Below are 235,347 nucleotides of genomic sequence, written 5' to 3'. Positions count from 1 at the left end.
ATTGCCCCAAAGCTGCGACTCCCGGTCCCTGCCTTGGCTCTTTATTTACAAAAAGAGGGGTCAGTCGTTGCTGACCCCGACGCCCCTCGGACTGCCCGCTGCGTCTGAGCAGGCGGGGCATACAGCAGGGAGGCAGAAGGGGAAGCTTGGGACCACGGAGCAAGGACGCCAGAGCACTAAGCGGCCTTTGTCAGTACGTGGGGTACCCCACGCGGGAAGGGGGCGCAGTGTTCCACGTGCCGGCCCGGCGCCCCGCCCCTTTAGGCCCCGCCCACCCGAGGCCCCGCCCCTCACAGGGTCCACCCTCTTTGAAGCCCCGCCCCTCGCAGCTCCGCCCCGCCCCTCCCTGCTCGCCCTTCCCTCGAAGCCCCGCCCCTCGGGCCCGCCCCGCCCCTCAACGCTCAGCCTTCCCTCGAAGCCCCGCCCCTCGCGGCCCGCCCCGCCCCGCAGCCCCGGGCTCGCTTCTCCCGCAGGCGCGGGCTGTGGGGCCCCGCGCCTTTTGTGTCGGGCTCGGACCGCCGCGCGCGCTCTCACCTCAGCGGCCGCGGGCTGAGGGACGCACGCGCGCGCACTTCCCTCAGCGGGCGGAGGGACGCACCCTCAGCCTCGCCTCGAGGGCTGAGCTCGCCCGCGCGCGCCCTCCCGCCTCTCCCTCGGCGGACCCCTAGCTGCCCGCGCCCGCCCGGGGGCCGCCGCCCCGAGTCTCGGGCAGACGCGCTCGCCCCCTCCCCTCCCTCCGGCGGCGCGCGCACACGCCGGCCCGGGCACGCGCCCGCCAAGATGGCAGGGGCCGGGGCCCAGCTGTCAGGCGCCGCCGCCGCCGCCCTTCCCCGCAGCTAGCGGCCCGGACGCCCGCCCCGAGAAGATGAGCCCCCGCAGCCGCCCGCAGCCCAGCGAGACGCGGAGCCGCCGCGCCCGGGGCCGGCTCCCCCGCTAACGCCCCGCGCCGCGCCCCCGGCCCCGCGCGCCCGCCCCGGCAGCGACAATGAGGTGAGTCGGCGGGCGCCGCGCGGAGAGGGGACCGGGCGCCGCAGAGCCCGAGGGCCGGGCGGGCGGCGGCCGGAGCGCGGGGACGGCTCCGGGAGACTCGGGGGGCGCCGCGGACGGTGGGGGGGGTCGGGGGGGCGGCGCCCGGAGGAGGGGGGTGCCGGCCCTTGCCCTTGGCGGGAGGCACTTGTCGGGGCTGCGGGGCCGGGGTGGGGGGAGGCCGACCCCGCGGGCAGGTGTGGCCGCGCCCCGGCCGCGCGGTGGCACACGTTGGCCGCAGCCCCGTTCGGTGCCTTCCAGCCTCGAGGAGGCCGGCCCGAAGCCCCTCCGCCTCCCTCTCCGGGCTGTCCCCCTGGGCGCAGCCTCCCCTCTGCCGGCGCGCAGAGCCTCCTTTCAGCGTCCTTGTAAAGCGGGAGTTTCCTTCCGTCTGCAGCTCTTACTCCCTCTGCTCCCCTTTCTCCCCCCTTTTCTTTTCTTCTTGCACGCCAGTCAAGTGCAAGACCCCAAATGTGCTGCTCGTTGATTTATCACCCAGCCGGGGGGTCTGGCGGTTATCAGGTCAAGAAATACACACCGCCAGCACCCAGGAGCCCGGAATTCCCTCTCTAGAGGTAGCCTAATCCTGACTTCTGGGGGATAATCATTTCCTTGCCTTTTTTGTCTGAAATTTTACCTTCTAAACACATATCTCATAGGTGTCTGTCGTTTCATTTTGCCTGTTTTGTGAACTTTATGTAAATGAAATGATACAATATATATTCTTTTGTGTCTGGAGGTTTTTGAGATTCATCCATTCTGTTGTAACTGTTGTTCATTTTGATTGATCTGTAGTATTCCATTGTACGAATGTCCACAATTTATCCGTTCCACTGTTGGTAGACGTTTGAATTGTTTCTAGCTTTTAGCTATTAATAATGCTATTATGAATGTTCTTATATGTCTCCTGGGGCATTCATTTCTGTTGGGAAGATACCTAGCAGTGGAATTTGTAGGTCAAAACATGTGCATATCTTCAACCTTAGTAGATAATGCCAAGTTTTCAAAGTGTTTGTATCAGTTTACACTCCTACCAGGAAGTATATGAGAGTTCTTGTGCTCCACATCCTTGTCAACACTTGGTATTGTCAGTCTCAAATTTTAGCCATGCTGGTGAGTGTGAAGTGGTGTGCCATCGTGGTTTTAAATTGCAGTTTCTTGTTGACTGATGAGGTTGAACATCTTTTCATGTTTATTTGATACCCTCTTTTATGAAGTGCCTGTTCAGCTGTCTTGCCCAGTTTTCCTTTGGGCTTTACATGTCTTTTTCTTCCTAATTTGTAGTTCTAGTCCAAAGTCAAGAAGATAGTTTCCTATAACATCTTCTAGAAATCTTACTGTTTTGCCTTTCAAATTAAGATCTATAGTCCACTTGGGATTGATTTTTGTGGAACTTGTGAAAAAGGGGTCAAATTTGATTTTTACCAGCACCATTTATTCAGCACTGTTTATCAAAAAGGTCATCTTTTCCCCATAGTTCTGCAGTGCCACCTTTGTCATCTTCCAGTCTTCTATTTGGGGTCATTATTTTTCCGCCTGAAGAATACCCTTTAGTATTCCTTTAGTGCAGATCAGCTGGTGACAAATTCTTACAGTGTTTTTTTGCAGATGTCATTTATCCTGCATTTTTTTTTAAAAAACAGCTTTATTGAGATATAATTCACAGGCCATAAAATTTACCCATGTAAAGTATACAGTTCAGTGGTTTTTAGTATTTTCACGAGTTATGCAGCCGTTACCACAGTCTAATTTTAGAACATGTTTCTCCATTTTTGAAGGGTCTTTTCAGTAGTTACAGAATTCTTGGTTTGCCATTGTTTTCTTTTAGCACTTTAAAGATATCTTATTATCTCTGACTTGGATTGTTTCTGTTGAGAAGTCACTTATCAGTCTGTTGTTCCTTTGAAGGTACAGTCATGTGCCACATAATGATTTTTCGGTCAGCGATGGACTGCATATATGACAGTGGTCCTGTAAGATTAGTACCATATAGCCTAAGTGTGTAGTAGCCCATACCATCTAGGTTTGTGTAAGTACGCTCTGTGATATTTGTACAGGGATGAAATCACCTAATGATGCATTTCTTAGAATGTATCCCAGTCATTAAGCAACACATGACTGGTCTTTTTCTCTGGCTGCTCTTAAAATGTTCTCTTTGTCTTTGCTTTTCAGCCATTTTCTATGCTGTTTCTAGTATGGATTTTTTTTTTCCCCCACTTATACAGGCGTAACTCAGAGATATTGAGGGTCTGGTTCCAGACCACCACAAAAAAGTGAATATCGCAATACAGGGGGTCATACAAATTTTTTGATTTCCCAGTGCATATAAAAGTTATGTTTACACTCTGCTGTAGTCTATTAAGTATACAGTAGCATTATGTCTAAAAAAACAATGTACATACCTTAATTAAAAAGTACTTTGTTGCTAAAAACTGCTAACCATTATCTGAGCCTTCAGTGAGTCATAATCTTTTTGCTGCTAGGGAGTCTTGTAAAAAACACATCTGGGGAGCGCAATAAGGTGAAGCACAATAAAGTGAGGTACACCTGTAATTGGGATGCTGAGGGCTTCTTGAATCTGTGGCTTCATGTCTTTCAGTAGTTTTGGAAGTCATCAGCCATTAGTGATTCAAATATTATTTCGGCCCCATTCTCTCTCACCTTTCTTTCTGGAACTACAATTTTACGTTAGACCATTTCACAGTCTTCTGTGTCTCTTAACTTTTCTGTGTTTTCTGTTTGTCTCTCTGTCCTTTATTCTGGATATCTCTTCACGTATCTCTTTCTCTTCTACTATAAATAGTTTGCTATTAAACCTATCAATTGAGTTTTTAATTTCAGTTATTATATATTTTTTTGATTTCTTTAGTTTCCATTTGGTTCTCTTTTTTATAGTTTCCAGTTTTCTGCCCAAATTATTAATCTTGTCTTTTATCTCCTTGAATATAGTATGTATAATTATCTTAAATTGGTCTGATTATGGCAATATTCCTTGGTTTTCATTCATATTGTCTTGTATCCTTATGTGCCCTGTTGTTTTTTTTTTATTGTGTGCTGGACATCATATTTGCAAAATTGTTTGTAGAAATAATTTGAGGCCTAAGATGATGTTTTTCTCTTCCAGAGATAATTCACATTTGTTTTGTCAGGCAAACGGGGCGCTTACAGTCTGGAGTCACTTCAGTGCAGTCTCAGGGACTGAAATATTAAGGTGAGCTGCAGTCCTTGTGAGAGCCAGCCTGTTCTGTTCACCCTTACTCCTAGTGTTCAGCTCTTCAGCAGCACCTTCACGCCCCAACCCAACACCAGGCTTTTAGCATTCCCTTTGAGTTGGCAAACACCAGGAAAAAGTAGCCCCAAACACTGAGCTTACTTTCCGAGCCCCTGATGTGCCTTCCTTCCCCAAGCCTCCAAGCAAGTGTTTATTACGTTTTTTCCCTGCTTTTCTAGTTCTCTTCAGCCGGAGGATTGTTCTGATTTACTTAGTCCGTGGTTACTGGAAGCAAAAGTCCCCGATGTGTGCATGTTAGGGGCAGTCTGAGTCAATATTCAATTCTGGAGGGGATTTGAGCTGCCAGGTTACAGAAGTGGTGGAGAATAATAACACCTGTTTTTTTTGTTTTATGTCATAACTATATTAGATTGTCTCAGTTATGAAATGCTCTTAGAATCAAGATAATTTTAAGAATAAGTCTTTATTTCTTCTTAATATATAATTGAAAAAATGGCAATTTAGTTCAGATCATTACTATAAAGCAGGTGTTTTCCTCTCTTCTTTCCATAGTTGTTTCTTTCTCTTGCCTTAATATCTTAAATTATTTATTTGTTAAAAATTATTCTTTATCTGGTCCTCTTGAATAGAACATTCAATTTTTTGATCAACAAGAGCATAATAGCATTCTCAGATCCCATTCTGTTGGATCAGATAAAAAGGCATGAATGTACAACTGAAAGTTCTTAAATGATTTTTCCAAAATAAGTCATTCAGTTATTCTTTTTTCTTTAAGTCATTTGTTTTTTACACAGATGTTTAAAAATGCTGCTGACAGTTTAACGTGGTTCTCTGTCACAGACTGTTTTTGGTTAAACATCTATGTGTGTATATTTACTTGTACCTCAAGTACTTGGCTTTTACAAATGGACCTTAATGAGTCAAGGGGATCTGTTTATTACCTCTGTTGTCAGCTCATTTGATTTGGATGTTTATAAACAATTTGGTTCATCCATGAAAAACATTTTCCTTTTTGTTCAATCCTGAACTTTTTAAATGAAAATAAAGCATTTTTATTGCTAGATAATCTCATGGGAGTACATAGATGTGACCTATTGATAAAGGTCTGAAATATGGTCTCCAAACCATCCCTTTTAAGGAGGGTCTCAGACATAAGGCTGGCGATGCATTCTAACGAAGAAACTGAACCCCTGAGGCACAGGTCTGCATATTTTAGCAAAAAAGGCCTGTTGAATCAAATTACTTGGATAACTAAGGCTGTGTCTGAGATTTTCTTTATTTTCTAGACTACTGCCTTGTTATTTCCCTTTTCCTAACAGACCTTATATATTTTCATATCTTCATTCAGAAATTATTTTTTGAGGGCATACTGTTGCCTGATACTGGATTAGGTAGGTAAGGAAATGGAAGGATCCAGACTTTCCCCTCCCCCAAATAGCCCTCATCCCTAAAAGATTTACAGAAATTTACTAGATCCCTTGCTGCATCCTTTTTTCTACTTAAAACAAAAAACATCCACATACATAATATATAGTCATTTATCTGTTCGGAAAGTCTCTTATGTGAACATTTTCCCTATCTGCCTTTTATCTTTTCAAGATTTGATATATAGGGCCAGCCCCGTGGCTTAGCGGTTAAGTGTGCGTGCTCCGCTACTGGCAGCCGGGGTTTGGATCCCGGGCGCGCACCGACGCACCGCTTCTCCGGCCATGCTGAGGCCGCGTCCCACGTACAGCAACTAGAAGGATGTGCAACTACAACATACAACTATCTACTGGGGCTTTGGGGGAAAAATAAATAAATAAAAAATTAAAAAAAAAAAAAGATTTGATATATAGAAGTTTAGGATTTTTATGTCATTAAGTCATTTTCTTTGTGACTTTTACATCATTTCTTATATTTAAAATAACATTCTTCCAGAAGTTTGGTAAGTATTAAGTTGTTTTTCTGTTTTATATATAAAATTTTTAAAAGATTCTTCCTTCAAATTGTCTGGGATACGAGGTGAAGATCAAAATTACATTTTTCTTCAAAATTGCTCATCAGATGCTTGACTGACTATATCAGTAGATATATGGCAGAGATATTAGGAATATTTTCTAAGGTGGATGGCAGTACAAATATCTGGATCCCAAAATCCTCTCCAAGGGTGCGTGATTGCAGCTGGTAACATCTGAATGTGCATCACCTCCGATCCTCAGCTTACCTGCCTCCACCAGGGCCAGCCTTTTTTTTTTTGTGAGGAAGATCAGCCCTGACCTAACATCCATGCCAATCCTCCTCTTTTTGCTGAGGAACACTGGCCCTGGGCTAACATCCGTGCCTATCTTCCTCCACTTTATGTGGGATGCTGCCACAGCATGGCCTGACAAGCGGTGCGTCGGTGCACGCCCGGGATCCGAACCCCGGGCCACCAGCAGCAGAGCACACGCACTTAACCACTATGCCACGGGGCCGGCCCCCTTGTATATGTAAGACGTGGCCAGTCTAGAATCTCGCAAATCTGGTTATGTGCCAGGGAACCATCTCATCTGGGCCAAGGGCACTTTATCAATCTTGGAGTTATACAGAATGCAATGCGATTACAGGGTACAGTGTAAGATACACAGGCACAAACACAGTCCTTGTTTATCATTGTTAGCCTGCACTAGCTAACACAGTTGGGTCCAAGTATATAGCTGAACTTAGGGCTACAGAATGGGGACAAGGGAGCGTTTCTCCAGATGTCTTTAGAAGTCACGTTAGGGAGACCAGCTATAAGGTTGTGTGGCTTCTATGTGTGTATCTTCCTAGGCTCTCTTCTGCTGTTCTGTCTGCCTGTTTTTAGGCCAGTGCCATTACCATATTTATATTTATCTTGTGGATGATGATTTTTAATATGAGCAACATCATCCTTTTGTTAAAGTAATGTTGTTTTGAATTTTGCTGGTTTGGTAGTTTTGTTTGTCTCTAGTTATATAAACATAAGAAATTTAAACTTAGTTTTGTAATTGTACATAAATAAGCTGCATGGAAATAAATCGGCATTGTTTCACATAAAGATCTTTTCCCTTTAAAGGGAATCTTTACACTACAAAAGCTTGAGCTTGTGGTAGAGTGTAAGCTTGATGACTCTTGAGTTGTTAAATGAGTCTATCGTAAGTGCTATGTGATGTGATAACTTAGAGAAGAGCACCTCCAGCTGACAGGGTGCCGTAGGAAGGGCAGTGGTCCCCTCAGCTAACAGCTGTAAGCAGTTTTCTCTTTCCTAGCCCAAAAGGCGAAGATTCCCATAGAAATAATTTCTAGTAGCAATTTTCCCTTACTTTTTAGAAAAATAATTTTTTTTCTGATTTAAATGTTTGTATTGAATGTGGAGAGTTTGAAAACATAGAAAAGTATAAATACAGTAAAAATCAGTATTGATCCTGCTGTTTAGGGATAACAACATTAAACGTGGGGTGTCATTTCTTTATCTTTTTCATGTGTAAGTGTAACATTTTCACAAAATTGATATAATACTGTATATTTGTAATGGACATTTTACATCTAACATGTACACATTTCTCCTTTGTTAAATATTCTTTGAAAACATTAAATCGCTGAATAATAGTCTATCAGATGGTATACCATAATTTATTTACCAGTACCCCAATTTGGGGACAGTCAGCTTGTTTTTGGTATTTCATCATTGTAAATAACATGATGTCTGTGCACATAAATCTTAGCGTGCATTTCTGATTATTTCCTTAAGATAAATTAGCAAAATGGTATTATTACTGGTACCAAAGAGTATAAACATTTTAAAGGCTATCAATATATTATCAGAATGTTAATTTTAAACAAAGAAGAGAGAAAAAAAGAGATAAAGTCAATGAAAGGAAGTTTAATCTTGGTCCTAATTTGGAGGTTTCTCCCAAAAAAGCAAAGGTCTAGGAAAGGAATCAGAAGTAAATGGTGTGGTTCCATCTGCTCACCAGTGGGGGGAGCCCTGTTCCCGAGTCCTACAGTGTGTGAAGATGGACTCTGTCTTTGTCTTTAAGGCTGTGTGAAAGACATCTTCTACTGCTCAGTTTGGAGTTAATGTGGGTATGTGAGTGAACTTTTTTTTTAAATTGTGAGTTGGGCCCCATTTTGCCCCCTGTATTCTAAGCAGCCTGGGTTTTAGAGTCAGAGGGACCTGGATTCTACCCCAGAGCCCCTCCTTACCAGCTGACTGATTTTGAGCAAATTACTTAACCTTTATGAGCCTCCATTTTCCTCAAATATAAATGAGGCTAATCCCACTTCCTTCACATGGTTTTGTGAGGCTCAAATGAGAATACATAAAAAGTTCTTAGCCTATGGTGTTCAATAAAGGTTAGTTTACCGCCTCCACCCCCCACCCCAATTTGTTAGGTCTGTGAGGAAGATAAACCCTGGAAAATCTGGGAAAATTCTGATTTCAAATATTCTGCCGTTTTGTCAGATCCCTGTATAATTTATCTCCATGTGTGATAATTTTTTGGTTTAGAAATGACGGTTGATATTGATGCTTCAACTTCTGAAAGAGAGTGAGGGACTTCTCTGTAAAAGACACAAAAGAGAACTTTTGAAATAAAGACCAGATAGGAGGCATGTTATTTTGGAGTAGAGGTGATAATTATACCATAAAATTTAAATTAAGAAATAGTTACTGTGGTTGAGTACGTTTTGCTGTGCAATTCCTGGAAGCCGTGGCAGAAAGGGCAGCGGGAGCCGGTGGTGCCTCTCGTTCTGTAGTAAAACAGAGACACACCTTCGTAGAGCGCTGAAGACGTGTTTTCTGAGTATCTTAGAGACAGTGGACAGCTTGCCTTACAAGAGCTTGGTTTTGGAAGCCTCTTACATACCTTCGCCAGTCCTTTTCCCCGGGTGATGTATTTGCCCTGGGCCCCTTCCTTAAAAGCTTCCAGCACCTTTAAACGTTCTCTGGGTCCTGCCCTCCACCCTGGGCTCTCTTTGTGGACCTGTGTCTGTTGCTCTGATCTTCTCTTCTCCCTTCTCTCTCAAAGGATCCTTAAGTAAGAAAAGATCTGATGGAGTAATTCACCAGTTGACCAAAGTCTAACTACTTTTCCTCTTCACCTTGCTAACTGCTTAGCCTTCAGATCTTAGGTTAAATGTCACTTCCTCAGGGAGGCATTCCTTGACCCCTACCCTGTTACTTGCCTCTAAGGCATCCCCTACTTCCTCTTCTGTAACTCTGTAACTTGTAATTATTCAGATTTTCCGTCCTGTACCTCACAGAGGATTATGCCTGTTTTGGTCTCTATGGGATCCCTAGAGCCTAGCACTGTGCCTGGCACTTGGTAAATGCTTAATAAATATTGCTGCTGCCACCTATACCTAAAATGGGTAGTAAATCATGACATTCATTCCGGCTTGGCATGGGTCCTTCCAAGTACAGCATTCAGGCCACACCCCCAGCGGTTGAAGCCGGCATATAAGACGAAAGCGGTTTCGTTATGTGCTCACTGAATTCATGCATTGCTGGGGCGACAGCGCTTCAGTCTGCTGCCGTGGGATTTGTTATATTCATGATTTATGACCGTTGGTGTCGCCCTTGATCACCTGGCTGAAGTAGTGTTGGTCAGCTGTCATTGTTGTCAAGTTACTCTTTCATTCCCCTTTCATACTGTCCTCTTTTCAAGAAAGTCGCTGTGCACAGCCCACATGTGTGGAGTGGGGAGTTATGCTCCTTCTCCTGATGAATGCTTCTTAAATTTTAAGAATTGTTTATTTTTATGTGTATTAGAAAAAATTAGTGCATCACATCTATGGTATTTTAGCTGGTTTCCCCAGAGAGCTGTACCCGAGACAAAGGCTCAGGTGAGAGGAGTTTTGGAGGGCAGAGTGACCTCTGGAGCAGGAATGAGGGAAGGGGAAGGGGGAAGAGCCAGTCCAGGCTCTCACTGTGGATTAGGCTCCTGCTGTAAGCCAACTGACTGGTGACTCAGCTGCACAGGACTGATGTTTGGGGGTGGGGAAGGGAGAAGCATATATCCGTTAGCTGCTGTCTTCATTTGACAAAGGATTGCCTCACAGGAGTCGCCCCTGCACCTAGAGAGGTTCACATGCGGGTACTGAGGGGTCGCCCATGGCACCCCCTTGGGGCTGCGGCAGAGCACCCTGGAGCCGGGCGGGGAAGCGGGTCAGAGCCTGGGAAAAACTGGTTCCCTCAGGGGTGGCTCGAATAAGAAGCAGATAAGGCTGGAGGAGCTGAAATGATGCAGAAGTGCTCAATGCCTGTGATTTTGTGGATGTTGTTACTAGATAGAAAGTAAACAGATTTCATTTTTTTCAGTCTTTTCACTCACTGCTTCTTGATTTTCAGTCACAGCTGGAAAGTCTTCTATGCTCCCAGCTTGAATTGACTTACGGTTTTTCTAGTACTTGTATAGCTTCTGTTTTTTTTTTAATTCTTTCAAACATTTGATTCTCTGATGCCTTTGGAGTGAAATATATGGTTTGAGGGCTGGATCCAATTTTAGCCTTTTCCATATGATTTTTCAGTTATCTGAATGCCGTTTATTAAAAATTCCATTTTCTCCCAGTGTTTTGAGATGCCCTCTTTTGTCATATTTAATTAATTTGACCTATTTCTGGATTTTATATTATGTTCCATTGGTCTGTATTTATTCAAGTGCCAATACCTTACTTTTAATTAAAGAGGTTTTATAATATGTTTTAATATTTAGTAGGGCTAGTACTCTCTTATTGCTCTAGTGAGTTGATTTTAAAGAAAAAGACTAAGTAATAGCCCTCATGTTGAACAGACATGACAAAAATCATGAATGACCAAAGTTTGGGAAATAGCGCTTTAACCCAAAGGAACAAATCCAGAATGGCATGATTTAGGCATCTCTGCGCCCCTTGGGGAGAACTCTCATTTATGACATTATGCATGTGGCTTTTGAATGTGAATCCAAGGAGGCTGGAGTGAGACTAGAGGTCACTCACAGGTAGTATGACTTCAGGATAGGATTGTTAGCACAGTTGAGGCACCCCCTACCCCCAGTCACCCTCCCCTCAAATTAGTAATGAAACCACAGGTTACCACCCCTTACCCCAGTCACCCTTCCCCCAAATTAGTAGTGAAACCGCAGGAGGTTTTTGACTGGTAAAAAATACTCATTTGTAAAATCATAGAAAGTTAGATTCAGAAACTTAAAAATTCTCTAAGTCCAGTGGTTGTTAACCCTCCCTGGGTATCAGAAACACTTGAAAAGGCCCTCTTCCCAGTGCCAGGGCCCTACTTCAGAAATCCCCATAATCTGGAGGAAGGTGTTTTGTTGTGTTGTTTTAAGTCTTTAGGTTAAGCATGCAGCCAGAGTTGAGAACTGCCGACCTGGTCCTGAGGTCCAGAGCAGGGCTGGTTTACTGGCAGTGTGGTCCCACCACCCAGCAGTGTCCCTGGAATGTAGTAAGTGCTGAATAAATGTTGGGTGAAGAATGCATGAGTCCCTCATCCTCAGATGAGAAGACACACACACAGACTCCAGAGCTCACTTGCCTAGGGCTCACAGGTGGTGGGGTAATGGGAACATGGAGCTCAGGTTTCTTGTCTCCCAGTTCTGGTCTTGTGTTCCACTATCCTCATCCATATCATCCTCTTCAGTTATAGGCGAAAGTCGGCAAGAGCATTTGCTCTCTTGACTCGTGTTGTCCCTTTTTATGACCTAGCCCCTATCTCCTCCTACTCAATACGGAACAAACTTGGGACTGAGCCTTAGACTTTGTAGTAAGGTGACTGGACTATGCTGAAATTTCAGCCTGTGTTTAGTGTCAGCCCCGCTCTAGGTGAGGAGTGGAGAGGGACAGGGGAGAAGGAGGCAAGGGCGCAGGGAACTGCCATTCCTGTGTGTTTGCTGGGTGCAGGCTCCGAGCTGAGGAGTTTACAGCTACCTCGTTTTTTGAAGGGAGCTCCACACCCCCAATTCCAGCAGTAAAGCATGTTAGAGTTTAGATTAGAGTGCATGACGACATTACTTTTCATTAGTGCTTTATTGTAATTAGGCTTTTATGGTTTTCTGTTAGTCAACAGTAATTCCAAATGTTTTCTCACACCCTAAATTGCTTCATCCAGCCTTAATTTGGGTAGTCCCCTGGGAAAGACTAACATTTCAAAACTGCAGAAGGTGTGGAGACCAAGTAGAAAAACACTTGAATGAAATTGTGAGTAATTTGTTAGAAAGTTCCCCTCTGGTTCAGTTTAAACAAAGGTTGTGTTAAGTTGTGTTGGATTTGGGGGTTCTGCTTCTGGCAGTGGTTTATCAGGTTGTTTGGACCAGTCTGCTAAGAACAAGAGAAGATGAGGGCCGGCCCCGTGGCTTAGCGGTTAAGTGCGCGTGCTCTGCTACTGGCGGCCCGGGTTTGGATCCCGGGCACGCACCGACGCACCGCTTCTCCAGCCATGCTGAGGCCGCGTCCCACATACAGCAACTAGAAGGATGTGCAACTACGATGTACAATACTGGGGCTTTGGGGGGGGCGGGGAGGAGGATTGGCAATAGATGTTAGCTCAGAGCCGGTCTTCCTCAGCAAAAAGAGGAGGATTAGCTCAGGGCTGATCTTCCTCACAAAAAAAAAAAAAAAAAAAAAAGAACAAGAGAAGATGAAAGTTAAAAAAAAATCAGTTTGAAGGCGTGGGAGAGCTACATGGCAGAAAGGATTTGCAGAGCCAAGATTTGGGAGAGGATGGACAAGTAAGCCTGACATTTGGCACCATTTCTTCCCTTGAAGCAATTGTCATTGCTGAAATTGTCAACTGAGAAGATGATTAGAGCTTTCGACAGATTCATGGGACTAGGGAGATAAAAATTGGTGTTCAGAGCCTGCCGAGGAGGAGGAGGCCTAATAAATACCTCAGGTTTTTCTTAAAGGCTCTGCTTAGGAACAAAGGTGAACCAGAAATAGACTGGCGCTCTCAGGAACTAAAGTAGTGCTTTGAATCATCTCAATACCTGATTATATTAAGGTAACCTGGGGTCGTTTGTACCCCTAACCCACCTGCCTGTCAGAAGCAAAAGTAAATCCCCTCTAGAGGAGCCTCAGATTATCTATACAGTTGTCATATACAATGAGTGCCACTCAATCAGAAATGATCACAAATACGAGAAGATAAGACTTAACCGACAACATAGACAATAGGAACAGACATAATGAAATCATCAGACTTGGATTTTGAAAGAGCTATGATTAGTGTGTTCAAGGAAATAAATGGTGTTGCACCTTTCCTTGTTCATCATGGCCATCTTAGCTCAGGGTAACTCCAGCTCCAGACAAAAGGATTTATTGTTTGTCTGTGGTGGACAAGTGTGAACAAGTGTGTCTGCCTGTATTTGCATGGTTGTAAACAACTTTGCTTAATCCCATACTGGGTAGCTTTGAGGTTGGGACAGGAGAGAAATTGGAATGATGATCAGAGGCGTTTAGAATTTAGAGCTAGAAGAGCCCCTGGAGGTCAAGACTTTAACCTTATGCTTTTTATGTTTGAGAGAAGTGTGCGTTGTGATTGGTTTAGGCAATCTGAACACTTGTAGATCTTATTTATACAATAAAGGTGGTGTTAAATATTTAATCTAAACATAATTTCTATAGATGTGAATACTTTAAAAATACTTTAAAATTTTAAACTTACTATAGTAAATGTGAATCTTTTTTAAAGTATAGCCTTCTCCGTATTATAAATACATAACTTCTCCTTATTTATCTGATTTCATGTATCATATCTGCTTAAATTTTTACTTGAAAGGTATATATTGAGACCTACCATATGTAAGACAGTGGGGTTAGGGATAGAGCTACAGACACAAGTGAGAGTTGGGCCTTAAGGAGTATAGAGCCAAGAAGGGGAGCATGGGGCATCTGGGATGAAAGTGCCAGAAAAGAGGTATGAACAACGCAATTGTTATGTATTTATTTTTGTTATTATTATTATTATTAGTTTGCATTTGCACTGGGCCTAGGGGAACTGGCAGAATTTTGACTGGGCTAAGGGATGTTATCTTCTGTTCTGGTTCTTCCCTTTTGCACTTCTTTGAACTGGTTTATTTTTTCTTCCAATTGGCTTTTCAGTTGCTTAAAGACAATGGTCTTCAGAAAGTCTTGCCTTATCTTAGTTAAATGTCCTTGGTTCTTGCAGTTACTTCTGATTTATCTCTAATTAGTGGCCTTTTTGAGGCCTTCCTTTCACTGAGCTCTGACCTGCTGAAGTCCCATTAGCAATTTAAAAATTTGAATTCTTGGCCAGCCCTGTGGCTTGGTGGTTAAGTGCGCGCGCTGCGATGCTGGTGGCCCAGGTTCGGATCCCGGGTGCGCATCGAGGCACCACTTCTCCATTCATCCTGAGGCCGAGTCCCACATACAACAACTAGAAGGATGTGCAGCTACGACACACAACTATCCACTGGGGCTTTGGTGGGAAAAATAAAATAAATAAATTTAAAAAAAAAATCTTTAAAAATTTGAATTCTTTAACTTTGGCTTGCACACAGAAAGATGTGCCTGACACACAAGCGAAATCCTTTATGCCCAGTAGGAACGTAGCACACCTCTGAGCCTGCGTGCCTGTGGACAGATCAGAATCAGATGCATCCACTGGTTCTGCTCCCTCTGCCAGCGGAGATTTCTAACTGAGCAGCTTTAGGGTACTGTTTACAAACGCTTCATTTCCTGGGAAGAAGGAGAATGCTCTCCTTGAGTTGTGTCACTATGCAAAACAGAACTGTAAGCAACAGACTGAATCAGATAAAAGGAAGAGTCCCAAATAGAAGAGCAGCACTAGAAAGAGAGCCAGCTGGTCCCTTCGCAAGAGCAGAGAGTGATATGCTTCAGAGTGTCCAAGTCTGTGGGTGATGAGGCAGTATGATTTTGAATCACACAGATAGATAATTGTTCACCAAATATTTATTGACTTTCCTGTGCTATTGCTGGGCTATGAGTAGAAGACATGGTTCTCTATACATGTGGTTCAGTCCCAAGGAGATAGAGCACAGGTACCTCAAGTTTAGCACGTCTGAAACTGGGCTTGCTATATTTATGAGCAATTGATTTTTGACAAGGATGCCAAGACAATTCAGTGGAGGAAGAATAGCCTTTTCAACAAATGCTGGGACAACTGAATATCCACAAACGAAAGAATGAAGTTGAACCCCTACCTCATGCCGTATACAAGAGTTAACTCAAAATCGATTATGAACTTAAAAGTAAGAACTAAAACTTTAAAACTCTTATAGGAGAAAATATAAGAGTAAATCTTAATGGCCTTGGGTTAGGCAATGGTTTCTTAGAAATGACACCAAAACACAAATGATACAAGAAAAAAAAAAATAGGTAAATTGTTAAAAACTTAGGGGCCGGCTCAGTGGCATAGCGGTTAAGTTCGTGCGTTCCACTTCAGTGGCCCAGGGTTCGCTAGTTTGGCTCCTGGGCGCAGACCTACTCACCGCTCATCAACCCATGCTGACGCAGCGTCCCACATAGAAGAGCTACAACTCTACAGCTATGATAACAACTATGTACTGGGGCCTTGGGGAGAAAAAAGAAAAAAAAGAGGAAGATTGGCAACAGATGTTAGTGCAGGGCCAGTCTTCCTCAAAAAAAGAAAAAAATTAAAAGCTTATATGCTGCAAACCATGCTATTAGGAAAGTGACAAGACAACTCATAGAATGTGAGAAATTATTTGCAAATCATATGTCTGATAAGGGACATATCTAGAATATATAAAGAGTTACAACTCAATGATAAGACAAATGACCCAGTTTGAAAATGGGCAAATGATTTAAATGGACACTTCTCTAAAGAAAATAGACAAATGGCTGATAAGCACATGAAAAGGTGCTCAGCATCGTTAGACATGAGGAAATGCAAACCAAAAGCATAATGAGATACCACTTCACACGCAATAGGATGGCTAGAATAAACAAGACAGATAGTAACTAATGTTGGTGAGGATGTGGATACCTTGACACATTGGGTAAGTGGCTATGTGAATAAATCTCGTATTGGAACCGTCTTACATTGCTGGGGAGAATGTAAAAGGGTGCTTTGGAAAACAGTTTGGCAGTTCTTCAAAATGTTAAACATTGAGTTACCATATGTCTCAGCATTTCCACTCCGAGGCATATACCCGAGAGAAACTAAAAGATACATCCACACAAAATTTATACATGAATGCTCATAGGAGCATTATTCATAATAGCCAAACAATGGAAACAACCCAAATGTCTATGCACTGATGAATGGATTAACAAAATGTGGCATATCCATGCAGTGGAATATTCAGCAATAAAAAGGAATGAAATACCAATATTGATACAACATGGATGAACCTTGAAAACATGATGCTAAGTGTACGAAACCAGTCACAAAAGACCACATGTTATATGATTCCATTTATATGGAGTGTTCAGAAAAGGCAAATCCTTAGAGACAGAAAGTAGATTAGTAGTTGCTGGGGGTTGCGGTGGGAATGAGGAGTGGCTGCTGACGGGTGTGAGGCTTCTTTTGGGGATGATGAAAACATTCTCAAATTAGATTGCAGTGCTGGGCATACCATTTTGTGTATATACTAAAAAAATCATTGAATTGTGTCGTTTAAATGGGTGAATTTTATGGAATAAAAATCTGTTTCTCAATAAATCTGTTTTTAAAAAACAACTGAATTCATTGCTTTCCTTCCCAGACTTGTCCTCTTCCAGAATCCTCATTCTCAGTGAGATACACTCTGTGATCCAAAATAGAAACCTGGAGGCTTGATGGAGTCATTCAGTTCCTTCTCGCCACATCCACGTGGACAGGTCGTTATCATTTCTTCCTGCTTAAAATCTCTTTGTCCCCTTCTCTCCAGAGCCATGATACTGATTTATCAAGTCAGGTCTTCATCTTCATTAAAATGCAATAAGTACATTCCACTTTCGTTCTCTACCTCTTAAAATGTCTCCTCTGTACTTTGTTAAATTGTTAATAATCAAATCTGAGTTAATGTTCTCCTCCTAAGTTTCTTCAGGATATTTCTCTGTCTTTCTGGATAAAGTCATGACTCCATAGCATAGTATATAAAGTCTTTCTTGAACTGGCTTCTCTCTGCCCCTCTAGATTGATTTTCTGTGTTCTCCTTATTATAAAGAACCTACCCTCACATGTTCTTTTCGTATGATATTCTTCCTGATTGTAATGCCACATTTCAAGTTATCAACAGCCACATGTGGCAGATGACTACCATGTTAGCACAGATTATAGAACACTTCCCTCATTGCATCATAAGCACTCAGTAAATATTTGTTGAATGAATGAATGTAATCATAGCTGTTACTTATGACAGGCATTGACCCAGCTTCTGCTTTAATATTTTCACTGGTAAGATGTTCTCTGGGTTATGAGGCAGCATATTGGATTACTAACCCAGCCCTAGTATCTCTTCCTTCTTCTTCTTTTTTTTTTTTTTTTGTGGGGAAGATCAGCCCTGAGCTAACATCGATGCTAATCCTCCTCTTTTTGTTGAGCAAGACCGGCTCTGAGCTAACATCTATTGCCAATCCTCCTTTTTTTTCCCCCAAAGCCCCAGTAGGTAGTTGTATGTCATAGTTGCACATCCTTCTAGTTGCTGTATGTGGGACGCGGCCTCAGCATGGCCGGAGAAGTGGTGTGTCGGTGCGCGCCCGGGATCCGAACCTGGGCCGCCAGTAGCGGAGCGCACACACTTAACTGCTAAGCCACGGGGCCGGCCCCTCTTCCTTCTTCTTCTTATACTTAACTGGTATTTGCTTCTCTGAAATTTCTGCTGAGTGATCCAAGTTTCACATCATCCATAACAGCACCCATGTTATTAGTATATGGCGGTTATTTCCTCGAAGTCTGCTTTGCCCTAGGTTAAACACTTTGCTCTCTTGAGCCTTGTATAACATAGTCAACAGGCTCCAGTTTGTCAGTGGTTCTTACCAATTGTTGACTCCAGATATGGTGTGACCAGTGCAGCATTCAGGGCTTTATCAACTCTCTTTCTGATACGTACATTTCAAGGCGTCCAGCCCTAATTGTTTTAAGTTTCTGCATCTGGCACGAAGTTCCAGTGCCAGTAACAGGCGGAAAGAATTATTCATTGAATGTATTTTGAACCAGCTTAAGACTCTTAGGGGCTGGCCCAGTGGCGCAAGCAGTTAAGTGCCTGCGCTCTGCTGCGGCGGCCCGGGGTTCACCGGTTTGGATCCCGGGCGTGCACCGATGCACCGCTTGTCCAGTCATGCTGTGGCGGCGTCCCATATAAAGTGGAGGAAGATGGGCATGGATGTTAGCCCAGGGCCAGTCTTCCTCAGCAAAAAAAAGAGGAGGGTTGGCAGATGTTAGCGCAGGGCTGATCTTCCTCACCAAAAAAAGACTCTTAAAGATTTTTTGGAGAGGAGTATTTTCTGTTACTGAATTTGTGATCAAATAAATTCTAATCATTCTTGTCTGAAATTGGTTCTTGCTTCACTGCTATTAAGGCAGTTCTTTTATTTGAATCGTAAAAATATTTGATCATTGTAGAAAATTTGAAGACTAGAGATAAGCCAGAATAAGGGGGAAAGTACTCGTTATCACGTCGTCCACAGAGCCACTGTTAGCTTTCTACTGTGTACCCTTCTTTTCCTATGGCCAAACATTAAAAAAAAAATGTATATATTGCAGATTTGTACTATGTGTACAGCTTTGTAACCTTTTTAATATACTGATACATCATGTTTAATGACATATTGTGTCATTAAATATTCTAGAGCTTAACTTTTTTCAACATTTTATTGTGAAAATTTTCAGACTTAGAAAAATTGAATCATCCAGTAAACACACACATACCTACCACCTTTTCACTGTATTTGCTTTGTCACTTCTCTAGCCATATATCCATCCCTCTCTCCTTCCATCAGTTTATCTTATTTTTTTATGTGTGCGTGAGGACGATCAGCCCTGAGCTAATGTCCACGCCAGTCCTCCTCTTTTTGCTGAGGAAGATTGGCCCTGAGCTTATATCCATGCCCATCTTCCTCTACTTTATATGGGATGCCACCACAGCGTGGCTTGACAAACAGTGCATCGGTGCGCGCCCAGGATCCGAACCTATGAACACCGGGCCGCCGAAGCGGAGCATGCACACTTAACTGCTGTGCCACTGGGCCGGCCCTTATCTTATTTTTTTAAGAGTTTAATTTTTTAACAATTCTGTAGTATATCATTGACTGGAGGTATCTAGAATGTTTAACCAGTTCTTGTTGTTGGATATTTAGGTTATTTTCCATTTATATTATGGTTGTTTTTTCATTCTTGAGTTTTGAGATTTTGTTACATATTCTGTATATAAGTCATTTATCAGATATATGATTTGCAGTATTTTCTCCAAGTCTGTAGTTTGCCCTTTCATTTTCTTGGTAGTGTCTTGAATTCAGCACATATATTTTTAATTTTGATGAAGTTCAGTTTACCAGTATTTTCTTTTATGGATCATTCTTTGCCTAACTCAAGATCAGGGAGATTTTCTCTTATGTTTTCTTCTAGAAGGTTTATAGTTTTAACTCTTATGCTTAGACTGTGATCCATTTTGAGTTCATTTTTTTTTTTATTGTGGTAACGTTGGTTTATAACATTGTATAAATTTCAGGTGTACATCATTATACTTCTGTTTCTGCATAGATTACGTCATCTTCACCGCCCAAATACTAATTGAGGTCATTCTTATGTATGGTGTGAGGTAAGTGTCTAAGTTCATGTTTTGCATGTAGATTGCCAATTATTTCAGCCTGGTTTGTTGAAAAGACTATCCTTTCCCCACTGAGTTGTCTTAGCACCTTTGTTGAAAATCATTTGACTGTCCACTCTTTCATTTTTAACTTGCTACAGCATAGAATAAATCTCTCATTTCTCGTTTATTCTGCTTTGCCTCTGTTCCTGATGGCTTCACTCATACCAAGCATTTTGGAAACAGTCCAGTTCCCATGGTGGATCTCATCTTGATTGTTGATGATAGGTGGCAGAGGTATGAGAGAGTTGTAAAGAATTGGGAAAATACAGATAGGAGAGTTCCTTGCTTCTTGCCCCTTCTCCTTTCCACCGAGGTTGGTTATTTGCCTAGGAAACTAAGTGATAACTATATAACTGTGTCTAATCAGTGAAACTTTCACAAGAACAGCAATTGAATAAATGCTTTAACTGTGAAAAAACATCTTCTGGCATGTACTAGGATATTAGCAAAGCTCAGAAAACTTCCGTAAGACTAAAAATTAGTTTTTCCCAGTGCTCTCTCTTTTAAAGTCAGCTTTCTCTGGGAAATAGTTTAACCCCTTTCTATAGTTTGTGAAAATGTGATAAAATGTGAACTCTGAGTTCAAAAGTGCAGCTTGGTAAGATCTAAACTCTATTTCTTAATTAATGTTCTTAATAATAGCAGCTGTAGGGGAGGAAGACAATTCCTCTACCCTCTAGGTCCTTCTGGCTGGCCTAAGAATTAAATTGACATGAGACAGAATAACAGGAGAAAATCAAAGGAAGTTTTATAAGGTGTATACATGGGAGAAAGCTGGAAAAACTGAGTAACTCGCCAGAATGGCCAAGGTCGCCACCTTGAATACCATTTTCAGCTAAAGACAAAGGAGGATGTTGGGGGTAGTGGTGTGAAACTTCAAAGGGGAGGAAGGCAATTTACATGGGGATGGAAATGGAAATGTTTGTTAAACAAGTATTTGCTGGACTGGCTATAAACAATGTTATCTTATGGTATTAGCTCCTTCCTGGAACAGGCCTTCTCTCTTAAATTCTTTTAGGCAGTTAGGGGGAAGGTCAAAGTTTCTTTCAGAGTCTTTTGTTCTTGAAAATAATCAAGCCAGGGCCAGCCCAGTGGCTTAGCGGTTAAGTGCGGGTTCGGATCCAGATGCGCACCGTCGCACCGCTTCTCCGGCCATGCTGAGGCCGGATCCCACATACACCAGCTAGAAGGATGTGCATCTATGACATACAACTATCTACTGGGGCTTTGGGGAAAAAAAAAAAAAAAAATTAAAAAAAAAAATCAAACCAAAGAGACACATTTTGAGGTGGCCAATTCTGATCCCCCACACAACAACAATAGCTTGTATTCATGAGTATTTTTCACGTCAGGCACTTTTCTAACCACTTAACACACATTGTCTCATTGAATCTTTGCACAGTAACCCCAGAAGTGGTTACTGTTACTGCTCTCTTTTTATGGATGAGAAGCCTGAGGCACAGAGAGACAAGTGACTTGCCCATTTGGCTAGAAAGCACCGTGCCCAGCAGGTCCCAGGCTGGGGTGTCATGGTACCATATTGCTCAAAACTTCACAGCACTGGGGTTCCGGATAAACCCTGTTTAACCTGCAGTCCAAGCCTTCAGTTGGTACTCGATGTTCCCCGTCTTCGTTAGCGCATTCATTTTTTTCATCACTTGTAAACATAGTTGTCTGCCTAAGTGAACTCCTTGGGCATTTCTTGTATGGCTAACATAGATATCTGACTTCTCATAGAGAATTTCAAGCTTTGAGGAAGTTAAGAAGCCAGAAGGAAAGGATAATGTGGATGTTTAGTCTTCACAATTGAGTTTCTGTTGTCAGTTGTTATTCTTGCCTAAAGGGCAGGGTGATGGCCGTTCTGTGCTTATGGATCAGCATGTAGGCTCATCCTTTATGTAGTAAAGGTCAAGAGATTGGGATGTTTTACTGCCACAGTTGGGCATATGGTATTTGCTCAATGTCTGTTGACCAGGATGCAGGATTTTGATTCTGGAAGAGGAAGGGATTAGGATAGGGAGGCTAGTGGGAGTGGGGATCAGAGTAATGGAGATAGATTTGAAGTCAGTCATTTGAGGAAGGGGGTGAAAAGAATGCTGGGCTTGGATTCAGGGGCATAAGGGTCTAAGCCTGGCTCTGCCTCAGCTCACTGGTGATCTTGGGGAATCACTTCCCTCCTCTGCACCTCATCATTATCATCTATTTGTGACAGGAGGGGATTGAACTCAATGATGTCTAAGAACCCTTCCGCTTTAGTAGCCTGTGGTTCTGTGGATCTTTGACTCAGGAGGACAGACCTATTCAGGGTGCTGGACATCCAAAATTAGGGCAGAACTGAGTCACGTGAGGCCATAAACATAAATATTTCCTTTTCTTGGTTGTTCAAATTAGGGAGAAGTGATCCTGATGTAAGTAAACTCCAAACTCTACTCCAGGTATCAGCTTCTGGCCCTGCCCTTGATTAAGTAGGGTTGAAGGCACTCCCTCCTCACCTTTCCCAAAGAGAAGCACTATATACAGTTCCCTTTCGGTTATCAAGCATGGTTGGCAATGCAAGGCTTGACTTTGCTTGAGTTCACTTAACTTCTTGGATCCATAGTTTCCCCTCTGTAAAGTAGGGAGAGTAATCTCTGCCTGGCCTACCATGGCAGGTGATTCTTTGGCTGTGGAAGACAATGTATGAGAAATGCTTTTAAAGGATTCTATAAATGTTAGATATTATCAAGGTGCTCCTCAGTGGGACCGTGGATGTCCAGTTATGAAAGGGTGTCAGCTGGTGGCACCTCAGATAGTTAGCACTTCCTCTTAAACAGTGAGAAGAAGCAAGTGTTTCTGTCTTTAGCATTAGGAGAACAAAACCGAGATCACAGGCACCCAGCTCTTGTGCCAGCTAACTCCTCCTATGCTGTGCAGTCAGGACAATGGGCTGAACCAGACCAGGGTGTCTTGGGAGGCAGTGATTCAGTCAGATCAAGGCAGACTTTATTTTCAGGTAGACAGGGATTAGGCTATTCTGGGAAAGCTCATGAAGGTTGGTAAATTGTTACTAATTAATAAAATCTGCATGTTTATCGGATTTTAGAGGCTACCTAAGTTTAGTTTATTGGAGCCAAGAGGCTATAAAATAAACTGACCAAAGAAACTCCCATAATAATCGTAGTAAGTTGTCTTATTCATACTACACGAAAAGCTTTTACATAATTATCTCATCATCCCAAGAGGTAGGTAAATATAATTTTTACTTTATAGGTGAGAAAACTGAGGCTCAGAGAAACAACTTGTCCAATGTCACAGTCTGTCACAGGCAAACCTGGGACTAGGGGGAAAGAACTCATTTTTATTGAACTTTTGCTAAATGCAAACTGCTTTCACATTTGCTGTCTCATTTAATCCATATGATAGTCTTATGAATTGGTACAGTCCCGTATGGATGAGGAAACTGAAGGTCAGAAGGGTTAAAAATAAATTGTTCAAGGTTAAAAGCAAGGAAGTGACAGAGCTGATTTTTTTTTTTTTAAAGCTTCAGTGCATGGTTGTGTATCCTAGTTGTTAGTTTAGTTCTCTATGTGAGCTGCTGCCACAGTATGACAACTGACAGACGGGTGGTGTGGTTCCATGACTGGGAAATGACCCTGGGCTGTACCAGTGAGAGCGCTGAATCTTAACCACTAGACCACCAGGGCTGGCCCCAGAGCTAATATTTAAAGATTTTATTTATTTTATTTTTTCCCCCCAAAGCCCCAGTGGATAGTTGTATGTCGTAGCTGCACATCCTTCTAGTTGCTGTATGCGGGACTCGGCCTCAGGATGAACGGAGAAGTGGCGCCTCGATGTGCACCCGGGATCCGAACCCGGGCCACCAGCATCGCAGCGCGCGCACTTAACCACCAAGCCACAGGGCCGGCCCCAGAGCTAATATTTAAATCCAACTGTGTTTGGCTCCAAAACTCAATACTGCTGCGCTGTATTGCCTCTCAGTTCATTTATTCCTTCATTCATTCAACAAATATTTATTATATGCCTGGCAATGTTCCAGGCCAAGGATCTCACTCTTCTCAGCTTACCCTTTCTGTTTCCCATGGATCTCTAATTTGAGATATTGCCTATCACATTAATGCTGTTGGAATAGAGAGTGTGTTCATGTTGCCCAATTATCTCTATGATGGGAGGGTATATATAAAAGTGTTATTGTTTTTATAAAAATCATACCCATTCATTGTAAAAATTCAGCAATACAGAAAAGTCCAAAAAAATAAAGTACAAATGACCAGGGGATGTCAGTCCTCTGGAGATAAGCAGTTGATGGCACTTTGGCTAACATGCTTCCAAACATCTCTTTATGCACATATATACACCCACACAAAAGCATAATAATAATGGGACAGCTGTGTTTACTGTGCTATTCCACAGTGGCTCTGTGTTGAGCAGCTCGACGTGCATCATATCATTTGATTCTCACCAAAACCCTGTGAGATAATAATGTTACCCCATTTTACTCAGAAGGAAACTGGTGTTTAGAACAGTGAAGTAATTTGCCCAAAGTCAAGTAATGGTAAAAGCTCTCTGAATCTAAAGATCGAGTAACTACTATGCTATGTTGTATAAAATGTATATGATAGTGCATAAATGAGAATACACTATGTGTGCTTTTCTGTAACTTGCTTTTTTGCTTGATTTGTGGAGGTGTTTATTATACAACAATAATTCACAATTTGTAATAATCTTCTATTATGTTTTTACTCAACAATGGTAATGTCTGTGCAGTTAATATAGGTCTGTGTTTATAATGCTCTTTGTAAATACTGTACTTTATCTGACTGATCCCTTGTTGATAGATATTTAGTTATTCCCAGGTTTTTGCTATTTTGTCGTATAGGAATCAACATCTTTGTGCTCTTTTGGTTTTAACTTGTTGCTCTGTAGTGGGTGAGGGTTCACACTCAAGTCAGGCAGCCTACGTCTGAGTATGATTAGCTCGGCCACTTTTGGACTGTAATCCTGGGCAAATTATTTCATCTCTCTGTTCTTCAGTTTCCACACCTATGAAAAGGGAAGAATAATAGAACCTAACTCCTTGCCACTGCCCCAGGATTAAGTTAATTGACCCCTGTAAAGTAGGTAGAGCGGTAGCTGGGACCCAATTACTGCTCCGTAAGTGTTAACCCCTCTCTATGGGGTGGTGGGTGGTGGTGGAGATGGAGATAGGAGTTCTTCACTTGAAGTGCCACGGATTGCATCTGGGGAGATGTCAATGGATCCCTCCAGCTTAACGTGAAGAGGGGAGCACCTTGAGAGGGTGACTCTCTTGCCCTGTGAGGCCATCAGCTTGAAAGTTTGTATTTTCCAGGATCAGCAAATGCGCTTAGGGCAAAAAGGGGCTTCTGTGCTCATTTGCCTTTTTAGACTCCTTTTTTTCTCTTTGGTTTTAGCCTAGAAATTCCTTACCATCTTGACAGCAATTGGATGCCTTTAGATGTGTTGTTTGTTTTTTACCTGGCTTTTTTGGTTATTGTCACTAGAAGGGTTGATCTATAAAACCTTGTTCACCGTTAGTGGAAGTGGGAAGTCGCTCTGACCTTTTCTTTAAATTTCAGTGCTGATCTGTAATCTTTAATCACATCATGGCACTTCTGGAAGATGATAATATTTGTGCGGCACACTCGGGAGTTGGATGTAGCTGCTTGCAGTGGGAGTGACTGGCTTCGGGGGCTGGGACTCTGGACTCACTGACTATGGGGGATCCAGATGCCGGCTCACCTGGCCTGGTGGAGGCACACCAGTTGGGGAGCACAGCTTGAGTGGATACAGTTATGAAGAGAACTAAAACTCCAGCTAAAGGGGCTAGATGCTTTTTAGAGAGAGAGCACAACACTGACAAGGTTTCCTATCTCTTTTGCCCTCCCCGTAGTAGGTGTAGAACTGTGTTTCTCCACCTCAGCACCATTGACATTTTGGGCCAGATAATCCTTTGTTGTGGGGGCTGCTCTGTACACAGTAAGATATGTAGCAATATCCCTGGTCTCTACCACAAGATGCCAGTAGCGCTCGCCCACCCCCAGTTATGACAGCTAAAAATATCTACAGACAGTGCCAAGTGTCCCCTGGGGGTAGAATCACCCCCAGTTGAGAATCACTGGTGTTAGAGCAGTCAGTGGTTCTCAGACTTGGACATGCATCAGAATCCCCTGGAGAGCTTGTGAAAACACAAATTGCTGGGTTCCATCCTTCCAAAGTCTCTGATTCAGTTAGTCTGGGGAGGGGCTGAGAATTTACAGTATGCCAAGCTCCCAGGTGATGCTGATTTGTTTGGTGGAGGACCCTACTTTTCAGAACCACTGGTGTACAAGAAAAGCACTTAAATTAGAAATCGGGAGGCTTCAGTTCCAATTCCATCTGAGTGTAGTGTGACCCTAGGCAAGGTGTACTATGTTTTTCTCTTTCTTTGGTCAAAATGAGGAGATTGGACTGACATTTTTCTTAGGTCACTTACCACATTAATGAAATCTATGAAAACCTTCAAAATGCATGTTCTTCTGATGGAATACAGTGGTTCTCCAGGTCTGGTTCGTTCAATGCTTGTGTCCTTTTTGCCCTCTTTTCTCTTTCTTTCTTTTATTTAGCATTTCCTGTGGGGTCCAAGGAAGATACTGTCATAGGAGAGTGAATGGTTTGAGAATGAGGCTTAGAAGGTAATCAAGTGCTCGTTTTTTTCACGTTAGCAAGAATACATCTTTAGAAAAGCACTGCAGTTCCAAATTTAGTCAGCTACCCGGGCAGTCCTAGCTCGGCAGGAGCCATCCATGGGAAGGTCTCAATCAGCGTGTCCCCGTCCCTATTAATTTAAACACCAGAGTTCTAGGCTGGGTGTCGGAGCTTTCTGCAGGAAGGGATATATACACCATTGCAAGACTCGTGCAGATGGAACTCTTGGAAACTAAGAAGCAGTGCTATTTTGCATGAGGAAAAACACCACCTTGTACATTTTAGTAGGAAATCAGAAATAGAGAAAGCCTGATTAACAGAAATAAAATGTGAGAAAGAAAAACTAGCTTTTTGAGGGAACAGAATACATTTGTCTAAAGCAGGACTTCTCAAATTACAAGTCTCTTAGGCGTATATTCATGCAGTTTCTTTATCATTATCTCTGCCTTCCCTCTAACTCCTTCTCCAGTCAGAACATGTGTTAGATGATTTTCCTTTTTAGCGTTTGTCGATTAGGAATGGGTGGCGTGGTCAGGATTGGTGCCTGGACTCCAGACCTTCAGTATTCAAAACATAGGAGCGCTACTCTCTTTGAGAGCGGTCTGGGTGCCTTCAGACCTGTGTGGTTTGATTTTAGATGCATATATTTATTTGCCTCCCTGGCTTCAAAATAAAATGTCTTCACCCCTGCCTTGCCAGTAGGTGCTGGAAATTCCCACAGTGTTCATTCATTTGGTCTCTCCTATGGTCTGAATGTTTGTGTCCCGCCAAAATTCACATGTTGGAATCCTAACTCCCTATGTGAAGGTGTTAGGAGGTGGGGCCTTTGGGAAGTGGTTAGGTTATGCGGGTGGAACCCTCATGAATGGGAGCAGTGCTCTTATAAAAGAGACCCCATGGAGCTCCCTGGTCCTGTCCACCATGTGAAGTTGTGATGAGAAGTCTGCCACCTGGAAGAAAGCCCTCTCCTGACCGTGCTGGGACCCTGATCTCGGACTTCCAGCCTCCAGAACTGGTAGAAATAAATGTTTGTTTATAAGCCACCCAGTCTGTGGCATTTTGTTATACCACAGCCTGAATGGACTAAGACAGTCTCCATCTCTGAAGGCTACCACTGGGCCAGTCCCCAGAAATTCCTATCCTCATTTAGCTTTTTGAAAGACACTTAACATGCCACAAAGCCTTTGGAATCCATTCATTCTTTCAGTTCTTTAGAACAGTTAACTAATTAATTTTTTGTTTTATTCATTCCAATTCCCTAGCCTCTTTGGAAAATACAGATATGAACAATACATTCTCTGGTTTATTAGATTTCTTCTTTGACTTGATATTATTGTGCCAGTTAGTGTGGGTTGGGTTTATATGTGTCTCTGTAGTGAGTTTGGTTTGTCACTTCCAAGTACTGTTATAGTGAAAAGAAAAGGATGATAGGAGTGGGTTTGTGAAGTTAGGGAATTAGAGTTAATTATGGTAACTGCCTCAGAATAGCCAGAGCCTGGGGGAGGGGCTCTGTGAATCAGCACCTGTGAATCAGATGTTCTCTTGTTCATCTTTAAGAGACCCACAGGGCCGGCCCAGTGGCTTAGTTGTTAAGTGCGTGTGCTCCGCTACTGGCCGGCCCGGGTTCGGATCCCGGGCACGCACCAACGCACCGCTTCTCCAGCCATGCTGAGGCCGCGTCCCACATACAGCAACTGGAAGGATGTACAACTATGACATACAACTATCTACTGGAGCTTTGGGGAAGAAAAAAAAGGAGGAGGATTGGCAATAGATGTTAGCTCAGAGCTGGTCTTCCTCAGCAAAAAGAGGAGGATTAGCACGGATGTTAGCTCAGGGCTGATCTCCCTCACACAAAAAAAATAAAAATAAATAAAATTTATTAAAAAAATATAATAGTAAGAGACCCACAAGGGTGATAGTTGGAGAAAATTCAGAGCAGCACTGAAGGCTGGAAATTCTGGAAAATAGGGCCCCCCAAATTTCAGGATGATTTGACCTAAGAAGACTAAGCAATAGTTTAGAATAGACTTCAATCATTTGAAGACTTTTCACAAATTAAGAGGATATAAATGAGACAGAAGCATAAATGGACCAGGTAGAGAAGAACTTCTTATCAGCCAGTTCACTGGAATGGGTAATAAGCTAGGCTTAGATACTTTAAAGGTATTTTAGGAAAATTATCTAAAACTTGGAGAAAAGGCAAAATGATTATTGAGTGTCCTTTCAATATCACTCAAGAGGATTGTCTAGCAAGCCCATCTAAGGGACCTCTGACCTTGGAGAAGACTTACTTCTGTAAAGTTAGATGTTAACCTGTAGAAAATTGATAAGTTACAAATGATTTTTGTCCAGTAGAGATCTAAATGATTTCTAAGTAGAAAAGATAACTTCAACGGTTATGTTTTAATTGCCCTCTAGGACATTAACCAGTTATGTATCTAATTTTTTGCAAGAGTATTACAGCATTCTTTTTTTCCACTGACTCTGTATATGTATGTTTCTTGTATTACTTTTGAATCAGCTTTGCCATCCTGCTCATTAATGAGTTAAATCAGTCCTTGAGACATGCATACTGTATATTTGTATGAGAGTTATGTTTTTAGCTTTCTGAAATTATACTTTGACAGCACTGAGGACATATTGAGGAGATAAGCATCTTAGGTGGCTTACCCAGGAGTGAGGTTTGACTGATTTAACTTCCAGGTCTTTTCAGCTGTGAATTCCCACAGTTATGGGTGTTTATCTAAATTCTCTTGGTCACTTGGATGGTAAGTTGGATTTATGGATCATCTAATTATATGGCCTGGATGAATACTTAAAATTCCTGCCTTATCAAGATCTCAGATGGCACAGAGTGGAAAAGGATAATTTCTTTTGTCATTAATAATAGTGCTATTGGGGGCCGCCCAATGGTGTAGTGGTTAAGTTCACTCAATCCACTTTGGCAGCCTGGGGTTCGCAGGTTCAGATCCCGGGTGTGGACCTACATACTACTCATCGAACCATGCTGTGGTGGTGTCCCATATACAAAAGAGAGGAAGATTGGCACCGATGTTAGCTCAAGGACAGTCTTCCTCAGGCAAAAAGAGGAAGATTGGCAACAGATATTAGCTCAGGGCCAATCTTCCTCACACACACACACACAAAAATAGTACTATTATTTATTTATACAGCACTTATAGTTGACAAAACACTGGCACACCTACTATTGTATTTGATCCCTGATTTCTTTGTGAGGGAGCAGGACAGGAATTATCCACATTTTATAGGTGAATAAGCTGAGACTGACAGGTAAAGTGACTTGCCGAAGGACACTGAGCTGGTAAGGAGTGGAGTTAGGACCACAGCCCCGCTGTGCACACTCCAAGCTCACAGGCAACTGTGTGATGGAACCAGGATTCAAGAGGATCTTGATAAGAGCAGTGAGTTGAAATGGGAAAAAACCCGAATGCTAACAGAGTAACTGTAAAATCCTGTGCCACAGCTTCGGACAACTGGCCTGTTGATTTACCGTCGCTGACTCGCATTTTACTTTTTGAGGATGTGTGGTCTGTTCCTGAGAGTTGGCAAGGCCTGACCTGTGTCTGAATCTTCTTCACCTCCCTCTCCTCAGGGCTAGAGTGGTGCTGGACACATAGCAGGTGCCAGTGTTTCTGGATTGCGTATGTGAATTTGTTTTACGTGCTTTTGTCTTCTTGATTCTCCTCTATTCCTGGTAGGACTTTCTTGGCAAATTTCTGTCTATCTGGGTGACATTGGAACAGCTGCACTTGTTCATTCAGAAGGATAATCTGCCCTTTTATTTGATGCTTGCACCAGAAAGAGGACTGCTGACTTAGTCCAATTTCATCTTTTTATGAAATCTTCTCTCTAAATCTACAAACCCCTGATTCATTAACTCAGCAGATATTTATTGAATAAATCTGGGTGCCAGGCCCTGGGATAGAATGGTAAGGACGAGGCAAGAGCCTTCCTCTCATGGAGCTTACACTTCCTTTGGCTCATGGTCCTGGTGGTTTTTAGTATTTCGGTTGAAACATTCTCAGTCTTTGCTTCATTAGTAATCTCATGAAACAACTGAGTCGTGAGAAAGACTCTTTCTAAAACATGCCTGAAACCCATCAACTTCTCTTCTGTCTGCTGCTGCCATTGGAGTCCAAACCCAGCATCTCTCTTACCTGGCCTGTTGCCACAGCTTCTCCCCACTTCCATTTTTCTTCTAAAAACGAAAATCAGGTCATATTACTCCCTTGCCTCAAACTCTCCAGTGGCTTCCCTGGCTGGTAAAGCCCTGCTTTCCTCTCGGCCTTCATCTCCCTCCGCTCTCCTTCTTAATTCCCCGTTCCAGGCAGGCTGTATGAGAGACAAGTGCCGAGGTGTCTCCTCCCACTTTAGGCCTTTGTACCAACTCTTTCCCCTGCCTGCAGTGATCTTCCCCTGATATTTGCACAACTGCCCCTGCTTGTCATTCAAATCCAGCTTAAATATCACTATCTGAGAGGGGCCTTTCCTATCACCTCTTCTAAGTTTAATAGCCCCCAGTCACTCTGGTACATTGCCCTATTTTATAATCTTTTTCTTAGTCATTCATTATCTGACTCCCTTCATTAGAACGTAACTACCATGACACTGGGGCCTTTAGGTTATTCACTGCTGTCTCTGCAGCACCTAGAATAGGGTCTAGCACATCGTAGCCTTCAGGTATTTGTCGAGTGAATGCAAGGGTAATTTTCAATAACCTGGTACAGATATTTAGAGAGTGCTTATTTGGTGAGAGAGGTTGATGTAGACAGCAATGCATAAGTAATACCAATAAACTCCTACTTTTGAATAGTGGTAGACTGAAAAATGTAATTGGCTTTGCTTTATGGTAGAATTGGGGGGGGTAGCTTTTAGTTTAAATAGAGTTCTCAAAATGGAGGTAAGGGGTGGCTTTATTTAAAACTTTTGTTTTAAAGTTAAATTTAGTCACTGTAGAAGTTCAGTTGAATTATGTAATTTGGGGGAAAGAATTAGTTCAGAGTGTAGGACTCACACATTTCCTGTTGATTCAAGAAGTGGTTTTTTTGTTTGTTTTTAAATTTTTGAAAAGGTTAATTCAACTGGAATAAAAGCACATTCAGTGATTTCAAAAAGTTTCTGACCAAAGACCTACTATATGCCTAGGAATGTGCTGTGCCTTGTGAAGGCTTAGAAAGGACCAAATACAAGGGTCACTGCTATGGGCTCCCCACAATTTCAAAGTAGAATTTGAGGATGGTGGTCCAAAATTATGATGGATTTCTCTTGAAGCTGTATTTGCATAGCAAGTGTGTTGTTTTTACTTGGATGGGGGTTCTGAGGGGCTCAGCTCCTCAGGTCTCCTCTTGCTAGCCCCCATTTAGTCCCTGTCCCTAGCAACTCTCATGTGGTCAGGGGCCTAAGACATGTAATGGACAAAGGTTACTCCTCAGTACAAGATGATGTGTGAGATTGTTTAAAAATAGCTATTGATTATCATAAGAATTCCAGAGTTTTAGAGATTACTGTAGGTTAGTTTGGGTCAGGAGGGGAACTCGATGGAATTTTAAAACATGTGCAGTAATATTAACTACCATTGATTGTGGTTAATGTGTGCCAGGCATTTCATCTCTGCAGTATCCCTACAGACGTGCTTTTGTCCCATTTTAAGATTAGGAGACTGAGGCTTAGACAGGTAAGAATTTGCCCAAATCTTCTCAGGTGGGTAGTAGTAGAATTGGATTCAGAACCACACTTTCCATAACCATTGTGGAGAGAAGGCAGAAAGCTCTGTGGACACGCATGAGTAAATGTGCGGGGCCAGCGGGGAGAACACCCTGGATCCAGGTTGGCGATTGTGGGAGGTGTGTGGAAGAGCTTTATGCCATGCTGGGTTGCTGAGACTTCATTCTGCAGACAGTGAAAAAGAATTGTGTGTTTTTAAGCTGGAAGGTGCTAGCGTAGGTGACTGTGTGCGGGAAGGGAGTAAGACTGGCAGGGAGATCAAGTAGAGGTGAAGAGAGTCTTAGTTAGGGTGCTAGAGGGGAGACTAGGAAGAAGTGGGCCACTGAGGACACTCTAAAGTGCTTCTTGTTACCACTCAGCCCTCTGCTCAGTGGAAAAATCCACTGGGCCATGAGAAAAGAATTGTATATTTGGTCATGACTGTAACTGATTTCCATTTATGTCTCCTGCTATTTGGTCTCTATGCAGCACAGCAGTGAATGTGCACGTCCATAAATGTCAGAAGAGCATTCCTGTTTCCTTGATTGGAACGTTAGACTTGATTTTGCAGCACATTCATCATGGCTGTGTGCCTGCAACCAAAAAAAAGTGGGAGAGGAAACCTTGGTTGTGAGGCCTCAAACCCACGGGACATCAGGGCCTTAAACCCTCAGATTGTCAGTCTCCAAAGGGAGTGTGATGAGGATTCAGTACCAACAAATCATAAGTTTGCTGTCTTGGGAAATTGACCATTTCACGTGGAAAGACATGTTGCTTGCAAAACTAAGGTGCACGTTAAGCTAAGGACACGGGTTTCAAGTATCCTTCTCATTTAGCTTTCCACATTGTCAGGGGCCTGCGGACACCACATGTTAATGATCGTGTTGTTATTCATTGTCTCCATGTGTGTTTCTCTGGAGAAGCTTCGGCAGCTTGCACGTCCAGTGACTGCAGTAGGACAGTGTTCTGCTACAACAGCAGGCCCAGTCAGGAGGCTTTTATTCTTAAGAGGAGACTAGAAAGACAAAGTGAGTCCAGATTAACTAGGCTGAATGTGACGACGTGTAGCTTGGAGAGCCCCCCAAAATGTCAGCGCTGTTGGGCTGTCAGGTCATCTAGGCTGAGTGTTTTCACCTGGGCCTGTCCCTGGTGGAGGGAGGGAAAGCCTAGCAGCAAGGACTCGGGGGCTCTTCCACTCCCTCTTCAACCAGAACTGTCTCCTTTTAGCAGTTTTATGTTCATGTTGGTTTTATGTTACGTGTAAGTGATATATAAAAAAATAAAAGGCTAAAAAATTAATATTTGGCTATTCCTTAATGTTACAAAGGGAGCATAAGTCCAAGAGTAGGAACATGCTTTGTCTGAGCCTTGAGTCGTTGGTAGATGACCTGGGATGACTTTCTTTTTTTAAAACATTGTGTGGGGCCGGCCCTGTGGCTTGGTGGTTAAGTGCGCGCGCTGCGATGCTGGTGGCCCGGGTTCGGATCCCCGGTGCGCATCGAGGCACCACTTCTCCGTTCATCCTGAGGCCGAGTCCCGCATACAGCAACTGGAGGGATGTGCAGCTATGACATACAACTATCTACTGGGGCTTTGGGGGGAAAAAATAAAATAAATAAAATCTTTAAAAAAAAAAAATAATAAATAAATAAATAAAACATTGTGTGGTCACAGAAGGGCCGTTCAGGAGAGAAATGGAGCAGTCAGGAGTCACAGACCCTCACTTATGTCCCTATTCCTGCCACTTTGGTGCTATCAGTTATCCAGTGGTCCAATGGGAGTGCCTAGCCTTTGAAGCAGATGCTTTTCCCAATCTGGTCCCAAGGCAGCGTCAACTCAGGTTTCCACCCTTTACTTCCTGGGGCAGCTGAGGCACTCTCAGCCCTTAGCAGTCTCTTGCCTGGCCATGAAATCTGGGGATTAGCTAGGGCCAGCTGGATGAAAGAACCCCAGAGGGTCACCATGTCCCAGCCCCATCTCGGGGCCTCAGGCTGCCTGACAGTCTATGGAATAAGTCCTCTTCTGGAGGCAGCCTGAGGCAGTTGGATCATTGGTATCAGGACACCAAGAGGGCACAGGGGTTAAAATGTTGGCGTTAAACCTACCTAGGTCCAAGGCATTGCTCTGCCACTTAATAGCAATATCCCCTTGAGCAAGTTACTTAACCACTTTGGCCTCTGTTTTTTTGTTAGTAAGTTGGGGAATCTCCTAAAATTATGTCTAAAATATACTTGGTGCTAGGATTTGGAGATTTTCACCATGTCTGTCAACTCTGCTCTCAACCAGAACCTTGTGAATTGCCCTAAAAGATATAACCCGCTCTCCAAGAGGAGATTCTTGAGTCACTGGTGGAAAATAGGCACAAAGTCCAGAGGTTCTCCATCCCACTGGGCCTCTGCCACACTGGACCTGCCTGGTGGCCAGGGTAAAGCACATAAGGCCAGTTCCCACCATGCCAAATGGCTAGGAGTTAAGCCCCCTGCTGCTCTCTCCATACCTTGCAAAGAGTGCCAGGAATGTAGGTTTTGACCTTTAGACCATCCAGCAAATTCATCAAGTAATTATTGAGTGTCTGCTGTTTACTAGTCCTGTCCTTGGGGCTAGGAAGGACTGGTAATGGGGTGCTCTGGGATCTCCTTTCCCTCGAGAAGCTTACATCTACTTGATTACCAGCTGCCCCTACCCCATACATCTATGACTATATAACCAGGTAGTTTAATAAATAAAAATATCACATAATTATATTTGGTGTGGGCAAATTCTTCTTCCTAAGACTTGGGTAACCTCTACCGCTTTTTTTCTTTTTAGCTTAGGATTTAGGACAGTGATTTTATACATATATACGTACATATTATATATGTGTGTTTGCACACACACACACATCCCTTGTCCTGAGAATCACAGGACAGAAATACCTTGCCCTCCCCTTCCCCCCGAAAAAAAATTAAATGAGCTACCAATGAACAGACAGAACACTTCAATGAGGAGGGTGGCCGCACCATAAAGAAGAGCCATCCAGCTATCAGTGCTGTCAGTAAGAGACTACCTTGTGAAGTAATAAAATGTTTCTATGACTTTATATACTTGATCCACAAGTCCTACCTTGTTGGATCCCTACAACTGTCCTGTTTGAGAAAGCCAGGGGCAGAGTGAACATTATTCCAGTTTTGCATGCGGGGAATCAGGGGTCAGAGAACTTAAGTAGTTTGCCAGTGATCACAGAGTTAGTAAGTGGCAGACTGGAGACCTAAACTCGGGTTGTTTAGTGACTGTGACTCTCCTGTGTTTTCTCTTGTATCATGATTCTGCTGAGAAGCTGCCGTCACTGGAGGGTCTCAGGCAGAGACTTGTCAGGAATATTGTGGAAGGCATTCTGGATCAGCTTAGTTGATGATTGCTCTATGGTTTGAGGGACCACAGGACTCCCCAAAATATCTTCCTCACTAATCCGTCTGCCTCTATTGGCCGTTATCACTTGGTTTCGAGTCAAGCTCTGGACTCTCACTTCTCTTCGAGATAGAGATAACGTTTGAAGAGGGGTGCATCATCCCAGAGCACCTTTGTGTAAGTACAAGTACTAGATCGCTTTTCTCCCTGATAGAAAGTGGAGGCAAAAGGAGATTTATTCAGCAAGCCTTTATTGAATAACTCCTCTTTGTCGAGCTCTGTACCAGACACTAAGAGTACAGAAATTAATCTCACACAGACCCTGCCCTTGAGAGCCTCATAGATGTGTGGGGCAGGCAGAATGCTGTAATGCGGTGCAGTTGGCAGCAGAGAGATCAGCCAACTATCCTGGGGAATAGTTCAGGCTCCTGGGACGGAGCAGCTGAGGGGACAGTGTGGGCCGCATGGAAGGGTGCAGGTCATGTAGGGAGCAAGGAATAATCTGGGCCACCTGGCCCATGGACCAAAGAAAGGAGGTCCTAGCATATTTTGGGAACTGGGAATGTCTGGCTGAATTTTTGGGTTTGTGAATGGAAGAAAGAGTTCGAGAAATAAGACTTTATGTGCTGGGCTGAGATGTTTTTACTTAATCCTGTGGGCACTGAGGAACTAGTACAGGGTTAAAATAAGGGGGTATCAAAATCAGATCTAGAAAAATTGCTCTGGCATATTTTTAGAGAAGGGATGGAACAAGAAAGACCGGTTACTAATACAAGAGATTCAGTGAGAAATGCTGAAGGCTTGAGCCAAGGTAGTGGGCGTGGGAGTGGGGAAAGGGTCAGACTCAAAGAAACCTTTTTGAGGTAGAATCAGAATTAGTGACTGATTATATTTGTGATGTGAGGGAGAGGAAAAAAGTCAAGTGACTCACAGGTTTTTATTTGAGATCTCTTTCTCTTATTTTATAAAGATTTGCAATTCCAACACAGAAGATTCTCCTTAATGGCAACTTTCAGAATACAGCCTCAGCTCATTTGCCAGATCTTGCCAGCTTGGGCTTTACAAACTGGTAAACATTTCTCTTTTATTGGCTGACATCTTGTTTCCTTTTTCTTAACTTCTGTTCTGAAATTATTACATCAATTTTTGTACTTTAAGGAATTGATAAGAGCCTGGTACACATTAGACACTCAATAAATGAATTATCAGATGAATGAGATCACTCATCACGGTTGACCTACAAGGTCGTGTTGTTCATGGTCAAGTGGTGGGCATAAAATGTGACTTCTGTGATTCTAAAGCAGCTTATGCATTTGTGCTAAGATAATGTTTGGTAGTGGAAGGGTAAAATACAAAGTTCTGAAGAATTTTCAGTACAATGTAGCTCGGTATCACTCTACACTGTTCACCGACCACATCGGTCATACTTGATTGTTATAGCAGCAACAGCCACAGGAGGATAAGGTAACTGGGCAGATGGCAGTGGAACAGGTTGCATTCTGATTCCTGTAAGCTTGTGTCCCCCACCCCCAACCTGCAAAATTCTGTGGGGGTGGGGGGAGGATGTGTTATGTGTTTTTACCCAGGATCCCAGACATGCCCAGGGTTCGACTTTTCTCTTTGGACTAATCCAGCTCCCAGCCTGGAGCCTAAGCATACACTGCATTAATCAGACTTGCTGGAATGATCACATGGTTTTCTAGCTGCCTCCCCTGTTAGCTGCTGCTTTTCAGCAGCTGGCAGAGCTGGAGGCTGCAGGCCCCTGTCTGCAGAAAGCCTTTTACTTCAGAATATTGGGGGAGTGTGGAAACCCCACCTCTTTTTTCTGCACTTTGCACCATCTAACTGACTAAATGGTTGTCCTGCAAACCAAAAAGGCTACCAGACAATCTAAGGAAATTGTCTCTGACTAGGTCATGTTTGCATTTGAAGAATTCAGGTATGTTCTGGGTTTCCTGCATCAGTCTGCTGCTGGGTTTTTGTTCTCGCTAGGTTTTTGCTGTGTAATGACAGCTTAGGCTCTGGCTGGTGCTCACAAAAAAAGGATTCTTCTCTGCGTTTAGTGGGGTTTATCTAGGCCAAAGGGGTGGGAGGTGCAGAGGTGGTGCAGGTCAAGGGTGTTTACTGCATGCACGAGTGCAGCATGGATAATTGGTTTGATCGTGTGTAAATTTGCCGAGGACCCCACCTTGTGCCTCATTTGCACTGCTGTTGCTGGTGTAGAGTTATGAATACAGAATAGCAACTGTTTATTCAGAATGAGTCTCTTGCTATCTTCTGTTTTTCTTCCTTTGTCAAACTCATGGAGTCTGCTGCTCTTTTGAAAAATGCTAATTCTAGCAGTGAAGGTGAAGAATTCTGCAAGTCTGTCTGCTTAGTTGAGATTTGGTTTTGGCTCTGATTTTCCTCATTGTTAATAGTGATCTCATGGCTGGGCAGTTTTCTGGGAAGTGCCCTGATATGTTTTGTTAACGGGGTCCTTCTTTGCTTTTGTAAGCTTTTCAGCTGCTATAATTATTAATGCTCCCAATTAGACTCTTTTATGAATCTTATTCCTTTTCTTTCCTCCATCTCTTCTCCAGGAATCTATCTATGGGTATGAATGTGGGAGGGGATGTTCCAGCAGAGATAGTTTCTAAGAAATGAAAATGAAGGAGGTAGAAAGAGAGGGTTATCTGATCATTCTTGAGCGTATTTCCACCTCTTTGGAATGTATGGAAGAGAATACATATGTGTATGTCTGTTTCTAACCTCTGACGGGTTCTCATGTCTCAAATGGAATTTCTGTGTGTTTTAGAACTGAGCATAAATACTACATTGATAGGCAAAGAAGTGATTGTGTGGGAACCTCTACAGGCTGTTTTTGTTCCCTCCAAATGTTGCTGCAATAGACATTAAAATGATACTAGAATAACCACCTTTCATTATTTGTAAGCAGAAACTAGAGACTTTTTAATCAAAATCAAGAGAGTAGATGAGAGGATCATCAGATTTCCACAAAGAAAAGCAGAGCTGCAAAGGTTATCGCCTGCCTGTTCTGTAAACTTGGGGCCTTGGATCCAGGAAGTTATCCTTTGTTTAAGAGCGCATCTCTGCATTATTTCTAATGGACTGGGCTTGTGAAGAGGACGTTCTTTCCATGTGGCAACATGCTCTGATGCTATGGGGCCTGTGCCCTTACACAGTGACCAGAATTTGTTTTATGATAGTTCCATTAGATAACTAACAAGAATTTATTTAACACTTGACATGTTACAGTAGATAGGTCCCTCAGGGAATGAATCAGGAGTCCTGGGTTCTAGTGCTAGTTTCAAAACTAGCTTTTCTGATCCTTCTGAGAGTTATACAAGAGGTTTGTAAATTGTAGAAAGTAGTACAACTGTGAGGTTCGTATTTTATTGTTAGCATTTATTCTAGATGGAGTAAGCCTTAGCTGCCGCGATGAACAGAGCTTGGAGCCTTTCACACCCTTCCTGGTTAGGGAAAAGGGATGTGTATCCACAGACCCATTCCCATTGTGGGAGACTGCTAGCCCAGAGACAGGAGCTGGGTCTGATGAGGTGGGAGGGGGTCAAGTTAAAGGCCACTGCAATGCTGCACTGAGAAAGTGGAGCCATCTGTGGAAAGTAGACCAGAAAGGGGAGGTCTCCTACCCCTACTTCAAGCTTCTGCCTAAGCTGGCCCTGAAGAGCTTTGCTGGATATCATGGCCTTTCATGGCTGCTGCACAGTAGAGACAAATGGCTTCTTTAGGCTGGTGATCACGGTGGGGACAACACAGGCACTATCAAGGGGCTTAGCTTTTTAGTGTAGGTCAAGGTGGTTCTCAAGCTGTAGCAGGTGGCAGAATCACCTAGAGGATTCATGAAAATGAAAACTCGGATTGCTGGGCCCCACTCCTAGACGTCCTGATCCAGAGAATCTGCATTTCTAACAAGTTCCCAGGGATTCTTATGCTGCAGGTCTGTGGACCAGACTTTGAGAACCATTGGCTTAGGAAAAGTAGACAGACTGTCATAGAGGTGGATAGTCTAAAGCAAAGGCCAGGTGCAGGTGCAGGTGGGAAAGAAGTCAGGAGCCAGAAGCAGCAGGTCAGGTTCAGACAGATGGACTGGAACAGGGCCTGCCCATAGGGAGGTTAAACTATGGCCAAGTCAGTCGCAACAGCCCTCCTCCTGTGGGGCCTTAGAGCAGTGGAAAGCAATACTGGGACGAGATCGGGAAACTTGGTTTATAACCCCAGTTCTGCCATGTATTACCTTTGTGGTCTCTTGATCTTTCTAGTCTCAATTTTCTTAACTGAAAAGTGAGGATGGTAATTCTTGCCAAGAAAATCTTTAATGTTGCTAGAATTAAATGAGATAACATAAACTTACTTTACAAATTATAGCACTCTTTCTACGTAATATAAAGGGAGGAGAGGACCCTGGGGCGACTCCATCAGCTTATCCATGCGTGTTTGTGGGCCTCCCGTGTGGATACACTCCTACACACACACACACACACACACCCACCCACCCACCCAAGAGCACAAGGGCCACATACACACACACCCGAGAGCACAAGGGCCACGTACACACACACACACACACACACACGTAGACACACAGACACACACACGCACCTGAGAGCACAAGGGCCGCATTCATTTTAAAAAGGCAGTCTCATTTTGACACAAACACATGTACGTGCTGTTATTCCCTGTTGGACTATGAGTTCCTTGAGGGCTTTCATGAATCCTGTGTTTTTAACTTTGTTTTCTTCATGCCAAAAACAGCTTGACACACAGTAAGGCCTTAATAAGCAGTTGACGCAATTCTTTTTCATGAGGATTTAACAGGGAAGGAAAAGCAAGCAAGCTATCTGGCTAGCTCGGTGCAGGTCTGATTTGGTGCCATGGTGCCCACTGAGTGTGCTAGTTCAGAAGAGCATGTCGAAAAGCTGACAGCTGACCTCCTGAGAAAAATGTGAAGTGTCCTCAGCACACCCCAGTTGCTGGAGTGCCAGAGAACTCCGATCACGTTTCATGAGGAACCTCTGTAGAAGATCTCACTCAAGAACATGCTGATGGTTGTGATAATTGCCTGGGGCCTGGGGCCCATGCCTGGAGAGTTGCAGAATCCTGAGAGTTTGAGAGGTTGGACCAGCATTTTCCAGCTGGTTTGGGGAATTCTGCCTAACGTTGACTACAAGACTGTGTTGTTCTAATACCAGGCAGGCTGTTCTAGCTGGCTGTGGTGGTAGACACACTGAACTTGTGTTTTGCCTTTTTAAAAAAAAATTCTTAGAGGAGATGTGTACTGGACTAGTAGTTTAAGTAAACTGTTCCTATTCCTACACCCCCCTGAGTACTGCTGAGACAGCTTTGTGGAATACTGTGTAGTTTTCCTTTCACCTCTAGACCCAGAACAGTGACTGTTCCCTTACCATCCCCAGAATAAAGTTTTAAATGTGACTTTTGGCTTCATAATCCCTCAAGTGAGAATGGAACCCGAGTCAGAAACCACTGTTTCTCAGAATTTCTGGTATTTATTCTGATTTATTTCTAGAAGGAATGTGGTATACAAACTCCAAGTTTTAAAATCCGCAGTTGGAATGTGTCGGTCACATGAAAATGGGAGGTTACTACTTTTAGTCTGTTTTGTTTTATTTTATTTTATTTTTAAATAAAACATTATCATGGAAGGATTTTGTTCAAACTCCAGCTAGCTCTTTCTTTATTACTTCAAATTTATATCTAGTCTTGGGAAATATTATAACTTTTCTTGCCCTTTCACTGGAATATTGAAACGAGTTAAAATGAGTGGTATTAGGGAAGACCTGAAGTTCACAAGCCAGGGGAGCCCACCTGAATGTCACGAGCCCATGACAGCTTAGTCCCTCTCCTTCCCCAGGGCCCTGTAATCCCTTGAAGAAACAGATGTTTGGGTGCCCTGACTTGGACACTGTGGTGAGGAAGTCAGTCTCGGGTCTACAGGAGGTGGAGACGGGGCTGGGCAGGGCAGGGGAAGATACTGAACTCGCCCGCTGAGTACGTACCATGTACCAGACACCACAAGTTGCTTTGCCTGTGGTAACTAACCCATGTAACATCTTATAAATGAAAACAGAGGCTCAGGGACACAGGTACCACAAAACATATACCTCCAACCCAGACCTTTCCCCGAACTCTGGTCCCATATATCTGACTGCTTGCTTGACATCGCTATCCGGAAATCCAACAGGCATCTCAAACTCAGCATGTCTAACACCGTCCTCTTGTTCTTTCCTAAACTGTTCCTTCTGCAGTCTTCCACAACTGGGTAAGTGGTTACTCCTTCCTTCTGGTTGTTCAGTCATCCTGACTCCTTTCTTTCTCTTACAGTCCATATCCAATCCATCAAGAGAAGTTCTGGCAGCTCTGTCTCAAAATATACCCAGGGTCCAACCACTTCTCACTGTCTCCAGTGCTACCAGCCTGGTCTAAGCTGCCACCGTCTCATACCCAAATTACCACAGTAGCCTTGTAACTGGCCTCGAAGCTGCCTGCGTACCTTGTTCCTCTCTTCTCAATTCTTCAGCTGTTTTTCTTTTTAAAATATAAAATCACATCCCGTCACTCCTGTGTTCAGACCCTCCAATGGCTTCCCTTCTCACTGGGAGTGAGAGCCCAGGCTCTGGCAGTGGCTCCCAGGGCCTGCTCGGCCTGGCCCTGTCACCGCCCAGGTTCCGTCTCTGACAGTGTCCCTCTCCTTCGTGCACTCCAGCCACACTGGCCTCGTGCTGTTCTTGAGCACACCGGGAACTCTCCCTCCTCTGGGCTCTGCCCCCAGATGGCCACGTGGCTTGCTCCCTCATCTTCTGCAGGTCTTTGCTCAGCCGTTGCCCTGACCTCCCTTTTTAATATACCCCTCCCCACAGTAGGCACTCCCCTGTCCCCTTACTCTGCTTTTTGTTTCACCAGATCACGTATCTTTTTTCACCAGAACACACTGTAGATTTTAATTTCGTATTTGTTTGTTGTCTCCCTCCAGCAGAATGTAAGTGCCACAAGGGTAGGGTTTTTTTTAATGGTTTAGGTCACTGCGGTATCCCTAGTGCCTTGCACATAGTAGGTATCTAATAAATATTTGTTAAATGAATGAAGAAAATGAGAACAGAGGCTCAGAGAGGTTAAGTAATTTGCCTGAAGTCACCCAGCACTTAAGGGGGTCCAATCAATTTCAGTTCAGTCCATGTTTCCCAGATACTCTGTGCCTGGAGTGCCATCCTGTGAATTGACCTTATGTCTTCTAGCCAGCACAACCCTTCTGAATCTGTCCTGTGGGCCCAGAGCCTGTTGTAGTGCCTGGCACTTGGCACACCTCCATGTCTGTGGGAAACGTGGAGAATAGAAGAGGAGTAGAGGATCCCCCCAGCTAGGATAGAACAGACTGACCCCTCCTCCTGAGGCCCACAGCTCTGACGTCCCAACTCTGTTTATACTTACTACAGTGTGATTGTATAACAAGTGGTTTCTGTCACATCTTTCTACCCTACTAAGTGTGAGCTCTGAGGTCAGGTCAGGGAGCATATCTTAGGCATCGTATATCGCTACCAACCATCAACATAGTGTCAGCTCTGAGAGAGATTATTAAATGTTTACAGTACTGATACTGTAGGTATTAAAATAGTTTGAATTAAAGAAGTCACAGTCCCTAACTGTGAGGAGCTTATGATTGCTCTGTCCTTGATCCCCCAGGGCCTATTAGAACACACCACCATGTGGGTCTTTAATAGGCGATGGTAGGAGCACCTGGTTGGTGGAAGTGGACAGAGTTTGGAGAGTTAGGGAGAGAAAAATAGAGCAGGAGAGGGGGAAGGACAGACAAATTTCATTGACTTGACAGTTCCGCCCAGTGCTTGTCTGACTAGCCACAAGCAAAATGTTATTCTGGGAAACAAATAATTTAGCTGTCAGGATGGCAAAGCAGATATATTTAAAAATACCAGTCTATCCTCTATTATTAAATAAGTGTTACAATTATTGTTGGATTTTACTCAGAGAGAGGCAGTGTGGTGGATCTGGAGTCCAAAGACGTGGCTTCAGTTTGTACAATGTCAACTTAAAAGCTGTGACCTCGGGAGAGTCACTTTATTTCTGTAGGCCTCGCTTACTTCACTTACAGAAAAGGGGCTACTTTGAGGATAACATATAGGAAAGAAGTGTATAAATTAAAAAATTTTTCTGTAATGTTTGCACTTTAGAATCAGTGAAAGCTTTAATCAGTTAATATTTAAGTGGTTCAAGTGCTACTTTTTATTTTATTTATTTATATTTTTGTGAGGAAGACTGGCCCTGAGCTAATATCTCCCACCAATCCTCCTCTTTTTTGCTGAGGAAGATTGGCCCTGAGCTAACATCTGTTTCCTTCTTCCTCCATTTTGTACATGGGACGTCACCACAGCATGGCTTGATGAGCAGTGCATCAGTCCGTGCCCAGGATTCGAACCTGCAAACCCCGGGTTGCCGAAATGAGTGCACGAACTTAACCACTACGCCACCAGGCCAGCCCCTCAAGTGCTACTTTTTAAAACAGTCCTGGTTTTCATTCCCTGTTCCTCTTTGCTTAGCATAATAATAGTCTTTTATGTTAAAAACAACAAAACTAAGAGGAAAGAATTTAACTGGACTTATTACCTAGAAGAATGAGTCCCGGAACAGGATACCAACTGGATCTGTATGACCCTTGCTAGCTACTTAGGATAGTTGCAAAAGTATCTTCAGCTGAGGTTCTGAAAATTCGGTGTGTGTCTTCTTGGAAGTGGGAGGGCCTTTTTGCTATTAGGATAACAATTACCTTAATAAACACTTCCTGAACATCTCCTAAATATAAGCCACAGTAGAAAATGCAGATATGTGTGATCCTTAGTTCTGCCTCAGGAATTTATTGTCCTCAAAAGGTACTGAGCAGACACCAGAAGCGTGGTGTGGGGTAGCCAAAGACAAAGGAACACAGGGAGAAGTGGGATCAGTTCTGTAGGGATACAGATAAGGTGCTGTGGGCCAGGAGGAGGACATGGTTTTGCTGTATTGAGACTTTCTGGTGGAGGCGTCTCTTGGAGTGAGTCTTGGGGAGTGTAGGATTTGGGTGGATGAAAACGCATAAAGGGCAGGGTTGTCGGGACGAGTGCAGGAGCTGAGGCGTGGGAGCAGAGGTACGGTGTGCTCTCAGCTATGCTTCCTCTGACCAAACCTGAGGAGAAGGCTTCTCGTTCTTCTCGGGGTAACCCTCTGTTTTGTCTTTTCCTCCTGACTGGTGGCGTCTCTCTGCCCTGAAGTTCACTGCTTTGCAGAGGTAAACGCTTCACCTTTAGGGGATCTGTAGGATTCACGGGAAACACTGCTAGAGGTTTTGCAGGGCTGGCACCTTTCTTTGATTTTCCACTCATCTTGTTACCTCAAGCAAGTTACTTAAGTTCTTGGTGCTTTAGTTTCCCTGTTATTACCTACCTCCCAGAGTTATTGTGTTGATTAAATGAGATTACTTATATAAAGCATCTAGCAAGGTGCCTGGCACTTAGTAGATACTCAATAAATTACTTCCTTTAATTTCCCTTAAGCAGCAGAGCATTTAATTAGACCCTAATCCTGGATTAAAATTTGCATAGGAGCCCAAAAAGAGGCCTGACACACTCGAAGGATGGAGCGCCTCTGAACTCCCCATCTCCCTGAGTGTTCAGACTCAGAATGCTAGAAATCAGTCCTTGGAAGGTAAGCATGTTTACGACAGAAACGTTCATGGCATAATGAACCAACCATGACATGACTAATCAGCCGAGAGCTTAGATCTTGGCTTGGTCGACATGCAGATTCACTGGTCTGGGAGATTAATTTAGCTCCTTGCAGTTGACAAACTGGGACTACAGTGTTTTCTTTCTAATTATGAAAGCACAACCAGAGCCCACCACCAAGTGTTAACATTTTCCCCAGTGCCTGCATTCTTAGACCACAGCCCACTATTCATTATCCTGCATTCCTCTGTGTCATACCTCTTTATTTCCAGAGCCTGGCATAAGAAATAAATGTCTGTTGAACTAATGTGGACTGCATTGGACAGGTACCGTGTGTAAAGTCTCTTCCGTGAGGGGAACAGAGTGAATTACAAGTGAGAACTCAGTGGTGAGCACCCTTCCAACAAGAAGGAGCTATTATAGATATGATCTGGGGTGGTTCTGTTGGACCTCAAGAGAGCTACTGAAGAGCTTGGGGATCCCATGTAATGGTTCTCAGCTGGGAGAGCCCGTCACACTCTAAACACAGGTGCCCAAGCTGCTCCCCAGACCTCCTAAGTCCAGATATTCTGCAGTGGAACCCAGGCATGTGCATTTTTTAAGGCTCCACTGATGATTCTGATGCATACCCCTAGTTAGAGTTTGTGGGAAGACCCTGAGCTTGGGAACCTGGAAACCCTGGTTCTAATGATGCTGTGTTACTTTAGATAAGTCAGTTAACTTCACTGGTTAGTTTGTCTACCTGGAACATAGAAATAATACTTGATTTACAGAGAGGTGATTCAGAGAGAATAAAATAATGGCCACATGGGGGCCTTGGAAAGGCAGGAGCACTGCATACTGAAAGGTGCTGTTACATGTGCTTTTGAATTCAGCTGGCACCTCCTAAGGCAGGTTGAATCCAGGTATGTTAAATGTGTGGCTTGTAGAGACTACAACATTTGGTCTAGAACGGAACTCCTGCTGGCTCGTGGTCCTTCTTGGATTTGGTAACTGCGTAGCTGGTCATTTGGCTGTCAGGAATTCATTTTGTACTCGGTTACAAGCAAGAGGAGTTATTTTCACTCGTCAGCCAGTTCAGAGCCTGCCAAATGCCAGCATCAGTCTCACTCTGGGTTCTTTGAGATTAGCCTGCCCTCCATCTTCATCAGCACAAGTGCTGGAAGGGAGAAAAGACGCCCTATGTTTACTTGTGGAGGCCCTGGAGAAAACATGAAAACTTGGAGCTCTTCCATCTTTGAAGATCACCTCTTGGCCACTGTGCACAGGCTGCATGCCAGGAACACCAGGAAGAGAACCAGGGGCAGGAAGGTGGGTGTCCCCTCCAGGGCTCCTGCCTGGGTGTTCAGAAGTTGTGCTCTGTTCTTCATTTTTCACTTTATTCAGTAGATCAGAAGCTTTGTATTAACTCAAGATAGAGCCTTCTTGAGGGAGAGGGGGTGATGGGTAAAACTGGTTGGATGTACTTTTATGAGCAGGACATCAAACTATGATTTAAAGTATTTGAAACTCAGTGGTGAAATTCCTTTTTCTGGAGAGAGGATGCTTTCATAGTCAAATGAACCTTGGAGCACTTCCAAAGCATAGAGTGAAGACGGTGTACTTTTATTATTCTCCAGCTCATTGAAGAGTGAGGGAAGTAGAGATTCCTAAGGTGGAGGAAGGGTAGACATTTCGCTACAGTTGACAAAATTGTTTGTTTTCCTGTCTTGGTTGGGACGTTCATGATAATCAGATCCCTGGTGTGAATGAAGTGGGAATTAGCTGGTCCCTGCCCTGACTGGAACTGAAATACAGCTTGCTTCAGAGGAAGTGGGAAATGACAGGAACAGATCCTAGTACTTTGGGGATGGTCCTTTACCAGTTTGTAAGATAGCTCTGTCCATTGCCGGTCCAGCTCCTCATTGTCTTCTGCAAATGAGGCTTTCCGTGGCCAGACTGCACGTTCTCTCTTGAAGCTTAGCTTCCAGGAATCTTCCCTCTGCTCCAAAAAATTGATTTAGTCACAGATCTACACATACCACTTTGCTTCCTCATCTCTAAATGTTTGTTTTCTCCCCATGAAATCCTTCAAAACCCAGCACTGTGCATACTTACTTCAGGAAACCTTTTCTGACCTCTCTAGCCCTCTTAAATTTCCCTTTTTTTTTTTTTTGTGAGGAAGATCGGCCCTGAGCTAACATCTGCCAATTCTCCTCTTTTTTTGCTGAGGAACACTGGCCCTGGGCTAACATCCATGCCCGTCTTCCTCTGCTTTATATGGGACACCGCCACAGCATGGCTTGACAAGTGGTGTGTCGGTGCGCGCCCGGGATCCGAACCGGCGAACCCCAGGCCGCCGCAGCAGAGCGTGCACACTTAACCGCTTGTGCCACCGGGCCGGCCCCTAAATTTCCCTTTTTTTCTGAACTCCCATACAACACCTGAGGTGTATAACACATAATCTAATACTTAATTTTTCTCAATCTTATTTTCTTGACTAGATCGAGGGTTACTTGAAAGCAGAAACAATGTCTGATACAGCTTCATCCCATCTGTCACACTTGAACAGAGCTGGATGCATCATGGCTTCTCAGCGCTTTTTATTTATTTGTTTTTATTACCTTTTTTTTCACCTCCTGCCATATGCCCGGTCATTGTTATAGGCCCTAGAAGGGGAAATGACAGGAAAGAGGACAGTTGCTGCCTTTTGGATGGCTGTTCATTTCTAAGGATGAAGGCATGATTGGGATTTTGAGAGAGAGAGAGTGAATCCAGCGAGCAGGACCAGCTTTTGAATGGGCAGAATTGGTCCAGGCAGTCGATCAGCAGGAATGCCTAAGAGGGCTAGGTGGTAGATTTTCAAAGCTGTAGGGATTTACAAAAGGGTTTGAGCTGGTAAAAATGCATGTGAAGTTTGGAAAGTCGTTACGTATTTAAGTGAAAAATTGCTGATTCTTCTAGATTCAGATACAAACAAGATAACACATGTACAAGTGTACCCACTATGTTCCAGGCACTTCTGTTATCACCTCTAATTTTCACAACAATCCTATGAGCTAGGCATTATTATTACCATTTTACCTGAGAGACACCTTAGAAGATTTACAGAGGTTAGATCACATCCTCAAAGTCACACACTTGCCTAATTGGTAAAGCTGGAAATGGGATCTAAGTCTTCTAACTAAAAAGTTAGTGCTTGTTTTTGTCATTCCGTAGCTGCCTCCAACGCTAATTTTGTAAAACAAGGAAAATCTGTCAGGTGTTCTAGTGATATTTGTTTTATATAATTTTTTGTTGAATAAATGAATATATCACATTTGTTGAGCTTTGACTACAAACATTGTGACCTGCTAAGCACTTTATATGCATAAACACATGTACTGCTGTCCTCATAAGAATCCTATGAGATAGCTGCCGTTATTGTCATATCTGTTTCACAGATTAAAAAAACCAATTTGTCACTGGCGTAATAACCTTTTTAGCATCATGCAGAGCTGGCATTTGAACCCAAGACCATCTGACCCTGGGACCTATGCTTTTGACTGCTGTCTTAGTTATACAGGGGCTTCATGGGGAACAAAAGTTCTGTGGTCAGTTTGAGAAAAATTGCACACCCCACTCCCCTGGAAGAGGATGGTGCATGGCAACCTGAAGGCTCTGAGAAGTCTTGTGGGACTGAGGGGTGGGAATTTTGCCCCTGAGTTTCCCATGTTCATTTGATGAAAGAACTGGATTGCCTGACACTTAATTTTTAGTTTACACTGTGGAAGATACTGCTCTAGTGGAAGGAGAATCTGAGGCTGGGAATTAGAAATGGGGGGAAAAAGAGAATCTTCGGGGCAAAACACATAACTGGAAGAAGATATAAGAGCTTAAGATTCAAAGTCCCGTTTGGGTGTGAGTTCAAACTCCTGCTCTTATTGACTGTCTAACGTGAGCCAAATCATCTGTTCTTTTTGGGTCTCACTCATCTGTAAAATGGGGTCATTGTGAGGAAAAGTGTGATTATATACACAAAAATGCTTTATAAACAGTAAAAGTCAAAGTTGTTGTTTTTAATTGTGGTTTACCAAGTTCATTTCCCAGTACCAAGCACAGCCTCTACCAGGTGTTTGAAGGACAATTAACAGTTGTTGGATGGATGAATGAATTTTCTCTTCAGTGTCTCTTCGGTGTCTCTGGGTTCTGTAACTGGTCTGTTACAACTGAAAAGATTTTTTTCTTTCAGTTTTATTGAGATATAATTGACATAGAGTGAAATTTTTTTAAATGACACTTTGTTCCTTGACTTTTCCTTCTAAATTGTGTTTTCGCTGGTTTTTATGTTTCTGGAGTTTCATGAAGTCACCCAGTTGGAAAATCAGGAACCAAGTTTCTCTCATTCACTTTGTTGTACCCCAATTTGGACTGCTAAGGCAGTTTATTTTGTGTTTTTCTGACGTGTCCCTGGCAGCAAGAAATTTTTGGACAGTTGCAAATTGGTAAATTTCATTCAACAGTGTGCATGTGTTATGTTTTTTTGTTTTTGTTTTTTTACACTGCTCATTCCTCAGATGTGCCAGTCTGTGTGTGTGTGTGTGTGTGTGTGTTTTAAGGCATTTCTAACATTTCACCCTCTTGATGTAATCACTCTTGATATTTCCATGATAAAGTCTAGCTCTTTTTAGGGACTGTCAGGAGAGAAACTTGCTGCGATTTTGCACACCAGGGCGGTTCTTACTGGTGGAGAGTGCTGAGGTGTGTGAGGGCCTTCTTTACCCGCTGTAAATAAGTCGTTTGTCTTGTAGCACCTGGCCAAAGAGACAGATGTGAGTTTGAGATTATTCTAATAGGTAAGACATTGCATAAAGATGAAGAAATTTAAAAAAAGAGAGAGTCAATCAAATAATTTTTTAGCACACCTATTTGTTTGCTGGAATAACATTGTTATTCCTAGAGAATACTGCGTTTTGCCCAGCAGCCAATTTGGAGATGAGGGGTTAGGTAGAGGGGAACTAGCAGTCCATTCTACAGTAATCTGACCTGGTCATGTGGTTCATGTGGGCCTAACCCTTCCCTCACACACACACTTTGGGGGTGGCACATGACACAGGCCTGGCCAGGCCAAGACTCAATCCCCTGGCTATGGTGATTGGTTTAGGGGCAGGTCTGTCATCTAAGTGTACTCCATGGGGCTTGGGCTAGAGCTATTAGGAAAGATGCTGCTTTTTCCTGAGATCAAGAGCTGTCAGGATCCTGAAAGCCTCGAGTCATTAGTAGCCTTCTTTCCCACCATTAAGGGAAAGATTATCTGATATTGAAGCCAACAGAAGGGAAGTAGAGTTCAGTGATGGCCAAAGAAACCAAATTCTCATGGCGTCACTGAGCATGTGCTCCAGGAATTCAGCCCTGCTTAAGCCAAGCTTATCTATGAGGCTTTTTTTTTATTACACTATATGAACTGATAAATTCCATTTTTTCCCATTAATATCTGTCAGTTACAACCTAAAGAATCCCAAATAATACAAAACTGTGCAAGGTAAATAAAAAGCAGACCAAAACTTGTATCATTTTTACCTCCAGAAGAAGTGACCATCCCAGTTATCTTCAAAGTTGTTAGACCACTTTTGCAGTGTTGTATTCCATCTAGGGGTTTAACAGAGGACTGTGGCCTAGGATACCGTTAGGGTCTGAATTGTGTCCTCCCAAATTCATATATTGAAGCCCCAATCCCTATTGTGACTGTATTTGGAGATAGGTCCTTTAAGGAGCTAATTAAGGTTAAATGAGGTGATAAGAGTGGGGCCCTAATTAAGTAGGACTGGTGTCCTTATAAGAAGAAGAGACACTGGGAGCACTCATGCACAGAGAAAAGGCTGTCTGTAAGCCAAGGTGAGAGGCCTCAAGAGAAACCAAACCTGCCGACACCTTGATATTTGACTTCCAGCCTCCAGAACTGTAAGAAAATAAATTTCTGCTGCTAAGCCACCCAGTCTGTGGTATTTTGTTATGGCAGCCCTAGCAGACTAAGACAGGCACATTTAAAAGAAAGAGAGGAGAATGGTGAGGGGGCTCAAGACCATGTCTGAGGGACAGTCCATGAAGAGCTTGGGGTGTGCTCTTTGAAGAAGAAAAGGCAGTGTTAGAATGGAAAAAGCTCTTTAGGTATCCCGGTTCAGGGCTTTAGGAGTTACTTTCTTTGGACACAGTATTTACTTTTCGCTTTCCTGAAGCAGACATGTCAGAGTCTCTTGAGCCATTTCCAGAAAGGGAAGTAATATTTACTGAACACCCTGTGTCCCAGGCAATGTATAGTGATCTTTTATTCATTCAGAGCTAGACCTTAGGGATGTAGCTGGGATAGCTTCTGTTTATTAGGCTATTAAGTGCCAAGATCTCTTTTTACAATATATTATTTAATTAACACCACACTCAGCAAGTTAGAAATCAACTCCCTCTTACAGGTGAGGAAACAAACCTAGAAAAGGTCAGAACTTGGTCATGGCCATCAGGGTAGTTAGCAGCAGAACCGGGCCTAGAACTCACGTCTACTGATGCCTGTTCCGTTGAATTTCTTCCCTTGCCCCGTAATGAGGAGAAAGTGTAGACCAGGGAAGGCTGGCACGGAAATCAGTCCTGGGAGGATGCCCGCAGACAGCGAGCTGAAGGCAGCACGAGGGTCCTGGATCCTGGATACCCGCCAGGAGAGCCAGAGGCACTGGCAACCAGCTCCGTCAGTCTAATAAAGCACCACATTGGCCATCCCCTGTAGAATCAGGAGGGAAAAAGGAAATTAAAATCTAAAGAAGTCGTGGCGAGTGGAGAGAATTTCTCAGCATGGGCAAAGCAAATATGGCAGGTTTTAGACAAACTGATCTTATCATGCCATTCGCTGGACAGACTTCCCAGCTCTGTTGGGCTGTAAATACCCTGACCTGCCACGTCAGAGAGCAGGAGCAGTGGACCGAGACTGGAGGCCTGCTGGGCCAGCACCACCTCCTCTTGTTCAAGGCCCACACGGTCTGGATGGCCAGGGCTCTTAGTTCCAGTCGGTTACTGTCTTAACTGGTGAGCAGGGCTGGGCCCAATTTGCATTTCACTTGTCCCTTTGCACCCTTAAACTTTTTTCTTTTTAGTAAGCTAGCTTTATTAATTGAAAAATTCATAACTGCTGACAATAAAAAGCTCAAACAGAATAATGCTGGAACTTCACCGGGATCCGTAAACACTCAGCTGAGGCCAGAGCTTGGGTGGGAAACTGTCTGGGACAGTCTTGGGCACAACTTAGGACCCTGTGTGCCCTGGGATTTCATTGTGTGTGTGTGTGTGTGTACACGTGTGCGTGTGTAATGGTGTAAAGAGAGAATATGGCTTTGTTTACTCACAAAGATTAGAAATTAGGTGGCAAGTTTTGGGTTATTGGTTACTTTTGGGTTCTCTTGAATATATCCTGCCTTTCCCAAAAGCAGAAGAATTCCTCCAGAGCAGGGACCGGGTCTCCTCTAGTTATTCCCCTCGGGGCCTGGAACTGGCCCCTGCAGATAACAGTTCAGAAAAGAAAGTGGAGTCATTAACCGGGACACCAATGAAGCATGAGACTCAAGGGAAACAGGGCGGTAAAGGAGGACAGTGGTGCTTTTCAAAGTTACATTGTGGGGGCAGAGACCTCACAGATGATAAACACTTTTTAAACAAGATTCCTCATCTAACTACCCCATAATTCAATTTTTCTAGCTTTTCAACTGTTGGTTAGGATGAAATTCAGTCCTTTTCTAATTAAAACAGTCCTTGTCAGGCTTCTTAAAGTGGGACTTTAAATAAAATGAATAACTTGGGTGCACAGTATGGATAAAAGAACTACATTTATTGAAGAGTTGAATAAACCACATGCAAGAAAGTTCTAAATAAACAACTGTGAGTTCCATCCCCCACACTAAGGGGTGGTGAGTGGTTTCCTGGCCTGGAATCAGTCAGCATGTTTTTTTGTTGTTGGTGGTGGTGAGAAAGATTGGCCCCGAGCTAACATCTGTGTCAGCCTTTCTCTATTTTGTATGTGGGTCACTGCCACAGCATGGCTTGACGAATGGTGTAGGTCCACGCCTGGGATCCGAACCCGCAAACACAGGCCCCCAAAGCAGAGTGTGCCGAACTTAACCAGTACGCCACCGGGCCAGCCCTGAGTCAGCATCTTAACCTACTCTGCTCTCTCTGGCTTGTGTGTCCCAGGCGCTGGCCTCACTGTTCTTACTGGTTTCTGCCCTTCTGGTGTGCCTGCTTCTGGCACGAGTAGATGACTCGACAAATGGCTCAGTACAGGGTGATTGTGTTACTACCACTTTGCTACCTTCTATGAATTCTTACAAACTGCTTTTGTTTCTCTGCTTTCTCCCTCCTCCTTGTTTTTGTGCACTTTTTTAAGTTGTATTTTTTTCTCTTCTGAACTCCTCCTTACTCCTTGTTTGTAACACGCTGTGTGTTTACTCCTCTGGCCCTGCCTTCTCTCCCTCTGGGCGAGAGCAGCCTCCTCTCTGGTCTGGCTCAGGCCACACCTTCTCCTCTGTATTTGGGTTACTTCTGTTTCTCACTGTTTTTCCCATGATTTGACTTTAAGCATTGAGGCAGAGGGAGGGTAAAGTGTGGCTGCTAAGCCTGGTCCTCAGAAAACTCGGCTGGACCAAACAAAACAAAACAGAACAAAAGAAAACCTGACTGTTACACAGTGAACACAGTTTACTCCCAAGAAATTAACCTTTTAATGGGTCTTCCTCTCCTTTTGCTTTACATTTCCCCGTTCTGCACTAGAGGGTTTATACATTGGGCAGTCAGACACCTTCCCTGGGATATTAGAGACCAAGAGGAAAGGTTTCTCCTCTGTGCTTCTCCGTTTAACTCTTCATTCCCTTTACTACCTGTGTTGTGAATTTGTTTAGTCCATAAATAGTTCTGCGAGTTTTCGTAAAAGTCACTTAACCGTTCTGTGCCTGAGTCTTCCTCTTTCAAATTAGTGTGATACTGTAGGCATGGAAGAGCGAATGAGATAATGGCTGTGATGCTACGGCAGACATCGCACTCTAAATTCATGGTGCTGTTGCTGCAGTAATAACTTGTGGGTGTCTAATAGACAGCAATATGTGTTTAGGAATAGGTGCATTGTAATTGAACATGATTACTGTTGACAATAAAGGTCCTCTTCCATTGTTCCCTTTAACTCCGAGACTAGGAAAGCAATCAGGAGTAATTAAAAAGAGGAAGTTATGTTTGGTAGAGTGCAGATGATGCTTTTGAAAGAATATGGAGGGCCGGCCCGGTGGCTTAGTGGTTTAGTGTGCGCGCTCCGCTGCTGGCTGCCGGGGTTTGGATCCCGGGCGCGCACCGACGCACTGCTTCTCTGGCCATGCTGAGGCGGCGTCCCACATACAGCAACTAGAAGGATGTGCAGCTATGACATACAACTATCTACTGGGGCTTTGGGGGGAAAATAAATAAATAAATAAAATCTTTAAAAAAAAAAAAAAAAGAAAGAATATGGATGGGCTGGCCCCGTGGCTTAGCAGTTAAGTACACGCGCTCTGCTACTGGTGGCCTGGGTTCGGATCCCGGGCGCGCACCAACGCACTGCTTCTCCGGCCATGCTGAGGCTGCGTCCCACATACAGCAACTAGAAGAACGTGCAGGTACGACATACAACTATTTACTGGGGCTTTGGTGGAAAAATAAATAAAATTAAAAAAAAAAAAGAAAGAAAGAATATGGAACTTTTTTCAGAACTCCTAGTTGTAAGATTATGCTCTGCCAAGCTGTGAGATGTAAGGCAAGTCCTTCATGCTAGGCTTTTAATGCCCTCCTTTTAATATGGTGATTGATAACCTCTCTGTCTGCTTCACAGAAGTGTGGATAATTAAATGATATAATGTATCTGAAAGAACTTTGTAAACTGTAAAGTGTGATGCAAACATAAAAAAAACAGAATGTTGGCAGAGGGAGGGATGGGGCAGAGTGTGCCGTGGTATAGAGACCTGGGTTCAAGGTGGCCTGTCTCTTACTGGTTGAGCCACTCTCCAAGCTTCAGCTCTCTCTTGTTTGAAATGGAAATAATGTTAATAAATATGAAGAGCCCAGTACACAGAGGTGCTCAGTAAATGTCTTTAAAAAGAGATTATTATTAGTCATATATCCTGATGTGACATTTTCAACTGGCTATGGCCAAAAGGATTTCACCATGGACTTAGACCCCATAAATAAATTTGTCTGTCTTAGTGTACTTTCCCAGGTATTTTTGGTGAAGTATTTTTTATTTGCATGCCATTAATAATACCTGAGTCAGAAAATCCTCTCTGAAAGCTTTGCTTTTAATTTGCAAAGGATAGAACATTTCTAAGGTAGGAATTAATAATTAATCATTGATGGAGAACACAGAATAGCGAATAGTGGTGCCCCATTCTCTAGAGCAGCTCTGTCCAATAGAAACATAACACAAGCCACAAATATGAGCCACATGTGGAATTTTAAATATTTCATAGTCCTATTAAGAAAAGTAAAAAAGAATGGATAAAATTAATTTTAATAATGTATTTATTTAAACTATTGTGTCCAGAATATTACAATTTCAACATGTGATCAATATAAAAATTATTAATGAGCTATATTAAATGGATTTTTTCTACTAAGTTTGAAGTCTGGTATGTCTTTTACACTAACATCACTTCTTTATTCAGACTGGCCACGTTTCAAGTACTCCTACTCACACGTGGCTTGAGGCTATCATATTGGACAGTGCAGCTCCAGTGAACTGAGATATGGAAAGTAACTCAGACAGGGATCTCGATTACATTGTTGCATTTAGCAAATGAACTTCAAAGTGCTGGCCAAATAGAATTTCCAGATTTATGCAGTATTCCTTGCTCTGTATTAGATGTGCATTGATACTGAAAGTTTCCAAATACTCTGTGAACTGTTGCTGCTTTCTCTGTTACTGACAAGAGCCCAGTGGAGATGCTGCCTCCTTTAACCCCCTCATCTGTGGGCTCAGTGATCTCTGAGCAGGGTGAACGTACTGTGACAGTGCTTCAGTAGCAATCCCTGGGCTCAGGGCAATTCATGTGCTTTTTGTGGTGGGAAGGTCTCTTTTTGGAGACCAGGAGTACCTTTGAGAAATTAATGGAATTTATTAACATAATCTCCTGAAAAAGTACGACATGCTTAAACCACAGTGTTGTGTACAATTTCAGGGGTTGGATCCCTGAAGCCAGTCTGTGCACTTCAGGTTTAGAACAGGATGTGTGGTATGTGCCCGTTTGTGAGGGAAGGAAGGGGTTGGGGATTCACAAACATGCTTGAATGGGTATAGGGTAGTTGGGAAAGAATATATACGAAACTATAGGGCGGGTAATTGCCTCTGGAGGGAGCTAGGATAAGAGGCAGATATTTTACTCTCTTTTTAAATATTTTGATTTTTCATGGCATGCAACATTTCCTATACATAGAGATTTTGTTTCAACACACAACAACAAAAACAACCCCTTGCTCCAGAATCCCATGTTAAAAACTGTCCAAAAAGCTTCAACCAAAGGCTGTAGGAAAATAAACATGGATTGAACACTTTCAGTCTGCCAGGCGCTGGGAAGATAGAGGAAGAAAACATGATGCCTGCCCTCCGAGAGCCCACAGTGTAAAGACAGACGCAGAAGTAGGCCATTGTAGTTATGGTGTGATCCGAGCAGTGCCACAGACACACCTGGGGTGGGGCTGGGTGTCTCATGCACGCGCCCCAGCTAGGTGAGTCCTGAGAAGCTGCTGGGAGAGACAAAGCCTTAAGTGAATCTTCTCCCACCAGCGGGAGGTAACCAAAGCCAACTGGCCTTCCCTCCGGCCTGAGCGGACAGTGAGAAACGGCATGGAGTATGCTGTGATAAGCTCCCCAGCGTTATAGCTTTCCCACAGGAATGGGTCTTCAGAGAGTTTTGTATGGGTACATGACATTGTCAGATTTATGTTTTATCTCGATTACTCTTGGAACTAACTATGTGGAAGATGGGTTTGAGCGAGCTATAACTAGAGGCAGGGCAGCCAGTTAGGAAGCTATTGAATTAATCCAGGTGAGAACTAAGGTTTGATCTGGGTTATCAGTTCTTGGTAAATAATCAGATGTAGACAGTGAAGAGTAGGAAAGAAATTTCCAGATTGCCTGCCAAATAAATTGTGGTAGCGTTAATTGAAATAGAAACTGCTGGAGAAAGAGCTAGGAATAGAGACGATGAAAGAGTAATTCCAGCCAGCATGTTGAATCCTGTCATAGGGTAGGGAGCCTCCTACACAAGAGGTTGATGGAATTGAAGCAGCCTTTGAACTCTAAGTGGGAGAGTTCAGGGAGGGGCAGCAAAAAGAGGGAGACCACTGAGGAGACATCTCAGTTTGTTCAGCCCAAAGGCAGGAGCCAGCAAGAGGGGGCTTTGAGATCCTCTGAGTGTCTCCCTTCACTGTTTGTAGGGACACTGAGGCCCAGAGAGGGCACTCACTTGTCCAAGGCGCCTGGAGGACTAACAGAAGAGCCAGGACCATCAGCCCGAGTCTCATGCCTCCTGGGCCAGGGCTCTTTCCTCTGTGTGGCAAAACGAGTGTCTCCTAAGCTTAATTTTATGGAAAATGCTCGTGCGTGGGATTAGCCTGGCAGTCTTCATGTTTGCAGGGTAAGAAGCACCCAGCAAAAGTTTTAATTGACAGTCGCTATCCCAAATGCCAGGCTATGAGAGGTTTTTTAATATAAAAACAACCTCTCACATTTGCACTTGCTTTATAATATACCCAGGTCCACTATCTCCACATCAGTCCTATGGCAAAATAAGGACCCGTCACTGATCTTACAGGAGATGAAGTAGGCCAGGGTAGAGAGGTGAAGAGATTTGCCTGGAGTCCTGCTGCTACTAAAGAACAAAGCGAGGACTTGTCTAGGTCTTTTGGTTCCAAGGTCAGGCCATTTCATATAATGGATTGTGCTTCCCCTCAGTCAACCTTCTTCCATCCGGTAATCCTCCATTGATTCAACAAAAGCCATGTCTGATCTGTGTCAGGGCCTGGGGCTGCAGAGAAGGTAAAACACAATCCCTGCCCACCCTGCTCAGTGTGATGGTGGAGCAACCCCTCAAACAGATCATTGAAATACATCACTTTTGGCTGTATCCTGTAGAAGCATTGTCCCTGGGCTGCCAGGGTAGCCAGAGGAGGGAAGGAGGGAGTAACCCCTGGCATGGCCAGGCAGGGTTTCCCAGAGGACGTCACTGCTGTGATCTATGCCAATGGATGTAGCAGGGTATTCCCCTCGCAGGGCTCACAGGTGTCTCTTCTGAATCAGTTTGGGCAGGACCTTGATTAAGGACACATTTCCTGGCAGTGAACTCAAGGTGGAGAAAGAGACTGAGGTTGAGTGGGAAATAGAGGTTGGGTATTACTAGCAAGAGCTAAATGCTTTGTGAAGAGCTGGAGTTCATGAACTCCTTGAGGGTCTGGCAAGTGGAGAAGCTGAATCTGGTCACTGTCTAATAGGTGACTTCAAGGCCAGTGATTTTGAGAAGTTTCTACTGAAGTGTTGAATGAGTGGACATTGAGAGGAGGCAAAGCTCAGTGAATTTACATGCCTTTTGTTAGTTATGGAAAGATTCTAGTGGCATGTGTTAAAAACAAATACACTAGTTCATAGATTTCAGTTCAGGAGGATAGGATTTAAAAAAAATTTTTTTTAAATCATGAACTTTGTTATTAGCTAGATCCAGATTGATGAAATTGAAGTAGAATTCAGTAGAAGTTGAAGAGAGTCCCCCAGACCAGAAAATGACTGTCAGGTGGTGCCAGTTGCTTAGAGGATGCACACTCAGGGTAGTATAGAATGTAATTCCACCCCTCTACTACAAAGATCGTATTGCAATGTAAGTTAGAGAGAATGATGTCATAGGGAGAACTTTGATTGGGCTTTATGATGGGGAAAAATGTAATTCTTGCAAATGTTAATACTTCATAGTAATTACTTTCAGTGCAATTTTCTGTAGAACTTCTCCTGACACACTAAGTTGCAATTCCTTAGTTGAGAACTACTGCTAAAAATCCCTGTGCAAGAGTAAATTGGCATCAGTATAAATAGCTCTTAGTATTATTAATAAAGCAAAGTGCTAAGCTCCACACCTCTCTGACAAGCTTCTCCAACAAATGAAATATTCTACTTTCCAAATCTTGCCCATTCATTGTTTTATTTAATCTTCATAAGAAGATAAAAATGAAGAAACTGAGATTCAGACCAGTTGAGACTTAGAATGCACCCATGCATCGCTTAATGATGGGGACACTGAGAAATGTGTCGTTGGGCGATTTCGTCATGTGATGTTGTGTGAACATCATAGAGTGTACTTACACAAACCTAGACAGTACAGCCCACTACACACCTAGGCTATATGGTTCTAATCTTATGGGACCACCATTGTATATGTGGTCCGTCATTGACTGAAATGTCCTTATATGGCGGACGACTATGGTTTGAGCGAGTTAGTGCTGACAGTGCTCAGGGGGCCTGCTAATCCAGTTCCTCATGTTAAAGCTCTGAGACGCCGAGCTTTAAGGGCGAGTTTGCCTGAGATGCTAGAGCAGGTGTAGTTTGTCTCCTGACTCCCAGCTCAGTGCTCATTCCACAGTGCCCTGCCACATCCACCTGCAAGGGCTTCCAGCTGCCCCATGGCCATTTGGCACACGTCAGTGCGTAATTCATAGGAGAAGTGCTAGCATGAAAGGGAATTAGAGCAGTCATCAGCAAAATTACTTGAAACAGCAGTCAGGAAATTTGGACAAAGTTTTTTATAAGGATTCAGGTTTTTTTTTAATTAATTCATTAACAAAGTAATTATATTTCCTGTCATCCCAGACTAAGGAACTAAGCTACACCAGCTGCCTTCCTAGTAACAGTTTTAGTTGGCCACGCTTGAAAGCATTATCATTGGCTTCAGGAAAAGAGGATTTTAAAATAGAATGGACTCTGTTTTTAGAGCAGGGAGTGCTCTCAAAAGTAGTCTTGTGGATCTCTCACTGTCAGGACAGGCAGTGATGCCCAGAGAAGCCAAGTGACTCACCTGAAGTTAGGCACCTGATCTGGAAACAGAGAGCAGCCCCGGTCTGCAGCGCCTCTGCCTCTACACCTCAGTACATCAGGAGGTTTTGAGGGCTTGCTCTTCTGCAGGCGCTGTGCCCAGCCATCTCCTAGCTCGCACGTTGTCTCCTTTAGCTCACAGGAAAGCCCTTTCAGAGAGACTGTTGTCCCCCTCCTTGGGCTGCAGGGGAGCCAAGGAACAGGAGCATGGTGTAGGGCTGGTGTGAGGCTCCTACTGCCTGAAAGGGTATTTCCCATTGAGTCCTGCCTCTGCAAAGCTCTGAGACCTGGGGTAAAGCATTTCACTCTTCTAGGCTTCAGAAAATAAGAATATTTATCTTTGCCTCACCCACCTCACTGGTGTGGCTGTTGTGATGAAAGGAGCTTCTTTAAATGCAGATCCCTACAGAAATGTTAACGAGTAAAGAGCCAGAAGCTAAGCGTCCTGATGGCCACCTACTTCTTTCTCTGCTTTTTCTTCCTGCTTTCTCTCTCCTTTCTCTCTCTCACAGCTCTCAGTCTGTTGGTGGTGCTCATACAGTAGGACTCGGGTGTTTCCTGTCGCATCAGTCAAGCTCCTGCCCCAGCCTATCGTCCTCCATGCTCCTTCCTTGTGCCGCCAGGTGAGGACCCGTGTAGGGTATCACCTGAGAAACTTGTGTGTGGCACTAGGTCACAGGAGGCCTGCTCCTGACTTGCTGTGGCCTTTTGGACTTGTTGCTTCTCCTCTGCAGGCCTCAGTCTTCTTTACAGTCAGCTTCTCCACTCGGCACAACTGACATTTTGAGCCGGGCAACCCTTTGTTGGGGGGCTGGTCTGTGTACTGTAGGATGTTGAGCAGCATTCCTGGTCTTACCCACTAGGTGCCAGTAGCACCCCCGTCCTCCTCACTGGTTGGGAGCCACCGCTTTATAATAATAAAATTCATGCCCACTTTGTGGATTGTTTCGAGTATTAAATAAAATAAGAAGAGTGAGATATTTTCTGGAATCTTGTATACTCCTTCTCCTGCCTTTATCCTCTCTTCGTGCTGCCTTTTCACAGTCTATTCTACCTTGTGTTCTCACGTCTCCCTGTGTTCTCCCATCATGGTACTTGCTGCACTATGTTCTATCTGGTTGTCTCTTGAGTACAGGAACTATATTTTATTTAACTTTATATACCCATAGTGTTTAGCATGGTATGTGTCATTTAATAGGTGCCCAACGCATGTTTGTTAAGTGGATAAACCTCTCACCTAGGTCCAATGCTTTTCAGTTTGCAAAGCACTTTCCCTTCCATTGTCTCCTTTGATCCTCACCAGCCCTCTGTCAGCTAGAAAGGACGTGGCTTATTTCTTCCCTTTTATTAGGTACACACACCTCAGAAAGGAAGGTGAGGACTATAAAACTCAGGCCCTGGCTCTCCTGCATCACATGCTCACTGGAATAGCCTGGGGAAGGGACCAGCAATAAACTGAAGTGGTGTTATTTTTCTGCTCCGTCCTGTGCTGGGTGTATTAGTAAGACTAAATCAGTCAGTGATGTTTGTTCTCCCTGTGTGTCTGTGTTTGTGGTTAATCAGCGGAATGAATTATGGAATGAATCAGTGAATTCCTGGAATGCTCTGAGGCCAGCGTGAACACTGATGAGCTTAAGTAGTCTTGACAACTTTTTCCTCCAGCCATATCCTGAATCTCATGAAAGCCAGGTTTATTTCCAGTCTAATTAGAGTAGTAGGTCACCCAAAGCAGCTCAGAGCAGAAATAAAATCTTCAGAAGAGACCTGTCTGATTTGATATGATTTTTTTCTCCCCAACTTGTCATTGAAATTTCATATTATAGGGTTCTTTTTTCTTTCTTTTTTTTTTTTTTTTTCCTGAGCTAACATCCATGCTAATCCTCCTCGTTTTTGCTGAGGAAGACTGGCTCTGAGCTAACATCTATTGCCAATCCTCCTCCTTTTTTTCCCCCAAAGCCGCAGTAGATAGTTGCATATCATAGTTGCACATCCTTCTAGTTGCTGTATGTGGGACGCGGCCTCAGCATGGCCGGAGAAGCGGTGCGTCGGTGCATGCCTGGGATCCGAACCCGGGCCACCAGTAGCGGAGCGCGCGCACTTAACCACTAAGCCACAGGGCCGGCCCGGGTTCCTTTTTCTTTAAAGGCCTCTGAGACAGTGAGCCTGCAAGACTGAAAACTCAGAGTCAGAAAAACCCAGGAGACAGTATGTATAAGGAGACACTGAGTTATTTATTCTTCAGCAAACACAGTGTTGATTAAGAGTTTGACAAACAGTAAAAAGGAGTCCTAGACTACGCATCAGGAGGCTTGGTTTCCAAATTCGGTTTTGCAGCCACTATTTTGAGACCTTGGCTAGATCTCTTTGTTTCACATGACCTCAGTCTCTTCATGAGACCATTAAACCCAAAGACAGAAACAAGTCGTTCGTTCAAAATTGTCAGAGTTGTTGGGCCATCTTTGGCAATCATGCAAAGTCACAGTCAAAGCAAGTCATTTGATCCAATCTCCTACCTAAAGCAGATGTGCATTACACTTACAATTGGCTGGATGGCCTAGGTCAAACCAAAATAGTTTTCCCTGGGGCTTCCCCCTCTGAAAGCAAGTAGCAAATCTTGTCCATCTCTGGACTTCCAGGACCTAGCACAGTGCCTGGTTGTAGCGACCGGTCCTGATCATCTCCTTTGGGATCATGTAAAAGAAGGATTCTTTCTTTCCAATGAACTCCCTTTCATAGGTCCAGAGCTAGTGTTCGCATTCTCCTTTCATCTCTCCCGACTAGACAGCTCCATTTTTCTCAGCCAGTCCCCATATGTTATGGTTTCTATTTGCTTCATCATCTTAGTCACCCTCTCAGAATGCTTCCAGGATGCCAGTACCTCTCATATTGAGATATCAATAACTGATCTCAATCTTCCATTTGTGGTCCAGCCTGGAGAGAGAATGGGTTATGTACTACACAGCCTGTATCACAAAATAAATGAATCAAGTACCCAATCACTGTTCCTGATTCAAGTTCTGAGTTCTGATGATGAGACAAATACGATAGCAACCAGCTTGTCTCGTGATTTTTCAAGATGACTTATGGAGATGTTGGACACTTGGGTGGAAAGACCAGAAATAGGTCCAGACAAATATGTCAGTTGATGTTTGACAGAGGTGCAAAAGCAATTCAATGAAGAAAGCATTGTCTTCTCAACAAATGGAGTTGGAACAATTAGACATCAATATGCAAAAAAAAAGAACTTTGACCTAATCCCCGCACCTTATACAAAAGTTAACTCAAAATGGATTCTAAATCTAAATGTAAAATATAAAACTTCTGGAAGAAAACTTGAGATAATCTTTATGACCTGGGGTTAGGCAAAGGATTCACAGATGTGACAGCAAAAGCATCATCCATAAAAGAAAACAAAAGATAAATTGGACTTCATGAAGTTAAAATAATTTTGACTTCATCAAAACTAAAAACTGTTACTCTGTGAAAGACGGGAGAATGAAAAGATAAGACACAGACTTGGAGAAAATATTTGCAAATCACCAATGACTTGTCTTCAGAATGTATAAAGACCTTTCAAAATTTAGTAAGAAAACAGCCCAATTTTTTTAAATGGTCAAAAGACTTGAATAGACACTTCACCAAAAAGGATGGCAAACAAGCACATGAAAAGATACACAGCATCATTAGTCATTAGGGAAATGCAAATTAAAATTACGAGATATTACCACATACTTACTAGAAGGGCTAAATAAAGAAAATATTGGCAATGCCAGTGCTGGTGGAGATGCAGAGCAACAGCAATGCTGCTACATTACTGGGAGGAACAAAAATGGTACAGCCACTCTGAAAAACAATTTGGCAGTTTCTAATAAAATTAAACATATAACCCAGCAATCTCAATCCTAGATATTTACCCTATAGAAATGGAAACTTACATTCACATAAAAACCTGTGCATGTATTCATGACTGTTTATAGCAGCTCTATTTATAATGGCCCAAAACTGTAAACAACTCAAATGTTCTTCAATTTAATGGATAAATAGTTTGTGGTACATCCATACAATGGAATACTACTCTGCAAAAAAAGAAAAAAAGAACAAATTATTTAACATGGATGAATCTCAAAGGCATTATTATGCTGAGTGAAGAAAGCGTCTTAAAAGGTTACATACAATATAATTCCATTAGTATGACATTCTACAAAAAAAAACTGTTGAGATGGAGAACAGATCAGTGTTTGTGGGGAGTAAGTGGTGGGGGGAGGGTGTGGCCATCAAGGGATAGCTAGTAAGAGTTTTGGGGGTGATGGAACTGTATCTTCTGATTGTGGCAATGGTTACATGGATCCATGCAGGTGTTCAATTCATAGAAATGAAATAAAATCCAAACCAAAAGTTCTGAGAAACAAACAAAATGCTCCAGTAGTTTTAATGATGAATAATTGTCCCTCATTATTATATTCATTTGGATTTATTTGATTTGTAGTTAACTAGATCTAACTAATGTGTCCTATTTCCTTTAAATGCTCATTAAAACCATTGGAAATCATTGAAAGGAGGCAGTTTGGAAACATTAGAATACTCAGTGTATAGCTTGAGAAATGAATAGTTCTCAGGTTAAGTTCATAGGCTTGCCTTGAAGCCTAAGCATAATTCAAGTTCACAGCAATTGCCCTGAGGCCAGAGAGCACATACACTGCAGCTGCTGTGTCCAGGGGAAGCCCTTTTAGTCAGACGTGCCCTTGCTTCATTCTGTTTTTTCTCCACTTTCTAGAAAGCTGAAATAACTTGAGAATTGTTGCCCTGGATGAGGTCCTTTCTACTGAGTATAGTTTCTGATGTGAGCCAGAATGGTGGGATGATTTTCTTCAGTAATCTCAAAGTCCCACTGTTAATTCATAACCCATTTGAAAGCATTACATTTTCAGTCTGCATCTGGGGCATTTTTTAATCATACCTTTTTTGAGATATAATTTACATACCATAAAATTCACCCACTTAAAGTGTACAGTTCAGTGGTTTTTAGTATATTCAGTTTTGTCACCATCACCACAATGAATTTTAGAACCTTGTTGTCACCCCAAAAGGAAACTTTGTACCCATTAGCAGTCACTCCCCAGTTTCCCCCAGTCCCTCCCCACTAGGCAACCAACAGTGTACTTCTCTCGATGTATTTACCTATTCTGGGCGTATCATTTACATGGAATCACATAATATGTGGTTTTTTGTGTCTGGCTTTTTTCACTTGGCCTAATGTTTTCAGGGTTCCTCCACGTTCTAGCATGCATGTATTACTTTTTGCGATATTAAGTTGCATGACTTCCTGTCTACAAAGCAGGACTTACTTTAGTCCGTCCTCCTTAAGGGGACACAGACATAATGGAAGCAATACTGGAATGTGATCAATGAAAATTGTAAACCCCACCATAAGAACATTTTCCCCAGTGTTAACAATGGCTGTCTTTGGGGAGAAAGGCCCAGGGGAGAGCGGAGGGACCTTAATTTACCATCATCTTTCTGTAGTTTGAGTTTTCTACCTTTAAACAAATATAACTTTAAAGCAAGGGATATCTGAATGGGGAGCTAATGCCACCCCACTCTTTTTACTTTGTATCTCTCTATTTTAAAAAATATCTAATAAGTCATATATTTTAAAATTTTCGCTAGGATTGTTTATTTCTCCCCATAATTTTTCAGTTTACTTTACATGGTTGAGGCTATAGTACATGCATACATGCTCATGATTATTTTTCTAGTAATTAATATTCCTCTGGATCCTTATTCGTGTTTTTTTCCTTCAATTCTATTTGTCTGATATTAAAATTGCTAACTTAGTGTTCTTTTTATTTATCTTTGCCTTATAACTTTTCCATTTTTTTATTTTCAATCTTGAAGTATCCTTTTGTTTTAACTGTCTTTTGTAGACTGCATAACTCTGGTTCTTGTTTTTTATCGAATGCAACAATCCCTGTCTCTTGACCAGTGATTTTAACCCATTTGTAGTAGGTTGTTACTATTACATTAGCACAGCCATCTTCACACTGGGCCACATTTATTCCTGAGGGTACATCAAGACTTCCTGGGACCACATTGGCGAGGGTAGTTTGAAAAGAATCAGTTTCCTGAGTTCCCACTTCCGTATGTATTCCATCTTAATATTGATCCGTCTGAAAATGTGCCTGTGGTGTGCTGCTTCCCCTGCCTCACGTCACCTTTCACGATTCCTCCTTTTTCACTGAGTAGAAGAAAGGCATGTTGCCTGCTCTTTCCAAATCTTACGAAGATTCGTTGCCGGAGGCTATAATAATAACCGTCAGCAGACAAAACAGGAATAATCTGAGGATGCATTGGCCCTGAAGGAGAGTCTCCTAAGAGCAAAGCAAAGACAGCATCTATCGAGAATGTGGAAGAGGGCGGCTGTTATTTCATCCAGGCTCCCAACTCGTGGGAAAGTGCCATGCCTTATCTATCTAGTTGTCTGGTTAAAATTAAGAATTCAGAGGTGATCTGCTCTCAGTGTGATGTGTATAAGCATGTTTGAGTTGAAAAATTAGTCAAACTTCTTCTGATGGAAAATAAATCTGATTTGGCTGAATGGTTTGATAGAGCAAACAGGCTCTGCCAAGTAAGTTTTATGGCTGATCTTGTTCATAAATTGAAAGAGCTTAAGCTCACATATTAAATTACATTTATAAATTTAGCATATTTAATCTTACATATTAAATTGCATCTATAAATTTAACATTTTTAATGCATACATACCATATATAATGTTTTTAAATATTAAATCCTTTGCAGCCATCTAAACTCACGAGGCAAAATTATACATATCACCTTAAAAATATGCAACAGAGTGCCGGCCCGGTGTGTAGTGGTTAAATTCACGCGCTCCCGCTTCGGCGGCATGGTTTTCGCAGGTTTGGATCCTGGACACGGACCTACACTGCTTATCAAACCATGCTGTGGCAGGCGTCCCACATATAAAATAGAGGAAGATGGGCACAGATGTTAGCTCACGGCCAATCTTCCTCAGCAAATAGAGGAGGATTGGCAACAGATTTTAGCTCAGGGCTAATCTTCCTCACCAAAAAAAAAAAAAAAATGCAACAGGATACACAATTTTTCTAAATATTTCTAGAGGGTACATAAGCAGAAAACTTGGGAAACCAAGGAATAGCGCTTATTTCTACTGTTATTTTCTATTTTTAATTCTGTTTCTCCTTGTTTTTCCCCTCCCGCCCTGCCTTCTGGTGTGTATATTAAATTTTCTTCCATTGAATTCAAAACTGTACGTTCTGTTTTCATTCTCCTGATTGCCACTCCTAACTTATCGTGACCCACGCTTACGCTTATCTTTCGTTATCATTGTTTTAAGGCTTGTCAGGTGTCCATGGCTTCTCTGGGTCTTAACATTCTCTTACCTCCCTCTGCTCCTCATAGAGTGATACACACACACACAAAAGTTGGTGTATCTGGAATTTTTGTTCAAAGTTATAGATACACTTTCTTTAAAAATGGTCATTGATTATCATTGCTTATTCAAACATAATTAAACCTCAGGCAATAAAAAACTTTATTAGATTTTTGCTCCCCCCAAATTTTCTAAACTGTTTGTTGAAACCATTTTAATCATTTTACAGTGCGCACTTCAGTGGTATTTAGTGCATTCACAATGTTGTGCAACTATCACCACTATCTAATTTCAAAACATTTTCATCACCCCGAAAGGAAACTCCATACTCATTAAGCAGCCTCTTCCCATACCTTCTCCTTCATTAATTATATTTTTTATGTTTTTTTAACGTTTCGACATCTTTGGGGGCCTTGCTGGCTGGGGAGAGACTGCCCCTCCCAGGGCTAGCTAATTCCTGTAGACAGTACACTTGTTCATGAGCCCACCTTTCATATACAAACTAACCAGTCCTGAGTCCATACCCTAACCACCTCCTTTGTCTAACTCGCACACGCCAAGCCGCCAAGCCAATATCTCCCCTGCTGTAAATCAACCGAGGGCCAGGTACCGCACAACTAGGGACAGCCCCTGTGCTCCACAGCCTGCTGGAATTATTCAGACTAGCCAGTTCTCATCTGTTTATGCTGCCCTGCCTTTCCCACGGAAACCCCCACGACAGCTGTGGCCCATGCCTTCCCCTTACTCCCTCCTGCCTCCTGGCCAACACTGGTGCTTCCCCAAGACCATCCCCTCGTTTCAAGGGGAACTGTGAGTAACGTACACTTTTCTTCTAATGGCATTGTTGTCACTCAGTCGCCTTTATGAATTAAGAGGCACAAATTGCCACCACCACCACCACCCCGTGACAACACTAATCTGTGCTCTGTCCTATGAATTTGCCTCTTCTGGATATCTCAGATAAATAAATCGTACAACATGTGGCCTTTCCTGTCTGGCTTTTTTCACTTAGTGTAACGTTTTCAAGGTTCATCCGTGTTGTAGCATATATCAGTACTTCCTTCCTTTTTATGGCTAAATGGTATTCAACTGTATGTGCCCACATTCCATATCTTGTTACAGTAGTGCCCCCTTATCCACAGGGGATATGTTCCAAGACCCCCCATGGATGCTTGAAACTGCAGATAGTACCAAACCCTATATATATGATGTTTTTTCCTATACGTACATATCTATAAGATTTCATTTATAAATTAGGCACAGTAAGAGACTAACAATAGTAACTAATAATAAAATAGGACAATTATAACAATATACTATAATAAAGTTATGTGAATGTAATCTCTCTCAAAATATCTTATTGTACTGTACTCACCTTTCTTCTTGTGATGACGTGAGATGATAAAATGCCCTTGTGATGAGATGAAATGAGGTGAATGACTTAGGCGTTGTGATCTAGCATTAGGCTACTGTTGACCTTCTGATGGTAGGTCAGAAGGAGGATCATCTGCCTTCAGACCGCAGTTGAACGCAGGTAACGGAAACCATGGAAAGTGAAACCTCAGATAAGGGGAGACTACTGTATTTCTTCCTACGTACATTTTCTTTTGTGCTGGAATATATCCAGTGAAAGTTCTTCTAAATAAGGTCTATACGTGGTGAACTCTCTGAGATCTTGTGTACCTGAAAATATATTTATTTCCCCCTCACATTGAAATAATAGTTTAGGTATGAAATGTAAGGTTCAAAGTTTTTCCTCCAGCATTCTGAAGCTGGCAGCTAGGATGTAGAAGTCTAGTCTGGTTTTTGCTCTTTTATAGATGATCTGGTTTTACTTGGAAAGCTTTTTAGAATTTTCTCTGTCTGATGTTCTGAAATATTATTATAAACCTTGTGTGTGTGCACATGCACACTTAACGTTTTTTACTTATCAATTCCGTCACTCTGTTAGCCTTTTTGGTCTGAGCTTTTACAAAGATGTAAAAATCTTTCTTGAATTGTGCAAAATTCTCTGTCATTATTTTTCCAGGTGTTCCATCTCTTTGTCTTTCGTTCCTTCTGAGATGCCTTTTTCACTGAAATTGATACTTCTACTTCTGTCGCTATCTGTTTTTCCCTTCCTAATATGTCTAGGTCAGTTTTTTTAACCTGATTTTATATTTTTCATCTCTGTCTTTTCTTCTGCTTAGCCTATCCATTGAGTTCTTTATTTCAACAATTATATTTTTACACTAAAAAAAAATTGCTTGGTTCTTCTTCCTCATTGCTTATTCCCATCTAATGTTTTAAGTATCTTTTTCTGTCTCTCCAATGGCATTTATTATGCTTAGTTAATTTTCGAATTCTGTCTCCCATGGTATTGCTTGTCTAAAGGAAGAACTTACTTTTGTGTGTTTCCTTTACTCTCACACTACTCTACTACACTACTTCACTTCTGACACCAGATGTGTAGGTTTTCCACGTATAAAGCAATTCTGTGACACCAGCTGGGCGTACTTCAGTTTAAATCAATTCTGGCACCAGCTACCTGGAGATAGCATCAGATCCCACAGATTAAAGGCTCAGACCCACAAGACTGACCACCCCCCCACCCCACTTCAGATGCCAGTCACAAGTACAGGTTGTTACATGTGCTTCTGACAACTGGCTATAAATTGGAGGTTCCCATGACCCCTTCCTTGGGTTTGATTAATTTGCTAGAGCAACTTACAGAACTCAGGAAACCAGTGTACTTGCTAGCTTACTGGTTTATTACAAAGGATATTAAAGGATACAGATGAACAGCCAGATGAAAAGATACAAAAAGTGAGGTCTGGAAGGATCCCAAGCACAGGAGCTTCTATCCTCGTGTTTAGGGTGAACCACCCTCCCAGCACATGGATGCATTCTGGCTCACCAACCTGGAAGTTCTCCAGACCTCGTCATTTTGGGATTTTATAGAAGCGTCATTACACAGGCATGATTGAATAAATCATTGGTCATTGGTGATTGAACTCAGTCTCAGCCCTTCTGCTCTCCCTGAGAGGTCAGAGGTCGAGGCTGGGACTGAAAGTTCCAACCCTCTAATCACATGGTTGGTTCCCCTGGCTACCAGCCTCTATTCTTAGGGACTTTCCAAAAGTCACCTCATTAAACGTAAACTCAGGGGTGGTTGAAAGGGGCTTGTTATGAATAACAAAAGACACCCATTTCACTTTTATCATTCTGAAGCTATTTAAGGAAGTGAAGACAAAAGACCAAACATTGTAACAAAGGATGCTTCCATTGGTCTTATTCTTTGGAAATTCCAAGGGTTTTGGGAGCTGTGACCCAGAAACAGGGATAAAGACCAAATATATATTTCTATTATATATCACAGCTTGCCTTGTTTGTTGTCTTTCTTTTAAAGTGCTTGCAATTCTCAGAGATGTTATAATTTCCCCTTTGAGTTCAGCATTATTTCCTTGGAACATTCAGTTGCTTTGGCTAGTAGTGTCTACTTATGCTGCAGATGAGTTTGGCAGTTTGGCAAGGAGCTTGGTTGGGATGGAAGTTCCTCAGGACAGAGCACCCTGGTATTGCAGACTAGGCTCAACCATTCCCTTTCCAACTGCTGAGATTTGAAAAACAAGGCCATATTTATGCCCTCTCGTTACCACTAGTAATTCATACGCTTCTTAAGTCCCAGTCTTTTCAGCAGAATAGCTTAACAAACATTCTGAACACCCACTGTGTACCAAGAATTGTGCTGGGCACAATTGGTTAAAAAGATGAATAAAACATGATAGCCCCTACCTAAAGGACAATGATCTGTGACAACTAAATGGATAGTACTTTAAAATACAGAAGGAGCACAGCAGGAGGAATAATTTTCTCTATCTTGGGGGTTCAATAAACAGTCATTAAAGAGGTAATATGTAAATTGGATCTTGAAGGGCAAACCCAAGTTTGACTGCAGTTGATCATGCAGCGTTGCTAATAGGTTTTCATAATGTGTCAGTGATGATAACTAATTCTGTGTAGCCATTTCTCCATCCCCTTTTTCTCCACTCCTAGGACATAAGATCTTCTACTCAGAACACCCTGCCTTCTTTTTAATGCAAATTCTTATGAAAAGCCGCTATTATACAAGCTTAATTTTTTCCAATATTTCTTAGTCAAAGACCCTTTTATGCTCAAGTGTTCCACCGAGAGAGGGTAGGAGAGAGATTAGACTGTTTACAGAAAAGGAAGCTAAGATCCGCAGAAGTAAGACGACTTTCTCAAGCCACACAGCAAGTCTTTTAACTAGATTTCCTAAGTAGAGTGTCTTTTAGTATAGCTGCCTGATTTATTGTCAACCGTTGTGCTTTCCATTGGGATCTAGACACATGGAAAACACCTCTTTCAATCCAAGTCAATACAGTTGCCATCTGTTGAGCATTTACTATGTTCAAGATCCAAAGCCAGATGCCTTAGCATTTAATATCCTGTGTGAGATTTGGTGCCCTTCCCTTTCATTCATTCATTCATATATTCATTTATGCAATCAACATTTACCATGTACCTCCTATATCCTAAGCAGTGTACTGGGTGCTGAGCTCAGTTCATAGTAACACATTGTAAGGTGCTGCCTTAAACAGGACATTTTTTAACTATCTCACTAAATTGCTCTTCAAGTGTCAAAGCTCCTATCCTATTTTTCCAACATTTTCTGTTGCCCTGACACAATTGATTTAGGAATTGTTGCTGTATCTGCAGTCCATAGTTATTAATACAGCCAGTCACTTCATTGAACAGATGAGGAAGCTGGGGTCGAGAGTGGGGAAGTGAATGCCCAAGGACATGTACCGTGTCAATAATAAAGCATGTGCTAGAATCCACATCTCATAACACCCTGGCCAGAAATCTTTCCACATTTCTTGCTCCTCATAATTCTGCTCAACTGCCTTATTAAGGCTAGATGGTAGAGTTAAAAGAATGCCCCCAAAAGGTTCACTCTTAACTGTTACCTACTTATTGAAACTAAGAAAAACAGTAGTAATGTGTGTGAGGACAGAGGAAGTGAGGGATGCAAGTGAAAGGCACATTCTCACAGTGAATTCTCACAGTCAGGCTAACGGTTTCAGGAAATGCTCAGAAAATGAAAAAGAATAACCTTTGGCACTTTAATAATCATAGTTGACTTCTGCTTCTGGCCATGACAGAGTAATGGTAATGGACTTGCTCTCTTGACAAAAACAACTATGAAACTGAACAAAATATATGAAGCACTTGCATATATGAGGGATACTGAAACTCACGCAAAATATTAAATTCTTACTGTTTTCAGGCATTGACCGGCAGCACAGGCAGACTCTGATCCTTGAGTGAAGAAACACACATAAGCCTCACAAGGGTTCTGGCTTTCTGCCTGGAGTCTCTTTCTGGTCTTGGTGCTGAATGGTGGAGCGCAAGCTAAAAGCTCTTGTTAATGAGCTCAGGAGGCAAGTACTGGAATTACAGGCTACTGAAATAGCTGGATGGTTGCAGGGCAAGGAAATAGAGAAGTGGAAGCCTCATGGTAGGGGCAAGCATAAGAGAGTTTTGTGTAGGGATTCACTTTGGGTTGTTGGCTAAGGGCGGGCTGTGTGTGTGTGGAATGAAATTCTCCATGAGGCCTAGCACAGATTGCCTGCTGTAGGGCTAAGAATTGAATGGTGATGCCAAAGGTCATGCAGTGCTGGGAGATGTTGGAGATCACAGTCAACTTGTATGAAGAGACCTGACGGAATACCTCGGGTATTCAGTTGAGACCCCAGAACAACCACACCTTAGGAGTAAGGATTGTACCCTTAGCCACTCTCTTGGGCTAAGTTCAAAATGAAAATAGAACTTAAGGAAGAATTAATCCAAGCTTGACAGCACCAAAAGGATCTGCCAATAATTTACCTGTCTGCCAGGACAAAGTCAGTACCTTTAAAGGAAGACAGCATAACCCATACTTTCTGTAGTGTATCGTACCAATGTCTTACAGGCGTAAATTAGTGGACATGTAAAGAGTCACAAGATGTGACCTACACTTAAGGGAAAAAAGCAATCAGTAGACCCTGAGATGACCCTGAAATTTGAATTAGCCCCCAGGTCCTTCAAAGTTGCTATTATAAATATATTCAGAGACTGAAAGGAAAAGATGGATACAATGAGCAAACAGATGGTGAATCTCAATAGAGAAATGGAAATTATAAAAAAATTTACCAAATGGAAATTCTAGAAACAAAAATGAAATTTAAGAATTCGTTTGGATCCTGGTTTGGATCCTGGGCGTGGACCTACGCACTGCTTATCAAGCCATGCTGTGGCAGGCATCCCACATATAAATTAGAGGAAGATGGGCATGGGTGTTAGCCCAGGGCCAATCTTCCTCAGCAAAAAGAGGAGGATTGACAATGGATGTTAGCTCAGGGCTAATCTTCCTCACCAAAAAAAAAAAAAAAAAGAAAAGAAATGCTAATGGAAGTTCCTCAGGCTGAAGAAAAATGATACAGGAAACTCGGATGTTTAGGAAGGGATGAAGCGTACTGGAAAGGATAAATATGTGGGTAAATACAAAAGACCTCTTTTTTTTTTTTTTTTAAAGCTATGTGTTTGTTTTTTTTTTATAATTTTATTTATTTATTTTTTTCCCCCAAAGCCCCAGTAGATAGTTGTATGTCATAGCTGCACATCCTTCTACTTGATGTATGTGGGATGCGGCCTCAGCATGGCCAGAGAAGTGGTGCATCGGTGCGCGCCCGGGATCCGAACCCGGGCCGCCAGCAGCAGAGCGCGCGCACTTAACCGCTAAGCCACGGGGCCGGCCCAAAAAAACCTCTTTTTAATAATTAAAAAATATATGTGTGTGTATATATATATGACCATTTAAAACAAAAATATATAACGTATTGTGAATATGTAATACATATGACTACTATACCATAAAGGATGGGAGTGGATTTATGCAGTTGCAAAGTTCCTACATTTTACATGATGTGGTACAATATTAATTCTAAGTATACTGTACAAAGTTAAAAATGTATATTGTAATCCCTAGACAGACCTCTAAAAAATAATATAAAAAGATATAGCTAAAAAGTCAATGGAGAAATTAAAATGGAATTCTAAAAAGTATTTAGTTAACCCAAAAGAATACTAAAACAGAGGAACAGGGAAACCAAAAACAGATGAGACAAACGGAAAACAAATAGCAAAATAGTAGATCTACATCCAACCATATCAGTAAATTAAATGTAAGTCCAGTTAAAAGATAGAGATTGTCAGACAGGATGAAAATGCAAGACTCGATCGTATACTGTCTGCAAGAGACACTCTTCAAATGCAAAGGCACAGGCAGGGTGAAAGTAAAAGGATGTGTAGTAGGCAGAGTGCTACTGCCACCCCACACTAATCCCCAGAACCTATGAGTATGTCACCTCACATGGCAACACGGACTTTGCAGATGTGATTCAAGTTATGCACCTTGAGATGGGGCAATTATCCTGGGTTATCCAGTGGGCCCAGTCTAATCACGCGAGTTTTTAAAAGTGGAGAATCTAAAAAAGAAAAGAAAATGGTAACTATATGAGGCAATGGATATGTTAATTAGCTTGATTGTGGTGATTTTTTTTCACGTGGTGTCTGTATATCAAAACATCGTCATACACCTTAAATATACACAATTTTGTCAATTATACCTCAGTAAATTTGTGTTATAAGCCATAAGTTTTTGGTAATTTGTTACAGCACCAATAGAAAACCAATACAGGGTGGAAAGTTATACCAGGCAAACAGCATAAGAAACCCCAAGTGGCTACATTAACATCAGATAAAGTAAACTTAAAGACAAAGAGTGTTACCAGAGATAAAGAGGGACATTTCATGCTGATCAAAGCGTCAATTCATCAAGAAGATATAATAGTCGTAAAAATTGATGTACCTAACAAGAGCTTCAAAATACATAAAATAAAAATTGACAAAATTAAAAAGAGAAATAGACAAATCCACAACCACAGTTGGAGATTTTAAACCTGAACGGTGCATTATCTCTCAACAATTGATAAGCAATTAGACAAAAACAAATCAACAACAACAAACCAGTAAGGGCATATAAGATCTGAACAACACTTGACCTAATTGACATTTTTAGAACATTGCACCCAATTTCAGGATGCATACATGTTCTTTTCTTATGCACATAGTACATTCACCAAGATAAACTACATGCTGGGCCATAAAACAAGTCTTCATAAATTTTAAAGGATTGAAATCATACCAGGAAAAATAAAACAAGAAATTATACTAAGTATGTTCTTTGACTACAGTAGAATTAACTTAGAAATAAATAACAGTAACAGATGTAGGAAAACACCAAATATTTAGAAAGTAAACAAAATACTTCTAAATAATCCATGGATAAAAGAAGAAATCACAAGGAAAAATAGAAAATATTTTGAACTAAAAGAAAATGAAAACCACAATATGTCAAAATTTGTGGTTTGCACCTAAAGCAGTGCTTAAAGGGAAATGTATATCTTTGAAAGCCTTTTAGAATATGTTTTCAACATTCAGAGTGCTTTCAACTCTCTGTTACAGCTTATCTTTCTTTTGTGCTGTACTCTGTACAGCTGTTTTCACTATATCAGTAAGAACATTTGAATGTATCTATTTGCTAACATATCAGTCTCTTGTTTTGGAGTTGTAAAAGGCCCGTCAGGGCAAGAACTGCTGCTCTCTTCAGTGTTTTGTCTCTAGTTTCTGGGAAAATGCGTGACATCCTGTGGATTCTCAGTAAATTTTGCATGAAAGACTGGGAATGGTTCTTCTTTTTTTTTGGTGAGGAAGATCAGCCCTGAGCTAACATCCATGCCAATCCTCCTCTTTTTGCTGAGGAAGACTGGCCCTGAGCTAACATCTATTGCCACTCCTCCTCCTTTTTTTCCCCAAAGCCTCAGTAGATAGTTGTATGTCATAGTTGCACATCCTTCTAGTTCCTGTATGTGGGACGCCGCCTCAGCATGGCCTGACAAGCAGTGTGTCGGTGTGCGCCCGGGAACCGAACCCGGGCCGCCAGTAGCAGAGCGCTTGCACTTAACCGCTAAGCCACGGGGCGTCCCCTGGGAATGGTTCTTATCTTTGTGAGAACCCTGTGGAGACATGCAAAATAAGGATTATTAGCCCCATCTTACAGTTGAGGAAGCTGAAGCCCAGGCTCACCTGGTGAGCTAGTGACAAAGCCAGGTTTCCAGTGTTCCTCAAACAGTTTCCTTTCAGGCCCTAGGTTGCTGACTGAAATAGCACCATTAGAGAGAAGTGTCTGCCCAACAGGAGTGCAAAATTTAACCAGAGTAAACTATTACGCCTTTTTCAGCTACTAAAACTTCATAATGTAGTCTTTTATTCTCTGCAGGATGAGCAGGGATGCTTTCAAGTTCTTGGAGCCTTTTCCTAAAGGCCTTTAGGAAACCACCTGCGCTGACCCTCCACTCTCTATAACACGTGGGAAAGCCTAGGCCTAGACCTTTCAAAAGACTTGTAGAGAGTTGGTGGTGGAGCCAGCACCACAGCCTGGTCCCCACCCCCAGCCCAGGCTGCCTCTGCCCTTGCAGGAAGCGCTCAAGGCTTGAGGTTGCCAGCCTTGAGGGTTTCAGGCCGTGCAGTGGCTCTCAGCCACCCACGCTGGTGGGTCTCTGCACTGTGAGCCTCTTGTTTCTCTATTTTCTACCTAGGTTTCAGTTTTTAACTGGGGTTTGTTTCCCCTTTGTCTCTGGTTTAGCTTCCTTTTCCTGTTTGGTTTTAAGTAGAGTCTAAAAATCAAGTTGCTGCCATCCGAGGGTCTGTGGTCCTGATCAGCGTAGCCTGGTGGGAGTACAGGACTCACCTCCTCAGGGTTCCCTGTGCTAAAGCCTTTCAGCCATGGCCACGGGGTGAGTACGGGGACCAAAAAGGGGACAGAGGGATGTCAAGAGGAAACCTAGAACGTAACAATGTAGAACGGAAGGGACCACAGAAGTCATTCCAGATACCCTTGTTATACTGGTGAGAGATCAAAGATCAGAGGACAAGGGACTTACCCAAGGTCACACAGCAAGTTAGTGGCAGAGCCCACTTACTCTCCATCTGCTGGTCTGTCCATTACATAGTCCTGTGTCTCTCAGTGCTTGTGATCTTTAATGGCTTCTGTGTTGAAAGCACTTAGTCAGAAGTCAGACACCTGTCTCAGATTGTAGAGGGGTCTGAACTATCTAAAGGGTTGTGGTTTGGCTCAGAGGTGCTGTGGATGGGTCCTGGTTCTTCTCTCCAGAGTGGCCTGAAAACATTCAGGTTGTTTTCTCTGAATACTGGGCAAAGAGAGAAGAATGGAGGTTCCTTTTATGTTAGAAACTTCATGGACTATAATAGCAGAGTCCTGCCCTTCTGCGTGAAAGACTTGTGACTGACTTTAGGCCATTGGTCACTTAGACTGTTGCTGTTTAGCCCATGTGTAAGCAGCAGCCAGTCTACATCCTACACCTCTGTGAGTGCTCTTTCCAAAGGCGAGGTTACATTTTGGACATGACTCTTTCCGGCCCTACACTCCATGAAAGATTGTAGGTGATAGGACAGAGTTTTATCCTCTGGGATTTTTGGCATTTACTTTATTAACTCGTTACAGCTTTATGTCTTAGCATAAAATGATAATCCTCTACCTTAAAAAGCACTTCACAGCTTCCAAAGTGCTGTTTCACCAGTTTTCTTATTTGGTTCTGTTAACCCTGTTGGGGGTTATCTGTCTTGTTTTGTGGATGAGGAAGCCCAGCCTCTGAAAAGTTGTGGTACTTACTGAATGTCACATGGCTGGTTGAGGAAGGACTAGAACTAGAACCAACCAGAACAGCTTCGTCCGTTGTTTTTTCCAGGACGCTACACAGGCTCTCTGGAAGCATTTTGCAGTGAGTTATTAAGATTGACATTTCAGTAAGTAGAACTGGTCTGATGCTGCTTCTGGTCAGCAGAAGGGGGGCTTTGGTGAGGGAGCATAGCTCTCCCTCGTAGTGCAGTCTTGGCCATGCTGTTGGAATCACCTCCTCTGGGCCCCCAAGTCTCACAGGGCGAGGGAAACACACTGTTTTTTTATGGTTGGCTTTATTCCTGCTCCTTTGCAGCCAGTTTTCTATCATTTTAATAATTTCCTTTAGCTTTAATGGATTTTGTGGGTGGAGCTGTAGAGAACAGAATACTTTCCATTTCAAAGGCGTGTTAACTTCCAAAGTCATTTTCAGTTGTGAGTTACACTGTGAAAGCCAGGCATTTTATCCTGTCAACCGCTGACTGCAGAAAGTAGGATCAGAAGCAAATGGGGAGGAAGCAAAGCAATGTTTTAAAGGTCTTTTTAAAGTGTGGAAATCTTAGAAGTTTCTGTCTTGAAAAGGCCTTTAGAGACCACCTGCAGTAGATCATGCAGGTTAGTGGTGCTTCAGGCATCCTACTCTCCACTTCAACCAAATTAACTCTCTTTTATCTTTGTTAAGTATTCCTCAGTATTTCTTTGAGGAATAAAGAGTTGTATTGTTGGTGATGATGATTTCGAAGTCTGAAAACTACCTAGCTTGTCCAGCTCTGAGGTACACAGATCAGGAAGTTGAGGCCCGGAGGCAGGGCAGGACTTGTCTTTGCTGAATTAGTGGCCCAGCCAAACCCAAAGCCCAGGTTTTCTATACTTCCCTTGCCCTGTGCAAGGCTGCTGCCTCTGACAGCACTCCAGCACTCCAGGAGCAGCAGCAGGGGAGATGCAAGTACCGCTGCTGTCAACACTCAACTGTTTGTTTTCTTCATGCAGACATAATGGGGATATACTATCTAGATTCCTAAGTCATGTGGTGCCTGTGGTGAGGATACAAAGGGCCTTCGTATCATGAAAACCCACCTTATCAGCCCCAGCTCTGGCCATCCATCAGTCAAGAAACATTTTCTGAGCCCTTAGCTGTGGACTGGGAGCTGGAGTTCCCTTGGGCACAGCAGTGCACAGCATGCTCTCACTGCATCATTTCATTTAATTCTCACCACAGTCCTGAAAGTGGCAAGTATTGCTTCTATTGTTCCCTTTTCATAGAGGAAGAAACCAAGGCAGAGAAGGAGCGAGTACTTGACAGGAGAAACACCTTGAGCGCGCGTCTCCTGATTGCCACGGCCTTGTCCTTTTGTCCCCGCATGCCGAGTTAGAGCCCCTGCCTGGAGACTTGGAGACTCTCAGAAATGGAGAGACCACGAGGCATGAGTGCCTCACGATGTGGACAGTAGTGAGTGTAGAGAGGAAGAGCAACAAGCGTTGAGAAGTTGGGGCCGTCGGGAAGGACTTCCAGGAGAAAGTGGGCTCTCAGGTAAACTGAAGGGTAGGCGTGATTGTGAAAATGGACCAAGCAAGCACCTGTCAGCGTCACCCAGAGTGTGCTCTCTAGGTGCCAGGGATGCACAGGTGAACATAACGGGCGGTCTCGTCCTGAAATTGTACTGGAAGCAGGTGGGGAGGGGGAATACAGTCGAGAAATCATACACAAGAGATGCGAAAAAGACCAAGTAGAGCAACGCGGTCGAGAGTGGCTGGGCTCCTCCCTTAGCTAATGCCCATAGTGGGGACATTTACTTTGAGACCTCAGTGGTGACATGAGGCAGCCGTGCAAAACTCTGAAGGTGAAAACATGAGGTGGGGGGCGCGCGGGGAGGGACTGCAAGTGTAAAGACCCTGAGATGGGAAGAATTCGGTGGGCTCAAGGATCAGAAAAAGAACAAGGATCCCAGCTGAAGCTGCGTGAATAAGGGGAGGGTGAAGGGAGATAAGGGCAGAGAAGTAGACAGGCCTTACCACAGGGAGCCTGTGGGCCTTGTAAGGAGTGTAATTTTATTCATTGTGTCATGGGAAGCCTTTGGAGGAGTTTAAGCAAAGAGAAATATATCTGATAGAGGTTTAAGAAAAATTACTCTGGCTACTGGGTGGATACTGGTCTGTAGCGAGACAAGAATGGAGGCAGGAAGACCTCTGGGAGGCTGATGCAGTCATCCAGGTAAGGGGCGGTGGTGGTTTGGACTAATAATGGAGCAATCGGTATAGGTGGGAGAAGTAGCCGGTTTCGGGATGTACTTTGGAGGAATAGCCTCCAGGACTTCCTGATGGATCAGATGTGGGTGTGAAGGAAAGAAATGAATCAAACCTGAGTCAGGTGAACAGTGGCTTCTTTGACCATAATGGGAAAGGCTTGATGCGAGCATCTGGAGTGCTAGCTGGGGGTCGGTAGGGTTTTCTGACCCTGTGCAGAACAGGTTCCCAGTGACTAGAACAAGGCTGAACTAAGCAGGAAGGAGCCGATATCCGAGTGCAGCAGGAAAAGCCATGTGAGTGAGTGGTATGTCTGACCCTTTCTGGTGGAGCCAGCTGGTTTGAATCCCTTCCCTTGTTTCCCTCTTGTCCTTGTTGTGCTCGGTGCTTGTTTTCTTTTGTTTCTAACGCACTTACCATCTTCTAACATGTCATATAACTTTTTTATTTATTATTTTTGTTATTTGTTATCTATCTCCACCTCTCCAGAATGTAAGTTCCAAGAGGGGAGAGGGACTTTTGTCTCTTTACTCATTGATGTGTCCTCAGTGCCTGAAACATTGCCTGGCACTACACGTAGATTAAATTGCGGGATTTACTTAACTGCTTCTGACACATGCTGCGGGAGATGCCTGCGCTACCAAAGCTGCTGCTCAGTCAGCCTCCTGCTGTGGCGTGTTAGAGAAGAAGCCAGAAGAGCAGACATTTCACTTGCTCGCAGGCGGTGAAGGCTCCAAGACTCCCTGTACAGTCGTTAGTTGGCTGCCTGGGCACAATAATTACCGCTTATTCCACTGTCCTGCAGATCTTGAATATGTGAAGATGTAAGAAGTCTCCCACAGCCTGGGTCCGTCCCATAGTCCCTCCATCCCCAACCTTTGCCTCTGCAGCGGGGTTTGGAAGACAGTCTCTAAGAGCAGCTGGTATTTCCTTTGACATCTTGTCCTCACAGGCGAGTCAGAGAGTTCCAGAAGCTTACAACTGAACAAGCCCTCGGAGAGCATGCTGTCCAGTTACTCTTCCCCAGGGCCGTGTCATTTGGCCAAGTCATTTGGCGAGCTTCTTGAATCTTCTCTGTCTTCTTCTATTCCAAAAAATCCAGTGTGCCTCCCATTGGGAAACATAATGATTCTAGGTTATTCTCATGAGAGCGTGTTGTGTTCCTCAGGTGTCCTGGGGCAGAAAATGCTTGAGAAAAATAACAACAGCTGCCAATTTTTTGAGTGTTATATACCGAGCATTATGCTAATTATATTATATATGTGGTATTTCATCCTCATCCTCTGAGGTGTTACAGATAGAAAACAAGGCAGCAAAGTTAGGTTTACTCGTTCTAGGTCACACTGGTATCACTTGGCAGAGTTGAGATTTGAAGCCAGGTCTCTTGTGTTTTCAAAAGCTGAAGGAACTTGCCCAAAATTGCAGAATCAAGGTTAGAATCAAGGCCTCCTAATCTCTGTTATCCTTTGCAGTCTCTGATTCACACTGTTGATACCGGGAAAGACAGAGACCTCTGTCCTCCTATAGCGCCTCATGCTTATCTCTGTCAATCATCTGTTCTTCACCATCTCCTCTCTAGCCTAGAGCTCTTCAAGGTCAGGACACGGTATCACTCATTTCTGTCTGTCCCTGTGCCTAGTAAATGATGTGCACTTACTCAGATGTGTATTGAGCAGAGTCGAATTGCTAAGTATGCAGATGATTTAATCAGGGATGTTAGCTGGGGCTTAGCCAGGTCTCATTCCCAGGCTATTGATTTACTCTCAGAGATGAGCATACAGCCCCAGTCCTCCGCCCAGCAGATCTCTACTGCTGTCCTAAGGCTGTGTTGGAACCCGTTCCACTGCCACAAATGATCAAAGTCACAGACTCTGGGGACACACTATATATCAGAATGTAAATGTTTTTGAGGTTAGAGGAGCCCGAATGTCCCTGTGGCCTATCAGATGGCTCCCTAAGGAAATGGCTATGTTGGCGGCCTTGAAAGAAAGTGTGGGAAATGGTGTGAGACAGGTTCAGTCTAAGAATATCAGACTCTCTCAACAGTTGGTTGGAGTGTTTTTTCCAGATTCCAGTAGACTTCACAGAGAAGTGGAAACCAGCTGTCCAAGCATCTGGGGCAGTGGCACTAGAGTGGAGAAAAGGCAAACGTCTTGATTGCACGTGACGTGGCTGTCTGATCCTCCCAGCCAATGTGGATGGAAGAGAGGATGTCTGGGGTTAACACTGAATTTAGGCTTCATTTCTTTATTTATTTTTTTTTATTTATTTTATTTTTTCCCCCCAAAGCCCCAGTGGATAGTTGTGTGTCGTAGCTGCACATCCTTCTAGTTGCTGTATGTGGGACTCGGCCTCAGGATGAACGGAGAAGTGGTGCCTCGATGTGCACCCGGGATCCGAACCCGGGCCGCCAGCATCGCAGTGCGCGCACTTAACCACCAAGCCACAGGGCCGGCCCTAGGCTTCATTTCTTTAATTCTAACCCTCACAAAATGGGGCTCAAACAGTCACCACTTGAGTTTCTGCATGTTAATATATGCAGATCTAATTTACTGTTTTCATTGCTGTAATGCAGCAGTTCTCAAAATGTGGTCAGGAGACCTACCCTTTTAAGGGTCGTGAGTCAAAACTATATTTATAATAATACTGAGACATTATTTGCCCCTTTCACTCTTATCTCACAAGTGTACAGTGGAATTTTCCAGAGGCTACCTGATGTGTGTTGATATTGTCACTGTGACAAGAAATGAAATGTGCTCTTGTGTATTCTTGTGTTTTAAAAAATTCTCAGTTTTCATTTCAAATATGGTAAATTGGGGTAGACTTAACCTACATAAACAGAAGCTTTTTGACATCCTCAATAATTTTTATAGATATAAAGGGGTTCTGAGACAAAGAAAGTTTTGAGAACCACTTCTGTAAAATATTCAGTTATATGACTGCACTTCAAAAAGCGTGCATAGGGCTGGCCCAGTGGTGTAGTAGTAAAGTTTGTGTGCTCCACTTCAGTGGCCCAGGGTTCGCAGGTTCGGATCCCGGGCATGGACCTGCACGCTGTTCAGCAAGCCATGCTGTGGCGGCGTCCCACATACAAAATAGAGGAAGATTGGCAACAGATGTTAGCTCAGGGCCAATCTTCCTCACAAAAAAAAAAAAGAAAAGAAAGAAAGGTGTGCATAGAACTGGTAAGCACCCAGTTCAAGATGGTGGCTCCCACTGGTAGAGAGGAGGGCACTGGGATCTGGGAGAGGATGTGGGGGCTTCTCTTGAACTAAACAGCTTTATGAGGTGATCTCACATTTCCTAGACCAAGTGGTGGGATCACAGGAACCTACTTCTCGCAGGCATGAAATGTTTCAGAATAAACATTTTAAGTTTAGAAGACAACATTAAACCTGTTTCAAGCCTGTTCCTATTAAGAAAAAAAAATCACACTATAGATGATTTGCTAATTACCAAGGGGGAAATGCCTCTCAGAGTAGCCAATTAACTTGATGTGCTGCCTGATGAGATGTGATAGAATAAGTACCAACGGTCACCTAGGCAGTGTTCTTGCTGTTTACTCTGAATTTAATCACCAAGAAACAATCCAGAATGGGGACAGCCTGCAAGACAATTGACTTGAACCCTTCACACAAAAAAATCAATATCAGTGAGAAACAAAAAATGGCCTAATGTTCTAACTTAAAAGAGAATAAGCAGACAGCCCAACCAGATGTAGTGCCTGGGTGGATCCTGGATCCATAAAAGCCAAAAAATTTGGGGGAAAATTGGGTAACTTTTAATATGGGCTCTGTATTAGATTTATTAGTAAATTATTAATAAATTATTAATTTTCTTAGATGTAATAATGGTATTTAAGTTATATACTAAAATGTCCTTATTGTAAAGAAATGTATGCTAAAAACCTTAGGATTGAAGTATCGTGATATCTGCAGTTTACTTTCAAGTGGTTTGGAAAAAAATGATATGGAAAAGGAAAAATCACATGTGGTAAAAATGCTTTACTAAGTAAAGCAGAAAAGCCCTCTTGTACAGCAGAAAGTAAGATTTGTACTCTGGTCCCAGCCCTTCCCCCCTATTAGCCGTGGGACATTGGGAAACTTACTTCCTTCTGCAGGCCTGTTTCCTCCATCTAAAAAAATTGCTTCTGAATGTTTCTCAGCTCTAACAAGGCTGTGATTCCCAGTCTCTCTGTTTCTCAATCACTGAATTGGGACATGGTGACGACTTCTGTGGTGTGGGTTTCCTCATTCCTCTTGAATGCATGTTGAGAGGTGCCGGGAGGCCCAGGGTGATATTTGAGGAGGCTATGCTCTCCTCTCTGTGCTGACTCTATTCGCTTTGCCTGAAATGGTCCACTCCCTCCCTGGCAGGATGAAGCGTGCCCTCCTCTTGCACCGGTGGCACTTTGTACACACCTGGGTGCGCCACTCATAGCCTTGTGGACTGTCTGTACATGTGTGCCTTCCATTTTAGGACAGAGACCACGTCTTTTATTCAACAGAGAGTTGAGTTTCTTTTAAGTACTAGGCGTGGGAATATATTTGGTGCATAGTCAATACTCAGTAAATGAGGTGTTTTCTTGGTTTGTTTTTTAAATGAATGCAGGAAGAGAGAGAGAGAAGGCAGGGGTGGCCAGATCTCAGGTAAGTCATGGGTCCCGTCGTCTCTCGCCCCGCCCACCCCACCACCCAACAGAATCCTTGAAGGTTGAGAACTACGATCCCTGGCAAAACTAGGCAAACTCAAAAGCAAGCATTTATTCAGAAATATTTATTGAGCAATCACTAGGTCCCAGTTACTGGGCTACAGAGATGAACAATATTTTTAAAACAAACAAACCCCAAAAAAACCTGCCTCATGGGAGAGAGAGAAAATAAACAGACCTTCAATATAGTGGCAAGTACAGGAAGTGGTATGAAGAAAAGTTAAGCTGAGTCTTTCCAGTGGCGCTAGGGGATCACTCTGGCTGGAGGTGACACACAAGGAGAGTACAGGGGCAAAGCAGGACCTGAGACCTGGAGGAGTAGATGCCCCACAGGGAGGCCTCCCCTCCAGTGGACAAGCCTCAGCCCTGAGGCGCTCCACAAAGACAGGGCCCGACAGCTCCCATCCTACCTGGACCCCCGAGGTGATTCTCCAGGCCATACTGAGGAACCCACGACCTTGATTTTCTACTTAGAGGTTAAAAGTTAAAAGACTAAGAGGTAATAACGACTCTGCATGTGGACACAGAAGGCACTTCATACTGATTACACCTTAAGTCTCGCCTCGTGCAGATGTGCTATTATTTGAACCAAGATTTTACTTATTCAAGATGGTAGCTTGGGTGCTAGTCATGTTTAGTAAACTGTGCTCCGGTTTATTCGAGCTCCAACAAACTTAACAGCTAGTCAAGAAAGATCGTTACCCTCATTTTACACAGCATGCACTGCCTTCCCTGAGGTCCCGTGGCTAGCAAATGACGGAGCCAGGCCTGGGCGTTGCTCAGACTCTGATCCCGTGCTCCCTTAACTTCCCAACACTGCCTCTGTGAGTGACAGTGTAAATTAGATGTTGCTGCACTGTGTTTCTGGTACATCTCCGGTCCCTGACTGGCACCAGCCAATCAGACTTTCTCTGACTTTCTCTCTCTCTGGCCCTGTCCACCTTGAGAAAGACAGTGACCAGAAATGGGACAGTCCAGAGAAGAACCAAGCTAGTGCTGTCACAAGAGCCAATGGAAGGGTGTCAAAAAGGGGACTAAGAGGATGAGAACAAGGGCAAGCCTATCATCTCTAGTGACCAGAAGGCCACTGGTGACCGCAGAGAGAGCAACTGGAGCGGAGTGGTGAGAGGGCCTGAACTCTGTGACCTAGGACCTGGAGAGAAGGCGTGACGGGCTGAGGGAGAGAGGAGTGGAGTGTGTTTGTGAGTGGAAGGTGGAGTTCAAAATGTGAGCAGAGGACACTGAGGGAGTGAGGCCCAGGAAGCCGCAGGAGAGGCCTCCAGAGAAAGGAGGAAGAAGACAGGATCCCAGCCAAGTGGTGTTTCTCACTCCCTGTGTGACTCCGAACAAGTCACTTAATGTAAAGGGATAAATGTAATTACTACCTTGTAATGGTTGTTTTGAGCATCCCATGAAATCACAGTCTTTGACCTTCAGGGGTCTACTGAACTAGCAGGAGATGTGCTTCAGAGAGAGATTGGAATTTGGCAAAGGAGAGGACCCTGTGTCCTTGTCTCCATTGTTCCTCTCCTTGGTACTCGGGACGTAAACTCGAGCTCGCTCTGTCCTGGAGCACCCAGATAGGTTTTTGTAGCCCTTGCTTCTCAGTGTCAGCTGCTCTACTCCCAGCTGAGAGGCAGCCTTCCAGATGATTCTCAGCCCACTTTTTAAGTTCACTTTCATTGCTTGTATGTTGAAAGTAAACACGTCAAGACTTTACAAACTGCCTCAGAGTCTGGCTCTGTTTCTTCTTGGTTTGGGGAACATTTATTTATAGCCACTTCTCTCGGGCCTCCCACTGTTCCCTCACTTAGTTATTAATTCCCTTGCCAGCTACTGAGCCCACGCCTGCTAAGATGGGGGTTCCATGCTACACCAAGGAAGGTCGGGGAGTGATCTGATGACTCAGACCTGAGCCTGCCCTCAAGAGGCTCACAGTCTCAGGAGGAAGATAAGCTCTAAATAGCTATCACAAAAGCTTGAAAGTGGTCAGAGGCACACAGGGCCTTGAAGTGCAGCTGAGGGGCAGAGGCACATGTTTTAGGCACACAGAATGCACTGGATACTGGGCACCTTCATATATCTTGTCTCAGTTAATCACCATAGAAAAATACTTCAGTTAGCTCTGTTTTACAGATGAGAATTACTTCTCCAGAACCCCAGCACCATTGTGTACCCATTGTGTAGCTGTCTTTGTCTATTTTTCCTGCAAGTGGTAATCTCCTTAAGGGCAGAGCATGTCACTTTTGTTCCCAGAGCCTAGCAGAGCGCCCTCCTCTTAGTAGCTATTAAGTGAATGGGAATGAGTGGAGAGATGTTTTCTGAAGGCAGTGACTTGACCTGAGCTTGAGAAGAGGTAAAATGCAAACTTGTGGTTGTCTGAAGGAGAATGTATCTTAGGCAGAGGAAACATCTTTCTTCTTTAATTTCTTGAGAAATACCAGAAAGTCATTTTAATTGACCCAAATGTCAGGAGGGTGCTTTTGCTGTCCGACCTGGCTTTACCACCAGGCTGCTGGTTGGACTGTGCAGACAGACCGCCCTTCCTCACTAATTTGCACCAGGCAGGGTGTGGGCAGCATCAGTTCCTAGAGAGCAAGGAGGGAGGTTTCCTGGGACCAGCAAAGAATCTGCCCTATTGTCTTGGACCTCCAAAGATAAACAGGTGGGAAGGGAACTGTGGACCAAGCCTTTGATCAGCTGAAGGGAAGGAAGCCTGTCTTGAGGAAATGGTCCTTGCCCTGGTGGTGCTCATGCCCAACAGAGGGGCCTAAAGTAGATAATTGTTGCAGTACCCTGTGGTGGGACCAGTTATGGTGCTAAGGCATGGGATATGCTAACAAGGCTCAGAGGACCGTGTTGCTCAGGCTGGGGCTTCAAGGAGGGCTTTCTAAAGGAGGGACATATATCTGAAGTCTTCAGGATGAGTAGGAATTACTGGTAAGCTGGGCTGGAAAAAGCATCTCAGGCAGAGGGAACAGCGTGAGCTAGAGCAGAGAGGCCTCAGGGAGCAGGGTCTATTAGGGTCCCTGAGTGTTTCCACCAAGCTGAGCCCAGAGTTAGTGGGTCAGCTGTGAACAGGTAGGTGAGGACCAGGATGTGAAGGGCCCAGATGCCTGTAAGGAGCTGGCTTTGTGTCCTGTGATAGTAATGACTCACGTTCTTCAGCGCTGTCGGGTGCCAGGTATGGCTCCAGGTGTGACATATTAAATCTTACAGTTCTCACCACAACTCCATGAAGAAGATAAGGAAAGATAAGATTCAGATGAGGACACTGAGGAACAGAGAAGCTCAGTATTTGTCTGAGATCATATAGCTAGTTAGTGGCAGAACTCCCAGTGAGAGAAAGGCACAATCAGATTTGCATTTTATAAAGATCTTTCTGATGACTACGGTGAAAAATGAGTTGGGGGGCATGAAACTTGAACCCAGAGGCAGGCAGAATAGGCAGGAGCCTATTGTGGTGGTCTAGGTGACAAATGACAAGGGCTAGGACATGGCAACAAGGAGGGAAAGAAAGGAACAGATCTGAAAAATGTTTAAGAAGTACAAGAGATGACAGCCGTAGATGGTGAGGCAAAAAGAGGTGTCTGGAATGACTTTCCGATTTCAGACGTGGGAGACTGGGTAGGTGTGCTGCTGTTCCCTGCAGTGGGGAATGGTGCAAGGACTGCTTTCTGTTGCGAGCGTGTTGAGTTTGGAGGTCTCTGAGGTGCGTCCAGGTGGGAGTGTGGCTCCATAGCTTAGAACAAAGGTTAGGATCAGAGATTTAGCACTGTGAGGTTTGTCAGTATGTTGGTGATCACGTAAACCCCAGCCATGTGTGAAAGAGCCCATGAAGAGATTTGAAAGTTAGTATTTCTCGAATTTACTTCATGGACCCTTTGCATCAGAATCAGCAAGAATGTGTGTTAAAATACAGAGACCCAGGCCCCACTTGAGACTTACTGAATCAGAATCTCTTAAAGAGGGGTCTGAGAATTTGTGTTTTAATAAACACCTCACCTGATTCGTACGATGTACACAATTTTGAGAACCATGGGCATAGAGTGAAAGAAAAGAAATTCTAAGTAGTTCACAGTGGGGAACATCAAGATTTAAGGTGGTTTTAAAGTCTGTTTTGGAGCAAGACCCATTGAGAACATGGTGAAAGCCTACTTGAGAAGAAGCTTGCACACTCACTTTTGTACATCGTGTCAGGGGATTCTTAGGCTCTTTAAGCCTTTCTGTGGACCCCGGCGTAAGAACCCATGATGTAAGTGGTGAGCAGAGCAAAACCTATCAAGGAGGCTGAAAAGGAATCACCAGAGAGAGAAACGGAGAGCCAGGGGAAGATAAAGACTGGAGTCAATTAGGAGAGATTTTCAAAATGAGCGTGTAGTCAGCAGTATTGAGTTCAATAAGAGAGATCAAGTGATCTGAGTGCTGAGAAGCACCCGCTGGAGTTGGGGAGGGGCAAGTCAGTAACCTTGTCTGGAGTGTTCGAGTGTGTATTAGGGACAGAGCCAGGCTCCGGTGGGGCTTGGAGAGGGAGCGAGTGGTGAGGAAAGGGAGGAACAAGCAGACAGGCAGCTGGAGGGAAGAGAAAAGAGCTGGGGGTGGCAGCTCGTATCAACTGACATCAGCGAAACTCCCGTTCAGTGGGTGTTGATTAGGTGCTTACCCCTGGGATGGTTACCGTGGGGAGAGAGAAAGGGGCTCCCAGTTGGGTGGCCACTCACTCCGGCCTGCCTGGGACTATTCTGGTTTTAGTGCTGAATGTCCTACCTCCCAGGAAACCCCTTAGTCCCAGGCAACCTGGGTTCTTGGTCCTGCTGGGAGATGGGATCAGACAGTGGGATGAGTTATTCTGTCTGAAGGCAGTGACCAAGTCAGGGCATTGGGCTGAACAGGACCACTGTGCCAGTGCTGGGGGGCGAGAGGGAGGCGTTGATCCTCATCTTTCCAGTAAGAGATTAAAGCAACAGAGAAATGTGGCTCCTAGACCGACCCTCCAGAGGAGACGAGAAGGGCAGCCCACATTTCGCAGGCCTGGCCTGGCCTGGAGCCGAGGTGCCTTCAGAGGCAGCAACCTCACTCTGCACGGTAGGCCACCCTCAGAGCTTTCCTGGCTCCGGGATCCCAGGCCGTCGTGAGACAGAGAACGCTGACGGTAATCTGTAACATGCTTTTATTTGGCAGCTACTCTCTCCGAGAATAAATGAAGTAGAATTGTAAATGGAATGTTCCCATGGGCACACAATTATAAATGCACTGTTTCCAGTTAGAGAGTCATTTATTCCACAAACAATTATTAGTGTCTACAGCATACAAAGGACTGGGTTTACAAAGGGGAAAACAACAGAGTCCCCGCCTTCAAGGAGCACACAGTCTAGTAGGGCAGACACATACTAGACGTTGAGAAGCAGGACAAACTGATGAGTGCTGTGCCAAGAGGCAGAAATGAGCAGAGTGCTGCAGGAGCCGGTCTCTTGGCTTACAGGTCTAGGTGCTATACTTTTTTCAAGCGCAACCCTGAACTCAGTTTTCCAGCAAGCCTCTTGTGGTTAGCCCTGTTCCTCTCTGTTCCCTTTCTGGCTTTACATCCTTCTGGCCTTTATGAATTTATACTCTGTCCTTCAAGTTGTTATAGTAAAGGCCTGACAGATATGTGTAGGGTGGGAAGGGATTCCAAGTTGACTGTGCACAGGAAAGAGCATGGCTGTGTTAGCCCTCGAGAAGTTCAGAAACCTTATTCCCGGCCATGTAGGGAATCGTGGAGCCAGAGTCCAACAGCTGGTGGGGCATGGAGCCTGTGCTTGTCCAGAGGATTCTACACAGCGAGAGACTGTGACTGACCTCAGGCTGCCTTCACTGTGGGGTGTGCCACAGGTTTTTTTTTTCCCTGTGTATTAGGTCTCTCTCCAAACACATCAGTGGTATCTTATGTCAGGTCCAGGGAGATCCATAATTAGGTTTCACAGTTGTATGCAGAAAGTTTGGGGTGTGTTTTGCTTTTTTCTTTTTAAGTGAGAGATTTCAACAGATATTCAATAGTGGTCTCTGATGTAAGGTCTAAAAGACTTAACTGCTGAACCAGTGAGAAGACATAGACTCTGCCTTGCTTGGGACTGGGCTCATGGGCAGAGCTCAGTGAGTACTCACTGCTGTCTCAGGGACCCCTGAGGTCGGACTAGCTTTGTACAGATGAGGAAACTGAGGCCCAGAGTCACACAATCTTTCTCCTCTAAGCTCCTGACAAAAGGGCAGTCCAAAATTTTGTTTAGTTTATGTCTCACATGCCACAGGGAGGGAAATTACAGGCTTGAATTTTCTACAGTGCCCACAAATACCTGTACAAAACCCCCAAATGACAGTGGAATTGGACTGCTTTTTCTAAAAGAACCTTCTCCTGGGAGAGAAACTGGTTGTACCTACTGCTCAGAGCAGCCTGTAAGGTCCCAGGGGAAAAAAGTCCATCAACCTGCTAGTTCAGCACCATGTAGAACACACCAAACAGTGTATTTTGACAGATTTCCCCCCACTAATCAACTGGTTGTTTTGATCATATAAAGGCAGCCTGTCAGAGATGAAGCCCTCGTGAGACTCCACCTCAGCTTTCCGCTCCAGCTCCGTGTGGTTTGGTGTTCCTCAGAGCCAGAGCACGGTGGGGAGCTCTGAGGCCATGTCTCCACGGGCACAAATTGTGTGGGGCCTGTTGCAAGGGAGTAGGAAGTCTTTTTTCACTTAGTAAAGGAAATTCCGTATGTGTGTGTTCAAAAAAATAGTTCATTCATTCATTCAGTAAAGAATATTTAAAAAAAAATATTTGTCTATCAAATTAACGTTCCTCAAATGATAACTGATTTAGACAAATGGAGTTTGTGATGTCTATGGGTATGTGTGTAGTACAGAGTTTGCATATTCATCCAAGTGAAGATGTTGAGGAGACAGTTGAATATATGGAGCTCGGGGGCAACGTCTAGACTGGATGGCTATCAAGATTTTATTAAAACAAAACAAAAATCCCAAAGGGACAATAAGCAAGAATCTTAAGTAGAATAAATGAATCTTAAGTAGAATAAATGAATATTTTCTTGCATTTAGGTTTTGTTAGTGATAATAAAATAAGCAGAGACAGACAAGTGCTATTCAAATAGGAAAAAAAAAAACAGGGTTTTTTGGTTAACCACAAGTTCAGTTTGAACCTGAAGTGTTAAAAACAACAACCAAAAAAGGAACCTGTGGCTGTAATTACAATAAGAAGCATAGTTACTGGTGTTTAAGCACCTACAGGGGTGGGTACTTTATTTCTATCGTCTCTGTCCGAACAGCCCTAAGGTGGTGGCATCCCGGGTACACTTCAGCCCCTTCATGCTTGCACTTCCTGGCCTAGCACGCTGTTCTTGCCTCACAGCCTCTGTGGGCTGTTGCCTCCCCTGCCTGGAATCCCACATCCCCTTCCTGAATTCGCCGGGGGCTGAAAGCTCTTCATCTTTAAGCCTACACAGCATTTTCTTCAGAAAGTCTCCCCTGGTTCCCCCAACCCCTCCAGGCAAAGTAAGGTGTGTAGCCATTTGTCTCATTTCCTGAGTAACTGTGAGCTCACTGAGGGCAGGGACTGTCACATTCATCTCCTCGCTAAATGTCGTCTGTGCTTGTCAGACTGAGATGAAAGTATCATACCCAGTCGTAGGACCTGGACACTAAGAGAAAATGTGACAAATCGGGACTCACTAGAGGAGAGTGCCTGGGATGGCGAGGAGGCTTATAGCTTTGTCGTGTAAATAATGGATGGAAGGACCAAGATGTTCCTTCCGTTGTCCACTGGACTGTCATGGGCTGTACAAAACGCCTTTAAAACTCCGGAGGGCAGGAGTGGAATGTCACTCAGAACAAGGAGGGATTGCCTAAAAAATAAAACCATTTCACAACAAAATGGGCTGCTTTGGAGATCAGTAGGTTCCCGTCACTGGCAGTTTTCGTTCAGAGGCTTAGTGTGCACTTAGGGCTGCTTTAGAAGGCATGCCGTGTTGGACATGAGAGGGGATTAGGTCCTCTCGAGGGTTCTTTTCAGCCCTGAGATTCTACAGTGAGCATTTCTTAGGCACCTGCTCTGTGACAGGTTCTGGAGGCACAGTGGAGAATGAGACAAGCATGCCCTTGCCCTCAGGGAACCTGCACTATCTCAGAGTATGCCACTTTGGGTCTTCCAAGAAGCAGACTCCGAGACTTTGTGGAGGGTTAGAGTGCAAGAGGTTTATCAGGAACATCAGTGAAGGATAGAGGGAGCAGGAGCTGGCAGGGAGAGCCTCGGGCCGTGATGCAGGTCTGCTGTCTGCGAAAGGAGAGAGGGCAGGAAGGACTGAGTAGGAAGTGTCTCAGACTGCAGCGCACAGGCTGGTGAGGGGGCCCCAAGCAGAGGTTTCCCCCATGGAAGAGCCCCCATCCGGAAGGAATGGGCTGCTAGCCCTGCCATATTCAGTCCTTGGTGGAGAGCAGCCCCGGAGAAGCACGGCCTGTTTGCACACGCAATGGGCATCCAGAGATGTGGCAGCTGGGGCCGTTGGTCAGCTCTGCTCTCGTAACAGGCTCTCTTGAAGGAGATCTGAAGGGCACACTTCCATGGCTGCCACACAGGATTCTGGAAAGCATTGTCCTCTCACACAGTACCTTCCTGGATTTGCTCCCGCAGAATCATCCTTCTGTGGTCATATGCCAGCAGGTGGTAAAACTGGGATTTCAGCTCAGATCCCTCTGACCTAATAAAGTCCATGTTTCTTAACTAATACCATGCTGTATCTCAGGCTCTCCTCTGGCTCCTGAGACAGTCTCTGGAGCACACACCTACTTGTCCACTGTCACAGTTAGCAACTGAGTAGCAATAGCAGTAAGTGACGCGACTTAGCCCATAGCTTGATTTGTAGTTGGTGTATATTGGGATGGAACTATGATTTGAATCAAGGTCTATGTGACTTTCTGAGGACAGGGCGCCAAAGACTTAGCTAGAAGAACAACTCCTCCTAAGCATATTCTCTTAGAGGATATGTGGTTTCAAGCTCCAAAACTCCGAGAAGGCAAAGCATAGTACTGTTTTGGTTTTTTTTTTTCTTTTTTCTCCCTGCCAGTATAATATGACTATCTTCTGAGAAGACTCACTCCTATTTTGATCATCACTGATTTCCCCTTTAATATTTGTTGAATGAATGATGAATTATGGAAAAAAAGATGCCACACAGTTGTACAACAAAACCCTTATGATTCACTCCTGAGCCATCTGTCCACAGACAGAGCCCTCGACACAGGCTTGGACGGCTGATGTCAAGCGTACCCTAGCCTCCTAAACCCCAGAGCAGAGCTGAGGGGTCGGCCGCAAGATCGAGGCCCAGCAGCATAGGCATTCAGAGTGGGTTTCAGACCCAGCACTGGCACGCTCAGTCGTTGGCTGGACAGTCGTAAAATGTTCATAGGGATTTGTGCAAAGTAGGTGAGGGACTATGTGTGGAAAGGCTTGTATATGCAATGTACACAAAATTCTCGTGAAGAGTGTAATAATCTGTACACTGGATATCCACCATCCCTGAGTCATCGGGGAGCTGGGTCCCGAGGAAGCTCAGCCCTTTAGACACGTAGAAGCTGACTACATAGGCTGACTACATAGGCTGGGTTGAGGTTTCTAAGTCAATGAGGGCTAATCTCCTAAAAACCACTGTTTTGTCACCCAGAGACTACTGTGGCTGGGGATAGGGATCTTTTTCAAATATTTTGTTTCCCTGCCTTTTAAATATGGTAAAATGAACATAATGTGACTTTTTCTTGACTGCTGGTCTCATCATTATGATTATCCATTATTGTATACACGTCTGCTACTATATTAATTGGCCCCACATTGTTGGGCTTCAACTTTTTGTTTCTAATTCGCCAGTTGTGTTTAAATGCCTCCCTTTCTGATAATGGCTACCCCTTACTGCTGTTGGTGTGCCTGCCTTCAACAACCACATCTTACCGTTTTAGTTTGGGAATGCTAATATGCTAGACACTGAGAAAGTAAACGTTCAAGGTTATTAGGCTTGTATGTACGTGGAGAGGCCAGTGGGCTCTGAGAGACATCCTCTAAATACAGTGGCAGGAGTTGTAGTGCACTGATTTTAGTGGTGACTCTTTTCTCTCTACAGGGACTTCTTTTGCTTCCCTCCTGGTTTTCTGTCATAGTCTGAACAGATGAACTTGCTAGGTAGATGTCTTCAGCAAAGTGAGGTGCAGCCATCTATTTATTTTGATGTCCATCACACTGTTCTCTAGAAGATCACCCAATAATCATTTTATTGTCAACATAGCTTGTATGATGCTACCCTATCATAATATCATAAATTGGGCATTTTCTTGGATGTTGTGAAGGATATTATCTATGTCATGTACTCTAGAGTCAGACAGAACTGGTTGGAAATCCCAAATTTAACCCCTGAGTACCTCTGTGAATTTGTATAATTCTTTCCAAGTCTCTGAGCTGCTCTTTCCTCCTCTCCAAAATGGGGGTAATAAATAGCTACTTCCTAAGATGTGGAGCTTAGGTGCTTTAATGCATTGTCTTCTTCAACGCAGTGCCTAGAATACTGTAGACAGTTGGCAAATTGTAATTGTGGTTCCTTTCTCATTCAAGTGCCTTTTCCCCCGAAAGCAAAATTGTGAGTCTTTTTCATGCTATCGAAAATTTTTGGCACAGAACCTCTTCTTCACTCCCCAAGGTCTTTGGAGAATGAAAACTCGTCACATCACAGAGCAGCCCTTCCATAGACAGTTGGGAGCTCTGGCACTTAGAAAGTTTCTTTGTGTCAAGTAGCAATTAGTCTCTGTTTCAGAAAAGAGCAAAGCCAGCTTCCATCCCTTGTAGCTGAGGCTGACGCTTGTTTTCTCTTGCTCTGCAGTGAACAGAGTATCTGCCAAGCCCGGGCTTCCGTGATGGTCTACGATGACACCAGTAAGAAATGGGTACCAATCAAACCTGGCCAGCAGGGATTCAGCCGAATCACCATCTACCACAACACTGCCAGCAACACCTTCAGAGTGGTTGGAGTCAAGCTTCAGGATCAGCAGGTGAGTGCTGGAGTAACAGGTTATACCTATGAACCTCTGCCACACACACGCAAGTATGGTGAAAAGAGATCAGAAAAAAATAAGGTCAAGATTTGGAGTCAGAGGACCTGGGTTCAAATTCTGACTCCATATTCTCATGCTCCGAGGTATGAGACCTTGAGCAAACTATCTTTTCTGAACTTCATTTTTCACGTCTGTCTTCTAGATTCACGTCAGTAATCCACACCCTGCCTACCTCACTGTATTATTGTTGTATTAGAATCAAATAATAGATGTGAAACAGCTTTGAAAAATATATTGTACAAATGTGTTAGTATTATTCTGTACCTACATATCCATAAGTAATATGGCTGTGAAGATTTTTGGTTCATCAACCCCCTAAGTCTTACTTTGGAAGGAATATCAAGATGATTTGAAGAACCTGGGATCATTTCTCTCCCTAATAGTACATCCTGGGCAAATCAGGTAAGATACTTGTTGAGTGTACGTGGTAAGTACCTGTGCAAATACAAGGTAAATCCACGAATAGTCGTGCACACATAACCAAGACCAAGTAGTCTGGTGTGACATGGACTAAAATAGAGACGTAGAGAAAGGGGTTGTGTACTTAACCACAGTGACTTTGGTTAGTACTTCAGTCTTCTCCCTCCAGCTCTCTTCTTTTAGAGATTGACAAGGACATTTTTAGCAGTGAAGTTAACAGATCTGTAGTTTCAGCATTTATGAAAAACTCTACCTAAATAGCATCTTCTGGCATCCTTTGTTGGTCAAGCCTTGGCTAAGTTGACCAGCAGGTTAGCTGCTGTCTCTGCAGGAATCAGCATGCTAGCATTTAAAAAGAGAGAATGGAAACTTAGGACTCTATTTTTAGTGTGTTGCCTATTGAATGGGTTTCTGCTTTGGCCAAAATAGCTCTGTTAAGTTTCAGATTCTTGTGGCTAAAAACGACATCCCCACTTCTGGACCCCTGATAAGAAGTAGTCTGTCTAACCTGGAACTCTTGGTACCTTCAAGGGCATCTCTTTCCCTTGTTGATGAGCCTTACTGGTAGGAAAGATTTCCTAGAAACCTTCTAGACGCTGCTTCCCTGTTCTTCCAGTTCATTGATTCTAGTCCTGCCTTTTAGAGGCACACTGTGGTATACATTGCAGGATGTATAGCACCCTTAGCCCCAATTATGGTGACAACCCAAAACATCTCACACATTTCCATAACACCATGGGTAGGGGCTGGTGTGGCAGGACCACCCTGGTACTCACCTTTGACATAAGGTTCATTACCTAGTTCAGTTCCTGAATCATAGTGGCTGTTCCCTAAGTGATTGCTTTTATTATGACAAGTTTTCCATTCCCTTCATGCCTGTTGGTTGCCCTCAGGGGCACACTAGGAAGATAGCATGGTGTGCTGGAGAGGGCACGGGACAGGAAAACTGGATTCCCTGAAACCAACAAACACCTTGTTCTTAGGGGCCTCAACACCTCACTGCTCCTTCAGAGGAAACCACAAGTTGGGGCTCATTTGGGAGGAAACCTTTTCCCCATGCCGGGAGGGACTAGCAGCAGTCCTCAATGATCTCCTGGATAAATTCAAAGAGGCTGTGTTGACTCTAACCTAAAGATCTCCTAGAGTCTGACAGAGAAGTTATCAACACAGCCTTCCACTTGGAATTGCATGTTCAAGAAACAGGCTCCTAGAATGCGATTGAGACTCTCTCCCCAAATGACGGGGAATGTTAGCTAGGAACGTGGAGAGATTCTTAGTAAACCCAGGCGTTAGAGAAAGTGACAGGAAACCTGGTCCATAATAACTTTGATGGACCTCAGGAGAAAAGATTGATTTTCACAGGTCTGTTTTCCAGTCAGTATGGATTACGAGGTCAAATATTTTGAGAGACAGAGATTCCTGATTTTAGAACCAAATAGGGATATGTTACATGTTTAATGCTCTTTATGGCTATGGAGCACTTTTCATGTTTATTATTTCAGTCTCCAATAATCCCATGAGGATAACGGTACAAGAATTATCATCCCTTTTTGCTAAATAGGTGGATATAGAACCAAGTGATCATTTCTGGAGAAAAGGACTGGTAAGTTATAGTATCATTAGCCAAGATCTAACCTGATCTCACACTGAAGATGAAAAAAACAAAAGATTTTTAGTTGAGAAGGAGTTATGGCCACCAGAAATATTAGTGAGTTCTCAGGCTGAATTAATAGAAGTAGAGGTCCAGAAGGAGGGAGACAATAGTCCTGCTCTGTTCTGCACTGGTCGTACTTCACCAAGAATATTGGGACCAAATGCGAGGGCCACAAACTGGAATCTGTAAGGAGGAGGGCATACAAACTGGTGAGAGGTCTGAAAGCAGTGTAATAAGTAGAATAATTGAAGGAATAATGAGATATTTACTTGGGGAAGAGAAAAACGGAAGGGGGCATGGCCACACTTTTCAAATCTCTGAAGGGCTGCCATGTAGAGGCAAAATCTCACTTTTTCTCTGTATTCCAGAGAACAGAACTAGGAATACTGCATGAATACTATAATGAAGAAGATTTGAAATCAATAAAAGGAAAAACTTTCTTACAGGCATACTGTCGAAAGATAGAATGTATTGCTTTGTGAGCCCATGAGCTAGCTGGCCATTTGCTAAGAATTCTGGGAGGGACATTCCATCATTGGGTAGAGATTTGGATGAGATGAGACCTCAAAGGCCTTTGCCAACCCCGTAGATTCTGTGGTTTTTAGATCCAGATGAATAAGTGGATCAGGAAGACAGTTCTCCACCATCAGTGTTCTTTTTCTGTAAAGGACTCTTGACTATTTTCACTCAGAAGCCTCAGAAACATGTTGAACAGTATTTGGAGTTGCAAGGCCTTCCTTTAAAAGAACAGCAACAGCACTCCCACTTATTCCTACACTCCCCAAAATAAAACATATGCAGACATTGTCATTGTGGGCTCCTGTACAAAAAGTGTGACCTTTTAAAATAAGATTATCCTTCAGCAATTGTCCAGATTAGTCCTACCAAAGCTTGGAGAATTATTTTTAAAATAAAGCTGATAAAGACACAGATTGAAAGTAACAGAGTGGAAAAAGATAAATCTTACTAACACTAACCAAAAGAAACTAGTGTAGCTATATTAATATTATACAAAATAGACTTTAGGGAAGAAGTATTACTAAAGATAAAAAAGGACCTCTTTAATGATAAAAGGATCAATTGAAAAGGAATACATAACATTCCTAAATTTGTATGCATCTAATAATATATCTTCAAAATATATAAAGCAAAAATGAACAGATCTAAAGGGAGAAGTAGACAAATCCAGAAGCGTAGTTGGAGATTCTAATCATACCTCCAAGAAACTGACTGAACAAGCAGACAGAAATAAGTAAAGACATAGAAAATTTGGATAGCATTATTAACCAACTTGACCTAATTTACATATATAGAAACTATAGCCAAAAACCATAAAGTATACAGTGTTCTCAAGTGTACATTGAACGTTTACCAAAATAGACCATATGCTAGGCCATAAAGCCAGTCTCAACAAATTAAAAAGGATTAAAACCATACAGAGTATTTTGTTTGACTACAGAGGAATTAAGCCAGAAATCAGTAACAGAAGGATAACTAGAAAATCTCCAAATGTTTGGAAATTAAGCAGTACACTACTAAATAAGCCATGGGACCAAAAAAAAAAAAAATCACAATGTAAATTAGAAAATATTTTGAATGGAACAATTATGAAAATGCAATGTAGCAAAATTTGTGGGATGCAGCTAAAGCAGTACTTATAGGGAAATTTATAGCTATAAATGCATATTTTAGGAAAAGAATGACTGAAAATCAGTGATCTAAGTTTCTATTTCAAGAAGTTAGAAAAAACAAAAGCGAATTAAACCCAACAAAAGTAATAAGGGAAAAATAAAGACAAAAACTAAAATCTAATGACATAGAAAGGAGATATACAATAGAGAAAAGCAAAACGTTTTTGGTTCTCTGAAAAAAGAGTCTCGATAGACCCATACATAGTATGGTCACTTGATTTATGACAAAGGCACTGTTGCATTCACTGAGGAAAAGATGGCCTTTCAACAAATGATGCCAGAATAATCAGATATCAATATGAAAAAAAATCTTTACCCCTAGTTCACACCATACCCCAAAATTAATTTACGATAGATCATCACCCTAAATATGAAAAGTAAATCAGTAAAATTTCTAAAAGAAAATACAGGAAAATATCTTCATTATATTGGGGGAAAAATATCTTCATGACATTGAATAGGGCACTAAAAGCATTAACTATAAAAGAAAAAATTGAGTTGGTCGTCTTTAAAGTTAAGAAGTTTTCTTTATTAAAAAGACGCCATTAAGAGAGTGAAAAGGCGGGCCGGCCCTGTGGCTCAGCGGTTAAGTGCGTGCGCTCCGATGCAGGCTGCCCGGGTTCGGATCCCGGGCGCGCACAGACGCACTGCTTCTCCCGCCATGCTGAGGCCGCGTCCCACATACAGCAACTAGAAGAATGTGCAACTATGACATACAACTATCGCCTGGGGCTTTAGGGGAAAAATAAATAAATAAAAAATTTAAAAAAAAAGAGAGTGAAAAGGCAAGCTGCAGACTGGGAGAAGATATTCACTGCATACGTGTATGTGTATATATATAGGTGTATATATGACAAAGGACTCATATGAAGAATATATACAGAACTCCTACAAATCAATAAGAAAAAGACAACCTCTTTTAAAAATAGGCAAAAAGACTGTAAAAGGAATTTCACAAAAGAGCAGTGGAACAGAAGAAATGGCCAGTAAGCATGTGAAAGATGCTCTGCATCATTGTTCATCAGGGAATGATGAACAAATGAAACCACAATGAGGCAGTTCTACACACACACGAGAAAGGCTACAATTAAAAAGACTGATAATACTAAATGTTGGTGACGATGCAGAGCAACTGGAGCTCCTATGTATTGCTGGTGGAGCAGTAAATTGATACAGCCTCTTTGAAAAACAGTTTGACAGAACCTACTGAAATTCAGTACACACCTACCCTGTAACCCACTGCTGGGTATATAGCCAAGAGAAGTGAGAGCCTGTGTCCGCTAAAATACATGTATGAAAATATTCCTAGCAGTTTTATTCATAACAGCCAACTGAAACTACGCAAATGTCTGTCAACAGGAGAATGGATAAGTTATTTGTGGTATATCAAAAAATGGAATGTTATGTAGCAATCAAAAATAATTAAACACTTACAAATGCAATAGCATGGATAAATCTCATAGCCATGATGTTGAATGAAAGAAACCAGAAACAAGACAGTACATACCATATGAATCCATTTCCATGTAGTTCAAGAACAGGCAAAAGTAACTGATAAGTGTCAGAAAGTGGTGACGGTAACTGGTGATAAGAGTCAGAAACATGGTTCTCTCTGGGGAGGAGCATTGGGAGAGGGGCATTAAATGAAGCTGATCCACACCCCAAAGGGAACTTGCAGTCATGTACACGTTCTAAGCAGAGTAAACAAAGGGATGGAACCATTAGGTAGGTGCAGAGATTTTAACTATCAGCCGAGAGGTCTGTCTGACAGTTAATGAATGCTGGCTACCTCTCAACAGATGGTCAAATGACATATCGGCTATGTGTTACCTGCACAGACATCCAAAACACACTGCGTGACTCTCCTTTTTTCGAGGGCACTTAGCAGTACCTTTTCAAATAGTGAGTGTAAATTTTTAGATGGTCGTGTCCGTTGGTCCAGCAGTTCTGCTTATAGAAATGTATCCTGTAGAAATACGTGTTCACATGGATATATGCACAAGGATATTCAGTGCAACATTATTTACCTACCTTCATTTTACCTATGAAGAAGCTAATGTCAGTAACTTGTCCAAAATTATTCAACTGCAGAGTAATAAAGCGAGATTTTTAACCTAGAACTGTTTGACTCAAAGCCCACTGCTTGTTCCTTGTACCTAGCACCATAGTTGTCTTCAGAGCAGTCTAGACTATTGTGGGCTGTGTCTAGCTAGCAGGCGGCAGGACTTGGTGAGCAACCCCTATACTCTAGGTATAGACAGAACAGAAATGGCAGTCCCATTTCTGCAGTCAGATGAGAGACCAGCAGTGTGCAGCAAAGAACCCAGAGAACTTCTAGAACAGGAATGTGTCCTCTAGAATGGCTCCCTTGCACTCTCCCAATCTAATATCTGAAAATCTCCACAAGTAGACAATTGATTTATGAGGCTCCAGAGGTTAGAGCTAGGACCAGATTGGGAATTATCAGAAGAAAGATTTTAACTCATTATACTGGCGATCAGAAGCAGCACAAAGTCCTAGGCTACAGACTTGGCTTCTAACTTCATTTCTACCATTAACTTACTGTGTAACTTGAACAGGTCACTCATTCTCCCTGGGCCTCAGTTTTCCCAACTGTAAAAAGAAGATTTGAGTTAGATATTCTCTGTGGTCTCTTTGAGTTCCTTTCACTGATTATTTTGGCCACACTGTTTCCATATTCTGGCTAGGCATCAGCCTCCCCCAATTCCCGCGTACCTTAAGTCTCCCTCCAAGAACATAGCCAACCAGAGATTTCAAATCATAGGATTCTAAATCTCATTTCCCCTGAACATCCCCTTCAGTACCTGGAGACAGTGGTCATGATACACTAAAGAGTCTTCTTTTATCTTGCTTCGGTATCCTCAACCATTCTTGACAGAACGTGGTTCCCAGACCTTCTTCCGTTTAAAACATTTCCCTCTGGCTTGCTCCAGTTTGTTAATGTCCACTAAAAGCAAAGTACCAAAAACAAAAACACCTGAACACAGAACTTCTGGTATGGACTTACCACGGCAGAAAAGAACAGGGTCTTATCCCTCACTCCGGTCACTACACCACTGTTAATGTGTCCTCTAATCTTAAGAGCTGTTGAACCACAGGTCACTATGTGTCTTATCGTGCATATATGCCACAAAACTTCCAGCCCTTTTTCTGACAATTTAGAGCTACACCTAGAGAGAGAACCACCCCAGGAACCTGGGTATAGATGTTGGTCAAAATTTCTGTGTGTCAGTATATAACAACTAAGTTATGAAACAATTGTGTTTCTTTAGCTGATTTAGCACACACATTCTCTTTCTTGCTTGTTCTCTCTCTCTTCACTATAGAACAACCCAAACCCACCTTCTGCCTGGCTAAGACCTGGATAAAAGCTGTTCTGGATATTGCCCATATTTGCTGTCCTCTGGCCTTGTTTTATCCAACAGCACAGCAGTACGGAGCAGTAAAGGAGAGTAATACATCAGAGCTCTCATCTTAGTGCCCCACCCAACTAGCAGAGTGTCTTGGCCATGTCCCTTTGTATCTCTGAATCTCTTCCTGAGCTAACCTTCCTGACCAGGGACAGTGGACAGAGTTATCTCCAACTTCAGATCACAAAACCCTGGAGCCTCAAAGCCAGAGGAGATCTGAGAAATCGTCTTGTACCTCTCCTAAAGCAAAGTTCCTTCCATCACATCACTAACAGCAGGCCATTTAGCTTCATCCAGACTCTGCTTGCATACTTTCATATCTAGGGACCTTAATATTTCTCAGTTAACACTTGTTGACAACCTGCTGTGTGCCAGCAGCTATGTTAGGTGCTTTCACATGCATAATTTAGTCCTTACAACACACTGTGAGGGTGCCATACCATAGCCATATCACATTCTTCCCCATTTTACAGTTAAGAAAACTGATGACTAATAAGTTCCCTGATGTTAGATCATGTGACTCCAAGCAGAGGGGATAGGGACACAGAATAATGGCTCTAGGCCTCCCACTGCTGTCACTGTGCCCCACATACTAAGTGTAGTCTTGAAGAACTTTGAAATAATTCTCCGTTAAGTGTCTGAAAGAGCAAAGTTTGGAGGTCAGGTGGACCTGGTATGGAATCCCCTGACTGCTTGTAAGCACCTGAGTGTCTACATTCTGTCTTAGTCGTCTCTGTATCTTTCCCTGCTGGGTCTGGCATTGCTCCTGACAGTCAGTTGATGTTTACTGATTGATTAATAATGAAGATATTAATAACACTGTATATCTGTGACGCCTTAACTTTTCCAAGTTATCCTTTTAGCTAATAACCCATTTGTTACTGCATTCTAGGTACTAGACACTACGCAGAGGGCTATGGGAGGCATAGTTATGAATCAGGAAAGACTCTTGCCCTTAAGGATCTTAGTGTCTAGAAATCTACATTAGATATGTGTCACAATGTGACCTCTGCAGTAACCCTGTGAGGTCGGTAGAGCCAGGATTATTATCCCCATTTTATAATTGGAGAAACTGAGCCCCAGAGAAGTGCAGTGACCGCCTTGGGTGACACAACTGGGAGGCAGGACCAGGACCACGACCCAGGGAACCTGACTCCCAGCTCAAGTCTCTCATCTGGAGGTTGAGACTACACAACATTATTTGTTAGGTGAAATAACTGGTTTTTCAAACCCTCACTGTTCTATGGATCATGTTGAAAAGACCCCTGGTCATGCTTTCCCCTTCTTCTGACCCCATCCTCATCTCCGTGTCCTCTTATAGCTGCAGGGGACACAGTATCCTTGCCCCATAGCAGCTCCCTCCAGCTCACTTACCTTTTATTTATTTACATGTGTTTCTCTCTTTCCCCTGCAGGTTGTGATCAATTATTCAATCGTGAAAGGGCTGAAGTACAATCAGGCAACACCAACCTTCCACCAGTGGCGAGACGCCCGCCAGGTCTACGGCTTAAACTTTGCAAGTAAGGAAGAGGCAACCACGTTCTCCAATGCCATGCTGTTTGCCCTGAACATCATGAATTCCCAAGAAGGAGGTAAGCGGGGCTTTGTCTTGGCCTGGTGCCGAGATCCTCTGCTGTTCTACCTCTGCCCTCCCACAACTCTGGCTCTCAGGGTGTTCTAGCCCACGACTGCATGGAGCTGATGTTACAGGGGTTCTCAGAGAAACCTGCTGCCTGCCTCTAGCTTTAAAGAGACATTAACAGTTGGAAGGAGGAGAGAATCACGTTTTACATCTTTTTGCCATTTGTGAGATACAGATTTCTACTGATGTGTCCCTAGAGCTATATATCCAGATATGTTTTACATTTTTCATCCTACTTCGTATTCTAGAACACATATTTAGCAGAGATGAGAGGGAACAAGGGACAGTTTATTCAATTATTAAATTATTCATTCATATGTTTAATAAACTTTTACTAAATAATTACTGAGTGTAAGAAACTGGCTAGGCAGAATAGATAAGAAATGAATAGATGGAGTCCTTCCCCTCAAGACACTTAGTATTTCGGAGTGGATTCATAAGCTGCTAATTATAATGTGTTGTGATCATCACTCTAATAAGGCACCAGCAGGGTACTTAGGGAATGCAGAAAGGGAAGTAAGTTCCTGCCCATCTGGGCTGCCAAGGGAGGCTTCTCGGGGCTGGTGACATTTGAGCTGGAGTTTTGAAGGGTGAAGAGTTCACAAGGCAGAGGTGGGAGTGGGCATTCCAGGCAGAGGGAACAGCAAATGCAAACACTGTGGACATGAAGGCTCGGCATGTGCCGGGAAAGAGTCTACTGCAGTGTGCCTGGGGCCTAGAGTGCAGATAGGAGAGAGCTTGGAAATGGAATTGGAAGGGTGGTGGGGATTGCACAGTGGAAGGCTCCTACCTGGAAGAATTTGGGTGGGCTTGCTATTTGGTGTAGACAGTGCAGGGGTGGGGTATTGGTGCTAGCAAAAGTTTCTAAGCAGGGCAGTTAAGCAAAGAAGCAAAAGTACACGTGGCTTTTATTGGAAATGTGCAGTGTCAGCTTCAGACGGAGGACAGAGGCTTTCCAGGGCACGGGTGTCTTGATGGCCATGGGTATGGTCTTGCTCTTTGCTAGAGGTCTGACCTTGGTAGAGCACGGTAAATAAGAACTGAGCTTGGAGTCACACTGCTCGGTTTGAGTCCTGGTTCTGTCACTTTCTAGCTGAGGAACTCTTGGACAAGTTACTTCATTTTTCTGTGCTGCAATTTCCTTATCTATAAAATGGGGGTGATGTGGGATTATTTTTATGTTTACATGAGCGAGAATGTAAAATGTTTAGCAGGCTGCCTGCAAATAGTAGTCACCCAGTATTAGTATTTGTGAGTATTATTACTCTCATTGCTGCTGCTGCTGCCAGAACTGGAGTGGGAAGTGGGGAGACATGGTTCTTACAACCTGGAGGGAGCTTTTAAATGTCTGCTGTGCCTGATATGTTGGAGCTTTGGGACCCAATTTAAACCCTCGAAGAATTTTTTTAAGTAAATACAGAACACGTTTTGAGGATGCTTCCCATAGGTCGTACACAGAACGAGTGGGGACTTGTAGGGTGCTTTCCCGCCGTGGAAAGGCTCCAAGGTTTGCAGTTTTTCTGCGGAGAACTGGGCTGTGTGGTGAGGAAGCTGCCCCACCACAGCGGTATTGAGTGACAAGCACAGGGCCTGAAACATGGTAGGCACCCAGTGTTTATTCAGCTGTCTTTTTTCCACCCAAGAGCCTTGAGCTTCACAGAACAGTGAGTCGAGTGTAAAGTTTCCCATCTGAACTACCTCACCTGCCCTAGGATGTGCGAGTTAATCTTTATTTTATCTGTACATATGGATACATTGAGGGGCAAAAAAAAAAAGGTTTTAGTTTAATCAGATGACTAACTTTTTCAGAGCAACTGCTTAAATTAAATAAAAACTTCTAATTACTTTATTAAATTCACCATAAAATCACAAGGAAATCAGTTAATCCACTTTCATTTTCAAATAAGAAAACTGTGACCCATTATGAGGAAATAACTTACTGGTGTCAGGTAGTAATTCAGATCCAGAACCCAGACCTCCTATGTCTCCTTTGGGTTGAATGGATATCTTTGTCGGGGTGAGAGTGGGGGGTCCCCAGCTGGTTTGGGGTGTGTGCTCACAATATGAGAGTGGCTGATTTCTAGCTTGCATCAGGAGTAGCAGTTGCCCATCCCAGTTTGTTGGCCGTAGCCCAACTTCCTGCTTCTATAGGCATGACCTTTCATGGAGGGGAGGTCCTGGGCCCACTGCGAGTTAAGCTTTTTCTTCACCTGAGGTGTAACCTACCCACACTGCCATGCACAGGACTGAAATGTGCAGCTCGATGAGCTTTTACACGTGCGTATGCCAGGTCCCCCCGCCAGGTCCTGATGGAGACCATATCCCTCTCGCTCCCTCCCCCGGGACAACTAGGATGTCAACTTCTACAATGACAGAGCAGTTTTGCCATGTTTGAATTTCATGTAAATAGACTCATGCAGTGTGGACTTTTGTGCCTGGTTTCTTTCCCTCAACATTGTGTGTGAGGGATTCATCCCTGGAATTGGGTGTCTCCGTAGTCAGTTCTTTGTCACTGCAGTGTGCTACTCCATGATGTGCTGTGCACATTGATCCATAGTTTAGCCTTTAGAGCTCATGTAGTACACAGACAGCCTCTCTACCACCCATCTCTGTCCACCAGCGACGGCCTCTTGCTGCCAGATAATTGTGATGCTTTTGATTAAATCCTGTCAGTATCGGCAAATTCCATCCTACCCTCCCTCGGTGGGAGGCAATTTGCTGTAGTGAAAAAAGCACTAGTTTAGGGCAGCTATATCTTTTTTTTTTTTTTTTTTAAGATTTTATTTATTTATTTATTTTTTCCCCCCAAAGCCCTAGTAGATAGTTGCATGTCACAGCTGCACATCCCTCCAGCTGCTGCATGTGGGATGCGGCCCCAGCATGGCCGGAGAAGAGGTGCGTCGGTGCGCGCCCGGGATCCGAACCCGGGCCGCCGGCAGCGGAGCGCACGCACTTAACCGCTAAGCCACGGGGCCGGCCCAAGGTATATCTTATATTAAGTCTTTGCTCTGCCACCTGTGGCCTTGGGATAATAAACCCTACTTCCTGGGGTTGTTATGAAGATTAAATTTGAAATGTTTATAAAGCACTTAGCGTATCATGCCTGGTATGTGATAAGAACGCAAATAATACTGGTTCTTTCCCTTTTGGTCTTGTTAAGTGTGGTTATCTTCTGTAAGCTTCAGTGTCCTTATTTGTAAAACAGGGTCATAAGTCCCACTTACAGAGTTGTGGAGAGGATCCAAGGGCCCAGTGTGGCACCTGGCACCTCATCAATGGTCACTCGCTACTCCTTCCTCTCCTCACTGGCATGTCCTGTTCTGTGGTGGGCATCTGGGGCGTTCAGATGTGGGCGAAGGAGAAGCAGCACTAACTCCGTGCAGCCCCCGTTGGTGGAAATGGAGGGCTGCAGCCTCGTGTGGTCATAGCTGGCTATGTACATTTCTGGCCCCTGCTGTTTACAGAGCTTGGCTCACAGACCATGTGGCCCAGCTTTTCTGGGTCTTTGGGTGCTGTGTGACAAGGTGTGATGGCCAAGGATGGTGCATGTGCTTAGGTGGGAACTCAGAGTGGGGATTCTTTGGCCTAGTTGGTTGACAAAGATAATAACTATAGTGATAGTAATAATATCTAGACTTTCTTTTCAAAGCTGAAGCTTTTATTTCTTACCACGCTCCTTCTCCTATATGCCCCTTCCCTGACCTTCTTATGGAAAGGCCCCCCTAACCAAACAGCCAAGGAAGGTGAGGGCCCAGCAGCCACACAAGAAGACCTTATCTGGCTAAGGAAGTGCTTCCTTATACTCTAAAGTGCTTATAATTTGGCTTTTATTTCCAGTAGATGGTCAGGCCAGCTACTGTTATACATGTTTATTCAGACAGGGGGTTGAAATTTAAAAAGATGACATGTCTGCCAGCATCGTCCAACAGAACTGAGACTCAAATTTAGGGCTTCTAGTATGAAATCCATTGTTTTTTTCTACAACTCTGCACTGCCTCAGTAGGTCAGAGAGGAAGGCCAACAAGCCAGTGTTCCATGAGCCCAGCCTGCACCCACAGCTCCAGGCGGGCTTCTTACTTTGGGGATCACAGGGGCTTAGGCAGGGGCAGTGAGTGTGGCTCCTGGCAAGGTACAGCCACTTGCAGAAGGATGACCAAGGACACAGGCCTCAGTGTCAGTGGGTCTGCATCGTCACAATTGCTGAATCACTGATGTCAACTCCAGAAAGCACTTACTGAGACTTCCTCTCTGCTGTCTTTAGTGGGAGCCCACCATCGTGTGGCCAGTTATCCAGCAGGGGGAGGAATGTGTACAGGTCGCACTTTGACTCCCCGCCCAGCTCGGCTTCCCTCCTCCTACAGTTTATTCTCTTAGCAGATATCAGTTCACAATTTAGTAGCCTTATAAACGCAGTTGCTTCTTTATGCTTTTATGTATATCTACTTCTGACTCACTATGTAACCTTAAACAGGTCACTTCTCTGTGGGCCTCAGTTTCCCCATCTTTGAAAGGAGGAATATGGACTTGATCAAGATCTCTACAGGTCTTGCTAGCTCAAATGGCTTATGGTTTTGTGTATGTTGTCTGGGCAGGAGTGAATTCTAGTTCACTGCTTGCAGACATTGTCACTGTGGCTGTTGCTAGGAGCAGGTAAAACCCTGTGAAGAAGCTGGAACAGCGGAATGTTCTTCTTTACCTCCTGAAGGACCCTAGCACATCTGGGAGCCAGGATCCCTCATCATCCATAGTTGCTGTGTCAGTCAGTCCTTGTTTATTATTAAAAAATAGAAAATATGGACAAGCATACAGAAATTACCTCTATTCCTACAACCCAGAGATAATTGCTATTAACACATTGATCCTTCCATACTTTTTTGTGTTCATATATGAATGGCTATTCCCCAGAAATAGTCTATACATACTGTCTTGTAACCTGCTTTTCTCACTTCACACTGTGGTATGAATGCCTTTCCATGTCAAGGAAGTCAGGTCTTCACACCATTTAAGTGAATACCGTATGAAGGTGTACCATAATTTAACTAGTCTTCTGCTTTTAAACATACAGGTTGTCCCCATTTCACACTATTATGTTCATGTAATAGAGGGCTTTCTTGTATGTTTATTTGTACATATGCTTTGTATCTGATGTGTCCATCTTTGCACACCTGTCCAGTTATTTCTTGGGCATATTTCTGAGTCAAACAATATATACATTTTTAAAGCTTTGGTGTGTCTTGCCAAAATGCCTTCCAGAATGAATATACTAGTTTACACTCTGTCCAGCACATATGACAGTCACCCACTGCCCCAGCCTTCACCAGTCTAGGCATTAGTACTCTTAATAATCTTAGTAAACACAAGAGAAGGGAACACATATCATTTTAATTTGCATTTGTGTTTCCTAGTAAGGATGAACATTTTTCCTACATTAATTGGTGATTTCATTTTTCCCGTTATTTTCAGCACTAGCTTTAATTAAGTGCAGTTCAGCATGGAGGAATGCAGATCTCTTGCACCTTTAGTCACATCTGCATGATTTCCCACTCCCAACGTATATGCGTCCTCTAACAACAAGGGGATCTTGTATTTCCTTTGGCAAGTGAATGGAGGCAGTCTGGTATCATGTGTGTTTCAGGCTTGTGATGGGTAATAAATACACTTCCTTCACCAAGCTACTGTAAAGCAATGTCCGTACTGTCTGTATTTTAGGAGTTGTTGTTATTCATGCCTGTCTGCATAGACGTAGAAGAAAATATTCGTTTTCATTTCTGTTCATTCCCTGGGCCTCTACTTCCACTGGAGGAACGTCTTGTCTTCACTTTTGGTATCTAGAATCACATTGATGGGTCACAGAGAGATTCCTTGGCTGCTCCTTCACCTGGCTTCTTAAAGGAGAGAAGGGATGTCTTGGAGTTAAAAGACCTCGATTCTGCCAGAAGCACCAGCTGGAAGGTTGGGCGGTTTCCTCATCAGTGCAGCCCCCACTTACCTTCCTTCTTCTCCTACAGGGTACTTCTGACCATGGTATTTCTCTGCTGCCTACTGCTCCTGACACCCACCGTCCTACGGTACCCTACTTTTAAAAATGGACGGAAACCAGAGAGACAAGATTCCATGGCTCTGGGGTTGAGGAGGCTGGAAAGGTTGTCATTTTAAATTATCCCAGGGATTTTTTTTTAAAGGAAGAAAGGATACCAAAAGTGACAAGAAGGGTACACAGGGCGCCTTCTGATGAGTCTTTTCCAAAGAATATGCAAGCGGTAGAATAAGGGCACACAGCCAAGGACAAATCTAGAAAGGGCAGAACCCCATAGGGGTTGGATGCCAAGCTTTTTCAAATGTTGTTCCCTCCTTTGGAATGTTTTCTTACCATCTCTACTTATCAGAATCCTCCCCAGCCCTCTACCCTGCCACTTCTCATCTCAGTAATTCTCATGCCAACTTCTCGGCCCCCTCCTCTGGCCTCCCATGACACATGGCTCCTGCCTCCCTCTCTTCATTTCTTCTCCATTTTGCTGTCTTGGGTACTTACCTTTTCTCTCTCACTGGACGTCGCCTTCTCTGGGAAGACGTCCGTGCCCCCTCGTTGCCCTGCCTCATGTCTGGACGAGGCACCCCTTCTCTGTACTCCTGGTGCTTCCCTGTCCACATTCCCCACTTATGATGTTAAAGCCTGGCTGCTGTGAAGAGGGGGGGGTCACATCTGACCTGTTCACCAGTGGACCCCCCAGCACCCATCGCAGTGCTTGCCACATCCACAGCACTCGTAAAGAACTGTTAAGTGTTGAATGAATGAACTCCTGCGAGCAGGAGTTACATGTTATCCACCTCTGTATTCACAGCCTGGAATCCAGCACCCTGCGTGCTGCAGGTTTGTGTGTGTGTATTATGTAGGTGTTACATCTGTATGTGCATATCGTGAGCCAGTTGCTTAATCCCTCTGTGCTCAGTGTCCTGAACCTTAAGGTGGGAATGGTAGTCATCGTACCAGGCCTCCCAGGGTGTTGTGAGCATTAACTGTGCTCATCCCTATAAAGTGCCCGGGACGGTTCCTGACACACTGTGTGCTCGATAAATATACGCTGTTTTTTAAAACCCTGACCTTGTCAGGTGGCACTGGGCTGGGGATGAGTGCGGAGTCAGCCTCTGCGTTCAGCGGTCCCAGAGGACTTTACTTTTCAGTTCTATTTGTTAGGCGAGGGTGGTTCAGACCTCCTTCCTCTCCGTCAAACTCTCTGCCATTGCTTCTCACTGTTGATCAGATCCCTGGTTTTGGCGCTCCTTTTCTCATATTTGATTAATTGGTTGTTAATGTGGATAATACTCTCTCAAACCATGAGTTATTTCCTCCTAATTGGTGACGTTGGCCACTCAGTTTATTTGTGAAAATTCCACAGCAATGTAAGGACCTCGGCGCAGTAGTGTCCCCGGCACCCCAGCAAGTGCAGGTGTCCAGGCCGGTGAGAATCTGCCCTTGACTTTCCTTCTCACCTATTTTTTCCTTTTTCTTGGACATCTTTTTATAATCCTTGCAAAGCTACGATTATGATGGGGATGAAGTAGCTATGCATTAAAAATAATAAAAACAATAACAGTAATAACAATGATCTTTATATCGAGCTAACTGGAGTCTGGGTGCCCGTTTGGGAAAGCATTTCCCTGAATAATTCACTGCAGTAACATGAAAAAGAATCATGACTGTTCCACTGGAAAATCAAGTGTGTAGAGAAATTTTCCCTCACTGAGCTATATATTTATATTTACTTATACTTAGAAATAAATTTAAAGATGGGAAGGATCTTAGAGATATTTAGTCCAGTTTTTTTCCCCTAAACTTTTTTTTGACCTTTGGAGCTACTTCTCTGGCTGATGGGGAAGGATGGAGGGGAGCTAGCCTCACAGAGGGCTTTGTCAAGCTGCAGGCTCCAGAGAGCACAGACCTTACCGGTCATGCTAACACCCAGCCCGCACACTTGCTGTACACCCCGCTGCCTCTTGCTTTGGGCAGCTGCAGCCAGCACCCTTGGCCCCTGTGCATTCACTCCACCGTGATACTTAGCCGATTTTATTCCGAATACTCTGTCGTGCCTGCTCTCCCAATAGGCCGCTAGTTCTACTGGTAGTAGGACCAGTGTGGTCTCAGTCACCTCTGCCGCTCCAAAACTAGTGCAGGGAAGGCACACGGTGGGAACTCAGGAAATGTGTGAGGGCTACATTGGCCTTTTTGACCTGAATCTCAGCAACCCCGGAAGGAACAGAGTCCCCAAGTTCTGTCCTTCTGGACTGGGACGCAGGAGGCCTGGCTCTGATCCTGGCCCCACCGCTCACTGACTGTGTGACTTCGATCAGGTCCAGTGACCTTTGTGGGCCTCAGTTCCCTCATCTGAAACAGGGAGTGTAGTTGTCCCCCGAGGACCCAGGCTAGAGGCTGGTCGTAGCCCTTTCTTTGGGCTGCCAGGTGAGCTGCCATCTGCTCTGATGAGGAAGAGGCTGTGGTGGTGAGGAAGTCAGCAGACTCAGAAGCTGGGCCTGGCTGTGCTGCTTACCTACATGCGACCTGGGCACATCACTTCCTTTTCTGGGCCTTGGTTTCTTCATCTGTAAAATGGGGTGGCATGTCTGCCTCACAGCATGAGAGTGCAAGGAGATGATGGATATGGAAGGATTCTGAGGCGTTCAGCACAGCGCAGCAGATATGAAGGGCTGCGCTGGTGACCAACAGTAGTGGCTTGGCTAAGTCCCATTTGACTAAGGGAAATGCCTCCCCTGCCACAGTGTCTGAAACTCTTGCGGAAATTTGACCCTCCAGGAGTTGACTTGAGTCAGTGGGAAGAGCCTGGCCTAGAAGTCAGGAGCCTGGTTCTTGGCCCAGTCAACCAATGCTTTGCAGGTGACTTCAGGCGTGTGTTATCTCTGTGTAGGTGTTGGTGTTGTACTAGACAAGCACCTGACACAATACCCACCTCGCACCTGTGGGTGTTCTTGACAAGGACAGCGTGGAAATGGAAAGGAGGTGTTTGGCAACTCGGTGCACAGTGCTGGACGTTTTGCAGTGTGCCGGGCAGTCCTGCACGATGAAGTGCTGTTTTGCCTGTCCCACCCAACACATGAAGGTGAAAAACTTAATTATCTGAGCCAGAACTTGTCTGTTTTAAGAAAAGCACTTTTTTTTAACCAGTTAATATGTGCTGAATTTTCTAGTAATGCAGGTACCACATACTTCAAAGTAAAATTGTGCTTTAGTTTGTTTGTAACTTTACCAAGAATTGTTTTCTGTTTTGGAAGCACTGTCATTGTGAGATTTTTCCATCATCCCTGCATCTCCGCTTCGTCAGATCTGTTTGTGCAGTCGCGTTCACCGTGAGTCCCTGGGCAGGTGCGCGCCTCTGCCCGATTCCGCCTCCCAGCGTGGCCGTAGCTGAGCTTTCACGCACTGGACCGCGTCTCTCTTCTCTCTCCTTTATAGGACACTTCGGGCATTATTGTGTTTTCTGATTTATGTAGGTAGCTTATATCTATGAATTTCACTTCAAGGTAATGCAGAGAAAATTACAAAATGTTTGTAATAAAAAGGGGCCATTGAATCTAGAAGGACAGACTAGAAGTTCTTTAAAAATCAGACTGATTCCTTCTTGCGTCACATCTGTTGTCACATTTGATCGTCACTTAACAATGCCAGATAGATAGCACCATGTCTGTGCCCATCTTACAGCTGAGAAAATTGAGCCCCAGAGGGTGGAAGTGAGGCCTTGGCCCAAACCACTTACAGGCAGTCAATAAGAGAAGCTGGGATTAGAACACGTCCTCTCCTCATCCAGAGACAAGGAGGTGTCATAGAAGCAACAAGGTACTGTGAAAAGCATGTGCACTTTGGAGCCAGGGTACTTGGTGTAAAGGAAAACAACTCCTGTGTGTCTCCTCTGCTCTCAGTACTTCTCTACACCACCACTTCACTCTGACACCACATGTGTGGATTTTCCACACATCGAACAATTCTGCAGCACCAGGTGGGTGTCCTACAGTTTTATTCAATTCTGACACTGCCTGGAGATAGCATCAGCTCCCACAGGTTAAGGGCTCAGTCCCCAAGACTGTCTGCCCCACCACCTCCCACTTCAGATACTAGTCACAAGTCCAGGTTGTCACCTCTGCTTCTGACCGACAGGCTGTACATTGGAGGTTCCCATGACCCCCTCAGGTTCAGTAAACTTGCTAGAGTGGTTCACAGAACTCAGGAAGACATGTTACTTAGATTACTGGTTTATTATAAAAGGTATCACTCAGGAAGTGCCTGGAGGACCAGATGCATCATAGGGCAAGGTATGGGGGAAATGTATAGAGCTTCCATGCTCTCTGGACGTGTCACTCTCCACACTTAGGTTCAAATTTCTGCTCTACTGCTTATGAGCAGTGTGACCCTGAGCGAGTCACTTCATCTTTAGAATAGATACGGTAGTACCAGTGATTGTTGGAGGGTTATCTGACACAGTGCCCGTGTGAGACACTGCACACCTGCAGGTGTCCCGTAAGTAAAGCTTCTTTCCTCCTGGCTCCACTTTCTGTCCTCAGGTCCAGTACTCTTCATTCAGCTACTTGAAGTTCTCTCCAGACTCACCACAGTCGTTGTATAGTCGTCTCCCATTGTCCAGGAGAGCAGGGCCCTAGTGGCACCTGAAGCGAGGCCCCAGACTGATAGGATCCAGCCACCTGGTGGGAGTGAGTTTTTTTTGTGTGTGTATGAGGAGATCAGCCCTGTGCTAACATCTGCCAATCCTCCTCTTTTTTTGCTGAGGAAGACTGGCCCTGAGCTAACATCCATGCCCATCTTCCTCTACTTTATATGGGACACCACCACAGCATGGCTGAACAAGTGGTGTGTCGGTGCACGCCCGGGATCCGAACAGGCGAACCCCGGGCCACCGCAGCGGAGCGCGCACACTTAACCATTTGCGCCACTGGGCCAGCCCCGGGAGTGAGTTTTTGAGAAAATCTTCCTCCTCGAAGCCTCTGGGGTGTGGAAGACAGATAGTTGAGGCCCAGGTGGGCCTGATGAGTGGGACCCAGAGAAGGAGCCTTGGGCATCATGAAACAGAATGTACGTTTACAGATGACAGAACTGAGACCTAGTGAGGGGAGGAACTAGCACAGGGTCACACAGCAAGTCAGGGGCAGAGCTGGGGCCGCACCCAAGGTTTCCCCCACTATCCCAGACGACTCAGGTTTGATATATCCATTCCTTCCTAAAAAAGAATTTTCCCTGGGGCCTAGGACCGGGGTGGGACTTGAGGAAGAGAGCTGAGGAGCGTGAAAGTCAGTGTTCAGGGGGGCTTGAGTTAGCCTGATTTTGTCCATTTTTTTCCCTTCTGGGTCTCTCTAATGAAATCCAGTCAGACCTTCCCAGTGGGTAGAACAGTCTGCCCTTGCTAGCAAACTTCTTCACTGTTCTTTCCTCAAGGAGCCATGATATCCTTCAGCTCACTCTCCCACAGGCTCACCTTTCTTACTGTCAACTCAGGACAGAGTGGGGAGACTCCAAACCAGAGGGTTCACTTTCAACTCCCGCTAAGACCCCAAGAAACTCTTTCCAAATCAGAAGACCTGGCAACCCCCAACTCCTGCCAAAGTCATAGATAGATATTCCCAGTAGGTCCCTGGGAGCAACGAGGGGAGCTGGCCAAACCTCATATTGTGATTGAGCCTGAATGTGTCGGAAAGAGTGGAAGAGAAGGCCCAGAGAACCTCTTCCCAGCATGTATTAGATCTTCCACATAGACCGCCAGGGTCTGGGGCCCATGACTACTTCTAGAAGGCAGCCATTGTACTTAGAGCTGGAGGAAGAAGCCCCTCTACCTCAGAACCTTAGGACTTCTGGAGCCCTGGAGCCCCACAGAAGGGGATACTAGAGTACATGTGTCCCAGCGCCTGGACTTCTATAGCAGGACTGGCCACCTGGAACAGCTGTTATCCTGCTAGACAGTAGGGTGAAGTTGCATTCAGGAGGGTAGGAGTCAGGAGCAGCCCGGCTGTTGCAGATGGGCTGTCTAACCTTGGGCAGGACTCCTCCTCAGAGCCTCAGTTTCTTCATCTGTAAAGTGAGGTGGTAATGCCTATTTCAGATGAGGTAATGGGGTACAGCAAAGCACACTGCTGATGGCAGGAGTTCTGAAGACTGGCTGGCTAGAACAACCTCGACCTGGAAGTTCAGAGTTAATGCTTCATATATCCAAGCTCAGTGCCAGCATGTAGATTTCCTTTAAAAGCCTTAGCCACAAGATTAGACGTGAGAATGCCTCATAATATTGAAGCCTGGTGTTGGAGGGTTGGGCAAGGAGTGGCACAGAAGCATGTGTAGTCAAAGGGAACTTTGTTTGCAGTTTTTGGGTTGAATGCAGCAAATTTCAAATGTTATTTTGAGGAGTTCCAAGGGTCCACCAAAGTGTCTGATGCAACCAGAATAGTTCCACTTTATCTATTTTTGTCCTTCGGGACTCTGACAAAAAGAGAAAGAAGAAAAACCGAATAGCTTAATAGGAATCCATGTGAGGTGAATTAAAACACTTGATTGAAGTGCTTAGTTTCATTGGCCTCTTGGGAACATAACAGTGTATGTTTTTCTTACTCGGTTTGCTTGTAATGACATCATTGGTATATTTCAAGATGTGACTCTCCGGGTGCTGGATGATAAATGTTTTCCCGGTTTTCCCAGTGTCCCGTGTCCTTAATCAATGCCCAGTGCAGCGTCAACACAAGTATGGGAAGGAGCCCAGGCACAAGGCTTCTAGACAGCCCGACCTTCTCGTGAAGAGAGGCCCAGGGCCATTTCCTCACATTGTTCCGCCTCAGAGCTTCTTAGAGTGGGGCCGGATTTTGCTTCTTATAAACCTTTCTGTTGAAAATTCCCTACCTTTTTCCCCTAAAGAAATACTGAGCTGTCTTCATCTGCCTCCTGCTGAGGCTGTTGGCACTTTCTGCCCCAGAGCAACCAGAAAGTAGGCCCAGCATGGCCCCACCTGGAACGGTAGGACACTGCTCTGCACGTCCTCCCTGCGTCCTCCCCTCCTGACTGCCCTCTGGTGGCCACTTCCTGAGCAGCTGGCAGGCCAGTGCAGCTGGCAGGGCCCTCAGCTCAGGCAGGGCCCTCGTCATCATCCATGCCGGCAGTTACACAGAGCACACCACCACACATTTCCCAGAAGGCGCCCTGCCATCATCCCCTCTCACATTCCCCCACACTTTCAAGCCTCTCTTCTCTCACAATGTAGCTTCTCAGATGAAGCTTTTTCCAGCCACCGTGACAGGATCGCTCCTTCCCCTCACCCCCATGTGCTGTCTTTTTGCCTCCGCTATAACGATTAACACCACTTGGCATGTCATATTGTTCCAGCATGTGAATCCAGTCAGGTTGGGAAGTCAGAAAGTGTCCTGTTTGTCTCTGGACCCTCAAAAGCCAGCACAGTGTCTAACTTATGAGCACTTGCTACATCCATACCAGGTTGGGTGAGCAAACTAAGACCTAGGGGCTTGCTGGGTCTTGGGACCCTCCGCCCAGGCCCCCAACCCTGTATTGGAATCGCACTGGACAGTTAGTACTGATGAAGGGTGTGCAGTGGGCCTGACCCCAGATACCCCTTTGACTCATCGTCACCTCCCTGGCACCACCTCAATCCCATATACTCATTGTTTCTTCGCTGAAGGATTGTGGCAGGACCTACCTGGTCAGCCTTTCTTCCCCTTCTTTAATCTGTCCTCCCTGCTGGCACTTCTAACGTGACCTTTCTGCAGAACCCAGGTCAGTTTCACAAGCCCCTTCGTGGCCTGGCTCCTGCCTCGCTTATGTTCTCCTCATACTTTGTGCTTGAGCTGTGCCAGGCCATGCCGTGCTCTCCCCTCTCGGTGCTGCTGCACTTGCAGTCCTTCTGTCTGCTGCTGACCTGCCCTCCTTCACGTTACTGTGCTGGGGAGCCTTCCCAGCACCCCAGCAGACCGCAAGGCTCCCTCCCTAGCTCTGGACACGCTGTCGTCCCACGTGGTTGGAACTCGTGGTTTGCTTGTGTAGACTGTGAGCCCCTCGAGGACAGGCACCTTGCTTTTCAAGTCTCTAGCGCCCTGAAGAAGGGCTGACCCATCCTAGGTGTTTGGTGAGTGGGTGAGCACGCCGGTTCGTTCCCTTGTCCATTTGTGTGTTTCCTGTAGCCTGGCCCTTCCTGTCATCGCACCATCCTCTGCAGACCAAGATGACCTTCCTGAACCAGCACCGCTCGCAAGCCTGTGAACCTGGGCACAAGGTGAGGGGTGCTATCTGTGATTGAGGGACATGGCAAATAGAATTGTCTCACACAGAAATCGCACCCGTCACCTTGGCCCGCCTAGCACCACCGCTAAACAAAGGAACACGCCTTCCCCAGCCAGCAGCCTTGTTTCCACAGACCTACAGCTGTCTATGGCCCTGAGGTGGGTGCCCATCAGACGTGGAGTCAGACAAATCTGGGTTCAAACACTGCTTGTGCCAATGGTGTGCCATTGGGCAAGTCACATCACCTTTCTGAAACTTGATTTCTCCATCTATACAATAGGTTAACCATACCTACCTCACAGGGTTGTTGTGAGGATAATGTGAGATGATGTTTGTGAAAGTTCTTTGTAGCCTGTAAATGACTGTAACAGTTTGAAGTTACTCTTTTTTTTTTAACGTTTGAAAAGTTAACTAACAGTATCAACTCCCGTGGTGATACTGACAGCCCATGCTTTGGGAGACAGGAGGCCAGGCTGCTTGGGCTGGGCTGGTGAGGGGAGTGGGGCTGGAACCAGGCCTGCAGGACTGAAGGTGGATAGGGAGGACCCGACGATAGGAGGATAGTGGCACCAGCAGATCTGGGTGGTCTGGGACTTCAAATCAAGGGTCTGAGAAGCAACTCTGCCTGACCTTTGCAGTCTCCCTCTGCACATTGGCAGCACTTTGTGTCCCTCTTGGGGGTCCCTACTTTCTGAACATCCCACCAGCAGCCTGCTGCCACCATTGTCTTCCTTTAAGAGCTGCTGGTTTGTTTGCAGTTCATATCCCAGAGAAAAAAGACCTCCTTCCACCAGCCCCAGGATTATCTCCCTAACACTGATGGGAACATTTCTTTGGAGCTTTTAGTTTCCCACAGGTATGGCCTGGACACCACATGCCCAGTCAGGGCTTGAAATATCGAATGATCCATTACAGAACGCTGCCTCCCCAGTGCCTGCCTAGTACGCCTTGGGTTGGGGCGTGGTAAGCAGCCCCGTGGTCAGCACATATGACTGACAGAAATGACACAGACTCTGGGGGCAGATGACAGAATGTCATGCCCTAGCTTCAGGCCCTGTCACATGTAGCAGCTGTGAAACCTTGAGCAAGCCATTTCACCACTCTGAACCTTAGTTTCCTCGTCTTTAAAATGGATGTAATAACCGCCTACAAAGTTGTTGTGAGGCTCAAATGATAAAATAGATGGGAATGTGATTTGTATGCTTTGAAGTACCGTAAGAATACCAGTTGTCATTGTTGTTCCTGGTGCATCCAATCCCAAGACACTGTCCTACTGTCACTGTCAACAACAGCCAAAGCCATTACTGGTGGGAGAAGAAGCTGTGACCCCCCCCAGGGACTAACCTACATGCTCCTTAAGGAAGGGAACATGTCTTCTGTTGTACATGCCCCTCCTCATCTCATTGGGTCTTCACAGCATCGTCCTGAGGCTGTCAGGGAGACTTTAGGAATTGTTCCTAATGAAGAAAGAGGCTCACAGCGGTAAGTGACTTACCCAAAGCCACGCTAGTGAGTGACAGAGCCCTGGTCTCCTAATTTCAAGTCCAGGTCTCTGCCCATTGGGCAAGATTGCCTCTCAGAAGAGACCCTGGTCAGCTGGCGGCCTCCATGCTTTCTGAATCATAACCCAGCTTGATCATGGCCCGTCTTTATAGCCAAATACCTGAAGTAAGTCTAAAATTCATTAGCATCCATTTTCTTTTTTCTCACCTAGCATATATAATATCTTTCCTCAAGAGTGATAACTTCACAAGTCAGCCTTCTGCCAAGTGTAGCTCGTACAGGGTAAGAGCCAGCTCAAATATCTTTAGATTTTATTTATTCCACCCCCCCCCAAAGCCCCAGTAGATAGTTGTATGTCATAGCTGCACATCCTTCTAGTTGCTACCTGTGGGACGCGGCCTCAGCGTGGCTGGAGAAGTGGTGTGTCGGTGCGCGCCCGGGATCCGAACCCGGGCCGCCAATAGCAGAGCGTGCACTTAACCGCCAAGCCACGGGGCTGGCCCCTCAAATATCTTAATAAGTAACCATCCCAGGGGCTCAGAAACTCAAGTGCTGAAATTGAGGTACAACTTGCAGTTTCCAGAGTGGACAGGGTGTGAGCATTTGAGGCCCTGCCCCCCAACCACTTGTGCTGCCTGCCTTCATTCATCCATTTATTTGTTCAACAAATGACTGGGTTTTCACAATAGACACGTACTCGAATTGCCTGCTTCTACACTTAGGCTGCAGTAGTCTCTTCTCCACACATGGGCAGTTTGATCTTTTCAAGTCTAGGTCAGGTCGGGTCAGCCCTTGCTCAAGACTTGCAGGGGACTTCCAGTCTTATTCAGAACCAAATCCAAGTCTTTTACCAAGCCTGCATGGACTGCGTGGCCCTGGCTGCGTTCCTGATTCACTTCCCGCTCTACCTCACCCACTTCCGGTCACACTGGCGTCCTCGTTTCCCCGAACGTGCTAGTCACGCTCCTGATTCAGGACCTTCACCCCTAACATCCCTTCTCCCTATAATGTTCTTACCTCCACATAACCATGGCTCCTTCCTGCGTGCTTCTGCGCACACGTGACCTCATCGGAGAGCTGGGACCCACGCACCTGCTACTTCAGTTCTCTTCCCTGTTGTGTTCTTCTCACGTGTTGTATCTTTGTTGCCTGTCTCTCCTCTCTAGGACTTAAGTTCAGGGGAGCAGTTTGTTGTCCCCACTTTAAGGCTATATCCCCAGTGCTCGCACAGTGGTATGTGTGTGATGAATGAATGAACAGATATTTACTGAGCATCTATCCTGGGCTGTGCACCAGCACACAAAGATGAATAAGACATGGTTCTTGTGTTCTTAGAGCTCAGTCAGGTGGGGAAGAGAGACTTGACAGTACAGTGTGGCAAGTGCTATGACAGAGGGAAGTACTGGGCCCACGAGAGCCTAAAGAGGAGGCCTAGAAGGCAGGAGGGACAGGGCTATCAGGAGAGCCTCTGGGGGTGGACATGCCTGATCTGAGTCTTAAAGGATGGATAGAAGTTTGCCGGTTAGAGAAGGGAGAGGGGCAGTCCAAAGAGAGGCAGCTGCACGTGCAGAGACCCAGAGATGTGTTTGAGCGTGGCGCCACGCACAGGACCGCTACCTGTCCTGGGTGGTTTGGGAGAATAGGTGCAGTGAGGAATAGGCAGGGCCTGGTCTTGAAGGGCAGCCTTTGAGTATAATATTCTCAGCTTAGACCTGCCCCTGGAGCTGTGAGGAAGGAGGCCCAGGCCTTCTTCTCCCTGCCAAACAGCTCTTTAGAGGTGAAAAATCACAGCCTGGATATCCCTGCCCTGGAGCCATGGCTCTTATCGGGGCTTAGAGAGAAGCTCCCAGCAGATTCCCAGCTGGCCTGCAACTTTCTGAGGCCTGAGTGCTTCGGGCTCTGCCTCCCTCCCCCGACTCCAGTGCAACTCTGTGACTTCTTTCTAAATGGAGTTAGTGACACTTTGCTCTGGCCGACTGGCCTCCGTAACCACTGTGCATGGACGGCACCCCTGCCTGTCTCCCGGCTTCGGAGGAACACGGCCATGTTGAGGGTGGCAGAAAGGTGTAGCTGAAAGCGTCCTGGCTTGACCCAGCTTTACCACCAATTAGATGGGTGGTTCATGCCTCTGAAACTCCGTTTTCTGATCTCTTATGCGGAGTGATAATAACAGCTTGTCAGATTGTTTTGAGAATTAGACACGGTGATGTGGAAGCATAAATGTGGGGTGTTTCTCTTATGCAAGGTGCTCCCAGTCCAGCAGGGGCAGCAGACAAGCACCTACACGGCTCTAATAAAAGGCAGCCTGGGTGCTGGGCAGGGCAGGGCTCGGAGAAGGAGCGTTCTCTGTGAGGATGTCAGGAGGTGCTTCCTGGAAGTCGCTGAGCACTCCTCAGAGGATGGCGGGGCTGGTGGGGCAGAGATGGGAACATGCTGCATCGCAGACAGAGGAACCACCAGAGGAAGGCGGGAAAGAAACATTTCAGGAAGAACCATTGCAAGTAACCTACTGAAGGACAGCAGAGGGCAAGCGAGAGAGCAGCTGGAGGCTCGCCTCGGAGTGTGAGTCGACGGGCCTTGGATGCCAGCCAGAGCCTGCCTTTCCTGGGCCTGGGGTGGGGTGTAGCCCAAAGGGACCCCCAGTCTCCAAAGTCCTTGGAAGTCTTGTGCCGTATTGTAAAAACTCATGCAGATTTTATATTCTACTCCATGATAGATCTGTGCTTGTTTCTCTATTTTAAATTATTTACTGTTGAGTAAAACTGATGCTCCAGAAGGGTGGTCAGTGTTTTCCCTGTTTCTCCACACACCCCTAGAGCACACCACACTGTTGGGGTGCCCACCCCCAAATTGAAAGGGTCTGCTCAAGGCCCAGGGGCCCATTTCAGTTTAGGAGTGAAGGGCAGAGTGGATTGGCCTCAGTAGCAGAATGCCGGAGCTCAAGAAGACTGCCAGCCACCGGGTTTGACCTCAGGGACCCGGTACAGCTGGAGATTAGCCAAGCCAAGCATAATTAGCAGAATGTTCTTATGTGGTCTAGTCTAGAAATAATTTCCCTCCATTGCTTTCCTCCACTGGAGTAAAAAATTAGAAATAAATATTGCTGAAGAAACAAGTACATTTAATTAACTAGTTCTTAGGCTCACAGTGTCAAAAAGGGCCGTGTGGGCCATATCAGCTGAGACTCTAGTTTTATCGATGGAGAAACTAGCTCATAAAGTCAATACCGCAGAATCAGGGCTCAAACCCAGCTATTTGCTTGATTGTGTTTTCGTAGCACCCGTCCTCCTTATTCCCTTTTGCAAACCCTGATATCAAAATTTCATTACTCACCTCCTGGGGCATCGAGCAGCTGAGGTAGAGCTGGCAGCTCAGCCAGGGTCTGAGCCCTGCTGGTGAGTGTGGGCCCTGCCCACCTGGGAGGGTGTGAAATTCTGTGGATTCCATCCAGTGCCTTTTCTTCAGTTAGAAGTGATAGAGAGACCAAAGCCCAAACAGAGTTAACACATGGATCTTCTGAACCCCTACCCTAGGTTTGATTACAACTGCAGCTTCAGTTTCTCCAGCTGCTTTTTTCCACTACATACCACTCTTTTAAGCAGAAGTGGTCCATTGCTGGCAGGAAGGCCTGGAGTTGGATTTCTGACCAGTGGATACCGAGGAGAGAGAAGGCTCCTGAAGGCCTCTCCTTCGGGCAGTGTACACACGTAACCCACTGTAGAGGTGACCTCTGAAGAGACAGAGGAAGCTCTTTGTGACGGAGCATGTGATTGGAAGCTGCAGGACCTGCTGCTGGTTCTGACTCTGTCACTCACTAATTTGCCAGAGGCAAGTTTTTAATCTCTCTGGGCATCCCTGGCCTGATGGGGTAATGATAACACTGCTCGTGGTCCCTCCATGGGTTGTTTTACGAGAATTTGGTAGATACAAATATGAAATGTTAATCACTCAAAATTGCCTGAGGAGGAGGCAAACCGGCGGTGTTGAGTTGTGCTGCATCAGACTCTGGGCTGACATTAACATGTCACTGATCCACCCCCAAGACAAGCTGTGCTCTTGTTATGTTTCAAACAGGAAAACAGAGTGAAAGAGGTTCAGTAACCTGCCCAAGGTGAAAGAGTCAGCAATACAGCCAGGACTCAAACTTACCTGACTGGCTTCAAGTCCATGTGCTCAGAACAGCGCCTGGCATGTAGTGAGCACTCAGTAAGTGCTGGGTGCTGCTGTCGGCATCGTGATGCTTCCTCTCTAGTTCAGCCTGAAGGTGGGAAAATTCAGTCCCAAAGAGGGAAAGTGACTGGCTGCCCAAGGTTCCAGAGCCCGCTAGGATCCATTTGTTAATCATCCAGTGAAGGATTTGGGCAGGCAGGACCACGTGAGTCCCGCGTCGGGGGAAATAGAGGGGAAGACGAGATGCCTTCTAGGCAGCAAGTCTGAGGGACTCTCAAATTCCTCTAAGTCCAACATTGTATCTTACAAATACCTTTACATATTTTATATATTTGCCTTTTAGTTAGGGGAAGTAAAGAAGGAACATTTGGTACCCACAAGGGAAGACTAAGGGAGACAGTGCCTGACCCAAGTAGGTCACTCCTAAGGAAAGAGGGGGCCGGAGGAGGAACTGGGGGCTAGGCCAGCGAGTCAGAGTGTAGGAGGCCTCAGATCCCAAAGTAAGGATTTCCCATGGGAACCAGTGGGAGCCCCTAGCTTCCTGGCTGGGGAACAGCCCGGAAGAGCTATGCTTCTGATGTTAGATGTGGAAACATGGGCTCGAGGGGCCCAGCCGAGGCAGAGAGACCAGTTGGGTGCTACAGGAAAGCCCCCCAAGTGAAGGAGCATGAGACTGGGATCAAGGCAGGGCAGAGAAGGTGGACCTGAGAGACAGTTTGCAGGAGAGACAGCATTTGCTGTAGAACAGTAGAGAGCAGAGTGGGAGAAACCAAAGTTGGACTGGGGAAATAGGCATTGCTTTTGTGAGAAGATGCTAACTTGGGTTTCCAACGTAGTGAGCTGAAAGTGATGCCGAATTTGGGCATGTCCCACAGACATTCTCTGCACACTTTGTGCCAGGCTCTGTGCAGGATGAGACATGGTATTCGCTCTCAAGGAGCTCACAGTTCAGTGGAATAAACAGAAACTTAAAAATTGGCAGTGAGCTCATTCCTCAGGATGCTGAGGTGCGGGATACTACAGTGGAGCAGATGGGGAGAAGAGGAGGAAGCAGCCCACGCTGCCACCTGAGGAGCCAGGGAAGGCTCCACAGGGATAGAGACCCACTTAAGCTGGGCTTTATGGGTCATGGGGTTTGCCAGTTAGGGAAGTGCAGACAAGCCTTCTCAGCCAAAGGAACAGCCACTGTGCCTACAGGTATGATGGCAGTAAGGGGTCCCAGGGCAGTGGAAGAGAGGCATGCTTGCTGGCAAGTTGAAGGATTGATTTCCTGCAGGCCTTGGGGCTAGTTGGGCTGAGAAAGAGAACAGGAGCAGCAAAGATTGGATAAGAGAGTAAGCAAAAGTGATGGGGAGGAAAGGAAGACCAAGGAACAGCCAAGGAGGAACACCTGGAGAGAGCCTGGGAAAAGCAGTGGTTGAGTTGAACAGTGACTGGGGGTTCTTTCTTTGGCTGGTCACCTCTTCCCTTCTGGCTCTGTGCCCACCCTGTCCCATCCCATCACCCACCAGGGACAAGAGGAGAGCCACAGTAGGAGGTTTCTTCTGGCAGACACTTTGTGTCATCAAGGCCTGTGAGCTGGCCCCACGAGGGGTCTGGACCCTCCTCCAGGGCCCCAGGGCTTGTTGGAATCTGATAGACAGGAGGGTTCTGATAGGTTACCTGGGAAGCATCATTAAAGATTGAAGCGGTGAAGCCCATTTGACGGCTGGCTGGCGTATCGGTTTCCCACTGCGTATGCCAGGCGGATGAGGAAGGAGAGGTAAGTGGCCAGGATGCGAGAAGCGCACCTCCCGGACTGCGCCAGGGGCCGGCCTGTAATGGTCAGCAGGGTGTGGACCTGCCACTGCTTCTGCTTCTGCCACTGCGACTGCACCGTGCTTTGCAGAGTGAACTGTAGGTGACGGGAGCTCCTCCCTCTCCTTCCTGCTCCTCATGGGCCTCTCCTTTCACTCCCAGCTGCTCTGGGGTGGGGGGCGGGGAGGTGTGAGCTCTGGATCCTGGCACGGAGTACCTGTCCTTGACCGATCAGAGGGTTAAGATGCTGTTTTGCGCTGAGGCCTTGCAGAAGTGGTGGGCAGAAGCAGCAGCATGCGGACTGGGCATCGGGAGATGTGGGCTCCTGTCCCAACAGCACCATTCACTTGAGGACATGTAGCCTTGGGCAAGTCACTCACCGCTTCTGAGCCTCAGTTTCTCATCTATAAAATAGGTCTCATAGGCCTTGCCCTGGATAAGTGAGCAGGTTAATCACAACAATGGTGCAAAGGTACTTTGTCACTCACACTATAAAGGTGTGACAGATTTTTATTGCAGATTCTTTTCAAGAATCTGTTTGAGATTCTTTTCAAGATTTATTCTGTGTCCTAAAATGAGCTTATTGGGAAAGGGAGGAAAAATATTTTACTAGGAAAATAACTGGCCTGAGGACCACAGCCTCAGTAGGACCAAACAGGCTGGTTGGCAGTGTCCTGGACTGGAAGCCGGGAACCTGGGTTCTAGGCCTGCTTACCCCTGGTGTAGGCCGTGTCCCTCCCTTTCCCCGGGCCTCAGGACCCCCTTGCACAAGGAGAGGGACGGGGAGGTGGTGCGGCTTGCTAGCACCCAGGGCGGCCCAGCAGGCCTCCTGCTGTCGGTGTCAAAATGAAAAGGCCGTTCCTCTCCAGCGTACCATGTTGGTGCCTAGTTGCCAGGGCTGGTAGGTGCGTCCTACTGTGTGGCTTCGGGCAGTTAGCCCCTCTCTGAATTGCACTCTCTGCGGCTGCACATGCTGACCTTCCAGGTCTACAGGTCACTTAGACAGTGGCCTCTTAGACACAGCTCTAACCGTTTGTCACCATGGGGTTGAGCCCACGGATGAGGGTCTATTACATGGTTGTCGTGGGAAGGAATCAGCTGGCTCTGGTGATGTGAGTAAAACAGAGAAACTGCCTCACATATCGGCCCACTGTGAGCCTAAATTCATTAGTAAGGACTGGGCAGAAAAGGCATAGAAAATTCACCCAGGATAACTTTAAGTAGGGAGGCGGCAATCAGGATTTGTCTGCTGCTGAGCCGAGTGCAGGAGATGGGTTAAGCACCACTACCTTGGCTTCCTCAGCACGGAGGTGGTGAGGCAGCTGCCTGTCTAATCAGAGCTGAGCAGCAGTGTGCTGACTGGACAGAGCTCTGGGCTGGGAGACATTTGTCCTACGCGCTGGTCCCAGCTCTGCCACCAATTCTTATGTGCCGTTGGTGAGGTGACTCTGAAGACTGCGGCCAGGCCAGAGCTCAGGCCCGGATCACAGACTCCGTTCCCACCTGGACACTTGCTTGCTTGGCAGTAGGAACCTTGAAATGAGAACGGAAGGCCATGCTAAGGAATTGGTCCAGGGACGGCTGCACCCCATCCCAAAGTATCACTCTAAGTCAGTCCAAAATGGAGGGACCCTTCTGGAGAAAGGAGAAGGAGCTGGGCAGAGAGGTGGCAGAAGGGGGAGGGGGACTCAGAAGGGCTTGGGACAATGCCCAGCACAGACCAGGTAACTGTCGCTTGCTGGCCAGAAATTCCATCAAGCATCACTGAGCAGCTGCTGGATCCTTTGTGACACTCCTGAGATCTCAGGTTCCGTCTTTTCAGGAGGCCCAGCGGATACCTTTCCGATAGAGACTAACTGGAAACCTAGTCTGTCCCTTCTGTCCCAGAGCCTCATAAATGTTAATGGGTAGGCAAGAAGATGGCCCTTCTCAGGAAGAGGTGTCAGCAATGCCTCGCTTTATCTGCCCACCTGAGGCTGGATAGCTTCAAGTGCAGTACCTGGGACAGGAGCTGTAGTGGCCTCTGCCTGCCCTGCACCTGCCAGACTCGAGGAGAGAGTCACAGAGGAGTGCTTGTCTCTTCCATGGGAACCCTTAGCCGTTTGTTTATTATAAGGTAACACATCCTCTTGTGCGTAATTTGGAAGTTCAAAAAGAGGAAAATAATCCAACAATCCAGAGATAGCTACTGTTAACATTTTGGTATATTTCCTTCTTTGCAGAGATTCAGAACTAGATGATCCTTGGTTCCATCCTTCTAACTTTATAGGAAACTGAGGCCCGGGGAGGTGGAGGGACTTAGTGGCAGAACTCCAACAAGAACTTGGGTCTCCTGGCTCCAGGTTCACTCTGAAGGGGATTTATATAAATTTATATAAATGTTGTGATTAATCTGCTCACTTATCCAGGACTGTTCCCCTTGGAACAGTCCAGAAGAGGCCAGCCAGGAAAGAGGAGGGACTGGAAAACAGGAATGAGGGACAGTGGGAGGTCTAGGGCTGTTCCCTTGGTGAGGACTGGACAGGGAGCATGAGCACTATTCTCCACTGTCCTAAGGCTGGCAGGCCATCACTTGAAAGACTGCCTCTCTGGTCCTGACAGAGGGACCATTAGGAGCAGTGCTAGCAAGAAGGATTTCAGCCCATCAGGAGGAAGACTGTGGCAGGAGATCTGCCCTACACTGGGGCAGCCCCGTCATGCATATAAGCCCATCACAGGGAGGCCGGGCCAGGTGGCCCCTCAGGCTCTGTACAGCTCTGTGAGCCTGGGATCCAGATCTTTCTCCTGGGATGGGAGCATCTGTTTGCACACATTTCACCCAAGTACTACATGGACGGGGCATCAAGTCGGGGACAGGCAGGATGGCAGCAGGCAGGCAACGTCTCTTTCCAGAGGCCAGTGGGTGCTGAGAGGCTGCTGTGTGGGCTGGGCTCCTGCTAAGAAAGGAGCATGCCAGGACGCTGTGTACAGCAGTCCTCTGCCTTCGTGCCAAGGTGCCCTCTCTCCCGCCCCGGTGCTTTCTTGTACTTAGCTCTGCCCGGTCCTCTTTAGGGCCCTCTGCCCCTCTCTTCCCATCTCTTCTTCCCCACCCTTCCTTCCTCTGGATGTGAGAAGTTCGACAGTATGTGCCTAACGTGCACTGAAGTCACAGCGAATCAGCAAGAGGCATTTGCTTTCGAGTCCTCTATTCCTAAGTTTAAACCTGGTGTCGCTCTTTACCTGCTGAGTGGCCGTGAAGATGTCACTTAAGTTCTCCAACTTTCTAGCTTTCTTCTGGATAAAATACAGATCATACCAAGGCTCCTAGGATGAGTGTGAGGGTTAAGTGAGCATCATTTATGAAGTCTTTGGCACAGGACCTAGCACATAGCATGGTGACTGCTCAGTAAACTTGAGTTCTCTCTTCCCTCATCCCTTCCCATTGTATTTTCCAAGTGCCACCACCATTGGGGACCTGCAGTGTCTCACCTGCTCTAATGTCTCAAGGCTTACGAGGCATGGTCCCCAGCAGAGCCACTGACTATTTCCAGCCGTGAGGTGAGAGCTTTAGGAATGTGTCACCTGCTCCAGTCTCAACAGTTGATTGGAGATCTTCAGACAGTTTGCCTGGGGCCCAGTCATTCATTTACTCAACAAATGTTTATCAAGTGTTGACTGTATGCCAAGAACAAAGTTAAGTGCTGGGATATGGAGAACTCACCAGACACGTCCCCGAAGATTGAAAGTCCTGACCTCTCTGTTTGCCTGGCATGTACAGGTGTACTTAGTGTGTCCTAGTGGGCGAGGGGCTCGGCACTAGCAGAGTCCCTGTGAGGAGGTGCCCCCTGCACAACTGAGTGTGACCTGGGCCCTGCCTGTACCCTGCCCACCTCTCTGCCCCGCAGCAGGGCTGGGGGAGGGGGCGTCAGCCACATCTGGTGCATTCTCCTGGAAGCCTGATCATGTGCAACCAGGTGTTTCCTCTCATCTGTTCTCCCCTGCCCCTCCCTGTTAAGCAAAGTCAACTTTCCTGAAGATCATCGTATCTTGTGTTAGAAGTCTTTGTCAAAGACAGAGCCTAAAAAGCCTTTAGAAAGGGTGCAGTACTGGTACCGAATATGCTCTCCTCCCATCTGGGAACACCCTGTGAAGGGTGTGGCGACCATTAACACCCACTCATAGGTGAGAACCGAGGGGAAGTGGCCTGCCCCAAGTCCTCAGGGAGTCCCAGGTACAGATGCCCTCGGCTGTTCTGACCTGCATGTGCCACCACTCAGAGATGACGTCAGACCTCCTGGCCCCACTTTCTCCCTCAGTCTGGCCAACATCAGTGCCTCAGGTCAGTCATACTGACTCTCACCTTAGGTCCCTCAGCATCTGTGGTGCGGGGCCAGCTCCCATCCCCTCTGGCCAGCGTTCCCCCCCGCATCGCCCCCTCCCAGGTGGGCTCATGGCTGGAGTGTGGCCAGCCTCACCCTGTCTTCCAGTTTGGTTTTCTTCTTTGTGTTCCCCACTTCATGTCCTCCAAGGATAAAAAGACCTCCTGAGTCACCACTGTGTTTTGTAGGAGTAGGTGTTTCATGGAACTTAGACCTGAAGCTGGAAAGTGGGCCTCGGAGGCAGTGAGAAGTCAACTCCTTCCCCAAGAAGCGTCATGGTCCAGTGGAACTTAGAGCAGACAATCCTGGATGCAGGTGTCAGCTTGGGTCTCGCCCTCTGTCCCTTTGCTCCTCTCTTGTTCAGACAGGAGGTCCGTCAGGGCACAGGTCACTCTGCCCTGGCCTGCCACCAGGGTGTGGTGTACCCATGTACCCATGCATGGGCTGTACCCACAAAACACCAGTAATTCACAAGCACCCTGCTTCTCCCGACATTTGTTTGATGTTCCAGCTTGCATTTCCTTTCCTCTTCTCATGTGTCTATAATGCGAATAGGTTCTTTATTTTGCCTTTGGCAAAACTTATTTGAAGCGAGTGAGAGAAGGGTAAGGGTTGTCTGAGTTGGACCCCACCCCCAGTGGGTGGGCCAGACCCCTGCTACTTGCAAGATCAGCTCCCAAACCAACAAGCTTGTGACACCAAGGCCAGCATCACAAGCCTCATGGCCTTGGGCAAGTCCCCTCACCTCTTGGAGTCACCACTGCTCATTCTGTGTACCTCCCGGGGCCGTGGTGGGACCCTCTGGGCAGCGGGGGCCAGCGGCAGGAGGCCAGCAGAGAAGAAAGCGCTCTGTGAACGGGGGGTGAGGGCCCTTTCTAGCAGCACCAACAGACCTGACTGGGGGCAAAGGGCCATTCAAGTGTGCAAATCCACAGGTGGGTTAATGATTAGCAAGAAGTGTTTGACTCAGTGAAGAGGTCCACCAAGAATTTGCTCTAAAAAGTCACAAGAACTGTACTTTTCAGGGCTTCATAGTTTATCAAGGGCTTTTTTCCTGCAATTCATTTATTCCTCACAGCAGCTTTGTGAGGTGCCACTATTAGTATTAGTATTCATGTTCATATTTCCATTTTATAGATGAGGAAACAGGTGGATTTGCATAGGTGGCACCGCTAACAGGCCTGGGCAGAACTCAGGCCTGTCTTCGCCCTCCCAACCCTGGTCCTCACTCCCACTGCCTGCCCAGGATTGTACCTTGTGGAGACGAGGCAGTTAAATATGATCTTCAGACAAGTGTCCCCATACATTTACTGTACAAAGGGGGGCGCTGCGTGACTGCAGAGTCAGCACACAGCTGCATGCAGAGCCAAGGGTTGTCCTCTACCAGGGAGCAAGTCTGAAGCGGAATGCCCTGCGACAAAGGCCAGGTCAGCAGCCCCGTCTCTCAGGTCTGCCCCAAGGCCTCTGGTCAGCAGTGGGTTCCTGGTGCTGGCAGGGAAGTTAGCCTGGAACTGTCCCTTGGTGAGCCTCCTCTCCAACAAGCATGCATTGGGGGTCCCTGTGTTTCTGTGGCTCACCTTGGTTGTATTTTCATCTGAGCCAGTTCAGTTCTGTTCCTTCACCTGTGCTTCCCCCAGGCTTGGTGATCACGAGTTGCCTGTACCCTTCCCATCTCAGTTCAATAAAATATACCAAGGGTCTGACGTGAGCCAGGCCTTGAGCATGGAAGGAGGAGTAAGAGATGTGGTCTCTGCCCTCAGGACGCTCAAGATCCCATAGGGAAGAGAAGACATGCCCTCAAATCACTATAATATTAGTTAGAAAGTTGTGTTATGAGAGAGGCCCTTGGGTATTAAGCAGGCAGGAGCATGAAGACAGGGGAAAGCTTCCCGGAAGAGGCAACGGTGGAGCTGGGCCTTGAAGACTTGGCAGGTGGAGAAGGGATCCTGGGTGGATTGGGTAGCCCACACAGAGGCAGAGAGGTGGGAAGCACCGCCCGTGATCAGGCTTAGGGAGCAGATGCAGAAGGTCCACTGTGAAGGGGGGTGCAGGAGAAGCAGCTGCAGGGTGGGCTGGAATCTTACTCGATGGAGCTTGGACCTAATCTCATGTGTTTAGGTTAGAGTGTGTGTTTCCCAGAGATCGTGTAGGCCGCGATGTCAGCATGGAAGACGGACAGGGAGAAAGGAGAGAGAATGGAGGCAGAGGGTCCCGCTCGCAGATTGAGGCATCGGTCCAGGAGAGAGACGCTGAGGCAGCCACGTAGGAGAGCCGGATGGGTTCTGTAGGGATCTCAGACACAGCAGCCATAAGACTCGGTGACTAACGAGACGTGGGAGATGAAGAAGGAGGAGCTGGGGTTCCCACCTGCTTGCTCACCTGGATCCTGAAGGCAGAGGTGCAGCTGGCCTGAGGTATTACTCCACCTTGGCTTCTGATTGCACCATGCAGGGAATCATTGAGAATAACTCGACACCGGGACAAATGGGAGTGATGACCAGCCACCTACATGCTCCCACCCTGAGAGTTCAATGCTGAAGAAGCACCTAAATGGATGTTGCCTGGTGTTCCCCAGGATCCTAGACAGTTCTGGAGGAAAGATCCTCCTCCCTGCCCCGCTTCCCTGCCTTTGCCATTGGGGCAGCTGTGGCCAGTGGGTGGAATAGGCCAGGAGTATGGAGACAGTGGGAATCTCACATCTGCTGTAGATACCCCGTGTGACACTGGACAGACCCCTTCCCCAGGCCTTAGCTCCCACCTCTAAAACAAAGGGACTATACTTCCTAATGTTTAGGACCCTCATAGCTCAAGGCAGACTAACATGTTCTTAGTTTACTAAAAATACAAGGCCTTATGCAACCAAATGTTGTCTCGTCCTGCTCTGTAGAATCTAACATTCCAGCTGTCTGGTTTTGAAATATGTCTGAAGTGCAGGGGCCAGAGCCCCCTGGGAGCAGCGAGGGCTCATGTCAGACTTCCCCCACCCTCTGGAGAAAGAGCCTGGCTCAGGGTGTGGGGAGGAAATCCAGCCCAGCAGCAGAATGAGGAGCCCAAGCGCAGGACCACAACAGACCACCGTGGAGGTAGCTGGCAGCCATCTGGGGTCCTGACAAAGGAGTGGGAAACAGTCCCAGTGACTGAGGCCAGGCCAGGCCAGCAGGTGCAGAGAGATCTCTGATGCCCTAGCATCACAAGACCTCCGTCCTAGGGCAGGGTCTGGCCAGGGTAAGGGTGGGCTCCAGTTCTCAGACCAGTTGCTAGACAGGGTCTGCAGAATAGGGGCTCAGCCCTTGAAAGAAGGACAGAATCCAGATTCAAGTGTGGGCCAGGTCTTAGAACGAAACAGAAGTCTAGTTGTCTGATCTGGTACCCAGGGCCCCGGGCCAAGCCCAAGGATGGGGCCAAGCCAGAGGCAAAGCAGCTCAGGCCTGGGTCCCAGAACAGTGGGCTTAGACGTCTTGAATCCCTCTTGCCTCGGCCAGGATGAGTGGGCATGGGCACAGAGCCTTTGGGGGACACCTGACCACTGTGTGGACACCAGGCAGAGCCTGAGAGCACCACCTGAGGGCTGCAGCCCCTTGTGCTCGTGGCTGTTCTGATGGCATACCAGCCTGCCCCTTCATTCTTCATTCTTCAAGCCAGTCTCAATCCAACACCAGTGTGATTGCATTTAAGGAAGAAAGTGGCATTTTGCAGGTAGTTTGAGTCTGGCTCTGCCGCTTGCTGTCTTTGAGACCCTGAGCAGGTCACTTACCCTTTCTGGGCCATTTCTTTACTGTTACAAGTCCTTGGGGGAGCTGTCTTATAGGATTTGAGAATTAAAATAAATTTAAATTAAGAAAAGTGCCTTGACACTACTGTAAAGTAGTGTTCTTGTATTCTTGCTCTGGTTTCCTGAGAACAAGGAGGGAAGGAGCCCTAAGACCTGTGCCTTGCGAAACAGGGGAAGTGAGATCCCCCACTGGGGAATTTTTTTAATTGGGAATGTTTATTTTCTTTATTAAACTTTTAAATTTTCTAATGTCTATACTGAACATATGTTACGTGTTATTTATAGTCAGAAAAACCAATTTTTTTAAAAGAGCAAAATTATTGTATGTTAAATAAATAAAGCAAAAAAATGTATTTAGAGACGGGGAAAGAAAACTAATATTTATTTCATGCCTCCCATGTGCCAGGCCACCACACCAGATACTTACGTATGTCTCCTCTGTACGAAGTACCCAGGCATCTTCTCTCCTGCCCATCCTCTGAGAGCAGTGGGAGGCGCTGAGCAAGGATGGGGTCAGGCAGGTCCACCCAGGGGAGGAGTTCCTCCTCGAGTGCGAGGAGGCCTTCTCCGCCTCCCACCAAGCAGCGGGCCCACTGCCCACCATCTGGAGCCTCCCCTTTCCCCAGCTGAAGCATCCACACTGGGGCCAGGAGGGCAGCAAAGCATGGCTCACTGAAAACTTGGCTGAGGCTGAGACTGGGGCCCAGGACAGCAGGTCTGTAAACCGCCGAATGTGGAAGCCAACTTGGGGCATGAGGAGGGCTGTCAAGCACAGGAAAAGATTTGACCCAGGTTGTGTTACACCTGGTGTGGAAATGGGGCCTTCATGGGTGGGTAGATTTGGGACCTCAGTATAATAAAGAGCTTGGTCCCCTGGAGGTGATAGCTTCCATTGCTGGGCTTATGCTCAGAGGGCCTGCCTAGGAAGCACAGAGGGTTTCTGTGCTGGGCGGGAGGTTGCCCTAGAATCAGATGATCTGTTTCAGCTTTGAGATTCTGTTACTCTATCCCGCCGTGCCCCTGATCCAGGGGACAAGCTGCTAATCCCTCACTGCTTGAAGCCTCTGTGGGAGAGGGCTTCTGCACACTGTGGATTTTGTTGTAGGCTGAACATTGCTGTCCCCTCATTCCAGAGAGGAGACAAAGCCCCTTCCCCATCTAGTCAGCAAGGCATCAGATCAGCCTGCCCAGAGTCCATCCCCTGTCACTGTGCCTCTGCAGCAAAGTGACACCTGAGCTGGCAAAGAGAAGGAACAGTCAGCTCTTTCTCAGGGTAGGGCAAAAGCCTAGATTTTCTTGTAAATGTGGCACAGCACCAGCCCCCATCTGAACACGGGCTTCACACAGCAGACCCCGCCTGCTCTGGGGCCCTTCCTTCAGGGTCCAGGGTGAGGGTGGGGCCTGGAAGGCTCCACGGTTGCTCTGTCCGTGACAGCCTCTGCCACCTCTGCCTCCACCGGCTCCTTCGCACCCCACAGCTGCAGCTCCTAGATGCAGGCAGGAGGGCATCACATCACTGGGAGGAACGTGGGCTGTGGCTCAGACAGACCAGGTGCTAGACCCTGGCTCTGACACTTACCTGCTGTAAGGATCATTCCTGTGCTCAAAAGGTAGAATAGGGGGCCGGCCCAGTGGCGTAACAGTTGGGTTCCCGTGCTCCACTTCGGCGGCCCAGGGTTCGCAGTTTCGGATCCTGGGTGCGGACCTACACACTGCTTGTCAAGCCATGCTGTCGCAGCATCCCATATAAAGTAGAGGAAGATAGGCGTGGATGTTAGCCCAGGGCCAATCTTAGTCAGCAAAAAAGAGGAGGATTGGCAACAGATGTTAGCTCAGGGCTAATCTTCCTCAAAAAAAAAAAAAAATTGGGGCCAGCCCGGTGGCGCAAGTGGTTTGGTGCGTGCGCTCCACTTCAGCGGCCCAGGGTTCGTGGGTTCGGATCCCGGGTGTGCACTGATGCACCACTTGTCAAGCCATGCTGTGTCGGCGTCCCATATAAAGTAGAGGAAGATGGGCACGGATGTTAGCTCAGAGCCAATCTTCCTCAGCAAAAAAAAGAGGAGGATTGGCATTGGATATTAGCTCAGGGCTGATCTTCCTCACCAAAAAAAAAAAAAAAAATTAAAAGTTGGAATAAAATGGATCTACTGGGTTTGGTAATGCTAAATCCACAGGTGATTTTAGTTAGAACAGCTTGTGGGACATGGAGAGACCAGGGCAGATGTTAGAAGGTTGAGGGGACAGTGGCAGGTGAGGAAGTAGAAACAGCGTGGGCAATTTGAGAGGGACGGAGAAAGAGGTCAATAGCTAAAAGGGATGATTTTGAACCATGTGAAAAATGTGATCTCATTTATTGGTTCCAAGGGAGGAACCATGAGATAGAGGGAGAGGGACAGCTAAGAGAACGAGATGGGGGCGGGGGTCACACAGGGGAGAACCAAGGTGGAAAGGTCAGGGGCACCTCCTGTGGGACCAGGAGGGGCAGAGACAGGTAGAGCTCCAGGAGTGTGTCAGGGCCTTTCTTCTCTACTAACCAGCATGTTTTTGTGCTTCTCTGCCCGCAGGCCCCTCCGCCCAGCGTCAGGTGCAGAATGGCCCCTCTCCTGATGAGATGGACATCCAGAGAAGGTAACCCCGCACCCAGCAAGGGCCAGCCTGGGGGCCCAGGGCACCCTTCAGTGAGCGGAGGACACACCTGCAGCTAGGGCCAGGCGTCCCAGAGCCACAGGCAGGGGAGCAGGCCTGACCAGAAGGAAGAGGAAGCCAGTTCACAGCTTCGCCAGAGCAATGATGGCGTGTGTGGTTCACAGAGAGAGAGCACCACTGACTTCCACTGGGCAGCCTTCATGATAAGCCTGGCAGTGTCCTGAGTGCTGTCCACTCTTATTTAACTCAGTCCTCCCGAGTGTGTCAGGAGGTAGTTGTCATGACATGGCGCGGTTCAGTAACGAGGCGAAAGCCGTACTGCTAGAGGTGGGTGGACACGACCCGCCCAGGTCTGTCTGGCTGAGGCCCTGGCCTTGGCACCGTCCTATGCTGCTCTCCTCTGACTCTGTCCGAAGGAGTGGTGCTGTGAGCTCTGGTGCTGCCACTCTCTCGCCGGAAGCCTTGGGCGGGTGCCACGGCCTCTTCAGAGGGCCTCAACCCCCTGCCCGCTCACCTCCCAGTGAGGTTAAAGCGGGCAGAGGCCATGAGAGCGCTTTGTGAGCTGCAGCTGCACTTCGACGGCTTGGCCAGGGCCTTGTTGATGTCCTGGTTGGGCCAGCCTGTGGAGGAGACAGCTCCACAGGGAGTGAGCCATGGGGCAACAGCCCACCACCCTCTGAGGAGCTTCTACAGGGTTAGGACTGGGAGGAAGGGCCCGTGCTGTGGTCCTGAAGTTATGGAAGAGGTCGTGGTGGCTGAGGAAGGAGCAGCCCCACCAGGTCACGTTGCCGCGAACAGTGGGGCAGGGCTTGAACCCGGTCTGCCGTCCTGCAGGGCTCTGCCTCTGAGAGGCTGTGAATTCCAGCTCTGTGGGAGCCGTGCTGAGGAGGTGGCCTGGTCCAGGCTGTCCTCACCCAGGGTACCGGGAGAGGGAGTGACTCCATGGGCCTGTGGCTAGACTCAAGTAGAGCCCGGGCTGGGGGCCGAGGAGGCGCTTATCCCCACCCCTCACCTAGCTAAGAGGCTCTCTCAGGACGGTCTCTTCTCCCCACCCCACCCCCCGACTCTGAGGAGTGAAAGCCAAGGGTGAATGATCTCTGAGGCGCCTTCCGGCTCTGACATGTTTTTGTGACCTTGGGCAAGTTACTGCGCTGGGCCTTAATTTCCCTGTTTGGAGATGATAGTGTTAATCCTTGCTCTGCTTATCTCAAGCAAATGAGGTACACATGTGGGTGTGCTTCCTAGAGAGTCCTTTTTTATTAATTCCCATGCATTTACTGATTCAGTGGGCCTGTCTTCTAGCCTCTCAGGAATATAGCACCTTGCAGTTTACAAAAGGGTTTTACACGTTTTGTCTCTTTTTAATCCTCACACTAACCCTCAGGGGTTGTTATTACTGGCACTGTTTCTCACGTGAGCCAGCTGAGGCTCAGAGAGTGAAATGGATTTGCCCAAAGTAGCCAGGAGTTAGAGGCAGGACGAGGACTGGAAGCCTGGTCTGGCCCCAGCTCAGCTCTCTGCCGGGTCCCAGGGCTGCCTCCACCCAGAAAAGGGCCTGAGTGAGCTCCTCCAGACTCAAGGAATGAATGTACAGGGGTACCAGGGTCCTAAACAGATCGTTCAGTTGCTCTCTCAGAATTGGTTCAGCACCACACTGCGTTATCTTAACCCACGACCCACATCCAAGGTGCCCAAGGCCGCTGACAGCTGAAGGTGGCTCAGTTTTGCCTGCAGTCCACTGTCATGGGCCAGAGCACTCCCTGAAGGTCAGTCTGTGAACTTGACCTGAATCATACCTGCTGTTTAAATATTTCCAAAAGTCCTCATTTTGCAGAGGGTTTCTAAGCATATGGCTCCTGCTGGGGAGGTTGGAATTTTGGGTGATGTTTTGGCAGTTTGTGTGTGTGAGGAAGATCAGCCCTGAGCTAACATCCATGCCAATCCTTCTCTTTTTGCTGAAGAAGATTGGCCGTGGGCTAACATCCATGCCCCTCTTCCTCTTTTTTTTTTTTCCCACATGGGACGCTGCCACAGCATGGCTTGACAGGCGGTGTATTGGTGTATGCCCGGGATCTGAACCCACACCGCCAGCATTGGAGTGCGCCAGCACTTAACCACTATGCCACGGGGCCAGCCCCTGTTTTGGCAGTTTGGATGGAGAAGCTAATGCAGATGCTGGGAGCTTTTCAAACACCTTTAAGGCCAAAAGGGTCTTTTCCTGTTTTTTAGGTATCAGGTGTAATCCTTCATGAGAACCCATGAAACAGGTGTTGTTGTGCTTATTTTACAGGGAAGAGTCTGAGGCCCAGGAAAGGGAATTGACTTACCTGTGATCACAAAGCCATGAATCCCAGAGCAGGACCCAGAAGGCTCTGTACCTCTAGATAGTCTGCAGTAAACTCGGGGTCCCTTTTGACCTTTGTCTAAGATGAGAGCAGCTGGACAAGATTCCTGTATTTGTTCCCTCACAAAGCACTTAGCCACTGCTGTGTGCCAGACACGGTGCCGGCACCAGAGAAACACCAGCTCGCTGTAGGCACATGGCCTGCAACCCACTGCTGGCCTCCAGGGCCGCAGACACCCGGGCCCCGTGCTCCCTTAGCAGGCACTTAGAGTTGGCTCCACACCAGCTGAAGCCTTGCTGCCACCCCTCCTGCTCCGGCAACTCAGTCCCTGTCTGTGGATACGTTTATGGGTCAGTGTGCTCACTCGACCAGCCTTTACTGGCACCCTGAGGCCACTCTGCCATAAGGAGCTAGGACGTTAGTTCCCACTGGGGTACACAGAGCGTTGCATTGCAGCGTACCAAATGGCCCTCTAAATGGAGGCCAGGCCTGCGGCTGGATCTGTGGTGAAAAGAATGAGGACGTGCAGCCATAGTGTCCACTTCTGACAACGAACAATGCCTGAAAATTGTTCCAGGGAACTTAGCCAGGTGCAATAAGAATGGGTGGTCCTGGGGTCGGATAGGCCCCCAAAGCCAGATGAGCCCATCCAGCCTAGGGAAAAGCTTGGTCACTCGGCCAGATGGTCACCCAAGCCTTCGTGAGGGGCTTCCTGTTCACGCGTGCCTGAGACTCAGATGGCTGCCACGCTCACCTGTTGGGGACCTTGAACCAGTCACATGCCCTGCCTCTATTAAGTAGGGGCACGAAGCCCAGCGTGGGATGAGGGGAGCTCACTGCCAAGCCCCCAGCCGAGGGTGTACAGGGGGCTCTCAGGGAGTGCTGGCGAAACCTGACGCTAATGCCCGGGCTCCGTGGACACAGAGCCACACTGTTCTCAGCTCCGAGAAGTCAGACCAGCTCTGCTGTTGTTGCTTTTCAGACAAGTGATGGAGCAGCAGCAGCGTCAGGAATCTCTCGAGAGAAGAACCTCAGCCACAGGTGAGAGCCCCCTGCTTCCCTTACCTGTGCCCGGTTGGCAGCCCCTTCACTTGGATGGTGCCAGGGGCATGTTGGGCCCTCTGTGAAGAGCTGCTGGTTACATAGGTCTCAAAGTGTGGCAGTCACGTCTGATGAAAGTAGGGGACAAAGAACAGAGCAGAGAGTGGGAGATTAGCTCAGCTTGGTCTGGCCCCTGCCCACCACTCATTCCCTGAGCACCTGCCACATCTCGGGCACTGTGCTAAGGGTGAGGACACAGCGATGCACGAGGCAGATGCCCTGGGGAGCCCACTGTCCAGTTAGGGAGACACTGGATCATCACAGAGCACACGAGCTGACCAAGTGAGGCTCAAAGGTACACAGAGGAGAGCCCGACCGCCCTGGGGTCAGTCCTGAACGTTGGCCGGGACTCAGCACAGTAAAGTAGGAGTAGGGTTGTCTGCAAAATTGCAATGTTGATTAGTAAGTATAGCACTTCATAACTTAGAGAGTGCCTTCATATGCTTTGTCTTGCTTAATTCTCTCAAACGCCCTGGGAAGTAAGCAGGTGAATGTTATCCTGTTTTACTTATGAGAAAACCAAGCCCCGGCTGGTTGCAGGAGCCCCTGCTGGTGAAAATGCTGGCTGATACCACCCCCTCTCGGCCTCCTGCTCCTGCTCTGGTCCACCCTGTGCATTTCTAATGCACGTCTGACCCTGACACCACGTCACCCCTACCCCATCACTCCTGAACAGCTGGGCTCCTTAGCAGGCCTGCAGGTGCACAGGCCTGGTTACTGCAGACATCCTGCCTAGGCCTCCCCTCCTGGTGTCTCCCTTCAGTTCCTCCAGTGCCTCTCAGGCTCCTCCTATCCTCTTCCTCCTTCCTCGCACTCACTGCCCCTTCACTGAACTGGACTCGTGCTCTTCTGTCGTGCCCTAGCATAGTCGGCACTCCCTAAGAAGGTCTTCCATGAGCTTCTGGCCAGGTTGGAGCTGTGCTCCCTGTGCCAGGATGGCATTGTGTGCCTGTTCTTGGTAGCACTTGTCAGCCTGCCACAGTAACGATTGTGCATTCATCTGTGAGTGGTTGACTGTTTCCCCACCAGGCCACAAGCACCGTTTCTCCCCGGTGCCTGGCACAGTGCCAGGCACACAGTGGCGGCTCAGTGTGGGATGGAGGGTTGGTTGGAGGGATGGACAGGGAGCAGGGGACTGCCCAGCACTCACCATTGCTCCCTGACATATGCCCCAGTCAGCCCTGTGACCCACAGTTACCTGCCACAGTCCCCAAAGGCCAAGGGTCAGTCACAGTCACATCTCAGCGACCAACTCTGCCAATGCCTAGGATGGTTGTAGGTACTGAGAAGGAACAGAGAAGGAAAAAAAGGTACAATTAGTGCCACCAAAGAGCTTCCTCTCCCGCTGGGAAACCATGATTGGAGGAAGAGAAAGTTAGCTGAGCTCAAGGAGTATTAAGCAAGTATGTGACCTTATGGGTTGGGCCAGGTCCCAGAATTCTGGGGAGACCAGCGTAGGGAGTGACTAGATCAGTGCCAAGTGCATCCCATGGGGGCTTCCTGGAAGAGGCAACCTTAAGCTGTTCCTTGTTCCTCATCCCTCAGAGAGCAGGCTGCCCTCTGTCCCTCCTCCCAGGGAAGCACCAGCTAGGGGCTGGGGACTGATTGAGCCCCACTGTTGTGTTTCAGGACCCATCCTCCCACCAGGGCACCCCTCATCTGCAGCCAGCGCCCCCCTCTCATGTAGCGGGCCTCCACCCCCACCCCCACCCCCTGTCCCGCCTCCACCCACAGGGGCCACCCCCCCTCCCCCACCCCCACTGCCAGCCGGAGGAGCCCAGGGTACCAGCCACGACGAGAGCTCTGTGTCAGGACTGGCCGCTGCCCTGGCTGGGGCCAAGCTGAGAAGAGTCCAGCGGGTAAGTGTCCCCGGGCACAGGTGGATGGCTGGGGGACTGGTTTCTCACTGCGCAATGGATAGAGCCTTCCCTCATCTGCAAGACACGGAGCAAAGCACTGCCCTCCCCCAACCTAGACAACACCTCTGCCGATTGTTGTTAAATGAGAAAACGTATGAGATAGCATTGTGTGAACCATAAGTTTATATGGTTTCAGTTATTTAAATTGACCGTCACAAGCGGGGCAAGAAATATTTCCCCCTTTATAGCTCAGGAAACTGAAGCACAGATGTTTAAGCAATTTGTTCAAGTCATGCAGTTTATCAGTTGCAGAGTTTGGACTTGGGCCCTGGGTCCTGTGAATTTAAGTCCATCTCTCTTTCCACTGTACCAGGTTCTGTCATGGAAGTCAATTCCATCAGGCTCAGCTTTTCTTCCCTAGCCCTTCCACAAATGTCCTAGAAGGTGGAACTTCTGGAATAGGCTGAGTGTGGCTGTGGTTCTAAGAACACTTCTTCCCAGAGTTGCGTCTCTTCCCCTCTCCCATTACACTGGTCTTGGCAAGGGCCCTGACTGAGCCAGTAGACCTGGGGAGTGGCTGTTAACTGTGTGACCAGCCAGTCCTGGTCCTGCTCTGGTCTCTGGGGGGGGGAGATTGGATGAGATGACCCTTCCCTCGGGTCTCTTCCAGCACTGCCGTGATGGGAAGCACACGTCTGCATTCACACACGTCCCCGTCACCCCCTCAAGTAGTGTCCTGTCACAGACACCAGACTTAAACACTGCACCCTTTCCCCTTAGCCAGAAGATGCATCTGGAGGCTCCAGTCCCAGCGGGACCTCCAAGTCTGACGCCAACCGGGCGAGCAGCGGGGGTGGAGGAGGAGGCCTCATGGAAGAAATGAACAAACTGCTGGCCAAGAGGTGGGTGTTTAGGCTTCCCCAAACTCAGCTCTTGTCGGGAACGCCTGGGCCTCAGCATGGAGCAGAGAATCCGTTGTCACCTGGGTTAGCCAATCAGCGGAACTGCTAATCAAGGTCTCCCTTCTCAAGGGATCAATCTGAGGCATCGGGACAAAAGGAGTCCTCTAAATCCTTCTTCATTTCAGTGTAGCAAGTGTGTAATGAAGCATCTTCCACGTACCAGCCCTGTCCTGAGCAGAGAGAAATTTGGAGATAATTTCAGAGAGAGAGATTGAGAGAGAAAAGAGGAGTGTTGCCTGCACTTAGGATTCCAGCATAAACAAGATGTGGTCCCAGTGCTCGAGCTGCTCAGAGTACAGCATGGTGAATGCCTTATGAGGGGGCCAGTCCTCCAGGGGCTGTGATGGAGGACACAGGAAAAGGAATTAGGAAGTGGCAGGAGCCTAGAGGACATGAGCCCTAGGAGATGGAAGAACAGTTCCATCCGCATCACGGTTGGGCTCTGGGGCCGGGGGCTTCTTCATCCACTTCTCCATCCACACCAGCAGATATGGCTCTAGCTTGCCCAAGGCCATCAGCCTGTCAATGGCTCGTGGTTGTGTGTTTTTTTTTCCAAATGAAACCTAAGCATGTGGAGAGATCAGACAGCTCCTTCTCAGAAGAATTGCAAAGCTTGGATTTTACTTGTAAGTGTCGCATGGCAGCAGGAATGCGCTGACTTAGGTTACTGATGCCATAGCTCACCTGGGCACCAGAGGGCCCAGGAGCCGGCCTCACCTGTCAGAATGCTCCTTATTGTCCAAGAAAAGCAATGGCAGGAGCCTTCCTCCAACAGTGACCCTGCTGTCTTCTCTCACTCTCTGGGCTCTTCCTGCTGCCCTCCAAGTCGCTAACCCTGAGTGTGAACTCGCTGTGTGCCTCGGGTTTTCAGCTCATTAAATCCACACAGCTCTGCGAGGAGGAAGAGGGAAACAGAGACCCACAAAGTGCACGTAGCCGGTCTGGCGCTTCATGGCAGGGCCGAGCCACTTTTCCTGCCCAGGGCCTCTGTGCACAGGGCAAGGGACAGCACAGCAGGGAGCCCACCACAAGTGCAGAGGGAGCAGTGAGGTTGATCCACAGCACCAGCCTTTCCTGAGCCTCCAGCTGGACCTGAGCATACATAGGTAACCAAGACAGGGGACAGACTGGTGAGCAGTTGTCATACAGCAATGCCTAGAGGTGTGCAGGGTGACCGTGGCTGCACAACAGTGGGAATAGCTCCCTGGGGGAGAGAGCCAGGAGGGCTTCACAGAGGAAGTTTCCCATGTGCTCAGCCTTGAAGGTCGAGAACAATTCTCTGAGCTGAGGTGGGAGAGGAGAGCAGTCCATGCAGAGAGAAGAGCAGAGGTGTGGTGGGCAGTGTCAATATACCTGGGGAGGCTGAGGCGTCCACTGTGCCTAGAGCAGGGGTCACAGAGGAGATTGACCAGAAGTCAGGCTGAAAGAGAGCCTCATTGTGCAAGCGCATCGGGTGCCATCTCAGAGAGGTGAACGGGGCCTCCTGTAAAAATAGATGTTTTTCGAAAAGAAAATACTCACGCTTTCCCCAAGTCCAAAACTAATCCTTTAACAATAACAGCTTGGCTTCGATGGTTTAAACCAAATGGAGAGGAAGTTCCTGAGAACAGGAAAAAGCCGGTGTTGCCAGGAGCCAGTGAGACGCCCAGATGCTGGTGGAGAGTCAAGGCCCTACCAAGAATAAACGTACTTTGCACAACCCAGCGAGGATTAATCAAGTTGCTCTTTGAAATCCCCCTTGGTGATGGATGTTAGATGGAGTTGACAGTGAGAATGCCCTTGCAGGCCCATTCTTTTTTTTTTTTTTAAAGATTTTATTTATTTATTTTTTTCCCCCCAAAGCCCCAGTAGATAGTTGTATGTCATAGCTGCACATCCTTCTAGTTGCTGTATGTGGGACGCAGCCTCAGCATGGCCGGAGAAGTGGTGCGTCAGTGCGCGCCCGGGATCCGAACCCTGGCCGCCAGCAGCGGAGCTCGCGCACTTAACCGCTAAGCCACGGGGCTGACCCTAGGCCCATTCTTTTAATGAAGGTTCTCACAGATGTTCTGCTCCTCCCTCTGAGGGCTGCAGTTGAGTCTTTGTCCCAGCAGTGGAGCCCAAGAGGGAAAATCAGTATTGCTGAGAGCTGCTCTGTGCTGAGCGCTTTCACAAACATTTCACATTGAATCTTCACAGGACTGGAATGGCCTGGGCTGCTTTGTATTTTTAAATGATTAAATGCTGGCTCTGGGTAGGAATAGAATGTTGTGGGGCACAGGGGCAGTGGGCAGGCTGGTGAGGAAACTGTTGCAGTCCAGAAGAGATGATGGTGGCTTGTACTCAGTCTTGGAAGTAAAGATAGGAAAAAGACAGATTTGAAATAAAATGTGGGTAGAATTGACCAGGCTTGACTGTTGTGAGGAAGAAGTTGGCGTCAAGGATGATCTCTGGGTTTCTGGGAGGAGCGATAGGTGGGTAGACCTGTGCTACTTGAGATGAGAAGACTGAAGGAGGCCCCTGTGTGGCTATGGTGTGGGGCCCGTCACTTGACTGGTGACAGCCAGCCAGCGGCCCCTCACACTCATCAGGCCAGCTTCTCTCTTGATGGGCAGCTTACCTCCTGAGTTTTGAGAGTCATATGCTCTGGCAGCTTCACAGAGTTGAAGATCCTCAAAGACATGTTAAGGGTCTACATGTGTAGATTTGAGAGTTAGCCAGATATGGGTGACCACTGAGGCCAAAAAGTATGTGTGAGTTTTTAGAGTATATGGAAAGAGCCTTTTTTTTTTTTCCCCCAAAGCCCCAGTAGATAGTTGTATGTCATAGTTGCACATCCTTCTAGTTGCTGTATGTGGGACACTGCCTCAGCATGGCTGGAGAAGCGGTGCATCAGTACATGCCCAGGATCCGAAGCCGGGCCGCCAGCAGTGGAGCGCGCGCACTTAACCACTAAGCCACAGGGCCAGCCCTTTTTTTGTTTTTCATTTTTTTGTGTGTGAGGAGATCAGCCCTATGCTAACATCTGCTAATCCTCTTTTTTTTTTTTTTTTTGCTGAGGAAGACTGGCCCTGGGCTAACATCTGTGCCCATCTTCCTCTACTTTGTTTTTTTTTTTTTTAAAGATTTTATTTATTTATTTTTCCCTCCAAAGCCCCAGTAGATTGTCGTATGTCATAGTTGCACATCCTTCTAGTCGCTGTATGTGGGACGCGGCCTCAGCATGGCCGGAGAAGCGGTGCGTCTGTGCACGCCCGGGATCCGAACCCGGGCCGCCAGCAGCGGAGCCCGTGCACTTAACCGCTAAGCCACGGGGCCGGCCCTCTTCCTCTACTTTGTATGGGACGCCGCCACAGCATGGCCCGCCAAGCAGTGCGTCCGTGTGCACCCGGGATCCGAACCGGCGAACCCCGGGCCGCTGCTGCAGCGGAGCGCGCACTTAACCACTTGCGCCACCAGGCCGGCCCAGAAAGAGACTTCTTACCTGTGGGGGAAAGGCATGAATTGACTATAGGGCATCAGTTTGAGCTTATTCAGGTTCTTGCTGGTGTTCCAGATTGGGGAGGGTGCGGCTGGGTAACTGAGCTCCAAGATAGGAGGAGCTTTAGGATAAGAGAGAAAGGTTTCTTCCCCCCTCCCACAAAGTGGTGGGGTGGGCTTACCCAAGACAGTCAGACTACAGACGGGATGCTCCCGCAGCCCCGACCTGTGACAGACTGCAGCCCAGAGGGGCACCTCTCCCTGTCCCACGTGGCCAGGCCTTGAGCATCCTGCAAGAACAGCTGCCACCCAGCCAACGCCCAGCCCCCTAGGGAACCTGGACAGGGCGCAAACCAACGTCCTCCAGCCCTCAGGTGCTGTAAACAGAGATGGCAGTGTCCCCCAGGCCCCTTCCTCTCTGCCTGGGCCACTTTTCTGTCTGCGGTCATGGGACGAGCACAGAAGGCCTGGACACTCAGCCAGGCATTGCCATGGACCAGACAGGGGCTTGGACAAGTTGCCTCCTTCACTCAAAATAAGGGTCAGATCCCAGCACAGGAACCTCTGAGGACCAAGCTGTGTCCGGCACAGGAGACATCAGTGTGAACACCTTCAGGAGCTGATGTCTGTCTTCTTTCTCCTTGTGTTAGGAGAAAAGCAGCCTCCCAAACAGACAAGCCGGCTGATAAAAAGGAAGATGAAAGCCAAACGGTAAGCAAAGCCCACCCCTCGCCCACCTCACCAGTGTGAGTAGACCAGGAAGGCTCTCTGGCCCCATGCCAGGCCTTGGGGCACCGAGATGCACCTGGTTTGGACATACGTGTGACAGATACTTCCCTGGGTGATTTAAAGGAGGGCAGGGGGACATGCGGGGTGGGAAGGTGGGGAGGGCAGGAGGGGTCAGGGACGGGACAGGAGCGCCAGTGGACCCCTCACGCCGTCACCACAGTCACCACAGCACCGTTGGCAGGCCTGCGCTCACTGAGTGTCTGGCAGACACTGCTCTGCTCTGGAGTGCACAGCCTTGCCCGGGAGTCAGGTAAGACAGAGAAGCAGAGTCCAGCCCAGGGGTGCCGTGAGGGAAAAGGCTGGAGCCTGGCAGGCACAGAGGGACCACACAGACAGACCCCAGCCTTCTCAGGGATGTGGAGGTCAGAGAGTGCGCTCACAGTAGGGAATGTCTGCTGCAAGACCAGGGCGGTTTTTATTTTCAAATTCTGTCTGTTCTTAGAGACTCCACTTGAGTCCATCGATTCCAGCAGGAGCTGCCGGTGAGCTGGGTGGAGGAGGCAGGACTCGCGCTCTTGTCTTTAGTGGGCGTCCTGGAGCCCAGTCTGGCCGCACTTAGCTCCAGGCATCAGCTCCACTTAGGGTGGCTGATTCTCTTTTCCTCTAAGTTTTTTCTATAAAAATAGACTCCTATTGAAACTGCTAAGTTTAGACCTTAACTAGAAATGGCATACAGGTTACATCTCAGTGGCAGGAGGAGACAGAAGTAGTACAACCACCAGGTACCAGTACACACTTACTGACTTATCTCCCCCACCAGCAGGGTGAGGCTAACCTGGGGTGACCCCTGGGCTCCAGCCCTGCCAGCCCATTTTCCCTTCCTCTGATCCCCACACGTGGGCATGTGCCATCCCCTCGGCCCCACCAGCTAATTCCTCCTCACCCTGCACTTCTCTGCATAAACATTACTCCCTGAAAAAGAGCCTCCCAGACACCGGGGCTAGGTAAGCCTCCCCCGTACTTGATCCCTAGCCCCCACCCCATTCTTCTCCTCATGCCCTCAGCACATGTGTTTCTCTTGTTCAGACTCGGTCTTTCCTGCTGGATCCTAAGCCCTGTGAGAGCCAGGCCTCAGGATTCCACTGTCCCCATGCCTTGCGCTGAGTATGGAGTTCATCCAACTAACTCACCACGAGTTTCCTTTTTTTTTTTTTGGTGAGGAAGGTCAGCCCTGAGCTGACATCTGCCAATCCTCCTCTGGTTTGTTGTTTTGTTTTGTTTTGTTTTTTGTTTTCTTTTGCTGAGGAAGACTGGCCCTGGGCTAACATCCTAGCCCATCTTCCTCCACTTTATATGGGACGCCGCCACAGCATGACTTGACAAGCGGTGCTCTGGTGCGCGTCCGGGATCCGAACCGGCGAACCCCGGGCCGCCGCAGCGGAGCACGCGCACTTAACCGCTTGCGCCACCAGGCCGGCCCCATCACCACGAGTTTCTAAAAGTGCAGAGGCCTGTCTGGCCGGGAGCACATGATAATCCCAGGTACCGGAAGGCTGTGGCCTCGCTTCGGCCAGCAGCATCAGAGCTCTCCAGTTAGCGCCGGTGCTTCTCAGGCAGCTGCTGGTGCTTCCCAGCCCCCGTCCACGCAGGCTCCAAGAAGAGTGGGTTCGAATCCCAGGGACTTCCGGAAGAAACCTTCAACCCTAAGGGTGTTCTTTCCTCTGCCCCCACTTTTTCTTTTTCTTTCTTTCTTTCTTTCTTTCTTTATTTTTTGTGTGTTTGTGTGAGGAAGATCGGCCCTGGGCTAACATCCGTGCCCATCTTCCTCCACTTTATATGGGACGCCTGCCACAGCATGGCCTGACAAACAGTGCATCAGTGCACGCCTGGGAACTGGACCAGCGAATGCCAGTCCGCCGCAGTGGAGTGCGTGCACTAAACCGCTACGCCAGCGGGCCAGCCTCTTTTCTTTCCTTTTTTAATAGGCTTCCTGGTCACTGCTAGTTTGCCTTGGTCCCACATGCAGTCAGGAGGCCCCTTCCCACACCCGGGACGAGCCTCTTGCAAGAGCAGGGGCTAGGAGAGCTCTGCACACCTGAGCGAGAGCGGTGTGGGCGGGGACACAGGCGGGCTTCTTTCTTTATCATACTTTTCAGTATTTTCCAAATTCTCTTCACTGAACACGTGCTAGGTTTATAACTAAAGGAGGACAAATAAGCGTCATTTAAAAGACAGAAAGAGCCCTGAATGTGGAGTCAGATGGCTCAGGCAGGCGGGCGCTTTGCCATCTGCTGGCCACAGGCTCCCGCTCTGAGGACCAGTTCTGCCGCACGGAAACGGTGCCCCCACGGTGCGCCTGCTTGGCAGCCCGCAGGCTGTACACAGACCCCCTGTGAGCTGCAGACCGCTGCGTGAAGGTGCCATGAGGGGCTGTGGCAGTCTTCCTCCTTGCTTGGAACTGAAGCATAACTTCCCTTTATGCGGGGAGGATTTTTATTAATTATTTTTGATTACTTAATAAATGCCATTTTCTTGATAGTGTAAAGATCTTTCCAAAATACATGTGTGTAATAATGTCAGCTTTTATTACTATTGAGTTATTCACCTCCGTTACTTGAGCATCACCACAAACTTAATCCGTGGGCAGAGCAGACATGCATTTGCCGGGCTTCGTGGATCCCTGCCCTGGGCCAGGCACTGTGTGCGTGGTGGGGATCCGGAGACGGATAGGACATGGCCACCATCCTTGAGGGAGAGGACTCAACAAACAGGCTGTTGACAAAGTGCTGAGGGCAGAGACCGGAGCCCCTTGGCTCTGGGAGTCGAGGGAGAAGTCCCTGAACCCCACCTCGACTCCCAGGAGGAGTGGTATTTGTCCTGAGCTTTAAAAGATGAGCGCGAGTTTGCAGGGCAGAGACGAGCAGCGAGCGCGTAGTGAAGAGGGCAGTGTAGGCAAAGGCACGGAGAGGTGGGCGAGCTTGGAGAACAGCTCATGTGGGTGCACGGCAGGTGGTGGTGAGAGGCGCGGGAGGGCCGCTGGGGCCGCTAGGGCTGGGGTTCTGCCTTGCCCGCCGCTCAAGCCTGGCGCCCACGAGCACTCAGGCGACGTCGGGAGCTTTTAGCAGAGCCGTGGTGAGGATAGACTTAGGTTTTAGAACTCTTTGGCTGCAACAGCGATGAACTTGTGGGCTGGTTGGGGACAGAGATAAGCTTAGATTCTTACTGCTCCCTCCTCTTTGTGAAAGAGAAGTGAAGTACGCCTGGGGCCTTCCACACCAGCTCTCTGGGACATAAGCTGTGCCCAAGGCCAGCCCTGACCCAGTCGTGCAGCCAGCACCCTCTAGGGTCACCCAGACATCTGGTCCTCACAGCAGCCAACAGAGGCGTGAGGCAGGCCTGGAGAGGGGAGGTCTCTTGGGTGGGTCCCGCCTGGCTACTCCTGTCACAGTGGACAGTGGGGCAGAAGCCCCTTGGGAACAACAGTGAGTGCTGTGCACAGCCCTGGCACACCCCAGGAGCTCTGGCCACGTTTGTCACGCTCATGAGAAGTCAAGTGGACAGTAATGGGTAGGGTTGTTTCGGGCCGTAAAGGAAGCCTGGCCTGCTGTGAGGAGCCTGTGTCTCCCTACAGCCTTCTTCTCCCCCACTTCCATGGGCTAGACCAACTCCCCACCAATATTTCGGGTTTTCATTTGTTAATATTCATTGTTTTGCTTATTATAAAAGTAACATGTTCATTAGAAAATTTGGAAAACAGGTTTTCTGGATGACCTGGTTGAAGGTTTCCTACCCCTCCCCCAACCAGCCTTCCTAAGCAGACTCTGATGGCAGAGCCTTTGTTTTCCATTTTAGGAAGAGCCGAGCACCTCTCCATCTCCAGGGAGCCGAGCAGCCAGCCAGCCGCCTAACTCCTCAGGTAAGAGGCACCGTCCTGCCCTGCACCAGGCACCAGATCCTAGAGCAGGAGGGGCTCTTCAGGAAGATGGTCTGATCTGACAGCCTCACTTTACGGATGAGCAGAGAGGACAAGAGAGACTGCGTTAGCAGGGTCTCCCTGCCGTCTTCTGCAGAAGCCCCACTCCTCTGAGCCCCAAGCCTCCTCAAGGAGCCAGAGGCAAGCTGAGCTATGGCCTTCACACAGCCCCAGCAGGGGCACGGAGGTGCTGGACCGGCTGCCTGTGCTGGCGTCCCAGGGGATGGCCTGCCTTGTCAGGGCAGCAGAGCCAGCTAGACTGTAAAGACCACCCATCCAGCTCTCTCTCGTTTTCCTATACGAGGGAAGGAGCTCGCCTGCCAGCACGTGTCAAGTGGCAGGAGATTGTGCCTAGGGCTCAGGTTCCTGGCCTTGGGCCAGGGCTTCGAAGAGGAATGTTTAGGGGCCAGCCCGGTGGCGCAAGCGGTTAAGTGCACGCGCTCTGCTTTGGTGGCCCGGGGTTCGCCAGTTCGCCTCCCGGGTGCGCACTGACACACTGCTTGGCAAGCCATGCTGTGGCGGCGTCCCATATAAAGTAGAGGAAGATAGGGCCGGCCCTGTGGCTTGGTGGTTAAGTGCGCGCGCTGCGATGCTGGCAGCCCGGGTTCGGATCCCGGGTGTGCATCGAGGCACCACTTCTCTGTCCATCCTGAGGCCGAGTCCCACATACAGCAACTAGAAGGGTGTACAGCTATGACATACAACTATCTACTGGGGCTTTGGGGGCAAAAAATAAAATAAATAAAATCTTTAAAGTAGAGGAAGATGGGCACGGATGTTAGCCCAGGGCCAGGCTTCCTCAGCAAAAAAGAGGAGGATTGGTATCGGATGTTAGCTCAGGGTTGGTCTTCCTCACAAAAAAAAAAAAAAAAACGAAGAGGAATGTTTAAATGTTGCATTCATGTCCCTGCCACATGCCAGCTATGAGTGACGTTACAGTGATCACCAGTGAGTCTTGCTCCAGCAGAAACGTGGTCCCAAATCCCCCAGTCTGAGCTCTGGGACACGAGGATGTAATTAGAAGAGTGCCTTGAGGCTGTACAGTGGGAAGACGATGCTGGGGTTGGTTGCTCAGTCATTCAACAAACATTTGTTCAGTGTCTGCTCCAAGGCAGGCCTGTGCTTTTAAGCACCATGGGGAGAGGCAGAGAGGAAATAGGCTGCCCCACCCCAGCAGAGGGAGGCTCTTGCCAGCTGTTGGCTGTCTCACTGGGGCGTAGCTCCACGCCTGCACAGGCCTTGCATCCTAATGCTCCATTGGTGTCTGCCTCCCTCGAGAGACCGCACTCCGGGCCCTCTGCTTCTCAGACAGTGCTGCCGTGGGTTCCTGACCGCGTGAACACCTCCCGTCTCAGTGGATGGGTTGGGTGTTTTCCCAGTTCAGGAGGCTGAAGCTCAGGGTGGTTAAGTGGTTTGCTGAAGCCCACATGTCTGGAACGTGGATGTGGTCCCAGCTCTCCTGCCTGCAGGCCCAGCGTGTATCCCCTGGGGTGGCTTTGAAGAGACTTGCAGTTGGCCTGCAGAGTCTCAGGGTCAGTTTGGGGCGGCCCGCTGTCCTGCTGCCCTTAGGGATGTTTCCTTCTGCCTCTCTGCTCATCTGCAAAATCATTGAATTCAGTTAAGTTCAACAAATCTCTTGAAATAAAAGGAAATATAATTTAATACCACTTAACTTAAAAAAGAAAAAGGAAAGACAAACCATCTTTCAAGCCCGGGGTGGGAAGGAGCCAGCTGCAGTGTGTGGGGAAGACCACGGAGTCAGTGGACCGTGGGTGCTCATGGGGCCACTGGGGCCTGGCCCCCAAAAGCAGTGTGGACCTGAGACTGACTGAGAGTGTCCAGGGTGAGGGGCTTCCTCTGTCCTGCTCAGCCCATTGCTGGAGTCACAGGTTGATTCTAGAAGTCCTAGTTAAGAGGTTCCCTGACCAGTTGGTTCACATTCCAAGGATAGACCCAACCATGGTGAGAGGACTCAGAAGCAGGCCACAGATCAAGGTCAGCTGGGTCCAGGGAAGGGGAGCTTGTGCCCTGAGTGGGGGAACACGGCGTGACTGCAGTGCCGTCTGCCACCCTGCGAGGGCTGCCTGGGCCAAAGGGGGCCTGAGAGGAAGGAGCCAGGTTTCAGCTCCGCTCAAACCAGACCTTCCTGACGGGGCAGCTCTGCACCCCCAGCATTGATGGGGCCTCTTGCCTGGGACGTTGAGGGCATCGGGGTGGCCACCGAGCGTCCTCTCAGCTCTGAGGCTCTTCATCCCTGAAATGAATTGACAGAGGCTGGCCGGAAGCCCTGGGAGCGGAGCAACTCGGTGGAGAAACCCGTGTCCTCGTTACTGTCCAGGTGAGCTGCCCTGGGAAGGCCTGAGCCGCGAGTCCAGTGGGGCCAAGGCGGGTGACAGCGTCAATTCACATGTCTGTTTCATTCCATTGCCGTAGAACCCCGTCTGTGGCAAAGAGCCCCGAAGCTAAGAGCCCCCTTCAGTCGCAGCCTCACTCTAGGTACCGAACAACCCCATCTCTGGGGCCTCCTTTGTCCCCTGCCCGTGACTAACACCCCCGGACCCCGGCCCAAGTCCTGTCATCTAACAGTTTGCTCTGGGGAAGGGGGATCTGTTCTTCTCTCAGCCCTGGGGAAAGGTAGGGCTGGGGGCACTTCAGGGACAGTGTGGGCCGCTCCTTCCTCTCGTCTCAGAGGGAGAGACTGAGGCCTGGGGAGGGGCGTGACCCATCCAAAGAGGCTGTGAAGTGGAGCTGAGATGGAATCCCAGCTCTAGACTCACGAATTGTGTCACTGGGCAAGCCAGGTGACCTCTCCAAGCCTCCACCCCACCCTCTAAGAAGGTCTGTTAATCCCTGCCTCACAGAACAGTTGTGTGGACAACAGCTGGACGCAGGAAGTGCTCACTGGCCATAGCTGCATCTCACAGTTCGACTGATCCTGGGACTGTCCCAGCACCCTGCCTCCCCTCCTTCCTCTGCACACAGCACACAGAGCCAGTTTTCCCCAGAGATACACTGACCATATTTCCCAAACCAAAAGCTGGTGTGGTAACAGGATGGGATGTTTGAAACTGAGGTTGCCCAAAAAGTCAGAGACAAACAGATACATAGTAACCGTAGGCCAAGTGTGGCCTGAATTTGCAGGCCTCCAGAACCCGTACTAAGCAATGCTCACCACAAATTGAAAGGAAACAGCTCTTATCACAGAGCAGGTGGCATCTGAGCCTGGTCTTGCAAAGTGAAACAAGGTGATGAGCAGAGAGAGCTCTGGCCTGGCCCTGGCAGGAATGGTGATGGCAGACGCGGGTGGACAGGGATGAGGAGGTCTTGGCAGTCAGCCAGGATTTGTCGAGGGCCTGTGGTCAGCCAAGGTCTGAGATGGGTCCTGCAGGTCCCTGCCTGCAAGGAGCTCATTTTTCTGTTGGAAAGGCCCATAGATTAGACAGCGTGGGTTCTAAGAGGTCACTATGTCTTCTGGAGAAGACATAGTGGGTCACATGGTAGACAGTGCCAGGGACAGAGGTGCTTTAGCGTGGGGGCTGGGGCAGGCCTCTCTCAGAAGTGGCGTCTGCGCTGACCGGGATGAGGAGGAGCCTGACCTGCAGTGATTGCGGGGACGGCTTCCCAAGCTGAAGGAATGTAAGTGCTGAGGCCCTGAGCCTGTAACCACCTGGCAAGTTCCAAGAAGAGAAAGCAGGCCAGTGTGGCTGGAGAGTGGTAGAGGGGGAGAGTAGAGGAAGGTGAGTTTAGAGAGATAGGAAGGAGTCACGTGATTTGGGTTTATCTGTGTGTAGGGCCCAGTCCATGAGCTTTATGTACAGGGTGCCATGATGGATGAGGGCTTTGGGCAGGTTGCTCTGGCTGTGAAGGGGGGGTGGACCGGAGTGGGACAGGAGCAAAAATGGGGCCCCGGAGGAGGCAAGGTGGCTGGGGCTGAGCCTGCAGCTCTCTTGACACTTCCTGCTGGTGGAGTAAGATGGGCTGGCAAGTTCTGAGTGGCCAAGCGTCCCTCACAGAGCAAGAACATTGTCAAGGGCATTCCCACTCGGAATGGGGCTCTCCAACTCGGAGACAATCTGTTCTCTGGTTTCACAGATGGCTCCAAAGGGGGCGTGTCGCAACAGTCCCTCTCAGGCAGTGGCCTTGCAGAGCTCACAGAGCGTGTGGGGGTTACCATCGGGTGTGCAGAGGGGGAGAACTTAGGCCAGAGAGGGGAAGCGGTTTGCCCAGGTGACCCAGAAGACCGCCGCTGGAACAGGGTCTCAAACCGACAGGACGTATGTGACCGACCCGGGGGCCTTGCGCTGGCCCTCTCTCCCCATCGGGACCCAAAATTACTTACAGACTTGTTCAGGACCATGTTTTGCCTCTTGAGTTCACCCAGGAGGGATGCCGGGAGCACTTCATTGTTCTTGTCTTTTTTATCCAAGTTTGTGCACTGAACAACTAACATTATATAGCACTCGACGTGGTTTTTTCCAGCTTTATTGAGATATAATTGACATCTACTGTTGTGTAAGTTTAAGGTGTACAACATGGTGATTGGATAATGTATATATTGTGAAATGATGGCCACAATAAGGTTACTTAACACAGCCATCACCTCACATAGTTACATTTTTTTGTATGTCTGTGGTGAGAGCTTTCAAGATCTACTTTCTCAGCTACTTTCAAGTCCACAGTACAGTATAGTTACCTCTAGTCCCCATGCTGTGCACCACACCCCCCAAACTCATTCATCTTATTGCGGGAAGTGTGCACCCTTTGGCCACCTTGCCCCATTTCCCCGACCCTCTAGCCCCTGGCAGCTGCGAGGCTACTCTGTTTCTATGAGTATGGCTTTTTTAGATTCCACATATAAGTGAGATCATGTGGTATTTGTCTTTCTCTGTCTGGCTTATTTCAATTAGCCTAATGCCCTCAAGGTCCACCCATGTTGTCACAAGCAGCAGGATTTCCTTCTTTCTCATGGCTGAGTACTATTCTATCATATGTCTGCACCACATCTTCTTTATCCATTCATCCATCTGTGGACACTCAGGTTGTTTCTGTACCTTGGCTGTTGTGAATAATGCTGCAGTGAACATGGGGTGGGCAGGTGTCTCTTCAGGATAGTGATTTCATCTCCTTCAGATATATACCCAGGAGTAGGGTTGCTGGCTCCTGTGGGAGTTCTGTTTTTAATTTTTTTGAGGAACCTCCACACCGTTTTCTGCTCTGGCTGCACCAGCATGTTGGTGTTCATGCTTATTCTCCTTAGCTGTGGAAAGCGGTCCCCGATTTCACCAGATGGTCCTAATCTGTACCATGACCCCTTGCGGCCGTGCCGTCCCTGCCAGGTCAGTGTGTGTCCGCCAGCCGTCACATCCAGAGTCCCTGTCACTGGCTCGGTTCACGTCATTTCCCTAACCCACAGGCTCCAGGCGTTCTCTCCATGTGGGCAGAGAAACTAGATCCAGAAAGCGTGCCCTTCAGCACCGTGGTCCTGTTTTAAAAGGCCAGGTGGTTAAACTAGCATTTTGCAAAGATTTTCCAGGGATGATTCATGTGCAAGAGACATTAAATTTCAAACCAGCTAACCTTAGTTTAGAAGCTTTTCGAAGAAGTACAGTCTTCCGTGAAACTGAAACCTTTGCCTCAAAAGAGCAAAACCACAGCAAGGATGTTTCCTGAAGACGCGGTTACGCACGATAGCCGCTTACCAGCCCCAGGACACTGGTTGTGTTGGAAGTGGGTGCCTTGAGGATGAGTCTTTACTGTACGATTGTTGCAATTTCGCTTTGTATGTAATGTCATTATTCCTGCTGTTCCCCAAGGCTCAGTTTAGCCGGGAACGTAGACCCCACAGAGGAGTAGCTTATCGACATTGTCTTTCCGGGGGAGGCAGCATGTGACGGGTAACGCTGTCTGCTCGCATTGCCACATCTGTGAGAGCTCCCAAGTCAGAAAATGGTTCCCCTGTTGGACCCCAAGTCTTGACTCTTGGGTTGGGAAATATGGTCACAGTATCCTTGAGACCCTCTTGAGGTAGAGTCAGGGCATTAGAGTCCTTTTCAAGTAGCTGAAGAGTGGCCGGAGGTCAAAGCAGGAAGCATTTGAAGGATGAAGGGAAGGGGCCAGTGCCTGGCCCCTGAGCAGGGAGGCCCTGGTGCACCCTGCTTGCCTTCCCTTGCTCAGCCCTCCAGCGTGACGGGTGCCTGCAGGCTCCGCCGCCCACTTTACGGCACTCTGCCGTCCTCTCCCCAGGATGAAGCCGGCGGGGAGTGTGAATGACATGGCCCTAGATGCCTTAGATTTGGACCGGATGAAACAGGTGAGCGTGACCTTTCCTGAGAGGCTGTGAAGGAGCCAGAGGCTGGGGACAGTCTCAGGTCCGCATGGGCAGACAGGCCCAGTGGGGCCCACGTGGCTGCCAGAAGTCAGTCAGGGAACCAGAAGTGGAGGAAGGGGCCGGCCCTGTGGCTTGGTGGTTAAGTGCGCGCGCTGCGATGCTGGTGGCCCGGGTTCGGATCCCGGGTGTGCATCGAGGCACCACTTCTCCGTCCATCCTGAGGCCGAGTCCCACATACAGCAACTAGAAAGATGTGCAGCTATGACATACAACTATCTACTGGGGCTTTGGGGGGAAAAAATAAAAAAAATAAATAAAATCTTTAAAAAAAAAAAAAAAAAGAAGTGGAGGAAGGGAGTGCCCACGTGCAGCATTCGTCCCCAGCTCCTGCCACCATCAGGACACAGGTTCCCTCTGCCCTTCTGGGCACTCCCAGCCTCCTGTGGGGCTGTCTCCTCCAGGGCCTCCCTTGGTTTCTCCAGAGTGTGCCTGAGGTGTGGGAGTCAGCAGGACCTGCCAGAGGTCCCATCCCCATTTCACACTCCCTCCTTCCCCTGGCTTGGGGCATGGGTGAGGGTGACGGCCGAGATTCCAGAGGGAGGCCCAGGGTGCCCCTACCCCTGCGGACACACAACCCCCAGCAAGACCAGCTCCCCCTCTCTGCTGCCAACAGGAGATCCTCGAGGAGGTGGTCCGAGAGCTTCACAAAGTAAAGGAGGAGATCATCGACGGTGAGTGGAGGGCCCTCCCTGGGGCCGGGGCTGCACCGGGGATCCTTGAGAGAGGCCAGAGCTGCTGTCACCTGGGGCTGCCAAGCATGGAGCCAGGATGGGCCAGCAAGCCTGCGGTTTTGTCCTTAGGAGGTGTCCTTCTCCCTCCTGATGCCCATTGCTCATTGAGTAACTGAGGCTCAGACAAGTTAAGTGACTTGCCTAAGCATACGCACATAAATCTGCACATAAATCTGAGATCTTCCCTCCCTGTGTGGCTTCCCGGGGAGGAGCCGTGGTGAGTGCCCGGAAGGGAGAGGGACCCGAGAGTGCATTCCAAAGCCAGGAGCAGCCACCGCAGCCTGAGTGATCTGTTCTTTGTTTATTTCAGTGTCTGTGGACTTAGATTACCACCTCCCATCACTGGGTTTGGGGTTATGAGGGCAACTGCTGCCTTCCCGGGGATTTAGAGGGACCAAGAAGCCACAGAACGGCCTTTGGGCCTGACCTGGTTCACAGCCTGCTTGGCCCTGGGCTAGGGGAGCAGCCTCTGGCTCCAGAGGGCAGGGGCTCAGACGTCACAGTGAATCACATCCGTCCTTCCGGTTCCCACCAGAGCCTTTGATGCGCAGGCTCAGATCCAGAGCCAGAGGAAAAGGAAAGGTTTGGGCAGGTCTGGCTCAGCCCCGGGACAGGGCGTTGAGGCGCAGCCTGAGCCACCCACCCCCTACCCAAACAGAGGCAGGGGATGAGGTCACAGCTAGGGTGGGCAGGTGGGCCTGGCCCCCAGGGCATCAGAGGTGACCTGGGAAAGAGAGGGTTCCATGAACTCAAAGCAGTGGGCGCTGGCATCAGAGGGCTGCTTGGACTCTGGAGAGAGAGAGGAGGCCGGAGGGGAGCCTGCCTGGGATACCCACAGACCCAGACCCCCTACCCAGAGCTGGGTGACCAGGCTACCCCCATCCTTGTCCCAGCAGAGAGAACTTGGTTCCTGTTTGTCCAGTCCCCCTACAGGCCCAGGCTGGGCAGATAAGGAGTTAATGAATGAAGAGAGTGAGACAGAGCCGGAGCCAAAAAGGAGTCACAGAGGCCAACTATTAACTCTGCTTTATTGCTGGTGCCCCCACCTAGGAGGGCTGCCTGTGGCCAGAGCTGGTGTGGGGCCAGCAGCTCGGCTGCCCAGCCAGCCTGTCTGCCGAGGGATGGAGGCAGTGGCGGGGGTGGGAAACATGTCTCCGGGCCTCAGTGTCCCCTTCACCACAAATGGAAGCTGCCTGGCGGGCAGGCGGCGGAGCGGGCCATGGGAAAGCATGGGCAAGCGGGGGCCCCGAAAAACATCCCCTCGTGACTTGAGCCCTCAGCTTTCTCCTGACCTTTGGCTCCAAGCCCAGTGGGGTCTCTCTGGGGAAAGGCCCAAATTTGGGGGAGCACTCTGAGGGGTGGGGACAGGAGGAAGCTGGGGAGAAGAGCAGGAGAAGCCCCTGGCCCTCCCTGGAGGGGAAGGAGCTCAGGGCAGGGCAGGACAGGAGCCGTCCACCACGCTCAAGGCCAGGGACTTCCTGCTGTCACGTCAGGGGAGGGGCTCCCGGGTCCTCCAGGCGGAACCGGGTTGCCCATCTGTCCAGGGCTCCGGGTGCCCACCGGCCCCTCACCAGCTCCGAAGCTGTGGGCAGGTCACACCCCCCCAGCCTCAGGTCATCCTCTAACAGGGAGGGGGCAGCACCGCCCTTGAGGGATTGCCAGCTCAGGAAATGGTAGATGAGACCCACAGGGGCTTTGCTGTCACCCCAAGAACTGGGGTGGGAGCCTGCGTGGGACTCTCAGGAGACAGAGCTGGGCAGACACCAGGAAGGACCTCACCAGGGGTGTAGGGACAGGGCCCTGTGGAGGAGCGCGCTGGGCTTGTGCCCCTGCACCTGAGCGTTCCTCTCCTGTCCTGTCCCTCAGCCATCAGGCAGGAGCTGAGTGGGATCAGCACCTCGTAGTGCGCCTGGCCCCTGCCGCTGCCCGAGACGCCGGTCCACCTGACGGCGGGGGACAGCGAGGAACCCGGCCGGCCCCAGGCCTTCAGCACACACAAGCACGCACCGAAGCTAGGATGTGCTTCGTTGAAAGATCTTAACCTGTGATAAAATATTAAAATGAGGAAAAAAGTTTAATTCCTGGATTTTTTAGATTCTACCTGACACAGAACACCAGGTCTACTTTTTTTGTATTTTATATTTGCCTATTTAAGTGTACATTTCTTTTGGTTTATAGAGAAGACACCCCCAAATCACACTTCATTAGATGGTTTCCAGGTTTTCTCCTAGATGACGCTGTTAGCACCTTGGCTGGCAGTGGCGAGCTGTCCACACACAGCTCCGTCCCCACATCACAGTGTGAGGGTCTGTCCACGCCCCGCGGTGTCTGTGTCCACGTGGTAATAAACGCTTACTGTCCACACCCCGGCTCCGGCTCTCACTCTCACGCCGGCTCTTGGTCGCTCCTGGCTGCGGATGCCCCTTTCTGGGGAAGGGCCCACGACAGTGGTGGGCGGGAATAGTAGGAGCAAGACAGGATCTTGGGTGGGTGGCTGGGCTGAATTCAGACATGGGGAAGGACGGGGAGGGCGACCGGGGCAGCTCAGGCACTGCCGGCCCGGGGTCCTCAGGTCCTGCATCGGGGAGCCACCCCCTATGGCCTCCCCCAGGGAGATGGGCCCTGAGTGGCGCCCATGCCTGGAACGTCTAAGGGACTCCATGTGGGTTCTGAGCAGCAGGGAGGATGTGCCTCTTCAACCACCCACTGCACAGATGGGGGAACTGCATCTCTGGCTCAGCCAGCCGTACAGAAATGGAAGGCATCCTTTGCCTTCTGCTCTGCCCCACAAAGCCTCCTTCTGCATCCTCCACATCTCCACGACAGCAGGGGCGCCCCCATGCCCACCCGAGTCACTTCTCAGACCATGCCAGTTCCCCATCATAGCCAAAGAGGGTCTGATTCTTGGCCTCGGCCACTGCTATCCCGGGCCAGGACCGAGGCCCCAGCCCGTGGGTGGGCCTTGAAATCCTGTGACCATCCCACAGCCACCATGGACACAGCAGTGTGCCCAGCCGTCCTCTGGGGGCCATGAGGGGAGGAGGCACAGCCCCCCATCTGGCTGATGACAAGGGGACTACTGTTTTCTGGCCTGGCTGTGGACATACTTCATCTCACTGAGTGCTCTCAACCGACCGAAAAAACAGAAAAAGGATTGTTCCGCCAGTAGGAGGTGAGCCACCCGAGGCTCAGATCTCTGGGTGGCTTGCCCCAGGTCCAGTGGTGGTTTTAACTCAGAGCTGGCAGGTTCCACAGTTCCGAGAGCTGCTCTCTCCTCTGCCTTCCACCTCCCAAGGTCCAGGAACCCTGCAGTCTCAGGGCCTGGGTGGGGGGGAGCTGGCAGGTGGTGACAGGGCGTTCTCCTCCCCCTGGGCTGCAGCCTCGGGAGAGCTCTGCCGGGCCCCTGCCCTTGGCCGGCCTCTGGCTTGTCGGTGAGGCTTGGACCTGCCCCTCTGCCCTGTCTGCAGATAAGCACACTGGCAGACACGGAGGAGCTGGGATCTCGGGCTCCCAGGGGCCCGCGCTGGCTTGTGTGCACAAGGAGGGGCTGCCTGCCCAAGCTCAAAGTACTCCCAGGCCGAACTGCGCCTCCCTCACACAGCAGCCTGGGGTTCAGAGGCCTCTTCCCCAGACCATCTCAGTGATCAGACCATTCGGAGACAGGGGCGCCTGGCACCACAGGAGGCCACTCCCAGGCCAGGGCAGGAAGTCCTTGCTCAGCACCTGCCAGGTCTCAGGCACTGGGCGGGCAGAGGATGCAATGTGCCTGCCTTCCAGCCCTCCCTCTCCTGGGTAGAAGACAGCCCCAGCCACGCCCACCCCTGGGGGATGGTTTGCCTCCCCAGCCTTAGGGCACAGGGGCTGCCTTTCCCCAGGGCTGCTGTGGGAGCTGCAGGGCCTCACCCACACACTTTCCTCTGGCAGGGAGGCCCGACCCCCGCACCTCTCCTGCTTACAGCCGGCCTGCCTGCCTCTGGGAGACCAGGACCCCACCCCACCCCAGTACAGCCCCCTAGGGCCACGGGGCTGACTAGAAGGATGCCTCCCTAGGCCTCACTGTGCCATCAGCCTGCTTCCCTCGGAGCTGTAGTTCACTTGGGCAGTCACCTGTCTGTCCAGCCACCTGTCTACCCGCCATCTGTCTGGCCTGTGGCACCCATTCTGTTAGACTCTCCTCAAGTCCCATGTCTGAGCTGGTGGAGGAAGCAGACCCTGGTATCAAGCTCGAATCTTCTCAGGGCTCAGGAAAGGCTTCTTGCAGGGTTGAGGGCTGAAGGTGGGGCAGGAGCAGGCGACATGGACTGAGAGGAGGCGGTGGAGAGGGGGCAAGGCTGGTAATGAGGGGCTTCGGGGCCACATGGACCTCGAGGGCACGCAGGAGCCCTCTGCTGTCTATATCCCTAGAGGCCAGCCACCCAGAATGGCAGGGCCCCCCGGGAATGCTGCCTAAGCAGCAAAGTGTGTGTGCAAAGTGGTCCCCAAGGGGTGGGGAGCAGAGGGGTGACCAGGGGCTGGCCAAGAGGGAGGCCCACTGGGGCCTCCAGGGCTGGCCAGGAGCCGTTCTCTGAGGCCCAGGCTGAGCCAAGACCACCCCTGGGAAACACGATCTGTGCATGTGAAAGCAAAAAAATGCTGATTTAATCGAGGGCGTGGGAACCTCTGCTCCTCTGATGCACCTAGGGCAGGGCCAGGCCTCGCCCCATGAGGCTCAGAAAGTGGGGGCCTGGCCCGAGGTCGCAGCGCGTCCATGTGCAGACGCAGCTTCTCCAGGTAGTGGTCTGTGCCTGCTGTCGCCAGGCTTGGTCTCTAGCAGCAGCCCAGGGTGCAGGAACCAAATGCAGCCAAACCAGTTCTGGGCACTAGGCTAAGGAGGGGACAGTGACAACCAGCTCTGCAGCAGGTGGGCAGGGGGGCAGTAACCCACGAGCCACAGGCCCGGCCCCCACCCTCAGCACTGAGGCCCGGGCAGCAGGGCCAGGGCACTGCAGGTCCGTCCACTCCAGGTGCCAGTCGGTAGGGCTCACAGGCGGTCCTGTGCCAGCTTGCACACCCGCTTCACCCTGGCGTAGGGCCCCAGAGAGTCCTCGAACACGAAATCCCAGAGCACCTTCCCCCAAGAGTGGTGCTGTGGCAGGTGGTCATAGTACTCGGGCGCAATCTTCCGCACCTGCGGAGAGGACGGGAGGGGCGGGGGTGGAAGCTGTGAGCATGTGGGCACATACGTGTGCGCGTGAGCATGCGCCCACAGCCACCCATGAGTGCAGACATGAGCTTGCACGCAGACACACGCATGAGCATGTGTGCACAGACATGAGCATACACACGTGATCATGCAGGCACACAGACACGTGAGCATGTGCACACACATGCACACACCCTGTCATCTCCCAGGGTCTCTGTGTCCAGCTCAGCCAGGCAAGAGGCTGACCTGCTGCCTGAAGGCAGAGGGGCCTGTGGCCCGGGGCACCAGCAGGCTCTGAGCTCCTGCCCCGGTGGGCGTGGGGAGTTAAAAAAGGCACTTCCGGGCCGGCCCCGTGGCTTAGTGGTTAAGTGCGCGCGCTCCACTGCTGGCGACCCGGGTTCGGATCCCGGGCGCGCACCGACGCACCGCTTCTCCGGCCATGCTGAGGCCGCGTCCCACATACAGCAACTAGAAGGATGTGCAGCTATGACATACAACTATCTACTGGGGCTTTGGGGGGAAAAAATAAAAAAAATCTTTAAAAAAAAAAATCTTTAAAAAAAAAAAAAAAAAAAGGCACTTCCCCTCTAGGAGCCCAGATGCCAGGCCGGGGTTTCTTTCCCTCCAGCGCCTGCAGAGTTCTGAGGCACAGCCTGGTTTGAGTCCTGCTGACCCACAGTCCCGTCACACTCCCCAATCTCTGCAACCTGCCATCCCCTCTGTTGGGAGCCTCAGCTCCCACCACACCCCCACCCATCGCCCTCCCCCCACTCTCAGTACTTGTCATTTCCCAAATGCACGCCACTCCCCCTGCAGCTCCCTGCCCCACTCTGCACCCGACAACCCCTCAGCCTGCCTCCTCCAGGAAGTACTCCCAGTTTCATTGCCTCCATCGGCACCACCATCTCCCCAGCATGCCAACTGCAGGCGGTACCCTCCACTCCCCCATGGACGACACACCTGGTGCTCAGGGCCTGCTTTAAAGCAGAAGATGGGGCTCAGGGAGACGAGGTGACCTGCACAGGGGGGTGAGCAGGGAGCCTTGACTGCTCGGGAGAAGTAAAGGCTCGCAGCTAAGAGCAGGGGCTTCCGTGACCACCTTGGGTCCAGACTCTGGCTCTGCCACTTCCTGAGGCAGGTACCTCCCCTCTCTGAGCCTCTGCCTTCTCATCTGTGAAATGGGGATAGGGGTAATGAGGGCACTTGCAACAGGGGCTTGTGGGGAGGCTGAAGTGAGATGGTGCCTGCACAGAGCAGGAGGGGGAGGGGCGGGGAGAGAGGAGGTGGGGAGAGGGGGAGGGTGCTGCACGGCCAGGGCTCCAGGGCTCAACACCGGGCTGTGGGACTCCAGAGTCCCACAGGCCAGGGCACAAACACCTGCACACCAGACAAGCGCTCACACATAAGACACGCACCAACACATGTACACACGGGCACACTCACAGGCACCCATGCAAACACCCGCATACGTAGGTGTGCGCGCATGGGCAAGCGAACATGCATGCACACGTGCACTCACACCTGCAGGAACTCGCACACGGGCAGGCACACACCTAGACTCGCACACTCTCACACCCTCCCTACCACTGCACCCTCGGGTCACCTCAGCTCTCTAACCCACCAGCGCCAGGCCGGAACTTCCCCCACCCCCCACCGCCCTTCTTTCTCCTTCAGAAATTCTCCAACCCCACGCCTCCCAAGACAGAGGCGCCAGCCCCACAGGTTTCAGCTCTGCGGCAGCTCAGGCCAAGCCCTTTGGGTCACAGAGGGCAAAGCCCACCCTGTCCTCTCTGTGCCACGAGGGGGCCCCTGGAGGGTGACTGGGCAGTGACAAGAAGTGAGCAGAGACGGAGTCAGGAGCCAGGAAGGAGAAGTACTTCACACGCGGTATCGACACTGCTGCCCCAATTTACAGAAGGCACAGAAAGGGCAAGTGGCTTGCCCAAGAACGCACAGTCAGCACATGTGGTACCTGGATTCAAACAGGTTTTCATTAAAGCTAATGGCCTAAACTGTAAAAGGCCCCTCGAGCCCCTGCCCTCCCTGGATTCTTATTCTGCAGCCAGGCACTCACCTGCACCGTGTGGCCTCTCCCGTCACCCTGGGGACCACAACTCAGAACGCAGCCATCCCACGATCAGCACGAAAGGAAAAGGAGGCCAGAGCGTGGCCCAGGGCCCTCCCCACACCTCCCCACCTCCTAAGACGCCCGCGCAGCCCTCGCCCACCGCAGCCCTGTCGGCCGTGGCCACCTACCAGGGGCAGGCTGCAGCTGGGGATGCTGGGGAAGTCGTGGTGCTCCACGTGGTAGCCCACGTTGAAGGTGATCCAGTTGAGGGGCCCGTAGTAGGAGTAGGTCTCGTAGCCCTTGACGAACATGTAGTGCTCAGCCACGAAGTGGCCCGAGATGGGGTGCAGGCCCAGGCCCAGCAGCGAGCTGGCCAGCAGGTAGACCACGGGCTTGAGCCCACCGAGGGCGAAGATGGTGGCGTCGGCCGCCAGCTGCACCAGGGTGTTGAAGACCTCCATGCGGGTCACGGCCCTGGGGTGCACCCACAGCGGCCGCAGCGTGTAGAAGAAGGGCTGCAGCACCAGCCAGAGCAGCTTGCGGGCCGGCGTGCAGAAGAACCAGCCCTCGAAGTGTGTAGGCACGTCCACGTCCAGCCCGTCGCCACCCAGGTAGCGGTGGTGGTCTATGTGGTACTTCTTGAAGGAGGCGGCGTAGGGCACGCCTATGGGCAGATTGGCGAAGACGGCGAACCAGCGGTTGTGGGCGGCGCGGCCCGTGCCGAAGGCGGTGTTGTGCGAGATGTCGTGGATGGCCAGCGTCAGCGAGTGGTTCACGCAGCCCCCGAAGGCGTAGGCCCAGAAGAGCAGCCAGCGCCACGCCAGCCCCCGCACCAGCCAGCAGGCCAGCAGCTGCGCCAGCACCAGCCCCAGTACCGTCCACTTGAGATGAGGATCCGGCCGCATCAGGGCCTTGATGGCCGGGTACTTGGCTGCAGGTGGAACCCGGAGAGAAAGGCGTGAGGGGGGCACTCGCTGCGCTCCCACATCCCTCCCATCTTCCCTCTTTCCTCCTCCCCGCCTCCTTCCCCTCCTTCCCCTCCCTCCCTGCTCCCACCTTCCCTCCTCCCTCCCTTCCTCCCTCTTTCCATCGTCCGTTAAGCCCCCAGGCAGTGATGTGGAGATAAACTCGCCCCTCCTTTGAGGATCACTCTAAGACCTTGGGGGCCTAGGAACAGCCCGGGAGTGACGAGGTGGACCAGACGCCCCAAACTCGTCAGGAACCTGGGGGGCAAGGGAGGCCCGGGGAGGGAAACATGCAGGGCTCTGGCTCTGAGTGTGTCAGTTCTGAAAACAAACCAGATCTGAAGGAAATACGATAAAATGTTGGACGCGTTTATTTTGGGTGGTGGGCGTGTGTTAGAGTATCTTTTGTACTTTCCTGTGTTTTGTTTTACAGAAAAGGGAAAAACAATGAGAATGGGAGTTGGCCAAGCAGAGGGGGGCCAGGGGCAGCCAGACCCTGCAGGAACCTCAGCAAGAGCAGGTGGAGTGAACGCCCTTGGGGCAAGACAGCTGTGCCTTCCAGAAACCTCCATGGCTGCCCGCTCTGCGGGAGCGGGCTGGCAGGGCCAGGCAGAAGGTGGGCGAGGAGGCTGGTGCTGCATCCAGAGACAGGGAGGGACAAGGCCAGAGGTCATGACACACTCAGGGTGACAGACGCCCCCAGGTCTGCTCTGTCCCCTAGTTCCCGGGGCAGAGCAGACAGCCCTCAGGGGTAGAGCCAGCACCGTGATGCACAGATGGGGAAACTGAGGGCAGGGACTGTCCCAGGGCACCCTCGGTCATCAGTACCTATCTCCAGTGCCTTCAGTGTCCACCCCTCCTGCCCAGCAAGCAGCCGGGCAGCCTTGGGCTCACCCTCTGACTGGCCCACAAAGGGTCTCCAGACACAGCAGAGGCCAGGTCCCAACTGGAATTGGCCAGGCCAAGGTCGAATCCTACCTCGCTCTTTCCTCCAAGTGACCCAGGAAGTCACCTCCCCTTTGTGCTCTGAATGGGATGTGACAGCTCAGCTCAGCCACCCAAGGCCGCCTCAGCCAGGACCCTCCCCCCAGCCCCAAGAACTTTCCGTCAGAGACACCCAGCAATGGAACAGGTGCTTCAGGGGTGGTGAGCTGCCTGTCCCTGGGGTATGCAAAGAGAAACACACAACATGGGCAAAGGGATTCTGTCCCCACTCCCCAGTCGGAGGGAAGACTCAGGATCAAAATCCTCCTGCCCGAGCTGCCCTGTCTCGGGGTCAGTCTTGATCTCACTGTGTGGCCGAGGGTGCGTTCCCACCCTCTCTGGGCCTCGGTGTCCCTGTGTGAGATAGCACAGATGTGCTGTGCTTCACAGGGTGTCTGTCCCCATGGAATCGTCCTGCTAGAGATGCTGCGGGGGAGCTGGGGTTCCCACGTCCTAGAACCACAGGCCACCTCTACCCTGGGAGAGCCAACAGAGTCCCCAGGCAGCGTTTACACCCCTGCAGTCTGCACACCAGCGCTCCCACCAGGCCTCCACCTCATCGGGCAGCTATGGTGCTTTGGGCTCCAACCAAGTGAGCAGAGGCTCCTCACAGTCCCCAGGGCAGCCCATGAGTGGCCGATGTGGGGTCTGAAACCCCACAGATGGCAGGGGCGGGCAGAAGCAGGACTCCCCTGACACACACGCGCGCACACACACACTCTCTCTCACACACACACACGCTCCCACTCCAGTCGCCTCAGACATGGGACAGCGCCACTCCCAGGCCTCCAGCTCCCAAAACTGCCTAGGCGCTTTGATCTAGGAGTCTCTCCCTGAAGCTGGCCCAGCATAACCACCTAGCAGACCCACGAGGATGGTAGTTACAGTGCGCATACAAGAGCAGAACTTCAGAAAGAGCGAGCAAGCCCAGCGACAGGTAACAAACCTCAGCCCCACCAAACAGGGGCCACAGGGGGCCACAGCATCCCTGGGGGACTGGGAGGGAGCAGCGTCAGTGCGGGTTCAAATCCCAGCTCCAGATAAGGGTTTAATATCCAGAATCTCTAAAGATCTCCTACAACTCAACAACAAAAAGACAAACAACCCAATTTAAAAACGGGCAAAGGATCTGAAAAATAGACATTTCTCCAAAGATGTGCACTGGCCAATAAGCACGTGAAAAGATGCTCAACACCATCGGTCACTAGAGAAATGGAAATCAAAGCCACAATGAGGTGCCCCGTCACACCCGCTGGGACAGCTAGATTCAAAAAACAGCAAACAACGCGAGTCGGCAAGGTTGCGGAGAAACGAAGCCTTGTCTGTACGCTGCTAGTGGGAATGCAAAATGGTGCAGCCGCTGTGGAGAACCATTTGGCAGTTCCTCAAAAGGTTAAACACAGAATTACCATATGACCCCGCAATTCCACTCCTAAACATATACCCAAAAGAATTTAAATCAGGGACACAGATACTTGTACACCAATGTCCACAGAACTAGTCACAATAGCCCACAGGTGGAAGCCACCCAGATGTCCATCAACTGATGGCTGGAAAGACAAAATGTGGCCTAGTCACACAATGGATGATTCTTCAGCCTTAAAAAGGAATGAAACTTGCAGTTATAAGATAAACAAGTCATGGGGATGTAATGCACAGTGTGGTGACTATAGTTAATAATACCATATTGTGTATTTGAAAGTTGCTAAGAAAGTAGATCTTAAAAGTTCTCATCACAAGAAAAAACAATTTGTAAGTGTGTATGGTGACAGACGTTAACTAGACTTATTGTGGTGATCGTTTTGCAATATATACAGATATTGAATCATTATGCTGTACACCTGAAACTAGTATAATGTTTTATGTCAATTATACCTCAATTACAAAAAAATTCTGGGGGCCGGCCCCTTGGCCCAGTGGTTAAGTTTGGCACATTCCGCTTTGGTGGCCCAGTGGTTAAGTTTGGCACACTCCGCTTTGGTGGCCCGGGTTCACAGGTTTGGATCCCAGGCAAGGACCTACATCACTCGTCAGCCATGCTGTGGTGGCGACCCACATACAAGAGAGAGGAAGGCTGGCAACAGATGTTAGCTCAGGGCGAATCTTCCTCAGCAAAAAAAAAAAAAAAATTCTTATTTGGATTTTCTACCTTCTCTATTTCACAATTCCAACTCCCCTAATCCAGCTCCCTGGAATTGACTCCCAAATAACCTACCAGCACTCCCCCAAAAAAAGAATGAAGTACTGACTCATGCTACAATGTGGAGGAAACTTGAAGACATTATGCCACGTGAAAAAAGCCAGGCACAAAAGGCCACGTGCTGTATGAGTCCACTTCTGTGAAATATCTAGAACAGGCAAGTTCACAAAGACAAAAAGTAGAGGTCAGCAGGGGCTGGGGAGGGGCCCGAGGGCGACAGGGCATGCCTGGTAATGAGTCATGAAAAGCTTTTGGAAATAGTGATGGCTGCACAACACTGTGATGTAATTAATGACACCAAATCATACACTAAAACATGGTTAAATGGCGAATTTTCTGTTCTATATATTTTACCACAATAAAAAAATGTTAAGGGCCAGCCCAGCGGTGTAGCGGTTAAGTTGGCGTGCTCCACTTTCGCAGCCCAGGGTTCTCAGGTTTGGATCCTGGGTGTGGACCTACACACCGCTCATCAGCCATGCTGTGGCGGCGTCCCACATACAAAAAAGAGGAGGATGGGCACAGATGTTAGCTCAGGGCCAATCTTCCTCACCAAAAAAAACAAAACAAAACAAAAAAAAATCCCAACTCCGGGCAGGCAACCTGAGCTCCAAGGCTTGGTCTCTGAACCATAAACCAGGTCACCGGAAGGATTAACAGGTAAGGCTCGGGAGAGCGCAGGCTGTGCGCAGACCGATCGCAGGCTTTAGGAGGACGAGTCAACAAAAGCACACAGTACAGGCCAGCTTTAAGAGGCAGCCTCCAGAAGGCTCACCGCAGACAGTTTCCCGCGGTGTCAAGGAGCTGCAGGGCTGGAAGGTGGTGGACAATGGTGATGGCGAACGGGCTGATTAATTGCTCTCCTCCAGTCCTGCCCACATCGCCTGATGGGGCCTCTCGGAGCTGTTGGAGGTGACCCGGCTGCCCGCAGAGGCCGGAGGAGGGAGACGGGAGGGGCGCAAAGGCCCTGCCAACGTAAACCAGGAGAGCCGTTCACAAGGTGGAGAGAGAGCTTGGCAACCGTGGTGGGCAGAATAATGGCCCCCAAAGATGGCTAGCCCTAATCCCATGGCCTGTGTGCTCGTTAGAGTCCAGGGCCAGGGAGAACCAGGGTTGCACGTGGCATTCAGGATGCTGTCAGCTGACCTTACAACAGGGAGAAGGTCCTGGATTCCCAGGCAGCCCCATGTCATCCCAGGGCCCAACAGGGGAAGAGCGGGCAGGAGAGGAAGTCGGAGGGGTGGATGGGAGGGACTCCATCTGCCATTGCTGGCTGTGCAGATGGGGGAGGGCCCCAAGCCCAGGAGTGCAGGTGGCCTCCAGAAGCTGGAAAGGCTGGGAAACAGATTCTCCGCTGAAGCCCCCAGCTGAGCATGGCCCTGCCAACACCCAGCGAGACTGTGTCAGACTTCTGACCTCGAAGCTGTAGATAATAAGGGTGTTTTTATGGGGCTGGCCCAGTGGCATAGTGGTTAAGTGCATGCGCTCCGCTGCCGCAGTCTGGGGTTCGCAGGTTTGGATCCCGGGCGCGCACTGATTCACAGCTTATCAAGCCGTGCTGTGGCGGCGTCTCATATAAAATAGAGGAAGATGGGCACAGATGTTAACCCAGGGCCAGTCTTCCTCAGCAAAAAGAGGAGGATTGGGATCGGATGTTAGCCCAGGGCTGGTCTTCCTCATAAAAAAAAAAAAAAGAAAGAAAGAAGTGTGTTGTTATAAGCCCCCAAGCTTGTGGTAATACCTGCAGCCCTAGGAAACGCACACAGCAACTGGCAGGGGAGGGGGGGGCAGGGGGGTGAAGAAACAGCAAGGAAACTTACACAGCAACTGGCCCCAGGATGAAGAAACAGCAAGGAAACTCACACAGCAACTGGCCCCAGGGATGAAGAAACAGCAAGGAAACTCACACAGCAACTGGCCCCAGGGATGAAGAAACAGAGGGGGCTCCAGCACCCCAGCAACCACAGGGGTCTGTTCCTCCTGCCCCTGTCCCTCCACTGGACCTGGGGATGGAGTGCTGTACACTGGGGACAGCGGCGACTCACTTGGCACTGCCCCTCTACAGCCCCGCTGCCAGCCAGCCCTGGAGAGGTGGACAGCCAGCATGGCACTCGCCCAGCGTCATCCCACCGAGGGGGGGTGGGACGAGAAAGACAAAAGGCCCCAGGCCTGGGGGGTGGGGCTGACACATGAACCCCACTCGAAAGGGGGTACAGAGGCAGGCCTCATCCCAGCTTGTTCCTGCCCCAAAAGGGGGTCAGAGTGAGCGGGGACACTTCAGAGGGTGGGCCTCAGTGTTGCCTGGGAAAATGGGTGCTTCCAGTGGGGGGCGGGGGGCCTAGAGGGTGGGAATCCAGCAGCTGCAGTGAGGTGGAGCCAGGGAAGGAAGAGGTGTCTTCATGTGGCCAGGGCGAGAAGGATGTGCCGGCACCCCAGCCATCAGGGATGCTCCGCCCACAGCCCACTGCCTGGGAAATCGCATGCAAAGGCCCCCGAACCTTTGCATACCTGGATGTCAGGCTGGGACCACAGGCCACAGGGCTCTACCAACCTCCCTCTCACCAGGGGCGGCCTCTGGGCACCAGCCTCCCCCCTGGGCAACCGGGGGCCTGGCCCTCGTCCGAGGCACACCTGGGAGCTGACCCAGGTGGCTGGAGGCCACCAGCCCCCACAGGGCAGGCTTCCCCCACTTCCCCTTGGAAGGAGGCCAAGCCTGGGGCAGGAGGGTGGCGCAGGCCACACCTGCACCAGGTGGTCACAGCCTGGCAAGCTCTGGGGCAGCGGGGACCAGGATCCCGGCTCTGGGATCCAGGCCAGCACACAGGCCACTCCCATGCCCCTTGGAGGCAAGGGCAGTGACAGAGCCTGGCAGCTGAGACCTTGGACGGTGGGCCTCAGGTGCCCCATCCATTGAATAAAGATAATAAGTCCTACCTGTGGCGTAGGATGTGGGGGAGCAAAGAACATCCCTGCAGGTCCCTTCCCTGCCCCACCCCTGCCCAGCCCTCCTTCAGGGAGCCCGGTGCCCCTTCCTCCTTTTCAAGACAGGTTCCCAAGGACTCAGCCGCCCCCAGCTCGGTGCAGCCCCAACAGGGCCTGGGGTGCCTGGTCCCCAGCCCCTCACCCAGGCTGACCGAGCAGGCCGGGGCCAGTCCTGGCCGCACCACCTCCCCAGCCTCGGTCTCCACATCTGGGAAACGGGCTGTGGTGAGGCTGGGATGACAGCTCTGAGCCCTGTTATTATTGTTGTTATTAAATACAGTTGTGTGATCCGAGAGTAAAACGTCCCACCTCTGACCTCTGGGGCCGTGGGTACAGGTGTTGCAGGCTGACCTGGCCCCGGGCTTGCTTTGACCTATGAGAACAGGCCCGATGTTCCCAGGCCACGAGGGTCACTCACTGGGCCCGGTCATCCTGTTGGAAGCAACGAGAAATGGTGCCGAAGTACAAGTGGACACCAGGCAGCACAGGGGCGAGCCCTCAGAGGCGGCCAGCATGTGAGGCCCGGATCACCTCCACCCTGCCTGGAGGCACCTTCCGGACCACAGTGCAGGGAGAAGGAGCCCCAAGGAGCCGAGCGGGCTGAGAACAGCCATCAGGGAGGCGGGGCCGAGCAGGCGCTCCAGCCAACAGCAGGGTCCCCGGAGGGCCTTGGCTGAAGGTGTGTGCGGGGCAAGACCCCGTGAGGCTCAGAGACAGCTGCCGGGAGCTGGGAGTCCAGCAGGTTCCGGAGGTGGCATGGCTGGGAGACCTCACTGAACACCCCAGGCCGTCAGTGGAGACCCCAGGAAGGCCCCGTCTCAGGAGCGGACCCGCCCTAAGAGCACGGTGGGTAGGAGCAAGCTGACCACCAGGCCAGCGCCTGCCTGCCTCACTCAGGGCAACAGCAAACATCTACCCTTTCAATTCCAGCTTCCAGGGCCCTGGGGAGGTGGGAGGCCTGGCGACCTCCTGGGGGAGAGGCTCGGGGAGCAACGGCCACACAGACTGGAAGCTGAGGGCACTGGGCACAGTCAGGATTTGGCGTAACTGGAGCCATGGGCTTGGGGGTGTCCAGCTGCCAGGGGTCAAGGAAGGTCACGGACAGAAGACAGGACAGGCACCTGCTGGACTTAGCAAGGTCATGGGGGCCTCGGCAGGAACCATCTCAGCACGGCCCCCTGATGGCAGTGAGGTGAGGGATGGATGTGGTGAGTGTGGGTGTCGGGGGAGGGAGGGCCCACTGGGGTGTTAGGATGAGAGAGAGACGCCAGGACAGCAGAAGGAGGGGACAGAGATGCCGGGCAGGGGTCATAGAGAAGGCAACGGGTGCTGGCCCAACAGAAGGGGAGCCCCCTCCGGGGGAGGGGGACGGGAAGGAGGCGGAGTTGGGGACGGGGAGAGCCACTGGGCTCCACGGCCTTGGGCTTCGTGTCCTCTGGGCCCTAGGAGAGGTGGAATGCCCGAGAAGGAGGGGAGAGAACCGCATGCTCCCTGGCAGCCCCACGAGGAGCCCCAGGCCCCGGCTGGACTTCCAGATCCGGCCCAGCCTGACCAGACCCTAACCCCATGGGATCCCAGCTGACCACGGGGCGACCCTGCCTGCTCAGGCCTCCAGCTCAGAGGACAGGAGCAGCTGGGCTAGGACAGGCAGGCCTCGGGGGCTCTCTGTCTGGGGGGTGGCCTGGAGCCCAGTGTGGACGGCCGCCTGGAACCAAAGACAAACAGACCCATGCCGGTGGGCTTCCAGCAGCAGCCATGGCTGAGCCACTGGCCATGGACGACAGCCATCACTGCTAGAAGTCATGCTGTCCAGGCATGACACAAGAAGGAGGGTGTGAGGGCCACGGAGGCCCAGGTTCCAACAAGGCAGAGCGAGGCTGACGGAGCCAAGAATTGACCTCAGGACCTCTGACTCCAGGCCCGCAGGATGTGAGCCAGGGCCCAGGCGTGCACGGGGACATCAGCAGGTGTCACACACCCAGCGTCTGACACACACTTACTCATTCAGGCCTCACTGCCCTGCGCAGGAGGGGACCATCGCCTCATCTTACAGATGAGGAAACAGAGGTCCCTCCACCAGGTAAAACAGCTGCCTGACTTCCACTGGCCCCTCCAGAGAGACGGGAGAGCGCGCCGCAGGGCCGCCTCAGCCCCCAAAGGAGCTGTTTCCTGGAGCTGGGCCACCTCAGGGCAAAGCACCCAGAGAAAACCCTGGGTCCTGGTTCAGGAGAGCCGCACTGCAGCCTGGCTGGGTCCCACTGCTGTGTGCCCTTGGGCAAGCCCCTGTCCCTCTCTGGGCCTGCTTCCTCACTCTCCATATCTTGGCGCTGGCTCTGGCAGCCCGGGGACTGTGAGCACATGGAGGTGGCACAGGGGCCACAGGGTGGGGAAGAGGGAGGTGGCAGCAGGCGCTGGGGTGTTGGGAAGCTTGGCTCCCGCAGAATTGTGCATTTACATGCATTCCATAGATTTACATACATGCCACACTTGTTCATAAGGACGTAGAAAGCAGAGCAGGAGGACGGGCCTGCCAGAAGGGAGGGCAGCCTGACCCTAACACCCCCACACCAAGCCCACAGAACGGTCTCCCCATGCATACTTGGTTACTCCCAGAACTTCTGACAAATTCTGCTGAGCCAGCGAGAGGGACGGAAGATGGCAGAAACAGGCAGCTGGCCGGGGGAGGCTGCTGGGCAGCAAGGGTGGTCCCCAGGCCGGGGGCCGGGCTCCTCCTCCCTGCGGCAGGCTGACCGGCTGGCGATGATGTCACTTCTCTCTGGCCTGCAGCGGGCCTGCCAGGAGCCCATGGGCTTCCTCCCACTCTCACCCTGGACCCTCCCCTGATCCCGCCCTGGCAACATCCAGGACCGACACTCCTACCACTTCCCCAGGAGGCCCAATGCCACTGCATGACAGTCTTGCTGGATCTAGGGGACGTCCTTGTCATCACCTTTCATCACTCAAGTGCCCCCAAGTATCCAACACTCCATCCCACACATCCGCTCACTGCTGCCCACCTGCCTCCCAGCTCCCACTGGATGGACCCTGTCCTCCCACCAGCTGCCCCGGGGCGCCCAGGAGCCCAGCGCTCCCTCCCTCACTTTCCAGCAGCTGCAGCCGAGTGCCTTCACCTCCAACAACACCGCCTAACAGAGGCCCCCAGGTCCTCCTCATCCCCTCCATCCTAAAGCGCCTCCTCGCAGCTCTGGCTCTAACGCCACACTGCCTTCAGTTGGGAGCCAAAAGGAAGCCTAACCCTGTCTGGTCAGTGTGGGAGGCTCTGGGGGGAGCCGGTTCGACACCGAAAATGTGGAAAGTGGCCCCAAGTGCCTTCAGGAGTCACTGTACTCCACCTCCCCGCCGGCCTCTCGCTCAACCTGCTTTCTACTCATTGACAAATATTTGCCAAAGGTCTGTGGCCAGCCAGGCCCCAGACCACAGACATGGGAGGGGCTCCCCGGCCGAGCGGGGCGGGGGCGCCGCACAGGCCAGGCCCGGACCCAGTGTGTCCCAGCTAGAACATGCCAAGAGAGGGCCGCACATACAAAGTCCATCACACTCGAGCTGAGACTGGAAGGAGGGAGGATTTGCATGTGAGAATATGGGGTGAGGCAGTGGGGTGACCACAGGGGTCAGACGACCTTTCTGGGATGATGAAAACACTCTAAAATTGGATTCTGTAACTTTACCAAAAATCAATGGACTGTGCCTTTATATGAGTGAATTTTATGGTATGTAAATCACGCCTCATAAAAGCTGGTACAAATTAAAGAAAATCAGGTGACAGAATGCCAGGTGGAAGACACAGCACGTGCACTGACACGGGGCTGGAGGGGACGAGGCCCAGGGGACACGTGAGCTGGCAGCCACACAGGAGTCATGTGTCAGGGACTGAGGATGCCTGGCGGCCGTCTTCAGGGACCTGCAGAGAAGAGTGTGCAACGGAGGTGCGGAGGCCTGGCCAGCCCCCACCAGCCAGGTGAGCTCGGGCACTGACAGAACCTCCCAGGTCCTGCTGTGCATAGAAAGTGTAAATGTCTATACGCAAAAAAAACAGAAAGAAGTACTCCAAGTCAAGAGACAAAGGACGGACCAGGGAAGATACTTGTGATGTGTGGCGAACACACAGCTCCTATCCGTAATATATAAAAAACTCCAACAAATCAAGAAAAAGGACGACTCCAATGGACAAAGGAGCCAAGGACATGATTAGAAAATTCACAAAAGAAGAAAGAGTGAAATCAAGGAAGAAATACTCAGCCTCACCATCCAGCTGAGAAATGCCAACTGAAATGGATATCTCCCAACTCTCCAGCTGGCAAGGGTTAAACCACGTGCACGCCGAGAGCCAGCGCTGACAGGTCCCCAGCCCCGCAGGAGGAGGGAACCTGGCCACGTTCCTGGCAGGCACTGGACTGGAGCAGACCAAACCTGAGCAGGTGCCCACTGCCCCCTCGGTTCACTCCCCCCCACACACCCCCCACACCCGGGAGCTGCTGTGGGCCCGACCCTGGGGGAACAGCCGTGGTGGGGGTGGGTGTGGGCCTGCCAGCCCTTGGTCGCGTCAAATAATTGACGCCATCACCCCACACATTAATACAGATTACAGAAGGGGCAAAGGCCATAAGGTCAAAGCGCACAGCACCCCGAGGGAGGAGAGGGAGGACCAGGGAGGGAGAGCTAGGAGGGGGAGGGAGAGCTAGGAGGGGGAGGGAGGCGGTGGTGTGGCAATCAGCCCCCAACTCCGTGCTCAGCAATGCATGTTGGTAGCTTGAAATTGGCCATGATGGAAATACTCACAGAAATCGGCAAAAGCCAATTGGCAAGTCAGAGCTTTTTGTTCCCTCCAGACAGTCAACTGTTCATGTTTACCAGCGTGCGTGCGTGCGTGTGTGCGTGTGCGTGCGTGCGTGTGTGCGTGTGCGTGCGTGCGTGCCTGTGTGCGTGTGCGTGCGTGTGTGCCTGTGTGCGTGTGCGTGTGTGTGCGTGCGTGCGCGTGTGCGTGCGTGTGTGCGTGTGTGCGTGCATGTGTGCGTGCGTGCGCGTGTGTGTGCGTGTGTGCGTGCGTGTGTGCATGCGCGTGTGTGCGCGTGCGTGTGTGTGCGCGTGCATGTGTGCGTGAGCGTGCGTGTGTGCGTGCGTGCGTGTGTGTGCGTGCATGCGCGTGCGTGTGTGTGCGTGTGTGGGTGCGTGTGCGTGTGTGTGTGGGTGCGTGTGTGTGCGTGCGTCGCGTCGCGTGTGCGTGTGCGTGTGCGTCGCGTGCGTGTGTCTGGCGTGCGTGTGGGTGCGTGTGTGTGTGTGTGTGTGTGTGTGTGTGGTTACAGAGTGTTTCTGAGAAAAGAACATTTAGACTGAGACCTGAAGGATGCACAGGAGTTTGGTAGATGAAGAGTAGAGGAAAAGAGTTCAAGCAGAGGAACAGGATTTGCAAAAGCCATGAAGTGAAAAATGGGCAGATGGGGGTGCATTCCACAAAATAGCCAGAGGGCAAAAAGTAAGGAGAAAGAGCAGGGGCCAGAGCGTGGGGGTGCCCAACACGCCAAGACAGAGATGGGATTTTAGAAAGGGAAGCCCTTGGAGGATTTGAGCAGGGGACGACATAACAGGTCAAATAGGGTCTGGAGTAACCCCTTAGGGATCACCTGTTGCCTGAGCTGCTGTGCGCCCGTGCACCCAGCACCCCTCCATCCTCCCCACCAGCGCAGGATCACAGAGCCCCTTCCCTTTCTTGGAGAGCTGTTTCCCTCCGCCCTTACATGTGATGCTGTGGGGCTTGCCCATCACAGCCCCCTGCCCGCTGACCAATCACAGGACTCGCGGCCAGAGGTTAGCTGGCTCGAGGGGAAGTCGTGCTTCTCAGGGTGGGAGGGGAGGGAGGCACCTTCTTCTGTGGAATCTCGGAGCTGGGTGGACACAGGCCTGGCGCTGCCTGCGGCCTGCCTGCTCTCCGCCCGTGGAGCCGGCATCTCTGAGCTTGGGTGAGGAGCGCCCACAAACTCCCCTGAGAGCTTCGGCCAGCTCTGTTCTGGATTCTACCACTGAGAGAACCCCAGCCAGGGCCCTTCCTGAACAAATAATCCAACAGTTGCCAAGAGTCTTACTTCCTTGTTTTCCTTTGATTATTTGAATTTCTTTTTTATCATGTGTGTGCCCTGCTTTTATTAGTAAAAAATAAATAAATAAAACAAAACAGAAACAAAACCACAAAGCTATCTGTTTTGGAAAAGACAGACCCAAAGCCTGCTTCTTAGTCCGCCCGCCACGCCTGGCGTGGACTCTGATCTCTGTCCGATGGGACCGGAGTCTTGTGGCTCCGTTCCTGCCCTCCCAGGACAGGCAGCTGCAGCCCTGGCCTGGGAGACATGGCTCTTCGGGGCTGCAGTGGGACCCCATTTTCTTAGGACGCTGTGCCCTAAGACGTGTCCCCATCCAGATAGGAGCTGGAGATGGACTTTGGTCTTGCCTGAACAGCACTGCAGCCAGCTCTGTGCAAGGATGTCCAGGGTTCTGACTCTGAGATTAGGAGCTTTCTTGAGCATCCAGTGGCCCCCAAGAGCTTGGCGTGGGCAGCAGAAGCCACCTCGGGGGGGGCTGGAGCACACCCTCGAGCAGGTGTCCACCTGAGCACCAACCTGGCCTCTGCGGCCTTGGAGCTGTGTGGCCCTGGGCAAGTCGCTTCCCCTCTCTGAGCCCCCTCTGCTGCCTCTTCAGTAAAGAGACGCTGGCAGTTACACATAGGGTTTCTCTTGGGCTGGGAATGGCACAGGCGTCAGGAAAGCGGAGATGGAAAGGCTTTCCCTGTCCTTGAGGACAACACGAGTTTGTCTGTGAGAGGTAATAATTATCATCGAGCTAACATTTATTGAGTGCTGGCCTTGGCATGTATCACCACCTCAGTGAATCCGCACAACAGCTCTGCAAGGATAATACTACCATTAATCCCCTTTTTTTTCAACCAACTGTACACACACATTCTACCAATGTCAAGTTCCTGTTTGTTTGTTGTTTTGCAGGGAAGGATTCACCCTGAGCTAACATCTGTTGCCAATCTTCCTCTTTCTTTGTTTCCCTCCCCAAAGCCCCAATGCATGGTTGTATATCCTAGTTGTAAGTCCTTCTAGTTCTTCTATGTGAGCCGTCGCCACAGCACGGCTACTGACAGGCGGGCGGTGTGGTTCCACAGCCGGGAACCAAACCCGGCCCACCTAAGGGATGAGAGCACCGAACTGTAACCACTAGGCCATCAGGGCTGGCTTCCATTAACCCCTTTTAACTCCACCAAGCCTCAATTTCCTCCTGTCTTTATTGACTGGCCCAGGGTCACATGACTAATGAGTGAGTGTCGAGGTCCTTGCCAGGAGTTCAGCTCCACAGCCGAGCTCTAGACCTCTGCAACCTGCCCCGGAGAGATAAGAAGGCAATGGGCTGGCGCCATGGAGGGGAATCTCAGAGGAGTGCCCTCACCCAGCCCAGGCCAGGGTCCATGAGGGCAGCCACGGGGGCTTCTCGCAGGAGGTGGAACTGAGCAAGAGTGAGCTGGGCAGAGCAGGGAGCAAGAACATCCAGGCAGAGGAGCAGCTTGTGCAAACGCCTGGGAGGGAGGGAGAATGGCACATTCCAAGTTCATGAGCTCAAAACTGGACAGTGGGGAGGAATCCCCGGCACCCACTGGAAGCTAGGAATGAGCAAAGCTCCCTGAGAAGTCAGCCCTTGAAGACATGTGCTGTCCCCGCCCTGGCCCAAGTCACCTCCCTGTCCTCCACGTCTTCCAGCCATCCCAGCCACCGCCCCCCCCCCCAGGAAGCTTCCTGGACTGGTTCCAGGGCCTGTGGCTTGTCTTTAGAGAGATCCTTCTCCACGTTCTGGAGTGCTGCGTATCACCCTGGGCACCTTCCCATCCAAGATCGCCTTTCATCCTTGTACCTACTCTGCAGACAGGATGACTGTGCCCATTGTGCAGATTAGGAAACTCAGGCTGCAGCCCAGAGCGTCTGGATCCTTCCAGGCAGCTCTGTGGACCAGGATATGTCTCCCAGCCTTCTCCATCTGGGGCCAGGTGCCCAGGGAGGCTGTGAGGGGCAGGTGGGGGAAGCCAGGGGAGGGGAAGGAAATACAGCCCTGCCTTGGACCTACTGAGAGGCAGCAGCCAAGACACCTGCCCTCTGCGGGGAGGGAGGACCAGATGATCACCGAGACCCCTCTGATCCACCTCCAGGAAGCTCACAGGTGTTGGGGAGGATGCTGCCAGGGGTGAGACCACAAACAGTTACCGCTCACCTCACAGGAGAAAACCACAGAAGTCACAAACCCACCTGGGGGTCTCCAGCCCCTGAAGCCCCCCCCACAGCAGGGTTAGTCATGCATTAACCACTCAATGCGTCCGGTGTCTGAAAGGTTTAAAAGTAATAGGATGGGGCCGGCCCCGTGGCTTAGTGGTTAAGTGCTCGCGCTCTGCTGCTGGCGGCCCGGGTTCGGATCCCGGGCGTGCACCGACACGCCACTTCTCCGGCTATGCTGAGGCCGCGTCCCCCATACAGCAACTAGAAGGATGTGCAGCTATGACATACAACTATCTACTGGGGCTTTGGGGGGAAAAAATAAATAAAATAAAATAAAATCTTAAAAGTAATAGGATGGGGCCGGTCCCGTGGCTTAGCGGTTAAGTGGGAACGCTCCGCTGCTGGTGGCCCGGGTTCGGATCCTGGGCGCGCACGGACGCACCGCTTCTCCGGCCGTGCTGAGGCCGCGTCCCACATACAGCAACTAGAAGGATGTGCAGCTATGACATACAACTATCTACTGGGGCTTTGGGGAAAATAAATAAATAAATAATAAAAAAATAAATAAAAGTAATAGGATGGATATTTCCATAGTCTTGGGGTGCAGCAGGAAGATGCCAAAGGGAAAACTCTAGAGAAAAAAGCCCATTGATTCGAAAGCATTAAAAAAAAAAAAAAAAAAAGCTTCTGTGATCGCAAAAGATAAATTATAAAGGGGAAAAATGTTTGCAACATACAAGACAAAGAGTTAAAAGCCTGCTATACAAAGAGTTCTAATAATCAACAAGCAAAAGACCAACCCAAGAGAAAAAAAGAAATTAAAATGGCCAATTAAACATTGAAACCAATCATCAAATAAATGCAGATTAAATCCACAATAAAATAGTATTGGTTCGTCAATCTGATCCGCAAAGATTAAAAGGCTTGCCAACCCAGGGCCGGCTCCGTGGCTTGGCGGTTAGGTGCGCGCGCTCTGATGCTGGCGGCCCGGGTTCGGATCCCGGGCGCGCCCCGAGGCACCACTTCTCCGTCCATCCTGAGGCCGAGTCCCACATACAGCATCTAGAGGGATGTGCAGCTATGACATACAACTATCTACTGGGGCTTTGGGGGAAAAAATTAAATAAATAAACAAAGAGCTCTAATAATCAACAAGCAAAAGACCAACCCAAGAGAAAAAAAGAAATTAAAATGGCCAATTAAACACTGAAACCAATCATCAAATAAATGCAGATTAAATCCACAATAAAATAGTATTGGTTCGTCAATCTGATCCGCAAAGATTAAAAGGCTTGCCAACCCAGGTGTAGGATGTGGGGAAACTGCGACCCTTCCTGGGGAGGGGGAGCCGGCCTGGCGCTGTGGGGGCGACTCGGTGGCATCCAGTAAAAGCTGTTCTGGAGGGCGCGCCCTTTAACCTGTAATCCGGGTAAGGGTCTGCCTGTCCTGGGTGTAGACCGAGCCGCTGGCATGAATGACGGTGAATCCGAGGATGGGTGAGCATGTAGGTAAAAATGACCTCGAAGGGACACTAAAGCACAGAGAGGAGCGGCCACCGTGTATTAAACTATAAAATACAGGACGGAATGGATGGGATTCTTTGGTACAATCTTTGTTTTTAAAAAAAGTTGTCTCTCTCCTTCGCGTTTGCTTCCTCCGAGGCGCTCATTCTGCCCTAAGCTGCGGGGGGATGGGGGAGGGCTTGGCGGCCACTCGCGCGGCCACAGGACCCAGAGACTCCACCTGCCGCAGGGGAGGCAGCGCATCCCGAACACAGACGGTCCCCCGGGGCCGACCCCTGCGCCGCCGCGTCCCCGCGCCCCCAGTCCGCGCCCCGGGAGTGGCTCGCGTCCCACAGCCGGGATGGAGCAGCCCAGAGGCGCTCCCCGGCGCGCGGATCCGGACTCGGGTCCTCGGGTCTTGGGTCCCAGGACGGAGGCAGAGACGCAGGGGAATTTCAGACCGGGGACGAGGGACCGTCGGGGACCCGACCCGGGGACGCTGGGGAGGGGAGTGGTGCCCCCGCCCTCCCTGGAGCAGGGGCAGAGGAGAGCCCACTGGGCATCCGGGCCCCCCCAGAACCCCCTGGGTTCGGGCTGGCCCCCTTGTCCAGACGGCCCCGCGAGGCTGTCCCCCTCGCCGCGGGGTCGGGGCCCGCGCTCACCGAGCATCTCCTTGCGCCGCTGAGTGTGCGGCTGGTCGGTGTAGACCCACTCGAAGTCGCTGCGGCCCGCGCTGTTGCCCATGGTGGGGCCGGGAGCGCGGCACGGAGCGCACGGCGACGGCTCGGCTCTGCTCCACCCGCCGCCGGGCCCGCGCGGCGCGGGACAAGTTGGGGCTCCGGGCGCGGCCGGGGCGGGGCCTCCCGGGGGCGGGGCCAGGTGCACCCCGGGCCTCAGGACCCGGGGCGGGGCCACGTGGGGGCGCGCGGAGGCCGCGGGCTTCGCCCGCGCTCTGATCGGGGCGGTCACGGCGGCCCTCGGGGCCTCAGTCACCTGGGTTGGAAAAAGGGACGATTCGCGTGCGCCCCGCGAGAGTCGCCGGAGCCAGGGTGGTGCATGGACGCCCGTGCGCTCATCCGCCCGGCTCCCCGCGGCGAGTCGTCGGTTCACCGAGGCCCCACCGCGGCTGAGCGCCGCCTCTCTTCGCGGCCCAGACCCACCCGTGCTCCTGCTGCCCCTGCCCCACGGACAAGCCCGTGCTAGCGCCACTTGGCAGGGGGTGGGGGAGAGTTGGGAGGATAGAGATCAAATGGATGTGACAGTGGGAGTAAACAGAAGGTGCTCATGAAGGGTTCGCCATGGCAATTCTCCCTTCCCCTACCCACCCCTTTCCCGCAGTTACAGAGGGCAGATAATGTGCCTGTGACAACCTCATGAAGGTGTCAGCTCCACCCCTGCCTTCAGGGAAATTGAGGAACACAGGGACACAGCAAGGAAGAGGCCTATTATGACTCAGGGTGATACGTGCCATAACACAGGGAGGCCCTGGGGCAGCTGGGGTTCAGTAGACCCATCTTTTGCATTGGGCTTTGAAGGATGAGTAAGAGTTCAACAGCTAAAAAGCGGGGCATTGGTAATAGAGGGAACAGAAGATGCAAGGCTCAGAAGCTTGGAAGAACCCGTGTTGTTGGCATGGAGAGTCCAGTTTTAGGGGAGTGGGGGGGGCACAGGGCTCCCCATTTTCACCTCAGGGATCCCTCTCTCTCCTTTGGACCTTTGGAGGGTGTGCCTGGTGTACCTGAGGCCTGGAGCCTGGCCTGTGCTGGGAGCTGCCTGGGTAGCAGACCGGCCTGGCAGACAAAGGGACCACAAGGCAGGTGGGGCATAATAGTGAGCTTCTCTCCCAGAGAGAGAAGTCCATGGTCCGGGGTTGTGGTACACTTGGCAGGCCTCCCTCAGCCCAGGGCCAAAGGCAGTCCTGGCATAGAAGGAAGGTGACTGTGTGGGCATCCTGACAGCCAGTCACCTGCCCCTGAGTCAGGTGTGGGAGAACAGTGGACACAGAGGCTGGATTCCTACCCCACAGGGAGACCTTCAGGGCCTGGTGTTGGCACCACCCCTTTCAGCACCCAAAGGGTCACGGGGCCTAGCTTGCACACCTCCAGAAACAGAGAACTCAGTGCTCCCGGGCACTGCCTCCTCTATTCCCAGGCAGAGGGACCCTCAGATATCATCCCACCAGCCACCACTCTACAGATGGGGAAACTGAGGCTCAGAGATGAAGAGGACCTTGAAATGAGCAGCAAAGCTCATTTTTGACTTGAAAAGCCAGAATCAGGGTGCTGGCTCCCAGGTGGCGCTCAGTGAGATGCGGGTCCCAGCTCTGCCCTTGGGGCACCACCATGCCTGCCAGCTCCCTCTGCCCAGACATCATCCCAGGACTCGGCCTGTCCAGCTGAAACCAGCCCAATGCCTTCATTTTACAGATGAGAAAACTGAGGCCAAAGAGTGGACAAGTCAAAGGACAGACTGGAGAGAGACCTGGGAGTGGAACAAAAGTTCAAGACAAGTGACTCCCAATCCGGTGCCCTGGATTAACCCCCAAGTCCCCGAGGTCAGCTTGGACCGTGGGAACTCAGCCCCAAGATAGTGAACTTGCTCAGAGAACAGGCCATAGCCTCCGCACCATGTCGCTGGTCCTAGAAAGGAAAGAAAATACATCTTCTGGGGGCCGGCCCCGTGGCTTAGCGGTTAAGTGCGCGCGCTCCGCTACTGGTGGCCCGGGTTCGGATCCCGGGCGCGCACCGACGCACCACTTCTCCGGCCATGCTGAGGCCGCGTCCCACGTACAGCAACCAGAGGGATGTGCAACTATGACATACAACTATCTACTGGGGCTTTGGGGAGAAAAAGGGAAAAAAAAAGGAGGAGGATTGGCAATAGATGTTAGCTCAGGGCCAGTCTTCCTCAGCAAAAAGAGGAGGATTGGCGTGGATGTTAGCTCACGGCTGATCGTCCTCAAAAAAAACAAAAAGAAAAGGAAAATATATCTTCTTTGTAATGTTGTGTCCTGTGTGGGATCTTGGACCAGAAAAAGGGCATTAGGTAAAAACTAAGGGAATCCAAACAAAGTATGGACTTGAATTAATAATAATGTATTAATATTGGTTCATTCATTGTTATGAATGCACCATACTATTATAAGATATTAAAATAAAGGAAATTGAATGTGGAAGCTATGTGAACTATCAATACTATTTTCACACTTTTTCTATAAATCTAAAACTGTTGTTAAAAATAAAGTTTATTTTAAAAATGAAGTGTAATTTTTTAAAGATATATATATATATGTAGTTGTTGTTGTTAAATCCCTAACGGCACTGGAAAACAGGGACTCTTGTGGATGGAAACTGAGAGGAAGCCGACAAGGCCAGCCGCTCGTCGGTGACTCCCGCACCCCTTCCACGCCCCCACCTCCCTGGGCTGGGCACCTGCCCTGGCAGCGTTTACTGACTCTCAGGAGGGGCCCTTGGGCAGAGTGCTCTGGTGTCTTCAGCTGCCTGTGAGGAGCAGGAGTATCTACCCCCAGAAGTCTTAACTGTGTTTACTGCCCCAGTAGAAAGTCCTCTTTGCCTCACGTTTGCACAAAACAGGCCAGAACGCATTCCATACAGCCCCTCCCAGCCCTCCCTGGAGCCGGCAGGGTAACAGCCCATGACCCAGACTCAGCCAGCACAGGAGGGAGGTGACTCCGAGAAAGAAGGGCAACCACCCCGAGAAAGAGAAGCACTTCCCACCTGGGAAAACAGCCATTGGAGAAAGCAGAACTGGACTGAGGAATGACAGTAACATCTCCCAAGAGACACCAAAGGCTAGTTCATCCATTAAAATAGATAAATAAGCAAACCAGAGATGGACATTTATAAACTGCTTGTTAAAAAAAACAACCTCTATTGGAACGGAAGCACATGAAAGACACGTGACTTGGAGGACAGGTACAGAATCCCAGCATCCGTCTAATGAGATTTCTAGAAGAATAGAGAGAATGGAGGAGAGGCAACATTTATTCCTATGCCGCCTTGTTTTCTTCATAAAAGTCATCTCTCCCTAACACGGTACATATATACATAATTATATGTAAGTATGATTATCCCTATCTGGAATAAATTTTTATAGCCTATATTTACTTACTTGTCTGTCTGTTCCCTCCCCTAGAGTGTCTTGTTCTTTTGGGTTCACCCCTGGTAACCCTAACACCTAGAATAGGAAATGCCTTTCATCATGATTTGCTAAATGAAGGAATGAATCACATTAACCAAGTAATAAATGAGGATTCCCCAGGTCAGAAGAAAGACACGAGTCTTCAGACTGGAAAGGCTCAAGGGTGTCAACAGGATTAAAACTTGGTTCAACCACTCTGGAAAATTCTGCAGCAACATCTCCTAAAGGTCCATATATATCTACCTTACAATGCAGGAATTTCACGCTTCAGCCCAAAGAAATGAAAATATATATCCACCAAAGACATCGCAGGAATGTTCGTCACAGCTTTATTGGCAAGAGTCCAATGCTGGAGACAGACCCACCTCCAACCACAGGAGAAGGCCTAGGCATCTCGTGGTAAATCCGCACGCTGGAATGGTGTGTCTCAACAAAACACGAAGAACTGATACACACACCAACGTGGTGTATCACTCATGCCTTTTATTTTCTGTATTTCTGATGCTTTGACATCTTGGGGTGTTGCTGACCCCCACGGCTGGCCAATTCATAGGGATAGTAAATGCCTAGCCGGGAGCTTGCCTTTCGTATGAAAACTAACCAATCCCACATATGCCACCACCTCCTCTAGTGGCTCTCACACTCAGGGCCAACATTCCCCTGCCCTGATCACCCCAGGGCCAGGTACCAGACAACTCGACAGGTAACTGGATAAACTTACGCAAACTAGCCAATCCTCAGCCTTCGTACTCTGCCTCACTGTTCCTTCCCATGGAACCATAGTGACAGCCCCTGCCCATGCTCTCCCCTCACTCCCTCTGCTCCTGACGGACCCTGGTGCTGCCCCATGCCCTGTGAGGCCCTTATGCCCCCTCTGCCTGAGAACTCTACATAACAAACTATCTTCTCAAAGGCACTTGTCTCCTGAGCTGCTGGCCTCGCCATACCTGACTAATAACAGAACCTACATTTGAAAACAATTGGTGCAGTGAGCAGGTGGTTTGGGCTCAGACTGGAATGATGTATCACTGGATTGCTCTCAGCTTATTAACTGGTTCCACCAGACACCAGGGGTGGTCCAGGAGGGTGCTGCCACCTGCTGACACCGCATGCGCTTGGCGCGACTGCTGCTGGCGCATTCGCCGAGTGTGGCGATGGATCCCCTTTCGGAACTCCAGAGCCAAGCCCTCCTTGAGCTCTGGTCTGAGCTGTTACTCACCTAGATTCTGGGAGGACTTCGAGCACCCCTTTTTCTCGGTGGACTGGCTAAGTTTAGGAGAGGCTCTTCCAAAGGGAGAGGGGTATGACCTCCCTCCCTTCTTCTTTTTTTTGTGTGTGTGAGGAAGATTGGCCCTGGGCTAACATCCGTGCCCATCTTCCTCCACTTTATATGGGGCACTGCCACAGCATGGCTTGATGAGTGGTGCGTAGGTCTGTGCCCAGGATCCGAACCTGCGAACCCCAGGCCTCAGAAGCGCAGTGCGTGAACTTAACCACTAGGCCACCGTCGGCTGCCACCTCCCTCCAAGTGCAGTGGCCAGGCCTGACAGCACGGATCGAGTGTTGGGCACACCGAGGTGTCACGTCCTTTCAGCCTGCTCCGTGGAGCTGAGGGCATGCTCCTTAGAGGCGCCCACGAGCTGTGAACCACACACACACACGGACACGGTGAGTCAGTGCGGGGGCACCCACCTCAGGGACCACGGTGCCTGCGGTCCTGTGGGAAGGGCTGAAACTGTTGCGTGTTTGCCTTACTGCCTTCCGGATTCTTCCCCTGACCCAGTGGGGTAGGAGGGGTCACACCCATGGGGACCTTGGGGGGAGAAGAAAGGGAAGGAGGAGGGGCAAGAGGAAGGAGGGATGCGGAGGAGGGAGAGGATGGAGGAAGGAGGAGGAAGAAGGTGGGGGTAGAAGAACAGACCACCCCAGGCAGTGGCTGCTGCCTAGAGGAGGGCCACTGGGCCCCTTCTCCCTGCTCCCTTTTTTTCCCACCAGCCTAAGATAGAAACTAAAAACCACAGCTTCAAGCAGCTAAAAGCCTAAAACAGGAAAAAAGGAGGAGGGGCTGGAGGAGAAAAAAAAAGAAAAAACACTCCTAGATACTGGGGGAGAAGGCAAAAGGTAAATAAATATATTATATATTTTTCAATATTTTTTAATATAGCTACAAAATATATAATAAATAAATTTCACATATATATAAATTAAAACAAATGTCCATAATTTGACCCAATTGGAAATCCAAAATTTGTACACCAAAAATTGATACAACATTGTATATACAATAATTATATATAGCAAATATACAACAGAATTTACATACTAAAATAATTTATATAACAAAAAGGTTTTAAAAAGTGCCAGTTGGCTCGGGTGCCTCTACAACATAGGTTCTGAATTATTTGCTAAGATGCACCCGTTGACAAACTTCACGAACTTAATCAATACTGGGGCTCAAATGAGAGTCACACCTGGGGATCCCACTAAATTTAAACATTGGAGCCCCTACCATCCTAGAAAAGTAACTAAATATAAAATAGAGGGAAAAAATAGATATGCCTCACTTTCACTGTAGCCTTGCCTAAATTTCCCACAGTCATAATACTCTTTGCCCTAAAATATCCCATATTGGGCAGAGATGTGCTAACACAATGAACAATAAATTAAAATTAAAGTAAGTCCTTGGCATTTACAAACTGGCTTGATTAACTGGACTTCCAGTTAAAATAGTTAATATGGCCCAATGTAAGTTAAACAGGGCCTTCAGGGAGTAAGACTTACTATATGAAACCTAATTAATAAAGGGGTGGTTATCCCCACCGCTTCTCCATTTAAGCCCAACTTGGCCTGTTCTGAAAGCTGGGAAAATAAAGGGAGCCTCCTGGTGGAGCCACTACAACAGCAGTGCTGTGGTCCAATCCATTAAGACCCCATACCCAATATCCAATATTATCAAAATTACTACTTCCACCCAATCGACACCAGTATATATTTTGCTCCTATAGATTTGGCTAATATGTTCTTTTTTTTTGAGGAAGATTCACCCTGAGCTAACATCTGTTGCCAATCATCCTCCTTTTGCTCGAGGAAGATTTCTCTTGGGCTAATATCTGCACCAGTCTTCCTCTGTTTTGTATGTGGGTCTCCCCCACAGCATGGCTGACAAGTGGTGTAGGTCCGCATCTGGGATCCGAACTGGCAAACCTGGGCCACCGAAGCGGAGCACGCCAAACTTAACCACTATGCCACGGGGCCAGCCCCTGGATAATATGTTCCATTCAGTTCCATTTCAACAGCTTCTCAGCCACAGTTTGCCTTTACCTCTGAAGGGACCCACACACCTTTGCCAGGCTGCCCGTGGGCACCGTGACAGCTTTGCCATCACACACCATCTCTGCAGACGGGCTCTTCACTGCAGCCGCCTTCCTCCAGGAGCACAGGGAGGGCATGACACTGAGGACATCCTCCACGGAGATTTTTCATCTCACACACTCACTAAGAACACACAAGTCCAACATCTTTTAATCCTTTTTGGGATCCGGTGGCACCCTATTCCTCATTTACAAATTTTACTTAATCTCAGTGATTTACTTACAAATCAGCCCACCTTAAATGGGGCGCCTCCAGCAGAAGGCTCTAGAATCTGTCCGAATTACAACCAGCAGGCACGTCTGTCAGTGCCTCAGAGACTCCCTCACTGTCGAGGCCTCGGCAACCTCCCCTCCTGCCCCTGGAGTCTCCCGACCACCTAGGACGGGGGATCTGCCTCCTCTCCATGATATAAAGACTCATTACATATGAGGCCTTCGCTAACATCTCCCTCATCTTTTTTTTTTTTTTAAGATTTTATTTATTCAGTTTTTTCCCCCCAAAGCCCCAGTAGATAGTTGTATGTCATAGGTTCACATCCTTCTAGTTGCTGTACGTGGGACTCGGCCTCACGTTGGACGGAGAAGTGGTGCCTCGGGGCGCGCCCGGGATCCGAACCCGGGCCGCCAGCATCAGAGCGCGCGCACTTAACCGCTAAGCCACGGAGCCGGCCCTCCCTCATCTTTATAAAGTTTCTATCTTGCCCTCATCCCATACGGGTTGGAGGTGGGAGTGAGGGCACATATTTTGGGACACATTAAACATAGATCAGCCCACGGGCCAGGCAGCTGCCCATCTGATAGGGGACCCATTTGAGCCTAAACTTACACACACACACACACACACAATAAACACAAAACCTGTCAAGAGTGGCGCTCACCTTTCTGTTGACTGCTGGTCTCATTACTGTTGGCTGGGGAGGTATCAGAGGCCAAACCCTCCAGGCGAGCCATTGCTTCAATCAACTGTACTTGGCTATTTGCAGTGTTTTCAAAACCAAATTTTTTTTGTTTTTTTTAATCTTCAATACTTGGTGCAATAGAAGCTGCAAAGATGTGCCACTTTATCTATGAAATGGAGGTTTGTACAACAATAAATTCAAGTTTAAAGACCAAAAAAAAAAAAAGCATCAAGCTTGGCTAATACAAGCCTCATAACCCAAGGACCTCACCACTTTCACCACCAACGAACCCGAGAACTGAGGCGAAGGGCCCAGAGGAATTGGCCGGATTGGTGGGCCTGCCTGCAGGCTCATCCTGGAGCCCCAGCTCAGCCTTGTCATCACACCAGAGTCACAAGAACCAGACCCACGGTGCCCTGAGTGGGAACCCTCTTGGAAAGCGTACCCCAGGCCCACATCCCAGGTGACATCTCCCTGGCTCAGGAGCTCACTGCTGGAGATGACACCTCCTCCTGCATCGGAGACGACTTCACTGACACTCACACCTCTGCCCCAGCAGCACCCGTGGACTGCCTCTGCCAAGGCATAAAGTAGACGTGGACATTGATTGCTTTTCCTCCATTGAGATCAGGGATTCTGTTATGTTTCTGAGCTCGCTGTTTGCTAAGCCGTAATCCTGGCACACTCCTTGCTCTCTGCCGAAGCATACACGCCCACACTCCCATGCCTAAGGGAATCTGGTAGAGGTTACTCCTGTCTGTGCCAGGTTAAAACTTAATGGAGAGATTGCTCTCCCCAGGACCACCTGCCTCCTAGCAGTCGCTCCCTCAACCACCTTATACTTATAACACACTCTACAACTCCACCGAGATAGTGTTATGAGAGACTCTGGAAATTTCAGATCTATTTTCTTGAGTAATGCCATATAATGAGAAGCTGAGTTATGGGCCAGCCTAGAAGGACTCCTAATATTTCTACTGGTGTCCCTCCTTTCTATTCTCATAAAAAAACGTTTTCTATGCTGTTCTGGGAAACTTATGCTCCACTCCCTAAAAGTACTCTATCATCATCTAGAAGATTCCTTAATGTGATGTCAAAGCATCAGACAGCCAATTGTATTCATCATGACTTTTTATTTTCTGTAATTCTAATGCTACAACATCTTGGGGCTTTGTTGACACTGAAGAGACTACCCTGCCCAGGGCTAGCCACTTCCTAGAGATGGTAAATGACTAGCCTGGAAGGGCGCCTTTCATAAGCAAACTAACTAATCCAGAGCCCACGCACCACAATACTAAAGAATAACAAAGTTGGGGGATTCACATTACCAGATTTTAAGACTTTCTACAAGACAATGTGTCACTGGTGAAAAAACAGACACGTAGATCAATGGAACAGAATAGAAAGCCCAGAAATAGACCCACACAAAGAGAGACAACTGGTCTTTGACAACAGAGCAAAGGTAATTCAGTGGAGAGAGGATAGCGTCTTCAGTAAATGGTGCTAGAACCATTGGACACCCATATGCAAAGGAATAAATGAACTAGACACAGACCTTACGCAAAAATTTACTCAAAATTGTTCATAGACCTAAACGTAAAATGCAAAATGATAAATATTCTTGAAGAAAACACAGAGGAAAAAATCTCCATGACCTTGGGTTTGGCGATGAGTTTTATTTTTTTATTTTATTTTATTTATAATTTTTATTTATTTTTTTCCCCCCCAAAGCCCCAGTAGATAGTTGTATGTCATAGTTGCACATCCTTCTAGTTGTCGTATGTGGGACGCGGCCTCAGCATGGCCGGAGAAGCAGTGTGTCAGTGCACACCCGGGATCCGAACCCGGTCTGCCAGCAGCAGAGCGCACGCACTTAACCGCTAAGCCACGGGGCCGGCCCGGCGATGAGTTTTTAAATACACCAATAGTACAATCTATGAAAGATAAAAAACTATAGTTTCAACTTTATTAAAATTTAAAACTTTTGCTCTGTGAAAGACACTGTTAAAAGAATGAAAAAACAAGCCACAGACTGGGAGAAAATACTTGCAAAATACGTATCTGTTAAAAGACTTGTATCCTGGGCCCGCCCCGTGGCGTAGCGGTTAAGTGCGCGCGCTCCGCTACTGGTGGCCCGGGTTCGGATCCCGGGCACACATTGACGGACCGCTTCTCTGGCCATGCTGAGGCCGCGTCCCACGTACAGCAACTAGAAGGATGTGCAACTATGACATACAACTATCTACTGGGGCTTTGGGGAAGAAAAAAAAAGGAGGAGGATTGGCAATAGATGTTAGCTCAGAGCTGGTCTTCCTCAGCAAAAAGAGGAGGATTAGCACGGATGTTAGCTCAGGGCTGATCTTCCTCACAAAAAAAAATAATAATAAAATAAAATAAAAGACTTGTATCCAAAAATATACAGACAATTCTTAAAAGTCAACAATATGAAAACAAATAACTCCATTAACAAATGGGCAAAAGATCTGAACAGACACCTCACCCTAGAAGACATACAGATGGCAAATAAGGATCTGAAAAGATGCTCCACGTCATTTGTCTTCAGGGAAATGCATATTAGAACAATAATGAGATAGTGCCACATACCTGTTAGAGAGGCTAAAATCCAGAACACTGACAACACCAAATGCTGACAAGGCTGTGGAGCAGCAGGCACTCTCACTCACTGCTGCTGGGAATGCAAAATGGGACAGCCACTTCAGAAGACAGTGTGACAGTTTCTTACAAAACTAAACATACTCTTACCTTACAATCCAGTACTTGCACTCCTAGGTGTTTACCTAGCTGATTTTAAAATTTATGTCCACACAGGCCCTATGGTGTAGTGGTTAACTTCGGCATGCTCTGTTTTGGCAGCCTGGGTTCCAGGTTCGGATCCCAGGCGCAGACATACACCACTCGTCAGCCATGCTGTGGTGGCATCCCACATACAAAATAGAGGAAGACTGGCACAGAAGTTAGCTCAGGGCGAATCTTCCTCACGGGAAAAAAAAAAAAAGAAGAGGAGGATTGGCAACAGATGTTAGCTCAGGGAGACTCTTCCTCAGTGATAAATAAATAAATAAATCTTATGTCCACACAAAAACCTGCATGTGAATGATGACGGCAGCTTTATTTACAATTACCTAAAACTGGAAGCAACCAAGACGTCCTTCAATAGGTGAATGGATAAATAAACTGTGCTACGTCCATTCAACGGAATACTACTCAAAGATAAAAAGAAATGAGCTAACAAGCCACAAAGGACATGGACGAATCTTAAATGCATACTGCTAAGTGAAAGAAGGCAGACTGAAAATACTACATACCTTATGATTCCAATTGTGTAACCTTCCGGAAAAGGCAAAGCTATCGAGACTATACACAGAACAGTACTGCCAGGGGTGCTGGGGGTGGGGATAGGAGTTGAATAGACGAAGCACGAGGGAATGTTTAAGGAGGTGAAATTATTGTGTACTATTGTGTGATCGTAAATACAAGACATTAGCATTTGTCAAAACTCACAGAACGTTATGCCACAAAGAGTGAACCTTAATGGATGCAAAATCCTTAAAAACCATTTAGGAGTCAAGGATCCTGAGGCTGAATGCAGAATGTGAGAAAAGAATCTAATGGTATTAGAAGCATAGGAAACAACCTCACTGAGGGGCGTCGGGGAAGGAGGTGCTGAAGGAAGTAGCTTGGGAAGTGAGTAGAGACTGCACGACTAAGGGCAAAAGGACCTGCTCTACTTGATGCACTTGTTTCCCATGGGAACACGAGTTAACAATTCTAGAACCACTCTACACGTGTGTTGCAATTGAACAATTGAGTAAATAAATAGCAGATGGTGAAAGCCAGGTTTCTTACTGTTGCAGTGGGAGATGACAGATAAGCAAGGGCAAGAGACCAGAATATTCCATGTGGAAATGGATTAGAGTGGGAGATATTAATACAAGCTTAGGTTTAGCTTAACATAGATACAAACAGCTACATGTAGAAACAGTTGTAGACGTGTACATACAGGGTTAGTATACATATATAGCCATCCTTGCTTTGTCAGCTGAGAGCGCCTAGAAGCAAGGACATGCCAGTAGCTATGATCACTATGATCACGTGTGATCTTGATTTCTCTCGGGAGAAAGCCCTTCTCCAGTGCAAGGAAGCAGAGCTCCTTGGAGAAATGGCAGATTCTAGGATTGGGGCAGGGAACATACAAGATGAGCCTGGAGCACGTTGTAGTGCCAGAAAGTAAGGAAGTGCTCAACACACACACACACACACACACACACACACACAAACACACACACACACACTGATGGGGGTATGTCAAAGGGACACAAGGACCAGCTGAAAGAGCTGCCAATGGCCAAAGCTAGAACGATTTGAGCAACACAACAAATAAAGTAGCACTGGATTATAGTCCAAAGTATAAAATAAATATCCATGAGTCCATACTGATATAAATAAATGAATGAGTAAATAACTAAAGGGAGGAGAAGAGATAAATCTACCACGCAGAAGAATTCCAAATAATTTATGTAGATGCTCCGCCCTCAGGGAGGTGGGGACAGCGCCCCACTCTCTCAGGTGTGGGCTGCGCAGTGATTTCCTTCCCAGGAGGACTGTGGAAAGGGGAGCGAGGGGTGGGGGAGAGTCACTTTACAGAGGAGAAACCTGACAAACACACCTCAGCCTGGGGATCAAGGTCAACATCAACAGTGACAGTTGTGTGGACAGGACGTACCCTTGATATGAAGTGATGAGAATGGCCTCTGTCGTCCTCCTCCCCCAAACCCATAATTCCAGTCTAATCATGAGAAAAACACCAGACAAATCCCAGTTCAGGAACATTACACAAAATACCTGGCCAGTTCTCCTAAAAACTGCCAAGATCATCAAAAACAAGGAAAGTTAGAGAAATTGTCACAGCCAAGAGGAGCCTGAGAAGACACAACAATTGAATGGAATGTGGTGCCCTGGGTGGGATCTTGGAACAGAAAAGGACAGTAGGGAAAAACTGAGGAAATCCGAATAAGGTACGGATTCTAGTTAGTAACAATGTATCAGTGTTTGTTCATCAACTGTCACGAATCTACCATACTAACGTAAGATGGTAATAAAATGGGAAACGCATGGACTATCCAAGGATTCCCTGTATTATCTTCCCAGTAACTGTGTAACTCTAAAAGTGTTCTAAAATTTTAAAAGTTTGTTTTTAAAAAAGTACGAAAAGCATACAACTATATGTTTCCATTTCCATGAAGTTCAAGAATAGGTAAAACTAAGGGTTTCCTCTGGGGATGGAAGGGAGCCTGGAAGTGAGGGGTCTCCATCTGGACCTGGGTGGTGGTGACACAAGTGTAGATGAATGTAAAAATTCACCATGCTGTCTTCCTAAGATGTGTGCATTTCATATGTGTTACACTTCAGTTAAAAAGTGAATACAGAGGGCCGGCCCCGTGGCTTAGCGGTTAAGTGCACACGCTCCGCTACTGGTGGCCCGGGGTTCGGATCCCGGGCGCGCACCGACGCACAGCTTCTCCGGCCATGCTGAGGCCGCGTCCCACATACAGCAACTAGAAGGATGTGCAGCTATGACATACAACTATCTACTGGGGCTTTGGGGGAAAAATAAATAAATAAATAAAATTATTAAAAAAAAAAAAGTGAACACAGAATGAAACAATAACAACAAAAAAGCCAGAAATCACCATCTAGAAACACCGTAGAGAAACTTCTGAGCACCCAAATGAAGAGAAAAATCCGAAAAGCTTCCAAGAAGAAATGGAAAATAAATTACCTGCAAAAGAACAAGAGTCAGCCTGGCCACAGACTTCTCACTGGCAATGCTGCAAGTAGGAAGACAGTGTAGCAGGTTGTCACGTCCAGTCCACCGTGGCCGCTCTCCCACGACAGTGCACCCAGCCTGCCCCAGTGTGCCCAGGCCAGGCCAGCTCTGCCCCGCACAGCCACATCTCGCCCGTCTGCCTGAGCGCGCCGCTCCAGCCACACCCCACCATCGCCCCCACCCCCTCCCTGTACTCCCAAATGTCTTATCCTGCATGCCTTCCCCCTCTCTCCAGATCCTTCATGCCAAGCCCAAGTGCCACCTCCTTCCAGAAGCTTCCCTGATTTGTCAGCCTGAGCTGGAGGCTCATCTTTCTTCCACTCTCTTCTGTAGACATGGGTGACTACATCTGTGGTCTTCACCTTCCCTGTTCTGCCTGAGGGGCAGACAGTCTCTGGACACAGACAGACCCAGGTGGGATCCCAGCTCTGTCTCTCACCCACTGGGTGACCTTGGCCAAGTCACTTCACCTCCAAGCCTCAGTTTTCTCACCTGTAAAATGGGGATAGCTACCCTAATTTCGAGGGCAGTTGTGAGCAGAAGCTTGTATAGGAAGCATCCAAGACCTCACCTGGCACATAGCAGGCCCTCAATCAAGGCAGTGGTCAGCTGGGAGACCCAGGCTGCTGAGGCGGGGAGCTCACACGGACCTATAGGGAGCCATGAACCGCCTAGTGATGCTCACTCCATCCCGAAGCCTCCTCCGTGGGCCCCCAGAGCCAGGCCAGCAGGGAGCCAGGCCTGAGATTTAATTCATGAACCCTCTCTGATTAAGTAATTTTCAAACACGTGGCTTAAGGACAAAGTAAAAACCGGTTGGAGAAGTCTGCCCTGTTTCTGGGAGGGAATTCCAACCGCACACCACACACAAACAAACCTAGGCGGGTGTGGACGTTTGCAGCACAGGACGTGGTACGGTTGTGGATTGGTTTGATATGACTTCAAATCCACTTATGTAGGGCAAGAGTGGAGTTCTGATCTAAGAGTGAAGTTGTTTCCGTTGAGGAAGCTGTGCCAGGATGTCTATGCTGACATTTGTCATTTGCTGTCATTGATAAGCACTCAGGAGCTCAGCTGACCGACGCTGCTGGGGGCTTATCCACGAGAACACGTGGAGCAGCGACTGTGGCTAGGGGACATTTAGACTTTAAATACCAAGAGTTTATGAGGACTTACCCGGAGGGTTCAGTCTGGGCAAGGCGACCCTTTGCTGATCTAAATAGCACTCCGAAGACCCTGGGGCATTCGCTCCTGCCTGGGCAAGGCGACTCCTTGTGGGCAGTGGTGAGAAGCACGCGGCGCCACACGAAGGAGATGATCTTGCCAACACTGGCCTGTCTCCCTCCCTAGCAATGTGCTCTAGCAACAAGGGACTTTCACTTTGTGCTGGCAGCTGGACATCAGCTCTGGGCTGGCTAAGTTGACTTGTCCGAGACTCAATTCATAGAAAGACACACTGCAACTAAATTTGGACTTTCTTTCTTTCATCTCTCCTTTGCCTGGAACAATAGTGTAATTAACCTATCATTGGTTTGGAGTATGTTATTTCTTTATTGGCTTATTAAGAGACATTAACCTGTATGCTATTGGCTTATGAAATAATTCATTATAAAATGAACTTGTGTTAAATAAATTATTGGCAAAGACAATCTCAGTCTCTGAGCATAATTTGTCCACAGACAAAATAGGTACCAGCCCCTCGGTGGAAGCCAACCCCAAACCAGAAGTCAGGTGTTTCTCCAGATGGTGCCAGCGCCACCCCAAGTTAACGGCAACAGTTCCTGCCCTTCTGTAACCTGGGAGCTCTCACTCTCCCATCTGATGGGGGGGAAACAGGCTGGGCAGAGAACAGAGGCATGAGTTCCGGCCCAGGCCTGTCTGGCTCACGCACACTTTACCAGGACATCCACGTCCATGGAGCTGAGGCTTCTGAATCAAAGCTCTGGAATGTTCTTAGTCTCTAGGGTGGGGTGTCCAGCCAAGACCCAGGGGTAACAGCGTGGCAGCCGAGCACAGGGGCAGCCCTGGGTTGGCAGACTCAGTGCCCTCCTGTCTCCCTCCCCACCTGTCTGTTGGTCCTGTCAGGATTCACCTCCACAAGGCCGGCTCCTGAACCTGACAGCCTGCACAGACACATTCTGAAGCTCAGATCTTGTACAGGGTGCGAGGCCACTAAGTGCCTTTGCTGCCAGCACCACTCAATGGAAACACCTTCAGAGTGGTGCCTGGAGCTGCTCCATGGACAGAGGACGCTGGGGAGAGTCAGGGAGATGCTCAGCACCTCCCCCCAACACACACACCCACACACCGTGGAAGTCAGCGTCAACCAGTCAGCCCCACTGAGGGCTCTGTTGCGGCTAGGGTTACCTCCCATCAGGGTATAATGAATTTGAAGAGAACTCCCCAGAACTCAACAGATTGGGGGGTAATGGTGGAATCGCAGGCAGTCTAACAGGACCTCCATGCGTTCAGATCCACCGAAGACCCCAGGTGTGGGAGAGCCTGCTCTTTAGGGGTCTCTGGGTCTATTTTAGTTCAACATAACTGCATTTTCAGGAGATAATCAATGTTTGCAAATCCAGAGAGCCCCAAAGGCCTCAAACACATCCCTCAAAAAGGTCGAGGGTCCAGTCCAGCCGCTGGCCTCTGACTTCTCTCCTTGGCTTTGCCCTCATGCCCAGGGCATCTTCCTGAATCCCAAGAGGTGGGTGCTAACCCATGTCCACACCCCAGGGCACCCCATCACCGCCACCCAAACAGCCCTGGCAACGTGTCATCAGCCGTGAAGAGACACGGGCCACCGTGCACCCACCTAGCAACTTCAGCTCCGCCCCACCCCACAGTGGGGAAGATGGGCTGGAAGCGTGAATTGCCTTTGATGGAGTGGTAGGAGAGCTGGAAAAGGAGGTGGGGTTCCTTACAGCAAAACCTGTAAAAATAAAACGTGCCGTTGATTCATCACTAAAGACGCGTCTGCATAAATACACCCACACCACAGAATATTCTGACCAATCTCTTTATGTAATCAAAGCGTTCCCATGTGTCTGTGTGTGTCCGTCCGTGTACATAGGCGGGTGTGTCGTGTATGTCTGCGGTCGTGAGTATCCGTGCGTGAGCGTGTTCTCGTGGGAGCGAACGCCCTGGAGAAGGTCCGGAAGGATGCTCTCAACTCGGAGGCAGGGATTCCTTCCGGGAGGCGGGGCTGGGAGACGAGGGTGGTTATTTTCGTGCTTCTGCCCCGTTCGAGTTTTACCAGCGTGGGTCATTTAAAAGCATAAAAGATATCTGATTTAATGTTTTTAAATTCGTGGACCCCTGCGGGCCAGCATCCCCGGGGCTCGCCCTCCTCCGCGCCATCCCCGCCCCGCGCCCCCTGCCGGCCAGGAGGTCCACCGGCGCCCCCCGACCCGCGCCGTCCGGGCCCCGAGGCCGCGCGGCCTCTGCTCGCGGTGACCGCCCGGGGAGCGCCGCCGGCCGACCCCGAATCTCGGCGCGGAGGCAGCCCAGCCCAGCCCCCGAACCTGCCCCGGCCCCACGCGGGGCTCCCAGGGGCAGGGATGTGCATGCAGCCGGCGGCAACCGGCGGGAGAGGCGAGGCCGCAGCGGGCCGGGGACCCGGGGCCAGCGTCGCAGCGCGGGGCGGAGGAACTCGCCTTTGCAATTCTTCTCTTATCTCCTCTTCCGGGGCCCCATCTGTCCCCTCTCTGCGGGGAGGGGGCGCAACGGGCCCCGGTCGGGGCTCTGCGCACGCGCGCGGCGCCAGCCACGCCCTGGGCCGCGCGGGGAGGAGGAGGAGAGCCTCGGCTGGCGCCAGGGGTTAATGGTCTGGGGTCCCAGGCTGTGCCGTGGCCGGGGTGCGGGGCGGTGGGCGGAGTCCTGAAGGACGAGGAGGAGAGCGTGCCTGACCAGAGAGAGAAGAAGGGCGAGATCCCCAGCGGAGGGCACCGCCAGGGCGAGGCCTGACAGTGGGAAGGGCGAGCCTGCTGCGTCCTGGGCTGCGGCGGAGAAAGGGCGATCGCCGGGGGCTGGGGAGGGACTCCAGAGGTTGTAGGGGACAGAGGGCCTGGATGAGGTGCAGACATAAGAGAGCACCGTTAAAAGTTCTGTAACACGAATCCATTCAAGAGTGAATCCTCCTGGAACATTTCTTCTTGGGCCCTTGCTCCAAGGGCCAGCTCGGCAAGGGCTGTGTCAGGGACACCTCCACCTCCGAAAAAAGTAAAGGCAAACCCGGACTACAACTGAGGCCTTGAAAGAGACAAGTGCATCAAGCAAATTGGTCACTAGTTGAACCAGGGGAGGCAGTTAAGCCCCTGGGTGGCCCTTCCAGAGAAACTGAGGTTGGCCTCTGGGAGGGTGGGGTGCAGGAATGGCCTGCTCCAGGAGGTGAGACGAGAGAACATGACTAATATCACCGAGACTAATCTTTGTGTTGACTTAACCACGCTGCCGGCCTGGGAGCCTGTCTCATTTGCTCCAATCTGCCTCCCTGGCCCTGACCACAGCTTTCAAACCCCATTCACTGACTCACTGCACCCCACCCTACCCTATACATACATCCATCTGCCACAGGGAGGATTTACAGAGGAGCAGCACAGGATCACCCAGAGGGTGGAAGGGAGAGCCTAGAGCTGGGTCCTGCCCTACCCCAAAGGGAGTCTCAGGGTTTGAAGGTACCACCCCCAAGGATGGTCTCTGAGCAACTTGGACCAAGCCTCTGTCCTGAATATTCCTCTCACCAGTGCAGCCCGGTCTCTGGCCCTTGAACACTTTCACCGGCTATGCCTTTGCTCAGGCGGTTCCCTCTGCCTGGAATGCCCTCACTTAGGCCTGGCAAAAGTCCCAGTCGCCCTTCAAAGGCCACCTGCTCCATGAAGCTTTCCCAGACAGCTCCCCTGAGTGTGGTTCTCCTCGGCCTGGATAGGTCAGCTTATCTCTGGGTCCTTGGTGCCAAGTCAGGGCATGCAGTAGGTGCCTAACTGGTGCAGGCCAGGTGCATTCCTAATCCACTCACTGAATAAAGACTCAGCCTGCACTCTGAGCCTCAGTTTCCCATCTGTGAAGTGGATGCTGGGGAGAGCAGCCACAGCCTGTCCCTCCAGGAGTGACCTGGTGCACATTTTGGGACCACTGGGAACCCACCCCCCCTAGGAGCCACTCCGAGGGCAAAGATTTCTACCTGGGGGCTTTGGAGCAGGATGAGGGACTGTTTTCTCCCTTTGAGACGGAGCCCAGGGGTGCCTTGCATATCTCTCTTCCTGGGTGCCCGCCCCAGACCCCAGAGGACAAGAGTAGGAATCCATCTGACAGGTGGAGACACCAAGGCTAGGCACGAAGCACAGAGGAGTGCAGGGGCAGGGCCTGGTGACCCCGAGGGAGGACCACAGCCACCTGCCTGAGGTGACCTCAGGACACTGCTGGGCACATTTATAAACAGCCAAGCCAAACCACAGATACCAGCGACCCGTAAAGTGAGCTCCTCGGCCTTCTCTGCGGCCCCAGTTTCATCCTCAGTGCCTTTTCAACAGTGGCTTCGACTCAGGTCACATTCTAGCATAAAGAAAAGCTGAACGGGTCAAGTTCCCTTAACCAAGACTCCCTGTTAACTGATCACTTGCCATGTGCCATGCCCAGGGGGAGGGAATACAAATATTCTTATTGTTATTACGATAGCATGTAGACAAGTAACATATAATGATGTTGAGTGAAAGAAGCCAAACCCAAGAGAGCACATACTGCATGTGGCCGTTTATATAAAGTTCAAAAAACAGGCCAAATTAATCTGTGATGGTAGAAGTCAAAAGAGTAATTGCCCTTGGTGGGGGCTTCCGGGAGCTGAAATGTGCTGTAACTTTGTCTGCCAGAGCCCCAGTGTGGACATATGGAAAAAGTCATCCGGTTGCTCATGTAAGATTTTGCACTTTAATGTAAATACACCAATAAAACTAATATCATAACATACCACTGGTACTAATGATAGTTCTCCATTTTTGAGCCCCTTTCATGCAGGCAGGCAGGGCTGTTTCTGCCGCTGTGTCCCCCGTGTCAAGCGCAGGGAAGCCACGTGGCGGGTACCCAGGCTCTGGGTGGCAAGTCTCTTCGTCCGTCCTCACAATGGAGAACAGCAATCATCAATATCCCCTTTCTACAACCATGGAAACTGCAGTGCAGTGGAAGCTGGGTCTCATCTGATTCCAAAGCTCTTTCCAGAAACTTCTGTGGCCACCCTAGCTCTGAGAGGGCGGCAGAGATGTGAGTCAGAGGATGGAGCCTGAGCTTCCAGTGGGCACCGTGGCCAGCTTCTAGCAGGAGGTGAATGTTTGGGCTGAGTCTTAGAAAATGGGTGAGGTTTGAACCACAAAAACAGGAGGGGGACAGCAGCCCAAGTGGAAGAAACAGCAGAAGCAGAGGCCTGGAGGGAGGCGAGGACCCAGTGTCATTGGGATGGGGGCGCCATGGTGGGGCTGGCACACAGGAGCTGGAGAACCCTCAGGAGGGGGGCGTGACCAGCACAGCCACAGGGTGGCCCCAGGCAATGCTGGGTTCTTCTGGGAACTCTGGGTCCTGAGAAACTTCCAGAATGCTTTAATAAGATGATATCAAACATGATTTGCTTTTGAGCTAGTGTCAGCCACGTCCAGATTCATGAAAGAAGCTGCAGAAAGAGGAGCGTCTGGCAGGACGGATCTGACGTCACCCACCAGGCACAGAGCCTTGTGCCACCTGGAATCCAGGCTGACACAGCCTGAGCCCCTGCCCCCAGGTGGCTCCTGCTGAGACACTCAGGGCTGTGATCACTGCCAAGGACACCGAAGCCTCCTCCAAGAGGCCCAAGGGAGGGCAAGGGCTCTGTCGGGCAGCCCAGGAGGGACATAGGGTCCAGAAGGAAGAAAATGAAGATGCTCCTGAATTCCATCTCAGGCATGAGCACTGTTAGCCCTCTGCAGGGCCTGTGGGATGGGACAGAGTTTCATTTTCTTTTCTTTTTTTGGTGAGGAAGGTTGTCGCTGAGCTAACAGCTGTGCTAATCTTCCTCTATTTTGTATATGGGACACCAACACAGCATGGCTGATGAGTGGTGTAGGTCCGTGCCCAGGATCCGACCCTGCGAACCCTGGGCCGCTGAAGTGGAGCATGCAAACTTACCTCTACGCCACCAGGCCAGCCACCAGAGTTTCATTTTCATTCAAAAAGCTGTTACTACACATAAGGGAAAAAACTCGGTTGTTTCCTCCCCATGTAGGGAAAAACCCAGCTCTTCCTCCAGTGTTTCTCTCCTGTGAGGCTCCTTTACTCTCACACAGAACACTTCACTTCTGACACTTCCCGTTACCAAATGCGTAGGGCTTTTCCCCACAACAAGCAAGTCTCTGACACCAGCTGGGTGTCCTACAATTTAACTCAATTCTGACACTATCTACCTGGAGATGGCATCCAATCCCACAGTAAAGGGCTCAGTCCCACAAGTCTGCTCTCACCACCCTCACTTCAGATGCCAGCCGCAAGACCAGGTTGTCACCTGTGCTTCTGATCACCTGGCTATAGATCAGAGGTTCCCACGACCCCCTCCTCAGGTTCGATTAATTTGCTAGAGCGGCTCACAGGACTCATGGAAACACTAACTTATGGTGATGAGTTTATGAAAGGAGATGAGAAAGCACACAGATGAACAGCCAGATGAAGAGACACACAGGGCAAGGTCTGGGAGGGGCCTGAGTGCAGGAGCTTCTGTCCCTGTGGAGTTGGGGTACGTCACCGTCCAGTGTGGATGTGTTTGCCAACCTGGAAGCCCCCCAAACCTTGTACGATTGGGATTTTACACAGGCTTCCTCACGGAGGCATGGAGTAAATCATTAACTCCATTTCCAGCCACCTCTCCCTTCTCAACAAAATGGGGGGCAGAGCTGAAAATCCCCAGCTTCTAATCATGGCTTGGTCTTTCTGGTGACCAGCCCCCATCCAGGAGCCCACCCAGAGTCACCTCATTGGAACAAAAGATGCTCCTATCACCCAGGAAATTCCAAGGGTTTTAGGAGCCCTGTACTAGGAACCAGGGCAGAGACCAAACATTAGAACAAAAGATGCTCCTAATGCTCTTATCATTTAGGGAAAATTACAAGGGTTTCAGGAGCCCTGTGTCAGGGACAGGTCAAAGACAAACATTAGAACAAGAGATGCTCCTAGTGTTCTTATCACTTAAGAAATTACAAGGGCTTTATGAGCTCTGTGCTGGGAGCCCAGGGCAGAGGCCAATATATGTTTTCTATTATCTCACACTACATCAGTGCAGCATCTTGAAATCAGTGACATCTTAGACACAAGGACATATTTTATATATATATCACATATGTGATATAAATTAATGTATTTATCCTGATGTTTGTTCTCATTTAAAAGTATATTGTGATAAGGACAGTGGAGGGAAGGAAGGAGGTAGAGAGAACCTAACAGTGTTATCACTACTCATAGCTGGGAGTCAATAGATACTTTTTAGAGAAATAGAGGATTAAGTGTGTTATATAAAATTATAAAAGAAACCACATGTACACAGCTACAAAATTTCCAAAATATCAGAAGAAACGTACCCTAATTAGGTGACTATTTTATAACCTACAAAAATAGGAAGCATAAAATAAGATGACTTCATTGAGACTAAGATAGATATATGCAAATGGATTACCTTGTCTGTAAGGGGAATGCCTGTCAGATGGTTCCCATTCACCTCTAAGCTGGAGGCAAAAGATACTCTCCCAAGAAGAAGACTCAGAAAGAATGACAACAAAAGGCTGGTGCCAGGGGCAACAGGAAAATGCCAACAAACAGAAAGCAGGGCTCAAACTCAAGGCAAAACAGATGAAGCAGAGAGGAGCACTTTTTTTTGTGTGTGTGTGAGGCAGATCAGCCCTGAGCTAACATCAGTGCTAATCCTCCTCTTTTTTTGCTGGGGAAGACCGGCTCTGAGCTAACATCTATTGCCAATCCTCCTCCTTTTTTACCCCAAAGCCCCAGTAGATAGTTGTATGTCATAGCTGCACATCCTTCTAGTTGCTGTATGTGGGACGCGGCCTCAGCACGGCCGGGATCCGAACCCGGGCCGCCAGTAGCGAAGTGCACTCACTTAACCGCCAAGCCACGGGGCTGGCCCGAGAGGAGCACTTTATAATGAGAATGCATGCAAGTCACAATGAAGATATCACACATCTGCTATGTGCCAAAGAGCGTGCGTGAATATTTACGCATCAAATAACACAGTAGCTGCAGTCATACAACGAAAGAAATACAAGGAGAAGGAGTAAAAAGCACATCAGGAGTAGGAAATTTTTTTTTTATTGAGGTCATATTGGTTTATAACATTGTGTAATTTCAGGTGTACATTATTATATATCAGTTTCTCTATAGACAGCATCTTGCTAGACCACCAATAGTCTAGTTTTTATCCATCACCATATATAAGTGCCCCTTTAACCCTTTCACCCATCCCCTCACCCCCTTCCCCTCTGGTAACCACTAATCTGTTCTCTTTATCCATGTGTTTGTTTATCTTCCACACATGAGTGAAATCATACGGTGTTTGTCTTTCTCTGTCTGGCTTATTTCACTTAACATAATACCCTCAAGGTTCAGGAGTAGGAAATTTTAATTCATCTCTCACAGATACGTGTACAAAAAAATCAAGTAAGATTAAAGACCTAATAATATAATTATTGAGAGATTTAATTAATTTATAGCAAACTCTCTACCCTAAAAACAGACTACACCTGTGTAGATTGACATCTGAACATTCACAAAGACGGACCACATATTAAACCATTTTGGGGCCAGCCGGGTGGCACAAGCGGTCAAGCGCACGTGCTCCGCTGTGGCAGCCCGGGGTTCGCCGGGTCGGATCCCGGGCACACACCAACGCACCACTTGGCAAACCATGCTGTGGCGGCATCCCACATAAAGTGGAGGAAGATGGGCACGGATGTTAGCTCAGGGCCAGTCTTCCTCGGCAAAAAAAAAAAGGGAGGATTGGCAGATGTTAGCACAGGGCTGATCTTCCTCTCACAAAAAAATAAATAAAGGGCCGCCCCATGGCTTAGCGGTTAAGTGCACGTGCACCGCTACTGGCGGCCTGGGTTCAGATCCCAGGCGCGCACCGACACACCGCTTCTCTGGCCATGCTGAGGCCGCGTCCCACACACAGCAACTAGAAGGATGTGCAGCTATGACATACAACTATCTACTGGGGCTTTGGGGGAAAAAAAAAAAGGAGGAGGATTGGCAATAGATGTTAGCTCAGAGGTGGTCTTCCTCAGCAAAAAGAGGAGGATTAGCATGGATGTTAGCTCAGGGCTGATCTTCCTCACAAATAAATAAATAAACAAATAAAAAATAAAAAAATAGACCATTTTTTAAAAACCAATATATCCCAAAAAGTGGATGTAGGACAGACAACATTCTTTGATCACAAAGTAAATCAAACCAGAAATTAATAACCAAACTACAAAACAAAGGACCTTATTACCTGTTAATTTAACTTAATTTTATTTTATTATTTATTTATTTATTTATTTTTGTGAGGAAGACCAGCCCTGAGCTAACATCCATGCCAATCCTCCTCTTTTTGCTGAGGAAGACTGGCCCTGAGCTAACATCCGTGCCCATCTTCCTCTACTTTATGTGGGATGCTGCCACAGCATGACCTGACAAGCAGTGCATCCGTGTGTGCCCGGGATCTGAGCTCCTGCTGACAGCATCGGAGTGAGAGCACTTAACCGCTGCGCCACAGGGCCGGCCCCCACTACCTGTTATGTTTAAAAGTCCTAAATTGTTCTTGGGTCAGAAAGGACATCAAGCTGAAATTTCAGAATGTCTAGGACACAACCATAATTGAAACACTGCATATCAAGACCTAAGGTAAGTAGCTAAAGCAGTACTCAGGGGGAAATTCATAGCTTTAAACACTGATATGAATAAGGATGAATGAAAACTATTGAACTAAGTGTCTAACTCAAGATACAGGTCAACAATAACAACAACAACAAAACCAATAGAAACAAGGGTAGAAATAATAAAGATAAAAGTGTAAAATGATGATTTAGAAAAGAAAAAACAGTAGAACTAATCCAAATAAAATAAATCTAGTAGAAATAAATTTTTAAAAATTGAAAATAGCTAAATCAGTAGTTGATCTAGTCAAGAATGGAAAGGAATAAAATACAAATATGCTAAAGAAAATGATAAGGGGGTAAACTTTTCACTGCACACCCTTTGGTGCCTTTAGAGCTGACCTTCTAGTGGGGACAGAGGCCATAACAGGACAAACCAGTAAGGTCCAGGTCCGTGTCCCATGTTTTGGCACACTCTTGCTCCCGTGGGGGTGGGCGGACTCTGCAGCAGCACCCGTTGCACTTCTAGGAGTCTGTTTCCCGAAGCTTTGTTCTGTGCAGGAATTGGTGCGTTTCCTTATTTTTGACGCTAAGTTGCATGCCGTTTTCATGGGTTGAATACTGGGTGCAAATGATCCTCCCTTGGATGCTTTCTAAGGAGCATCTCCCTACCCCTGTCCCCGGGCCATCGAAAGGGGTCCAGGCCAGTCATTGGTCCCCATCTGGACCGGCACAGGTGGAGGTTCGAAGAGGCCAGAGGACGCTTCCCGGCCCCCGCACCTCGCAAGGGACCCCCGGCCTCGGCAGGAGCCTCCCTGTCTGCACCTCCTCCCAGTCGGTTGAGGGTGGGTGACAGGAGGTGGTCTTGGCCAACTTCTGCTCTTTACCTCGCCTTGATGGACCCCCAACGAGCCTGGGGCCCTGGCTCGGGAGGGGCCCCTGCCAGGCCCTCCAGGAGCAAAATAGCCAAATACCGATGCTTTCTGGCCGAGAGAACAGCGCGGAGCGCCAGGGAGTCCGGAGTCCGGCCGCCGGGGCTCCAGGAAGGCTCCCTGGAGGAGCCGTGCACGCTGGGACTTAGAGGTGGGGAGCTAACAAGGGGGGCGGAGGAGAGGAGGAGAGGGGACTTGTTGGAACTCCAACGGATCCCAAGGGCCCCTCTGACTCCCAGAGGCCAGAAACTGGGGCTGGGCAGAGCGGAGTGGGACGGTGACGACGTGCCAGACCACACGAGAAACGATCACTGCCCAGCGGACGGCGGGCCGCCTCGGCGAACACACGGCCCCACGAAGTTCATAGGAACTGGTCATTTGGCCAAGCGGAGGTCCCGGGAATTGCTGCTCGGCTACGGGCCGCGGGGCCCCGCCAGCGCGTCCCTGCAGCCGGGCCGCGCTCTGCCGCCCCCTGCCGGCCGGTCTGCGGGCGGCCCGCGGCGCAGCCGGGCGAAGATCCCCGGCGGGGCCCTGTAAGCGCGCGGATTGGCCGCCGGCGTCACGTGCCCACGCCCGGGCCAATCAGCGAGGGCGGCGGGGTTGCAGGCTCTGCCCCGAGCGGCGGGCGTGGGACCGAGGTGCGGCCCTGTCGCCCCCCCCCCCCCCGCCCCGGCCTTTGGCCCCTGCGCCTTGGAGCCGCTGCTCCGCCTCCCTCCCCCACCCAGCGCCTGGAGCGAGGTCCTCGAACCCCGAAGTGGCTTTTTTGGGGTAAAGACACAAATCCTTGCCAGGCCCCGAGGCCCTGCGGCCTCCCAGCCTCCCCTCCGGCCTCATCGTTCCTGCCGGCGCCTCCGCCCCGGCCACCCTGGCCCTCTGCCACCCGCCCCCTCCTACCCCCTGCTTTTACGCAGCGGGTGCCCTCTGCTTAGCCCGCCCCCTCCCCCCCGTCCCCTTCTCCTCTCCCCTCTTGCTCAGACTGATCTTTCCAGACCCAGCTGGCGCTGGGTTAAGGTTCCTCTGGGGGCTTCTTCAGACGCTGTGCATCTTCCTTTTCCCGACACCGACCACCCTACCTTGGGCTGCCGGCTGCTTGTCTACACCCGCTGACCGTTTATCTCTGTATTCCCCCCCCACACCGAGCAGAAAGTCTGGTACACAGTGGGCACTTACTACCCATGTGTTGACAGGAACCAAGGAGAGGGCTGAAGGCTGAGGAACTAACTTCCTTGGGCCTCAGCAGGGTACCAGACCCCATGCCCGGCACTTTATAAGGCTGACTGATGTTCAGTTTTGATAGCCCTGAAAGCGAGGTACTGGGGTCCCTTTTTCCTGGGGAGTCAGGGGAGGCTCCAAGAGGCTGAATGACTGGCCCAGGGTTCCTCAGATGGACTGGTTGGGGGCAGGACTGGGGGTCTGGGGACACCCTCATGCCAGGCAGGCTGGGCCTGGGGGCTCTGCTGGGGAAAACTGATGGGCAGGCCCCTCTAAGGGAGCAGCAGGGTGTGAGGCAGCTTGGAAAGGGGACTAGGGGAGGTGAGTGCAGGTGTGCACCTGGGACAGCCCCAGGCTTTCACTACTGCTGAGTGACCCGATGGCCGCCTTCAAGGCCCTTCAAAGCCCTTCAAAGCCCTGCTCTCACCTCAGCCCCCATCTCTCCTAGGCTGTAACCCCTTCCCCACCCCCTATCACATTGTCACTGACTCATGTGGCTCCCAGACCAAGGCCCCTGGCTTTTAGCACATGCTGTTCCCTTCTGGGTCCACCCAGCCCCACCCCCATCACATTGTCAAGACCCTTCCTTACTTTCTGGGTTCCAAGTCCTGTTCTGCGCTGGCACCAGCACTGCCCTGAGGACCACCAGGTGTTGAGACCTGAATTCAAACCCGGCCCCTCTGCCTGACGTATTTGTGGCTGCCCTCAGAGAACAGCTCACTCATGGGCTTGCAAAACGATGCAGTCTACCTAGGGAGCACTCTGCTGATTTGCTGACACTAAATTTGATGGACACTGAGTCCCCAGAACCCAGCCTGCCAGGTCTGATGTGTGAAAAGGGCCTTTCAGTTTCATAAAAGGCTTGTTGACATCAGGGTTGTAGGCTCTCACTTCAGCAACATCTGACTGTGAAAATAACCTGACTTCTACCAGAGGCTGGTCCTTCTGCCCACACGGCCTTCCGCCCGCCCCCAGCATCAGGATGCAGGGCCCACCTCCCTCTCAAGTCTGAGCTCAGGCAGGCTCAGCTCTGAATCCTGTGTGACCTCAGGCAAGTTACTTCATCCCTCTGATCTTCCATTTTCTTTCTCTCTTCTTTTTTACTTTATCTTTCATTTTTAATAAAATTAATAACAGATACACATTTTTAAAGGACAAATAGAATTATAAAGCTTATAGTGAAAAATCGTGGTCCCCTGCCCCCACTCTGCCCCACCCTTGGTCCTCCCCTCAGAGGCAGCCATTCACACTCTTCTAGATATTTCATCTGGGTCTCACCTTTATATGTGTAAGTGACAGGCTTATACTGACAGTTACTGATGTTTTACTTTTAGATACGATCCAGTGACTGGCTGCTGCAGAAAGATGAGGATTTAGCTGTTAGACCCTCACACCCAGATATCCCTACAGTGGTTCCCCTGCCCTGTCCTCCCAATGTGGCTACACCCCTCTTGGTCTCTTTTACCTGTAACATGCTGTCTCCTTGTGATACCAGACCTCTTAATCTCAAGTTCATGTGCTCGATGCACAATAAGCCAATCACTGAGACACTGGTGCTCGGAGATGGAGAAAAGTTTAATCAAACTGGCCAAAACGAGAAGGTGGGAGGATGGGTTCTCTCAAATTTGCCTTAGTGAAAGAAGAAGGCAGAAGTTTTATAGAGCTAAGGAGAGAGCTAAGGGGCTTGGCAGGAGGAGTTTCAGGAGGAGTTTAGGAGAAACAAAGGGCAAATCCGTGTTTCTTTCACTCCAGATAAGCCCTTGGACAATCTGACTTCTGGGTGTCAGTGTGAGCTGGGGGCTGGTTATCTGGTTATTGTAACTTCCTTGAAGGCATTCTTCTGCAAAACAAGCTCATAAATCCTTGTGACCCTTGAGTTACCCCTCAGGTTAAACAAGAAAACAGCAAATTAACAAGATTAATTTCTTTTCATCTGTTTATGTGTTGGGAACAAGGTCGAAGGGTAATCGTGTTCTTGAATATTTACAGTAACCCTCTGGCACCCAGCTTCACTTGTGCCTGGTGTGAGGACGAAATAACCTGCTGGATCCTAGGAGCACTTGACACAGTACTTGACACACAGCCGGCACTCAATAAATGCAGCTATTCAGTGATAAATATCCTCTGAATAGCTCAAGTTTATTTATTTAAAAACTTATATTATGAGCAGTTTCAAACAGACCCAAAAGTAGAGAGAAGAAACAGCTTGATGAACCCCCAGGGACCCATCACCAGCTACAGTTACATAACCATAGGCCCACAGACAATCGCTTTATTTATACGATGGTTTTTCCTTCCACATTTCTTTCTAATATAAGTAAAAATGTATCTATTTGTATCCCCCATCTCTTTTTAGATAGATGATGACATAATATATACAAGAATCAAGTGTTTTCAAGTAAACTTTAAAAAATACTGATTACAAATGTAGCACAAGTTTATTTCAGAAAATCTGAAACACATCCACACCCACCCATCTCACCAGCCAGCTCTGTGCAGGGACCACATGGCAGGAACATGTGGAAATTGACAGAGATATAGATATTTGCCTACACGCTTTTCAATAACACATTTATTGAGATATAATTATCATAGCCTACAATTCACCCATTTAAAGTGTACAATTCAGTGGTTTTTAGCATATTCAGAGTTGTGCAACCATCTCTACTATCTAATTTTAGAGCATTTTCAACACCCCAACAAGAAACCCATATCCCAGTAGCAGTCACTCCCCATTCCCTGCCCCCCACTTCCCAGTCCTTGGCAACCACTAATCTGCTTTCTGTCTCTGGATTTGCCAATTCTGGGCATTTCATATAAATGGAATCATATGGTATATGGCCTTTTGCAGCTGGCTTCTTTCACTTAGCATAATGTTTTCAAGGTTCACACCGTATTATAGTTTGTATCAGTTCTCCATTCCTTTTTACGGCCAAATAATATTCCATTGTAGTTATATATTGTTTTTAACCTGCTCTTAAAAATAACGACTTAAAAAAAAGTGTATTAGGAAGGCAACACACACATCATTGCAGGCAGCTGATGGGGTGCAGGGCAGGCTGCCCCAAGATGTGCCACTCTGCTATGCGGATTATTTTGAGCTGAAGACAATAAAGGCTCAGAAGACTCTGAAAGAAATTTTGATCCCCCCGCCACTAACTGCCTAAAAAGATTTAAGACAGAAGTCCTGTCTGCAGGACAGGCCATCACCATAGATAACTCCGCTTATGGCTAGACTGGGAGGGTACTTGCTAAACCCATTCTTATCAAAGTTCTGTTTACCAAACATTTACATTTGTAAGGGAAATCTCCATTTGTAAAAGTATCTCCCTCTCTGTACTGGGAAGAGGGGAGGATGACCTCATCTCTAGAAACTTGTCAGTGTGGAAGGTGAGGCCTTAAATCTGCATAATAACCTTACTGTGCTTTTCTGGTAATCTCCCATAGCTGGCTCCTCCCAACCCCAACATCCTCCTTTGTCTTTAGCCAAGATAGTATTTAAGAGGAGAACCTCCTCCATTTTGTTGAGTTACCCAGTTTTGCCTGGGTCTCTCCCATGTATACATGTTATAAAGCTGTGTTTGATTTTCTCCTGTTATTCTGTCTCATGTCAATTTAATTCATACCCCAGCCAGAAAGGACCCTGAGTGGGTAGAGGATAGTCTTCCTCTCCTTCACAGTCCTCTCTCAAATGAGAGCCCTGCAAGGAGCTTCTGCTGCTTGCAAGGGGCTTAGAGAACATGGCAGGGCATGACTTTGTCATTCATTCATTCATTCAACAAACACTCACTGAGCACCTGTGTTGAGCTGGGCCCTGGAGACATAGAGATGGAGCAGCCCAGGCCAAGGCCTTGCCTGTGTCCCTCCAGTAGGAGAGCCTAGCCTGAATGCAAACACCTGAGATCAGTGCAAATGCTCTGAGCAGAGCAAGAGTGAGGGGGACCCCGTGCTGGGCGTGGGGCAGGTGGACAGTTTCCAAGGAGACACTAGTTTGGGGCAAGTGGATGGGAAGGCCTAGCAGAAGGAACAGCATGTGCAAAGGCCCAGAGGCATTAAAAACCTGCCCTGTGATTCCCTTTTAAACAGACCCACCCAATTGGGACGGCTTTTCCTCTCTGCCTCTCACACCTCCCACTTCTCTCTTAGCTCCTCTTACACAACCCTGTTATCAACAGCGGGGTTCTTAACCTGGGGTCCACAGAAAGACCCCCTCCCCAGGGAGGGGGAGGCCAGAGGGTAGAAGTCAGAGGTTTCTGAAATTGGACGAAAAAAATTTACATCCTCATCCTCACCCACCTCTGACTGATATTTACTTTCCCATCAATTAGGAATGGGGGCAATGAACCTCAGTGGTGTCCTCTGCACCTGTGACTTTGTCACCAACAGAAGTCCAGATATTTTCTTTTTTTTTTTTTTTTAAGATTTTTTATTATTTATTTTTCCCCCAAAGCCCCAGTACATAGTTGTCTGCCATAGCTGCACATCCTTCCAGTTGCTGTATGTGGGACGCGGCCTCAGCATGGCCGGAGGAGTGGTGCCTCAGTGCGCACCCGGGATCCGAACCCGGGCCGCCGGCAGCGGAGAGCACACACTTAACCGCTAAGCCACGGGGCCGGCCCCAGTCCAGATATTTTCAAATCGCATTTCAACTGAAGCAGAAATCTCTAAATATCACTTATACTCACCGCTATTTCAAAGATTTTATTTATTTATTTTTTCCCCCAAAGCCCCAGTAGATAGTTGTATGTCACAGCTGCACATCCTTCTAGTTGCTGTATGTGGGACGCGGCCTCAGCATGGCCAGAGAAGCGGTGCGTCGGTGCACGCCCGGGATCCGAACCCGGGCCGCCAGTAGCAGAGCGCGCGCACTTAACCACTAAGCCCCAGGGACGGCCCTCACCACTACTTCAAAATGATGATTTTTTTGTGTGTGTGTGACGAAGATCAGCCCTGAGCTAACATCCATGCCAATCCTCCTCTTTCTGCTGAGGAGGACGGGCTCTGAGCTAACATCTGTGCCCACCGTCCTCCACTTTATGTGGGAGGCCGCCACAGCATGGCCTGACAAGCCGTGCATGGGTGAGGGAGCGCCGGGGATCCGAACCTGGGCAGCCAGCAGCAGAGACAGCGCACTTAACCGCTAGGCCACAAGGATGGCCCCAAAATGACGAATTTGAGACTTGCAGCTTTGGTCTTGTTATTTGACGTGTTAATAAATAAAACACACTACTACAGTACACGTGTTTACAATTTTTATGAATTGCTTTTCTATATAATTGGTTTCCTCCATTTATTCATTTAAAATATTGTTTTGAGGAGTCGGTAGGAGTCCCCAGACTGCCTCAGGAGTCCGTGGCATACTAGGTCAAAGGTCCCCATCTACAGAGAGGACACGTCGCTGGGGTGGGGTGGGGACCCCGGGGGGCGGGGCGCGCGGGTCACGGCCATCAGGAGGGCCTGTAAGAGACTGGCTGCCAGCCCGCGGGGGGCGGAGACGGGGCCCGGCTCGCGGGGAGGGAGGACGCGCCCCGCCCCTAGCCCTGTTAACCTACCACAACCCCCAACCCCGAATTTCCAGGATACGGTCACGGTGATTGACAGCCTGCAAGGCCAGGCGTCCCGAGCGCATCCTCCGTGCTCCTCTCGCACCTCCGGGTGGTACAGGCGGGGACGCCGGGACGGGAAAGGGGGTCCCCAGATGCCCCGCAGATAGCCCCCCTGCTCGCGGCAGCGCGGCCCCAGACCCCGCGCCCGTCCCGCCCGCCCGCGCGCAGCTGCGGAGCAGGGGCTGCGGGACCGCGGCGCCCCTGGGGGCGCGGGGGCGCAGTCGCGCTTCCTTTGGGTCGCCGCCTTCGTGGGGCGCTGGCTGGTGCAGGGTCCCCGGGGCCCCGCCAGGGTCGCCGGCCGGGCGCTCCACGGCCGCGGGACAGTCAGGGGCGGGGGAGGCTCGGAGCGCCGGCCGCGCGGGAGGGAGGGGGCTCTCGGCGGCCGCTCCCGGCACAGCCTCCCGCCCGGGCCCAGGGCTTCGCGTCCCACTCCCGCCTCCGGGATCTGCGCCGAGACCGCCCAACCGAGGGGCGCCGCCCCCTCAAGAGAGGAGCCTTAAGGTCAGCAGTAGTGTGAGAGGATTCGGCTTTTTTTTTTTGCACAGATGTGGAAACTGAGGCCCAGAGAAGCCCTGTGACTAGCCTGAGGTCACACACAGAGTTGGTGGCAGGGCCAGAACCCAGGCCTCCGGACTCCCCGGCGGGGTCTGTCTCCACGACAGCCTGAGAAGGCTGTAGGTAGAGCAGGTGAGGGGTGACACCAAGGTGGAGGCCAGAATGCACACTTCTGTGTTCCCAAGATAAGACATGTCCTGTGAGAAGTGAGAAATTTGGGCCCCGAACAGGCACACATGGCTCCAGCCATTATATCTTCTAAAGAGGCGACGGTGGGGTGGGGTGCTCAGGGCCACGCTGAGTAAAAATCCAGACCATCATTCTTGTCACCTTTGGCTTAAGTGCCTCAGTTTCCTTGTCTGTAAAATAGGGTAGTATGCACCTCTTCCGGTCCGTTATTTTATGCATTTTTAGGCTGGGAAGAAATGCTCCAATATGTTAACAGTGGATTCTGGGTGATTTAATTTTGTTTTTTTATGCTCGTTTGTACAGTGCTGTTTTATTTCCTGCTCACTGGAAAGTTCTGAAATGGTTGGAACCTGTCTGTCTTAGTTATTGATATATCCCAGCACTGAGCATGGTGCCTAGTGCATTGGACGTGTTTGTTGACTGAACAACTGAATGATCATAAACATATGCCTGCCCTCTTGGAATACTTACTTGAGTAGGGAATAATTCTACCCAAAGCAGTTTTGATGATATGCAGAAATGGAGACGACAGGAGGCAGGGGACTTGTGGCCAAAGGGAAAGGGCAGGCTTCCTGGAAGAGGTGGCATTAGTGGCACAAGGGTTCAGGATGGGACAGCCTTTTGCAGCCATCTGCATGGACAGAAGCTCCCACACAAGAAGCCCAGGTGTGCCACAAGCTCAGCAGGGCACAGCAGAAAGGAAGGGTAGACAGGGGGTCCGGTCACAGTTGAGGGCCGTGAGCGTCTTGCTGTAGACCTGGATTTCACCTGGGCACAGTGGTGGACACTCTGGAGCAGGAGACGGCTAGGATTGAGGGGGAGCTTCAGGAAGACTAGCTGGGGAGGCCCAGGGCGGTGACCCTGTAGGGTGCTACACCGGTGGAGCCGTGAGGTGGTATGGTCTGGGAGGACAGGAGGAAGGGATGAGATTTCTGAAAGAGAAAGTTGGTCAGAGTTGACCTTCCCGAAGAGCAAACCCCAGGCCCAGATGGCTTCACCTGTGATTCTCATATGCATTTAAGGAACAGCGAGTTCCACTCTGACACAAACACAGATGTAGAATAAGAGGGAACCACCCAGCTCGTTCTGTGAAGCAACCATAACCTTGACACCAAAACCCAATGCAGAAATGTGAGAAAGTGCAGGGCAATCTCATTCATGTAAACAGATGCAAAAATCCCACACGAGTAACAAACTGAATCCGGCAATACATAAAAAGGATGATACAACAGTCAAACTGGGTTTATCCCAGGAGTGCAAGACGGACTCAGTATTGGAAAACTAGCATAAATCTATCACTTTAACACAAAAAAGGAGAAGTCATACCATCCGTTCTCTGTTTGCAGATTAAAATTCAAGATCCATTCCTGAGAAACACTCTTAGCAAACTAGGAATGGAAGGGACTTTGTTGCCCTGATAAAGGGGAGCTACCAAACCCCGTAACAAACCTCACGTACAATGGTGGAACCCTGTGAGGACGGAAACACAACAAAGATGCCATTGTCACCACTTCCAGCGCGGTTCAAACTGCCTTGGAGGTCCTGGCCATGGCAGTAAGGCAAGGAAAAAAAGGGTATAAAGAATCGAAAGGAAGAAACACAACTGTCATTTAGAGATGGTAGAAAAGTCAAAGAATCAACAGATAAGTTACTAGAACAGGAGAGTTCAGCAAGGCTGCTGGATATAAAAATCAATATGCAAAAAGCTCTACATTAAAAAATTTCTAGGGCCGGCCCCGTGGCTTAGCGGTTAAGTGCGCGCGCTCCGCTGCTGGCGGCCCGGGTTCGGATCCTGGGCGCGCACCAACACACCGCTTGTCTGGCCATGCTGAGGCCGCATCCCACATACAGCAACTAGAAGGATGTGCAGCTGTGACATACAACTATCTACTGGGGATTTGGTGGCAAAAAATAAAATTAAATAAATAAATAAAAATTTCTAGCTATAACAATTAGAAAATGAAGTAAGAACAACCATTTACAATCACATCCAACACAAGCCTCTTAACAAAACACGTACAAGATCTCTTTGGAGAGAATCATAAACCTCTTTTAAGAGATGATGAGGCCTCGGGAAGCACGAGACATACCATGTCCATGGATCGGAAGACTTAACACTATAAACAGGTCCACCCCCCATGTGATACTTAGGTTCAATGCAATCCCAGTTAAAACCCCCAAAGGCTGTGTCACAAAACTGCACTGGGCGCACCTGCAGGGAGAAGGGAGGGTAGTGGCCAGGACAGGGCACAGCCTCTGAGGTGCGGTGGTGTTTATGGGGGGGATCACTTTCAGGTGAAACTGGTCCGTTGCTGCTGACCTTGTAAGTTGACACACCCCTTTGGGGGCAAAATCTGATAATTACATATCAAGATCTATGGAAATGCTCCTATGCTTTGAGCCTGTAATTGCTCTCCTGAAAATAATCCAAAAGAAACAACATAACTTACTCCTTGCCAATGTTATTTGTAACACTGAAAACCAGGAGAAAAACCAACCCCTCAATATCCAGCAGTGGGGTTGGAAATGTGGCTCTGCCACTTACTAGCTGCTTGACATCAGGCAAGCCCCTTCTCTGGGTTTCAGTCTCCTGCTGTGTGAAGTGGAGGGAATGGTGCTCAACCCCTTGGGGTGACGGAAAGGCACCTGGCACCCAGCCAACAGCCCCTTGAAGCCTTTCTGGACTAAGACCGAGGGCTAAACCCCATTCCCTCACCCCTTGCTTCCGGGAGATGACTCTCCTGAGGTTGATGTAGCCAGTGGGCTCTGGCCAGCAGCCCAGGTGCACTGGAGACAATGTCCCCACAGCTCCAAATCCCCCCATTCTGCTCTTCTCAGTGCTTCACCCCAGCTTCCTGCCTCCTGCACCCCAGTGCTGTCCTACCAGCTAGCCCGTGCCCCTGCAGCTTGCCACACACCCACCTGCACGCCCCATCCTGAGGGGCCCAGCCAGGTGCAGCTGCCACAGCTCACCAGGGCAGGCAGCAGCACCTGTCCGTGGCCACATCTGCTCACACACCTGCTGCACCCAGGCAGACCTGGCTTCAAGGCAACTGCCTGTCTTCCCACGCCACTCACATCTGTTTGGATCAACTACCATTTCCTGCATTTCCTGTGCTCTGGCTGCCTCTGCAAAGGCGCAGGGTGATGCGAGTTGGCACCCCCGTCCTCTGGCGCTCACGAGCTCCTGGCTAAGTTAGCGACTGCCTCTGGACTGATGGGTGTCTTCCATGAGGACGGCCTCCACAGCCGGATGACCCTGTCCTGGTCGCACTAAGGAGTGCTCCTGCGCCCCTGGATGCTACTGCAAGTTACAGATAAAAGCCCATGTAGAAACTAGCAGCAGGGCCGGCCCTGTGGCTTGGTGGTTAAGTGCGCGCACTGCGATGCTGGTGGCCCGGGTTCGGATCCCGGGTGCGCATCGAGGCACCACTTCTCCGTTCATCCTGAGGCCGAGTCCCACGTGCAGCAACTAGAAGGATGTGCAGCTACGACACACAACTATCCACTGGGGCTTTGGGGGGAAAAAATAAAATAAATAAAATCTTTAAAAAAAAAAACTAGCAGAAATGGGCCACACTGTGACTTTTGGGGCATACTTTTCATAGCTATGATAAAATAAGTCCATTTCAACCTAGAGGGGATTTACCCAAGGTCACAGGGAGCGAGCAGCAGAGATAAATAGAATTCAGGTCTCCTGAATGGGGGCTAGTGCTTGCCCCTCCCCGCTTCGCTCTGTGCTTCTACGGAAACGTGCTGGCGCTCTTCAGAGGAACACACGCAGGATGTGCCAGGATGAGGCGCCAAGCTAAGGTGCTCTGCATACACAACCTCACTTCATTCTCACAAGCGCCTTGAAAGCCAGGCTGTTTCCCCACTGGGGCTCAGAGAGGTTAGATCACTTGTCTGAGGTCACACAGCTAGTAAGGAGTAAGGACTGGAGCAGGGCAGCTCTACGTTCTTCCTATTTGGTTTCCAGCTCAAATAGCATTTAAGATGCAGCAACAGATGCAAAGAATTTGAGAGCTGGAGGGGTAGGCGCTGGAGACGTCCAGTTGTGATGTCCAAGCGCGACCTGATGCAGGGCTTCCCACAGCTCCCATGCGGTGTCCCCTGCAGCATTTCCTCCCACGGCTAAACGGTAAGGCAGAGTCGGGCTGCAATGCAGGGTCCAAAGCCACGCGAGCCCAAGAGCCAACCAAGAAGAGCCGCTCGGCCTCCTCCTCTCTCCTGCTGTGGCATCAGGCTCCTGTTCTTCATTCTTGTTAACCGCCAGGTCTTCATCACAAACTTTCAGGTCGTTTTGAAGGCAGATACAGGACAGATCTGTCTGGAGGTGACTGCCTAAGAGGACCCTGAGAAGCCGCCCCCATCCTGTTTGCTCCACTTACCTCTCCTGCAAACCCAGCGGCTTCTCGGCCTCCCCTTGATCCTGACAGCTGGTCCACTCCAGACATAGGTCGGCCTTGTTTCACAACTTTTAAGTTGATATGGCTTCCAGCCTCATTTAACTCTGAGTAGTTTCTTTGTCCCTGAGGAAGGTCTAGAAATCTGCCCTTAGGACAAAAAGTCACACCCATGACCCAGGTCCTGCTAAAAAAGTTCCTTGATTCTGGGGTGGATTGGGGTTGTTAATGGAATTAGAACCTCGTAAAACCAACCAGCAACTTGGTTTAAGGCAGGGGGCCCCGCCAGCTTAAGCCAACCCCAGGTGTATGCAACGTTTAAGCTACAGGCTGAATCTGAAGTAGGAAGTGCAATGCCAGTGCCCTGGTCTACACCCCTCCCCGACGCTGGGGGCCGTTTCGCTTTGGGAATTGGAAGGACAGAGGCTCCTGGAGGGGAAGTCACCTTCAGTCCAGCTCCCATAGAAAGCACCTCTTTGTGCAAGGTTTGGGATACCAGCTGTTTGCTAACAGCTGCCAGAAGTGCTGCTGAGTGGGTGTGACTCCTCAAGCTGACTCTTCAGGCTTTTACTCAACACTGACTGAGTGCCTCTGTGGCAGAAGGAGAGAGCAAGCGCAGGCCCCAGACCAGTGTGTGACCACACGCTGTGCTCTGTGGAGAGGGGAGGGCTGCCTGGCCGGGGGAGGCGGGGAAGGGAAGGCTCTGCCTCCGTCTGTTCCAGCTGCTGTAACAAAGTACCACAGACTGGGTGGCTTATAAACAACAGACATTGATTTCTCACAGTCGTGGAGGCTGGAAGTCAGGTTCAGGGTGCTGGCAAAGTGGGGTTTTCTGGTGAGACTCTCTTCTGGGCTGCAGATGGCCATTTTCTCCTGTGTCTCCCATGGCAGAAGGAGCAGAGGGGTCTTTTCTAAGTAAAGGCCGTCATCTCACTCATGGAGGCTCCCCTCTCCAGACCTAATCACCTCCCAAAGGCCCCACCTCCTACCAGCATCTCAGTGGGGATTAGGTTTCAATATGTGAATTCTGGGTGGGGAAACAAACATTTAGCTCATAGCAAGCTCTTTGCAGTAGTGATATTTTAAAATGATAAGAGTTAACACCGGGAATTAGGAGCTTACAAAATCACTGGATGGGCTGAAAACGATGCGCGAGAGATCCAGGAATGGCTGATCCAGCAAAGAGAGCCCAGGTCGGGGGGTTCAGGAGGCCACCACTGGGACTGCTGAGTTCAAGAGCATGCAGCATGGTGGTGGCCCAGGGATCAGAAGTCAGCGGCCTGGACACAGAGGGAGGTGCGTGTCTCTGTGATCCTGCTGGCCAGAAAACCAAGTCCCGGGAAGCCTCCCATGGACTGGTGCTCAATGTGGGAGCTGGACTGAAGGTGACTTCCCCTCCAGGAGCCTCTGTCCTTCCAATTCCCAAAGCGAAACGGCCCCCAGCGTCGGGGAGGGGTGTAGACCAGGGCACTGGCATTGCCACTTCCTACGTTAAATTCAGCCTATAACTTACACGTTGCACACCCCACAGCCGACGCTGTACTCCAGCCTTCCCAATTTGGGCACCTGACTGAAGGAACTCAATTTTCGCCCAGAACCCCAGTTACAGGAAATCTGGGAAACTGTTTTTACCTCCCTGGTCTCTGCGGTCCCGGAAGCAGCACAGGAAAGAAGGCGCCCAGCCCATCCTCCCTCCCAACACCGCGGCCGGGGAGAGTGAGGGGAGAGCGGAGAGAAACCTCACACAGAGCCCTGACACCACCCGTCATGGACTGGTGGGGAGAGGGAAGGCCGAGCCCCAGGTTTTGGTCTGTGCAGGGGGTGGGCGGTGGGAGAATGAAAACCGGCAGCGTGTGAGGGTGGGTGAGAGGGCCAGAGTTCAGTTTTGCACACGTAGAGCTCAGAGGCTCTGGGACTCCTCCCCAGGCCTGTATTTCAGAGGGTGATGGGGAACATTTCTGTAGATCATAGATCCATGGGGAGAACAACCAGTTAAAGCACATTGGGTGGGGGCTGGCCTGGTGGCGCAGCGGTTAAGTGGGCGCTCCGCTTTGGGGGCCCGGGGTTTGCAGGTTTGGATCCCTGGTGCGGACGGATGCACCGCTTGTCACGCCATGCTGTGGTGTGGTCCCATAAAAACTAGAGGAAGATGGGCACAGATGTCAGCCCAGGGCCGATCTTCCTCGGCAAAAAGAGAAGGACTGGCATCGGATGTTAGCTCAGGGCTGATCTTCCTCACACACAAACAAAATAAAATAAAAAAAAAAAAGAAAAATTCTTAAAAAAAAAAAAAAAAAAGCACATGGGCTGGAATTTTTCTAGGGGGAAAAGCTCCAAACCATAATGCATCTACTGGCTCCACTAATAACACAAAAAGCCATAGCTGATAAACAGAACAGGTGTGAAATGGATACATAACTCTGTATTAAAAAGGGAGGAGCTGAGGTGAAGGAGAGGGAAGGCGGACATACGGGGGATGGGAAAGGGAAAACGACAAACCCAGAGAGGAAAGCACCGGAAGGAGCCAGGAGAGAAGAGATGCAAACAGGAGACTCAAGAGGAAGAAGGGAGTGGGGTGCACAGAGACAGGGAAATAGCAGCGACACAGCCGCAGCCAGAAAGACAGTGAAGAGGCACAGTGAGGAGGGCTGCCTTGTCCGTCCCCCATAAATAAGAGCTCCATTTAGTTCACCGTAAATAGAAAAGACATACCAGGCTTCTGGAAGCAGTCTCCACCTCCTCTGCCCTGAGTCGCTGACATAACCGTAACCAGGGGACAGCCTTGATGCACTTCTCAATCCAATTCCCAGTGACCCAGATGTGGACCGCCTTTCTCCTTCTAGCTTCAGGGCCTCTTCTTTCATGGGCTTGCTCAGAGATCCATAGATAAGTTTGTCTTGAATTCTTTATTCTCTTCCTTGCCTCGCCTAATGTGACCACTACTAACTACAGTAATGAGTTAATTCCTTTCTTCATGCTCACATAAGGCTATATAAAAACATATATAGAAAGAGAGAGAGGAGGAGGGAGAGAGGATGGGGAGGGAGGGGAGGGAGGGAGAGACAAAGAGGCAGGGAGACAGGAGGGGGTGTCTCAACATACACACACAGCACAATTCAAAGGCTAAAGCCATGTGTGACATAAATATCGTGCTGGTCTGGTTGAAGACTGCAGTTGCTCAAAACAGGGAGAGCCTACGTGGGGCTGGAATGGCTTCCACGGAGGCGAAAGCTGAAGGATCCAGCGTCCAGAGGGGGAGCCTGGAGAAGATCTTCCAGATGGAAGGGAAGGAGGGAGGGACAAAGCACATCTGGGTCACGGTGGAAAACCTGGTGTGACTGCAAGAGAGACATCTTGCAGAGGAGGAGGGCTGATGGAAGGCTTCTGAGTAGAGATCAGGGCCAAAGAGCTGACTCAGGATGGCCCTAATGACCAGAACACAGGGACGACAGCGACCAAGCAGGACGAGAGCAGAAAGGGCGCTTTCAGCTCAACCTACCGCCTGGTCACCTCACTTGGCCATCTCAGGTGGTCGGACTAAATCAGTTGCTGGGTCTCTCTTCTGACTCAAATTCTGCGACTCTCACCAATTCGTGAATTCTAATACCACCTCCTCCACCTGAAAAGAGGTTCCGCGAAGAACATCTGCTACCCCTTGGGCTTGTCCATCACTTGATCTTTAGTGAACTGAATTTGTTGCTTTTTGGTCTTCTGTATAGCTCAGTGGGGTAAACAGACCGATGACTCCAATACAACCTAGGAAGTACCATGAAGGAATGCCCAAGGGTATGGGGACACAGCGACTGACTCCAGGGACAGTTTCAGAGATGGAGAGGGCCAAAAGGTACTAGAGGAGAATATTCAGGTGGTGAGAAGTTCAAGAACCTACCCTTTAACTACGAGGGAAGGAAGCAAGTAGGAAGTAGGTACAGCGCTTGAAAATGGTTAACCGCTTCACTACTATTAGGTTTTTAAACGGGGAGAAATTTCCAGCTATAATTTCTCCTTCTGGGGGTGACCCCATGGCCTAGTGGTTAAGTGCGCACGCTCCGCTGCTGGTGGCCCGGGTTTGGATCCCGGGCGCGCACCGACGCACCACTTGTGAGGCCATGCTGTGGTGGCATCCCATATAAAGTGGAGAAAGATGGGCACGGATGTTAGCCCAGGGCCAGTCTTCCTCAGCAAAAAAAGAGGACTGGCACGGATGTTAGCTCAGGGCTGATCTTTCTCACACAAAAAAATTTCTCCTTCTGGTAGGAAACTGTTACAGTTGGCTAAAGTATCCAAAAGATCTGATACAAGATGAGAAATGATGGAAAAAAAAGCACAAATTCCAAACAGATGATTTGGCTTCCACAAGCTTTTCCTCAGTTGCTTTTTTTCTGATTATAAAATACATGTTTATTTGCACACCCATGTTCACAGCAGCATTATTCACAATAGCAAAAATGGGGAAGCAACCCAAATGTCCACTGACAGATGAATGGATAAGCAAAATGTGATATATACACACAACGGAATATTATTCAGCCTTAAAAAGGAAGGAAATTCTGACATACGTTACAACATGAATGAACCTTGAGGACATTTTAAGTGAAATAACCTGTCACAAAGGACAAATACTGCATGAGTCACTTATGTGAGTGAGGCACCTGGAAAGAGTCAAGTTCATAGAGACAGGAAGGGAATGGTGGGTGCCAGGGGCTGCAGCGGGGGGGATGGGGAGTTACTGTCTGACAGGAACAGAGTTTCAGTTTTGCAAGATGAAAAGAATTCTGGAGATGGATAGTGGTGATGATTGTACAACAATATGAATGTACTTAATACCAATGAACTGCATACTTTAAAATGATTAAGATGGTAAATTTATTTGTATTTCATCACAATAAAAAAAAATACACACAAATATAAAGTAAAAAAAGAAACCAATTGCCCCAAATCCTACTTCCCAGAAGCGAACTATGGTTGTTTTGACATATTCACTTTCCAACTTCTTCTATACTTTTTCCCCCCCAAAAGCTGGGATTTTACTATATACAGAAATGTTCTACGTTTTTGCATACGAAAAATTTTTTCATACGAAAATTTTTACATCCAAAATCTATGTTTTATAATATTCCATGGGGCCGGCTCTGTGGCTTAGCGGTTAGGTGTGCGCACTCCGCTGCTGGCAGCCCGGGTTCGGATCCCAGGCGCGCACTGACGCACCGCTTCTCCCGCCATGCTGAGGCGCGTCCCACATACAGCAACTAGAAGGATGTGCAGCTATGACATACAACTATCTACTGGGGCTTTGGGGGAAAAATAAATAAAAAAATAAAATTATATAATATTCCATGGATTCCATATGGTTGGGCCGTGTACCAAAAGAAAACACTTCAGACATACAGAAGAGCAACTTCCCCTCTGATGTCCCATCCTCTCCATCCCACTCCCCACCTCTTCTTGTTCCCCAAGGGAACTATTTACAGTCTGACCTGTGGCAGTACGTCAAGAATGGGCCCTTCCAAGTTATGAACACCCACAGTACCATGGCTTACACAAGAAGCCCAGTGGTAGCAGTGGGTTCAAGGCTCCACAGTGCCTGACCAATGACTCTGCAATTCTCTTAGCCTTTTCCTCACAGTCATAAGATGGCTGCCGCAGCCCTAGCCATCATGCCAGTTTTCTGGCAGGAAGAAAGAAGAGGGGCTGTCTTCTCTTGAGGCTTTATCTTTTCATTAGGGAAGGAAACCCTCTCTAATAACACACACTCTCCTTTACATTTCATTGGCCAGAATTGAATCACATTCTCCCCCACTCCTCAGATCAATCGCTGGCTAAAGGAAATAAGACTGCCCTGGTTGTTTAGGCAATCTATCCCCATCCCCCCCAGCTAAGGTAGTGTCATTCCCACCCTCACCCCTGCTGCAAGGGATCAGAAGATTTCTACCTGCTTCTTGACAAGAAAAACTAAGGGCTCTGGAAGGAGGCAGCATTGTGTGTTAGAAGAGTAGTTGTTAGCTAGACAACAAAGTGAACGCATAGGGACCCCCACACACTGTGCTAAATAAATGCATACCCGTACATTGGTGTGACATACAGGAATGTACTCAACCACTCCTCCAGGTTGTTTCTAGAAGGTATTGATGGTGTATACCCCCAGTGTACAAAAGAGCTACACGAGAGTGAGCTGCTGTCACTGAGCTTGTAGGATAACGTGTTGGATGACAGTCGAGACGCCTCCCGGTCTCCACTGGTTTGTATGACAGAAATATCTAATGAGATTTACATACTACACTTCACATGCAATCTGTGAGTTATTAAATTTGGATCCTAAAAAAACAGTTCAATATAGGATGAGAAAAGGTGATTTAAAAGCCATACACATGTGAAAGTGAGCAGTGGCTGGTTTGCACCTCTGCACATGGAAAGAGAGGAGTTCTAACGAATCTTGACATGAACCCACTGCTGGACACGGCTACCTGCTTCCGGCTGAAGCCAAAAGTGGACTGGTTCTATTCTCTCATGGAGTAAGCTTTGCATCTAGAATTTAATGGTTTGGGGCAAAAAAAGGGAGAAGGCGATGAGCAGAGTCCAGGGAAATTACTACCTAATGGCTGGAAGAGATATGTGTGAGCAGATCTACAAACACTCCTACCTGCTGTAGCGCAAACAGCGCTGTTGCCTGCTAACCACTGGATTAATACACCCATCAATAAGGCACTTATCTCGACAGGAAATGGTCTTCTTATATGGACTCCCTCTTTGTCGTAGTAGTTGTTGTAACAGGATTTTACTTGTAATACCGTGTGCTTTGAGAGGGCAGGATGAAAGACTGTGTCGGTTTCATCTGAGCAGGTCAAAATAAGATTACCTTTTCAAAGCACAGTCTACTTAAAGGATTTCCTTTTTGAATATGCTTTTGGGAAATAATTAGAAATATATATCACTTCCATGTAGTTTGGGGCAATGTTCTTTATTTTCTTCATATTATAAACTAATTTCAAGACTGATGATTTTTCACTGTGCTTGAAATGAATTTTTTTACAATTATGTCTAATTTCCAAACATTTGTTTATTTGCTTGCAAATGTAGAAATTCATATCACTCAAAAAATCTGGAGGACAAGTAAGCTAAAATCCAGAGCGCCCAGAGTGATTACTTAGGACTCTGACCACACTGTTCCGCCCAGTGAAGGAGCATTTCCTGTCCTCCCCAACCCCCATCACAGTCAACACAGAGTAAGTGTTTAACGCTGCGTATCTCCCAGGCCCCGAGCGCTCAGAAACATGGAGAGCTACGAAAAAGTAGAAGAAACATCCCTGCCTTCCAGAAGCTTCCAATCCAGGAACTATCTACAAGCAATTACAACAAAACCAGCTAACTGAGTAGTTAGAGGACTATTACCTGGTGTGGAGCTAGAGGAGAGCAGGGAAGGATTATTTCTAACTGGAGGATCTGGGCGCACCTGGAGGCAGCATCTGAACGAGCAGAGGCTTGTGGACAGGCGGACAGGGTGTACTCACCAACAAGGAAACTTCTGCGAGGCGGGACACAGGGAGAGGGTCAGGATGGAGCAGGAGGTAGAGACACGTGGTGACAGATGAGGGCATCTATTGAGCACCTATTACAGGCTGGAGCATTGTCCGTATGATTTCAATCCAACTTTACGATCTTGAACAGTAATATTCCTAATTTACAGATAAAGAAACTGGCCTAGAGAGGTTAAGAAACTCACCTAAGATCACTTAGCTAATAAATGGTGGAACAAATATGCAAATCCAGGTCTGTCTGATTTCAAAGCTCTTATTTTTTCTGCTTTGCCGCGTTTCCTTAAAGCTCAGCTAAAGATTCTGGACTTGATTCTACATGCAGAGGAGCAGAGGAGGACACACAGGCCACAGCATCACCAGACGTTTCTGCTCGGGGAGGGCCCACAGTGTGTCCTGCATTGGGTTGGCCCTGGTTCCCTCTGGGAACAAGAGGCAAACAAGACACTGTCCCTGCCTTTAAAGAATGTGCGGTTTTGTGGGAAAGTAGAACCATTAACAGCCACTTTCATCAAAGTGTAAGAACAATGACAGCAGTTTGGACAGAATGCTATGGAAATACCCTTCCGAGGAAAGCTTCCTAGACACATCATCTGGGCTGTTTTAAAGTTGGAGGTGGTGGGAAAGGACATTTTAGGCGGAGGAAAATGAACAGTGTGAGAAGAAAGGTATGAACTATCAGGCTGCGTATGTCTAGCGGGGAGGAGGGAGGATAGAAAGTGAGGCTAGAAGGTTGAGGAATGCCTTGCCGAGAAGCTGGTCCATCCTGAGGGCCCCGGAGGCCCTCAAGTTTGAATAGGGGAGAGATGTGGTCCCATTTGCATGATAGAAAAATCCCGGAGAGCCCTGGGGAAGGACGACAGGAGGCAGGTGGAGGAGTTGGTTGGCAAAGGTTTAGGTGAGAGAGAGCCAGGGCCTGCCTGAGGAAAGGAGTCGCAGGAACAGAGCAAAGTCGGTTGAGAAATACTCAGGAGGAAAACTCACCAGGACTTGGTGGCTGCCCATGGGAGATTACGGAGTGAGAGGAGTCACAGATGATTTCCAGATTCTGGACCTGGGCAACTGGGTGTGACTGGTGAGAGCACAACTGCTGGAGAGGAAGAGGGCTGGGGCGGAGGACGGAAGGGGCCAGGGAGAAGCAATGAGGTCGAGGGGTCCATGGACACTGTGTCGGGCTATCTAGAACAGTGCACGTGGACTTAGAGCTGCGAGAAGAATCCAGCGTAGACACAGAAGCTACGATTGGTCAGCAGGCAGGGGGCCGTTAAAGGTACAAGAGGGATCAGACGACCCAGAAGAGCATGCAGAACAAGGAGAGAGACAAGAGGAGTAAAAGTCAGAAGCGCAAAGATGGGGAAGATGAAGAAAAAGGAGTATGGTTAAGACAGCCAAGGCGGGAATCCCAGGGACAGAACAGTAGAGGACGTCAAGTGGCAGAAAAGAGGAGCCAACAAGGTCAGAAAAGTCTTCACCTGTGTGGGCACAACAGTAGGTCGATGCTGGAATGTCTGGTAGACCGCTGGCAGACACCTACCTGGGGTCAAGGAGGTGAAGGGAAGACTGTCAAGACAGACTTGGTCTCAGCAGGCGTGGCTGGGAACGGAAGGAGATAGAGCAATGGCTAGAGGGAGACACAGGGTCAAAAAAGCCTTGTTTTTAAAGAGAGAAACTATTCCAAAGGACAAGAGCCATGTCCACAAGAGCAGACACACCACGGGGCAGGGACCCAGGGGCACGAGCACAGGTGGAGGACACGGGCTAGCCAGGAGCAGCACTGCATGACTGAGAGCGGGAGGAGCCTGTTGGTTAACTTGGAGGGGAGACGGGTACAGAGGGACGGCTGGCATTTGAGGAAATAAATTCCGACCCTTCCAATTCTTGAAGTAGGAGGCACTGGAACTGGGCTACTGGAGGGGGTTGGGGAGATGGACACAAGCAGATTTCTTAAGGACTTTGAGGAAAGCAATTGAGAGAATTTGCAGGGCTGGCCCCATGGCTTAGCGGTTGGGTGCGTGCGCTTCGCTGCTGGCGGCCTGGGTTGGGATCCCGGGCGCGCACCGGCGCACCGCTTCTCCGGCCGTGCTGAGGCCGCATCCCACATACAGCAACTAGAAGGATGTGCAACTATGATATACAACTATCTACTGGGGCTTTGGGGGAAAAATAAATAAATAAAATTATTAAAAAAAAAAAATTTAGAGAATTTGCTGAGCAAACCGGTAGAGGGGGGTTGAGTTAGGAAGAGTAAAAAGAATTGTCATGTGACATTAAACACTCAGCTGATGCTGGAGACCAGCATCATGGCAAAAATCAACACACGTCAGTGGTGTTTCCTCCAGCAGATCCCAGGATTTCAGCAGTACAGGGACAAAAATGGGTTGATCCAAGAGTGAAGTTTTATCAGTCATAGCAGTATGGGCAGCTGAGGATGCTGGTGATCAACCACGGATTTCTAGTCTGGGAAAGAAAGAAGGGAGGATTAGAAAATTGAAGGTCTGAGGCTGAAATAAGGGGATAATAGGAGCGAAGGTGTGAGAGTCAGAGAGGATAGGATACTGGAGGTTTAAGACTGCAGACGTGGTGCTGCTATTAGGAATGACGAGCACCAAAATGCAGCAGCTGAAAAGAGGTGGAACTGGAGTGGCAAAGGCCAAAGCACAAGGAGGCTGTGGTGACTCAAGTCAACTAAGGGTCCGGAAGGCTTAGGTTGGAGAGGAGGACTGTCAATTCAGCGCCAGGCCTCCAGCGACCACGGGAGAGGGTGAGGAGGCGGTAGAGAGGGTGGCACTGTGTCAGAATTAGCACTGCCTTTGGTACGATTTGGTCAGAAAATCACCAGGAAAAGATTAAGACTATCCATGACTGCATTCTCGCCACAGTGACAACGCCATTTAGGAAGAGTGCAAGGACACTACCAATCCATTCCTCAGGTGGTAAGGGGATGGCACAGTGTAGAATATAATAAAGTCCTTCCTCCCCACCCCGATCCTTTAAATTCCAAATTTAAAATTGTACATGACCTAAGGGAGGAAAGAACTGTGCCCTAAAGGGTGCCAAGGGGGCCGGCCCCGTGGCTTAGCGGTTAAGTGCGCGCGCTCAGCTGCTGGCGGCCCAGGTTCGGATCCCGGGCGCGCACCGACGCACCGTTTCTCCGGCCATGCTGAGGCCGCGTCCCACACACAGCAACTAGAAGGATGCGCAGCTATGACATACAACTATCTACTGGGGCTTTGGAGAAAATAAATAAATAAATAAAATTAAAAAACAAACAAACAAACAACTTATTACGAGTGCCAAGGAAGTTTGGTGGCAACTCTGAACGGAACGTGCTTCACTGGAACATGGAGCCGAAGAGAAACTGATGGTCTTCCTCTTTCCTGTCTCCCACCTCTGGGCTGCTGTTCTCCTGAGTGGCAGCTGTTGGCCCTGTGACAATGCCCTGGCCAAGTCTTCCTGGGCTCGCCCTCGCCAGCCAAAGCGCCTCTGTGCCACCAGGGGAAAAGTGACCAGCAAGACACTAGCAGCGGGATCACAGATATAGACACATTTCCAAAAGGAACTCCAACATTGAGAAATTGAGTTCTAACCGACACAGAAAACACGAAAGCAAGCTGTTTATTCTACTTTTAATAGATAATAATCCAGCTAGCTCAGAAAGACAAAAAACTTATCACTAGTATGGCAACTCTCTCTCTCTCTCAAAAAAAAAAGTCTGGTTAGCAAAAGAATTCTCATCCATTCTAAGAACCAGGTGAGCACTGGGTCCCATCTACAAGATTAGCCCTAAAGCTGGCAGTGCCTGCAGGCAGAGCACAAGGCCAGAAGCTGAGAGGCGAGTGGCAGGAGCTGGTTGACCCAGGAAGGAGAAGGGTAAGAAGGAAACCAAACCAGCCCTGGAGAGCACAGACCCCTTCCACGCCTCGGTCGGGCACTTCATTCACCATTACCGCTGACTCCCAGAGCCCCTGAAGACTGGCGTTCTTAGGCCTGTTTCATAGCTGAGGAAACGAAGAGTTTAGAGGTTACGAGCCTTGGCTGATGTTACACGGATAAAAATGGCACAACCAGGTCCTGAACCCCAGTTTGGATGACTCCAGCCTGTTCCTCCCCCGATCAGTTCTGCCTTTCTAAGCACCCTGCAGCAGGTCCACATTCCAAGGCCTCGACTCCAAAACCATCTCTACTGTTAAGCGCCAGGTTCAAGCAGTAACTTTGAACAAGGAACGGCTCATAAAAAAGGAAAAAAGAAGAAGGAAAAAAGTAGGACATGATGTTAGTAACCAAGTACTGGGAAAACTCCAGCCATCCTTAGTAGTAGTTTGTGGATTAATTTGTTAATTTAACAAATTTCTAAGGCTAAAAATAGCCCTCTTGTACTGAGTGCTATGGGCTTGTCCCAAATATTGACAAATTTATCACCTGATTTATTTTACCTCCTCCCTTTTCACACAGAAATTAACATTAAAAAAGAAAAAAGGCTGGTCCGCAGCCAAGCACTGGTTTGGGCACTCTGTGGCCTGTTCATCTCTCAAGCCCCAAGTGAAGTGCCCCTTCCTCAGGAAGGCCTCCACTGGACTAGGCAAGGCTAGGTGCTCCTGTGCCCGAATGCTCCACTTCTTCCTCCGACTTCCCACAACTGGAACTGAGTCAAGTATTTGGGAGCTATCTCTGTGCTCACGGCCTATCTCCCCTCTGGGCTGCAGGCTCCATGAACACAGGCACGTCGTCCTGTCCTCGGCTGTATTCTCCAGGCTCTGCAGAGCAGGCCTTCACAATCAGGAAGGAACAGCTGGGCTCACCTAATCCCCTAGGTTACTCCTCTTTAACAAACAGAAAATCCCTATCAGAGAGGGTCCCACCCACCTCAGAGAGGACGAGGGAACTCCCCAGTCCATGTAAGCGCTTCCCACTCCACCACACTAACCTGCCTCGCACACAGAAACACGTGAATAAGTCAACTTCCTATACTTCTACGCTGCAGTAAGTATGCTGCGAAACAAGCGTGGTTACGGAAGTTACTGCGGGTTGAGAGAATTTTCTACTCATTCTGTTCAAGTGCGTGGGCTGCATTCTTTCGGATGGGTAGGTGGTAGGAGGAACTGCAGAACAAATAAGGTGATTTAGGTTCTTCTTTGGAAGGGCATCCTACTAGCAAAGTAGAGAAACACAAAGCTAAGTGATTACTAAAGACTTCAACTTTCCTTAGATTTATGGGCAACAGCCAGATTCATTTACTGTAATAAACCACTTAGCCTCAGAAAAAGAATTTGACTAAGACCTTATAGAAGTAAAGGACATAAAATGTGGCATAAATGACGTGAGCTTAATAGACAGGCACAGTTAGGGTATCTCACCATTTTAAGCTCCAAATGTAACATATGCATTGGTGGTGGTGGGGTATCCCTTTACTAGCCCAGATTTCACAGATTCCACAACCAAGAAGAACTCGTTTAGATGATTAAGAAAACATGTACACACCTATAGTTTTTCATTTAACTTGTATTGGTCCAGACTAAAGGTAACTAATTTAGATGCATAAACATGAATTTTCATCCAGATTTTTCTAAATATTTTATTGGAAACTCAGCATGGATCTAAATTGGAACAGGGATCTACCCCCTGAATTTACAGAGGCTTTGCAGCCTAACAGAGGCAGGAGACACCAGCTCTAGCTGCAGCCCCATCACTCCCT

General features: G+C 48.4%; 2 protein-coding genes across 7 annotated transcripts; one reads left to right on the top strand and one right to left on the bottom strand.

Annotated features, from left to right (window-relative positions):
* Window positions 1-550: 550 nt before the first annotated feature.
* EVL (Enah/Vasp-like) lies at window positions 551-162,272 on the top strand. 6 transcript variants are annotated; one of them, XM_087447951.1, is made up of 16 exons: window positions 551-990; window positions 16,942-17,056; window positions 19,920-19,977; window positions 96,753-96,921; window positions 105,595-105,772; window positions 138,280-138,343; window positions 141,689-141,747; window positions 143,437-143,666; window positions 144,447-144,568; window positions 148,738-148,798; window positions 152,669-152,732; window positions 155,061-155,127; window positions 155,223-155,285; window positions 159,033-159,099; window positions 159,791-159,848; window positions 160,802-161,768. In XM_087447951.1, the coding sequence occupies exons 3-16, from the start codon at window positions 19,964-19,966 to the stop codon at window positions 160,858-160,860; spliced, it is 1,275 nt and encodes a 424-aa protein (XP_087304077.1). In that variant the 5' UTR covers window positions 551-990; window positions 16,942-17,056; window positions 19,920-19,963; the 3' UTR covers window positions 160,861-161,768. The 6 variants fall into 6 exon arrangements, with proteins under 6 accessions (XP_087304077.1, XP_087304080.1, XP_087304081.1 ...); XM_087447954.1 differs by lacking the exons at window positions 16,942-17,056; window positions 19,920-19,977 and having other exon boundaries at window positions 552-990; XM_087447955.1 differs by lacking the exons at window positions 551-990; window positions 16,942-17,056; window positions 160,802-161,768 and adding an exon at window positions 161,775-162,272 and having other exon boundaries at window positions 19,888-19,977.
* DEGS2 (delta 4-desaturase, sphingolipid 2) lies at window positions 162,030-184,852 on the bottom strand. Its single transcript, XM_087447957.1, has 3 exons — window positions 184,733-184,852; window positions 167,347-168,089; window positions 162,030-165,075 (listed from the first exon to the last, which is right to left on the bottom strand). The coding sequence occupies exons 1-3, from the start codon at window positions 184,812-184,814 to the stop codon at window positions 164,929-164,931; spliced, it is 972 nt and encodes a 323-aa protein (XP_087304083.1). The 5' UTR covers window positions 184,815-184,852; the 3' UTR covers window positions 162,030-164,928.
* Window positions 184,853-235,347: the final 50,495 nt, after the last annotated feature.

The sequence above is a fragment of the Ceratotherium simum genome, chromosome 24 (genome assembly GCF_057802395.1).
Source record: "Ceratotherium simum simum isolate JZ-2026a chromosome 24, ASM5780239v1, whole genome shotgun sequence".
NCBI lineage: Eukaryota > Metazoa > Chordata > Mammalia > Perissodactyla > Rhinocerotidae > Ceratotherium > Ceratotherium simum.
The sequence above is the reverse complement of the archived record's forward strand: the minus strand, read 5'-3'. Positions and strand labels throughout refer to the sequence as shown.

Coding starts and splice junctions, on each gene's coding strand:
- EVL (XM_087447951.1), top strand. Junction 138,344..141,688: donor GAGATGGACATCCAGAGAAG/GTAACCCCGCAC, acceptor GTTGCTTTTCAG/ACAAGTGATGGAGCAGCAGC. Junction 148,799..152,668: donor AGGAAGATGAAAGCCAAACG/GTAAGCAAAGCC, acceptor TTTCCATTTTAG/GAAGAGCCGAGCACCTCTCC.
- DEGS2 (XM_087447957.1), bottom strand. CDS start 184,814: ATGGGCAACAGCGCGGGCCGCAGCGACTTCGAGTGGGTCTACACCGAC. Junction 168,090..184,732: donor GCGGCGCAAGGAGATGCTCG/GTGAGCGCGGGC, acceptor TTCCACCTGCAG/CCAAGTACCCGGCCATCAAG. Junction 165,076..167,346: donor CCAGCTGCAGCCTGCCCCTG/GTAGGTGGCCAC, acceptor TCCTCTCCGCAG/GTGCGGAAGATTGCGCCCGA.